Source organism: Epinephelus fuscoguttatus, linkage group LG9 (assembly GCF_011397635.1).
Source record: "Epinephelus fuscoguttatus linkage group LG9, E.fuscoguttatus.final_Chr_v1".
Classification (NCBI taxonomy): Eukaryota; Metazoa; Chordata; class Actinopteri; order Perciformes; family Serranidae; genus Epinephelus; species Epinephelus fuscoguttatus.
This window is the reverse complement of record NC_064760.1, coordinates 17,633,770-17,922,127: the sequence shown is the minus strand read 5'-3', so window position 1 is coordinate 17,922,127 and position 288,358 is coordinate 17,633,770. Positions and strand designations below refer to the sequence as shown.

Here is a 288,358-nt window from a genome sequence, read left to right as displayed (position 1 = left end):
CTGTAAATAATATAATGGCTCTGTTTTCAAGTCCTTGACATGCTTGACAAGATGAATGGCTGTAGCTAGATCTCAGTCTGCTTAAAGCTGTGCATACATATTTCTCACTTACAGGCTCTGTCCATGCATCAATCTACAGAACTGATTATTTAATATCTTAATGTTAATATAGGAAAATGTAAAGACAGCGGACTGAGGAGCAAAGCTTCTGCAGATGTAATGAAATTATACGTAAGGCAAAAGAAATGTTCAGTGAAAGCTTTCAGAGACCTGCAGTTATTGTTTGTGTGCAGGCCTTATCTCATTATGTCATTAAACCAATGTCCAATCAGACTCTGCCCTTCTCTGCTGAGTAGACTCATCCCAGACTCTGACCACAGCCGTGCATCAGCTGACACTGACACACACACACATACACACACACACACACACACGCTCAAACACCCCCACACATGTACGCACACACAGCAAAAACAGCAGCAGCTGAGGACCACACCCTCATCTGCTGCTGTTCTCCACATTGCAAACATGCTTCAAAGACCCCCACTGCTGATTTTGCAATCTGGATTTCAGCTGGACGTCTTCACTGCTTCTGCTGTAATAAATTAACATTAAAGGACCAGTTAGATATTTTAGGAAATATGCCTATTCACTTCCTAGCCCAAAGTGAGTTAAGAAAATTAATACTTGAAACAGTTTTTGAAGAGAAATCAGTCATGAATGAAGAATCTGCTGCTTCTCGTTTTTGGCGTTTTATTGTATTATAGTCTGTGTCTTTTGTTGTTTTGCTGTATTGTCCTGTTGAGCTCTGAGTTTTGTGTTCTTAATTTACATACAGTATTGTTGCATTTTTGTATTCTACCGCATCTTGTGTGTTTTGTCTTGAGTTTTATGCTTTTTAAATGGCCCATCTAGGCATTGGCATCGCAAATTAACTTAGATTTTCCCTACACAAATAAAGATTAAACAAAATCTGTGTGCTAAATATGGAGCTGGTGATGGTGGTGCAGTGGTTAGCACTGTTGCCTCACAGCAAGAGGGTTCAAGGTTGAAACTAGCCGGCCAGCTGGAGCCCTCCAGTGTGGAATTTGCATGTTCTCCCAGTTTCTCTGGGTACTCTGGCTTCCTCCCACAGTCCAAAAACATGCAGGTTAATTGGTAACTTTAAATTGCCATCGGTGAGAATGTGAGAGTGAGTGCTTGTCTGTCTATGTGTCAGCCCTGTGACAGTCTGGAGACCTTTATAGGGTGTATGCCGCCCATTGTCAGCGGGGACAGGCCCCAGCAAACCTGTGACCCTTAAGAGGATAAGTGGTTACAAAAAACTAATTAATGAATACATTTATGAAGCTATGAGCCAGTTAGCTCAACATAAAGGCCGGAGGCAGGGGGAAACAGCTACCCCGGCTGTTTGCACATGTAATAGTAATGTGCTTACCAGCTCCGTGATGCACTTGGGCCCAACAAGACTTCTTTGTATAGACTTACATTGGGAAAGAGACAACTGTAAATTATTGGAAGTTGAGAAGAGCTGCAAAATTGAATAATTTTATCCCCATTCAGGTTAGCATAGCGCTAATCTGGAAGTAGCTGGCTCAGTGAGCAGAAATCTCTACTGCACTTATTCTGTGGGCTCAGTGATGCGGAAGCAGCGCCGATGATCCGGGTAATTTCATACCGTGAAAACAGAGCTTTTTTGGCTTCCAAGGAGCAACTTTCATAGGAATAAACAGGGTCCCACCTCCAATGCTGTATCCAGTTTTCTCAATACATCCATGGTTCTAGCCAGGTTAGCTGTTAGCAATACCAGTTGATTACAATGCATTGCACTGTGTTTTTGGCATACACTCACAATAGCAACATGCTCACAGATAAAAGTTGGACAGTATTGTGTGTATGACTGTTTTAATGAAACGGCAATGAGACTAACGTGCTTGAAAACAGTATATTACTACAGCTTTCACTACTGTTGATATGTGAAGCAGCCACATTGGATTTTGAGGTCATCCACCATCTTTCTGAGTTGGAAATCTGACTTTGTGTTTGGATGTTCTAGTTGAAATTTCCGATTGGGAACTTGGAAATTCCAACTTTCAGTGCAAATGGGATGCACCAAGAGAATGTGAAGGTACTTTATGTGGGATGTTTCCATTAACACTAAGCTAAGCTAAACTAAGCTAAGCTAACTATCGCCTGACTGTAGCTTCTGGTATCTTCTCATCTAACTTAGCTACAGCAAGAAAGCAAAGGCATATTTCCTGAAATGTTGAACTATCCCTTTAAAAATCAGACAATGACTCTTGTAAAAAAAAATTTAACAATGACAAGCAGCGTGCCCTTTCACTGACCTGCTTGGCTGGTAACACTGTGCACATGTCTGGTGCCCAGTAATGAGGTTTCTGTCTTCCTCTTCCCCCTGTCCCCGCACAGCCTCTGCAGTCTGAAGTCACTGACCCACACCACTGCTTCAACAAACACATGCATTAGTAATGACAAGCCTTGGAAGGTTTGCCGACCACTGATGAGATCTGATTAGACAGGAAGAGGTCTGCATGTTTGGAGTGAGCTGTGGTGAAACTGTACCACAGTTCATGGGGAGACACACAGTTGTTTTGTAGTTATAATGGAAGTGGCTACATAGTTACATCTACCATACTGGAAGTTGAAATTGTTTTTCTGTAAAGGTTCATTTAAGGTGACGGGTCATGTTGACATAAACCTAAGCAGCAAAAAGTTTTGCAATGGAAATGTTACTCCACCACAGATTGTGCCTTTCTCATGTCCCTTCCAAACCGACTGTCCTTGTTTGCGTAAGTAGTTGAGCAAACATCAAACTGGTTGTGTTCTGGGTCACAAAACGTAATTGTTCTAATGAGCCTGTGGCCTTAACAAATAGTGATATAATGAGGAACTGTCAGAGTGAAAAGTGAATGAGAAGATGGAGTGCAGTTTGAGTAGTTCATTCAGTGTGTGTGTGTTTAAGTGTGCTGCACCTGTTTGTGTGGCTGCTTCAGTCGCAGGCCTGCAGGTCACCATAGCAAGGCCAAGTCCTCCCTGCTGGTGGAAACTAAAAATGGAAGTGCAGAGAAACTGATCCCTCTTCACTGTGCTCCCACTTGGATGGGACAAATACTGGATGTAATAAAACTACAGTGCATGTTGTCACTGTATCAGTAGCAGATAGTTTGGCACAAGACGCCCAGGGAGAGTGACATGTACAAATAAAATGTCAAGTTCCTCTCAATTCACAGTGGATCCTTATTTTTTAACTGATTATTGTTGTTATTTTAAATGTACTGAGAAGCCTTTTGAGTAGAGGTAGTAGTATTAGACATACAGCAGTAGTAGTAGTAGACGTAGTTACAGTGCAGTAGTAATACTCAAAGCCAAAGTGACCTGGCAAGACACCACATGTGGGGCTGCTCAAAATAGCCGAACCATGCACCAGATAAATGTGAGCATATTTCCAGTTTCTTTTTTTATTCCCTCCTCTACATGCAGTGAGATCATTCAGTGTTTTCTTTCCCTAGTTTCCATGAACATAGTATGTAGGCTAATATTTGTATTGCAGATTCACATCCCTGTTCTGCTCTGTTTACATAAAAATGTAGTGTTTTACCTTTCAGTTTAATCCATACTGTATGTTTGTAAGCTTTTATTTTGTGTAACAGTAAGTGTATCTTTCTTTAGAGTTTTAAGTTCAATTGCTTGTAATGTGGAATATTTTAACCAATGCTCTACACTTTGTTTATGGCCAAAACAGAAAACTATCACCTGAAGTGACCCCTCTTGGTTACGGGTGGGATGGGTCGGGGGTTGTTTTGTTGTTGTGGTGGATTGTATTACATAGACCATGTGTTGCAACTGATTTGAATATCATAAATCATAAAAAAATATGGAATAATATTTGGAATAAAATCAAGTTTTAAAAAGGATACAATAAAACAATATAGCAGTACAATTTAGAGAAATGAAACAGTGGATTTGTGCATATCCGTTTATTACAGTTCAATTCAATTCAATTTTATTTATAAAGCCCAATATCACAAATCACAATTTGCCTCACAGGGCTTTACAGCATACGACATCCCTCCGTCCTTATGACCCTCGCAGCAGATAGGGAAAAACTCCCCAAAAAAAACCCTTTAACGGGGGGAAAAAAAACGGTAGAAACCCCAGGAAGAGCAACTGAGGACGGACAGACGTGCAATAGATGTCATACAGAACAGATCAGCATAATAAATTAACAGTAATCCATATGACACAATGAGACAGAGAGAGAGAGATGTGTGACAATAGTCATATGTGTATAATAACAGTAGAAGTATGACTAATGACTAATGAAGGCAGCAGCAGCAGGAGGCATCTGGCAGGACCACGGCAGCAGCACAACCACACACGTCTACAGGAACTACTTATTAGGTTATTATAGTTAACTAAAACTAAACCTAAAAGTAAAGGTAGGTGTCAAAGAACATTTTAGTTAACTGTTTTAAAAATAACTAGACTTCAGAAAAAAAGAGAAACAAAGGGGGACGATATTGTGTACTTAGACAACTAACTAAAATATATTTAGTTTAGTTTCACATACATTTGCAGAAAATGCAGAAAAGATACTTCCCCTATTAAATAACAATAATCATACATAAAAAAGAAAAAGATAAAAGCAACTGAATAGGAGATCGAGACTAAGACGTATTGCAAAATTGTTAAAGATGTACAGTCTACAACAATAACAACAAAAACACAAACAAATTACAAGTGAATCACCAAGGTGTTAAGATACTTTGCAAATTAGAGTCTTTTAAAGATGGTTTTTTAAATAACAATAATTTGGATGATGATTGTTGAGATGGAAGACGGTTGTTCAATGAATATTAATTAAGAGAAGTCAATATGGAAGATAAAGGACTTTAAAAAAAAGTTCTAAAATATATATAAATATACAGGAAATGGTTTTAGTTTTACTCTTTGTCAGCTAACTGGTCAAATGTATCAACACAACAAACACCAGGAAACATTGGTGCTTATGAGACTGGGATGTCCACATGACTGAGTCAACTGCCTTCACAGAAGGTTGTGTTTGAATTGTAATGCCTGCCCATAATATAATAAAAAAAAACTAATACTGAAACCAAAACTAAAAACACTGTAAACAATAAAAACAAAACTGAAACGAGTTTCCACTCTGGAAACTGACCGAAACTAAACTGACCTGAAAACAAAAAATAACAATACAAAACAAGGCAAAGCTGCTTTATCACAGAAATCTTTCTTTGACTAGTTTTTCTCTTATCTGTTTTACTTTGAAGGCAGGCGCCCATCATTTCCGGTTCCGCCCCCCGTGTTTGTGTGTGACTTGACGCAGCTGTTTCACTGACAGCGCATCAAAAGACTGAACGCGAGCTGCCGGCAGCCGCACCAGTACGCCAACACGGAGACACCCAGTCCACCCACAGCCTGCAGCCAGACTCCACAGCTGGAGGAGCCCGATGTGTTTATAACCAGGAACAACAAAGTTAAAGCTTCACATGACTTCTGAGTTTGAACGATGATCTCCGGCTGAGTTATTGTGAGGTGGGTCCTGCATGACGCGGCTGAACCGCCGCACTGACGGTGCGACGACAGCGCTGCTATCACTGCGGGCTGTGAGGTGCTTCCCTCGGGATCAAACAGGGTGGTGACGCCACGTACGACGATACGCGACACAAGCAAACAAAAGCTTCGTGTGGGGTTGCAGCCGAGTGGTGAAGTTAAACACAATGTGAAACCAGCGATGATCAACTTGGTGGAAAGTTGGGAGCGACGGCGCATCAAAGGAAGCACTCAGAAAAAGTGATGTTTGTGGAGCACGCGACGGCAACTTCAGTTTAACGCCAGCGTTAGTGACGTGTAAATCATCTCTGGCATACTAACTTAGTAATATTATGTGCGAAGTGGCCATGGAGGAGCAGGAGAGGGAGATTTCGGACATGGACCCGCAGGAGTCCTCCACCGTGGTGGCGGAGAACGGAGTCATGCTGGTGGTCAATCAAAGCCGGATCCGGGCTCCCTTCAGCGTCGTGCTGGCCACCGTGCTCTACCTTGCAGAGTTCATCGCCGCCGCTGTGCTCTGCAGCATGTACCACAAGACCGACGATACCATCTGGATGAGCTTCACCATCGCCTTCATGCTGCTGCCCGCCGTGCTCATCCAGCTGGCCCTGACGTTCATCCACAGAGACCTGGGCCGGGACCGGCCTCTGGTCCTGTTCCTGCACCTGCTGCTGCTGGGTCCTGTCATTAGGTAGGTCAGGGTCAGCTGATTCACTACAGACCAAGATACTTTGCGTCACGAAAATACTTTTAAGTGTTTATCTAACCTTTCAGCCTGTTGTACGTGTGATTTGTAGTAAATCGCCTAAAACATTTACACAAACAAAACACCAATATGTTTGTTTAAAAGCCCTGAAAAGTCATTTTATTACAGAAAAGTGTGGATTTTTTTTCTCAAGAAATACTCATTAGTCATACCCTTACAGTAAGAGCTGCAAAGATAGGTATATTAATGTAATAGTCAGTAATTATTTTGATAATCGATTAATCATTGTAGTCATTTTAAAAGCAGAAATGCCAAATGTTTATTGGTTCCAGCCTCTTAAGTTGTCTTTGACATAAATGACAGTAAACTGGATATATTTGGCTTTTGACCTGGTTGGTCTGACACAACAAGACATTTGAGGAAGAATTCCCACTATTTTCTGACATGTTAGACACACAACAATTAACTGGCAGATTAACAGTTAGTAAAAACACTCTTCACTGGCAGGCCCATATCTTATTGTTGTATTTCTAGCTGGCCGTGCATCTTAATGGACATCCATTTTCCATTTTCCATTTGCAGTGCAGTTAAATTGAAGGGATACAAATTGACAATCTCTGTTAAGTGCATAGATGCAGTGCAAGCATCTTTGAGAGCCAACGTGATGCTGCAGCAGCACATAACTCATGTTGGATGCTGACCAGAGCTGAAATGATCAGATGATTAGTAGAATAACACAAAATGAATCTGCAACTATTTTTAATAATAAAATAGTTGTTTGTGTAGTTTTTCAAACAATAATGGGGAACAAAATGTTAAATATTCTCTGATTCCAGCCTCTTTAAATAACAGGATTTGCTGCTTGTCTTCATCATATGTAATTGTCAGCAGAATATTTTGGGTTTTGACATTTGGTCGAATCGAACAAGACATTTGAAAACATCAACTCAAGGTCTGCAAAGTTGTGATGGCCATTTTTGGGGCCCAAGCAAGAAGGTATCAGGGCTTAACTGTCCCTGGCACTGAAACTGTGAGGAACGTGTTGTTTTTGTAGAGATCATTATAGAGATATTATATATTATAGAGATTTTTTTTTTCCAGGCATGTAAACACATTTTTAAGGGGCAAGGGATGCTTCAAGGGATTGGGCCTGGGCGTGGCCAGTGGGCTCTACAGTGCCCCCCAAACACAGGCCAAGGTTGACACAAGAGTTCCTCTGATGGTCACAAAATTTGAGTGGATCATTTCTCTCATCTTGAAAAGCATATGAAAATTTTTGGAAATTTTATCACCCTGACAGGAAGTCTGCCATCTTGGATTTTGGGCATTTATTCTCATCATGAAGAGAGTAATCTGCCAGTTCTCTTAATACATTGTTTTATGTTCAACATGTCAGAAAATAGTGAAAATTCTTCATGACGTCCCCCGGTTATGTCAGTTGTCAGTTGTTTTGAAAGTAAAAACTTTCATATGCTATATGTTATGACAATTTTTAGAAATTCTTCTCCCCCTTGACAGGAAGTCAGCCATCTTGGATTTCATTTGTTAATTTTCATTTAATAAACATGTTTGAGGACTTTGAGATGATGCAACAAACAACATCTAAATTGTGTGTGTAGTGTTTGACAGTGGCAAAAAAAAGCACAGCTGTGTCAACTGCTGTCCTGCCAGCAACATTCAATGTGCACAGATTTGCGAGTGCCCATTCATTGCTGCTTGCAGCTTTAATTTAACTTTGTTTTTATGTTTCTTTATTAAATGATCCGTCAGTAACGAAAATAATTGTTAGCTGCAGCACTAATGCCAGCTTTCCATCAGTATCAATTTGTTGCAGTTAATCAACTCAGTCTTTTCAACCACATAATTTGGTTTGACGGACTGTGGCAGCATCCTGATTTTTACACTGAATGAGAAACATAGATTTGGCACCCGTGTCCTGAATCACACTCCAGATGGAAAGCCCGTCCAGTCTGTAGAACATGAGGACTGAGCAGATCGACCTCCCACACCGTCATAAGTGTTGAGCAGAGACAGAAATGGATCTGAAGTCTTCCTCAGTGTGCGTGGTGACAGTTCAACCTCCCGCAGTCTAGACTCTAAAAACCAGTCCGTCAAATGACTCTGCAGAGCTGGCACCCGCCCTGGCAACACATCCGTACGCCCCTCAGTTGTATGACCTCATCTCAGGATAATGGCACCCTTAAGCCTTCCTTGCTGCAGACCAGTCAGATCGCTGATCAGGCCTCCTGATTCAGGAGGAGAGAGTTATCGGACCTGCAGTGATTATTGGATTAGTCAAGCGACAGAAAATGAGCTGGGAACCATTTTGATCATCAAAAAATAATTTAAGTTACGTTTTTTATACTTGTCTTTGTCATACATGTTAAGAAAGTGAATAGCTTTGGATTTTTGTTCAGATACATTTATAATAAAATAATCCGTAGTAGCAGCGCTGTTGTAGATATTGACAGGAAGTCCTCTTGAAATAATGCAGCTTGATCTATTCTTTGATATCAAAGCAGTGGAAATGTTTTTTTAAAAAAATGTGTGCTATTTGTAACATGGTTGCAGAGGGAGTCGACGTGTTTAAATACAGTCATATTGCACTTCATTGTCAGTTGATCTCAGCTGAGGGACCTGTTTGGCGAACCGTGACTCATGCAGTAAGATGTAGGCGGGGACTTTAGCTCTCTGAAATTCAAATCTACACTTGATACTGCTTCTCTTTCTTCTTGAACTTTGATATGTCAACAGTGAGCCCTGAGGTGCTGCTGAATTTACAGTACTATATGAGTTAATTGAAGGGTGTGCTGTTTTTATAGGGCAAGAAATACAACCTCATCTGCAGCTCTGTGCAGGTTTGCGTGCCACAGGAAGAGAGCTTTGCAGGAGAAAGTGTTGTTAAAAGGCATGTAAATGATTTGATTTGTGGCTCAGCCTTCAGAGAACTCTAAAATGTAACAAGATATTCAGAACACTTTGCAGATATAAGAGAAAAATGTAGATAAAGAGATGTTTAAATAAAGATCTAGGAGAGCTGCAGAAGAATCAGCCGCAGTGTCATTCAGAAGACAGGAAATAGTCTTATCTTCAATGCCTAGCTCACAGTTTTGATTTGAGTGCAGCCATTGTTTAATGTAGCGCATCAAAACAGATAGAGCACATACTTTCTGTTTTACCAGTTGTGATAACTTTGAGACATGCTTCACAAAGGAGGACAATGTAGCACTTATACTAATAAATGTGGAGTATAGCAGACCGGACTTTATTTAAATGCAGTAGTGCTCCATGCAGATTTGCAGTTACCACAATTAACTGGCCCAATGTCAGGCAGAGGTCTGTAATTATTAACACACTGGAGATAAAGCCACTCATGACATTGAAGAAGACAGGCAGACCACCTGCAGCTACACGGTCTATTTCTGTCTGCAGGCAGAGTGTTAGCGAGGCAACACTTTTAGTCAGTCAACTTGCCGAGGCCTGTAGCTCAGAAGTGTTGTTTGGAGAATGCGTTGGTTACGTCACATTTTGGCAGTGAGGAACTTGCAGAGCAACAGCAGAGCTTCTGGGTTTGTTGATGATAGTCTGAATTTAATGTATGATGTGTGAGTTCACTTTCAAGAAGTTCAGCTCTGGAGGTGTGGCGTCAGAAAGAAGTGAACTTACAGAACCTCTGTAGTTCCTCATCTCTGCTTTCAGCTGACGCTTCAAGGCTACGCTAGATACTTGCAGCATAACACACCCAAATCTCCTGAATAACTGTCGGCATTCAGGCTCTGGGTAGTTTAGGCTCTAGGTTTCAACAAAGAAGAAGAATGTGTTGAATAAAACGGACGATATCTCTCAGGAGATATCTCAGGAGTCGACAGTCACACTAAAAGCTACTTATGCACAGTGAAGTTCAGAGATAATAAAGCTTGCTAGAATGCTCAGTGACAGTTTTAACATGTTGATGTTTGGTAGATCATTTTAGTTAAGCATGTTAGCATGCTAACATTTGCACCAGAGACAAAGCACAACTCAATCTAAAGGGAATGTCATTAACACTTATTTGGTCATAAGCCAAAGTACTGGCCAAATGTACATTTGATCTATTGACGGTGCTAGAGATAGTAGGTGATTTGAGGGGGGGGACAAGAGGGGGGGCACCATCTGCCTTGTTAGCAAAATGATCAAAATGCATCCCCCATTTGTTAACCTGCCATCGTTCTCCATTTGCCATGTCCAGACTCAGACCTATGATCAATAAGTTGTTGAGAAATATTAAATTTCAACAGAGCACTTCTGTTCTGTTTAGTGGACACACAGACCTCTCTCACATGATGTTACTAGCCAATTAGCCAATTATTAGCCAATCAAATCAAGGGCATCCAGATGTCAGGTCCCCCTTTTGAAAATGAATAAACACCTACTAGCGAGAGGAAAAGTGCAGAATCACCATAGTGAGTAGGATTCATCTTCTAGAGGCCATTAAGGTCCGGCAGAATTTCATGACAGTCCATCCAATAGATGTTTTTATACTTCAGCCCGGACTGAGACAGAGCCAAGCTGCTATCATGGCTAAGAACTATTCAAGATTGTCCATCTGAAAAAAGTCAGCTGCTAAAATCAAAGCAGCTGTTACCTGTCAGCCACACACACTTCTTTATGATCCTGTTCACGTCTTTCCTCCACCCAAGAATGCTTCGCTTATACCGAGGATTTAAAACAGCCGCATCCATGAAGCAGCTTTTAAAGAGACAGTTCACCCCAAATCAAAAACATATATTTTTACTCTTACCTGTTGTGCTGTTTATCAGTCTAGATTGTTGGAGATATAGATATCTGCCTTCTCTGGAATATAATGAAATCTTGAAACATCTACTGCACGTTTATCCATCCTGTGTCCTCCGTCCTTAGTTGCTCTTCCTGAGTATTTTGGGGAGAGTTTTTCCTTATCTGCTGTGAGGGCCCAAGAACAGAAGTTGCCGTGTGTTGTAAAGTCCTCTGAGGCAAGTTTGTTATTTGTGATATTGGGCTATATAAACAAAATTGAATTGAACTGGGTGGCACTCAGCTTCCTGTGGTACACGACTGGTAGGTCTAGTTTGGTAAAAAGAAAATAGGTCCTACATGAAACTGCTCACAAGTGCTGGATTATCTTGATTAACCGGGCTATGATTTCTGGAAAGAGACATTGCTGTTGAATTTTTCAAATGTACTTTTACGAGTGCCATTTAGTTTCATTACACTGGAGAGAAGACAGACATTGTTACGACACTCAGCAGCTCACACCAGAGCAATCTAGATTGATAAATAGCACTACAGGTAAGAGGAAAAATATGTGTTTTTAATTTTGAGGTTAAATGTCCCTTTAATATCAAAATGAGCCTGCATCTCTAATGTGAGTTTTGTGAATGTTTTTGGCTGTTATCAAATGTCACACTGAGCTGTGACGTCTCTGATGCTTTTAATGCTGCCAGAAAACAAATTGTAGTGTTGCAATTACAGATCATTTCTTTCTGTTCTGTTCTGCGCTCTATTCTTCAGTTTTATTTCGAGCTCGTCTCATTCCATACTGTGCTACTGTAAACAATCACCTCTTGCTGCTCCCTCTTGGCTCAGATGGGAGGTTTCCTGTGTGACTCAGGGATGGTGGTGTAATTTGCTGATCTTGTGGTTGTACAGTCAAACATGCCATGTCTGTCTGAGGCAGCATTTCAGGTCACAATTTTCACACATGACTGCATGTCAACTTTTTTTTAAGAGCCTTAGTTGTTTGGAGTTAGAGTTGCAACAATTAATCGATTCAGTGATCAGTTGTCAACCTTTAAATTAATCTCCAACTAATTTGATGATGGATTAATCAGTTTAAATGAGAAAAAAAGTCCAAATTCTCTGATTCCAGCTTCTTAAATGTGAATATTTTCTGTGTTTCTTTACTTCTACATGACAATAAACTGAATATATTTGGGTTGTGGACAAAACACATTTTACAGACTAAGCAACTAATCAATGAATCAAAAAGATAATTGACAGATTAATCAACAATGAATATAATCATTAGTTGCATCTGTATTTGGAGTCTACTTGAAGATAATAAGACACAGGATCCTCACTGTCAGTCAAAATGGCCACTTTCAGGAGGGGGTCGGGTTATTTGCAGCTTGTCCTGACTCGTCTCCTTATATGATCCCGCTCCTAAAGCAAGGACAGAAACTACATAATTACTGTCAACTTGGACCAGTCTCGGCATGTACAGCTCGTTGTTTGGTGTCTGTCTGTGTTTCAAAAGCTCCCCACCGCCTGACAAGGCCGTGTTAGTGTGAGCGCGATGAGCCTGATGAGGTAATCCCAAGTGACCAAAACAAGAGGATCTTGCTAAAGAGCTCTTGAAAGAATGTCCTGAATGCTGTGACGCCCTTTAGTCAGAGAGTATCAGTATTTCAGTGTCTTGACTTCTTTCTGAAGCCAATTCCTTCATGTTCTTGTGGTAATTGTTACACGGCATTGCTGTATTCACACACTGAGGAAAGAGATTGCATGTTTAGACTGCAAATACAGAGCAGTGGTCTGTGTGTTTCCTTTTTATAAATCTATAAGTGGCTGCCTCGGAAGCAGCATATTGATTCACTTGGCTAATGCATTCATCAGGCCTGCTGTTTTTTTTTTGGTTTTTTTTCCCTCTCCCCTAAGTGAAATTCAGTCTGAATCCTAAGTGCATGCTGGCTCGAGCTCACTAACCTCACACTGCGTCCTGGGCCTTGTTGTGCTGCCAGGTTTCCAGGGAAAGGATGTCAGTAAATCAGGTTTTTGTGCCTTTGCTGTTTCTCTATCATAGACCTTGTACGCTAAAGCGGAACAACCCTCATCTGCCTGTAGCTATCAGTCTGAGAGTGAATACACTCGAAGTGTGTGTGTGTGCTGGTATAGAGATAAGAGCAGCCTTCCAAATAACGACATGATTTCCCCTGCCAGCCTGTTGACGTTTGGGTCAAACACAGTTCAGGGACGAGTGTGGGAGCTTGGCACCGTACTGCCTTTACGCTGTGAGTAAAGAGTACAGTTTCCCTACACGCAGCAGCTGAAGCAACATGTCCGACCGCTGACTCCGGAGGGTCTGGACAGCAGCGCATAGTTGAACCATGGAGGAGTAGATTCAAGTCTTATGTCCAAAGTTGGATATTTTGGAGCAAAAGATAACATTCCAGCACAGTGATGTGAGATTTAGTGCAGCAGTGGGAGTCCTCACAGGGCGAGGTCTGTGTGTTAAACACAGATGTGCAGCACTCTGAGGTTCAGGTCATTTTATAGGTAATAAGAATATATGATAATATGAAAATAAGATATCGCAAGGAAAGGAAGTATCCAGAGAACAATGTTCAATATACAAATTCACAGTATTAATGCAAATATCATTACAAATATATCCACAGTGTCACATGAATGATGTCTGGAAGCATTTTAAGGGGTTTTTTTTCCATGCAGAAACAATGTATGCCAATATACCAGAAAAGCAAATATTTGTCAAAGACTTAAATACTTTCTTCAAGTCGGCAGTCTGCGCAGACAGCAAGGCGAGTTTATCTTTATAGCACATTTCAGCAGCAAGGCAATTCAGAGTGCTCCACATAAAATTATCGAGACAAAGTACAAAAGAAACACATTATAAAAGGACGCCATGTAAGAGCTAGAGAATAGAAAATATGACAAGTTGAAATATACTGAGACAGGTGTGTAATTTAGGAATTAATGCTTCAGTGCAGTGTAAGTAAATGTAAATAAATAAATATTTACTGAGTTGCAGCATACCTGCAGTTTTCTGGGAGTTTGTTCCAGACACGTGTACATATAAACTAAACTCTGCATCTCCATGTTTGGTCCTGACTCTGAGGACACAAAGCAGACCTTTCCCCGGTTTATAATGTTGCAGAAGGTCAGGGGCCGTATTTATCAAGCGTCTTAGAGTGCCATTTTAGTCTTAAGTGCTGAGAATTAGTGAAATTTAGTCCTACTCTCAAACTTAAGAATAAAAGCTATTTATCAACCTTCTCAAGGCTAAGAATCACTCCTACTCCCCCAGATATTTAAGAGACCTCCAGAGGTGTCCTAAGTGGTTAGGAGTTGCCAGTAGAGGATGGCAGTGAGGCGAGAGAGACGTGCGCGAACGTTCCGGGAGTGGAAGGATGTCCTGGCTTTGTTTGATGACGAGCAGCTGATCAAACGGTATTGTTTGGACAAAGCGGGTATTATTATTGTCACAGTTTTAATAAGGGACATCATCTCATCAGTAACATCACGCAGCAGAGCTTTCACGGCAGAATTAAAGGTCATCACAATGCTTCGATATCTTGCCACTGGAAAACGCAACAGTGTATTGCTGATTATTTGAGGCCATCACAACCGTCAATTGGCAGAATTGTTATGGAAACAATAATGGCCCTTACTGCTCCTCACCTCGTCATGCGTTTCATTGACTTCCCAACTACACCGATGAGGGAGGAGATGGAGATGCAAGCGTCCCTAGGAACATCCATCCTTCTGATAGTATCGCTTCTTCTCTCCAGTTTGGTTTTCTTTTTGATTCCATGTTGGTTTCAGCTTGGTGGACTGTGGCTGCAGTATATAGAGCCACTCAATTAACCGCACACAAGTTAGTTGCCTAATTAATGAATTGGAAGGATAAGGAAACATTTATTTTTGATTCATTGCCAATGCATATTTTATGTTTTGTATTATTTGTAGATTATTGTCAAAATATACACTCCCATTGTCCTTTTAACTATTCACTGAGATATTTCTAAGATATTTATATATTCTTAGATAAGACTTTGATTTTGTCTAGAAGACGTTTAGCCTCTTATCCAAGCGGCTTCATCAGTTCTCAACGCATCGGTCTGACTAGTCCTCGCTAGTCTGACAAACAGTGGAGTAAGACTCAGGTTTTTAACCTCTGTGGAGGTGTACACCCACCACCCTCATAAGACAATACTTCGTTAGTGGAGTTTCACTGGACCATTGTTTGGGTCAGGTGAGTCACACTAGTGAACGACAGTCGTTAGGAGTGAGTGGGGCCACTGGTGAGCAACAGTCGTTAGGCATGATGTGTGGTTACCAGTGAACGACTGTCGTTGTGTTTCTTTGAGCCACTTGAGGTTAGTTTCGGGCAGTCTTTGATGTTCAATCTCTTAGGTACAGCAGCAAGGGCCGCATTGTAAATGGGGGATAGGTGGTGTCTCAGGCCACCTCCCCTATTTAGAGACGGCTTCTCTATTTTAACGTAGATGGATCCTTTCACCCCTCTTTCAAACCATCTGTCCTCTCTGTCCAAGATTTTCACATTGCTGTCCTCAAAAGAGTGAGCCTTCTCCTTTTAGATGTAAATAAACAGCAGAAACTGGACCTGAGGAGTTTGCCCTTCTGTGTTGAGCCATGCGCTTGTTTAATGGTTGTTTGGTTTCACCAATGTATGAGTCCTTGCATTCCTCACTGCATTGGACAGCATATACCAAGTTGCTTTTTTGAGTGTGTGGTACCCTGTCTTTGGGGTGTACCAGTTTTTGCCTGAGTGTGTTACTTGGTTTGAAACACACAGGAATTTGATGTTGGTTGAAAATTCTCCTGAGTTTCTCAGACACCCCGGACACATAGGGTATGATAATGTTCCTGCGCTTGTTTCCTTCCTCAGCCCTCTCTGAGTTATTGTTCTTGTTGGATCGTTTTGTTCTGTTAAACATCCAACTAGGGTAGCCACAAGTTTCCAACGCTCTCCTCAAATGTTTGTGCTCCCGTACCTTTGCCTGAGTGGTGGTTGGTACATTATCAGCCCTGTGCTGTAAGGTTCTGATAACTCCCAGTTTGTGCTCCAGAGGGTGGTATGAGTCAAAAAGAAGATATTGGTCTGTGTGTGTGGGTTTCCTATATACCCCAATGTGGAGGCTCCTGTTCTCATCCAAGTGTACATCACAGTCTAAGAAAGGTAGGTGGTTATCATTAACATCTTCTCTAGTGAACTTGATGTTCTTGTCCACTGAGTTGATGTGCTCAGTAAAAGCCTCTAGTTGTTGGGATTTGATCTTCACCCATGTGTCATCCACATATCTGAACCAGTGGCTTGGTGATGTACCCTTGTAAGAGTTCAGTGCCTTTTGCTCTACCCTTTCCATATACTGGAAGTATGTGGTGTTAAGGCACAATTCCAGTAACTGGCAAATTTGTTCTGTATTGAGATTTGTTCTGTCCGGTAACGTTCTGTCCTGTGTAAGATGATGCCTCACCGTTTCCACTGCTTCCCCAGTTGGGATGCAAGTGAATAGGGATGTTACATCATATGATACCATGGTTTCATCCGGTTCTAGCCTTAGACCCTGGATTTTGCCTGCAAATTCGTGCGAGTTTTGTATGTGGTGTGGTGTGTTACCCACCAGAGGAGCTAAAATGTTAGCTACATGCTTTGCAATATTGTGTGTCACTGAGTTTATGCTACTGACAATGGGTCTGAGTGGGACCCCTTCTTTATGGATCTTGGGGAGTCCATATAGACATGGGATGGTGTCTTGTGGGTAGAGTCTGAGGTACTGAGGCCGGTCAAACGTTCCATCTTTTTGTAATGCCTGTAGACATTGTATCACCCTCTTTTTATACCCGCTGGATGGGTCTCGCTTCAGGATTTCGTAGGTGTTGGCATCATTGAGTAGTGTGGAGACTTTTGCTTGGTAGCCAGTTGTATTTAGGATCACCGTGCAACGCCCTTTATCAGCTGGAAGGATAGTGATGTTATTGTCTTTGCATTCCCTTCAGTGATTGGTCATTTCTATGGACTTGGAAGTGACGTCACCTAAAATTCCGTTTATGGCACATAGTACTGCCGTGATTCAGTTCTGAGACCGACAGTTAAGATTCAGTCCTACACTTCACTAAAAGTATGAGTAGGACGATAACTAACTTTTAAGTGCAGCTTTCAGCGAAGAATTTTTTTAGTCAACTCTTAGCAGTGCTCTTAGGAGTAATTCTAAGAAGCTTGATAAATACGGGCCCAAATATGTATTTGGTTCCTAAACCATTCAGTGCTTTAGAAACCAACAGTAGTATTTTGAAATCAGCTCTCTGGCAGACAGGAAGCCAGTGTTGTAAAGAAACCTTTTGCAATGACAAACATGTTCTCCTTCTCATGAATAGTGTTGGTTTCACCCCTGTGGCTGAACAGTGGGAGCATTTACCTTGCAAACGTTACCAGTGCCACACCCAGAGATTTTCAGTTGAGCCATTCAGGCCTCTGAGAACTGTGTTTTCTTTCTTCTGCCTGCCCTCTGCTGGTCTCCCTGTGTTGTGCTTGTGTTTGTGTAGCTGTGATTTACAAAGATAGTTCTGTTTACGATGGAGCGCTTACATGAGATAACATTTCACAGATTAGTGCTGTGTTAATGACAAATACCTACAACTCTGACTCCAACATACATAAAAACAGAATGCAGTGACTTGTAAATCCTTGTCGACACACAGTGTGGAAATTAAATACTCACCACATCAAACTTTTCTCCATTACACATTTTTCCAATGCAGCTATCCACATGAACTTTGGACCAACACAATAAAGCTACACAGAAAAAGAAGTGTAACATTTCAGTCAATAAAAATAACGTGGAATAACATAGGACAAAAAGTATGAAACACTCAAGTGTGTTTAATTCTTGGTGAAGAAGCCTTTGTTTGCAATGCCAGCTTCTAGACGCTCCTGAATAAGGAAACCAATGTCTCACAGTGTTCAGATGGGATTTTGGTCCTTTCCTCCACACACACAGTCTTTAAATGTTGGTTTTTCAGGGCCTGCTGGTGAATATTGAGACAGAAATTTCACTTTAGTGTCATCAGTTCCCAAGCGCTTAAAAGAAAAGGTGATGAAACACAGTGGTAAACATGCTCCTGTCACAACTTTTTGGGGACATGTTGCAGGCATCAAACAAGAATGAGCATATATTTACAAAAAAATCTAAATTAAATGTCTCTTATTTGTCCTGTATTCAATGAATTAGGTGCAGAAAGGGATTTGCAAATCATTGAAATCTGTTTTTAATTTACATTTTACACCAGAGGTCCAACTTTTTTAAGAATCAGGGTTGTAATTTTAAGTTCCCAGACTGAAAATAAGCCACAACAACAAATTGCTGAATATAACTCCTGATACTTTGCTTTATTCTACTCATATTTGTGCTTTCAAAGTGTTTCTTGTCCTTGCATATTCACACTATGATGTTAAAACACATCATGTAACTTAAATATAACCTTGCACTGCCCTCTGTTGGTGTGAAACCATCACTCCACTCTCACTCACTCTGTCGTTACATCCTCAGGTGTTTCGAGGCTCTGGTGATCTATTTCAAGGCGGGTAAAAAGGAAGAGCCGTACGTCACCATCTCCAGGAAGATCAGTCTGAAGAAGGGGCAGGGGATGCCCATGGAGTGGGAAATCGGCCAGTCGGAGCGCAACCTGGCTACTCACAGGAACGCCTTCAAACGTGTCGCGGTCATCCAGGCTTTTCTGGGCTCTGCGCCTCAACTGACGCTCCAGCTGTACGCCACCATCCAGGAGAAATACTTCTTCCCTCCAAGATGTAAGAGTGATGGACGGGTCGGGGTTCATGCTACTGTTCCTCTGTATGAGTATCTGATAGTGTTGCATTCTGGAAATAATGAAATTATTTGAGGTTGGCAGCTCCTTCAGACTGTGACTCATCACCTTGATTTAATACTGAACACATAAAACTAAATGTCACTGCCAGTTTTAGTTTACATAAATGCCGTTAAGTGAGGAAGAAGGAATTTAGATAACGTCAAATAACCCAGTTAGTCTTATCTGTGTTTCACTCCACAGTTATTAATGAGCAGACTGGTGTTTGTTTATTGATGATATCAGATAAAAAGATGGAAATCTGTGCAAGCTGAACACCAGTATAAGTCAGTGTATAAAGCAGTCAGGCTGCAGCCATTTTTGTCGTTTTGTTGTACCGATATATCTGATTCATGTATGCTGGGCCCCTCTGAGGTTGCTTCTGGGCCGAATGGGGCCCGCAGGCCGCCAGTTGAATAGGCCTGACTTATGTCTAATGCTAACCTGCTAATGTTAAGCAGGTATAATGTTTGCCATGTTCATAATCTTAGTTTAGCGTGTTAGCATGCTAGCATTTGCTAGGTTAGCAAGGGGTTAGCAAAAGTTGTGATGTATAAAAACAGACTTGATGGGAGAAACTTTAACCCACACTTACGAACATGTTGGAGATGGGAAATTGGCGACGCAGATTGTGAGGTGGAAGCCTATAGAACTTGTTGAATATTTTTGGCACACCACTTTTGGCTTTTGTTCATAGGTAAATTTTAAGTATGCATCTTACGCACTGTTTTATAAGTGAGAACCCAGGTCTGAAAAGTGAAGTCAGTTTAACGCCTGCATTATTTCCAGTGGCCAGTGGTGGCAAAAGGAAGTCCAATAGTAAAGCAGTCTATGAGAAAATGACCCCACTTCTTGCTTGATTTATTATCTCAGTAAACATTCTCCTAATGACTTTATGGTCTCAGTCGCTAGTTTCATGTCATTTTCAATACAGCATGATGTTCATTTTGTAAATTATGGTCCCATGTAGAGTACAATAGACAATATATTAGGGAATGATTCAGAGCTACTTTCTGATCAACAAGTCCCTACCACAGTGTTGCCCTTGGGTTCTTAGTCAGATCCTTCCCCCACTCCTGCACAGCTCCACCCTCTTGTCCAATTATGGTCACTTAATGGCTCCAAAAAACCAAGATGGCAACGACCAAAATGCCAAACTCGAGGTTTCACATCAAGAGTCCACAAACCAATGGTAGTTACATCCAATACTTCTATACAGTCGATGATGGCGCTAGAGGAAGAATTAAGGGATCATCAAATTCATCCTTAGAGGGACATTAATGTCTGAATGTACTGAATTTAATAATAATACATTCAACAGTTGTGGAGATAATTTAATCTGGTGAACCAACAGTGTTTGTACCATATGAGTGCTTTAAACTACATGTTTGTGAGCATCAGTTATTTACCATGCCAGGGAGTTTACATAATGTATGATGATAACTTTGTGTCTATAATATGAGGAGTTCTCTGTGGTGCAGTGATGCTGTTGATATGAGTGTAACAGATGACTTGTGTTTGTTTTCAGTGGCTCTGATGATCATCACCCTGATGTCCATCACGTACGGGGCTCTCGTGTGCAGCGTCCTGGCCATCCAGATCAGATATGACGACTACAAGGTGCGTCTGCGCCCTATCGCCTACCTGGTCATGATCGTGTGGAGAGGCTTGGAGATCGCCGCCCGGATCACCGCTCTGGTCCTCTTCAGCACGGCGCTCACACACTGGGTGATCCTCGTCGGCATGGTTAACCTGCTCTTCTTCTTCCTCCTCCCCTGGGTCGAGTTCTGGGCCAAGAAAGGCTCGCTGACTGAGACCGTGGAGAAAAACTTCTCTAAGCTGGGCACCACAATTGTGCTGTGCATGTTCACGCTGCTCTATGCCTGCATCAACATCTTCTGCTGGTCAGCGGTGCAGCTGGACCTCTCCCACCGTGAGCTGATCGACAGGAAGCAGCACTGGGACCGCCTGGCCATGTACTATTGCGGTCGCTTTGTAGAGAACTTCCTCCTCATCACGCTCTGGTATTTCTTCAAGTCAGACTTCTATGAGTACGTGTGTGCGCCGCTGCTGGCTGTGCAGCTGCTGATCTGCTACAGCCTGGCCGTGCTCTTCATGCTGCTCTTCTACCAGTTCTGCCACCCCTGCAGACGCCTCTTCAAGTACAACGTGCACGACTGCCTGCACTGCGTCTGCTGCCGCTCTGGAAGTAGAGGAGCGAGAGGGAAGCCACCACCCTCGTACTCTACTGCTGCAACCATGGTGCTGATGCCAGATGAGCCAGTGCAGCTGCTGGACCCCCAGAACTCACAACCCGTCGACCTCACCAGTCAGCTGGAGGAGCGGGAGACGGCTATAGTTGAAGACATTATGGACGCAGCCTGAGAACAGTTTCATGGGGGATTAAATTAACAATCTCTCTAATGTAGAAATGCATCTCAATCTCAAGACCTCGAGTACTAAAACACAAAAAACAGAGTGTTTTTCAGCTAGTGAGGTGTTAGAGAACAAACTTTTCCTCTTAAGTGCACTAAACTTTATTCATTCATGGTTGTGAGGGTTCAGGTTCACTCCTGACGTCTTTATCGAGGGTGATTACGTACGCTCGGGGCACAGCGAGGCCCCAGTACACCAAAGAATGTAGCATGTCGAGATATGCAGCGATGCACAAAGGCCGCCTTGAGAGAGCAGCAGTAGGACGTGCACAGGACTGAGCCAGGTGTGCGGGAAACGTGCCAAGAGTGTCCGAAAGACTGACCGGGACACCCCCAGTTTACGTCCTCTCAGGGTTTTCACACCATGACTGCCCCTGTTTGCACACGTTTGCATCTGCACTAAAGAGACAACGCAAAAAAAAAAAAAACAGCAGGAGGGTGAGAAAAGGTCAGACAGAAGATGAAATTAGCTTCCTCATACCCAACTACTGTACATAAACCTGCTGTGATGAATGCCTCTTGTTGTTCACTGTTCAGTCTGGTTGCCTCGAGAAACAGGTTTGACTTTGACAGAAAATTCACAAAACATGTAAAAACGTGTTGAAAAAGACTAGGGAATATCAAGTGTGTGTCTTTCAAACTTAAAGGGATAGTTCAGCCTTTTTTGCCTTTTTTTTATGGGGTACTTAACTATAGACAGCGTATTACAAACAGTAGATGTCAGACGTGTAGAGAAGCAGGCTGAAGTCGGACACGGAAGCTAAGCAATGTACTGCTGTGGACAGGGCAGCAACAAAATGTATTTCAGCTAGCTAAAAAAATCAATATCAGTTGAAGTGTACACTATATTGAGAGTATTTTCACTGCTTTCCAATGTTAAAATGAAGCCATTATATTTATCTCTTCAAAGCCAGACTCCATTGAGAAAAACAGTGATTTAACATAGCTGAGCGCATGGGCTGCTGGTCTACCGCTGCCTCGAACAGTTAGTTTGCTTGTATTATTGTGTTACTTTGGTGTATATAAGGGTCAAGTTCAGATTAACCGAAGTCACACAGTAACACAAACTAACTACCTGACCGAAGCAGCAGTAGACCAGCAGCTCCCGTGTTCAGCGAGCTAAAATTACTGTTTTTGTCAGTGGAGTCTGGTGGCTTTGACTAGAACATAGATGGGGAACTGAAGCTGTTAACTGCTTCCCCATCGAAAGGGGCTGTGCGACGGGAAGTTAAAGCGGTGGAAATACTCTCAATATAGTGTACGCTTAACATGCTCTCACTCCAACTTCGTCACATATCGACATTTGGTTATGGACTTTCCGCGTCCAGATACAAGGTGAAAGGTACCTCGGGTGCGTTGGTTGTTGATGTTCTGCCAGTTACATGCATTGTCTTCTTTCAAAATACACTTCCGTTTTCACAGGAAATTTAACGTCTCTTTCAAAATAAACACAGAACGTCGGTACAACATGCAAATTGAAATTTTTTTGTCTTGAACTACTAACAGAACAGGGTTTGGCTTTAGAATCTTACAGGACGTGAACACTGCTCTCCGGGGTGAAGGTCGATGTTTGTTGGCCTGACACCAACCTGTTTCTCCAAACTGGGGGCATGCCGACTGACATCTACTATAGGTTATATGCTGACTATAAATAAGTACCTCATACAACCCCACTTCAAAAAGAACAAAAAATCCGAACTGTCCCTTTAAACTTCCGGCTGATGACGCATTAACCACACTTACATTGAATGAGCTTCTACTTTAACGAAGTGCTTTCACAGTTTGCTTATTTTTTTATGTTTTGTCTTGTTTTCTTGTTTGTTGGTTCAGTGCCTTGACTACTATTGTTTTACTTGAAAAATTAAATAAAATAATCTGATGTCCACACACTGGTTGTTCATCTCATTCATGCCCACTCACACCTTCCTGTCACACATACAATAAAACTTTACACATCCAATAAAAGGAATTTCGTCACGTCCAGCGGAGTAAAATTTCCTGAGTGCTGCAACAGATGCTTCCTCATTCCTGTCGTCCATACTTGTTTTTCTAGCAGGTAGGAATGTGGTCACTCCGCTGCAGGAGGGAAGCCTCTCCTCTAAACTTTCTCCACAATGCAATTACACTCGCTGTAAGCTTTGTTTCCTTGCGTCACATCACCTTTACACCTGTGCAGAGGTGAGGAGGGAGGAGGAGGAGTCCGGCTGGGAAGGTGACGGATAAAAGCGCAGGCAGGCTGAAGATGCGGGGAAGCTGCTGCAGCTGAGTCGAGATAACGAGTTCATCATGGGTAACTGGATTATCAACAATGGCCTTACATCGTTCATACTGGTGAGTTCCTATCTACATCTTAGGAATTTAATATTTAAAATCGCAGAGATGGTCAACGGTGACATGAGGGAGAATTTACGCACAGCATTTGTGCGTAAAATGCGCAGGTATTCCGTTAAAAAACCCTGAATGTCAAAACTCCTGCTTCGCAAACCCAAATAAGATTAACAGTAATGAACTTTGTGATGGATCCTGGCTGCAGGTGGTGTGGATGGGCATCAACATCTTCCTTTTCGTCTGGTTTTACTTCGTCTACGATTTGGGGGATCAGTTTTTCTACACGCGTCATCTTTTAGGGGTGAGTGAAAACAGATGAAGACGTCAGCCATGAGGCTTGTTCATACTCATAATAATAAATACATATATTCATATTTCAGTCTGCCTTGGCCTGGGCCAGAGCTCCAGCGGCTGTCCTCAACTTTAACTGCATGCTGATCCTGCTGCCTGTGTGCAGGAACCTGCTGTCTCTGATCCGAGGCTCCTTCGTGGTAAGATGAGGATGTTTAAATGTCACAGCAGGGCGAGGTGAACTCAGTCTTACTGTCATTATCTCATTAAAGTGGAATATCTTCGTGCTGGCACACAAACAAGTTTGACTGCTGCATGTCCGGGAAACCTATCCCTTTTCTTTTCATTTTATTATTTGGTGTTAAAATACTTTTAAAACACATTTTTACAACAGTTTAAGGTTCATTTTAATGTCGTCAGATTCAGTACTGTCCAGTTTTGTGCCTCACTTAGTTTTTTCCTTTTATTGATAATGTTTTGTAAAGAACTTATGGCTGCACCATTTTACTAAAGGTGCTATAAAAACATAAGCTGTTATTCTTATAGGGACAGATCACTCCAAAATCAGAAACACATATTTTTCCTCTTTCCAGTGCCGTTTATCAGTCTAGATTGTTGATTGATATCACTCAGCTTGTGGTGCTCAAAGTGCCAAAAATACATGTGAAAAACTCAACAGCAATGTCTCTTTCCAGAAATCATGACCTGGTTATTCAAGATAATTTTTATTTTTATTTATTTGTTTATTTGTACAGGGACAGTGCACATTAATGAACATTTCTGTAAATGTGCCAGTTTTAGCTGAGTAGCTAGTTTCCAACTGCAGTCCCCAGGCAAGGTGCTAAATGCCAGTTAAAAGAAAAAAACATTACAGTCAACATTTCGTAGTAACAGTAAAATATACAGCACAGCACGTACAAAAGCACATGGATCAGAATAGAAGGCATAACACACACAGTAAAAGACAAGAAGTGGCACATAATCACAATGGAAAGCACATCAAGCACATTAAAAGACAGGAAAGTAAGCTTCAGCCAGCAGGTAGGTTCCATCAGGCAAACAGACAAACATAGTAGCAATGCAGCATATTAGCAGGACACCAGGAACAAACAGTACAGAACAATACGAAACAAAACGCAAGCGAAACAGATACGCAGATAGGCAGTTCAGCAGGCAACATGGAGGCAGAGAGGCACGCAAGCAGGTAGACAGAATTATAGTATTAGTATCGACTACTGATTGTGATCGCAGGCCTGATTATCTTTTAAACATACTTTTAGAGTGTGTTTGAAAGCTTTGTGTGTTTCAATATTGCGAATGTGCGGTGGTAATGAGTTCCAGAACTGGGCACCTCACACTGACAAGGCTGACTGGCTGAAGGAACTTTTACTCAGTGGTACAATGAGAGTAGTTGTTGAGGCCGATCGGTCAGTTTGCTGCTCAGTGTAAAAAAGTCGGCAAGTGGTGGTGGAGCCAAACTATGGAGAATTTTAAAAACTAGATTTATGTTGTGAAATTTTACAGTGTTATCCCAGCTTAAAAGGACATGCTTGTCCAGGATACTGCAGCGATGATAACGAAAGGATTTCTTGTCCAGGACAGATCTTGTTGTGAGCAGTTGTTGTGAGCAGCCATACCACCATGCAGAAGGAAGTATGCATCTACTGCTCGCTCACCTAGCACCACTGAGCTAACTAAAGTTACAGCTCAGCCAAGGAGGACACCATTATCTCCACATCTTACGTTGTCACGAGCACATGCCTCTCATCCATGAGTAGATAAACACTTGCTTCTGCATGGTGATACGGTTGGTGGATATAGTTATGCAGAAAAAAGATTCCCACATGAAACTGCTCCCAACAATGTTTGTGGACTATGTTGAGTAACCAGGTCATGATTTCTGGAAAGAGACATTGCTGTTGAGTTTGTCAAATGTATTTTTTTGGTGGTTTGAGCACCACAAGCTGAGTGACATCTAGTTCCATTATATTGGAGAGAAGGCAGACATCTCTACGCAGATATCTCAAACACTCTGCGACTCACACCAAAACAATCTTGACTGATAAATAGCACTCGGGGTAAGAGGAAGGATATGTATTTTTCATTTTGAGGTGAACTGTCCCTTTAAAGGAATAGTTTGACATTTTGGAAATACACTTAAGTTGCTTTCTTTCTGAGAGCGAGATGAGAAAATCAATACCACTCTTACACCTGTCAGTTAAATATGAACCTGCAGCCAGAGGTTGGTGAGCTAGCTGGTTAGTTTAGCTCAAAGATTTTAAACAGAAAGCCTGGTGCTGCCTAGAGGTTAGAAAATATTCTGTGTAACAGCACCTTCAAAGTGAACTCATTTGCACGTATCTAATTTGTTTCGTCTGTACAAAAACTGAGGGGGTTATGTGCTGGACTATTTCTTGTCTGACTCCAGGAAGTTGCTGCTCCTTGCCAAGAAATAGTCTGGCATGTAAACCGCCATAAAACTAGAATTTGATGTTTTTACACTTTGTTTTTTGTTTGTTTTAAGAGCCTTGTTTTCATTTAGAATGACAGATACTCCATTTCTTGTCATTTTCAGTGGGATAGCTTTGAAAAAAGAGCCCTAACAAAACTGACTTTGTGTCATCTCAACACATCAAATTGGCAAAACAAATATGAGTATTAGTTTTACATTTTACAACATAATCTAACTCTGACATTCAACCACAAACTGGACAAGTCATGTTTTCCATTACTCCACTAACCCCTCCCTAAACTGACACAGGCACAGGTCAGGTAGGTTTCAGTAACGGCTGTGGAAAGATGTTTTTTGTCCTCTCTTTTACTTCACACTTCTTTTCTTTTCTTCTATCTTTTCAGTGTTGCGGCAGATCAATGAGGAAACAACTGGACAAAAATCTGAGTTTCCACAAACTGGTGGCGTACATGATCGGTCTGATGACAGGTGAGTATTTCTCCTTCAGTCTTTCCTTCCCTCTGACAATAGTCTTTGTTTAAAGATGAACATCAGGAATGGGTTAAGATATAGTAAAATTACTTTAAAGAGCACAGGGTATTTTTAAAAATAACTTATCAACATTTAAATTAAGATTAGAGTTATGCATCTTATTTTATCACTGCCACAGGTGCAGATATGGGTATATGTGGCACTGAATCTGCAGAAGAACAGTAAGACAAAAATGAATGAAACCTTCATCAATCAAAGATGTATACTTAAGAATGAGCTTTCTGCCTTAATTACACATGATACTTTGTGTGCAGGATTCTGGTGAATTGTTAACTATCTCCCACTCTGTGCAAACAGGTCTGACCCGTAGCTTATCAGTGTTTATCAGGTGGTTTCCTCGAGTACGACACAGAGGAGTAAAGAAAACATAAAGTTTTCAGTGTTTCCTGGTAGTGACGTTAAAGTGAGAGGAGTATAAGTGGAAAAAAAGACTTATATTGTATAGATTTTATCAGAGGTGTGGACTCAGGTCACAGATTTGATGACTTAAGTCCGACGCAACGAAATAAAAAAAGACTTGCAGTTCATTTTGGACCTAAACACAGATGAATCATGACTGTCCTTTGACTTAAAAATACTTGGTACCTTACCCCAAGCCCGAAAAGTATGATACTGTGTGCAGCAAATCCATTTATCTCTCATTCATTTCCTGAATTAACTAACATTAACGCTGTTCATTCAATCCAGCAGAATCCAGTCAAGCTGCGGGAGAGAAACATGAAGAACTATGTAACGTTAATGAGCACCAGTTGGAGAAAATTATCCCTAGATAATTTATTTTCTGTACAAAATCCTTCAGAGATGAACAATAAAATGAGAGAGAGAGAGACACACAGTGACCTCCAGCAAACTTGTTTTAACAAATAAATAAAAATGTTAAGAGCACATTATAATTTGTAAAAGACTCAAAACTCAAAGTTTAGGACTCTGGACTTAAGTGCGAGCTGCTTGCTTCCCTCTTCTCAAATGAAGCCAGGGACAACAGCAACATTTAACAAAGATAAAAATACATAATTTGGCTCCACTACAACTCACAAGGTTCACCGACAAACAACTGTCTTATTCTAAACACATTTTCCAAAGTAATATAACATGCTAACATTATTAGCACAAGCCTATGGCATTTTACATTGTATAAATTAGCCTAGCGGCGAGCGGAGATTTCCTCTGCTCATATGTAGCCAGGATAAATCACACACAAGACTTAAAATGCTATTTCTGTGGAGGCTTTATTGTCTTCACAATTTATTGTTTCTTATTTGTGAAATAAAAGTAGATAAAAGCTTTGTTTCTGCTGAAGGAAATGGTTTCAGCTTACACATGTAGACAGGAGGTCTGGGTCACCGCCACGACCTGTAGTTACATTTCTGGGGAGGTGCACGTCAGGTATATAAATTCCACCTTACTTGTGACTTGCAAAACAATGACTTGGCTCCACCTCTGCCTTTTGTAACAGATGTCTTCTTTTTTCTCAGACAGACACACAGACACAGGTCAAAATGTTAAAAAGGGTCATAGTTACATTTTTGCAAGGGGAGTGGGCAAACAGTGAACAAAGTCTAAAATAAATATTGACCGAAGGCGTATTTAAAAGAGTTTTCCCTCCGACTTCTTTTCAAAGAGAAGAGGGAATCTTGACCCTGCAAACATTTAAAATCCAACAATCTGTAAACTGACATACAAGTGTTGAAGTTCAAATCAGCAGCCTCTTATCCCCAACAGTAATCAGACTTCAGCAGGCAGACTGAACATCGTGCATCAGCACTAATGTGTCTCCTCTCTGTGTCCCGACAGCTGTGCATATGATCGCCCATCTGTTGAACGTGGAGTGGTACAACAACAGCAGGCGAGGAGTTTACGATAAACTCAGCACGGCTCTGTCCAACCTGGAGGATACAGAAAACACCACCTACCTGAACCCGATCCGCACAACAAACGTCGTAAGTTATCATAACTGATTAGAATGAAATAAGACACAGGGAGACAAAGAAAACCCCTTCTTAGCATATTTATTTTTCATGTTTCAAGTTGAAGCAGAGGACCTGAATTTTGTACAGAAATTAAACATATTTTCACCATAAATTGATGCAGAAAGCCATAAATCAGTGCATAAAAATTCACCAGACTTTCTTCGTTTTGTGTCTCAGGATGCGCAGCAGACTCCAACCTACTTTGTCTTCACCACCATCGCCGGCCTCACAGGGGTCATCATCACACTGGCCCTCATCCTCATCATCACCTCCTCCATGGAGGTCATTAGACGGAGCTACTTTGAGGTCTTCTGGTATACCCACCATCTCTTCGTCATCTTCTTTGCTGGTCTGGTGTTTCACGGAGCCGGGTAAGGGACAAGTCTCAGCTTTCTGGTCTTTTAAAAAACGTTACTGCTGTTATTGCAGAGAAGGTTTTAACTCGTCTGTCTCGTCTGCAGCTTCATCGTGAGGAGACAAGTGTCAACGGACCCACCGCACAACTTCACCTTTTGTAAAGACCGCAGTGATGACTGGGGACGGATCCCTGAGTGTCCCATCCCTCAGTTTGTAGGAGGGCCAGCGCAGGTTTGTCTTTTTAAATCTCAGTACACCCAGGAGCTGCATTTTATTCTGTAACAGCCTTAAAAACTCTTACTGCCATCTTACTTAAAGTGGAAACAGACAACTTTCCCTGCCCCCTGTAGTGTTTTCAGGTGGTATTATTTTTGGCGCTGCTGTTGCAAAGGCAACCACATTGTTTTCTCTTTTCCTCAGAGCCCAGCTATGTGGCTCTTTTCCCTCTGCCGGGTAGAGTTTCCACAGTTACTTTGGTTGCTTCACCGTCTGACTTTTCCGCTACTGGAGATACTCTTTGGCAACTGGGGATAACTGCCCATGGATGTATAGATAGAACAGGATATAGCTTTGGAGACAGAGCCCTGCTCATTTCTGATAAAGTTGCTCAGTGCAGGCTCCGAGAAAGTGCAGCAGACTCAAGCGGGATTTATACTTGTGCGTCGCGCGTCGCCTACACCGTTGTGACCATTTATACTTGTGCCGTGGTGTGTCTGTGTCACTCAGCAGTTACACCTCCACAATATTAGTCGGCAGCTGGGTTTTTGTGAAGTGCTGTGGAGTTTAGTTGATTCAAAACACACATTAAACACACATTAAACATGGCTTAATAGAGACAATTTCAAACTCAAATACACAAATCAGCTTCACTATAACTCACAGCATTCATAGACAAACACTAGTCTTTATCTGGACACATTTTCCCCACAAAAATAACATGCTAATGCTATTAGCACAAGCCTATGGCATTTTACATTGTATAAATTAGCCTAGCAACAAGTGGAGATTTCATCTGCTCATATGAAGCCAGGATATATCCCTATGATTAAAAATGCAATTTTTGTGGAGGCTTTATTGTCATCGCAATTTATTGTTTCTTCCACTGAGGGAAATGGTCTCAGCTTAGAACAATACACAGGAGGTCTGCGTCACCGCAATGTGTAGTTACATTTCTGAGGAAGTGCACATCAGGCTACAGCCAGCTGAGTGGCTAACTTCCAGTTTAGCGCTCCGCCAATTTGAATGGGGATGAAATGATTAAATCGTGCAGCTCTTCTGGATTTTCAAAATGTTATCGGAGTGAATTTATCAGTTCTAATAGTGGAACAGGTCATTTTGTTGTGGTTGTGATGCTCAAAATCAGTGATTTACAGACGTTTCTTTCACAGTCGAAGTCAATGGGGCAAAGTCATTTTGGGCCTCATGACATCACATGATGGACCTGGACGTTGTAGTTCCACTGTTTGTCCACTATGACAAAGTTGTCTTCAAAGCCTGGTGCTAGTGTTGGAGCATTCAAGATCGGTTTAGGCCTTGAGACAACTCTTTGAAGGTCTTGGTCTCATCTTGCACTTGACTCTGTGCAAAAGGAGTGTCTTCTGCAGTGTCTTTTGATTATTTTGACGACTGTGTTGGTGGTGCAATGGTTAACGCACTTCCTTTGTGCCATAAATCAAGCCCTCATTTCCCAGGAAAAGGTACCCAGTGGCAGACAGAATGCATATTGAAAGTTAGGCTTATAGGAACCAGTCTAATGCAAAAACATTCCCTGTTTCCACTTAAACACCACGACTACCAGCACAAATAGCAGCATCATTTGTGATTTGTAAAATCTTGTTTTGCTTCATTTCAGACCTGGTGGTGGGTGATCGGCCCAATGATTCTGTATATCTGTGAACGTCTACTGCGTTTGATTCGTTACATGCAGAGAGTCCAGTACAGGAAGGTACGTTTGATTCATCTTTCCTGCTGAGGTTTTTTTTTTTTTTTTGTTTTGTTTTTTGGTAGATGATGTTACGGTGACCTCACCTGTTGGCTCTTTCAGATCGTGATGCATCCATCCAAGGTGCTGGAGCTGCAGCTGGTGAAGGACGGTTTCAAAATGGAGGTGGGTCAGTACGTCTTCCTGAACTGTCCAGTCATTTCCCAGCTGGAGTGGCACCCGTTCACCATGACCTGCGCCCCCGAGGAGGACGCAATCAGCATCCACATCCGCTCGGCCGGCGACTGGACAGACAAACTCATCGACATCATGCAGCAGCTACCAGAGGGAGCACAGGGACCCAAGTGAGTACTCACAGTGTTAGTGAAGACATTTAATGCAGCCACCATGGTGGAGTTTTAAACCCCTGTGGGTTTGATTTTACTGGCACTTTGGTCCTTTTTCTCTGGGCAGTAATTATGATATATACTGGGAGGGACAATCAGTGTCAAACACTGTACTGTTTCTCTATTTTAGTAGAGAAATGGCACTACAGTGTGTGCACTTTTCCTATGCAGCCCTCAGTCATTTTCTGGCTCACTAAAATGGCACTTTAGTCATCAAAACTTTCACCAAGAAGTACCAAATATGTAATAAATTTGTTTCAAAATGGTGAATTTAGCTGTTAGGTGTCTAAAAACTTATGGAGGGAAATTCCCATGGACCTTCTGTAAATAGGTGGTTACGGCCCGGCTTTTCCTGGGTCGTTTGTGTGTGTGTAAACTCCCATGTTACTGTTTCAACTTAAAAGTACTGTTTATAACTCTGGAGAAAGATAATTGATTATTGAGTCACATTCCAAGATCATCAGATACGGTCACTTTGAGACTCAACAATCAAATATCTTTCTCCAGAGTCACATACAGCACCTTTAAATCATTGTTTCCTTGTCCTCTTGAGGTTGAGGGTGATTTTGCTCCACTGCTGGGCTGCTCAGTGCCAACTTATCCCCTGTATTCCTCATCAAAACCTGAGCCAGTTTTCTCTCAAACTGCCTGTAGCTCTAACAAATCACTTCAATCACATCTATGGACGGGCGAAGAACCTGGCGTCTGCTATAAAAGCCTTGGTATGTGGCACCGGTCCAGTGCTACATACTTGTCCCTATAAAAACAGACATTAACTAAATAGATAACTTTGAATTCTCAGCAGCTGTTTTGTCAAGGTCATGATTAACTTTGAGCATCAGATTAAAACAACTAAAGAGCAGATTGCCATGACAACAGAAAGCACAAAATACATCAGAAAGGTGATAATGAGTTACGCTTGGTTTTGTAATGTGATGCCAAGCTACATGAAAGCTGACACTTTCCGCCTTTGTATTGTTTGTAAACGTTTATCTGTCACTTTGTGGTTTGTTTTCCTGCTGACAGTTTATTTATTGTTGTTTCCCAGAATGGGCGTGGACGGACCCTTTGGCACAGCCAGTGAGGACGTGTTTGACTACGAGGTGAGCATGCTGGTCGGCGCCGGCATCGGAGTCACTCCCTTCGCCTCCATCCTCAAGTCCATCTGGTACAAGTTCAAAATCTCCAACCCCAAACTGCGCACCAGAAAGGTAACAACCCAAACAACCATATCAGTGTGCTTTTGACATTTAAACCTGTAGGTCCTGTTATTGTCTCTTAAATAAAGAACACCTTGTGTTTTCACAATCCGCCCTCGTAAGATGACGAGTCATCAGCAGCTCTTTTGTAAGAGGACCATTGTTTAACACGCCTGCTGCTGTCGCTGCTGCATCTGCTTCCTGGTTTCAGATCTACTTCTACTGGCTGTGCCGGGAAACACACGCTTTCGAGTGGTTTGCCGACCTCCTGCAGGTGCTGGAGAAAGAGATGGAGGAGAGGGGGATGGGGGATTTCCTCACCTACAAACTCTTTCTGACCGGATGGGATCAGAATCTTGTGAGTGTGTGAATGAGTCACAGATCAAAGTCCAGATAAACAGTGTGAGCTTTCAGCTTGAAAGAAGGACACCACCTGAATGAGGAGGAAAGTTCAGTCAGTATTCATGAACATGAGTTTCTCTCTTAGGGTCAAGTGTTAAACTTGTGATTTCATAGAGTATAACGTCTGGAGCTGCTCCATAGACAATGAAAAGGAGACTGATATTGTCGACCCACTGAATGTTTTTCTCTTTTATACCCACATGAGCTTTACTCTATTGAAGTGTTCTCAGTTATGAGACAGAAAATGTTCCCACATACAGAATCAGAATCAGAAATCCTCTATTGATCCCTAAGAGGAAACTGTGATTTGTTACAGTCACTCTGATGTAAAGAAGCTCCAAATGTTATGCCTGATGACATTGCACACTTTGGTTTTTGGATTTGATTTAGAGTTGTTCATGTTTATTAATATTTCTAGCCTGTCTTAGACTGTAGGAATAACCTGTAAGAATTTTGAAAATGGGCTTAGGTTCCCTTTAAATCAGTTGTTATCGGTTTTATTTATTTATTTATTTCTTGGTCACAGGCTCGTCATGCCTGGGTTCACGATGATGAGGACGCAGATGTCGTCACTGGGCTGAAACAGAAGACTCACTTTGGCAGACCCGTCTGGGACAAGGAGTTCGAACAAGTCCGCAAAGAGAACCCCACGTAAGATGAAATACTCTTAAAATACCTCAAACCCAGGATTCAGTTTATCTCTCTGTCCTAAGATGTATTACCGGTGGCAGTTATTATACTCATTATTGCATCTTGTATGAAAAGGTTGTGTGGGCAGCTCTAACAGCAGGACATGACAGGCACTGGTTTCAATTTATTTTTAAAGCCCTTAATGGCAGCTTATTTTCATATATCACTTCCTTATTGAAGGTCCAGTGTGTAATATTTTGGGGCATCTATTCTATTGTCAGAAATTGAAAATAATATAAAAGGTATGTTTCTTTATTGTAGAATTGCCTGAAACTAAGAATTGTTGCGTTTGTGTTACCTCAGAATAAGTTTATAGTGTATAGTGTTTATATCTACGTACAGAGCGGGTCCTTGTCCACAGCGTCGGCCATTTTGTTTCTACAGTAGCCCAGAACCAAACAGTGGCTCAACATACGGCCATTAACATTTACGTACTGGCCACCATAGTTCTCCTGTATGCCTATCACACAGAAGACGTTTAATTTGGTGACAGTCTGCAACCTCACAACTAGAGTCCGCTGAATCCTGCACACTAAATTGGTCCTGTAGTCGGTATCTCGTTAAAGTGATTGGATAAATCTTTAAGTCTGTGGATGTGTTTTCTCTTTAATATTTTTTTTGTGTGTGTGTGCATCTACTCTGTGTTCTTTCGGTGTCATTAAAAATGAGGTGATGCCGATCAGTAATTCCTCAAGATTTAAATAAAGGTTGCATGAATTGATCTGATACCTGTAAGTTTACTGATCATATTGACAGTGGTGAAAGAAGTATTCATATTCTTTACTGGAGAAAAAGTGGCAGTGCAACGATGTAAAAGTAAAACCCCTGTATTCATATTCATGTATTACTTCTGACCAGTGTTTCAGTAAAGAACCTTGGTTGCCAAAATTATGCCAGCATAAATCTTTGTCATCCATTTTGGGTAATCTAACAGGAGTAATATGCTCTGCACAGAATCTTATATTGTATAATCCTAAACCTCACACATTTATTAGATCTCAAAGCCGATAGAATATCTGACGCCTGAAGTCACTACGTTACTGTCCACCGCTGTTTGCTTTGCAATTCTCACATTAAATCTTTAACCTGTAAATGTAACTCATTGTGTTGTCCTTGCTCGTGTTTTCAGGTCCGTGGTGGGAACGTTCTTGTGTGGCCCTGAAGCTCTCGCAAAAGTTTTGGAGAAGAAATGTGCCAAATACTCAGATGTGGATCCTCGGAAGACCAAATTTTACTTCAACAAGGAGAACTTCTGAGCGAGCACAGCAGCATTTTGGCTTTTTGAAGGACGACAGTTGGTGGAAAGTTTCTTGCACTGTGGATGTAATGTAAAACTATTAATGACAAAGCTGCCCGACAACCTGTTGCACTAGCTGGGTGTTTTTCCCACACTGCAGACTTTACTGCTCATTAATGAAGAGGCAGGGCATGTTGTTTTATCAGGACTACTCAGGGACTTACTCGCTTTCATCACATCTCTTCATCCATAAAATCACAGCCTCATAATCCATTATGACTCATGGCTTATACGGTCAGTTACACTCAGAGGTTCGTAGACTCGTATCATTACTTTAAAGCCGTATTTCTGGAGAAACCTTCGAGTTTCTGATGGCCTGAGAGTATATTGGTTTCCAGGAAGTATTTTATTGTTACTAGACGTCAGGACCTCGGATGTTTTACCTCTGCAGTGCATTTTTTGTTAGCACGCCATTTGGAAAGACTAGCTTTCTTTGCACAAAGACTAACATACTAAAACTGTGTACAACTGAATGTGCTTTAGGATTCTGTAATTGACAATTTAACACTACAGCAGCTCATCTAGGGCTGCAACTAATCAATATTTCCATTATTGAATAATCTGCCAGTTTTTTTTTCTTGTGTGAACGTCAGAAAAAATAAATAATTTGCCCATCAATCTCCCAGATCCAAAGTTAATGTCCTTAGATTCTCATTTTATTGGACTAAGAGTTCAAAACCCAAAAGATTTGGGCTTTTTTTTTTTTTTTTTTAATAGAAAAAAAAAAACCAAAAAAAAACCAAATGAATTTCTTGTTTGTCAATATTGTTGATTAATTTTCCATGGATCAATTAATCTTTCTAGCTCTGAATCAGCAGATTTTTATATTTTTAAATCATATTTTCCACTTCAGACAATAAGCCTACGATCAAATACACTGTTAATATCATGTTGTGTTCTTAGACTGTTTTTTTAAAGGTTTACTGGTTAAGGAAACAAGTTTCTTGGAAACAGACAATGGTTTATTATAACCCGTCAAATTCTCTGGTATTTCCTTATCAGAGTGATAAGACGACAAGTAAACAAGGAGGAAGACTTCCGTCACGTAGCCTGTGGGTTAATTATCCCTGATTGACGTGGAAGGACGTGAGGTTATTGACATAATGTGTTTTAAATCCCCTTTCCTGTGTGTACACACTCATTTTGAATAAACGAATGAAACAAAGTCTTTTTTTTTTTGTTTGTTTTATTGACAAAACAATTTCCAGACAAACACTTCGCAGAGCCGATCACATGAAAACAGTTGGCTCTGGAGGAAAAGGATGAAACCTCGTGACAATCCTACTCTGGTTTTTAATCTGTTCATCATCCACTCAAATGTCTCTTACTTTTGAATCCACAAGCATCAACCTGACGATCTCACACAGAACACAGACAATGGGATTTAAAAAAAAACTATACAATACTCCAAACTAAGATGAGACGTCTTCAGACCTGTTGGAGCTGAAGGTGACAAGGTCAGAGAGGTGGAGCGAGTCCTGGAATCAGAATGATAGGCATAAAACAATAACATGTCAGATAATACAGAGTTGATCCGTGTTGACACAAGAACACTTTAAAACCAGTGAATTTCCTGGAGGGTTGTGTGACGTGAAGGAAATAAAGAAACTCAGCCGACCTGAAACCTTGACGTTTTTCTCACACCATCAAGGTGCTCCTCCTGCGGTCTTCTGAATCTGCTCTTTGAGGATGAGGATGCTCTGCCGCTGCTCCGGGGGCAACATGGCGATCTGTTCTGGGGTCAGCTGCAGGACTTGCATAATCAGGGCAGCCTAGAGAGGGACAAAAAAGGAGGAGGATACAGGAGGTGAAATGCGTACTGGGTGTCTACAATAATCTTAACTGGTAATCTCTGGTAACAGGAAAGTCAGAATTCCTCCTCTAAAAGCCTTTATTGTGTTGAAACATCACCTGCTATTGTTGAAGACAAAAACACTGCTACTGTAATGACCCCCCCCCCCCCCCCCCCCTCAGGTGAGACACGCTCAGAATGACTTGCAATCAGTGAATGAGGACACAGAAAAAGGAGCGGCATTTTGCTCAGGGGCACGTCAACAAGCTGCAAATAGACAAATGCCCCTTTTCCATTGTCACTCTTGGCTGCCCCAAATAAGGTCATGCCACGCCGATTTGTGTTTCCATTGTCAGTTTAGACACGCTGTGCCACACTAAAGCAGGATTTATAGTTGTGTAGCAGACCCTACGCCATAGCCTACGCACATCGCCTACGTTGTTGTGAGCATTTATACTTGTGCGCTGGTGTGTCTGTCTCACTTTGCAGTTGATTCAAAACACACATTAAACACACATTAAACATGGCTTAATAGAGACAATTTCAAACACAACTACACAGATTGGCTTCACTATAACTCGCGGCATTCACGGACAAACACTTGTCTTTATCTGGACACATTTTCCCCACGAATACAACATGCTAACGTTATTAGCACAAGCCTATGGTATTTTACGTTGTAGAAATTAGCCTAGTGATGAGTGGAAGGACCCCTGAAGGATAAATCACACACACAAGAGTTAAAATGCTATTTTCGTGGAGGCTTTATTGTCTTGACAATTTATTGTTTCTTATCTGTGAAATTAAAGTAAATAAAAGCTTCGTTTCCACTGAGGGAAATGGTCTCATCTTACAAAAATAGGTCTGCGTCGTCATAACGTGTGTGTACATTTCTGGGGAGGTGCATGTCAGGCTAAGGCATAGATTACAGCGTAGGCTCCGTGTTGACGCAGAGTCTGCTATTCAACGCAGAAGTATAAATTCCGCATAAGCTGCGCCAGAGATGGACCTTCTCCAACCCCTCTTCTCCCCTCCTAAACAAGCGCGTGTGTTGCGAGACTCTACTCCCCTCTGTCTGCAGGAGATGGCGCACAAAGGCGTTTTTCAAAGTCTGTGTGTGTGTTAGAGAGTTAGAGGGTGACAGACAAAGTAACACCCACCTTCTCCTGGTCCTGTGTGGAGACCTGGCTCTGCCCGGGACTGAAGCCTCCTCCTGATGGAGGAACACCGGAGATACCAGGACCCTGCAAATAGACACACGGTTAGTTCTCACTGTTTATCAGACGGGTGATCATTATCACATTTAGAGCAGGTAGCACTGAGTTGTTTTGCATCTTTCTTTCTCACACTCACACTTTCACAGTGTTTTTTTATGTATTGTTAAGTGAACTTCTATTTACAGCTGGTGTAGGTTGTTTCATTTTGGCGTTAAAAACCCCATAATAACCTTTGAGCATATTGTAATTCCCATAGACTGAGAGAGGACAAGCTTCTGCTCCTCCTCTTGGCTCTGTTTTCAGGCTTTGGAAAATCTAGCCCATGACGGGATGACTTTCTTTAGCCATCTGTTAACCACAGCTAAAGACTCATGGCTGCAGCTTCAAGTTCATGCTTATGTAGCCAACGTTAGCTAGAGCCTCAAATCACAGTGTCTCCTCTGCCTCACTCCCCGCTGCTACAGACCACCTCACTGGGAGGGGAGCAGACAGCAGCTCTAACAGACCCCCAGTCAGCAACCGGAATCCAGCCAGCACAAACCCCAGCTCCAGGGGACTGGACTGCCCTGACTCGCCGCTAGATCAGCAAAATTTCTGCTGCCTACTCTCCTCCTAGGGAAGCAGTCCACAGTGGCGGGGAGTGAGGGAATGGAGGGGCTGAGTGAATGAGCTGCTGGAGCCTCGACAGTGAAATAAGATTAAATAAATCAATGTATTGATAAAACAGGGTTACTATATAATGCGCGTCCATATGCTCGTGGTCATCTGGTGGGAGGGGCTTAGGATAAAGGGGAGAGCTGTAAGAGGAGAGTGTATCTTCATATTCTGTTGGGATTCAAATTCCTTGCAACATTTAATTAAGATGCATTTAGGTTATTTTTTGTTTTGTTTTTGTTTTTTTTACAAAACCAAGATTATTTTAGTAATAATGGCCTGTGCACATCTTTATCAAATAAAATAAATATTGACATTATTCTTATATTTTTCTGTGCACAGTAGTCTTTATAACATAAATTTAAAAAATTAACAAACAAACAAACAGCCAACAGAAACACAGATGTTAGCTGCAGCGGTTACCGGTCTTGCAGGTGGAGGAGCGTTAGGACCCATGCTGTGAGGAACGGGGCCTTGCATTCCTGTCGCCATGGGAACCCTCTGCCCTGTCACTGGACCACGAGCGTCCATCGCCCTCGGGTCACGACCTGCACAGAGAAACAAAACCACATTTACCGTTCACACCTTGTTGAGTATGTGTACATTTATGAATGAATGCCTTCATTTCGAAGCAAAAAAATAAAATAAAATAAAAAACTAACAAGACAAAGATAACAGAAGTAAAACTTTTATGTCCCTCACCCTTTCTTACATTTCTTCCTTTAACTCCTATTATTTTAACAAATTCCCAAATTTATTTACAACTAATATACAACTGTCCCCAGTCTATTTACCAGCATTTACAGTCCAAGTGCCACTCCCCTAACACAACCTTTCCTCATCTATATATCTGCCATTGTATCATTTTTTAAATTGATTTATATTTGTGCTTTGTTTCAACTAATGATGCAGCCCGTTCCACAAGTACACCCCAAACACTGAAATACACACTCTACTAAGTTACATGAACACAGTGTTTTTGTCCTCTTAAATTACAACCCCCCTCCCTGTCACAAATGAGTCTTTGAATGTTGCCTGGAAGTGAATTATTTCTCGCTTTAAACATGATTATTGCAGTTTTTAATTTGACCAGATCTGCATGTGACTGTTCCCTGCACCCAACATTATGTACCGTTCTGATTGCTCTCTTTTGAAGGATGTGTAATGGTCCGAAGTTGCTTTTGTAAGTATTGCCCCAAACTTCCGCACAGTCATTCAAATATGGTAGTCGAAGTGATGAATACAGAATGTGCAGTGATTTATGGCCCAGTATGTGTTTTGTTTCCCCAGAACTGCGATGCTCTTTGCCAGCTTTTTTGCTCTTACATAATTTATGTAAGTGACAACTCTGTTTAAAAATGACACTCTGTTACAAGTGAAAGAAAGTTCATCATTCAAGCATAAGAAGGTGTGTCTGTTGGCTTCTAGTCTGAGTGGCAAAGAAAAGAAAATGTTTGTCATATCAATCAACTCTCCTCATCATGTAAAAAAAACTCTTGCTGGAACAAAAGACTTTTGTTTTGTGGCATTTGGTTTGTCTGCCAGCTGGAACTAAAACCGAACTGAGATCTGTTGCAGAAAAAATGTTGACGACATCATACGCTCAGGTTCTCACACTATGAGGCGTAATCATAGTAGCTACCTCTGGTTTCCATTGGGGGTCCGCGGGGCTCCATCATCGGGGGCCCTCTGGGGTCACCCATCATGTTCCTTGGTTCACCCATGGGTGGGCCTCTCATGTCCATTGGAGGGCCTCTCATATCCGGAGGGGGTCCACTTGCCATTTGGGGCATGTGTACAGGTGGGGCTTGGTGAGGGGGTGGAGCTCCCATGTAGCCGCGGCTAAATACAGACACACACACAAAATAAAAGCGACAGTCATTTAATGTAGTTGAGTCACAAATGGGATGCCCGCCCCACCCACTAACCCACCAGGTGTCCCACAGTGGGGATTTTTTTTTAAAGTTTGAATGTGACAAAAAGATGTATGAGTGCAAAAAGCATCAAAATTGAGCTTGTTTATTACAAACAACAACAACAACAACAACAACAGAAAAAGCACCATGGGAGGACCATCTGCGGGTCTGGGAGTCCATTCATTCCTATGGGAATATCCATGATATCCTCTGTAATATTTCGGTCCGGAATTTGCCTCAAGTACTTGTAAAAAATTTAACTTCTGCAGTGGATTTTGGAGAGACCGTATGACAGTGTGCTAGCTTAGCTAACAAGCTGCTAACTGGCTAACAGGCTATTTTCTTCAATCCAGTTGCCTGTGTTGATTGACAAGTGAATCTGTATAATTAAAAAGAACTTGTTTATCTAGTTTTAACACATAGTGAATCTGAGTAATGTCTTTCTGCTAAAATATGGTTATACATTATATACAGTCAGATCATCATTATGACTTGTTCAGCTGGTCACACGTCTTTTTAATTAAATATTTCACAAAACATGCCACGTACATGGCAGGTCAACATATTCATGTATTTGTTGTAATGCAATATTGGTCCTGTTTTCGTCCCGGTAATGTTCCAAGCGCATATTCCAAACTACTGGATGGCGCAAAACTGGCAAAATTAGCCTCTCCCTCGTGGCTACAGGTAGTTTCTATCAGGATTCTGACACCAGTCATGTACGTAAGTGGAAACGAGGTGTCAGCACAAAATATCCTGAAATCATAGTGACGCCCTTGTGTACACCTGATCTGCACAGGGCTGCTGTGACTTGATTTTGATGAGTGAGGACAGCAAATATCAAAAGGGTAAAAACAGGAATTTCATTTATTTCATATACTGATAAATATCATGAATGTGTGTTTATTAACTGGCCCCTGATCTCCTGTCGTTTTGCAGAAGTGGGCCCTGAGCAGAGCAAGATCAGTATCTCTGAAGTTGCAGCTCAACAAGTGTCTGCTGCCTTCAGAAAGCTTTTTTTTTTTGGTGCTATGATGGCAAAGACTGGACCTGCCCTTCTTTTCCTCTGATTGGCCAGAGTTTGTTGCCTTCTGGTTGGGTTGGTTAGATTTAGGCAAGAGGAGTGAGAGTGCTTGGGGCAAGAATGTCAGGGTGAGCCAATCAGAGGCCAATCATGCCTTCACCTTCCTTGGAAAAATAACTTGGCCTCCAGGAATTTGTATTGTTAAACCACGCATGCTGGTAAGCACAGGAATTAAAACTTTAATGGCTTGAATCTAAAATCCTCACAACCAGTCCTGCTTTTAAAGTAATGTGATGTGGGTGAACATCTTACTTGGGGTCTATGACCTCTCCGGTGACGGACAGCAGAGTTCCTCCTCTGGGATCATTGGGACCATCTCCCAGCAGGCCTCTGGGGGGGATACCGCCTGGTCCTGAGACGAGAAAATCACACATTCAAACACATAAAAACACTTACAAGTTATTTTTTTTTACTTCAATGAGCAGGAAATGTTTCATGAGTAATCCATTAAGAATAATAGGGCAGGTAAGGGCAACCACACACACAGAACTATAAAGGTGAGTGTTTACTCAGGTCAGATATCTCACAAAACAACTAGAGCTGTTTGGGAGTTCATAAACACAATGACGTACAGAGTGACCACATCAAACTGCCACAGCGAGATGTGTCAACACACAGGGAGATATCAGGAGAGTGATCAGGAACACATAAGTGCAGGAAAACAATCCCATCAACGTAAAGAGGGAGATTATAGGTTCAAAACACACAAAACTCTGTCTGTAGAGTACAGATACAGAAGTCCTGACTTGAGAATATTTCCCTACTTGTGTCTTGTAACTCTGGTGTTATTTCAGAACATCGTGACAGGAAGCATGCAGAGAGAAGATCAAGTACAATGGGTATGTCAGTATTCAATTACGTTAATGCATGTCACAGTCTGAATACCTGCAGTGAACATATCTAAACAATACAGCATGTTAGTGAAACTCAATGAGGCAGGTGTAGATCTGTACATTAGTGACCGAACCACATTCATTTCAACTCTCCTGCCAAGTGAGCAGTAAAATAATTAGTCTAAATAAGAGACTGCGTGCCTCGCCCATCATTACAAATCCCTCCCTGATGTAGTTTTACCTTTATCAAGATTAACATTGTGTATAAGTGGCTCATAGTAGGAGGTAATGTTTTTTTAGGTTGGCAAATATTAATTGAAGAAGAAAAAAAATGTGTGTCATTAATTTAAGACTCACCAGATCCAAGGTAAGGGCAGGGGGGTTGGTATAAAAAAAAAAAAACTGCTTTAAATTATAATATGGATTTATTTACATTAACTTTAGGTTGTCATACAGCTGACTGAGAGAAGGGTACTCCGGCTTCCTCCCACAGTCCAAAGACATGCAGGTTAACTGGTGACTCTAAATTGTCCGTAGGTGTGAATGTGAGTGTGAATGGTTGTCTGTCTCTACTGTATGTGTCAGCCCTGTGTGGTCTGGCAACCTGTCGAGAGTGTACCCCGCCTCTCACCCAATGTCAGCTGGGATAGGCTCCAGCCCCCTGTGACCCCCAACAGGATAAGTGGTTACAGAAAACAAATGAATGAACATGCCATTACAGACTATGCTTCAAATATGGATGTTGCTGTTAAGAAGCTACAAATTCTAAAACAGGGATGCTTCACACTCATTTTCAACTCAGCAACACAGATTTATATAATCAGTACTGTTTCAAGATGGATGCCTGAGATTAGAGTCACCAAGTCAGCATTTGACCAAATGTCTCTCCTTCTGTGAAGCTGAACTTTGACCTTTTGAACGTTATCACTTCATCATTTTATCCTATTCTGTGAAATCTTGTCATAACCAACTCTCAAGATGTGGCCAAAAACATGTTGAGTGAGGTCACCACCAAAATCTAATCGGTTCATTGTTGAGTCAAAGTGGACGTTTGTGCCAAACTAGAGTTCATGAGTATGGGATAGACGGACAACCTGAAAACATGACGCCTCCAGCCACAGCTGTCAGCGAGAGATATAAAAAAGGGTCTTTGTTTGACTGTAGACTCAACATAGGGTTGGGCCATGTGACGACATATACCGTGCAACAGTAGATATTTGGCAAGAAAGTGTCTGCCTCACGAGGTACTAAGGCTATGTAGCAAATCAAGGCTTAAGTCTCGTGTGATCTTGTTATGCTTATGTGATCTCATGAATCCAGCTGCCTCACAAGGTAACGTGATTTGCAGATATGGAGGACAGTGAAGTTATAAATTCAGACGCCTGTAGATTAACACTTGTTTATCTCAGAAGTCTTAAAGCTTTGATTGCAAAAGAATTTTAGTTTTACTGTTTTGCGCATTTTGTTTTTAAATCAAATGTTGTGAGGCAGTTGTTTTTTGTTTGTATGGATGTTCTGAATCAAAGAAGAAAACAATAAAATGCAATGACGTACAGTATTGTAGCTATTTTTTCAGTAAATTTACAGGACAATTACTGCATCATGACATATCCAGCCTAACTCAACAGATTTGAGAGCAGAGGGCATCTCAAACAACTGCATTTAACTGCACTTTAATATGTATTTATTTAAACCATTTATTCTGTTACACAGCTGACTGGGAGGAGAGCCCAGCAGCTGGTTAAAAAAGGAGCAGCTAAAAGAAATTGATGGGGTAACGGTGGTGTGAGCTGCAGTTAGTCCTGTTGACAGAGGAACTACAGTGTGGAGAAATGGCAAGAAATTGGAACTGATGTTTTGACAACTGATGTTGACAAACACGAACGAGGGAACAACATGAGAGGAGCCAAGAAGACTGATTTTTTTAAAGATACCTTGGAAGCAGCACGCCGCTTAAAAGCACACTCAGCAATTTGATGTCATTATGAAGTGACTCTCAGTTTTCTCGGATTAAACAGAGCACCAGGCAGCATCTTTACTTCTATTAGCAGGAATGACAAATGTAATGTCACAGTTAATGACAAAAACTGACAAAGCAAAGCAACAACAGAACTCTCAGTATATGTCAAACCACTGTTTTCATCATTATCCTGGCAACAGCCACAGATTATCTTTAAAAACCTACTTGTTGAGATAAAAAACAGCCCACGTCTGAGGTGACTGTGTGAATGTTAATCATTAAATTGTCAGAATTCCGCATCATATATCTCATTTTAATCAGCTGCTCAACAAATGGCCTGGTTCATTTCTGACAGGTGTAATAAAGCATGATGTCTGAGAGCACACAGGTACGAAGGAGCAGCGTCACACCCGCCGCTGACTCACTGACCTGAATTAGCTCACAGTGCCATGGCAACAGCACCGTCGTTACAAACAGCATATAAAAACAGAAAATGAGAAGGAACAGGCTTTTTGGGGCAAAAATGTGCCTCCACCCAAACATCTGCAGCATGTGGCCTCAACATCTGTTACATGTTGCAGATCTGCTGTGGTCAGAATCAGTCCAGATCAATGAGAGCTCAAGTCCCTTCCCAGCTGTCCCAAACTACGAATAGCAGAGTCTGCAAAGTCACCCCCAGAGTCACAGTAATTTAATAGAGACAAGGAGACTCAATGAGCCCGTGCTATGTATCAGAACCACAGAGCCACAAATCATCCAACACACCATCAATCTGCCAGCACGGAAAATGTTTTGCTGGTGCCTGTAATTCATGCCAAACTTTGGAGACTCAGAGATTCTGGTTTTACTTTCATTACAGGACCAGAACTGATGCACCTTGTTGTTAACCTGCAACAGGTGCAGGGCCACACCTGCACATGATTCACTGCAGGGTGACACACATCCTGGCACGCTCAGCTGATGAGGCCTTAAATCTTTTTTTCCAGGAATAGTTCAGATCTTTTGAAGTGGTGTTGTATGAGGTACTTACACATAGTCTGTGTATTACCAGTAAATGACTGTAAGCACAGTTGGGAGAAGCAGACAGGAGTACCACCATCGAAGCTAAGGAATATACTGCTGTGGATGGAGGCAGCAGTAAGATGTATTGAAGCCACCTATTAATATCGGTTCAAGAGACATATATTCACCGCTTTACCTTGCTGTGGACAGTCCTTTCAAATGGGGAAGCCATTAACAGCTCTTACTCTTTAAGTGCAAGGACGAAATTGGTTCAAGTGACACTTAGGTCAGTGTTAGAGGCATTTCTAGCAAGTCCTAGTTTCCTATTATTTTTTGAGTCACTCCAATGCACCACTTGGCCTGGCATCTCAGGGACCTTTAATAAAAAGAAAGTGTGCTCAAGCAAGTGAGGTTCGTGGCGGACGCCACAGGGTCTTTAACCACTGTGTTTTTGGTTAATCTTAGTTGCTGGATGAAGTCATTTACTACCCCATTGATTTAAACTTTGTTTTTGTAAAAGTCTGTTTATTTGGGGACTGTTTTTTAACACAACAGTCAAGACAATAAGTTCACAGCGTCATCTTGTAACTCTCCATACATCCTGCAAATCAGTCAACTCCAAAACCAACTGAAGCACCTGGATCATCAAACAGTGAGTAAAACTAAACCAAAGACAGTGAGTTCATCATATAATCCTGTTATGGTGTCTGTGGGCGGCTATTTTTGAACTTATTTGGAAGCCACGATAGTCAGCAATTGATTATGGAGACATTTTAAATGTACATGCAAACTTATCTTGCTTAAAAAATATTAAATTCAGTCTCCCGTGCTGCGCTACGGTTTGTCTCTAATTCAGGTTTCCGCAAACATCTCTGCAGTTGTCTTGTCTACACAACAGTAGAATTAAACATTGGTACACTTTTCTTTATAAGGCCATACTACATGAACTGCTTCCTTATTTATGTTCTTCACCATTTACTAAAACTATCAGTAGCAGCAACCTTCAGTCACCTGTACATGTACATCATTCCCCGAATTCAAACTGTCTTGGGTGAAGGTGGTGAAAGTTTTTGCTCCCTCAAATTTGTGCCAGCTACAGAGTCACCTTAAACTAGATTCTATTTTAAGAATGGGAGATGGAAAGTGGTTTCTGGCACAACTTCACCGATTCACAAGGTGCATGGAGAATGAGGAAACACTGAAGAATGTCAAAAGAGCTCCAGCAACACTTGTGGTATGGAAAGAAACTTTATTGACCGACACGTTTCGGCTTGTGGCCTTCATCAGGGTCATCCCTGATGCAGATTGCAAGAATGGGAGATGGACAGGATCAAGGACTTTCTGACCACTGAATGCACATGGTCAGTTACTGGACGCTGCTAAATTCAAACTGTTTGTTGTAAAGTGACTGTTTTAAGTCAGTTAAGTTACTGCTGCCTCAATCAGTTTGTCTGTATTACTGTGTGACCTGTGTGACAGCAGCTCCTGTGGTCTGCGAGATAAAATTACTGTTTTCCTCAATGGAGTCTGGCTTTGAAGAGAGCAAAAGCGCAGCTCCAGTTTCCCCTCAGAAATTCTCAGAAAAACTATAGCATACACTTAAACTGATACTGATTTCTTTGGGTGGCTAAAATACATTTTGTTGCTGCTCTCTCTTCACAGCAGCGCATTGTTTAGCTTCCATGGTGGTGGTGGTGCTGCTTCGCTAAACTGTGAGGTGTACAGATCACTGTACTGTCAGTAATACAGTGACTATGTATGGATAAGTAGCTCATACAACCCGTTTTCAAAAGATCCAAACTATCCCTTTAGGTGTTGTTTTGTACTGACAGCCTTTAAGCCGTACAATGTAGTCAAACTAGAAGAGCGGAAAGTCCGTCTGCACAAACTGGTCTTAAATACATTTGGATTTTTTTTTTTATCTTAAGTTGATGTTGCACTTCTGCACGTGTGACCGGTGTACTTATGTATTTCACGAGTGTGTGTTACTTCTCTCAATACTTAGTTTAGAGTTTCCAACATAATCTGTGTAAGACACAGCAGATCCAGGAGTTATTTTATTTACAGTAGCTGCTGATCCAATCCTAACCATTTTATGTGCACATATTTAGCATATTCAAATTTCACAGTTTTCTGGTGGCTTTCTTTGGCATTTGTTCCGATTATATCCAGCATTATTTTAGACATACATCATTTTACTCCTGTTATTGTAACATTTTACACTTATACGCAGGCTAAACATTTTCAGAGAATGAGTCAGTTGCGTATTTTTATCTCTATATTTTTCTTCTTGCCACAGACGTTACTCACTGCCTCTACTTTTCTACTGCAATACTTAACTTTACATTGGACTGAAGGTCATGCAGACAATTTGCCTTGGATTTAACATCAACAACATAATCATGCAAAAACATCTGCATCCTGGCAAAAGTTTCATTCCTGGTAAACCTGTATCTGTTCACATGCAGTGGCACCACCATCCTCCCACCCTCATGACATGGCACCTTCTGCTTATTATGATAACACACAAACAGGCTTAATCACTACTGTAAGGGCTGCATACAGGGTTCATATATGATAATATAGGACATGCAGTCTATCTAACTGTAGGACACTAAATCCCAGAGGTGCTCTGTATTTGGACATATTTGGCCTCTCCGTAACAGTCTCATGACCTGACTGGAGAACTGAGGGAGTACAGTGATACCTTGAGACCGCTCGATAGCAGCTTGGCCAGACGATCCTGTGGGAGAATGCTGAAGGTTTCCTGAGCCAGCATTAAAGTGAAAAGAACAGGAGACACAAGACTCAAGAGAGCAGAGGAGCACATTAAGAGCACTTTGAAGCATGCTCATGACAGTACTGTATATACACACACACACACACACACACATCCACACACAGAGACACAATCACAGAGAGGTGAGGAGGGAACTTTTAGAAAATTAATATTAGTAAATATGTTGCATGAAGCCTCGACACGAACACTGAGACAATTAATACCAAACATTTGGGGAGAATAGAGAAGTGTTTCTGTGCAACAGAAAATGTCAAAAGTCAAGGTGATTAGACGTACTGATTAAACAAGGCTCTGGTGACACCTAGTGATCACAGTGAGCCATGACAGGTTCAAAGCTTCGTCATAAGATAAAAGGTAATGGTACTGTAGTTTTGGTTGTGTTTAAAAAAGGGGAAATTTTATACATGTAACTGCTAAAATAACTTACAGAATAGCTTAATTGCATTACATTGTATTTAGGGGTGTAACGGTTCTGAACCCATAACCAATAAGAAAACCGGGACACAAACCTCTAAAATAATGCTACGGAGTGTATCGCTGAATACATGCAACTGTACTCAGTTGTAGAGCACATGAAATAATACAGTGTGCCCTCGTGTGCATTTAGTAAGTCTGCTGTGATTGCCCTGTATAAAGGGCAACTGTAAGCTGCAGTTCAGGAGTGAACAGGTCTGATTACTGACATCTGGGTTAATCATTTGTATTACTTATTTTTTCTTATTGATGATAGTTAGTATTTGATTTAACTGTTACAGTAAGAATCATGGCCAATGAGCCACTTTTGAATGTTCATATTTTTCAGAATAAAAAAAGGAAAATACACTTACTTTCTGCCTTTTTTGTTTGTTGTCCCTGCTGTGCCAAAAACCTACTGAACCGTGACCCCAAAACTGCATTACGTAATCACGCGTGAATTTTGTGTACTGTTACGCCCTTATTTGTGCTGAGATGAATGCATGATAATAGCTTTGTTTGCTACAAGACCGATGAGAGAAGGTTGCGTGAAATGGTGTGTGACAGTTTAAAGATAATTTTGAATGGAACAGACAATAAAAAAAAAACTGTACTGGTTTGGTCGAATCTATTTTGGTGATCTGCTGAAATAAAAACACTGCACAGTGGTGGACTATTGGGAAAAAAATGTAAAGCAAATGTAAGATTAATCCTGTTCTTGGTGCAACCTGCAAACGAATCATTACAGTCATAGTTTATTAAAAACATCACTACATTGCATAATATTGTTAATTTGACATTTATAGATTATAAACCAGAGGCAGCTACAGACAACTGTGTGGAATGTGTGGAATAATGCAAATGTGATGCATTAAAAAAGTATGCCAAAAAGAACTATTAAACCAACAGCATTACGGACAGACTTTGGTTAATGATGTTGCAGCCAAAAGGAGCGTTTCCCTGTTTTTGATTTTGCTTTTTTTTTGTCTGCCTTAAGAGTGGAATAAATATTTGGCTAGCAATTAGTTTGTGGGCAAGTGGGCTCATGATGCATGAGGAATGGTTGCAGAGTAACAGTCATAACTCACACATTAACCATCAATGGCTTTAGTAACAAAACATATCCATGATGCTACAAGTACAGTACAGTACCAGTACAGTTGATGATACAAGTACACATGCAGTGTGATGATGATTACCTGGGGGTCCGACTGGTACTTGTCCTGGTCCTGGTCCAGGTCCCTGTCCAGGTCCTGGTCCTGGTACAGGCATAGGCCCAGGGACAACGCCCATGGTGGGGGGCTGCATCATCTGAGGGGCTCCATTGACATGCATTCCAGGCTGATCATGTAACAAGACAAAATAACCAAGAAGACATAAATAATTGATCCAAAGTCTTAATCTTAAGAGACACTTCTTACAGAATGTGTTATCAACTCTGACACATAAAGGTAACCTTTAAAAAAAAAAAAAAGCATTATATTTTAGGTCTTTTTAAAAAGGCACACGACAGGTTGAGAGGACAAAACTTTAAGGGAACGTGTTGCGCAAGATAAAGGATTCTATAGCAAAAAGAGATGATTTCAAGCACGTTTCCTGTCAGGTAAAATCTCCAGCTGGCTCTGGCATGTTTTTTCATCCCCACTTTTTGATCATACAGCTTTGCTACGGCAAGCACTGGAGCTAGTTTGGATCAAAAAAGGTTATAACTGGCCATTCTGTATGTAGTATATGAATTTAACCCTATTGGCCCTAGGCGTTTTGGGGGTATTTTTACTGCCTTTACTTTTAAGCTCATATCACAGTCATCCTAAAGGCTACATACACATGCTATTTAGGACAATGTGGGCTATCAATGAAAAAAAAAAACAAATCCGTGTGACTAAATTCTTACATTTTTACGTGTATCTCACCATAGCAAGTTGCAAGTTGACATATTCTGCCATATATAAAGAGGGGAGACTCTCTGGAATCTGGCAATATAAGAACCATGATGGTGGGACATTCTGTCACTGCACAGCTGTCCAAAACATGTGGTTTGTGCCAGGCGGAAAATGATTGCCAGTATTTTTTTTCGTTATTGCAAGAAATTCCATTGACTCCATTAAAAGAAACATGCAATATTTACATCTAAGATAATAGAAAAAAAGGCAACCAAGTGCAATGATGTCCTCCAAGATAATATTTGCCACTTTGTTTGCAGTAAACAAAGTTTGTTGTTGTTTTTCAGTTTCAGTTATATATTGGGGGGGGCATTTGGGGCATTGGGGGGACACGTCCTCCTCAATGTATATGGTGACTACGGCCCTGTCATGCATGCATGATTAGGCTACAGTTGTCTGGGTGCACAAAAGTGAAGTGTGCTGGTCTTGTCATACAAAGTTTGACGAGTGTCAACTGGACAATATGGAGATATTTGCATCTTGAAAGCCGGACTACAAGTGTGGATAGACAGGGAGAAACACAGGCAAGCCTAAGACGTGGTAAGATACGATATTCCTCACTATATGAAGTGACTGATAACAAGATCTGTATAATGGATTGTAAAGAAATTTCTCAGGTTTTTATTTTGTAGACAATTAATCTGGATTTATAGCGTGATGGGATGACAGCACAATGATGTGTGTGGTATCACTGGAAAGCTCTGCTCCTGCACTTTCAAGTGCATTTCTGTGCGAGCCTACATTTACGAGTAATCCATCCAAGAGTAATGTGTGTGCAAAGCTGTATGAAAGCTCTGTTATACATCATTTTAGTGTAACTTTATCATTTTTTTTCACTGTGAAAACATTGGACTACCGACAAGTGCTTGGTCTTGCCAGAACGCTACAATTCCGCTGTTTTCACGTGATATGCGTGGCTTCTCAATATGACGCACGGTCGCAGAGAAAATCAATAGAGAAGAACAGGTGTGAATTTGGACGCACTATGCGTCGTTCGGGCCCATAGGGTTAAATGACGTTTCCCATCCTAACCAAAGCCATTTACTGTTAAGAACTCCACATAATGGCTGTAGAATCGAAGAAAATTTTCAGTGTCCAACATGTTCTCACCTACTGGAAATACTGTGTTTGGTTTAGGGAGGCAGGACATGATGCAAAAGCTATGCTGCAGTTATAATTCTGTGTTTTCAAGCTTTTGACCAGAACTAAAACAACTTTTACGGGGTGTCGGTGGCTTAGTGGTAGAGCAGGCACCCCATGTACAAGGCTGATGCCGCAGCGGCCGGGGTTCGAATCCAGCTTGTGGCCCTTTGCTGCATGTCATCCCCCCTTCTCTCTTTCCCCCTTTCACACTTACCTGTCCTGTCCATTAAAGGCAAAATGCCCAAAAAATATCTTATATTCAGAAAAGTAAAATGTAACCACAGCTGTCCGTCAGTATCTAGTCAATGTATTTGGTATCCTCCACTGATTTTGACTTGTAAAAAGGGGCATCTTTGCTCTGACTGGTTGCTCTGTGTCACTGTCCCTCTGTCCCCTTCTATTATTTTGCTCTCTGTCAGACTGTTTCCAGACTAAGGTTTCACACTGAAGCGGCGGTGAGCTATACTTTATCAGAGGTGGTCCCCCCACTGTGAAAATGTTCAAACAAAACCTACAGCCTTGCCCGTCATTAATCTTGCACCTCTGTGTTTAACTATAACTAGGTGCCCATGGCTGTGCCTGCAACATCAGGTCCTATTTCAGAGCACAGAGCGCAGAGAGTGAGCGTTACTTTAAAGAGTGAAAGACTGTTGTACTCACCACAGGCTGCGGCTGAGACACTGGCACGCTGGGCGGAGCAGGAGGTGGATTAATCGGTGGCGCTCCTCCACCCTGCCCGCTGGGAATCAGAGGCTGGACTGTTGTTTGACGGTGGAGCATTTTCTGTGTGTGGAGTATATGAAAGAGCATCTCTCAAAAATGTGTACTGGTTCAAAAAGTGTAGATTAGCTTCAAGCTCACGGTCAGATGAACATTTTATTTTGACCTTTGAATACACGTAAGATCATTTGACTAATCTCCTCATTTTGAACGTGGTCTCAGCTCACCAAGGCGATCTCAGGGTCAACAATCCGCATGACCACTTGGGCCTGCAGCAGAGCATAGGCCAGCTGGGGGTTCTGCAGCAGCATGTTCCTCGCCTCCTGGGGACTGTTCTGCACACACAGCTGGAGAGAGAAATCACATTTTCACCAAACACAATCCTGAAACGCGATATTTTATACTGCATGAAAAATCACAATTGGGCAAAGCAAAAAACAAGACAAAAAACATTGGACCCTTTCACATAAAAAAGCTTTGTGTCCTTTTACTTCCTGACACATTAAACAAACCTCTGTAGTTTCTGCTTCCCATTTATGATTCATATACACGTCCATAACCAACAGAAGTGGCTGCGTCAGCACAAAACATTAAAGAAAGACACGCCACAATATCTGTGGTATCAGGATCGGAGCCCAAACACTTGCACTCTGATCAGCATATGGAGGCATCCTACTGACACAAGCTTTGGTGCAACAAACACTTTTCCAGTCGGAGGGAAAAATGTCTGCAGTGTGGCGTTTCTTTGAGCCTAATGAAGCAGACTGCCAGATGTGCAAAGATAAGGCTCTGTGGCTGAGCTGAGAGAGACGGAGACTGTGCAGCACAGCCGCTGTTAATGAAAGGGAAGGAGGAGTATCCGCATACAGTTGTCAACCTGGAGGTGATTCAAACTGAGACAAGCATTTGTCTCCATCTTTTTTAGGGGGCTTAAGAGAGTAGCAGCATTAAACACACAGTTTAAGACCATGACGTTCAGGGACATTTTAAATACTTAGATTCCTTGCTAGATCTCTTTTTGTTACTTTATTTAATTTACAAAACAAAAGAATTGACATGCTCGACTCACCGTCTGAAAAATCACAAGGTGCCAACCCAAAACTCACAAACTGAATAAATCCAAATGTCAGCACTCACAAATATCATATATATCAGTCTTTTAATAACGCACAGCAGTATCACAAACGGATGCGTTTCAGCACTTGGCGTTCCTCAGCGTAGGAAAGCCAAGTGCTGAAATGCGTCCATTTGTGATACTTTATTTAATTTAACTTTGGTGCTTTGTAAAACTTGAAACCCTCAGCATCATTCAGGATGTTCAATCACATTTTAGTCTTAAGCTTTTGACATAAAGTCTGAATTTCATTCTAGAAGAAGCCAGCTAAAATAATACTAAAATGCCATTGATGCATCAGTCCCAGAGATTAATCTATAATACTGCAGACTAGGTGTCATTAACTGTCAATTAACCCTTTCAGTCCCCTACCAAAAACTGTACTTTTGTACTACTTACATTTAACACCCTCTCAAAGTCTTTCGTTAGCTAAAGATTTGGATGTACTATACCTTTTATTTTTCAGGATAACAAGAACTATTTGAAAAAGAAGAACATTTTAACGTGAAAAGTTAAGTCCAAGATTTATAATGGCTTTTACTCACATCCGCCAAGGAAAAAAGTTACAAAAGAAGTGTTTTTAAAGTTCTAACACTGACAAATATGATAGCTTATTATGGCAAAACTCACAGGAATTATTGTGTTACAACAGCCTCATAACCAATAAGCAGATTGACTGAGTATCTTTCACTCAAATCAAATCATGTTTCTAACCATTCTGACGTCATAGAGTTGAAGCACCAACTACTAGGTAGAATGGGACACAAGCTAACTTTGATGCTCACATGTCACCTGGATTGCCATAATAACACAAGGATGACTGCTCGTTTTGCTTCTAGGACCATGACTATTGATATGTCGACTGACAGTGAGGCAGACCAATTAGTTTGTTTATAAGCCTCACTTAATTGTAAGCAGGGAGCCACTGTTCTTCTTGGACTGATGAGGTTTAGCGGTACTCAGGATGATTCAGGTGTTAATGCTAAATTAATTAACGTATCATATCAATACAGAAAGTAAAGGATAGGTAACTTAGGCCTGTAACATACCGATCCTACACAATATGGAGCTGAAAAACTTGCTATTAAAAAACTGAGGCGGTAAAACCAGCCTACCTTCATCTGTTTCATAAGTTCAAACATCTGCTCCGGTGGCAGACTGGCCACGGCTCTGCTGATGGACTCTGGGGCTTCCTGTGGCTGGATACTTTCTCCATAAGGAGACTCAATAATGGGGGCTCCTGTTCCCAAACCTGTGCCAGAAGAGGGAGAAGAAGAAGACGAAGATGATATACTTTATAAATCCCTGAGGGGAAATACACTTTTTTCACTCTGTTGTCACATACACATAGGCCCGAAATACACACACATGCACAAACAGGACCTTTACATGCATTAAATGGAGAGATGTCAGAGTGAGGGGGCTGCATTGGGCAGGCACCCAAGCAGTTGGGGGTTCAGTGCCTTGCTCACCCAAGAGATGAACTGGCAGACAGAAGTAGCTGAGAGCTGTAGCTTACACATCTCTCAATCAAGTAAAACACAACACCTCAGACTAAAATATTGACAGGAGGAAATAAACACTTACTTTTAAGCTCTTCCTTGTTTTTCTCACTGGCTGCGTTGTCAACACGGAGAGCTCGACCACTGAACTCTCTGCCGTTCAGGTTCCGCATGGCACTGAGGGCCGTCTCCTGGTCTTGGTATTCACAGAAGCCATATCCCTTTGGCTTTCCTGTCTCCCTGTCATATACCAACCTGAGAGCAAAAAGACACATATCAGCATGTCTGATGGTCCACAGGGTTAAAGTTGAGTAAAAAAAAATGGGGAAATCCTTTTAGAAGTTCTGTGTGAACAATATCATACATAACCATACAGATTTGCAAGCTCAGATTGTTCAGGTGACCTACGAAACTCTGACTTAACACACTACAGTGTTTAATAAGACAAAAACTGACTCTGTAACTGGAGCTTGGGGCACACATGATGGCTAACGTTAGCTAACTTACAGTATCACCTCATTGGTTTCAAAACATTTCACCAACTAGCTAACACTGACATAATTACAGAAATAATGATGATTAATGTGCGTCATTCCTGTAATTAAATACATGGAAATTAAAACAATTATTGAATGGCATCCTCTTTCAACGTGCACTCACCTGAAGCTGACAACAAGTCCCACTTCAGAAAAGATGTCTTTCAGCTGCTCCTCTGTGGCTTCATACGGAATGTTCCCCACTTTAATAATTACAACATATGGCAAACGTTATTTTGACAACAGAAATAAACTCACATTTACATTATAAGACAATTTCCTCCTTCTTCAGGTAGCTAACGTTAAGTTTGTTCCCTCGTTGCCAAGCTAACAACAACACTAGCCGGCTACATATGTTAGCTTCCATTCATTAGCCGTTGGTGTATCGACTTATTCTTACCTAACGGTTAAAACTGCCAATAACTGAACCAGTCACAGCGACAAACTTACCAAACACTGATCGTAATGATCGATCAACAGCTGGGTCTCTGTTCGCGGCAACAGCGGCGGCAGCAGCAGCCGCAGCAGCAGCGGCTATGTTCGCCATTTTGGGGACACAAATGAGTGTGACGCCAGGAAATGAGATTGACACAATATCCGTTTGTGGAGGGGGAAAAAAAAGGCTACATTCAAATACTAGCAGTGCGACCTCTCCTAACCTCTTGACAGTTGAAATGCTACTTCTATACGTACTTAATTGGTTTGTGGTTGTTTTTTTTTTTTGCTATAATAATTAAGTCGTAATGAACAGTAATTATTTAAAACGGACTTTTGTTAAGGGCAGAAAGAGTCAAAGAGGTCAGCACCGAGCCGAGCAGCACATACCAGGAGTGAAAATAGATGGCGCTGTTGTCCATGGTTAGCTAGTTAACGCTACTCGTTTGGACCATCTTCCAGAACTTTAACCGAAATATAAAATGCTAAAAATGGTAATTCCTCAATTGAGAGCAAAACAAGTGACTCAGATACAATCATGAAGATCCAGTTTTCCTACAACAGAAGATCTGGTGAGTAATTCCTTTGGGAATTAGCAAGCTAACTCAAACTGTTAATTAGCTAATCGTTTTGTCAGTTATAGTCAGTTAACAGTTAGCACCTGATGAACTACACAAGTGGGGATCAGCAGCAGTGAGACCAGAAAGCTGTAAATTACATGTTTAATATGAACCGGAAATTATTGAATTAACCGGTTATCCACACATTGTCCTCAGAAAAAGTTTGGCTATATTGATATACGCACCCACCGGCCACTTTATCAGGCACACCTGTGCAACTGCTCATTAAAGCATATAGCTAACCAGCCAATCATGTGGCAGCAACTCAATGCATTTAGGCATGTATGCACGGTCAATACGACCTGCTGAAAGTTAAACTGAGTATCAGAATGGAGAAGATAGGTGATTTAAGTGATGGTGCCAGACAGGCTTGTCTGAGTTATTACTGGGATTTTCACACACAACCGTCTCTAGGGTTTACAGAGGATGGTCTGAAAGAGAGAAAATATCCAGTGGGCGGCAGTTCTCTGGGTGAAAATGTCTTGTTGATGCCAGAGGTCAGAGGAGAACGGCCAGACTGGTTCAAGATGATAGAAAGGCAACAGTAACTCAAATAACCACTTGATACAACCAAAGTCTGCAGAAGACCATCTCTGAACCAACAACACGTCCAACCTTGAAGCAGATGGGCTACAGCAGCAGAAGACCACACCTGGTGCCACTCCTGTCAGCTAACAACAGAAAACTGAGGCTACAGTTCACACAGGCTCACCAAAACTGGACAATAGAAGATTGGAAAACGTTGCCTGGTCTGATGAGTCTGGATTTCTGCTGCCACATTCAGATGGTAGGGTCAGAGTTTGGTGTCAACAGCATGAAAGCATGGATCCATCCTGCCTTGTATCAAAGGCTCAGGCTGCTGGTGGTGGTGTAATGGTGTGGAGGAGATTTTCTTGGCACACTTTGGGCCCCTTAGTACCAACTGAGCATGGTTTAAACACCACAGCCTACCTGACTATTGTTGCTGACCGTGTCCATCCCTTTATGGCCACAGTGTATCCATCCTCTGATGGCTACTTCCAGCAGGATAACGCACCATGTCACAAAGCTCAAATCATCTCAAACTGGTTTCTTGAACATGACGATGAGTTCACTGTACTCCAGTGGCCTCCACAGTCACCAGATCTCAATCCAATAGAGCACCTTTGGGATGTAGTGGAGCGGGAGATTCACATCATCCATGTTAATATGGACCAAAATCTCTGAGGAATGTTTCCAGCACCTTGTTGAATCTCTGCCACAAAGAATTAAGGCAGTTCTGAAGGCAAAAGGGGGTCTAACCTGGTACTAGCAAGGTGTACCTAATAAAGTGGCCAGTGAGTGTATGAATTTGTGAACTTGTTGTGAGGTATAGGATATAGTGGCTGGTGCAGCTGGATAATCACACACCTGTTCCCACTGTAAAGAAATCTAGATTTTTTTGATGTGGGTTGTATGAGGTACTTATCCACAGTCAGTGTGAACATAATTTTTGAAAAACATGGCGTCCTGAGGTCCTTACCAGAGCAAATCTCAAAGCTACGGTGTTCTACCAGGGACAAACAGTGTGAACTACAACATTTGCTGTGAAATAGGCAGTACGACAGCACCTCCTACTGGTTTGAACAGGTAGCTGCCTCACATATATTAAAAAGCATTTTATTTCATGTCTCTGTCTGCTGGTGGCCCATCACGTTAAGTGTATACATGAATAATATGATGTTAACTCCACTACAGAAGAGACTTCAGGGTCACTAATATTAGGTAGGGAAAAAGTGGATATATTGATATTGGTATTGGTTACTGGCCAAGTAAATAGATATATATCGGATATTGCCGAAAAATCTAATGTCATGCATCCCTAGTTTGAGAGGGTTAGTTCAGATTAACCAAAGTCACACAACAACACAAACTAACTGATTGAGGCAGCAGTAGACCAGCAGCTCCTGTTTTGAGCCAATTAAAATTGTTGTTTTTGTCAATGGAGTCTGGTGGCTTTGACAAGAGTAGAGATGTGGCTGTGAAGCTGTTAACAGCTTCCCTATTGGAACGGGCTATCTGACAGAAATGTTAAGTGGTTGAAATAACTCTCAATATAATAATAAGTATAAATAATAAAACTGTCATTAATTGTTTTAGGTGGAGCTTTTTTTAGGTGGCTAAAATACATTCTGTTGCCGACCCCTCCACAGCAGTAAATTGCTTAGCTTCTTTGTTGGTCTCCAGCCTGCTTCTCCAAACTGGGGGTGTGCCGACTAACATCTACTGTAGGTAATACGCTGACCACAGATAAGTACCTCATACACTCCCACTTCAAATCCCATATGGTTAATATTTTTTTTTTATTCAATAAGCTGTTACACCTTTAGTTTGTCTCTTGCTTGACATAAATACAGGTTTGTTTCAGCCACACTCACTTTTACAGACACGTCTACTTAATTTAAAGCCATCTGGTCAATATTTGGCACAATAAAAATAACCAGGGTGCATCCCACAGGAAAAATATCAGGAGCTGTTTTTAATGGGCAGCAGAGGGGACAGGCTCTTCATCTTGCTCACAACTCAAACCTAATGAGGGCCATTTGACCTCATTTAATTTTTAGCCGCTACTTTGGCTGCATCGTGCAATTATAGAAAATGTGATAGAAAATTTGACCATTAAAAACAGGTAACAGGTACAAATTTTACCATTAGTTTAAGGAATATTGTGTCATCATTTAAGTCTAATATCCCTGTGTCACCCTCAGCCTCCATAAAATTTAATAACAGCTGCTTAAAACGCTGTAAATGACACGCTGTCTTTTCTCCCAATGCCTTTGATTAGTTAGTTATCTGTATTGTCTGAAAACTTTTTTCTTTTTCCGTAAAGTTGGTGTGCACTGTAGGCCTTGGGCCATAAAACAGTTGATCATCAAACTGGTGGTATGAACATAACAGAGATATCAGCATAACAGAGTCTGAATGATAGTAAGGTTGCAGAATCACAAAGTCAGTACACCTTAAAATTTGATCTTGTGATATATTGTGATATAAATGATGGATTTGGACGTTCATGTGTGAGGTTTTGCATCATGCCACACAATTGTCTATACCTTAACTAGTATAACTACTGTATACATTATTTCTTGCACTCACCAGCTACATTAAATATCATATGATACTTTATATTTTATGGCTGCCATTCGTTGTTGATGTAAACTGTAGAAACACCAGTCACATAGAGAGAGCAAGAAGCAGCAGAAGTTGGCAGATTTTGCTTTAACACTTGTACATGCAATAACTTCTAATGATTCACATTTTTGTTTGAAAAATCACTGTGTTGAGTGTTTTGTTTTGTTTTTTTTATCTGAAAAACCTATTTATTGTCAAGGGCATTTTATTGGTGCTTCTCTGCCCTGATTTGTTCTTATCTGTTCAACTAGTTTTGTTTCTGTGATGTATTTGTTTATTCAAATGCTGTTATCTTCTTTTTGTAACTGTGACGCACTCTGTGACCCTGAAAGGAACTATGTCAACAAAGTTTTACATACTTACAAAATCAGTTTTTTTCAGCAATTGTTGACGATAAATTTCCTGTAAATCGTTTAGGAGCAGGCTAACTATAAGGGACAGGTCATAACACAAAAAGCAAAATGGCCACCTGTGCCTCTTTTATAAAAAAAAAAAAAAAAACAACTAGTAAGGATTAGATGTAGTGTATATTTGCAGTGTGTATCTTACACAGTAATGAACATTGCTGTATGTAACGTGTGTTGTATATAAAGGGAACTATGCCCATTGTCAAAATTCATACATGTTATTCCTGGTCTAAGACGGTGCAGAAATATTAGTAAAACATGAACTCTCTGCCAAATCCAAAAACCAGAGTGCTAAAACTCAAAGTTGTGAGTCTGGAGCTGCTTCATAGACAGTCCTCTGAGTATATGGGTACAGCATAAAGCTCATTATGGTATAGAAAAGAAAAACATTTTGTGGGTCCATAAAATCAGTCTCTCATTCATTGTCTATGGAGCAGCTCCAGACTTTATACTTGATGATATCACAAGTTTTAGACTTACCTCTCTGGTTTCTAGCTTTGAGAGAGAGTAGCTCATGTTCACAAATATTAAACTTTCCTAATAACACATTAGAATTCTTAATTTAGGTGGTGTGCCCCTTTAAAGCATCTCTTGTAGTAAGCCTAAATACTATTGGAAGGACGAGTGGTGCGTCTGACATTGTATGAAAATAGCCATAATCATGTGAGGCAAAATACAGCTTTGACGTCAACATGTAATTTCACACCAATCACAAAAAACTATACTCCCTGTCTATTTTATTATAGTAGGAACACCAGTATAACAGATCTGCCACAAATTCTACATTTAGGACGATTATAATGTTTTGGAAGACACTGTCAGATCAGTGTTACAACTTCTATATTTACTATGTGTTTATTATTAAAGTTGTAGTTGGTGGTGGTGGTGATCTGGACTGCACTGTGCTGAAATGTGAATCTAACATCCTGTTTTTTTCCCAAAATATTAGAGGAACATTACTTTTGTAAAGGTGTAGATCATGGTGTAGCTGTTGGATTATATTCTACTTCATTTGCAGGTGTATCTAATAAAGTGGGCACTGATGTTTGTGAAGTTGCATTGTCGTTTAAATGTTGATTGATTGACTTTAAGAGTAGATAATAGATTTGTTTGGGGAAACAGAAAAGGTATACTGGTTCCACTGGGGCTCGAACCCAGGACCTTCTGCGTGTAAAGCAGACGTGATAACCGCTACACTATGGAACCAGCTGATTGCAATTCCCTGCACTTCCGGTTTTGTTTTTGCGAATGACAACACTGACATCCATAATATCTCCATGTAACGTTAGGCTTAATCTCTCTGCTTCGTAGCTGCGGTTCAGCGACACCATATATCGTCAAGTCTCCTCAGTTAGTCACCTTGCCTGCCTCCTGTATCCTGCATCCTAACCCAGCGATACCTCCGCTGCTGGTGCTGTGGCTCTGCTGCGAGTGGAGCCCTCTTGGGACGTTTTGTGTTTATGGCTGATCACACGGTACGGTAGCTAAAATCCAGCAACGGAGCTGCCAGCTATGAGGTCGCCTACGTTTGTTCCGTGCGTGCACTGGGGCTGACATGTTGAGGCGCACGGATCTGCGTTTGCAGCTTATCCTCCCTGCCAGGGACCAAGTATGTGCAAACTTCCTTTCCCACGAAACAGGACACAGTCTGACACATCTGTGGTTACTTTCTGTGCATGTGACAGTTTGGTCAGAAACACAGATACGTCATGAAGCTGTCTCACAGTGAGACCCCACACATTAGAAAATAAACTTGAGACACTTAGCACGTTTAATAAGAAATCTAACTGCACTGCAATAACCAAAAATAAGAAGGTTTTGATTATGTTTTAATACTTCACAGCTGATGCACAGACCACCTTAAAGGTTTAAACATTACACACCACTGGTAGTCAAACAAAGCAACACAGCAGAAAGCAATTTAAAAGCTCCTTTGCTACATGTTTGTTAAAATAGTTTTCTGACCTACATTTAGTGTCACCTTCTACAATGCAAGGTCATTAGTCCAGCTCAGATTAAAGGCTATGAACTGGAAAATTAATGTGGTTGATGTATTCATAGAGCTGCATCTCGAGCACCATCTCCTCATACAGATTTTTGTTTTCAGACAATCACCTATGCACGACACAGAGCTCGTTCCTCAGAGCGCTCCTGCACTGTGTGATCCTATCAGTTATATGTGGAAGTGTTGCTGCTGTGGTCTCTGCATCAAATCAGTCTGTTAAGAGTTCAAAACTACATATCTGAGCCTCACAGTCAGCTAACTCCTGCTCTGATGTTCAGGCTGTATGTTCTGTAGTTTACTGGTATGGGGTCTGAAATCAGTGATGGCCTATGTGTCGTACAGTTTTTTACACCAAAGAGTCTCCCCTCCTCCCTCCCTTGTAATCATCCTCCTTCAGTATCGTCTAGGGCTGCAGCTAGCGGTTATAATCATTATGATTATTTTCACAATTAACAGTTTGGGCTATAAAAACCGTAGAAAACAGTGAGAAAAGTCTGTTATAATATCCTAGAGCAGGGGTGTCAAACACATTTTATTTCACAGGCCACATGCAGTCCAATTTGATCACAGGTGAGCTGGACCAGTAAAACCACTGCATAGTATCCTATAAATAACAAACACCTCCAAAATGTTGCCTTTTTTGTTTTAAGAAGTACATTTTTTTAAAATATTAATCCATTTACAAAACAGGTGACAAACAGCCTGTGGTGTTCTCAAAGGAATAAATGCAATTTCAACAGTATTTCTCAATTTAATTTAATTTAATTTAATTTAATTTAATTTAATTTAATTTTATATACTTTATTAATCCCCCAGAGGGGAAATTCAAATTCAATTGTTCCACATTCAGTCAGTCGACTACTTATTGTCATTGCATGTGCATTTTTCTGTACATTTCCACTCCTGTGTAGAAATCCCGACGTCACCACACCAAACTAAAGTGAAAGAAAAGAACTGTAATCTGTTCGGTATGGAAGAGCCTCTGAAACAGCAATTTATATGAAGAAAGCTACTCAGTGTTTAACTTGCTCCTGGCACCTCTTAGCCTTCACAAGTGCGTCAGTATTACGTGTGCAAGGTCATCCAGTGGGCCGGATTGGACCCTTTGGCAGGCAGGTTCTGGCCCCTGGTCCCTATGTTTGACACCCCTGTCCTAGAGCTTTAAGCGGCTTTATCAAATATCTTGTTTTGACCAACCAATGTTACCATAAACATTACATTTACTATAATTTAAAACCAAGGAATGCAGAAAATAGCCCCATCATATTTTTGGCACATTTGCTTGAAAAATGACTTCAATGACCAATCTGTCATCAAAAAAGTTGCTGATTCATATTCTGTTGATTATATAATTGACTAATCATCACACCTCTAGTATCGCCCTTCCATTTTTTTTGCCAGTGAGGGAAGGCCAGTAAGGCAGCGTTGGTGAAAATGTGGGGATGACAGCTGCATCTGTTTATCATGTAGGGTACAATAGCACACCTTGAGAGGCAGCCAGAGCGTGTGTTCACACTGATCCTGGCTCCAACAAAGCAGGCCAGAATTAATAGACAAGGCAGATTCATAAAGGGGCAGGATCAAAATTCAATGATGTGCTAGATCTACTCCACGAGCTCTGAATCTGACCCACATAGTGTATGTGCAGTGCACGTGATACTAGATAGCAGTAATGATTATTTACTGGTGTCCAATATCATACTTGGAATTCAATATAAACAAATTAAAAATGACTGTCTAAGCTGCAACAATTAATCAGTTAATTGAGTTGTCAACTTAAAATCAGCCACCAGCTAATTTGATAATTGATTAACCGGTTTAAGAATTATTGTGGTTTTTTTGTTTTGGTTTTTTTTTGTTAAGAAAAGAAATCAAAATTCTCTAAATCCTGCTTCTTAAATGTGAATATTTTCTGATTTCTTTCCTCTTCTGTCACAGTAAACCAAATATCTTTGGGTTGTGGACAAAACAAGACATTTGAGGACGTCATCTGGGGCCTTGGGAAGCACAGATAGACATTTCTCACCATTTTCTGACATTTTGTGAACAAACAACGAATCCCATAATCAAGAAAATAATTGACAGATGAGTCGCTATTGAAAGTAACCATTACTTGTAGCCCTACTCTACAGTATGCAAATGTGAAATATCCATGTAGGGTGGCATCTATTCATTTTGATTTAATTTCTTACTTAATCATCTGGTCTATGAAATGTCAGAAAAAAGCCAAGTATGCCCATCACAATTTTTCTAAAGCCCACTGTGACGTTTTTAGATAGTTTGACCTCAAGATACTCTACTAACATTAAAATAAAACAGAGAAAATTAGCAAATACTCACAATTGAGAAGCTGCAACTACACAGTGTTTGTCATTGTAGCTTGATAAATGACCTGAGGGATTCTATAAAAAATATATTTTTTGTCAGCTATCTTATCAGTTAATAGACTAATTGTTTAATCTCATCTCACAAACAGAAACAATAGCCTCTCAGCTGAAGCAGCTTCTAAACAGTTTTTAATGATTTTATTTTTGGCTGTTTGAAGGAAATCAGTGTCCACTTGGTGCAACGTGGTGAAGTGACATTGTATGTTTGCTTGCAAATCTGTTGCTGAGGTCCTGTCTCAGTTATTTCTTACAATTCTGTTATTAAATTGAATTTAAAATATGTTCTAGTGAATCTCGATAGAGATCCACTCTCCGTCAGAACACAATTGAATGGCCTTGAAGATGTTCTGTGGAGTTTTATTGTAAGCAAAGTTTAGATTCTGTGTTTCTCAACAAAGGCACATTCTGTGTATCCTCTAACAGGCATGATCAATACATTCCTTCCTCATAAAACATTTGTAATGCAGATATTTTGGAAATAATTTAAATTGTGCATGATTTACACCCGTATTCTTCTTGTTGGCTTTTTCAGCTCGTTGGTAAAGTTGTTGGTGCGTTAACTTTGACAGCTGTCAGAAGTGCGTAGAGTTTATTGAAGACATTTCACCTCTCATCCAAGAGGCTTCTTCAGTTCTGACTGGTGCGGAGTCGCAGGCCTCTTGGATGAGAGGCGAAACGTCTTCAGTAAACTCAAGCAAGTCCAATTGCCTACGATATAGTACTTACGATTAGCATGACCTGGATGACTGAGAATTTTCACTGACAGCTTTGACAGCTGTCAATCAGTGACAACTAACAAGGATGTTAAATGTGTCATGTGGAGTTTTTGACTGCCGTTAAAAGGTTTTTTTGGGGGGAGTTTTTTCCGTATCCACTGTGAGGGCCCCTGTCAGCTTTTTCTTTTTTGTCATTTCAGCATGTTTAATCATTGACGTGAAGCCCATCTGTGAATGAAATCGCTCTGATTAGCAGCTCAGCTCAGCACCTGAGAAGAGAAACGGAAGTGAGGAAAGTAAAGAACAGCTCAAGTCAAGACAGAGTGAGACCAAGACAATTTTGTTGCACAAGGTAAGATTATTTTTCTTCTTAGCCATTGAGCTCTTTAGCAGAAACATTTCGTGACAGTTTGTGTTATTGTTCACTGGTGTGCATTAAAAATGTGCAGCTCTTTCAACATTAGATTGTGTTGTTAATATGCTAACTAGTGTCAAGACTGTCTTTCGGTTCCCTTTTTGAATGACCATTACAGACTACTGCCATCTGCTGGTGTGAAGAGTTTTTTTCTCCCACGCGGGTGCAGAATGTTCAGGCTGATTGGTTGTCAGCAGTAGGCTTTGTGATGTGTTCAGGTGCAAGGTCCAACGTGGAGCAACGCAGCAGTTGGCTTTTGTTGCCCCGACTTGTTTGAAGTCATTTTGGTGTTTCTGGGCCTTTAATGGCAGTTCCCCAAAAGTGAGGCCAACACATCTTGAACACCCCCTGGTGGCAGGCTGTGGTGTAGGTCATAAACCCCGTCCCCTCCATTTTAACAGATGGGACATGGGCAAAACTAAAAAGAACACGTCAAATAAATTTCCCCAAAGATGGTTTCTGTCATTGAAGGTAGTTCTTATCGTGCTTGTGTATGTGTATGTCAGGTTTGGCGTCATGATTGATAGCTGTGTGTGCCAGTCAGTATGCTCATGATCGATGGCTTGCAAATGGTCAGATGGCAGCAACTTGATCCTGCAGAGATTGCCACTGTGCAGACTCTGGCCCCAAATAACGTCACCAGGACAAGATGGCGGAGGCTGTACCAGAGATATTTTGGCTTCATTTTTGTACAGTGGGAGGAAGTGGAGACTTCTGTTACACCAGAGAATATTTGGTTAAAACTGATCGGTAATGCCGTCTTGCCTTCATTGTTCTCTGTGAAGTTTGGTGAAAGTCACGGGGAGTGAATTTAAGTGGAGTGAGCACCGCGCTTTTTAAATGCAACATTGCTTGTCAGCGACCAGTCATATGATAATTTAGGAGGCATAATGGCCTTTGGCATGTGTGTAAAACAAAATTTTGTCTTAACGCCAACTCAGCTCTGGCATTCGGAAACATTTGGAAAACTGGGCTAAATATTTAAAGAAACTTTAAAATGATAAACTTCAGAAAGGAATCTGGTGTGGCAGTAGGTGGCAGAATGAGTCTTTAGTTATTGACAAGCACAGTGAATTTAGATTTTTGTTGTAATTCATCTGAAACCACCGGATCACATTCAGGTTTTTCCAATTTACAGTCAGAAAAGTCTTATGTGTTTGAATTAACCCTGACTGCTTGTAATAATCTGAGCTTTAATCAGGAGGTGAAAAATTTTTACTCCTAATTTCAGATAAAATGTTCCCAGCTGTGAGTGGTAGCCGGCCTTGTTTGGTGCAGACCCTCTACAATGTTGAAAATCTGTCAGTGGGACTACATTAGTGTTACAGTGAGACTTAACTGTGCAGCGTGTTCTCAGTTTAACAGGGTACACCATTTGCTGTGACACGCTCATGGCCGTCATGATGGCCCTCTTTTTACACATACTTGTGATTCCAATAAAGCTGTAGACCCTGCAGAGAGGCTGGTCTGCAGAGACTATCTCGGTCAACACACGCCATTTCTATCAGTGATATCTACTTCCTGAATAGATCACATTTCTTTCTACTTCATAACACCTGTTCAGATCACTGGAGCTACACCCAAAGTCATCAGTTAATCCTAATGATGTCTTGCCATGCAGGTAATTTCAGTTTTATGCGTCTGTGTTTTCAGATACCAGCCTCTGAAACCTCTGAACCCGCCTTTAGTATAGCAAAAGTGAATACAGTTTTATTTGTGCTGCTGAAAAAGTTTGAAAATTATGTTTGGAAAACTCAGCTGCAGTGCCCCAGTTACTCAGGATAATCCACAGACCTCACTGTCAACAGTTTCCACATGGTCCGTTTCTTCTGTAGAAAGTACAGTATTTCCAATGAAACTTGGTCACAGTGCGGTCTGTAGATCATCCAGAGTAACCAGGGTATTGTTTCTGGAAAGACACACTACTTTTGGGTTTTTCATGATGCATTTCCATAAATGAAATTGTATTAGGATGAAAGCCGGAATCTCAGAAACAGATATCTGAAAACTTAGACACAAAATCAAAACTAACAGCGTGGCTTAATGGATATATGCTGTATATGTGTTTTTGTATGTAGGGTTAAATGACCATACAAGGTTAGCCACTGTGATGGTTGCCAAATCCAGTCTTGCACTTTCCTTAATTGTCGATCACCACTTTAATGAAAGCAATGTCCATTTATGGCAGAGGAAACTGTCCTAAATAATATACTGTATCTGTGGCTGTCTGCAGAGGCCTGTCGTTTGCTCTGGTGCCTCTGACAGTGTTGCTTTCCCAGAATCTTTAGGGAACATCTCAGGTACTTCTCCAGTGATGTCCCTTGAGGCACGAGGAGCATGACTCACCCGTTAACAGCGCAGATGAGCTTGCAAAGGCTTCTGAGACCACTGTGTTATAAACTTGTTGCACTGAGACATAGCCTACCTGAGCTCAGCCTGCTTCCTTCTTGTTGATTTCTCAGATCCCACCAGTGAAGTCATGACCCCATAACTGGGCCTTTAACTCACTAACAGCAGCCCTGATTTGTTCACTGACTTAAGCCACTTTTACAAGGCTCTAATAAGTTCCCAGGATGTCCTGACCTCAAGTGTCATGTCCAGGTACAGTATATCTTTAAGAGGTCTGTATGTAATTACAGCAAAAGACTTAAACCAAGAAACACAAGAAAATTTGATTCTGCTAGCTTTGTTCACATCTATGTCGCTGATGATTATCAGTCTTGTTTGTGCACCACTGATTTGTCCAATTTCTATATTTGTACTTTTGGAACGTCAAGTTTATCTTGTTTAGTTCGTCCGTGTCATGTTGCCAAGAGAACAAGCAATAGCTGTTGCTGATTTGGTTAACATAAACAAGCTCCCTTCAAACATCTTTACAATCTGTGATACACAAAGAAAATAACAATACGACATAAAGTGATTGTGAGACAATTGTCCCTTGGGCACAAACGCCTAAAAGCCCCTGACTCCAGTCTGTAGCAACAGACCCCCCTCATAGCTTGTGCTCATTTTGTGTCTTTGCCAGTGACATTTTGCTGGTTAACGCTCAAGTGCTGCTGTTAGTGAAAAAAAATGCACCTTCACTTCAGAACAGGAAATGAAGAGAGGCTGTCTAATGCCTGTCCAGCTTCCTGCCACAGCAAATCCACACTAACACCCCTCTCCAAAGATATTATACAAAATACACAACACTGCATAAAATATCATAAAAACTACAGCCCAAATGACACAGGAGGCTGACACTGATATTGATATATGAGAGTTTAAAAATCTGATAATGATTAGTTGTCCAATGTTAACATAAATAACACTTTTACAGGTGCAAATAAACTTGTCGCTACTCTCTGATGGACATAGACACTGTTTAAAACATATTTTGGGCATTTCTGTACTTTTATTTTATCAGGTGATATGCTATATACACCTATATCAATATAGCTGCAATGAGCTAATATTAGCAGATATATTGATATCATACACATGTAAACTGCTTGACCTATTATAATGCAGGTCTAATGTCACCTGTGTCCGATAGAATCAGAGTTGTGGTATCTATACAGTGTACATTTCTAATGTAAAACTTTGGGATGTTCAACATTTCCATGTTCACATTGCTGGCAAGACAATCTGGAAGACTAGTCATCGAAAATGCTGTTTTCTCTGATTTGAGATACAGTAAAGAATTTAGGCCACAGCAAGTGTAATTTTCAGGATAGAAAGGTCATCCTGGGCTTCAAGTTAAAGCAGAGAGGGGCAGAGATATTCACCATAAACTGCTGGAAAAGAATCATTTGTGATGAGAATTTGTCAAGCAGACAGAAGCAGGAGTTTTCATAGTTTATTTTTAGGGCATTTTTGCCTTTATTGATAGGACAGCCGTAGATGGACAGGAAAGAGAGAGGGGAGATGACACACAGCGAAGGGCCTCGGCTGGAATTCAACCCAGGCCGCTGCAAAGGACTAAGACTACATGGGGTGCAGCCAGAGGTAGCCCCTGCAGTTTGTATGCCTGTGTGTGTTGAGGATGTTGTGGTTGATATTTTAAAATAGAATGGCAGCAAACCCCACGATCTTATTTAGCCATTTCCCTCTTTAATTCAGGATACTTCCAGCCAGATTTTATATCAGCATGACTGTTAATGCAATTGTTGTACCTTAATATTGATTTTACATCATTACCCCAGAAGCATAGGTTTTCGGTCCCCTGAGACCAACTGACCCCAAGTTGGAAATGCTCGTTATCAAATTGACCTTTCGCTAAGCCCCGCCCCTTTGTGATGGTCCAACAAGCTTTCGGAGTAAGCATGGAGCCCACATGGTAACTAACTGCACTCCCTGAAGAAATATTATCACATTTTTGAAAAATGAAACAGTGATTGCAGAGAGAAGCAGACAGAGGGGTCTACAGTCTGTGTTTGAAGGATATATCCAGGATGTCAAACTGACCCAGCAGCAACAACAGGTTAAAAAGACAAAGATAGTTAGAAGCTAAAGCCGAACTATAGGCTACAGATCACAGTGTAAAAGTGAACCACCACATCACTGCTGATCGCCACACAAGACAATGAATATAAAGGGAAACTTTGCTGATATTGAACCAGCTGTGTGGCATCACAGTGTGTGCAGATGAACTGTGTTTGGCTTCCCCCCATGCCCCTGCCAGCACCCAGACCTCTGCCGCTGTACGGGCAGGAAGTCAAACAACGTTCATCTACCCACAATGCGATGACACACAGCTGGTTGAATATCAGCAAAGTTTCCCTGCTTCCCTTCACTGGTTCCTGTACAGTAGGGTCACTCTTTGTTTCACTGTTATAATCATTAAAAAGCAAAAGCAGCATGTGTATACATTCAGTAGGCTATATCTTCAGTAGCTAGCTAGCTAACCCTACACTTTTCAGGGTTAGATTTTGGTTTTGTAACAGGGAAGGAATGTATATCTTTTTCCAACCTCTCCAGGTAACAAGTATCATTAATACACGACGTGCCCCAGGCACAACATTTAGCTCCAAATCCACAAAACCAGCCTGAAAATGAAGGAAATCTAAAACGACTGCATTAGAGTCAGTGGAGCACAGCTGTGTCATTGTCGGACCCTGGTCTGAGCCGGCCTGATGCTACATTATGATTAGCCAGTCTGCATCCAGGGGCGGGATTTAGCGAAGGGTCAATTGTGAGGTCGGACGCATGGGTGTATTACCAAACGGGCCTGCCCAGCTCAGACCCAGGGGCCCAAAGGCTCAGGGGGGCCCTAAGACAGAGCCTATGCATGAAGTCGCTATTATTAATTTTGCATTTCTTGTTAAAGGGCTTAGTCATCATGTCAATAACAGAGAGCTAATAGTCTTTAAAAAAGAAAAACTGCAAGAAAGAAACCATCATGATACATTTTAAAAGAGTGTCTGTATCCCTTCAGTTTGTCTTCAGGACCGTAGATGTGCTGAGCACTCTGTGCAGTGTGGGCCCTTTTTCAGTGGGGAGAAACAACAGCATGTTGTACCTGCCCTGGGGGATGGTGTGGAGGGGGGGTGAGGGGGGCTACATGTCCAAGCCCAGGGGCCCCATTGTGTCATAATCCGCCTATGGCCTATATGGGTAAATAATTCTGGAAGACACAGAGCAGCATCAGGTGAAAGAAAAAAATAATACATTATCAAGACATCCCTAATGTGCTCTTTGACTTTACTACAAGAGATGTAAGAGTCACCTCAGACAGATGCTCTGTCTTTGTTGGCCCCCTGAATCTGTGCCAGGCGTGCCTATTCAGTAATTTAGCCTCGGTAATAAAATATTGAAGGCTTGATGTAACTGTTGCCTAAGTTTGGCTTTAATGAAGCAGACAGTGTACCTGCTGATTGTTGGAGACTTTGATTTGAAACATTCATGACATCCTTTTTTAAATAAATGTGGCCCCATTTGACATTAAATCAGAGCCTGTGTGGATAAAGTGGACTTTACAGAATAGTTTGGAAGTGTGTTTTGTGTAAATAATTTTCAGTGTGACAAGAGATCATCAGTATATTTTTGAAGTAACGTGTGATCACTGTTGGACGTGAAGACATTGTTTCTCAAGTGTCCTCCAAATGTAATGTCCGCATTTTTGTTGAGTCTCCGGGGATAAAAACTCTGCCACAGACGGACTATTTATCTGACTCCAGCGAAGTCCCCTGCAATTAAAGATTGAAGCCCACCGAGCAGCACTGTGTTATTCACCTGTAGGGCTTTACCCGGCGCTAGGACCCAGGGTGCGCGATTTTCATCTCCAGCTGCTGCAGACCGAAAACTGGCAATATAGGGAAGATCGCGAGGACAAGCCAAAATTGCATACTGTATTCATTCTACTTCAAAATCACATCCCTGGCCCCGCACGGAAGCCTGTGTGTAGACAACAATAGCTTGTTGCGCTGTGTGCAGGCTTTGTGGCTGTGGACAGCTCGGAGCGCAAGGTAAGACGGTGCAATACCATGCGATTACTAATAACAAAGGCGTTACGGGCGAGCAGGGGGCATTAAAGGGGGCATTGCACAACGCTATTGAGGGCGAGTAAAACTCTGCCAAACTTTGACCTGGATATGTGTATTTTCTAGTTGTCGGTGTCTTGCAGGAGCCACAGTAGTTGCGGTGATGTCTCGCTGTTATCCCACGGCATTATGTAGGATCGTGTCACATGTAGCCTATGGACAGCCAAGTTGTGTATCGAGATGACACACTTGAGTCCGCTGTCCATGCGTATCGGCTGTGTGGATGCGGTCGGCTGTCCAAAACGCCGACACAGTAACTATATATGAAGTGATGCATTTCCATTTCAGACAGATATTTAACATCATCTGGACGGCGCATCGGGCCATCCATTAACCTGGCAAACAAGAACATCACCCTTCAGTGTTTCTGTGATCGGCTGCCATCCTCTGCCTTCGTTTATTGTGGAATAATTCATCACTTATGCCAAGATGGAAGAATAATACGCTTGATTTTTGTACTCAGCTTTCACCCCCCGCCGCCTTCCCAGCCTCGACATTCAATATTGACCAGGTGAACCACGAACTTAGACGGGACATCCTCGTTGCTGTAAACCATGGCGGCCTAAATAGGGTCGATAATCTCCAATATGACTCACAGATAGATGACCATGTATGTTCACTTTAAAGACGACATTCTTCACAAAAAAAATCAGGCCTTCGGAATAAACAACGTGCCTTCATCTGTGCTATCGCAGTTGTCATAGTGCATGTGCGGAATAGCCTACCACATCCCTGCTCGGGAGATTTATAATTGCATGCATAACAAGTTTTTTTAACCCCACAGCTTCAGACATCCGATGTGGAGCCTGCGAACCAAACTCGTCTATAATTGGTGAAGCCCCGAGCAGCCGGTCACTACCGGGATAGCTCTTGCGCGGTCGTTGAGGTCTCCGGGTTACCCCGGCTCAGACACAATGCGATGTGTCAGCTGCCGACTTTGTGATACTCCTGCTTTGCGCCGACACGGTTCACCACGGCGTCCCCCTTTCTACCGATCGGCGTTTTTTGGTTCCCCAATTTCACTTCATTTGGCCATCTGTCAACGATTTGGCTGCCTGCACGCAGCCATTACTGAGCGAATGGCGAAGGGCACGTTAGAAGCTCTCACACACACCGATCCACTCCGCGATAGGAGAGCAGCGAAATAGTTTCAGCTCGTAGGGCTGCCCGCTCTCGGCGGATGGACGGGATCGGTGTCCTGCATCGCCTTCGTGGTCAGCAACGACACAGATCGTGCATGGTAGCAGCTAAACAAACTCTCCGGCTCAGCCTCGCTGTATATGTGTGTGTGTGTGTGTGTGTGTGTGTGTGTGTGTGTGTGTGTGTGTGTGTGTACACACGGTTATTTCCTCACCACCACAAGTGTTGAGAAAAGTAGGAAATTTGTTGTTGGCCTAAAGGAGCAGATACCCTTGTAAACAGCAGGCCTACACTGCTTTCAGGATTCAGGTAAGACAAGTGGCCTAATTACAGCAGAGTAACCTGTGCTGCTTAACTACTGTGCCAAAATGTGATTATGGCTTTTGAGAATATCCTGTGGCTGTTTATCTTTGAGGGGGAATCAGAAAGGCTTGAAGTGCAGATCCTCGACAGACTGATTTCATGCTTCAAACTTGTGTCTGCTCGCCTCTGTAAAACTGGAAGTTGCAGATGTGTTGACATTCAGCTCAGAGCTGCAACGTGAGTCTTCTCAGCTCCTTTGTCTTTGTTTTCCAGCACTTAAGTTATAGTCAATTAAGGAAATGCTGACCTCAAGTGAAAATATAGAAAAAAGTTTTAAGTAAAAGCAGATTTTATTCAATTAGAAATCATGTAGTGATATAAATATGATATTAGCTCCAGGTGAGGTTCCTTTGCACATCATATTACCTTTAGAGTGGTTTCATCCTCCTGGTTGCCAGTGGCTTGTATTTATAACACCGCCTGTCTGTCTTCAGCTGCTGTGTGGAGCATGTTGGGAGTATTTCAGTCCATGTTAAAGGCTATTGTCTCGGTGAACCGGCACAGCTTGTCCTGATTTTTGTTGTAAACTCTGGTGAAGAACTAACAACTAAAAAATAATTCTGATCCAAATGTCAGTGTTGCTCTGACCCCGGCCGAAGCCCTCCTCTCTGTGCAGAAAACTGTGTGCATGAATACAGTTAAAACCTGACCTGGTGATAACAGGAAATGTGATTTTGACACACTGCACTGCAAGATGTGAATGACAGCGAACTGAACCACAGAACGAGTGGCACTGTTTTTTGTCATTAATCATGACCAGTGATTATGAGTGGTCTCGTCGACAAAATGTCTTCACACCATCGAAACCAGGCCTGGACAAAACCGAGGGAATCATGAGGAATCATGCGGTTAAGTTGGGCTCAGCACAGCTGGGATGTAGTCGGCCCATGTTATTGTCAGTCATAATGAGGGAGGGGAGAGTGTGCAACATGAAAACGGGAGTAAAGTTGTCATCACACTGCACGAGTTATATTGGATTAATTATGTTTTTTAGCATTAATCGTGAAGGACAGTGAGGATTTGGAGGCGACGCACAGATGAGCATCATAATATTGGCATTTTTGGGCTGTAAATCATCACACAGCTCGTATCACATAACCCAGTCAAAGTAAAAGGAAGACACAAGTGAGCCTGCCCTCAGCCCATGAGCAAATGTTTTGTGTGTCCAGGGCTTTTTACACAACAACTTTGACATCAACACAAGTGACCCAAACTTATTGAAAGCTCACAAGTCTCACATAGTTATGGTTTTTGAAATCCATACTCAGAAATGATCAGAAGAGGTTTTAGTGTCTCCCCCATCTTCTCCAGGCTGCATCAGTCTGCAGCTTACAGCATGCAACTGGAGAGCCTGCAGCACCCGGAGTCTTGCTTCCTCGTGTTAATTCCCCTGCAACAGACCCAAACCTCTCCCACTCTCTCTCTTCTTTTTTTTATATGTATTTTGGCAATTCCGTTTAGCAACCATCACCCGCTGCTGTGACTCTGTTAATTGACCTGACCGCGAGTGAAACGCCAAACACGCGCTCACAGTATCACTCGGAGCTTCCTGTCGGTTCCCAGAAACACAGTTTATTACTTGGTTACCCCGATAAGCCCCTTCAGTTTAGCGCACCGTTACACTCTTTGGTTGCGATCCCCCCCCATTCCCCTTGAGCGGCTGAGGCTCGCGTTGCATGCCGGTACCTGCAGTCCTCACCCCTCCCAGCCTCTCCAGCGTCTAATCCTGGGCGTGGATAGCCGAGCACTACATCTCCCATGCTGTCACCGTGCACCCTTCTGCCCCTCTCCCTCTCTCTCCTCTCTCCCACCAGACTGGAGATACGGAACGGACTGTCTTGGCGACCCCCCCTCCCCTCCCCTCCTCCCCTCCTCCTCCTCTCTCCCTCCCACCCCCCCACCCCCCCTCCGGACTTTTAGGACCGAAAACCGTCGAGATTAGTGAGCAGCCGCGGACGGTGGAGGAAGGCTGGACACGGCCGTATCCGAGTCGTGCCTGCGCGTCGTTCACATGCCATCTGGACGAGCGGGTTGGTAACTGTTTGTGTCATTAGACATCTTTTATCTCGGCTGCTGATTAGCTCGGGAATTATTCAATATTTGGGCAGAGGGAGAGACAGAGAGGAGTCTTGGAGGGGGGGACGGAGAGGAGAGGAGAGGAGAGGAGAGGCTCGGTGGGTCGGGGGGCTCGGTGAATGCCTTTCAACGCCGAAGTGGTTCAGCCTGTCCACCAAAGAGGGCCGATAGAAGAGACTGGAGCACTTCACGTTAGGTCGGCCGGGGATAAATAACAGTAGCCTGCCTCAACATGTAAAGCACCGGGAGTAGTGCGAGGGCTTCGCGGAGACTCCGCTGCGCAGGGAGCTGGAAACATACCCGCTGTGGTGGAGGTGGTGTTGGAGGTGGTGGTCAGCGGAGTTAAATATATTGTTTGACCCCTTTTTTGTTTCCCACTCCAGCAGCACAATAAGTTGTGTCACCACCCTTGTGTTAGTTGTCCAGCTGGCTACTTTGTCTTTTCCTTATTTGCGTGTGTGTGTGTGTGTGTGTGTGTGTGTGTGTGTGTGTGTGTGTGTGTGTGTTATCAGCGCGTGAAATTGATTATTTGTTTGCAAAACACGCAGACAGTGTTACTTTGTCGGGGTGCTCGCGCGGCTGATGAAACGGGATGATGAGGAGTTTTGTGTTTGTTTCTCTCTCCCCTTGTGTTTCCCGTGTGGCTTTGCATTGATGTTGACTTACCTTATCAGGCGGAGATGTGACACACTGCCACATTATGCTCCTCCGACGCAGCCACACTCGATGTCTCTCCTGTCACTTGATATAATATCCCTCAAACATCTGCCCTTCATCTCGAGACATTTCAATCTATGGGCTGTTTGTGGAGGAAGGCAGGGCGCGCGTGCAGTTTGTGCACGGATCACCTGAGAGCCAGTTGCCATTCTCTGTCATTATGGTGACTGCTCGCCATCTCCAGCGACAGAGAGCGACCCGGAGCTCTCCAGAGTTTTTCCGTGTTGATATTTACAACACAGGAGAGCAGATTGTTTTCAGAGTACCCCTAATGCCACAGCATGCATTGTGCACTTTTTTTTTAACATATGACATTGGGACGTGTGTCTGTTGTGCCCGGACAGTGAAGTGTAGTGGGGGCTACAACAGGATCATTTGGTGTTTCTGTCTCAAAGGTAATGTCAGGCTCGACTTTGTTTTGTCTGAGCGGTGTTGCCCTCGGCGTGTGTTACCGGACTGCTGCATACATTTAGTGGCCTACATCGGAGCTGATGAATGCAAATGTTGTGGCGGAGTAGACCGCGCACGATCGCAGCACAAAGACAAACTAGCTGTAAGCAACTGTTGTACGGTAATGAATGCAGACCCTCCTTGCACTGAGCGGTATCTGCATCGCTGGATCCCTTTCAGTCCGTGCTCGCAGATTCCAGCAGAGATTGGTGTGTCAGTCATTATGTGCATCAAATTCGTTATGTTTCACTGACTCCTGGGTGAAACATTTTCCCATTCCCCCAAAGCTTTGACATAGATTTGTGCCTATTCCCTTTTTGTAGTCGTCTCATTTACTTGCAGATGCGCTCGCCTGCGCTCACCTCTACCTACATACCAGGGGCTGTTATGGCGTGCGTCGCCGGTGTGTATGAGAGTATTTCAAATGTTTGTTTTCATGTGACATCGGGATAGATGAACTGTTTGCTTATTATTATTTATAATCAGGTGTATGGCTGGCGTTGTTTTTGTGCAGAAAGGTATGTATGCTGTTGTGTGAGTTTTCAATGGAGAAGCAATGGGTGGAATTTCATGTCTAATTTTAGATCACCCTGCATGACCCCCCACATTAAAACTGCATCCATCCAAGGTGGGCTGTTTTATGGCAATGATAAATAATTAACTGTCCAGCGATAGATAAGAAACAAAACTTTTGCACACTTGGAGTTGTCCACTTCTCACCCGTTGTGCATGACTCCATCAGCACACAGTTAGAGGCTGCTGCTCACTGATAAAAGCTCATTTGAGCAGTCACAGCTGATTGCCTCATGGATGGATTACTGAACGGGCCTACCAAGGGCCTGAGGGGTCATAGGGTATAAGCAAGGCTCTCTGTTTTTTTTTACTGTTATAATATCACACAGAACTGGGGAAATTCCCTTTTTTATCCTGATCCTGAGATTCTGAGTCTAATGTGGTATTTAATTTTACTGTATTTTTACTCAAAACAGCTGCATTGTATACACTTGAGCTAGAGGAAGACATATTTAAAACAGTGAGAAATTTAAATATGTTTGACAACAGAATATCCCTGACTGAAGAAAGGAAACCTGCAGAACAGATTTCCTATAACATATCTTGTGTAGGGCCAAGTTTCCTTTTGTTCTTGTCCCATGCTGGTGCTAAAACAATACTTCTAAAACAATACTGTCGCCCAAATGGTGCCTGAACTGATACCTAAAAAATAAAGCACAAAACAATGTTAAAAAATGCCTTTTTGATTGCTAGGCAAATTTGAACCCAAAATTAAACAATATAATAACTTTTATAAAAATACAAAATAAATATGAATAAAGAAAACCTTAACAATATGATAATTTAATACTCAGTAACAGTTACTGTACAAATAAAAGCCAAATCAATTTTGAGCTATGATCAATAACTGTCTCCCTAACTCAGGAGAGACTCCATTATCAGTTTAGGAGCGGCTGAGATCGTCCACCTTAACAGTCACCTTAAGTGATCGTCATCAGGTTCCAGTTTGAGGCTAACTTCACCTGTTCATTTTGGGCTAACTCCTTTCACTTCAGTCATCAGCAGGTGGAAAACAAGACAGGGAACTTGGCCCAGGTCTTGAGAAGCTGTTGCATATATTCACTGACAAATAGCCTAAACTATGCACCCATTTCACAGCTACGTTTAACTTCATACTCTCTGCTTCAGTTGCTGCAGCCTCACTGTCACACATCACTGTCACACACACACTCTCAAAATCGCACACTTGCTACGCACACAATCTGGCATCAATATGAGGCACCGAAGTCTGTGCTGTGATTTGGTCCGATAGGTAGTGGTCGTGTAACAGATTTCGGTCCCCACCCCTAATCTTTTATCGTATATAGTATTTAGCATATGTCTCGAGAGTGAGTGTCGGTGTTCATCTGTTGTTGCAGGACGGTTTGAAGATGATTTTAGACACCTTGTCTTCATCTCCATTCTGAAAAAAAATAGTTTCAACCAGCAACAGAACCTTAGAGTTCAGTTTAACCTGCAAAGCACAGCAAAATGTCTGAACAATGTGAAGGTGGCGATGTGGTATTTGGGAATGATGGTCTTTTATGTGTCTCTGCCAGGGGCCCATTGGCTCATAATCTGTCCGTGTTTCAACTGCAACTGATGCATTGGGTCTCATTTCACTCAGTGAATATCCTATTTTTAGGCAAGATAATTCACTCCCCAGATCGATCCACACTGACAAATTATTAGCATTCGCTGCGTGCAAACAAATAAAACCAAACACAACGACAACAGAATAAATACATTCTTTATTTTACCACACTCCTCTGTGCTGCCTTGAATTGTCTCTGTGCTCTGAGGAAATTGTAACATATCTGGCCTCTGAGCCCGTCTCAGAGAAAGGAACTTTTCAATTGCCCAATGCTGGTTACTCTGAATCATTCACTGTTGCATAGAGGAGGTCTTATTCCTTCATAAAGGATTGAATGAAAGTATTTTCTGTGATTGAAAAGAAAACAGCACCAACAGTGTTATTTTTCTTGTGTTCTGCAGCGCATCACTGTATTTCAAGGAAAACTCTCACCTGACTGACTCAGCTAGCCCTGAGGCATGTTGTGTTAAAGAAACACCTATGCAGGTAATTGTTTTTTTCCCCCATTATTACTAGATTAAGGCATTGTTTTCTCTTATCTAATTAACACTGGCCTCATGATTTCCTCTTATTACTCAGGTGGATCCTACACTAATGAATGTAGGGGATGGAGGCACGGTGAGCAGAGAGATCAGTGCTCCAAATAAAGCGTCTGCTAGTATGGTGGGAAATCCCCCCCAGACGCTACCCCCTGAGTTTAGAGGAGATGTTACCCTCAGTCAGCAAAACAAGACCACTCCAACAACAGACTGTAAGACGGCAAAAGCCTGCCTGGACACTAGCAATTACAACCACAGCCCTGAGCTTTCTTCACCTCAGCAGCCCAACAATGCACCGACATCTGGCTCAGCCCTCACCGGCTCAGAGAAGAGAGCAGACAAAAGGGCAGAGGCCCCCAAACTCAAAGCTGATGGCGCGGGGGTCTTCCCCGCTCCCCAGTGGTCTAGTGGTGTAAAAGTCAGCCGGGAGGACTCACTCAGCCCCTGTCACAGCAATGTGACGTCCAGTAAGAAATCACACCCGCAAACACAATCTGTGCAAAGTGTTCCACCTGGCTTTCAGTGCTCTGCCATGTATAAACCAGTCCAGCCTGTTGCCTTCCTTCCTCCCACTAATTTTCCCTCTCCACTTTGTAAAATCACTCTTCCACCAGCATTGGGTCAGATTGCGGCATTGAGAGAAGCCACAGCCAGTCAGTTTCAAAAAGAAATTCAGCCTCAAAGCTCAGGTGTCGGAGGGACACCTCTCATGCGGACCTATCCCTATCCATTCTCTGTTGGCCGCACTCCAGCTGCGGAGAAAAAAGCTGGCACGTCATCATCGAAACTTAAATCTAACCATTCATCTAATAAGAGCGCCAAATCTATGGGAGAGCATAAATCTTTAGCCTCAGTGGTAGCCTCACCAGCTATTGCCCTACCATTGCAGCACCCGTCATTAACTCCTGCAGCACCCACCCGCTACACGCTGTCTCCGACTGCTGCCATTTGCTGTGGCTCTGCACTGGCCAGCATCACCTCTCAGAGCAGACTGCTGAACCATGTGGAGAAAAGCAACAGCATAGACAAGACAACCATGGGGTCTATTAAAACGACACCTCCCTCTGCTTCAGAGGACCACACAGCCTGCTCTGTTGAACCAAGAGATGTTCCTCTTGATTTATCTGCTAAATCAAAACGTCCAAAATGCATAAATGACCCTCCGGTTACGATGATTGAGCCTTATAATAATGAGTCAAATCAGAGAGATTTTCTGAACTCAAAGAGGACTCATTCTACTACTTTTAGCTCAGCTGTGCAATACCCTATCTTACCTAACACTCACAGAAATGGATCCCATCAAAAGCAAATAAGCAGGCCTCAGAATCACCAGGTCCTTGAACCCAAGCCAGCCTGGGGCAAGGGATCGTCACAAGACTCCATAAAAAACATCCCTGGAACTTATGTCGGCGTGGCTAGCCCCATACTGGCCTCCACACTACGAGGAAAAGACGGAAAAGGGACTTTTGCAGATGAATTTCAGAGTTTTGCAAAGCAGGAGTTTATATCTATAATTGACCAAGGAGAGCATCTGGCCTCAGGAGGAAAGAAGCCATCCTGTCTGATGAAGGGCAACCAACATGCTCACGGCGTCAAGCATGTTAAAAACACCAGCACAGCCATAACTAAGAACTGTCCCTCTAAAGGAACCCTAACGACTGCCCTGTCAAGCTCTGCCAGTGCACAGACTCATCCGAAACCTGGAGCTGGCAAAACAGCGGTGCCATACTCCACCACTGTTGTCAGTCCAGCTTGGCAACAGCCGTCTCATCCTTCGCACCAAGCGTCATCTGTTCAGCGGAAAATCACGCAAGGATCTCCAAAGACGAAGGGCACGACAGCTGCAGAGGGATCTAAGTTTCAGAGTGCCCATCACAGCCCGTCCAAACCTGAGGAGGATAAGTGGGAGAGAATGAAGTCTCCCCTGTCTAACCTCGCGTCCATCGTGAAGCAACAAGCCCTCGAAACAATAGCAACCACAGGCGAGGGGAATACTCAAACTTCACCTGTTGCATCAAGAAAACCTGATGTTCTGACCCAACTCACCGGGGGCCAAGACACCCAATCCAAACATACATCTGTTTTTGAATACCCACCATACTGGCCAGTGGAAAAATGGCCCAGTGCACCACCTCAAGGGGATTCAACTCAAGCTACAAAGAGGCACGAGAAGGCGAACACCACTGAGCCTTTGGAGAATAATACCGAGTTAAACACCAGCCAGGGGGAACACATGGGACTACAAGCCAAGCAAGGCTCCTCAAAGCCTGCCGGCCAGTCTCACCTCTTTGGGAGCAATGCATCAACAAATGGGAACAGGATGGAGAGCAAACTAGCCCAGGTGTTGGAGGGGGAGACGTTAAAGAAAGAAAGTGGGGCATCAGACAGTCCTGCCAGTGAAAAACTGGAAGGCATGGTCGCGTCTATTCTTACAGGCCAGTGTGCGGCGGGAGGCGACAAGTTTGAGAAGAAGACAAACGGAACCAAAGAGGAGTCGCCAACCAAAGCAAAAGCTGCTGTCGTCAAGCAAAAGAAAACCAGTCCTAAGAAGCCAGCAAAGGAGAAGTCACCGCCGGACACATCAAAGAAGGCTGCAGGAAAGAAAAAGCAAGACACAGAAAACACTCCGACCAAAGTGTCCTGCCAAAAGAAGGTAAATTATCTGTGTCCTTTGTACTGTCTAAAATATCTTTGTTCTTTTCTTATTACCTTCCTTTGTTTGAATTTTAAGAAAGTACTTTAAGTAGCAGTCAGCTCAATCTCATCAAGTTTTTAACAACTCAGTAGCGATACAGAGCTCACTTTCATAATATGAATCTATGACTGATAATTTAACTTCCAAGGGCTCATTGTGAGTCTCTCCGTCACTATGAAAGCGTTGTGATCAATAGCATCCGATACAGCATGCTCACTCTGTCCCCTGTGTATTTCAGCAGAAGAAACAATGTGCACCTGCACTGGAGCAGAGCCTATCAGTGGGGAAACTTTCTCCACCGAGTAAAGAGCCGACTCAGAGGGACAAGATCAGTCCCAACAAAGTTGAGCAACCAACCCGCAACAAATCAGGTAACATCTTTGCTTCTTATAATTCCATGACATTTACAGCCCTGAAAAGTTCTCACAGCGTGGACACATTTCTGACATCCATCACAGATTTAATGATGCTTTTAGTCGTGTCAGACATGTAGCATTTTATTGAGCTTACAGGTAGATTACTCTCTCACAGCTTTAGTTCTGGAGATAAATAGCTTGCAGTCAGCCTCCGTAGCATGGTAGTTTGTGTGTTAGGTAGATAGAAAATGTCACACACATTGTCTGGATGGCGTTTTTTTGATGTCTCAGTCATACGTCTATGCATAGAAGCTTGTGTGAGTATAACAATCAAATGTGATTTAATTAGTTACAGATAGCAGCAGCAGTGCCCAGAGTGTAGAGACTCCCATGTCTCTCAGCCGCTCTGCTATATCCAGTAAGGAGACCGACGTTACAGGGAACTCCTTCCCAAGACTGAGAAGAGGTCGACGGCGAGCTGACGATGCTCGACTTGATCTCTGGGGCTTTGCAACGCCTTCCCCTCCACCCCCACAAATGCCTCCTCCACCAGTATCCCCATCGCCCCCTCTGACTCCCACTCAACCCGCCCGCCGTCCGAGAGGAAGGCCTCGCTCAAACCCCCTGCCAGTGCGAGGGACTCAGGGCAAGGGCAAAGCAGCCAGTGCAGACGGTGACACGCCTGCTTCTAAGAAACGCCGGCGGTGTCGTAGCAAAAAGTACCAGACAGGGGAATACATCACTGAGAAAGACAAGCTGGAAGACGGAGAGCACCTCGAGGAATCTGACTCCCTGAGACAGGACAGCGGAGTCCCAGCAGGTACACAGTTTCTCTCCTGAGATCAGTAAAGTTTTCAATTAACTGTTTCCAGCCCAGTTTTTAATCACAAGTGCAGCTGTTAGTTACAGAGATATAAAAACAGTTTACAAAGTTATAGTATGAATCTCTCAAAATTTCAGTGTAGCAGCTTCTTAGTGTTCCCAGCAAACACTGAGACGTTGAATAATCGTTGTTTGAACATCTAATGTCCAGTTGTGGCTCAAAACTTGTTCCAAAATAAAACTTGTGCCAAACAAATAATAATCCAACGTTAATTCACATGGGACACAGACCCCGATCTCTTGGGTGAAAGTCCTGTTCTTGACCCATCCATCCACCACGACTTCCTACACAGACTTTGCCGCTCTTCATTCTTCTTGGTTGCTCTTCACCTGACTTTTTGGCAGAAAGCCCAGAAGCAAAACTTCTCCCACGTGCAGTCTTGTATTTTAGGTTCCTACAAGAACATGTTTACATGCTTTAATGTTAAAAAAAAAAAAAAAACCTTAGTTATCCTCATAACGTCAGCCTGAATATACCTGTATTCACCCTCTGTCTGAAATGCTCGGTGTTAGCGCCTGTCTCTTTAAGCCCTCCTCCCAAGAAAGCCTAGTCTCCTCTAATTGGTTAGCATTTCCAGGTCTTTCATATCCATGCTCTTCGCATCTCTACACCATCATTGCCACCAGGAAACGACTATAACGGCACTTTTTGCCTTTATATAGAATAGTTGTGACATCACAACTTAACGGAAGCCCTGGCGGCTCATTTAAAGACAAAGGTTTCTGAATGCAGACTGTGTGCATTTCTCTGTGGATTGAGCTTTTGGTTCTTTCACAATATTTATATAGCACCTATATCTGCTTTATGATTCAAAGACTTCTGACTTGAAGACTTCTGGCTCTTACAAAAGGTTCAAAACAATGAGACAGGAATATAGTTTACATACAAAAAAAAAAAAATGGCATAAATATGTTGTTTTTTTATATCTAAAAAATTAACGTCAAGCAGTACTAGTCTTTGGAGGTGGTGTGGATGACTAATCACAACCATTTTACAACCAATCAAACAAACTGTATTAAAACAAAACATAAGGATAAATGCATTTGCAATATTCAGTATTTCTCAGGGTCTGAGAGGGACTATTACTGGACGTGGAAACAACGTCACCATCTGGCCGTAGGCCTCATAACCACATTGCAGTTTCTGGCGTCTGACCGGGAACACTTCTACCCAGGGATATGATGTCACCGTCCGACCAGTGTTTGCTTGGTTTTATACAATCCAGAGCTAAAATGGAAAGTTGGTTGAGTCACTGATTGACAGAAAATTTTGTTCAGAGCTGCAACGATGAATCAATTGACAGAAAATCAATCATAGATTATTCTGATGACTGATTAAATCAAGTAAAAACTGATTATCTTTGGGAGATTCGACTGTTGTTCAGACAAAATAAGACATTTGAAGACATCACCTTTTTTGCCTTTTACTGACCAGATCATCGATGGTGACGATAACCTGCAGATAAATAATAATCATGATTATTTTTTTAGTTTCTGCTTTTAATAGTTAAATATTAGTTTAGTCCTTTACATTAGTTGGTAAACAGTTTCACATATGAGCCTGTTTTGTTTTGACACCATTATACATGAATTCTTTTTTGGCTCCTGACAAGACAAATTGACAAAACATTTGGCTAGTGATGGGCATTTGTCATTATTTCTGACATTTCATAGATGACAAGTGATTATTCATTCTTAAAAAAGATATCTGTTGAACGAATCTGTATTGAAAATAGTTACAGCCCTGCTTTAGTCTGCGACAATGATTTCTGAACATTCGTGCACAGTTTCTCTGTAGAAATGTCTGTCCATAGCAGCAGCAGCATCACTTCATGATTTAATCGATTTGGTCCATCTGCCTGATTTCAGCAGGTTTTCACAAAACCAGAAATAACAAAATGACCCATTTAAAGACTATGCAGGATTTTCCAAAAAATGTACAATGTAACAATGTAGAGACTCAGACAGAAGTAAATCCTCTTTATCATTACTTATTATCAAGGTCATGTCACTTTAATGGACATGACCTTGATCATTTTCTTGACCTCTGTTTTGCCCGTTGTGTTTACATGCATGTTTATTCAATGATACCAGGACAGATAGCAGGGATTTCCTGACTATTATAAGACTTGGGCGCAGTGATTATCCCCATTTTTTTTGCCCCAACCCTGCCTACTTATGTGAGTCCAAAGAAAAATAAAACAACACTTCCGGTACCCTGCAGTTGTACTTTTTGTGGACACACAGTCCCAGTAGTCGTTAACTTGCCAACCCCTGGCAACAAGCCAAAAAGTCTGTTGTTTGAAGTTTTGTCCACCAATAACTTCATCTTCCACTCCAAAAAAAATCCATCAGCAAACATCCCGTCCATCCCCCATAGCCGACTGCAGCACACAGGCTGGATTATGGAAGTAACTGAGATGTTCCTGGTGCTTCCCTAAGCTTGTGTATTAGACGCAAGAGGCATCACTTGTTTTGTTTTTGTTGGCCGAATTTTGGATTAGGTCTCAAACTGAGTAACTTTGGGCTACTCCTATAAAGATACTATAATTTTTTATATACATTCTTGTACTTTAAAGGGACATATTCCATTAACTTCCTGAAGCAAGAAGTAAAGTGCAAGCATAGGTCATTGCCATGATGAGCTCTGTTACCATCTCAAACCGTCTGACGCTCTGTAGCCCCCACTAGTGGTGGGTGGCTGCATGACAGTTAAGTGGCCTTGTACATGAATAAAACACTAATAGGTTTAACCGACTAATAGTTCTGGTGCCGACTAGTGAGGGGGCAGCCGTTAAATCGTTTAGACGACTAATCACGCGTCCTTATCACTTATGACCCACTAGAAGTGTGTGGCAGTGTATTTATCTGCAGAAACTCTGACCTCTGTATTCTCTTATTTTTTTGTGTTGGGGTGTTTATGGGCATGTGCCACCACAGCGCTCTGGCGAGGTCGGGGCTTTATTAAAATGTAGCGACCAGCTGCCAGACCGTAAGCAACAGACATCCAAGAGACAGAGCACCGAAAAAGTGCAAATTTAGCGTGACTGTTTACAAACAGTGACCAATAATCCTGCATAGTATACCTTAAAGCAGTGGCTCTAGCTGTAGTAGAGCTGGGCAATAAGGAGAAAATCAAATATCACAATTTATTTACACATTGAGACTTTTGATAAATAATCATCTGTAATGTGAATATAATTACTAAGTGGGTAAAGACAAATAATAGAACAGGTATGCTCAGAAAATTACATCACTTAACTGTAATGCAGCCTTTAAAACCAGGAAAAGACAACACTTTACAACATTACGATATCCAAAATCTAGTCTCATATCATGATATTGATATAATGTTAATATGTTGCCCAGTCCTCACATGTAGTCTGTGATAACAGACAAATACAAAGTATGAGATACATTTAACATCTGACAAACACCAAAGATTATGAAGACAGCATGTTTTGCAGTTAATATTCTCGAGTTGCTGACAGTGTGTTATGTTCACATCAGGGAAGCTACATCAGGTACCTGTTGATGTGGATAAGACGCGCATCATAAGGTGTATATATATGTGGAGAATTCACAGCGAACCTGAATACAAGATTGCAAAAAGCAGAGCAGAGGAGCTCATAGACAGCAGTTACCCTGTTTCAGCAGATAAGATGGCTAAGCCAAGGGCCATTGGTTCAGGAAGCACCATGCTGTCTGATGTCGGCACAAAACAGCACCTAAAATATTCCATGCTCTGTGTTGGACTTGGCAGATGAGCAAGAGCATGAAGCTGCTCCTTAATGGCATCGGTACATCAAAGATGAGATGGGTGATTTGAAATATATGGAGATTGTTTGTGGATTTTTCACTGTGTTCATCTGTTTGGTGCCACTCCACATAAACCTCCAATCCAATTTGTCATTACAGATCCACAGGCAGATCAGTGTCCGAGCCCTGTCGCCTGCAGTCCAGAACCTCCCCCACGGAGACCCTCGTTCACTCGCTCAGGGTCGGTCCGCTACCAGGAGAGCGAGGTGTCTCCACAGTGCAATGACAAGCCTTCAGGGAAGAGGAAGTTCAAAAGCAAACACCTAAGTGACAACGATGAGCAGAAGGTAGGACTCCTACTGAGGCTGCTTGTTGGCATCACAGTACATTTCAAACCATACAGTGCTGGTAGGAATAAACTACAATGTGCCATGAATATATTAGCTTACAGTGCCCCCCTGTGGCTAGATCAATGCTATGTTTGTCACCTCTATGATGGCAGCTGGTTTTATGCTGCACAGGTCCTTGAAGAGTGGAGCCCATCGCCTTAACTTGGTGGTGCATTACAAGAGATTCTATTTCACACAGAGCTCTGATCAATAAATCTGTATTTTAGATTAAGACCAAACGCAGCAGCTTGGGCAAGCGTGCTGCCTCTCTCGCCCTGGATGATGACCGTGCTGATGTTAAAAGAACAGAAAGCCCTCCGCCCACTCCAAAAAGTTTGCCATCATCTCCATCCAATAAAAAAGGCTCATCAGGGAGAAACAGAGGCTCAGAGTCTCCTCCCAAAAGGCCCGTTCCTCCGGAGGTTCGACGGCTTATTGTGAATAAAAATGCCGGGGAGACTTTGCTGCAACGTGCTGCACGTTTGGGCTATCAGGTAAAATCCACCTGTTTAGTTGTGTAGTGTTGTTAACACGAACTCCAGTAAATAGTGTACCTCCTTAAATCCCAATGTGACACAGGCTGTCTGTGCTACCTCTGTCCTGCAGGATGTAGTTCAGTACTGCCTTGAAAAGGACATCAGGGAGGTTAATCGGCGCGATAATGCCGGTTACACAGCTCTCCACGAGGCATCCTCTCGAGGCTGGACTCAAATTGTCCAAATGCTGCTGAAATATGGAGCTGACGTCAACTGTAGCGCCCAGGATGGGACAAGGTGAGGCTCCATGGTTTTACTGTCATAGTTCTAGTTAGTTGAATCTATAAACATTTAATTTCTCAGTACTGTCAGGGTGTAACGTTTATAACAAACAGGAGCACGGAGCATGGAGAGTATTTCTTGACCTTCACAAAGAGTAGGTAACAAAATTTTCTCAGTTTACAGGTCCACTTACAATCTATAAACATTTAATTTCTCAGTACTGTCAGGGTGTAACGTTTATAACAAACAGGAGCACGGAGCATGGAGAGTATTTCTTGACCTTCACAAAGAGTAGGTAACAAAATTTTCTCAGTTTACAGGTCCACTTACTAACTTATTAGAGGCATCTGTCACATCTATGTTAAGCTCGCTAACATGTTGAATTGTTACATAAGAATGTCATCAACATTTAGCAAACATGATACCAGAGGAAACTGCAGGGGGTTCCTGACCATTATAAGACTTGGGCGCAGTGATTATCCCCATTTTTTTCTCTCCAACCCCACCTATTTGTGTGAGTCTAAAGGAAAATACAACACCACTTCAAAGATGACACAGTGTAGCTTACCAGTAGCCTGCAGCTGCACTTTTGTGGACACACAGTCCTGATAGGCGTCAGCTTGCGAGCTCTTGGCAACAAGCCAGAGAGTCTGTTGTTTGAAGTTTTACCGTCAAACAACTTCATCCTATACTCCGTAAATCCATCAACTAATCTCCCGCCCATCCCCGGTAGCCGACTGCAGCGCACAGGCTGGATTATGGAAGTAACTGTGGTGTTCCTGGTGCTTCACCAAGCTTGTCTATTTGACGCAAGAGGCATCACTTGTTTTGTTTTTGTTGGCCTAATTTTGTATTAAGTCTCAAACTGAATTCTTTTGGGCTACTCCTATAAAGAAACTAACATTTTATATACACTTTTCTTGTATTTTAAAGTTATATTATGGAGGATTGCTGGTGACTGTAAACACACTCACCAGTGAAACTATACATACATACATATATATATATATATATATATATATATATATCTCACCCCTCGCTTCCAAAAAGTCACATCCTCACATGAGTGCTGTTGGGGTCCTGAACAAGAAAATACAGGCAAAGGGCAGAGTCACTGCAGAATAATACACTGCCACACACCTCTGGCAGGTCATATTAATGATGATTTAGAGGGCTTATATCTGCTTAAGTCTGTTTCACTTGCCATTGTCACAATCCTAGAGAGTTTATTCTTAGATGTCCGCAGCATATCAGTGTATTGTTCTTTTTAGGACAATCAGTATAGTATATCGGTAAATTAACAGGTGTTAATTACTTTATTTAAAGAAATCGTGTCCCAATTTAAATGTCTGAATATTCTTAAGAGTTACATTTTCACTGCTTTTTGAAAGGATGTACTTGTCTTGCATAATTATACTTGTGTTGTTTATTACAATTATTTCTGGGACAATCTATCATCCAACAAAAGCAATTATTGTGACAGGCCTATTGTCTCATCACTCCCTCTACAGGTGTCGGGAGCAGTAATGAACACGATGACATCCTGAGATAATATGTTATGATTAAATAAAGATTATATTCTGGTTGCATTTCAGTGTGAGATGTTTTTTGGTATTTAGTTTTACACAAATTGTAATCAATAATAGGACAGTACTTGTTTTACTGAACTACAAACAATTTTGGTTCCCACCGACTATGAAACATGATGATCGAGATAAGGCGATTATTGTGCTGTGTTTCGTTTCGCAATAATGCTCACCTTTTTTCATGTTTTATAAATCCAGCGCACAGCTTTCCTTTACAGCAGTGCAATTTCGCCCAAACTCACTCTCAGCCAGTCTCTTTACTTCACATCCAGCCATTTTTTTTCCAGTTGAACTGTATTTGAAGTCAAAGAAAATCCACCAGTAAAAAGACAGGTTTTAAAAAGTTCAATAAATGAATGGTGTTTCCACAGTCAATGAGTAATTGTGTTAAATTGTCATAATCTCAATATTGACCAAATGATCATGATTAGGATTTTTGCCCTTCACCGCACACATCTGGTACTCAACAAGTTTACAGACAGATTCAGGTGTGGTCTAATGTTGTACAAGCCCTGACAAGCTTTTATGTTACGTCCTTTCTTTAGGCCCCTTCATGATGCAGTAGCGAGTGATAACCTTCCCATCGTCTGGCTGCTCCTGAACCACGGTGCAGACCCGACTCTGGCCACCTACTCCGGACACACTCCAGTCAAACTGGCACACAGCCCGAGCATGAAGACCTTCCTCACAGGTAGTTCACCCCTTTTTACTAACCTGTTTCTCTATCACTACAATTAGCTTTCGATAAATAAACATGTTTCCAGTTTGAGTGCTGTTTTACCTCAGGCTAAATTCATTTTTCACATCATCAACAACCACTTCAGACACAATAAACAACACAGCACAAAGGCTATAATAAAGCTAATTGAAATGAGACATGAAAATAAATAATAAAACTTGTATTTGCCAACTTTACAGTCACCCATCAAGCAATGTGTCAACACATTAATAAGCTCTGTGCCCACTCCCACCACATCACAGTTTGGCACAGTGAGCAATAAACAGCTTGCTCACAGCATACATGAGAAATATAAAATATTAGATCCTCACAGGACCTGACACTAAACTGTTTGAGCCACTTGCTTTTATAAATATGACTATTGTTTTGTTGTCTTAACGCTAAATTTAGTTTTCCAAAACTGAAAATGATAATCTAATTAAAGGAAACATTTGGAACATTAGATCAATGCATTTTGGAGTTTTTAGCTGCTGCACTAGAGGTGAATTTCCACACAGTTGAGACGCCTTTAAGTGGTTTTATATACAAGAAGAGCAGCGCAGTAAAAGGTGACGCTCACCTTGATGACGCATGTGGAGGTTTGAGTTCACACAGACTGATGCAAGCACTCGACACCTGCAGCTCTTCATCGAACCAGTTAAGTGTGACTTCTACTTCTTTTACCATTCCTCCCTCGCAGTGTTTTCACTCTTTAAAAATGAGGTACTGGATCTATATCAGTAAAAAATATTTATTTTATTTATTTCCATATGAAGCCACAGGGAACCACTGAAGAGCCGCGTATGGCTCCAGAGCCGCAGGTTGCCGACTACTGTCCTATAACATTGCAAGTTTGAGACTTACTTTTCTGGTTTCTGGTTTTTAGAGAGCACCACACGATCACAGATATTGATTGAACTTTCCCAGGCCATGGAAATAACATATTGGGACTCTTAATTTAGGTGGTGTTCCCCTTTAAGTGCAAGTACAAGATTTCACTTTGCTAGATTTAATATACTTTAAATTATTTTTAAATTGAGGGTATAGCTGAGGTTGGCGCGGGTTACCATGGTTACACATCTCCAACCAGCAAAGAGGCTCTCAGGAAGTGATGTGGTAATTACCATGGATGTGCAAGATTAGTCAACTAGAAGATGAAACTTTGCTGCCTTCACTAGTCAGTACCAGAATTACTAGTCGGGTAAACTTTTTATTAGATACCCAGGAGGAGTTTGGATCAGCGTTTCAGATTGACTAGCAGCTCTGATCTTCACTGACTCTCCCTCTCTGTCTCTCTTTCACACACACACACACACACACACACACACACACACGCACTCTCAGTATTAATCAATAGAACCACGTGCATGCAACCAGTACAAGTCTGTAGCAATTCAATTCGGATAGTATGTCCGAGCTTACACAGACTCACAGCTGGATGTCTTCTTGCTAGGCTGAACATGAGAGTTGCTTTTGAGTGCACTGGAGATCCCAGCAAGCCTGGATGTTTGTGTCAATTTGCGAGCACACCCATGCACAAGAGGGTTACTGCCTGTGTGTGTGTGTATTTTTGAATGGAGATGAGTCAGGTCGTTAAATACTCAGTAAATACATGTTGTTTGTTAAGTTTTCTGCGGTGAGCTGTTTTCATGATTTGTACATAGACTGTAAAAATAGTAGAGTTTGGAATTTGGGCCAACGCCAGCCAAACTGACCATATTTGGGCGAGAGGCTAACGCTGTGAAGGAGCAAGGGGCGGACTGACTGAGAAGCCGAGGACACTATTGGCAGACAGTTTGTCACTCAAAGCAGCTCGCCCTTAATTATGTGTACCTTTAAGTCTTTATAGAATGTAAAGAAGTTATAAAAATTAGCTATTGAGACCAATGCCCATTTTGTACCAGGCTGTAAACATGTTTATTTCTGCTGTGAAGTTGAGCATTTTAACACGGGGATTTACTCGTTTCTGGAGCTAGCCTCAAGTGGCCATTAGAGGAACTGCAGTTTATGGCACCTGCGTTGGTGTCATTTTTCAGCCCCGAGGGTTGCTGCTTGTTTTGTAGAATAGTGTGCAGTGTTCATGAGGCACAGTGCAAAGGGCCACACATTTCAGCAGCATTTAGAATACAACTTGGTTATTGAAAAACATGATTAACAATTTTAAATGGCTTTTATAATAGTCTAAGTTTAATCATTAGGAACATCCCCAATAATTAAAGCTCAGTGTGTCTGAAAAGACACGTGCTTCTGTTTATACACATGTATGCATGAGGAATGACAGAACACATATTGGAAATATAGTGCATCGTATGTGATTTCAGACACAGCATACGTCTTGTCAGGAGGATCTCTGTGGGGCAAAAACAGCCCTTGTCAGTGTAAATAAAGCTGTAAACGCAGAAAAACATGAATTTGTGTTGTAAAGGCGTCCAATCATTTCTCAATCATTGCTCATTAAGAAGGCAGAGGATTGATTAAGGAAAATGATTTAAATTTGCTTCCCTACGATCAATTTTGTTCCATAATCGAGCAAAGTGATTCATTACACATCTGGCTGCCTGGGAAACTTCTGACATGCATGGTTTCCTGTTGCTTATCATATTAGACTCAAATAAAATCCTCAAGCCTTGTTTACAGACACTCTGTCTTCAGTTTCCTTTATTTTCACATCACTGTCGATGGTGTTGACCAGTTTGGAGGATCTTTCCCAGCACTTGGCCTGGTTGTGTAGAGTGAGGAAACATCAGGTTTCTTTCGCTATCAACTTGGCTGCTGAATCAGTGTTTAGTGAAGCATGTTAGTCTCACATCGTGCGTCTCAGGTAAACAGAGAGATGAAGGCTCAGTAGTGAACACACTCGTACAGCTGTGATGCCACAGACAGACACAAAATGGACAGTGACAAACAGCATAGGTTGATTGCTGATACTTGGTGCTGATCTTTTATGTCTGACTAGTTATCCCGTCATATGTTTTGCTCAGTCCTGATAAGTGGATTACACATAATGCAGATTAAGCAGTGATGACATTCAAACGTAACTCAAAATGTAATACATGACATTGTTTTGTCTTCCAGAATATTTCACGGACCTGGAAGGCCGCAAAGAACAGGACTCCAGTTTACCCTGGGAATTCTACAGCAGCTCCTTGTTTGGTAAGTCTGTCCGTCTGTCTGTCAACCCATCAGTCCACTGATCAATCACATATTCTTATTCCTCCTCTGGCCACGAGGAAGATGAGTTAAGGGCCTGTTGCAGTGTTGTTGTAGTTTGTAGGTGTAGTCAGGCTCGGCCACTGGGACGTGGAGGGTGTTAGCGCTGTGTACCAGCATCAGAGTTGTGCTGTAAACAGCCACAGGGAGCCAGTTATCCAGTGGAGGATGAACAGGATTAGAGTTGCGTGGAAAGACTGAAGGAGACTAAAGAGAAAGTGGACTTCAGCTTCCTGGATAAACTGTGGAGAGAGACAAACAAAAGTTGGTAATGTGTAACTATAAAAACTTTTATTTGCCCCCCCCCACCCCCACCCCCCCGCTGAGTACAGATACATTTTCCTCCTCTAACTACTCTTCAGCTGAACCTAAATAATTAAAATAATTAAAATGTAATGCTTGAGAAATAATGAAGAAAAGAAAGTTTCCACCAAAGTACACTGAGTTATGTTTATTATTTTAGTTTATTCCATCGGTTTATCCCCGCGCTGCTGGTGGTGATAAAGTGTAAGTTTCCCCCATCTATCTCTTACACTTGTTTCTTATTTGTGCTGATGTTCTACAACTGGTTTAAATCATTTAAAGGTACCTTCGTTGTTTTTCAACCTGGACCCTTTATGGTTTTGTGTCTAAGTGACTAATGGGAACAACAATTTTTGAAACTGGTCCAGCATTGAGTGAGACAGCTGCAGACGGCAGAGCATGTCAGTTTACAGCCTGTAAAGTGCTTGTTTTTGCCACTGACAGGCTCAGATTAATAAAACTGTACGGCAGCATTATGGAAATGAGCCCTACAGAGATAGACATTTTTTGTTAAAGAGAAAGATCCTTCTTGTTCAACCAGAAACGGCACCGAAATCACCAAACCCACCAGACTCCATTTAAATAAACTGTAATTTAAGTGTGTATAGCTCCAGAATAATTTCACATGAATTAAGGGTTTATTTAAAGTTGTTGATTCTTGGAATAGTTAGGAGAGGAACCAAGACAATTTTTGTGAGTTTCATTGTGATTCTGATAAATTTAAATAAAGTGTTTTACAATAATAAAATTGCTGTTTATTTAAATCAGTGTGCCTACAGGCCCTTAAAAAGTCTTAAAATGTCATAAATGCTGTCACAAAAATAAGGCCTTAAAAGTCATTAAATAGTCTTAAATTTGTAAGAGTCTTAACTACTACAAACATTTAATCAAATTTCATTTATCCATTTTTAAATTTCTTTATGTGAAAATGAGTGAAGCCTTTTTTATGTAGAAGTCCACATTTCTAATGTTACAGATCTTTAAAAAACTATAATCCTGTCGTTTTACTTCATACTTGCACTTAGCTGTTGGCAAAATGTAGATTGACTTAACTCACTCTAATAACCATATTCCTACACACACTTACAACACTTACCTCTGCACAAGACCACATACATTGACAGTGCTCTGCCCGCAGTGATCTTTCTTAGTACTGGACCACTTCAGAAAACTGTTGTCCGGTTAAATAATAAAAAAATAAAAATAAAATAATATAATAAAAATACCAACGTTAGCCTTAAACTTGTAAATGATTCTCCATTTTTGTGTTGAAAATACACATTTCTCTAAGAATGATCACACCCACCACCACTGCATTCACTCCTTTCAAATCACCCATAATCCAGTATGTCCAATTCTGTCTTTATATTACATTCTCTCCTCCCTGAAGCCAGTTTTTGTTTCGTTTGCTAATGCTGCATACATTTCTGTATGATATAAATGATGTCAAGATATTCTAATCTCGCTCCTTTATGTTTTTCTGGCGATGCTTTCACACAGTGATGGGGGATATGGAGGATAATTTGTCTGGCATTAGAAGCCATTTTGCCTGGGTAAAAGCCTCCCAGACATGAACCCAACTGTCCATCACTTCAAACTTAAATGAAAAATCAACAGCCCGGCAGTAAACAGTCCTTCAAAATCTGTGCCTTGTTAACATTGCTTTAATATCCATGTGTCTCTATGTGGGGTGTAATTAACTTCAAGCTGCGACTGACATCATAAAGTTTGTGTTCCTTTAACTGATCACAGCGACACCAGCAGTCAGTCATGGCTGTATAATGGCTGTTGTGAGTAGACTGTCCACTAGAGGGCATCCAAACCCTGTGTATTGAAGCAGCCTAGTGTCAGCGCAGCAACATACAGTGAGTCCGCTCCTCTTCTTCTTCTCACCTCTGTTTTTTCTGAACAGAGACTGACCAGGAGCCGTGCTGGGACTTCCTGCTGTCCGAGCAGAATCAGGAGCTGGAGGAGGACACTACAGGGAGGACTGACACAGACTCGGACAAAGATTGTCTTCTGTTTGAGTTCTCCTCCGAGCCCCTCTTACCCTGCTATCATGTTCAGGTGTCATTAACCCAGGGGTGAGTTCACAAAGATGAATATTGTTGGCAAGGATTAAGTGAAAGTGATGCATATTCCTGCCAAGGCTGCACTGTCAACCAAAGTTTTTATTTAATGAAATGCAGAAGTTGGTCATATGGATCCAAAAAAATGCACATGGTAAAATAGAAAATACGTCATTGTCAGGCAGAAATTTGTCTTTAGTTTGCACGTGCAAAATCTGCTCTTAAAAAGGTACCTTAAAACACATCATATTTCACATCCAGACAGGACACACAACAAACACAACACACAACAGAAGCTACACTTAAAGGAGCTCCAGGTACTGGACGGCGAGGACTGAATCAAGGTTAAATAAACAGATATACTGTATTGTGTGCTGAGGTGACAAGCTGGTGTTAAAACGTTCCTGTTCTTACTGATTAAGATATATGGCAACAGGAACAAATGGTTTTCTTTGGATGTTTGTCCTGGCACAGTGGACTATGTACCTTTGCCCTGAGGGCAGCCACTGAAAGTGGTGATTTAAAATTTAAGAAAGAAATTGCTACTTAAACATCAGACTGCTTTGTCATTGTGAGAGGAACATGGGGTATTTTTATGTCTTCATACTGGCCGGAGGCGTTTTGTTTTCAGGTTGTCTGTCTGCCCCATTCTTGTGAACGCAATTTCTGAAGAAGGCTTTGAGGGAATTTCCTCAAATTTGGCAAAAGCATCTACTAAGATTTAACGATGAGCTGATTAGAATTTAGCGCACCAAGGTCAAAGTCTCTGTGACCTCACAATTTTGGCCATAACTCAAGAATATATACATTTTTATACACAATTATAATAAAATATCACATAACTGTCTCAAAGGACAAAATGATGGAGTAATGACATTTTATATCCAAAAGGTCAAAGGTCAGCCTCACTGTGACATTATAAAGCTCTGCTAAAACACTTTTCTGGTCATTACTCAGCACCGTATCTCAGGAACAGAAGTGGAGCCATTTGGTCTGTTACTGAATTGGTAGTCTCGCTCACCAGACCTTTCTCAAGAAAAGAAAGGTCTGGCTGGGCCGACTCTCACTTTAAGATTGGAGAAAAAAAAACGCCCCGGCTTTTTTTTTTATTTCTTTCAACCAATCACAATCGTTCTTGGCGGTACCACAGCAAGGTGCGCTTGCAAAAATATTGCAGGGGGGAAACAGGTTTTGGTGTAACACACCCACAAAAATATCGCCTACAGGACGCGAACCATGGCAGAAAAATGGCTACATCCCCGCAAGATCAAACACAGCAAAAGTTAGTAAAGGATGTGTTGAAAACAGCTACACAACCGGAGGTGGTAGGGCAGGACTTCAGCAGGTGGCTCGTTCCGCCCAATGAGAGGCTGATCTATGCAGTGAACTTCCGCCCACTCAGACTACTGAATTGGTAACTCCAATCTTGAAACTGTAGTGATTGTATAGATCAGGGGTGTCAAACATACGTCCTGTGGGCCAGAACTGGTCTGCCAAAGGGTCCAATGCAGCCCACTAGATGACTAGACTAAAAGGTGCCAAGTTCCAGGAGCAAGTTAAACAATGTGTTGCCGACTTCATGTAAAATTCAGCTTCAGAGGCTTCTCCACCCTGACCAGGATACAGTTCTCTGATATAACAATGAATACTTACTGTGACCATGTTTAAAGATATTAACATTGCGCAAAATATTGTCAATCAGCAGCTTCAGTTCAAAAGAATCTGTGTTAGGAAATGTGTGAATAAATGCACATGTAATGACAGTGAGAAATGGACTGACTGAATGTGGAAAAACTGAAACACACTGTTGAAATTACACTTATTTTTCTTGAGACACCTCAGGCTGTTCATCTGTTTTGTAAAAGGATGGACGTCTACAGAATGTACCTGTAATTCTTTACACAAAAAAAAGGGAAGTTATTGTCTGATGGTTTTATTGCTCCAGCCCATCTGAGATCATATAAAATGAGTTTGACATCCTTGATATAGATCTTCTAGGCTGTGGGTTAAAGAGGTTTATGAAGCATCCGTGTTGTAGAATTTGTAGCTAAATTTGCAGCAACATCCGTATTTGAATCACTGTCAACTGTCACAGCTACACATGACTCTAGAAGGACATGGATGTAAACTGTAACTGTGACTTGACTGGTTTGTGGAGACATACAACCGTGAGGCAGTAATTCTAGTTTTTACTCATTTGTCCTTTATTCATCCAGGAAGTCCCTTGAGATGGAAATCTGTTTTCCGAGGCCAGACAGCACACCAGTTAGCGTTTAAATGGAAATGAAACACAACTGACAGGAAATAAAATCATGAAACACATAAGAGGAGACTAAACCCAGCTCAGATGAAGCAGTTGCACTTCTTTTAACTTTTTAAATTTTTTAAAATGTATTATGCAGATTATTCCCAGTCCATAGAGCAATGTATGAGAGGTCTTTTGTCCCCAGCTTTTAAGCAAATACCTAAACCTGATAAAATTAAGCTGCCAAACAAGGATGAATTGTAAGTCACTCCCTTGACGACTGAGTTATGGCTGTTTGATTCTGTTCCGCCACCCATAAACAAAAAACGACTAAATTTAGCATGTGGTTTGAATACAGCTTCAGCATGCTCTCAATATTTATGGGAGTTAATGTCAATAAGCTCTGATGATAGTGGGTAGTGATCGCTGTGACTCACGCTGCAATAGTTTGAGCGTAGAGGCGTATTTTCTCTGCCTCCAGGATATTACAGAAACACAAACAGTGGGACTATACAGTCGGTATTTACACCGTGTCCTCCCATGATCTACCAACGTCTTCACTCTCACCGTTTGTTGGTACACGTGCAATTGGGTACACTGTAAAAGTTGGGGAACAAGTTTAAATTTGCTTTTTACAAATAAAAATGGAGACTGTTTTAGTGTTCAGGTTGGAACGTACAGTGTTAAAAATAGTCTGTGAATAAGTTTAGCTCTGATTAGCGTTATTTTTAAGAACACAACAATAAGTAAATTGATCAGCATTGCAGTTTTGGCAGACCAAAGATAGATGTCTTGTGTCTGAGAGTTAGGTTTTGGTGCTGTGTCTGCCGTGGCTGTGAAGTCTCATCCGTGAGAGTCAGACCTGGCTGCAGATATTGCATGTGTGTGATGTTGATGATGTGGTGGTGCCCTGTTGTTGCTGCTTCCTCTTTGTTCTCTTTGCTTCACCAGAGTGGTTTCATATGTCAGCAGCCCACTCTAGAGTGCCTGCTGCCACTGAAGACAGCCCTGAGCGGCAGCTCCCCAGGTGACAGGGTTGATGCTGAAGGACTTGAAGTCTTGGTGGCTGACATCCTTATTGCGTAGCTTTGGGCATAAGTAAATCCAGGCTTGATAATACACTGAAGATGAGGATGTTGTTGCCCCAGCAGTTGAAGCTTAATATTTTTGCCTGTTTTGAATTTTTTACAGTCTGTTTCTGCAAACGTGAGGGGCACCATACTGCCTTTTTTTTTGCCACAAGTGGGAAAAAAATTGCTGCACCTTTTTATTGTTGCCAGGCAACCACAGACTCATCTCCTTATTCAACCTTCCTGTGTAATCAATCTACCGTTAATTTATTTATTTTAGTTATCTGACAGTAATCAGTATCTAGTATCTAAACAGACAGGCAGAGGGTGCTTGCTGTAGCTCTGGTTGAGGGTGAGAGGCTGTCAGCAAATAGTTTGCTGGGCACAGGGAAACAGAGTGCAGAGGCTGAAACATCATGACAACCCATCATGTAGCCCCATAGCATCTTCAACTCTCCAAACTGGAGATACCACTGCAAGAAGTAGAATTTGCACACACAATGTGCCCAGTTTGTGTAGCAGGTTTTTTGTTTAGAAATTTTTAGTCTCCAAATCCAAGCTGAGATAACCATAGTGACAGCTGATACACCCTGCCAGCAGTTAACTCTCAGACTTGATTTTAAAGCTTGATCTCAGCACTAAGTTGAAATGTTTGACCACACTCTAACTTTGGGTGAAAACAAATTAGCAGATGTTGTGCTCACTGAGCTGGATTACTAGTCTGAAGGAAAGTTCAAGTCTAACAAAATATTATCAACTGAATCCAGCAGCTGTCTGTAGGCTGAAAGTCAGCGTAAGAACTTGGAATATGGTCAACTATAATTTAAAGTTCTTAATGAGCTAAAACCTTTAAATTACTCAGCACCAGGGAGTGTGTAGTTTTAATTGTGTGTGTGTGTCACTGAATGGTTTCAGTGTGATGTTGTGTAATTACCCTCAGATGTCACTCTGCATAAATCCTTCATCATGTGTGAGACTTCTATATAATTACTCAGGAAACAAACTAAAATTAAGTGACGTTCTTACTCGGGGGGAAGCCTGTGTTTATTTCAGGATACTTCCTGTTCAAAATATGGAAACCAATAGCCCAATGCAGACCGGTGAGTTGTGACGAGACAAAACTGTTTTAGAAAGTTACAGAGAAAAGTTGCAGTGGTGTGAACTGGCCGTCTGAGCTTGACTCAAGCCGGATGATAGTGTCACCTGCAACTCAGCTGGTTAAATCGCCGGCAGCTGGTTTTATAACGTAAGGATGTGAGGCACGTCGCCTGTCTCTACAGCCAGTTTGCTTGTAGTGAAGTCTGCTGGACAAGTCAAAATGACCGCAGACAGCATGTTCAGGTGCTGCAGCAGGTGCCCCGTCCCTGCCAAGCTGTCTGTTTCCGTCCTCACGTGTGCCGGTGTCAGACAGTGGGTCGCTGCTGCTCCCTGTATGCGCTTGTGTTGTTCCTTATTCCTTACCCTAACCGTTGCCTAATATCAGACGTTTTCTTCTCTCGCAGCTTCTGTAACTGGTTCCTCCTGACAGACGTCCTGAAGCGCCTGAAGATGTCGGCACGGATCTTCCGGGCACGTTACCCACACTTGGAGGTGGTGAGTCTGTCGCGCGCCGAGCTGTGGAGGCAGGTGTCGATCAGCCAGGTGAGCTCCGCTTTGGCTTCACCTTACAAAGGCAAAAATAAGGAAGAGGAAGAGGAGGAGGAAGAGGAGGGACTTGTAGATCTGGTGCGATGTGTACCAGAGCTCCAGAGACTACTGGGCTCCTCCATTCACATCCTTCAAGAGGATGAGGAGCAGGAGGAGGAGGAGGAGGAGGAGGAGACAGTGACGAACACAGGGAAGCCTCGCAGCCGATAGCCTCTCTTTAAGCGCACTCCTCTAACGTGCAAACTGTTGTCAACCCGAGTCCTTCCCTGCAAGCAGCAGCTCAAAGGAAACCTCTCCGTCCGACGTAACGAGGCTCGACAGTAATGACACTCCACCTATAACCTTTGACCTCAGACAGAAGGTGATTCAGTGATCACAAGGACCTGCACACGGGGGTGGTCGGTGCTGGAAAGCAGCTTTCAGGTTCCTATCTATAGGTATATTTGAATACATGAGAACTATTGAGCAAACCTTTTGTATTGATTATGTATGTACATGGTAGTGTATATGTATATCTTGCCATCAGGGTTTAAACATTTGGTTATATAAATGTATTCTTGTGGCAAAGGACGAATTATGTTTAGGACTTTTTGTTTGTTCCCGAGGGAAAGCGATATTTTTTTTGACGGGAGATAATCCGAGACTTTTATCTTGGTGAACTCTTGCGTAAAGCTAAGACGCTTAAGTCAGGGAGGCCACTGGCCCAGATGGTTTCTCTGTCAACCTGGGAGACCTGGAGACCTGCAGAGACAAGACCACGGCACATAACATTAATCATTTCCACTTTTCTTTCACTTCATCATCCACTAGAGATCGTTACCAGACGGATCAAGTAGCTCACGATGTTTATTTTCCCTCCATGTTTCCCACAGTGAGGACGTGCAGCACTGAGCTGCTGACTTCTCTGCTCACAGTATGAAATCATGTCTTTGTTTTTTGGGACTTTGAGACTGAGAGTTTGTTTACAGAGGTGGACAGATAGCAGCGTTCTCCACTCCCCAGGTTGCACTCCTCACGAACTGATACAGAATCCTGTGGATCTCTCTCAGAGGAACAGTAGTACCACGTCTGGAGTCCAGAGCTCCTGAGTCCGAGGAGCCGACACGCCCTCTTAACTGCAGCCACGTCCCGATACGGTGTCCCCCCAAGACCCCAGAGTGCTTTGTGTTGCAGTGTTTTATTCACACTGTTTGTTGTGCTTAATTTAATAGTCATTAATATATTTGACCTCTTGTGTATCTGACAAGCCTATCTATGAAAAAAAATTGCTTTGTATGGTTGGTGCTTCATTTTGAAAATGTACTTATTAGGATCCCTTTATTCTGAGATTTTCCTCCCTCATTCAAGAACAGTATTTCAAAAAAAAAAAAAAAAAAAGCTAAAGTACAGTTTTATTGTACTGGTGCTAAGACAGATTTTGTGTTGACAATCAATGATGTTTTGGTTTGAAGTCACAAACTAATAAAAAGATATTTAAGATGAAGAGACTTAAGGTGTAAAGAAAAGTATAGTTTAGTTAAAGAAAGCGGGATACAGCACGACTGAAAGACTGAGCAGTGTGTGAAGAGCCTTTTATTTGATTCTTTTATAAGAAATCAACAAGAATAAAGCATGATTGTGAATCATAGTTATTATCTCATTGTTTTGTCAATTGGATTATTATAATGGTTGCTGGATTGAATATGCAGGGCAGAGCTCTCCCTCAGGCACATTTCAAATGATCCCCTCTGCCTCTGAAGGAATAAATGTTTTTTTTAAATCGCAGATAATTTGCTCCTCGGAGGAATCGTACCAAGAACTGTGACATTAATCTGAGGAAAACTTCTTTATATTCAAACACATATAAGCTTTATTTTCTCAGAAACGTCTGATTCAGCACGACGATCAGTAAATACAATAACTGGGCGTCCCAGTGGAGCAGCAGTCCAGGGCTCATACCACATTATCTCCTGCTCTCTCCCCACTTTACCAAACTGTCTTCACTGTCAAGCTATTGATTCAAGGTGAAATCAGCTGAGGCGCCCTCTAGCTCACCTGGTAGAGCAGGCACCCCATGTACAAAGGCTGCGTCCCTCCTGCAGCAGCATGTCCTCACCCCTCTCCCTCCCCTCTTAATACTGTAGCCAACCTATCATATAAAGGTAAAATCCCCCAAAAATATCTTTTAAAAAAGAAGATAAAAATAGCACAAAAAAATGTAATTAAATTTAATCAAACAACTGAACAGTGTAACGATTTGCTTTGGGGCAAAAAGAAGAATCTGCACACTGTTTTCTGCGTTACGTTTTCAGGCTGTCCGTCCATCCGTCTGTTCCGTTCTTGTGAATGTGATGTCTCAAGAATCCCTTAAGGGAATTACTCAAATTCGGCACAAAACTCCACTTGGACTCAACACAGAACTGCTTAGATCTTGGTGCACAAAGGTCAAGGTCATTGTGACCTCGCAAAACACAGTTTTAGCCTTAATTCATGAAATCATACACTAATTATGACAAAATTTCAAACAAATGTGAAATTAGATGAAATGATGACATTTTATATCCAAAAGGTCAAAGGTCAACCTCACTGTGACATCATAATGTTCTGCAAAAACAAATCTGTGGCCATAATTGAAAGCCATAACTCTGGAACAGAAAGGAAGACACTGGGTCAGATGCTGAGTTGGGGACACTCGTGTTGAACAGAGGCGTCAACATAGACAGTGCAGGCAGCGTGATTCCACAGGGGCCCCTGGGGTGGAGGGGCCCGTAGAGAGACCGAGCCTTTGTAAGTGATTCAGTTTGCCATCTTTACAATATACCTGTGTTCAAAGATAAATTAAAAAAGAATATTGTTATATGTGTCCTCAAATAGGCAAACCTATCTGTGTCATGGTTTTTTTGTTAAATAGTCTGTAGCTATCTAAAACAAAATTATATGCTTTTTCTGTATAAGCTAATGATTAACGTCTTACTTTCTTTGATTTTTTTTTTGTCAGATATGCAGTGATGATTGCTGGGTAATATGGATGTTGATGTTGTCCAATGTCAAGTCTGTATTGACAGTGTGCACTGGGGCCCGTCGTAACTTCCTTACGCCACTAATCTTAAAACTGTGCTGATGTTTAGATCATCTGTGCTGTTGGGTTGAAGACGTGTGTGAAACATCTATGTTTTAGAATATGTAGCTTCTTTTAAGCACTGTCCACATTTGAAGCTTCGCCAACTGTCATGGCTTCTTATGAGCCTGAACAGACATGGGTGTGAGCTGTAACTTGACTGACTGGTGGAGACCTATGACTGCAAGACGTTAATTCAACAGGGTTCAACTTTGTTTTTTTTACTTGCCTGACAGAAATCTACTTGCGCAAAGTGAATTTTTACTTGCCCCCACACAAGTTTTTTTAGTTATTAGCAGTTATCAAATAGTGTAAACTTCACGTCTTTGAAAAAATGACCCTGTTTTATCCGCCTTGCTCTGAAATTTGCGGGAAACTGCGCAATAAATAGTTTTGCCCAAATGTTCGCCCCATCAGGCAAGTGAGTTGGTAGATTTACAAGCCTGATATGGCATTCTTCTTCCCCCAGGCAATTGGGCAATCCTTATCATTGAGTCCTGTTCTAGTGTTTTTACTATAACACTTTGATTTATCAGATCTTCTTCAGGCACGACACTGACAAACATCAGATTATATCTAAAATGTGTGTTTTTTATTTTGTTTTAAATTCCAATTGTTGCTGCCTTCATCATTTTCTGAAGATGCACATGAGGCTGCTTTTGGTTACAGCCTCTTGTTTCAGTTCAGTCACCTCTATATTTATGTGAAGGGATGTTTTGTTGGTGTTTGTGACTGAAAATCTGATTGTTTGAAACACTTACACTTGAGATGATCACTTTTTTTAAAGATTATTTTTCAGCTTTTGCCTTTATTGGATAGGACAGTACTTCAGCATGACAGGAGGAGAAAGAGAGGGGTTGACACGCAGCAAAGGGCTGCAGGCTGGAATCGAACCCACGATCACTGCAGCAAAGACATTGCCTTTGTATGAGACATTTGCTCTACCCAGTGAAGATAACTAAGTTTTTTGTGCACACTAATAGCAAAATTTGCACACTCAAAGTCTCTAAAAAATCTGGGCATGCTCAATAACCTTTTGACAGCCTCTTAAACATTTTACAGATCACAGTTAACTGTACACAGTCTAAAGCCACAGCGAAGAAGAGAGCTGATGGTGATATGAGTAAAAAAGAAACAAAGCATTTCATATTAGGAACAGCGTGAAAACCTGAACATCTGACACATGAAAGCAGAAATTGGTTAATTAACTTCCATCTGATGTGAGTCGACCTCCACTGCTGAAAAACTTTATACACTTTCTTGGTTTTAATAAGACAAAACAAAAGAAATCCCATTTTCACCTCTCAAAACAATAAAAATGAACAGAGACAGAGAGAAAGTGGACACAAATGAGGAAGGAAACTTGTTTTAATTCACCAAGCAGACCAGCTGGAATCAAAATAAAACCTCCAGATGACAACTGAGGACAAACAACCTCGCTGTCTGACCAGTGGACATCAACATCATCCTCACAGACTGACTTTTTGTTTTGCTCTCTGATGATTCCAGGAGCTAAAGTTGGGACATGTAGCTTTTAAAAGAACATGAACACACTCCTGCTCACGTCATTACACAAGGTATTTTTGCTGCTGCAGCCTCACGTGGTCTTCAGTGACCGGTAGCTTATAGTGGCTCAACTCTTACATAAATATTGCTGTGTAACTGTCTTTAAGTGTGTCAGCTCACCGGCTTTGTGACCTTTATCTAGTTGGATTTAGTATTTATAGTCTCACTTTAAGCCAACGTGGGGAAGACGTGCAGAGCCAATCAAGAGTTTGTACATCTACATTTACAGGACAACAGATGAAGACTGGAATCTCCAGAACAAGAGAGAGCAGTATGATTGTCTGGTCCAAGGTCGAGAATAAACTGTCTCAGGACTGGAGATGTTTAATGCTCTGTGATAACACAGTAGTACAGTCGTGTGTCACTGTTGTGCAACTTTGTTTTATCCACTAGAGGGCACCAGTGACAGTGAGTCTGCTCATTTTAAAAATGAGAAGAGCAATGTGCTGCCTGTTTCTGTTTCTGCATCTGACCTCACTGAGCTCAAATACATGAGGAACTAATGACTTCATATTATATTAGAGTTTATCTGTGAAAAACAACACGGAGGCGATGGACTACACAGATAGCTCAAGGCCGTGTGAGAGCAACTGTATCAACTGAGCTATTACAAACTGTTTCTGTGGCACAGACAGCATCCAAATCTTTATCTGCAGCTTGTTGCTGTAGCTCTTCAGGACACGCAGGAGCCTCGTGCACTTAGGCAACAGAGCCAAATACCAGGAGGTGGCATCATGTGAGACATGTTAGGACTTCTGTTTCGCCTGCAGGGCAGCTGCTGATGTAGTCTGCCCTCAGTGACTAACACATGCCACAGAATAATGTTCCCGCTAATTTACCTGAATTGACTTAATACCCATTACGATAAACTCAGTGGTGGAGTGTAGCTAAGTACATTTACTCAAGTACTGTGCGTAAGTACTCAAGTATTCAAGGTACTATTTAATGTAACTGTACTTCTACTCTATTTCATCTCAGAGGTAAATACCGACAGCTATAGTTATTTCACAGAGTACAGTTTTCATGCCCCTCCTGTCCAGCGAAAACCATGTACCTCTTTAGGTGTGTTGATGTTGAAGGTTTCTGGTAAACTGGAGGATGAAGTTTTCTTTTAATTCAAATCAATTTTATTTATAAAGCCCAATATCACAAATCACAACTTGCCTCAGAGGCTTTACAGCATACAACATCCACTGTTGTGTGTCTGTCTGTACCTTTGATTTTTGAGAGAAGCCAAATAAAGTGATCTATCTATCTATCCCCAAAAATAACCTTTAACAGGGAAAATAATCAGTAGAAACGTCAGGAAGAGCAACTGAGGAGGGATCGTTCTTCCAGGACGGACAGACTTGTAATATATGTCATGTGTTGACAAAAGGCTCCGACTTCTAAAGCTAAGTAAACTCTTCAACACGCTCTTGCATCAGCTGGAAAATACATCATCACAAGGCTGAAGACAGGGCCGTTTGTCTGACACCTGTAACATCTAGTCCCTGAGTTTAGTTATGCTTTTCTGTCTTTGTGAATTTTTGGTTACTTCCTGTTTTATTTACCTCTGCCTCTCACATTAGATATTCACTTCCTGTCCTCCTGTGTTTCCCGCCTTGTGTGATTACCTGCCCCACCCTGACTAGTGTCACCTGTGTCCCATCATCCCATCTTCCCTTGTCTATCCAGTCAGTGTGCTTCCCTTTGTTCTCTGCCAGTTTGTCTTTTCAGTTGTCTGTAAGTGTCCCAGCCTATTTCCTAGTGTCAGTTTGTGGTTTTTGATCTAGTTCTGTTTTTCGACCTGATTTCTTCCCCAACGATTTGGATACCTTTCATTTCTTCATTAAAAGGATTATTGATTTGAACTTCTGCTGTGTTGAGTCCTGCTACTGAGTCCACACTACTGTTGGTCTTGACAACACCATGAAGTTTTTAGAGATTCATGGTCCTCACAGGACAGTGACGCCACAAACATATGATGATTTTATAGAGTATGATGCATCGCTTTAGATCCAACCACCCAAAGTATATCATAAAGTTAAAAATGAGCACAACCTTAAACATCAACAGCAGTAAAAGCAACATACACATTAATGCAGCAGTAGGAATAATCCAAAAACATCATATATAATAGTGAAACACTGACAGGGAACATTTTACTGCACGAAACATACGTCTACCTTCATACTTAAGTACATTTTGCTGATAATATTAAACACTTTTACCTCAGTTAAGTTTTTAATGCAGGACTTTTACTTGTAGTGGAGTATTTTCACAGTGTGGTTTTAGTACTTTCACTGAAGTAAAAGATCTGAATACTTCTCCCACTACAGAATCATCTGTTTAAGTAATGATATCTACCAGTATGGCACAAAGAAAAGCAGCATTAATGCTTGAAAGTGCAATTAAATCACATTTTTGAAAAGTTTATCTGCAGTCAATTTTCAAGCAGTGAAAAAGAAATCATCCTCATAAAAGTCCATGCTATATTTTAAAATATAGATTCAGTTAAAGAATCAAAAATCAGCTAAAAAAGATGCACTAATATCTGACCCACTATAACACACTGTAACTGAACATTTGCCCTGCAGCATATGGGCCTCTGTTTGAAGTCTCAGTGTGAACGTGAAACTCAGAGACGTTTATTGTACAGGGACGTGACATACCAGTCATACCCCTCACAGGGCCCCATGGTACAGATGGTCCTGCTCATACTGTAACCTGTGCAGTCCCCACAAGGTTACTAGAGTTCAGCCACTGCTGCGCCTGGCTTTATCTCCCTGCACTGATAGCATGTGGCTGCTGCCAGTTTGACACGGCGTTATGTAGATGTATGTCTGATTAATGCATTTTTTAACCTATTTATAATTAGACAGGAAGAGTATTTTTCAAGATATATAAATAAATGTTTTGGTGTTTGTCTCTCAGGCTTTAAGGGTCTGTTTTTGTCGTTGTTGTTGTTGTGCGTGTTAAACTTTATCCGGACGGTTCAGGCTGTTCCATGTGAAGTGATCATGTTGCTGGGACTTTTAGGTGTCTTGGGAAATATTGCCTCCGCTGTAAATCTACCCTTATTACATCATACGTGGATCTGCGCTCTCCGGCCGCCCCCTTCACCAAGCCCCTGTCATACCTCGGCGCTCATTGGCCACTTGTTGTGGGGCAGCGGCATCTGATTGGATGAAAACGAGGGCAAGTCTGCACAAGACCTACTGACAGACTGACATGGAAAGAGGAAGGGAGGCCACCCTTACATGGAGACACAAAGGGATTATGTTTTGCACAGCAGCACTTTTTATTTAGATATATACACGTTAAGTGAAGCATGTGTGTGTTTCAATGAGGGGGGAAGCTTCCAGTGTGTTGAAATAAACCATATTCTGTCTCTTCTCACCAAATCTTTTGACAAAACTCTTAAATCAAACCCAAGCAACACATGCCAACATGCTTTTAAAGGCTTTTCAGATTCTTAATGATAATTTTGTGCCTTTCTGTACGTTGTTTGTCAAGGAAATTAGTTTCATAATGCACTTCGGGTTTAATGAGGACATCTGTTGTCTTTGTTAATGGTGCTCAGATCAGGTTATGTAACAGTCCCCTCTTAAAAAAAAAGAAAAAAAGAAAAGCACACTGACAGACAGACGGGGGAAGTCCTGTTCACTTAGCTTGCATCTAAAGTGCAGCCTAGATACTTCCCCTTTTCTCTCGGTCCCCATTGGAAACAGCTCGCTGACCAGAATCCTAAACACACAAGAATAAACGTTGTAATCTGTCTGAATTGTCCTGTGGGGAAAGAGACAGATCAAACCGAAGCTTTCATCCCATGAGACTACACAGGGCTCTTTTGTTATGATCAGCAGGGTTTGGATGAATGTGTTCTCTCTCCGCAGCGAGGAGTCTGCTGAATGTCTGACTGTGACATTTAAACATATTGATAAATCATACGGCTTTGAAATAACACTCTAAAGAGGCTGTTAAACATCTTTTGTTCGTGTTGATATCAAGAGATCTAATGGCGGTGTTTAATCCGTTGCTATCTGTGGCCCGATGGTCTCACCCCGTCAGCTCTAAATATAACCCCAGCGGGGAAAAATAACACTGTCATGCATTACCCCTCGCTATGTTGCAAGTATGATGACCTTGTCTAGACATCTGAGTTGGTTTTTGGTGTGGGGCCAGCATTTCAGGCCAATAAGTTCGCTTCACACCAACTCGTTCAGCCGGCCTGCACGTGCATGAGAAGAAACCCAGTCACCCAGACACTGTCCTGAAGTCTGATTAGAATTATTTGCACTTTGTGTTTACGGCCACGTGAAGGCTGAATGAACCAGAGAAGGCCCACACTGAAAACTACACGTGCAGACACTGTAAAAAGATTCAAATGTTAATTATTTGCCTGTGAAATTAGTCTCAGTTAAAACTGAAGCACTGAAGGAGCTGCAGTGTCAGAAAAACAAGTCAGAGCTCAAAGCAAACTGTGAGCTGAAATGTGAGAAATAAAACTAACCGAAACTTAATATAAAAGAACTGAAAGCGGTTGAGTCGGCAGTTGTATGATAAATACTGTTTGGAAGTTGTGGTTTAAGAATCATCTGTTGTACTGTCTGTTGATGTTGAATGTAAGAGCCACTTAACCACATCTGTGTGGATATGACATATTATATAGGTGCTGCTATTATTTAGGTTTACACAGCTGTTTCTGTATAGTTTGAACAGTGTATGGTAGTGGACTATGTTAAGGTTGTTTTTATATTGATTTTTTATGTGTTAGAATACAGGCACATGGTATTTACGCCAGGTATGGTGCCATGAGGCAGTTTAGTGCACATGGCAAAAGAAGATCATGGACGTCATCGTGTATAAATGACGATATATACCTTGTGTAGTTTTGGATTGTTTGCATTGCAGTGTTAAAGTGTAGTAACAGGAACACAATGAGAATATGTAGAAATAGGACCTCATTCCTCATTCAACTTCGTCCCTGCCCTGTGTGAGTACTGTCATCCTCAGAAAAGGAACAGAAACATGAGTCAAAACAGAGACACCTCGCAGACTAAGTGGCCCAGGAACTTTGGTATGTTGAAACAGCCACTATCTTGAATGTTAGGGTTTTGGCTAAAAACTTGTGAAATGTTACTTTAAGCGCCGTATTGAGCTGAGTTGCCAGTTTGTAGATAGGCACCATGGATGTATAAAGAGACCTGGATACAACATTGGTGGCAGGACCCTGTTCATTCCTATGAAAGCTGCTCAGTGGTGCATGAAGCCAAAACAGTTCTAGATGAAACTACCCAGCACAGTAGAGAGATACTAACACGAGCATGGCCAAACGTGGCTGAGCATAGCCAAGCGACCAACTTCAGCAGACCAAGTGGCTTACTTCCGGTGGAGCACTCCGCTTACTTGACTGAAGATAAAATAACTGAATCTTGCAGCTGCTTTAGACTTTCAAAATGTTATCGGAGCAAATGGATTAAACCCTGATAGCAGATCAAGTCATTTTGCAGAGGCTGTGACGCTCAAAAAAATGTGTCCACTAATTTTTCCCAGTGTAAGTCTATGGGAAAAGGTCTTTTTGGCCGCACTGGCATCACATGACGGACCCCAGAAATTGTGGTACCACTGTTTGGCACACTTCCTGGGGCCCTGGTAAGCACTGAAACACACTGAAGTGTAATGTTGTGTTTACACTACGAGGACGAGGCCCCAGAAAGTCCAAAAGGCTTTGAAGCTAATTTTGGTAGTGGCCAAATGGTGTAATTACTGTCATGTGATGCCACTGGGCCCAAAAAAATGTTCCCATCGACTTACATGGCGAAAGAGACACCTAAATAAATCTCAGGCTTCATTTTTTAAGCATCATAAACCCCACAAAATGACTCATTTTTTTTATCAGAATTTGATCTATTTGGCCTGATAACATTTCAAAAGTCTAAAAGAGTCTAAGCAAGTGAAATGCTAAACTGGAAGTAGCCAGCTCCATCAGCAGAAGTCTCTGCCTGCTCTATAGATACAGTCGGCAATGACGGGAACGCCCACAAACGTCACATCCGGTTAGAGCCGAGGGGGAAAACAAACCGGTCTCTGCCATTAGCCACAATGCCGAAGAGTTGCTGTGTGCCCTTTTGCACCGCAAATAAACAAGAAAATCACCAATTAAAGTTTTACATTTTACCAAATAATAAAACGGAACCACAAAGGAGGACAAAATGGCTTCAAGCTATCAGAAGAGAGGACGAGTTTGGCAGATTATGGGACCCAACAACAAAACGTGTATGTCTGCAGTCAGCACTTCATTTCAGGTAAGTTTAATGTAATGTTAACCATTTCCAAACAATCGTAGACTATGTCCGGAGTATTAGGAATATTAGATTAATTGTTTAAACGCTAGTGAACTTTGTACTACATTTGTAATTTGTGTACATTTCCTCGCAACACGTACAAAAGTACACATTCAGTACCTAAGTAGAAGTACAGATACTTGCGTACAAAAGTCTGGTAAAAGTAGAAGTACTGATTAAAGTTCTTTACTGAGTACGGTATATGTAAAAACAAAGTGCTGGCTCTGAAATGTACTCCAAGCATAAAATAAAATATAACATTAGCCCTCTGAAGGACATTTCTATTGCCTGCGTCGTGTTTCTGTTAAAGCTAAAAGCTCTCTTCTGATAGCTTGAAGCCATTTTGTCCTCCTTTGTGGTTCCGTTTTATTATTTGGTAAAATGTAAAACTTTAATTGGTGATTTTTTTTTTGTTTATTTGCAGTGCAAAAGGGCACACAGCAACTCTTTGGCATTGTGGCTAATGGCAGAGACTGGTTTGTTTTCCCCCTCGGCTCTAACCGGATGTGATGTTTGTGGGTGTTCCCGTCATTGCCGACTGTATCTATGGGCCACACAGTGCAGAGCAGTGCTGATCATCTGGGTAATTTTAAACACGGCCCTTGAACGTTTTCTGCTTCATGCACCTCTGAGCAACTTTCGTGGGAATTAACAAGGCCCTGCTGCTAATGCTGTATCCAGGTCTCTTTATACATCCATGCAAGCAACACAGCAACAGGCTCAGGTCATTTTCAATGGAAGCTGGAAACATGATGCTACAAACTGACACCTGACACTTGTTGTTGTAGATGGATCAAAGTTTAGCTGGCCTCAACTTTTTTAGCATTTCAATGAGGCATCAACAAATAAGCTCTAGCTTATTTAGCTGACACTATGCTAGCATTCTGTGCATTGCGGTGCACATGGGGATGAAATGGGGCATTGAAATGTGATGTTAATATGGGCACTCAGACACTGATCAAAAGAATAATTTTTTTTTTTTACCAAAAACAAACTTTAGATCACGTTTAGTCGACGTGCTTTGTGGCAAGTAGCAGACACACACAGGTCCATGAGGCTTGAGCAACATTTTAACAGCATCTCTGGGATAATGTAGCAGGCAATGCTGTTGCTTTGTCACATGTAGTGTGAGCACAGCTGAGGACTGAGTGATGAAAGCACCTGAAGTATCAGTCGATATCTCAGCCATGAATGCAAATGCAACAGAAGTTGACATGTAATACCTGAAAACAGCTGACTCATCAGTTGAAGTCTGTTTGTGTTGCTTCTGTTTGCAGCCAAAGCTGCAGCCAGCCTGTACAGGCCTGACAAAACCTGGTCACTCAAGGAAAGAAAAAACAGAAACTTTGGACTCTGTTTGTCTAGCTCCGTGAAAGTTAAACAAACCAGAGGGTTAAATTCGTGCAACTGTGTGCAAATATTGTGAAGATGTTAAAATGCCTTAAAGTTATGATTTTTTTGTATCTAAAATATTTTATGGTAGTTACAGTTTCAGGTGAAGCACTTACAGGAGTTTAAGTGTCACGTTAACATTGATGGGACTGTCAGTTAAAATGTTAGAGTGAAATTGGTTGAAGTGAAACTGCTGAAGGCATGTTCAATCTCTGTTATAAGAGCCGAGGGGAGCTGAGTTGACAGTTTGTATTTAAGCACTGAGAGTAGCTAAATTAGAAGTTGAAGAGTTGGAGATATTAACTAGCTTCAAATATTTGTGTGCATGTGGTGGCTAAGTCATTTAGAGTGCTGGTTGTGCTCATCCTCAGAAATTACAGCAACACATCATGATGCAAGACCCACATGAACGGTAGGTGTAACATTTACCTCTTTTCCACTAAAATTAGCAGGAGTTGAAGTTGGAGCACTGAAATAGTTTTGTTGAGGTGTGAGCACTGAAAGGAGCTGAGGTGTCAGTGGAAATGTTTCACCTGAAATTTTCCAGTTTGCAGGGTACTTTTAGGGTGCTTTCACAGCTGCCCTGTTTGGTTCGAATCAATCTAACACAGGTTCATTTGCCCCCTAAGTGCGTTTCATTTGGGCAGGTGTGAACACAGCAATCACACTCAGCTGTGCAGCAAAACAACCGGATCAAGACCTTCTGGAAGAGGTGGTTACAAACGAACTCTGGTGAATGTGTTCTGAGCTCAATCCCAACCAACTGCAGTCACATTTGAGTCAAACATGAGCATGTTACAGTCCCGTGGGATTATTAATGTGCTCCTCCTCCTGTACTGCCTTATCCCTCCTGTCATCTTCAGGTCAATTTGACCTGGGAGGAAAGTCATGGCATAATGAACGAGAAGATAACAGGAGGGTTGACATGCACGTTCAGCAAATCCAAAGCATCAGAACATGGTTTTCTAGTTGGAGCCGCGCCTCATTTTCAGACTGAACAATGACAGCAATATAGTCCACGATGACCAGCGCTAAAATCAACCTGCGTAGTTGTCCCTCCATTGTGACATTAGAAAGTGTCACATTTATCTTGCAAGTGTACTCTTCTTCAATGTTTTGTTTACTTTCTGGAAGTAGCTTTCTTGCGCAGGCATTTGATCTGGTCTGCTTGTAAATGCTGCCTGGAGAACATGAACCAACTCTAGACAATTATACAACTTTGTAACAAAATTAGTCCCTGATTCAGACCAAAGCAAGACAACTCTAGGTCTGAAAGCACTCTTCAGTTGTCAGCTGAGGTGTTAGATATCATTTAAGCGCTGAAGTGTCAAAGCTGGTGTTGCTGTATGAAGTCAACACTTCACCCTGCATGTGCCTTTAAAAACTCACCCAGAGATAAAAATCTGGTTGAAATTGAGGAACTATCTATTTCCACATAAGGGTGTGTGAATCAATTAACTACACACAACAACACGGGCCACTTCTCTGTTCTTTGTCTTACATCATATCTGACTTCCTGTCAGTTTCCTACCAGCAAAAACAAAAAAATAAAAGCACTTGACAACCAGGAAATCCTCTCATTAAAAGATAAAGCTTTCACTGCAAACAAACACTCTGATGCTGGAAATCTGATCATGGCGTTTTCTGTGGATTGTAGTGGTTTCCATTAGCTCCACTGGCAACAGAGGGCTTTATTGTTAGTGAACACAGACACAGCCGTGTCATTGTCGTGCCTCTTCTCTTGCAGATTATATCAAATGCAGCGACGGACACAAGCACTGACCTGCAGAGACCACATGTATTTATCTCACAGTGACCCTCGCTGACCACGAGGACTCCAGCTGAGAGGAATGACCCTGATGGTTATCACCTATCGACCTGATAATTACAGGAAAGTCAGGACCGGAGGAGCAGGGTGCTATTGTTGTATAAACATGAGGACAGTGCTGGAAAGTAGCATTTACATTTCAGGGGTTAATATTATACTTTTTATTCCTCTACATTCATCTGACAGCTGATACTTCCCAGAATAAATTTTACCAACAATATGATGCATTATTATATATTAAACTCCCCAATATAACACTCTGAAAAGGGCTATTCTGTCCAGTACATACTTTTACTTTTGATGCTTTAAGTTCATTTAGCTGATCACAATCAGAAACAGTTTAATTGTAGAGTAGTTTTGCACGCACAAAGAATTTCTCTTGGTGTGCAAACCTACTTTGCAATAAAACTGATAGCACTTACTGACTTAAGTAGAGTTTTGCATATACAACTTTTACTTGTACCAGCATGTTTAAAGCTCAGAGTGCTGCTAACACGGCTTCAAACAGTTCACAGAGGTGATCTTTGGAGGAACATACAAAGTAAAAAAAAAAAAAAAAACATATACAGAGCATCTTAAACACCACCTTGACTCTATATGCGTGTGTACATTGTGTGCTGACAGAAGGTTGCACTGACCTATAAGCACAGCATTAAGTGTGTGTGAGCAGCACACAAGGCCGGGCTGAAGGGATTGTTTGCACTCAGAGACACTCAGTGTCAGGCTGTAAGCTGCTCCAGCTGAACTCCACACCCACTCTCGCCTCTTACATAACACCATACATCCCTCCCCTATACAGCATGCTCTACACAGAGCCCCGTACATACTGATCCTGTGTGGTGTTCACCCGCGCCTCACCACAGTGACGTGGTCCCAGGGGTTTGCGCGAGTAACGCCGTGGGTAGATGGGTTCTCTTCTGTGGAAAAACAAAACAAAACAGGCTTTATTGTGATCTGAGTGAATTCTGTATTTTCTCCTCCCATGCCAGAGGAATAAGTTTCACCAGCGAGGACGCCCTCTGTGACCCAAACAACACAAAGATTGATTCTTTTCCCAAAGCTGGAGAGTGTAGAGCTATCAGCGCAGCCCAGGTCTTATCATAAAGTAGAGGGAAAAAAGCAGGGGGAGGGGTGGTGCCTCTGTGCTGTTGGGGTTCAGTGGGAAAACCTCCGTCGAAAAGAGAACATGGTGTTCCCAGCTTCACATCTGCGTCTCCATGCTGACAAGACAAAAGAGCTGAGGCTGAGAGACTGGGCAGACAGACCAGACTCTTAACACACTAGATTTGAAGTTGCAATGTCCTGTGTCATACAAATAGGTTCAGGCTGAGGCTTTGTTCAAATGCAAAAAAAAAAATAATGTAGGAATAATAACTAAAAGAATTCTGCCTGTAGAGAACATCAGCTTTTGTCTGCACAACTAATGGTGGAAGAAGTATGTAGATATGATACTTATGGTCACCCCAAAATCAAAAATTCATATATTTTCCTCCTACCTGTTGTGATATTTATCAATTGTTTTGGTGTGAGGTGCTGAGTGTTGGAGATATCGGCTGTAGAGATGTCTGCCTTCTCTCTAATATAATGGAACTAGATGGCACTCAGCTTGTGGTGCTTCAAGTGCCAAACAAATACATTTGAAAAACTCAACAGCAATGTCTCTTTACAGAAACCATGACCTGGTTACTGAAGATAATCCACAGACACTGTTGTAAACAGTTTCATGGGAGCTATTTTCTTTCTACTGAACTACACCCGCCAACCGTATCACCTGCAGAAGGAAGCGTGCATCTACTGCTCGCTCACCTAGCACCACTGAGCTAGCTAATGGTACAGCTCAGCAAGCAAGAGCCGCTTCTCCATGAGTAGATGCACGATTCCTTCCGTCTGAGCTATCTTATATTCAAAAGAAGGCAGACATCTCTGCATCCGATATCTCCAGCAGTTGACAACTCATGCCAAAACAATCTAGAGTAAAATACAGCAGTACAGGTAAGCATGAATTCCTGGTTAGGATTCTGTCAGGGTTCATTGTTCAGGAGGTTTTAACAGGAAAAACAAACCGACCAGGTGATTAACACTGGTAAAAACACTGAATAAAGCAGTTTCACATTATAATTATTTTTTTTCTTCCACACTGTTCGGTTCACATCTTTTCTTTCTTTCTTGCTTTCTTCAGAGCAAGACATTCAGGAAGTTTTAACTGGGAGCCAAATTGTCCACAGAGGTCGCCCCCCCATTTGCATCTAAAAAAATTTTGTTACGGTCCGCAAATCATGTTTATGTTTTGAATTTTTGTTTTGGCCTGTTGCACCACCCACCGCCGTCTACCAGTCACGCAATCAGTAGAGTCTCAGCATCAGTTACAGTTACGACTGAGCTACAGCAGCACGGCAAGCAGCATTAGCAGTGTCCCAGTACATAGCATTAGCCGTCTGCTCAGCTGTATCCCGGCAGCAGCATTAGCAGCAGAGAAGCCGGACTTGCTCGAACGGAAATCAGTCTCCAGCGTGCTGCTGTCCAGCAACCTCGAATCTGTAGGGGAGGGGGGGCGGACATGACTCGCGGCAATATTGTGAATTTGAGTGCAGTAACCGTTTTGGCCACATTCTTACATGCAGCGCCTTTAACTATGGCGGTTGATGCAAAAACATTAATCACCCTGTCTAGAACCGGAGTATGGTTTGTCCATTCTGGGCTACTGTAGAAACATGGTGGTGCAACATGGCGGACTCTGTAGATGAGGACCCACTCTCTAAGTAGATAATAATGGCTCATTCTAAGGTAACAAAAACACAACAATTTTTATTTTCAGGTGATTATAAACTAAAGAATACATGCTTATTATATTATATTTCTTTAATGCTAAAATATCCTTTAAATCCTACACATCGGACCTCAAATTAAAGGTATAATATGCAACATTTACTTAAAGTACCAAAGTGAAGCACTCACCATGGAGAATGGCTCCTTTATTAGTGTTCAGAAAAATGAAAAGTTACTGAAAAATGACCACAAAGACGTACAAAACATGTAATGTATCCTTCAATCTAAGTGTTGTGCTCCTCTGTAGGCAGGGTGGGGGGCATTTTACGTCATGTTATACTTCATTTTCTCATAATCCGCCCATGGCTGGAGGCTACTTAGAAGGACAAGAACCAGCTATTCATTGATGTGGCTTCATATTAGAATATTTACACTGAATGAACAACGTAACTATCAACAAAGGATAATAGTTTATTTTTCTAAGAATCAGGGGCCTCGTTACAAAAAGAAATCCTACGTGCTTGTCCTGTCCTAAGAAAACCCTATCTTCCTATCTTTAAGTCACGTCTGTGTCCTGTTCTATCTCTGACCTCCTGTCTTATCTAACCTGATTAGGAAATCATAACTACAACTGTAAATTCAGTTCTTCAGTCTGCACTCATCCTGTCATGCCTGTATCTATGTTTACAGAGTACCATGGGCCATACACGATGGACAAGCTATAATATCACCAGCTCTCACACGTTACTGGCTGGCTTGCTATCATGGACCAAAAAAAGATGTGGTGTTTAATTTTAGCTACGAGGAGTCTGGGCCACTAATCGTGTCAGTGGAGGAGAGGAAACCCCATCTTTTTGGGAAGTTTTCCTCTCAATTATTGTCATCCTAAATTAAATATAAGATTTCAGACTAAGGAAGTTTCTGTATTAAAGCTCCAGGGCCTCCCCTCTTTAAAATCAATGCCTCAGTCTGGCCCCCATTCCAAAGTTGGTCCCAAATACCTCAAAACCTGATTACATAACTAAAATCACTTCCTGTATGCGTGATCTACATTCAGACCTTAATCCAAACAGTGGTTGTTGACTGAAGCGAAAGCCAAGGAGACAATAGGTTACACATTTATATCCTCATTGATCACAGAACAAAGTTCACATGGAGCCAAACACAAACAAGGGACAGTTTTCACTTTCTGGTATCCGTTTCAGTTGTATGTTACATCATTTCTAAACTGAATTCTCTAAAAACACTTGAAAGAAGAATATTACTTTATCACCGAGGTGGGACCAAGTCATTGTTTTGCAAGTCACAAGTGAGCCTTAAGTCTTTAAACTCAAGCTCCATGTCACATTGGAAAAGCATCTATAAGGGACTGTTCGTTATTTATGAGCAGGGAGGGGGTGGTGCAAAAGGGGGATGTATGTCAAATAATTTTTTGAGCACCGGGGCAAAACTTAAGTTTTTTTTATTTTGGCTTTTTTTTTTTTTTTTTTATATTGCAGATTTTTACAGAAAACATGCCTTCCAAACCTGCCTACGGGCACGTTTGGAAGGCATGTTTTCTGTAAAAATATCATCACAATCACACCATTTATCATAGCCAGAAACTGTAAAAACAAAAATTATTGTTGGATTTTCAAATTTCCAAAGGTCCTTGGACACATCATGTGTGACAGACGCTTCAATCAGAACAAAGACATAACCAAATCTGAGTCTAAAATAGTGATATTTCATCTAAAACACTCTATTTTATGTCTGTAAGAGATTTGGTCGAAAATTAACCGTTTGCCCAAACTAACCTGCATGCACGGCAAGAGTGAAAAACCAAGACTTTTTTCAACTTCAGATTTTGGTCTTCAACATTTACTCTTAACTTTCAAATATCAAAGGGTAAGTTTTTTTTTAAAATCTAATAATTAATTTATGGTGGAGGGAAGGTAACTCAAGGAGGCTCATGGAAAAAAATTTGAAGCTTCAAGTAGGGTCAAAATATAATAAAAATAGAAAGACAACACCAGAGCCACCCCCCTTCTTCGATAAGTAAAGAACAGTCTCTAACTATCTTCCCATTGGCTTGAAGGAAGTTATAAAGTTAAGCCAAAAGACTCAAGTCCAAATGAAGTCACAAGTCATCAGTGTTAAAGTCCAAGTCAAGCTGCAAGTCTTTTTGGTTTAAAGTCATCAACTGTGACTCTAGTCTGATCTGAATCCATGTCATGTGACTTGAGTCCACGCTTCTGATTTATCATTACATAACATTTTGTATAGCTGGAGGGGAGTCTCTCTGAGTGATGAATGAAAACCTCATAGAAACAACTCTGCAGAAATCTGTTCTCCTCACGGATGTTTTCTGCTGCTCAACGTCAAATACACAGAAATGTTAATGACATCAGTGAGCGTGCTGGTTCTCATTACCCCTGCAGCAGCACAACAAGGACGCATATTGTAGGTCTGAGCCATGCACAAAGATGTGGGCTTCACCGTCTTTCACATGAGACAGTTTTACACCATGGCAACGCCTAGCAACACTGACTCTGCTGCATGCAGGCAACATACAATACATCATATTACACAACAAACCTGTTTTAACCACAAGCAACCGTTACCCTGGGACCAAGTTAATCACCGGCTGGACAGCCCTTTCAGGTTCACCTGGCTGAATGTAACTAAGGACATTTACTCAAGTGCCACACTGATTGCATATTAACACTTTCTATTACATTTATTTGACATTTACTTTCATGACTAATTGTCCTCAATTTTTCCATGATAAACATCATAAACCAGGGCATCTGTTGTCTGTTGCCACAGCGGCCCAGGTTCAAATCCAGCCTGTGGCCCTCTGCTGCATGTCATCCCCCCCACGCTTACCCGTCCTGTCCATTAAAGGCAAAATGGCCCAAAAAAATATCTTCAAAAATCAAACAAACAAAAAAATATCATAAACCACTGGCCACTTTATTAGGTACACTTGTGCAATCACATGCAATTCATACAACAGCTCCATCATAAACTGCACCTTTATAAAAGTGACACCTCAGATAAGAGCTGTTGGCCTCTCAGTGTATAATCAGCTGATAAAATATTATGATATAAATTAAACAACAGCATGTAAATTACTTAATATTATCTCCACTGCAACCAGTTGAAACAATAACATGCTGCTTTCATGTTGATGATTCTGTTGCCTAATGAGTACTTTTACTTTAAGTACATTTTGCAGCAGGAATCTTTGCACTTCTTCTTTGGTTAAATGTTGAATGCAGGACTTTTGCTTTTAATAAAGGAGTGTTTTGTACATTATAGAAATACAGAAGAAGAAGAAATGCAAAAGAATGTGAAGTTTCAGTTCTGACTTTATGTCAAAGACGTCTGTGTAGTGTTGCAGAGATACCTACTGAGAAGAGCACACTGACCTACTAGCCTGAGCCTGTCCTGTAATCCCCCTTAGACCCCATAGCTCCAATCACGATGTTTATTTACAGCAACTTCCAGGGAGCAAATCTTTGTGTGACATGCATTTAAAACAGCACTAAGTCGACGTTGCCTTAATTAGTTACTTTTTAGCCATTAAAAAAAAACAAAACAATATCAGTTTAAGTGTACGTTATATTACTAGTATTTTCACTGCCTTACCTTGCCATCAGTTTTTTCCTGCGTGTCACTGAAGCCGTTATATCAAAGCCACCTGACTCCACGGACAAAAACAGTCATTTTACATGGCAGAACACAGGAGTTGCTGGTCTACTGCAGCGTCGATTGGTTGCTGTGAAAGGTAAAGCAGAGCAAATATTCAAATATAGTGTACAATTACACACATATATATATATATATTTTTAGGTAGCTAAAGTACATTTTTGCTGTGGCCCTGTCCACAGTAGTACATTTTTTAGCTTCTGTGCCAGTAGATTTGGTTTATCAAACATGATATTTAAGCAACAGAGTACATAAAACAAGCAGAGCAGAAACATCAGATAGGTCTGACCACTGTGTTTAACTATATATCTTTAAATATTGCAGTTGCAGCTGAAAATGACAACAGAAACCAACAAGTTTGCCAATTTTACATGTCTGCAATAGGAATCAATTGCCAGTTTTCTACCTGGATGTGACTGTTGCTGTTAACGCAACGTCACAGTGATTCCTACACTTTGACACTGAATCACTGTAGCGTCCAGTCTGCCAAATATTCCAAAAGCTGTTAGTATATGGTTTTGATGTGGCTGATTTCTTGCTATTATGGTTCTGAGCTAAAACTACAACATGAACTGCAGGCCGACACCACACGTAAAGATTATAACATAGCAGTGTTATTTTGACCATCTCCCAGACTTTAGCAGTTTGGTCAAAATCTACATATCCTTTCCCTGCTGTCAGTTAGTAGTTGGCTTGGAGGTGAAATGCCATGCCATTAGTTCAGAGCGTGTAGCCAGACAATGGGCCACACATCACACCTTTAAATTGAGCAAAGGTTTTCCTTTGTTAAATCCAAATCCCCCAAGGGTTTTAAGCTGACAGTCACATATTTGTCTCTTTTGTTGGAGTTCACAGTTAAACTTAAAGGTTTACTGAAACGTGACTGGATATTAGAGCAAACAACAGTGAATGAACTCCAGTGTTTACTCAGGGAGCAGTGCTGTTACTATAGAAAGTGCAGAGACTGACCAGATGATAAGAGCCAACAGGGTGTAGGCGTGGCTGCTAGGTACATATTGGTGTTGTAAATGCACTGCTGCAAAGATATAAATCTTTATTTAGAGTCACATTATTGACCCTTAGACGTCACCTGTATCAGGTTAACTTGTCATGCTGCATAAAGTGATTATCTCAGCTGTGTGGCTGTCTGGGGCCTTATCCGTCAGGTAGGAGCTTTACAGCTGTTGAGCAAGAGACAGTGTAGCCGAGGTGGAGCAGATAACTGAAAAGGGACAGCAGACACTGCCATTGTCTTGCCAAGTCTGTGATCACGCAGGCTCATGCTGGCAGGCGACATGGGGTGAAGACCTGCCAACCACACAGCGCTTCAGGAGACCTTTCAACACCAACTGTCTCCCATGTCCCAAGATCTGTCTGTCACATTGCACTGAACCCAAAAGACCTTGCAGCACGCCAGCACCGACAAAGATATCAGACATCTAAACAGCTGTTTACGTTAGGGGTCTGATTTATACAACGCCTCACATTAAATGTCAGTCACCTCTTTAGAATATAGGGTTTTAAATAGTTTAATAATGGCTGCACAGTATGATGACACAGCACATCCTCCTCTCAACTCTGGAGCCATTTCAAAACTGCAGTGTACTGGGTGGTTGCAGCCATTTGCTCTCAGGTTTCTCAAGACATTAACGTGACTTGGGAAGACTTGTACATGCTGGCAGTTGGGGCTATATTTCAGAATATCAATGTCATGGTTCAAGCCCTTTCAGATTTGTTTAGATGGAGCGTGGGATGGAAAACACAGCTTCAAAGCATATGCTTGAGGACATATTAGTCATTTACTGCAAGAAATATCTGATAATATTTACTGCCATGTAAAAATAGCTGCCATAACATATTGTTCTTAAATCCAGACAAGTATCATCAGACAGTTCATATTTTTACAGGAATAAATTAACAGGAATATAGTCAGAGAAGGAGATTAATGCCACTCCTGTATCTGTCTGCCAAAGACAGGGCCACAGCTAGCAGCCGGTTAGCTTAGCTTAGCATACAGACTGGAGAAGCAGCTAGCCTGACGTTGTCTTAAGGATGGTACAGTTCACTAATTTCACGTTTTATCCACAGGCTCAATAAAATAATGGACTTATAGCCACCCACTGGTTTGTGGACTTCCATTTTGAAGCCTCAAGTTTGGTATTTTAGCTGTTGCTATCTTTTATTTTTGAAGCCAGAAGGGGAGCTAAGCGTATTGCTAGCTGCTAGCTTGGTTAGCACGGTGCATTGACAGCTATTGTTAACTGTAATAATGCTAATGCTAACGTTCGCTAGAGTAAACAGGCTTAAAACCATTAAAAACAACATGAACTTACCGGATATCTGACTCCTTAGAGGATCTTTTAGTAAAACCAAACGCTGCACAAAACTTTCTAGCCCACCTATGTATTACAATTAACTTTAATGGTCTAAAAACACACCGAAACAGCGACAGCTATGGCTAACTTAAGTCTATGGCTACACTATGGTTACATTACCAAACCAACATTAAGTCTCAATAATATTTAAACAGGTGAGTTATGTAAAATTAAACCCCATATAGTTGTCATAGAGAGGGAAATTAGCTATAGAGACAGCAACTGTTTTTTTTGTACCAGGCTGTAAACATGTTAATTTCAGCTGTAAAGTTGAGGGATCTAACATGGGGGTCTATTGAGCCAGCCTCAAGTGGCCATTTTAGGAAATGTTGTATTCATCACTTTCATGTTAGCTTCATTTTTCTGCCCTGGAGGTTGCCACTTGGCTTTACCTCATTTGTTTAATCCTTACACAGACTGAGTAATAAAACCCACATGGACTGTGTGCTGGACTATTTCTTGGCTGCGAGCAGAAACATCCTGGAGACTCTGCTGGTTGCCTAGCAACAGCTCTGAGCCAAAAAACTATCTGATACATAATTAACATTAATACAGCAAATTTTCTTTTTTACATTTTGGTTTTTGTACGAATTAAACAAACAAGATTTATAGTTTTCATTTGTTAGCTTTAGATGTGTCGGTAGATGAATTTTGTCACCACTGGACAGAGCCAGGCTAGCTGTTTCTCCTTGTTTCCAGTGTTTATGCTAAGCTAAGCTAACCGGCCGCTGGCTGTAGCTTCATATTTGACAAACATGAGTGGTATTATTCTTATCTGACTCTTGACAAGAAATCAAATATAGTGTTGCAGGGAGGATGTGTTTTCTGTGGGCCGACACAGAAGTTAACGTCATCCTGGGTTCTTCATTAAAATATCAATAGGATTTTTCCATTGAATTTTGGATTATTGCAAAAAAATAAGCCCTGTGGCCAACAAAAGTTTATGATAATTGTTTTGTTTAGCGAGATAATCATCACAAATGATTTTTTGTTTTTAATGATTTTTGAAGTAAAAATGCAATCGCTAGAAGTAAAACGTGAACATTAGGATATAAGCAGTACAGTGGTATGACTTAAACGTCACCACCACAATGAGGCTGTAGAGCCGTGTTTGGCCTGATAAGACCTTGTTAGCAACTGTCTTTTTAAGACACTTAAAAGCTACACAATCCTTAAGGGGGTATTTACAGATGTATTTTATGTTGTAGAAAAAAACATGATAGTCTCTTGAGCTTGTGTGAACTACAGACCTTATTTCAGTTGTCTAACCAAAAAACCATTCAAAAAAACTCATTGACCTCAATATAAGGGAACTGGAAGTGATTTAGAGTGCTGAAATGCTAACTCATTTCCAGGTTTTATGACTCGTTTCTGCACCACTCTACAGGAAAAATGTTGAGCTTTGTCTTAAGTTGGGACTCAGTTATAGATTTAATAGTAAATTTGTAGATTTGATTGTTGTATTTTGCAAATTTCAGTTCAAAAGAATAGAAAACCCAGTTTCTGTTCACATTCACAGTCTGGCCAGCTGTCACCAGCTTAGTTGACCCAGTTATCTGAGTGGGCTGAGACTCACTGACCAGCACAGCCATTTTGATTTGTAGCCATTTGTATGGCCTATTGTGAGCGGGGGGAAGAACAGAGGAGGGCTGCAGCCTCGCACCACAGGGCTCATGCAGCACTTTTTATGCAAACTCTCCAACCCAGGCATGCTCTGTGCTGCTGGTCAGAGGAGCACCAGTTTGTTTGACCATGTCTGCCCTCCACTCGCCTCCTGGATGCCCTTCATCACACCACAATCTCTTAATCACCACTGTGCCTTTGAGAGGGAAAAAAAAAAAAAAAAAACCTTTGCAACCGGATTGGCTGTTCTTGGTGGAGCTGTTGCTAAGGGGAACATTTCACCCAGTGATGGATAGATGTGGCAGCTGTGGGGCAACCAGTTTGAGCAACACATATATCAATTTAATGCTTCATTTATACTCCACTGGCATCATGTTCGGTGTGACAAGGCTGCAGATATGTGTGATCGATAGCCTCTAAATCTTCACAAACTCCTGCAGAGGTGAAAAAGACTGTGCTCTCTGTGCCACCAGGGTGCCATTTATTTATTTTTTTATCAAGCTTATTGTCTCACCTAAATAACGTCTTATCATTTCTGATGGGTCAATGCACTTTACACCTTTTATGACCCTCTTGCAGCTGTTGTTTCCACCATTTGAGCTGATTAGGACTGTAAAGGTCAACAAAATTAAGAGGGGAAGTAAAACAAAAAATAAGGTGCATGCTGAGTTTGTTGTATCCTGACACTTTGTAACATAACAATATGAGCACAGGTGTATGTAGTTAATTTCTTAAAAATAAGCAGATTGTCAAGGTAATTTATGCAAAAACTGTTCTGTAATTATCCGCCAAGGACACTTAGGAAGTCCAAATAGTCAACTTAATTGCAATACCTATATTTGTTAAAAACTTAAGTTATTTGTGCTAAATTGCATCTACATTGTAGGCAAACAGAGTGCCACATAAATATTAGCTTCACTGCACCCACACGGGTTAATAAGCTGCGAGCTATTCTTTCAGGTGATTTGCCTTTCAGCATAACTTTACATTTGCATGAAACAGCAGTGATGTGAAATGTGTTAAACAAATTAAGCTCGAGAGCCATGACCTCTTTTCGCAGCACCTCTTTACGTACGTCTTCTCCTTTAGGTAAATCCTCAGCAAAGCACTTTTAAATCCTCTAACAGCGACACTGAGTAAAGCTGCTAAACTCGTCCTACATACAGGAAACTGCGAGGCTGTTGTAGTTTTCATGTTACGGCTTGTCAAAATGCATCATAACACATTCTTGCACAGCTCTGAGGACAAGAAAAAAAACATTTGTTTTGTAAGTGAGCTACGAGAGGAGAGGGCAGCAACACCTTCAACATCCTTCCTGTTAGCAGTGACAAACAAAAGGAAGCAAAACATCATGTTTCCAATTATTTATTTCAGTTTTACTGCTTTAATAAAAATAAAAAAAAAAATATTGAAATATCCGAGGGCAAACAAAGAAATCATTTCATCATGAACACCTTGATGAACCATTCAAGCAGACAATGGGCAGTAACTGAACAGGGCATGAGGGTATACAAAAGTCAAGGCACGCCATGTTACAGTTGGATAGATTAAAATCTCAGCAGGTAAAGAGCCCTTCAGCTCAGCGTTAAAATTTTTTTTTTTTTTTAAAAAAAAAAGGAGGGACAGAATAACCAGCATTCAACTTCTCCTACAGTCAGAGACCATTTATTCACAATCTGGTGACAAACTCGTGATCATACTTGAAATGAAAAGACAAAATAAAAATGAAATAAAAATAAGAGGGAGGGACAATGTCTACATAAATCAGAGCTGCGCTTCATCTGGACTTGGAACAGATTCAGATTCAATAAACCTCCACTAAGCACAAAGTGTCGACCTCAGGCAGAGGGACACGTGCAGGTGTCACTGGTTTCAGGTACGTTTTTTGGTGGGGGACGTTGGAGTGTCGCTACTCAGGAGTGAGAGAAGTCACAAAGTGGTCGCCCTGGTCAGTTCACTGTCCATTGAGATCTAGTAGGAAGAGATGGGGGCCTTCTCAACACATCCCATTGTGCAAGTTAAGCAGTCTGGGGGGTGGAAAAGAAAAAGTAGTGACTTCTATCTCATGAAGTTTCCGCCTCCGATTTCCCTCTTGTACCTGTTGGTGAGGTTGTCGGCTTGCATTGTGAGCTTGGACAGAACTCCGAATAGTCCTCTGAGGTGATAGTGAAACTGATCCTCCAGGTCTGCGTTGTCAGCTGGGAGCAGGTCTCCAGTGACCGGCTGCTGCTCTTCCTGCTTCACCGCCATCTCCAGGAAGCTGGCACCGCTGCTCATCTCCTTCTTCAGCATGCCCCACTCCATGTCATTCTTTATGGACTTGAGGAGGAGGTAGTGCTCGTACATGTCTCTCTGCTTGTTGGGACACTGCGGCTCCTGATTGTTGTTGTTGGGCTCCATCTCGCTGGGCGCCTGCTCCTCCAGCGGCAAGTCTCGGAGCAGGCTTGGCACCATGATGGTCTCGTCCATGTTGTTGGCAGCTGCTATGAAGCGGTGCATGACGTTGATGAGAGAGTGCTTGTTGCTGGCGGAGTCGCTGCTGATCTGCATCATTTTGAAGGCTTTAGGTTGGCTTGGTTACAGAGTAAAGCTGGCAGGTGGTGATATTAAGGCAGAGCTGCTTGGGGTTTGAGATAGGTGGCTGATCTGCAGGAGGAAGGATGCAGGAAATATATTGATCAGATGCAGCAAACACAAAGCCAGATCCAGGGCCTAATGCACTCTGAAACACAGGTCTGTACAGTCAGCATGGATACAAAGGCGGCCAATTCATAACCACACACGCGCGTGCGCGCGTACACACACACACACACACACACACAAACTAGAGTGCAGCTAAGCAGGAAATACGATGAAACAGAGGCCGCCCTGTTTCTCAGCTTATCCGCTACACAGATCCTCACTTGTATCACATTATATATTGATCATTGCGATTTATCATCCTAATTCTGCCGCACTGAAACACACACACACACACACACACACACACACACACACACACACACACACACACACACACACACACACACACACACACACACACCCCAATATGACCTTGACTTCCTGATACTAAAAAGAGGAAGTATAGTCACGTCAAAGCCCTGATTAAAACGGATGCAGACTGACCTGAACGACGAGGTGACCTGAGGAAAAAGCTTCTTGGCGTGCTGATTGGATAAAAAGATTTTCTTTAAGCTCTGCACCACCCGCCGGGAAGGAAAGTACAATTTTCCCCAACCGCCTACCGCTGAACTCCGCTTTTATACCGGAAAGCCGGGTTGGGGTGGAGGGGGAAGAATAACGTCCACCCTACTTGTATTTTCCTCCCTAGCCCATTGGGCAGCAGGGAGGATGTAGGCGGCCCTTCAGAGCATCTGATCCTAAACTGACCAATCAGAGGTCTGATCACAGCCGCCAATCACATGTATTTGTCCAGGGCTTGTCTGCAATTATCTGCAGCACATTTACTCCTCATCCTCTGTAGGACGTTTGTGCCCTGAAGGCAGCACTGATGCAAGTCTGCACAGAGATGCGCGTCAGGTGTGTAATTTAAATAGGAGTGTTTGGCCTTTGTGTGGAGACATGGAATAATGCTAAGCTCACTGTTAAAGTCAAATTAAGCTTATTCGGTTTTGTCTCAACAGCTGCCTCCCTTTATTATGTGACACTGCCACCTGGTGGTTGGACTTTGGACCTAACTCTTATGCAGCACACGCCTGAACAGAAACTGACATCAGTCATTGTTTTACATTAACCTGTCAGTCACAGCACTCACAGAGGAGACCGGGTATGATTGCATTACTTTCACAATGAAGGGATGACCTATGAGTCATGTATTACATTTACTGTGTGACCATTTACTGCCTGAACCTGCATGTTACAGCCAAAACATTGATTTTCCAGGTATAAAGTGTGTCCTTGGACCAATTATTCATTTAAAATAAAAATATTTTATTGAGCAGATGGATTCCACATATAATCTACATTTAAGGGTCATTTTTCTGAACTTCACAATTGTGCACACTACCCTGAGATCAATAGGAGATCAAATAATGTAGTAGGCACAAAAGGTAGGATCAAATAAGGAAGCCATTATTCATTTTGATAGTGCTGATATTGTTAAAGTTTAAATCTGTAATTAATCAGGTCAGAGATTAGCATTATAGGTAAAATGTGCTTTGTGACAAAATGTCTGCTTTTTTCAAACCATCCTGCCAAAGCTAGCTAAACAATGGCTGACAGGAGCAAGGATAGGCGTGACACTTAGGATGTTATAACAAACCCCAATGACGACTTTTATCCATCTATTTTACTTGTCGAGGTAAAAGTGCTAGTTTAATGCATTTTATCTTTTCTGTGCTTTTAGATGTCGCTGTGTTTTATCTTGCCCGCTTACATACTCCTTTTTGTCTCAGTTAGGCCTGACCCCAGATAATACCTGATCAATATTTTTTGCACATCCTATAATAAAAACAGTACAGCACTCTTATTCTGAAACAGATATTGAACATATGTCAAAGTTCTTTTAAAGCACCCTTTTCATATTTTTAATTGTAATTTTCCCAGTTCTTGACTGCTGCAGTACTTTGCCTTTTATTTTTTATTTCCTCTTAATATGTTTAATGTATGCAACAAAGACCAAAGCATTTCCTTGTAAGTGACAACCTACTTGGTAAGAAATCTTATTTTGACTCTCTGCCATGTGACAAATACTGCCCAAAAAAAAAGGAAAAACATCAGAGACAGGATCCACGCAGCTGCCCTGTGAAGGCTTTCCCAACCGTCAAAAAGTTCTCAATACACAGCAGGATGATGTCCTGACTTGTTACTTGACTGAGGCAGCAGACTTGTATTTTGGACTCACTCAGTGTGAGGTAGGCTACTGAGCATCTGACAGCTACAGGTTGGCAAGGTGGACCCTATTAGCCTAGGTTGTTTTGGATTCTTCACTCTTGTGAAAACTTCCCCTGGTGGTTGGGCAGGTTGTAATAATGGAACTCCTTGTATTTGACATCAATAAGTGCATTCTGTGATATAGTTGAAGAAGCTGCTTTCTGTAGTACACTGACAAGAGTACTTAATGTTAAAATCTGAGAGTTCTAATACAAAAATTAATCAAGTTATAGGTGCTCAGACAAAAAGTGTAACAACCACACTTGGTGTCCCCTGTAAAGTCAGAAGAAAATGTTGGTCTTACCTGATAGTTTAAGCTTGAAAAAGCTCCAAATAACATCACTGATCAGGTATCAATCCCTGTGTGTGTGTGACAAAGTGCTGAGAGAGCAAGAGCAGCAGCAGCAGACATTTTGACATGCAGGAGCAGCACAGGTGTATGTAACAAAGTTAATTAAACAGGTAGGCGTGGCCGTGTCAACAGCATTGTTAAGATTATTAGCTACACCTGTGATTTTTCAGCTATGTGGCAGGTCAGACTGTTGGCTGAGACACGACAGCAGGGAGTGGAAACGGTGTGGCATGTTGCAGAAGTCTGTGAGCAGTCGGTCAAAGATTCTTGTTTTAGTTTGAATCATGTTTAGAACTATTATCCATCAATTTACAGAGAAAAGATCAATCAGAAAAACAAATGTCTTGCAGAGATAGATTTTCCAAATCTGTTATCATCTGGCGACCATGGAGTTTTCTTCTTCTTTCCCCACCTGTGTTGGGATTTATTTTGTCACCATGGACACACAGTCATATTACAAAAGTCCTGCATTATCATTAATGTAGGGCTGGGAAAAATATGTATTATATCTTATCATGATTTGAGACTAGATATCGTCTTAGATTTTGGACATGGTGATATCATAAGTGTTCTTTCCCTGGTTTAAAGGTTGCATTACAGTAAAGTGATGCAATTTTAAATTACCAGACTGTTCTAGCTGCTCTATTATTTGCCTTTACCCACTTATCCATCATGTCCACATTACTGATGATTATTTATCAAAAATCTCATTGGTTAAAAGCACCACTTAACAACCCTACAACACTGTCACAATATCAATAGAGATATTTGATGGTATTTAAGGAAAATACAACTTAAAAGCACACATAACATGTTAACAGGCAATAGAGGTTTCTATCAATAATAGAATTACTGATTGTAACCCCAGGACTTGAATTCAAAGACCAAAGTTGTGATATTGAACCAGAAAACTTTGGTTTGATAGCTTTAATTTGGGTTCATACTTGCAAATTCCAAAATGCCTGTTTGATCATACAGGGAACACACATATTTTTATTCTTGAAAGTTTTAGCATAATCAAAATGATGAATACTACTTTATCCTCTAGATCAGGGGTAGACAACCTGTGGCTCTGGAGTAGCCCCTCTGCAGTGGTTCCCTCTGGCTTTGACAAAAAAATTATATTTTTTAACATTTTAATTTTCATTTATCAATGTTGTAGCCCTAAGGAAAATCCTACATTCTACAATAGTAAAAATGTGAAGCCTACATACCAATTAAAAAAAAAAAAAAAAAAGACATTTCAACAACTAAAATGTGCGTAATATATCTGCTGCCTGGCACCTTTAAATTTTGCCAAACCTCAATAGCAGTGGTTTAACTTAAATTTATGAGTTTATTTAACTACATCCTATGAAATAATGTTTAAGTTATTTGCTTTTTCTCCTTCTTTTTTAAATTTATTATCATTATATTATTGTCACTTATTTCCTAATATTGTACAAGTTTTTGTTTGTTCATGTTTTATGTGTGTATATGTATTTTATTTCCCATTTTACCAAATGGAATTGGTCTCTACATATGACATATTAAACAATCTTCAGAAATGCTGTGGCTAGTCTTGAGTCTCCCTAGCTGGTTAGCTGTGAATGCCAAATCCAAAAAGTAAATGTCATGGAATAAAATAGAGAATTTTGTAGTGTATGGACAAATGTGTTTGCTTTCACAGCCTGCTCTGCAAAGTTTTAGTACCAAATAGTGCTCTGCACAGTAGCCACCCTGTGGTAAAACATATTAATGAATGCTCATTTAGACTAAAAGTACAGTCTAATTTAGACTTAATACGCTGTGTTGCCTTCATTATAAGGCTAAAATCTGTTTTGTGGCACTACACAGATTTTTTTATTAGTATTTTTGGTCAAAAATGGCTCTTTTAATTGTAAAGTTTGCCGACTCCTGCTTTAGACCCTTATCTCACTAAGCTATACATAATCCCTGCATTAACTTTGATTTTAATTTCTCCTTTTAATGCTGTGACTTTTATTTATTTGTTGAGATAATCAATAAAAGTTAAAGTAAAAATAAATTTATAAAAACGACTAAGGCATCTTAACCATCTGTTATATCTTTAATATTATGCTGGAGTGAAATTAAAAGTTGTCCTGCACACTGAAAAATGAAATGCCTTTCACATGTTGTTTTGTATGGATCCCTCACGAGGCCCCAAATAACTGAGTCATGTTCATCTGCCAAAATATCTCCGCCTGCCAGAATATTTTTGCATCTTCTCAGATGAACATAGCTGCAAACAGCTGTGGCACAGACACGTCCCGAGCTGCACAAACACTGTTAAAAGATACTTTTATCTTTTATTTATTTTTTTTTCAAGTATTTCACATGCATCCACAAAAGAATAACAATTTAACACTGAAGACTGATATGAAGGTGGCCGGGTAACTGTAATTGGCACACACGACTGCGGGATTTCAACAATACTGGCCTACGTAACCAGTAAGGCTCACGTTTAAGTCCTTACTGTGAATCACACACACTTGATTTCAGGGTGGCGACCTCCTCGTCCGTCTCTAAGGCTTATGCTGGTTTCACACGCACAGAAATTCACTTAGTGTTGCAGAGAAGTTTAACATTTATCAGCTTATCATCTAGATTTCATCTGCTCAGCTACAGACTATCTTTTAGCAAAATTACAAAGTAAGGCAGCTGCATTATACAAAAGACACAAGAAATGAAAGTGTTGACAACAGTTAGAGTTAATCAACTCAACTGAAAATAACATCTATGCTTAACAGAAATCCCTAATTAAATCCCAGGAGTAACAAATGGTCTCCAAAGTGTTTAGGTCCCTTTTGTTTTTGGTCAAACTACAGACGGCAGGTGACGTCCCTTTTTTTTGGATTTCCTCTAACATTATTTCCCTTCTGCTCATTTGTCATTGGTGAATAAAAGAAGCAGTGAGTGTTTTTCCCTGTCTAAAATAATATCAACTAACACGCACACAATATTAAAATCACAGGAGATTCTTTCGACTCTATTTGCATCAGGAGCTGCCCGTCAGTGACCTGCAGAGACAGACAGAAAACATCACAGACAGGTTGTTAGACGCTGGAATAAAACAGCTAATTTATATTTGCATTTGAACATTGGATCATTAAATCACTGCGGCAGTTTCTGGCGTGTGGGAGAGTTCACAGTTTGTTCTCAGTACAATCTGTGCATGCATTAATCTCACTAAAACAGGAACAGCAGAGTTCAGTTCCCCAACGTTTAATAACCTTAAGTCTCACCTGTGTGAGGTCGCTGTTAGACCATCTCGTACTGGTTGTTGGTTATGTATCGAGACAAGCAGCAGGACAGGAAGATGCCGATGAGCTGAGAGGAAACACATCAAACATTAAATTAATCTCAAGGAACGGCTGTAAAACCACTGAATGACGTCATCAGTGCTTATACAGGCTGTAAATAACTGTACACATGAACTATATTGCCTAAACTTTTTTTTTTTCAAAGTGAAAACAAAGGTGAAAGTTTAAGTTATTACCAGCTATAAATGTTATTTGATTGTACATGCCGACTTTGCCCTGCTGTACTTAGTTTTACAATGTGATGGTTGATTATAGCCAACGTGTTGGTGTGGTCACGTTTGTTTGTACAGTCATATCATCTCGGCCAGTGGTTCCCAACTGGTGGGTTGCAGGTCCATTCTGAATGGACCACAAGTGACTTGCAAACATGTCAAGTTTGTAAAAACACTTTATTTTTAAGTGCAGTGAATTTCCACCGCTGAGCTTTTATTTTGAAGTGCTGTTTCGTGCTGTAGAGTGAGTGACTAATGGCCAGCTACTTGACAGAGACAGCAAACTAGCTTGAGGACGTGGCCAACCGCATGTCTGATGCTAAATATTAATTAAGCTGTGTGGACATTGAACTAATGGTTGGGTTGGATTTTCAGGTGTGGTTATCAAGTGACTCAGATCATATTTACAAGACAGGTGCTTTCTTGTTTACATTTGAAACTACACCTCAACACCAAAGTCCTTGACCTGTGGTGTCCCCCAGAGGTCAGATGAATCAATAAGATTTCTTAACACAGCAGTGCTGATGACAACCAAATTTACCTGGCCCTTTTATCTAATGACTTTGATCGCCTAAGCCCAGTTCACACCAAAGATTCACGACGAGATGAAACTGTTTTAGAACTTTACAGAGGAAAGTTGCAGCGGCAACTGAGCTGGTCAAATCTCTAGTGGCTGGTTTTAGAACGTAAAGGATGTCACTTGTTTCAACTGTCAATCAGCTTGTAGTGAAGTCCGCTGGTCAAGTCAAAACGACTGAGCCCTCTGTTTCCAACCTCACGTATGCCAGTGTCGGACTGTGAGTCACTGCTGCTTGCTGTATGCACTTATATTATTGTGGTGTATCTTTTATAAATACAGTCCATCTGATGCTCATTTTATTTCACATTTCACCAATTCATCACCACTACAAGTGCAGCTGAAGCCAGTATCTCACTATCCAAATTCATATTTTCAGAAGCTACAAATTATATTCAGCCACAAAATAAGCCTGAAAAGCTGGAAATCAGAACAGAAGTACAGAGAGTTGTTGCATAGAGATGATACACAGTCTTATCTAGTTGCACTGGTATGAACCAGATGGTTTTTAGAGCACTGCAGAACGGTACATACAAAGTACTTGCATGTTTCAACTCAAATCTTACTTGGAATTTAGAATCTCTTTGTCAATTCACTGATCAAATTAACAGCTGGATGTCTCAGAATTTTTTTCACAAGTAAGGGCACAACTAAAGTAATCTTATTTGGGAAAAATGAGGAGACATTAGATTGCATGTCATCCTCTCTCTGTCCCCCTTTCATGCGCAATTACTGTCCTGTCAAATAAAGGCATAAAAGCCTTAAATACAATCTGTAAAAAACATAAGAGCAGTAACTAAATCATCATTTATCATCTCAAAAATAAAGCCAAACAAAACATGATTTAGAAAAACCCCTTCATGCTTTTATTTCCAGCAGGGTTGACTACCGTACTAGTCTCATCACAGGCCTTCCTTAAAAGATCATCAAACAGCTTCAGCTTGTGCAAAGCGCAGCTGCTAGTGTTCTTACGAAAATCAAAAACACTAATCATATTACTCCAACACTCAGGTCTTTACACTGGCTTCCAGTAAGTGACAGAACTGACTGTAAAGTGCTGTTGCTTGTTTATAAATCACAAAATAGAGCAGGACCAAAATACCTCTCAGTGATATTTAAGCAGTGCACACCTGCTGCACCTCTCAGATCACTGTAGAGAAATCTGTTGGCAAAACCTACTGTAAGAAGTAAACATGTTGAAGCAGCTTTAAGTTTCGACGCTGCTCAGCTCTGAAACCAACACCCTGATTGTATCAAAGGTGCTCCATCTGTAGCCAGAGAGAAAACTAGATTTAAAATTCAACTGTTCTTAGATGCCTTTTAACTGCATTAGATCAGCTGAGAGAACACAGAGAGGAGAGTGCATTCTGTTCTTCCTATTTAATCCTTTGTTTTCAGGTGTGCTTTTAACTGTTCAATTTTATCTGCTCACTTGTAAAGCCAATGTGTATTAATTGTGCTATACATGTGTATATATATATATATATATATATATATATATATATATATATAACCTTGCCTTGCCTAGGCTGTGAAAACTGGTCCACTGTACCTATATAACAGATGCTTAATAGTTTAAGTAAGCTGTAACCTGAGATTTTAAATACAGTAAATACAGTGCATTGGCTTAATTAAAAGGTGCCCTGTGGCGTTCCTGACCTCCAGTACTGCTGTAAAGCAATCTTTTTATAAGTGGGTCCAGGTTTTGTTTGTTCTTGTGCACTCGGACAACGATGTCAGCGACTCGAGAAATGCAGCAATGCACCGACAGAAACAGAGAAGAAGACTCACAGTGAGGAGTAAACATGGATGTAAACAACTCAGGTTTCAAAGTTATGAAACACTTAAAGGAGTCACAACACTAAAAGAGCAACAACACCCTGGATTCCTATAACCCTCTCTATCTGCCAGTGAGGGAGCAGCGTCCATAGGAGGCCTTTTAGGACATATTTTTGGTCAGTTTTGCCTCTATTAGAGAATATGCCCCCGAGAGCAGACAGCTAATGAGGGGGAACAGAGAGCTTAGGGGAGACATGCAACATTGCATTATTTACTTATTGGTTCATTTATAGACTAATTTTCATCTGTTGCTCATAGACAGATGTTTTGCGAGATTTCTATGCTGCCTGTGTCACTGCAGATCTCAACACCAAAACTTGTGAGAAAAATGTTTCCACAATAAATACAGAAGATGGCCAAAGCTACAAAAAACAAGATATAGCGTCAGAAATAAAATTGTTTGTCAAGCATGGTTCCATATATTTTGAGACAAAGCACAATATGAGATGTACCTGGAAGAACGCAATCCCAAAAGAGATCCCTGCGATGATTCCCAGGTTGGACTCCATCACATAGGTTACCTGTTTGAAGCAGCCCTACAAGAGAAAAAAAATACATTTACAGAGACGCTCTAAAACTTTCTACCGACAGTTTTTGAGCTAACTGGTCAATCTGCTTGCTCCTAATAACTTAAAGCCATTTCAAACTACACAAATATGTAGTGGGGGTGGTGTAAGGGCCCCGACAAACTAGTCAGACCTTGTTACCTGTTTTTTGCCGATTCAGCAACAAAATTAAGCCAACGAAAAAGTGCCAAAAACTGCAGTTCTCTGAACAGCCACTTGAGGCTGGCTCCAGAAGCCAGCCAATCCACATAGACCCCCATGTTAAAATGCCCAAATTTACAGCAGAAATAAACATGTTTACAGCCTGGTGCAAAAAACAGTTTTGGTCTCTATGGATTATTTCCCCCTTTGTGACAACTGTATGGAGGTTGAATTTTTATATAACTCATCCATTTACATTTTACTTAGGCTTAAAGTTACGCATAAATGAGCGCGGGCTGCTTTGAGTGACAGGCCCTGTGCCTGTACTGGCCTGGCTCCCTCTTATCTGTCTACATACATGTGTAGAAACCAAAATCATTATGCCCTTTGCTCTCATAATACTCTACAGATGCTGGTTCCAATGGTGAGAACAGAACTCGGCAAAAAAAGCTTTTAAATATGGCGCTCCTTTGTCCTGGAATAATCTACAGAAGGATCTGAAACTGGCTGAGCTGATCACTGTGGAGGCATTCAAGTAGATTTTACAGGATCGAGAAATTAGCCCTTACAGTCGATGTGTCTGTTTGCTTTGTTGTAACTTGTAATAATGTTTATTTAAATGGGAGTCCACCAACCAATGTCAGTCTACAGCCTATGGTGCTGGAGCATGAAGGCAGTGAGCTCACCATGTTGTACACCTCTGTCTTAGCCTTGTCGAGGTCTTTCAGGATCTCTGGTGTGCATTTGGCGGTGGCTTCACAGCAGCTGACAGGAATGCCATTCTCTTTAAAGTACTCTGTTTCGTTCCAGTCAGTGAAATTGTTCACTCCGCAGCAATGCAACTATATGGGGAAAAAAGACAGCAACAAAATGAATACAGTGAAGTAACAAATGTCTTAATGTGACAGAAAAGTCGGCAAAAAAACGATGAACAACATCACTGCAGATGTTTTGGATCAATCAGGAAAACACCTGCAGCGACGAGAGCAACATGACCTGAAGTTCAAACCCTCAGAGAGCAGCACTTCTCTGCTCTGTGGGTTTAGCTGCTCTTTGAAAATGTTCTTGTGTAAACGAGAGTTCTTTGGTTTGTACAGTGAGAAACAAACAAAGTCAGATAAGAGTAGCACCATAAGTGTAATGGAAAACTTCCCACTTACAGTCCTCTGGATGGCGTCCACTGCACTGCTGCTGCTGCTGTCTGAGTTATTGTAGGACAGCACAGCTTTTTTATAGGCAATGCCCAGCTTGGCCTTGATCTGGTGAATTCAAAACAAAGAAGATTAAATATTTTAGAGGGCTGATGTAGTTGGTTTACAGTAAAAAATGTTTTGGACAAGTTACTTACCTCATGTCTGAAGATAAAGCCTGAGACACCTGCCACGAGCTCAGCCAGGAACACCAAGGTCAGGAACATGGCATACTGAAGGGACCAATGAAAAGAAAACCTTATGACAAGGTCAAATCTGAAGGGAATAATTCAGGGAGCTTTACCGCACCAACACTGACCAGTTTGAGCATCCATGGGCTGCCGCGGCATGTAGCAAAGCAACCGAACAGTCCAAAAATAATGATGATGGCTCCGGTCCCGATGAGGACATATGGTGCATTGGTGCTCTCCTCAGAGGACAGAGAGAAATAGGCCTCCAGGCTCACCTTCCCCCACACGCCAACGGCCAGCAGGATCACGCCTGTGAACTGAAGACGACAGCAGGGCAAATCAGCTCTGGCATCAAAGAGCCAAGGAAAAAGATGAGCAGGTTTTTAGGCTCAAAACCATTTTTCACTTGCAAACTGGCGCAGTTAAGAGTTTAGCAGCATTTTATCAAATAAGAAATATTATCAAGACCTACAGAGTTTAGGTTTTGCAGAAACAACCAGCCGCCGACTCTCTCAGGCACTGTCAACTGTCAAACTAGGCAGCGTTGATAAATTTAAATCAAGTTTGTGTTACTGCATTTCTCACCTCACGTGTTTTCAGAAATTTTACTGTACTGTTTAGCTGTAAAATGAGAGAGCTTACTCCGGCCGGTGGGTGGTGCTCTGTTTTCGCTTGATTGTTTCCAACATGGCGGATGGGTCACAAACAATCCCACTGCCACCTGCTACTCAGTTTTTTTTCTTGAACAAACTCATACACCAATGGAACAGCCAGCGAGAGCAATTTGGGGTTCAGTATCTTGCTAAAGGATACTTTGACATACAGGCTGGAGGAGCCTGGGATTGAACCACTGATCTTCTGATTGGTGGATGACCCACTCTACCTCCTGAACCACAGTCGGCGTTAGAAGCACTGCGAGGAGGCGGAGGAACAGAATTTTTTTCACAGACTGTCTGTCTCATGTACTGCTATGCTGATTTAGTTACTGTTAACAAAAAGTTATTTTTTTAAAAAATTAAAGTTACCAAATACAGCTTTAAAGCTAAAATTTGAAGATCAACACAAATTAAACTTAACTTTTGCTCCACAGATTTAATAAATGTGCTACTTAGTAGGGGTGGGAATCACAAGAGGATCCACAATACGATATTATCACCATACTAGTATTGCAATAAAATATATTGCGATTTAATACCTTTTTCAACTGTAAATTATGCCCCCAAATGAAAACGCTTCAAAATCTGTTTTATCTAATAAGATGAAGTTTTTAGTTTGATCATCCCACTTAAGCCTTTTTTGCAGCAGCAGCAGCAAATTGTATCTAGTGGTCTAAAAAAGCAATTAATTATTCTAATAGGCTAGCTTAAGATTTCATTTGTATGTGTAACATTAATAATTTGTATAATAAAAAAATCGATACTTGGCAGTGTGTGACGATACGATGCGATACGACATTGCCACACAAAAATATTCGGTTTTAAGAAAGTCAGATATTTTTGCAAATTGAAACTGGTATAAAACCAGCTACCTGATCTAAAACTGGAACAAAAGAAAATTTATTTTGATAATTGAATAATTTATTAGTCACAAAAATGCAGAAAAATGTACTGCTTTCAGCCTCGTACATTTAAAAAAAACTTTTCTTTTTCTTTGTCACATGTGATATTTTGATCATATTTAATTAGCAATAGTCAGCAACAATTTTAATATTTTTTTTGTCATTTTTGCAAATATGCAAAATTTGCTGAATCCAGCTTTTTATGTGTGAATTTAATGCTTTTCTTTGTCATCTATGACAGCAACTTTTATATCTTTGGGTTTTGGACTGTTGGTTGGACAAAACAAGACATTTGGAGACGTCATGTCTGTTTTCTGCCATTTTAGACCAAATAATCAATTATAAATAAATTAAGAAAATATTTATCAGATTAAATTAATTGTTAGTTGCTGTCCTAACTGAAACCCATCGCTCTGCATGCCAAGTGTCAGGTCTGGTAACACAGCTCTATCAATATTATGTTTTCCTGGGTACCAAGCAGAGAGCATGAATATAAAGCTTCTCAGATAGACCGGTGGTCTGCACCGAATCTGGCCGTGTGAGGGATACTTTTAATTAAGAGCCACGATGGGCTGAATCCAAGAAAAACACAATTTCCCTCATTGATTTCTTTTATTGAATCTGTTCTCAGTGGAGGGAATGTAGATGGAGAGAGGCAGATAAGTGGAGCTCTGACACACAATGTGTATTGAGTCAAAACTTAATACTAATAGTAACAGTAATACTGTTCACAATCAACATACATTAGATAAACTCTCTTTGTGCCAGTCATCCGACAGATGACTCAGATGCTGCAGATTAATTATTTACCTGTCAACATCACAGTAAAAACACACCTGGGATACCCTGCCAGCCTCAGCCTGAGGTTTAATCATCTCAGCATCTTTTTCCTTTACGACTGCCCACACAAGTCATTAGCCTGGGGGGAGACATCAGCTCAACCAGCCACGAGCAATAAATTGCAAGATAAAAGCACTGACCTGAACTTTGTGTTAGCAGCAGCAGCCTGAGATGATTGTTTGCTCAGTACAAAGATTAACGGGGGGAGCAACGATAACTGCTCGTTTTCTTACAAGACAGGCTCACGTTTTTCTTACATGTCATAATGGCTGCAATCAGATATTATTTTTATCAACGGTTATTCTGACGATTATTGTCTATAATCATTTTGTTAATAATAATAAATGATTAGACGATTTATCCTTAGTCAATTTTTAAATTAAAACACTGCCTTTACTGGTCACATATAAGATTTGCATCTTTTCTTTGTTTTATGTATAATTAAACCTGAATAATTTGGAGTTTTGGACATCTTGGACTTTAGGAAATTGTATTGACACGTTTACAAATTTATGACATTTTAAGACCAGTCAATTAATCAATAATATCCTTCATTCATGAAATCCTCTCATCTAAGAAACTAGAACAAGCAAATATTTTGCTTTTTTTTGTAACAATAATGGTCTTATAATTTCCCTGAAGGTTGCTGAAGGTTATGCAACTTAAAGTTAGAAGAAAGAGTGTTGTTGCTAAACCTCTATTTACTTCACTCCAATTAATTGCCTTCCTACCATAGAAAGTTCTTTTTTTTAAGATATTTTTGGGGCATTTTTGCCTTTAATGTACAGGACAGGTAAGTATGAAAGGGGGAGAGAGAGGGGGGATGACATGCAGCAAAGGGCCACGAGCTGGATTCAAACCCGGGCCACTGCGGCAACAGCCTTGCACATGGGGCGCCTGCTCTACCACTAAGCCACCGACGCGCCCCATAGAAAGTTTTTAAGCGAGTGCCCAGTAAATAAGTTGTACATTTAAACATTCCAAAATTAATCCACACTAACAAGAAGCTGCTGGATGCAAAAAAAAAAAGACATAAAATTCAACATATAAGGAGAACAAAGTTATCAATAATAAAAACTTAACAATGAATCAATAAATAATTGTTTGAATTGAGCTTTTTTTTTTTTTTTTTTTTTTAAAAAAGGAAATTCCTGTCCTTCCCAAAATTAGTATGAAATTGCATAGTCTATTAAATAAACTGCAACAATTATTTGATTAACCAATTACTGGAACAACAGAAAATGAACTGGCAACAATTTTGATAACTGATTAACGGTTTGAGTCATTTTTTTTAAACTAAAGAAAAAAGAAACAGACCAAACTTTTCTGCTGCCATCTTCAAAAATAATAAAAAATAAATAAAATAATTTAGCTTTGCATAGTATTTAATGATAGTAAAGTATTGTTGGTTTTCAGACTGTTTCTGAACATTTTACAGACCAAATAATTACTCAAGAACTTTATTGATGGATTTCTTAAATATCAACAACTCTGCCCTTGGAAAAAAAATTACATATGCTATCAGGGGTAATCAATCACTTTTTCACAACATCTGGTGTCACTTCATGTGTTACCTAGAGACACAGACTTAACTCAAATTTTGGAAGTACCCGTGAGCCTCTGCAATGTCCAAATCCAACAAAGTTTTTGTTTTTATTATTAATTGTTGTCAATATTTGCACATAAATATAACGTGTGCTTAAACTCAAGTTTACTCTACTGCACTAACACAATCCTTAACCTGTAATTTACGATTTTATTTCCCCTCTTATTTTAATTTATATATATATATATATATATATATATATTTATCTTCCTCTCTCATTTATTAGTTTTATTCTGTTTATTTATATTTAAATTCAAACTTTTGGGGTATCGGGTGGGGTTGTATTACATGTGTGATAAATACTCTGCAGTTGCACAGAGATTGTTCTGGGGTCTCATTTATAAAATAGTGCGTAGGATCCATGCTAGAAATATACGTACAGACAAAAACCAAAAATGGCGTTCACCTTTGACACTTTTTACAATCAGGCTTTCACGTCACCACCTGCATCGCCAATTTCTCGTCTCCAAAAGGTTCAAAGTTTCTCCCATCAAATGGGCTTTTACTTTTGAGTGAGAAATTGCTTGTTGTTTATAAATGTTTATAAATGAGACCCCTGGAGTCCTTTTGTTTTGTGTGTTTATGGATGTATGTGTATTGTTTCCTGTTGTTAAAATCAATACAGATACTGTTGAGAAAAAAAATCACAAACATAAGAATAAGTAATTCTCTTTGCAGAATAAAATGTGGGTGGAGAAAAAAGCCTTAGCAAATTTTTGACTTGACAGAAGTCTAAAATGAATCAGTGACTGACAAAAAAGCTGCCGAAAAAAATGTATGACCAATCGATTAATCGACTATTGCTGCGGTTTTACATATAATTAAGTTGGACGATAGAACAAGAAGAACTTAAATGTTAAATTTAACCTTAACTTGATAATATATTACTTTTAATGACTATTTTTAACCGTAGTCGATGGCGTTTGTTGAAATCAGTGACAGGTAACGGCTAACGGCTGACACAAACCGTTGATCAATCTGACCGAACAACATCAACAGCTGCTCCACCGTCTCTAACGGTCCGTACGTTTTCAACAAGTGGTCCTTTATGTCAACACAAACCTGCTCCGCCTTAACCTGAGGACATTTACTCAACATATTTAACTATCTGTGTGTTTCCGTCGTGATTTGAGAGACTGATGTTAGACAGCCCTGTTGGCAGCTCCGCCACCGCTTCTAGCTCCCATTGTTGCTCCTTTAGCTTGTTGTTGTCCCCCATTACATGACATGTAGCTCACCCAGAATATGAGGCTGTAGGAGATGAGGAAAGTCTTCAGGCAGGTAATCACTGGCTTCGTCTGAAGCCGTCGAGACGGCGGCGACATGGCGGTGCTTTTGGTTTAAAGTGGTGAGAAGACAGAGAAAAGTTGAGTTCACAGCAGCGCCCTGGAGGGGAGGAAAAACTTCAGGGATAAATCCGAGCAGAGAGGGGGAAGTGTCGTCACTGACCCACATTCACTTTCCTGAAGGGAAAAACAGCTTCCAACAATCCACAGTCAAGTCAGCAGCAGCCACGTTCATGCCTTTAACACATCACCATCATCCACAGGGACAGATTTCAAAATAAAATGCCTACAGGCAGCTTTCAGAATAAAACACCAACACGCAGCTGTCAAAATAAAACTGAAAACACTGGTTTCGTCGTTTAAATTTATTGAGAAAAAAATCCTCTTTCACTTTAAAAACAGAAACAGCGTATTCCTGTATTTTATACATAATTTCCCTTAGCTATTTGGGATTAGTAGGACCTGATTAGTATAAAAAATTGAACATTGTCGACCATGATAAAGTCCCAATGTCCTCAAACGAAACGATAATAAAGTCCCAATATACTAAAACTAGTATTTTCTAATTCACAGTGTCTTGGCTTGTTACTGTTGCTAAAATTGGTAGTTTTATGGTATATCAAACTACAAACATTATTAATCATTAATAAAAAACCTCATCCACTTTTTATGTTGGGGTCAGCTGCAGACTGATGTTGCAGAGATGGCTGCCATCTTGTTTTTTAATTGTTTTGCTACCACTAGATGGCACAAAAAGTGTCCACAAATAAGGACAACTGGTCTAAGTTAAGCAGAATGAAGTGCAAGGTCCAGTATACCCAAAATGTAATGTCCTAAAATGAGGACACAGGATCTTAGGAGGATTTATATGTATGTATGTATATATATATATATATATATATATATATATATATATATATATATGTGTGTGTGTGTGTGTGTGTGTGTGTGTATACTGCTAAACCTGCTAAACTATTAGTGGCAAATCAAAATCATGGTATATGTCAAAATTATGGGGCATTTTTACAAACAACACAGAACAAAGCAGCTTGGGTATGACATGACAAATAAAATGAGTAGTTAAAAATAAGAAAAAAAAAAAAAGTAAAACTAGTGGGCATTACAGCCACTCCCAACCCTGTTTACAGGCTACAACCACACAAAGGCAGCAATAATTTAACAAACAAATAGGCTATATAGACAAATGGCAAGGTCTGTCTTACAGCTAATGTGCATACAGAGACAGGCTAAGCCAATTTAGGAAACCCCTATAACATGGAAGATGACACTGTAGGTCTAATGTACTTTAAGTTAGGTTCCAAGACTTTATAAAAAGCCTCTACTGAGGAGTGAAGCATACAAGAGATATATTCATTAGGAACACACTGCATTATAAGATTGTGCCACAACTTTTTTGTTGGAGAAACATCCTTGGTCCAGAAGAGCAGAATATTTTTCCTGGCAGCAAAAGTCAGAAGATTGAAGAGTCTCTTATATTTGATATTTGTAATATGACCTTCCGGGAAACCCAAAGGCATAAGTCTTAATATGTCATTATTCTGGATAAAGGTCAAACATTTCCCCTCAGTTTGCCCTGGTAAATCTGTTCATTTTACTAAGTCAAATCATGAGATAGGGTGAAGTCAGATAATCTTGGACACTTTTTGGCAGATTACAGAAAAAAAAACCAACAACAAAAAATAACCCTGACTTGATGTTTTAGAGTCACAATCACCAGCAAGTTATTTAAACTCAAATCTATGCTTTTATTTTGAGGGCAGTAGTGTTATTTCCTGTCTCGTGCTGTGTCTGACTTTATAATTACATGTATTACTCCTCTGCTAATGTGACACACTTAAATGAGTGAAATTACATCAGCTGGGTACGCTAAATGATCATAACATGGCATGTATTAGATAAACATCAAGATTATTTTATTTATATTACAGCATTAGATCTTTTAGGCTTTCTGAGGGACATTTTAATCACATGTGATGACATTTTCACAACAAAGTATGACATTAAACTGTATAAGTGGACACTAGATATATTGCAACAAACTGTTTAGATCTATTTTGTAATGCCATAGTGTATTTTCTGCTTTAAGTCTTCAAAGCACTTTGCATACTTGTTGCATACATGTTGCAGTAAAAAGTGCTATATATAGGCTAAATAAAGGATATTATACACTATTCATATAATAATAGAAGTCCTATAAGGAATGACTGGGGATAAAGATTATATGAGTGTCATAATCAGGGGAAATTAAAAATGTTTAATCACTTTAAGGTACAACAAGTCATCACTGAGCTCATTAGTCACATGGCCAGTTATAACAAATAATACTAGAGTGAATGATTCGTTTGAATGGGTGTCCCATAGACAGTTTAATAAAGATGTCATGTGTATTTTTAGATTTTGCAGCCATGTGTTTATGTATGCATTCTTACAGGTATATGTGTGTTTATGTTGATGTAGGCGTATGTACCCTACAGCTTGTGTTCTATTGGTATCACTTTTGTATTTTATGATTATTTTTTCATTTGTAGCCTATAATCTTCACTTTTTTGTAAGGATCTATCGCAAGCAGACAACCAATTAACAAGCAAATAAATGAATAAATAAATACAATATGTCCTTTTTGGAAAAGTGTGTACTCTATTAAGTTTTCTTAAACTATTTTACATTGTGAAAAGGGAATGTGTAACAAAGGTCTACATTTTTTATTTGGTTAGGAGACCAGACGTTTTTAAGGGATCTATTAATTTGTCAATACGGTGATCTTCACTCTCTGGGTTAATGTGCTGTTACTGCTGTGAGGGGCGGGCTTTTATAAAATGGCTCAATCATCAGTTCTAATGCAGCGGTGGGAGGAAACAGTCAGACACAGGAGGTCCCATAGCGCCACCAAGTGGTGTCTGACTTTGATGATGAACTAGAAGGATCCTTTTCGAAAAGCTGCGGAGACTCTGGTATGACGGGAGCGCCTATTGTCCTCAGCGGGGAACTCAAGTTTTTTTTAAAAGAGTGGTTTGTTATTGTTGTAAACTATCTCTGGATTATAACTTTGTTTGTCTTTGTTGGACTCTGGGATCTGAACCAACCTGCGCTAAAAAACTTTTTTTTTCCAGGAGTGTCATCTTTGTGTTGTTTCTGACATGCTCCCCAGCCGCTTTGTTGCTCTGTTCATTTTATACTTCACAGGTGAGTCCAGACAATAAAGGTAACATCAATTATTTACATATATGTCTCAGTTTGTGAACTCTGAATATTATTGAAGTTGTAAAAAAAATATATTTTATGACATGATTGCTAGCTGAAGTTAGTCAAACATCCACATCATCCCCTGCAGTAGGGAAATACCTTCATCTCAGCAGTAATAACAGCTGTATTGGATACAGATGTGCTGAACTTTTGAGGCCACTGTATGAATGCAAATACAGCCTGCTCCTTCCTTCAGGAATGAGAAGCTGAAGGGGTGCACAACATCTCCCAACATGCAACTGGCCCAGAATCAGTCCAAATGAAGTTAAAATGAGCTCGTAGCTGATCTGCCTCCCTCTCCAGGAGCCCCTCTGCTTTGCTGACCAAGCAGTTTAATTACAGCTGGGCTCCAATCACTGCCAGTTAATTACCGAGGAGTCCCCCTCTGGGCCAAGTGTGCTAAAGCCTTCATTTAATCCTGCAGAGATAATAGCCTGACCTGAGATCCACCCGGAAGCTCAGATGATAATGCAGAGTGATTGAAAGGATGCTGGTCACCTTTGTCATTAGAGATAAATGAAGCCTTTGTAACTCAAACAGGCGACATTATGCCTAACTACACACCTTCCACTGGTGTGAGTCACTCTGCCTGCAGCGTGCATGTCTGAGGTAAAGTCAGTACTGTGAGTGGTGTGTGATGCACCATGTTTGTCAGTGTCTTGGTATTCGGATCATTTACATGAGTGAAAGTACCAGTGTGTAAAAGTACTACGTCACAAGTAAAAGTGCTGCATTCAAAGTCCTGCTGACAGGAAGCATTATCAGTTAATGGTAGCTACTTTAAGTATCAAAAGTAAAAGTACTAATCCTGCAGAATAATGGCCCCTGTGAGTGATACACTGAAGCAACAATGTGTATGCAAAATTTAACTGTTGAGCTTGTTCAGACTACTTCATATACAGGTTGGTAGTTTAGTCCATTGGTTCTTCACCAAGTGGTTGAGCATTTTCAAAGAGTCACATGATAAATCTGAGGTGTGGTAACACAGTTAATAGAGTAGGAAATAACAACAAGGGTCTGCTACACAAATTTGTATCTCTAATCTTTGCTTTTTCTTTTCTTAGATATTTAATTAGGCTATTTGACCTCTTGGGGCCACGAATAAAACTAGGGCTGGGTATCAGTACCCAATACCTTTGAGGAATTGACCAAAATAACTCAGTATCAAGTAGTATTAAAACATCAAAAGGAAAAAGATACCTGCATTTGATGCTTTTTCATCCGGGGGTCTGATCCCAACCAGATCGACACTGAAGTTGCTGCTGCCCGCCTCTGTAGCCTCTCACCTCCAGGCGAACAGTCAGTTCAACTGCCCTGTTAGCATGAGCTAACACAACAGCAGCGGCAGTCATTCAACACTGAGCTTTAAAACAGTCCCAACAAACTCACACCAACACCGAAACTGCTCAACCCATTCGATATACTTGTTAATAGCTGTTACGTAACGTTAGCCATGTGATGCTAACAGTTAGCCCTCTCGCTGTGTGTCCCCAGCATGGAGCTCACACTCCCGCAGCAGCAGCAGCTACAACCCATTCAGTCTCTGGTGTTGTGAAGTTAAGCGCAGTGTTTTGACAGGTTTAATCTTTCACAATGCATTTCAGCTGTTAGCCTAATGTAGTGGAGTAAAGGGTACAGTATTTCCCTCTGAAATAGTGGAGTAGAAGTAGCATAAAAAGGTCTAGTAAAGTAAAAGTACCTCAGTTATACAGTGCTTGAATTAATGTGCTTAGTTAATGTTCAGCCCTGCGGTAGTTTTAGCTGCATGTAATTAAAAACCCCTTTTAGTTGCCGTATGCATGATGGTGCATGTCACCTGAAGTAATGTCTGTCTCTATTTGAGCCCTGCAGTGCAGACTGTCTGACTGATGGGCTTTGCTTGTTTATTTCCTCTATGAGTAATTCACTGTGAGGGGGACTTGGGAAATATTAGTCTGGGGAAGTGTTACTGAGTGGAACATTGGGCTCATTATGAGAGAAAACGCTGACGATAGGGTTTAATCCACACATCGCTGGAACAATCTGAGCCAGCTCTTGGAGAAGGAGAAGTTAAATGTGATGCATCGTTGTTATTATTATTAGAAACTGTGTTAAAGTGAACTTTTTTTGGTTCAGGGCCAGAAACTAGCGAGCAGATTGAGCTAAAGCAAAGGAAGCAGTACAGGAACTGCCTTGAAATGGGGGTGGAGGTTGACACACTGGAAAGTTTGGCACTCGGCTCTAAACATGGTGTCCTTTTCGGGGTTTTAGAAAGGGATAATGTGCCTGAACCACAACCGCTGAGAAAGGAGACAGTAAAAAGGATTTATTGTGCAGAATCAGAGACAGAATTAAGAATGAAGGTCATAGTATGGCACACACACCCTTCTTCTTATTACATGAAAATAGATTAGTAAGAGGGACAGTGGCCAGGTCAGTAATGAGAACAGGCTGTTTGTCCTAATTTGTGGTGAAAGTTGTGGTTTTAAAGGCATGAAAACACTACAATAAAGTCTTTTGTCAAGAAAACACCATCATATTCATGCTGTTTCCAAGATTTCCATGTTTTCTGACCTTCCTCACAGTTTGCAAACCCTCAGGAGTTTCCAGGAGCATCGATGATTGTAAATCCAGGTGTCTATGAGCTGGAATGTTACTGAGCTTGTGTTAAAGGACACTGAGAGGAGGTTATGGAAAAGAGATTGTGTGGGGAGAATCATGCCCACTTGAGAAATGTGAACGGGTTGTCTGATGTTTCCTCATGTCTGACGTTTGTTTTTTCAGCTGCCTCTGGGACCACAACATACGACAGTTACAATGACTTCGTAGAGCAAGACCACACTCCTCAACTGGACTATAGCAGTGCGTATGGAAACACACACACACACCTTTAACACCTCTGGTATCTAGCACACTGCTTTCCACCATCAGTGTTTGACACAGATTTGGTTTTGCTAACAGACCCAAACTGGTGCCATTCTCCGGTTTTGACCAATGGAGAGGTGACCTGCCGCTCCCCTCGAGGCAGGGCCTACATGAGCACGTTGGGCACCCGCTGTGAGATGAGCTGTGATCGAGGATACCGACTGCTGGGGAAGAGCTCGATTCAGTGCCTCGCCAACCGACGCTGGTCTGGGACTGCTTACTGCCGCAGTATGTGGAAGTTGATTACTTTTCACCTTATTTAAAACACGTTACTGCTCTGGCTGGCAGGTGACTACCATAAACATAGGCACTGCACTTTTAATGAGAAGAAGAAGAAGAAGAAGAAGAAGAAGAAGAAGAAGAAGAAGAAGAAGAAGACGAAGACGAAGAAGAGCAATAAAAACACCGACCGTATAAATTAGAGTGTGTAATAAAAAAAAATGAATAAAATTGATTAAAGAAGGATGGAAACTAGACTAGACTAAACACATTTACTGAAAAAAAGCCTTCCTGTAAAAGTATGTTGGGAGGGTTGTGTTTTAAACAAAGACACTGACTTTGCTAGCCTAAGTTCCTCAGGTAAGGAGTTCCACAGCTGTCGGGGTCTAACGGAAATTGCCCGGTTTTCTTTTGTAACGAGGCGGGCCGTAGGAACAGTTAGGAGGGTCCTACCTGAGGAGGGCAAGCAGCGGCTAGGCTCATAGGGCGTAAATCTATAATGTATGTTGGAGCAAGGCCATGTAGGACTTTAAAAGTCATTAGTAATAGTTTAAAATCATTTCTATACTTAACAGGAAACCAGTGTAGCATTGCAAGAGTGGGAGTTATGTGGTCTTGTCTCTTGGGATTTGTTGAAAGTCTGGCAGCCGAGTTTTGAATGAGCTGGAGACGGGAAATGGCCTTTTGTCAATAAGTGATGGGCTGACTCATTCTTTTACAGTATCATTTCCGTCGAGTTGATACATGTTGATCTCTATGAGTCCTGATACTTTTTGCAAAATATGGTGTCAGTTTCTCCGTGACATTCTGTGCCTGTTTACACCTGACATTAACGTGTGTTTTGGGTGATCCGATCACAAGTGGACAGCACTAAATACAAGTCTAAACGACCACCAAGACACATTGTGATCCGATCACTCGAACCATTTGCTGAGGTGGTCTGGGATGCATTTGACCACATATCTTTTGTAGTGTAAACACTAATGCGTCATGATGCCTCTCAGACAATAACTACAGGAACAGGGATGTGACTCAGCTGTTTACTTGTATTTGGATCACTGAAAAGCATGTGAATACTAGGCTCTCTGTTATAGTAGATGCACTTTCCACCCCAAAAAACCTCTCTTCAGTGCATTACCAGTAATTATTTACATAAATACAGATAAAATATTTATTTAATGCATCGATTCAGCATCTCATCTGTATGTAGGTAGGCTGTGTAAGCTTAATATGATTATTACAGAAATGTCACTGACCAATGATCTGTTGTTCTTTGAGGGGCAAATAGCAGATGTCCCAGTTATCGCCACAGCCTTGTGCTGCATCTATGTGGTGTCAGAATAATCTGAAGATGATTTCCTGATCATATTTCATGGCTTACCCGGTCTGTTCCCTTCGTTCTTTATCATCATTTAACCCTGTGAAATCTGAGCAAACTGGCTTGATTTCTTTTAAAGGCAATGAGCAAGAAAAGAAATGAGCCATAAACATAGCAAGAAATTAGTAAAAAGTGGAAATTAAAAAGAAGAAAATTTGTAAAAAAGAAAGTACCAAGCTGCTCATTGATTTTTTTCCTTTTGTTTCCAAAAGAAATTGCACCAGTTTACTCAGGGTTCAAATTTTTAAATACTTGGGAAAGGCGTCTGAAAGCAGCTCAGGAAAAGTGATGTTGCTCTAGGTTGCAAAAGGTTAATCACTCTGAGCAATAAAACACAACACATCTTCTTTGTAGTGTCCATGTTGTTTCCACATTACAACCTAAAGCTCATGAACACACCAAAGTCAGAAAAACAGCCATCTAAGGAGCACATGAAAACACCATTTGCCTTGACTCATGGAGGTCTCAACCACTGTGAGCAGTATCCTGCAATAACAGTGAGAGGGAAACTCAGGGATTTATGAGTTCTTGGACATTTGACAGGCTGACCCTGTAAATACTGGACACTAAAAAGAGTCATTCATTCATTCATTCATTTCCTCTAACCAATGCTTAATGTCTATGTGGTGATGCTCCTTCAGGGATTCGTTGCCACGTGCTGCCCCTCATTCCCCATGGCAGATACACCTGCACTCACGGCTTCATGGTGGACTCCAGATGTGATTTCACCTGTGACCGTGGCTATCGCATCGAGGGGCAACACTCACGTACCTGTCAGCGCCGTGGGTCATGGAGCGGCGTACAGCCAGAGTGTGAAGGTACATATCAAGCTCTGACCAGATGTTTAAGCTCAGAAGTCTTTGTTCAACTGTCAACTTGAGGTTCAACTTACTACCATAACATGGACCTAAATTCAGACCATCTGTTTTGCTGTCCAGTTTTTCATTATTCTTTCACAACAGCAGTCTCTGAGTCACACAAAAACAAAGGCATATTTCCTGCTCGCCTGGACTGAATCCAGAACTGTGGTCTGCTGTCTGCCATATTCTGCTCTATACGACTGCTACAGATAGATGAATTCACTTCCTGCAAAATCTCCAATAATGTTGTAATTTTCCACCTGTTTATGTCAGATACTGACCCTCCAAAGATCAAGTGTCCTCCATCCAGAATCAAGTACGCCGAGCCTGGAAAACTCACTGCTACAGTGACCTGGGACCCCCCCATTGCTAAAGATACGTCTGAAAAAACACTTGAGTATGTCACTCCTTTCCTTTGCTTCCTTTTCCTGTTGACTTTAAAATTAAATTAAACACTCTGCCTACACTGTATTTCTCTCTCTCTGAAGTATAATATTAGTAGGCCAGGAGCCGGGCACCGACTTTAAAGAGGGACAAAACATTATCCGATACAAAGTGTACGATCAATCCAGGAACAGAGCGGCCTGCAAGTTTATTGTACGTGTTGAGGGTAAGTTGATTTATGAGGTGAGTTTGAATACTAAAGATTGAAGGAGCTGAAGGTACACAGACATCCCGCGGTAGAGCTGTTAAGAAGTCTCTTAATCACTCCACCTTTTTTTTTTATACAAAACCAAACAATGGCAGCATAATGCGGCCTGGGTGTGTGATTTTAGATAGCATGCTGGCATCCTGGAGGCAAAAGAGGTGTGACGGGCATGACATGTAACACAACAACTCCGGCCTCTAGTGGTTTCCAACCGGTCCAGTCATAGGGACCAGATTTCTCCTTAGTCATTAGTTCAAGGCCCACACAGTTTAATATATTCAGTGTCATACTTGTGTTTTGCCATGTCATCCAGCTAGTTTGCTTAAGTTTTAACAAACTTGACACATTTGCAAGTCACTTGCGGTCCATTCAGAATGGACCCAGGACCCACTCTTTTAACGCAACCCACCAGTTGGGAACCACTGCTCTAGTGTGACATGTAACATACTTGTTGGCATTACATGGCCACGCCAGTCATTTACTATCCCTCTTATATGGTGGCTGTTCTCATCCTCTGCTCGAAGGTCAAATCTTATTGTTTTCCTAATATTTTCAGCTGCTCTTCTTCTTCTTTGAGTTAGCTGCTAACTGCTTCTAGCTGCTTTTTAAATCATAGCTTTTAAATCAAGTCGCATACATAACGTCAACAAAATGTCACACCTGTTCCATCCACGGTCCTGTCCTGCCAGCTGTCCCTTGGAATAACAGCATAGAGTCTAGCTAGAGTCTGAGCCTGGATTGTCTGCACATGGCTCTCAACGTGGAGTTGGCTGAGCCAGTGGCTAGCAGCTGATGGTGCTAACAATGTGAACAGCGCTAACAACAGCAACAGTGCTGACAGAGCTAACAGTGTTAACTGGGGGGAACCTGAGGGTGGGTGTTACACTTCTGTGACACTATTCTGCCACCGTGAGTTGGGACAGTGTTATCAGCAGTAACTGCTCTATGAGCGCAGTGCAGGGAGCGATTAGCTAGCCTCTGACCCCATAGTTGGACCACACAGGGAAGGAGTGTAACTTCATTTCCTGCTCAGGACGCCTTTACTCTACTATATCTTTACATAGCAAATAGTTTGATGCTATATCAATGCTCTGAATGTTGTATACAGCTCCTTCAACCTAAAAACAGCATTATAACCTTTTTGGGATTTCTTATTCTCACTGTGTTCTCCTTCCAGTGAGAAGATGTCCAGAATTACCTGCACCTATGCACGGCTACCTCACCTGCTCCTCTGATGGAAATAACTACGGTGCAACCTGTGACTACCACTGTGACGGAGGATATGAAAGGAGGGGTGTATCTAGTCGTGTCTGCCTGTTCAACCGCAGCTGGGGCGGAGATCCTGCTGAGTGTGTTTGTGAGTCTGCATAAAAATGCCTATCATGCTTATGAATTTACAGCATAAACATTACAGTATGCATGGTGTGTGAGAAGGTTTAAATACAGGATGCAATTGTGGCTGTGTGTTTGTAGCAATGGAGATCAAATCAGACGTGAAGACGGTCTCCGCTCTCCTGGATCAGTTCTATGAAAAGAGGAGGCTGCTGATCATGTCTGCGCCCAACATGACGGACTCCGACTACCAGCTGCAGAACGTCATGATACAAGTGAGGAAGTGTTGTTTTTTTTTTTACTGCTGGTGTTTTTAAGGAAGTTTGAATAAACAACTAAAATCTTATTTTCCTTTGAATCAGAAAGCAGACTGTGGATTAGACCTGCGACATGTAACTGTGATCGAGCTCCTGGGCTCTCCGCCTCGTGAAACAGGCCGCATTAAAGAAAGCCTGCTCAGCTCTGAAGTCATCGAGGGTTTGAGGTAACAGCGTGATACATCATCACTTAGTTATTCAGCCGTTTTATGGCTTTTTGTGGGAGGAAAACATTCATTTAGTTGAATAATTCCATCCTGAAATGGCTTTATGTAACTCCCATTCTCGAATTGTTTCTCCTCACTCCATTTGAATGTCAGGAGCCTCCTAATAAAAAGAGAACCTCTGTGGAAAAATATCCAGCTGACGGATTAACACTGGTAAAAATAGCAACGTCATAATTCCAGGATAGCAGTAATGGGATTTTGAGACTGACAGAACATCAATAGTAAACATGTTTTGTTTCATATGAGAATCAATGAGTAAAAGCTTATTTTAAAGTCCACCATTTTGCCCCAGACATAACCATGTAGGACTGAGTTTATCTTAGAGAAAGGCAAAGATATAGATTTTCCACCAACTGTGTAATCTGAGTAAGGGGTACTGCTCACTTTTTCCAGACTGGAAAATGTCTTCAGTCTCTTCACTGACACACACAAATCCCACAGCTGAGTGAGAGCAGCATGTTGAGGCCCATTCTTTTAATGTGGCACAAAGCACTCTGGGAAACATGGGAGACATCACCAAGGCAGAAGTGGTTGAGTGAAGTGTATTTAAACAGAGACATTCTTTAGGATACCTCCATAAATATAGACAAGAGAGCATTACAAAGTTAAGATTAAAGCTGCACTAATTAATAGTCTAATATCAATAATGGATAAAGTGACTGTGTGTGTTATAAAAGAGACTATACCGGAACTCTGTGCTGTCCCTCCGCTCAACAGTGTTTGTAGCATCTTCACTCACACCACTCTCATCAACCTCGTTTCCAGATGCAACTGCTTTTAGCAAAAACATCTCTGAACAACCCACACAACAGCAGCAGACAAAGTTAGCAACTGGTTGGTGAACACAGCTGTGCATTTAGCAGCCGGTTAGTTGGTGGAGACCAAACAGCTTGGAGAGAGTGAATGTTGTGCCAAATTTCCACAGCATGGTTCAGCTTGACTCAACTCAGCTCAGCTCTCTTTTGGAACCAGGGGTCGGTTGCACAAAACACCTTAAGTTGAGATTTTCCATAGAGTCTTACTGTGTGTTCCACTACCCATGCTTCCATATTAGATAGTAGGTTATGCCAGAAAAGGATTTAGTATGTCCCAATGCATAATATGTCAAATGTAGTATACCAAAAATACCAGAATGTTCTACTACATCTAGTCAGATTTTGCAGTATGCAAGCCAGCATACTTTTCTGGCTGTTCTGACCCACAATCCTCTGCACAGTGGACAATTCATCACATTGACTGAGTCACCAACAGATGACCGCTTGCTGACAGCTGATTGAAAGCCCTAAGACGCCACAATGATGGCTGACAGCTAATGCAAGTAACTGATGACCAGTTGAATAGTAATAATAGGAATATTGACTGTTTAGGAAGGGGTCTGATTTGGGGACCTCAGAATTGCATCTCTGCTTTTTGCAGATGATGTGGTTCTGTTGGCTCCATCACACCGTGATCTCCAGCATGCACTGGGGCAGTTTGCAGCCGTTGGGATGAGAGTCAGCACCTCCAAATCTGAGGCCATGGTTCTCTGTCGGAAAATGGTGCAGTACCCTCTCAGGGTTGGGAGAGATTACTGCCTCAAGCGAGGGAGATCAAGTATAGTATCTGGGAGTCTTGTTCACGAGTGAGGGTAGACTGGAGCGTGAGATGGATCGGCGCTTTGGTGCAACTTCTGCAGTGATGCAGGCGCTGCGCCGGTCCGTCATGGTGAAGAGGGAGCTGAGCTGGAAGGCAAAGCTTTTGATTTCTTTTGGTTCATCTACATCTCAATCCTCACCTATGGTCATGAGTTCTGAGTAGTGACCGAAAGAATGAGGTTGTGGATACAAGCAGCTGAAATGAGTTTCCTCTGTGGGGTGACTGGGCTCAGCCTTAAAGAGGAGCTTGGACATCCGGAGGGAGCTCAGAGTAGAGCTGCTGCTCCTCCCTGTCAAAAGGGGTCAGTTGAGGTGGTTAAGGCATCTAATCAGGATGCCTCCTGGGTGCCCCCGTCACTGGTAGGAGGCCCCAGGGCAGACCCAGAACACGCTGGAGGGATGACATATCTCATCTGGCCTGGGAACACCTTGGGGTCCCCCAGGAGGAGCTGGAAAGTGTTGCTGGGGAGAGGGACGTCTGGGGTGCTTTGCTTGGCCTGCTGCCCCCGAGACCCGACCCCAGATAAGCAGATGAAAATGGATGGATGGATGGATGTACTTTCTAAGGGCAGCTGCAGTACATAAAAGTACAAAGAAAAAGTATGCGATTTGGAACACACCCTTAGTTAAGGTTTCCTCATAATTGAATAAGTTGCACAACCTTAAGTCTTCTCCTTAATGTTTCCTTAAACTGTTCACATAAATATTCATGGTTTTCTCCTTGTCTTAATCTTAAACTTAAGGACTACCTAGACTGTTGCACAAAAGACTTTAGCAACCAAAGCAAGCTAAAAAAAGGAGAGTGTCCTGCCAGCAGGAGAGCCCAGTGGATATGCTTTAATAATATTGAATCATGAGATAGTCAAGTGTTCCTTCATTAATCTAATCTGTATCTCTCTGTAGACAAGCGTTCAGAATCTCCAGATATTACTTCAGCATGTTGCTGCTGGACAAGCTGGGCTCAGACCGAGAGCGCTTCATCGCCCCCATGTCGTCGGACGAGCTGTTCTCCTACATCGATAGCTTCCTGCTGGATGAAGAGGAGCGAGAGCGGCTGGAGCACCACAGGGAATTCTGTGACTAATTCAATAAACCTCTCTGGTTGCCACAGCGATAAGCTCATCAGTATTACTAAACACAAGATGAGGAAGGACAAACAAGCAGGAAGCAGGTCCAGAGGGACATTAGGAGGGGAAAGAGGACAAGAAGGCAGTTCCTCGTGTTTAAATGTGATCACTAAACAACACTGAAGTGCTAGCACTGTTTTCTCTCTTGAATAATCATCTGAAAGGAACAAAGGCCAGAGAGTGGATGTCACAGCGACAGATAATAAGAGACAAGCTTGAGTAAAACACATTAGTATGAAAAGACAGTTTGAACCATTGATACATAAAGTTAGCTTGGATACATGATGTGGGTTAGTGTTTATGTCAGGGCCCTGTTAGTAAAACTGTTATCTAAATACCGACACCTCCTACAAAAGACTACTGAGGAACAATTTCGTGGACAGATTCTTTTTAAATCCAGCTGGTATGGACGATCAAGCATGTCTTTGTGTTTAGTAAATTTTTTATTGGGTGAACAGAATATTCATGGCAACCTCGAGGTAAAACATGTCTCTGATCACACAGTTAAAAGATAAAAATCTACATTTGTATCTGCAAAATAGACAAATTTAACAATTTCAAATAAGACTTTTTATGCAACTATATAAATACAATTTTTACATGATAATTTTGTTAGATGCAACACCAGGAATTTTATATAATGACTTGTTTTACCACTCATCAGTGTAATTCTGTACAATTATAAAGAAAAAAGGTGACACATTACAATAGTCCTTCTGTGCTAAGTGCTGTGCATGAATTTGAATTGCATTAATATATATACAACCTGAATTTTAAAATCATAAAATGACTATGTCAACGCTCTTTTAATAAATCCAGAGTTTAGTGTGATGTTTTGGCACATTTACAGTTACAACAGTCTGCAGTCGGAGGGGAACTGTGCTAAAGATGAACCCCACACAGAGAGGCAGATATGAGCAGATGTTCAGCAGGCCGATGAACTGTTTGTCTGCTCACAGCCAATCAGATGTGTGTCGGTTCACCTCAGTAGACATCTCATATTTGTCTCAAACCAGCAGCTTCTTCCAAATTCAGTCTCTGGATTGTTTTCGCAGGTCCAGGCCTGTGTGCCGTCCTCATTTGCCCCTCACCATGGTGGAGCGCAGTGGAAGAGTGCCCTCTGCCCACGAGTCGGGGTACTGCATCATCTTCTCCCACAGGCAGATTTCCTCTCCAACCGAGTCCATTGCCACTTCCTCTTTTCCTATTTTTACAGTCCCTGCAGAGTGAAGATTACACAGTGAATGTAAAATGACGGCCAATTCCCTTTACTCACTGAACTTTCACATGCTGGGAGAACACATAGAAGCCTTTGCAGTTATCTAAAATTAAGTGCATCTTTCTCACAAAGGCAATTATGCTTTCACAATGCAGCTATTCACACTAGCAAAGGGTAGATATGGTTTTACTTTCTCGTTTTGTAAATATTAATTAAGTTATGTCCGAGTCTAGAGGGGCCAAGAGTGCAACATAGAATTAACGCTGTGGTCGTATGTCTCTGCCAACCAGTCGTGTAGCAATTTTCATCCATGTTTGTCCATACTCAAAACATATGTAGTCAAGACTTTGAGGCAATTTTATAAAAGGTATTAAGAGTATTTTTTGGCAAAATGGAAGTCATCATGATACTTACCAGTATGATTTTAGTGAATAATTTCAAGTGAGACACAAGCTGTCTTTGCTTAGAGTCCATGTGTGGACACCCATAATATAACCACTTTGTGATGTGATGACATTATGATGTCACAGTGAAGTTGACCTAGATAGATATAAAATGTCACCACTTCATAAGTTTATACAATTAAACATTTGTGTGAAATTTTGTCATAACTAGCCCATGAATTCTGGAGTTGTGGCAAAAAAACATGTTTTTTGAGGTGACTGTTTGGCCACCATATTCTAATCAGTTAATTCCTGAGTCCAAGTGGACGTTTGTGCCAAATTTGAAGAACTTCCCTTAAAGTGTTCCTGAGATATTGAGTTCATGAGAATGGGACGGATGGACAACCCCAAAACAGTTTATACTACAGCAAGGTGCCATTGTGACAATAAGGGCCCTTTCAGAACTCAATTGTTTGGTCTGAACTTTTGAACTTTTCAGTTTTATCTGAACCAAAACCTCCAGTGAAAAGAGGTGGTCTCGGTCCAAGTCAAACTGAACTGTGGTTTTGTTTTTGTTTTTTTTTTCTGGTGTAAAAACATTTTTTCGATGGTTCAGGCTTTTGAGCTAATTACAGGAAGTTCTGACAGGCTATCATCAAGTGATAAGAGTAGTGTAGTGCCTTAGTTCCAGAGTAATGGTAGCTGCGCTCAGTTGGCGATTGGAGCAGAGGAGAAATCAGCAGTGAAGTTGTCAAGTGGTGGTAAATGTACAATGTAGGTTAGAGTTTATCTATGAACAATGCAACATAACAAAATGAGCCGTGGTAGCACACGAAGAGAGGAAGAGATGACTCTATAAAGAGTCCATTGAAAAAAACTCAGACACTTGTAAATTATTTTCCGAGAGGATGAGAGAGAGGAGATTCGAGAGGAAGGGAGAGCCAGTTGACAAATGAATCAATGTCAAGTTTTGGGAACTTATAGAGGTGATGACGACAGAACGTAGGTATGTCATGTATATTTCTTTAGTGAGCTCCAATAATTGCAGTGTGAAACCAAAACTAGCTGGATTAAGTGTGTAAAATACAAACTTTGGTTCAGACCTTCAGGTGGGACAGGCCTTAACCTGAGGCAGTAAAACTCAGGGTGAACCAAAGGCCAAAGCAACAACCAAAAGGAATCTACCTCTTCTAAAACCTAAGTGAACCAAACAAGCAAAAAGACATTTATTAAACCAGACGTCCTAAAATAAATAGCAGCTTGCCCCGACAGCTTCAGTGCCATTTGCCAAAGGTGGATTATTCTATTTACAATGTGATACTCACAGTTAGCTCACTGAGCAATGGGCCTAACAAGATCTTGCAGTACAGCAACTGTCTGAGAAGAAATATCTGACAAAGCAACTTCTCACTGAAAGTCAGGTGAACAAACGGAAACATCAGGATTTACTGCATTCTGTCTTTTACCTTTTCCGGAGCTGAGACGAACTCCTCCCAGGAATTCGTTGCTCGACATGGCCTCTCTGTCCCACACAGTCAGCTCCAGACACATCCCCTCCAGCTGCTCCAGAGCCAGGTCCTTGTACACAAATGTGTGGTCATAGTGGGGGTTCAGGTTCTTCTTCAAGACCGGAGTCTTCCTCTTTGTGGACTTTGCCTTAGCTGGGAACAAGTACCTGCAGGACCACAAACACAGAGTTAAGTGCTGAGAAGAGTGTGTGAATGCAATGTGTGTCATTTTAAGACCGGAGAGTTTGACACTGACCCTTTCACAAAGCTATCTGAGCTGCCTCCTGGTTTTAGTGCCGTCAGATTCTTTGCCTCTTTAATCAGGACGTGCAGTTCCCCCCCTGCGTCAGTCGCCACCTTTTTGCCTGAGAGGAAGAAGACAGACACTCTGAGAAGGTTAAGGCAAAGTATATCAAACACAGCCAGAGCTTCTTATCACAGATTTACCTTTGGTTTTCTCAGTTGTTGGCTTTTTAGGTGTGACGTACTTTAAGGAGATCACCAACTCTCCTTTGTACTGGGCAAAAGCTGAAGTCGGCACAGTAGAGGGTGACTGTTAAAGGAAAGGACATTATAGTATTATATTCAGGACACACAAGAAACCCCGACAACAATACATCAAACATGTCATCCCTACTTACATGCACTGACACCTGACTGACACTGGATGGCAGAGGCTGATACAGATAGATATTTGAGTGTGAAAAAAGAAATATGACAATATACCAGCTAATAAATACTTAACATTTAATTACCAATGCTCCATTTGAATTTAGTCATTACTTATAACAAATAAGTGTGCAAACTATTGATAAATGCACTGCAATAACTTTCAGCATATGTGCCAACATATGCGTTGACACCCACCCATACATCTGTGAGAGCCAAGATCTAGTATATAGGTCAGGCTCTGCTGCTCACAGCTAATCAATACCTTCACCTTGTTGTGATTTGCTCTGACCTTTGCGCCTCTAATTTTAAACATGCTGCAGAGCACTGGTGAGAAACCAGTTTCTGCATCATCTGATAAGCACTCATCAGTTCAGTCAAATACTGCAGTCAATGTTATCTTACATCTTGCATGTCTGCAAAACCTCTGTTGGTTAGTTTCAGCCAGCGACTGTTGTTCCTCCTTGTTGATGCAGTTTGCAGTGACATTTGACAACGTTCCCCTAAAAATCATCTTTAACTTCAGTTTTTAAATCAGTCTACGTGTAGTTTTGGTTCATATGATTTTGCCTTTTGTTCTCTCTTGTTTATTTGACAACTCACGAAGTGTTGATAACCAGACCTGTGTAAACATGCTCATTGCAATATTTGTAATTCATGCTTTAAGGTCCAGTGTGTAGCATTTAGGGGGATCTATTGGCAGAAATGGAAAAAAATCATAACTATGTTTTAGTTAGTGCATAATCGCCTGAAACTAAGACTCATTGTGTTTTCATTACCTGAGAATGAACTGTTTATATCGACATAGGAAGAGGGTCCTCTGTAATTGAGTCCACCATGTTGTTTCTACAGTAGCCCAAAATAGACGAACCAAACACTGGCTGTAGTGAGGGCCTTTTGCGTTTTATAATACCTTACCACCGCAGGTTCTGAACACGTTTGGAAAGGGAGGGGTAAGCAGAGGTGTTTTCAGTTGGTTGTAATCCGCAAACTCACCACTAGATGTCAATAAATCCAACACACTGCACCTTTAAGGGCTCATTCATGCTCAGTGTTAGATACAGAAACAGATGGAGCCTTCTGTCCGTGCTATGTGTTCATTTAATCTGTATTTGTGTACATTTTCTAAAAGCTTACAGATACAGACAAATCAGAGCAGCACCATCAGTGACTGTGGAGGCAGTGTAGTATAGTTCAAGTGAGATATGATTGCAAGAGACGAAGAAATTTGAATAATGGCGGAAAGGAACGAATCACTAATACATAATAATATATAGTGAAAACAGCGAAAAGAATTCTTTGTCCACATGTCAGGATGTTTGTAATGGCCACACAGACCAACACCATCTACAATGCTGTTCTGTTTCAAGGTACAATATTATCACCTGCTGCACTGACGCCTTGTTTGTTATCTTAAACTTTTCACTCCGCCCTCTAGTGCCATCTGTTGGCTGTATATATGCCATCATAAAGGCCACAAAGTATGAGGACAGTGACATTTATATTTGAAACGGATGTCTCCATTTTCATACGTAAAGTGAGTACACATGAACCTTTACAGTCCAAAATGGGGTACCAAGCAGTTTCTGACCTCTAAAGGCGCTATGGAGCAATACTTTGCATGTGGGTTCCCATTTTGTACGATGTCATGCACAAGCAAAATGTTGCACGGGCATATGGGTGACTTGATTCACATTCCTGACAGCGGTTTCACCCTTTTCCACTGATCTACAGGTGACGATAACGCACTATAAAACAGCAATGCACCAGGAAAGACATGGAAGAAGAAGACTGCTAGCAAGTAAACGTATGTAAACGACACAGGTTTCAAACCTTTAAGAAAAATCAGCTTTACTTACATTTTACAAGGAGGGACATGTACTCAACACGTTTGTAAGACTTCAGTCGTTCACACAATGAGACACTCTGAATGTAAACACTTTTGTTGTTTACAAGAAAACTCCACAGGGCACATTTAAGTTCATCAAACTATGGTGAAGACAACTACATCCATTTTCTTTGATCTACCTTCGCCATGAGAGCCACACGCTCCTCATACGGGGAGTCCAGGTCTCGGGTGTCCAGAGGGACCTCCACCTCTCCCAGGAAGGTGTTGCGGCTGAAGCGACCATGATGCCACACTGCTATCAACACGGAGCGGGTGAACAGCTGAGAGCGGTTGATGGAATACTGGTAGTGGGAGATGAAGAAGAGGAGAAGACAGGATGGATCAAAGGCCTGTCTCTTTACTGATACAGTGATGAAGAAACCTCATGTAATTTTAATGCTCTGGTGCTGAAGGAGTCTTAAATTAATCATGCAACATAGATTAAAGCAGAACATGAATTCAGATCTTATCAGAAGTTGCATCTAAATGTTCTCAATAATCACCTTCTACTTTAAAGAGCATATCTAAAATTACAGTCCTAATTTTGTTCAAACTGACTCACCCCGCTGCTTCCTTTTCAGTAGTTGTATTTGTTACTGTGTTTAAGCTGACTCATTGGAGCAAAATCAATATTTGACAACAGCTTTTCTAATCTGCAATGTCAATATCAATCCTAAAGTCTCTGTAGGTGTGGTCATTATTTGCAGCAGGCATGGCGCAAGGTCACTAATCGGGGAGTGTCATTAAGTCAACAGGATAAGGTGGTGCCAGCTATAAACCATCACCTTCAGCGTTTCTTTGTAGACAGGGTTGACCGTGTTTCTCTTGATGCTGGTCTTCCTTTTGCTGTGGCGAGATCTCTCAGGGAGCAGATAACATTTGACATAACTGAAACACAAAAACAGAAAGAACACGTCGAACTGTGTTTCTCTCGGACACAGCTGCTGTTTCATTTGCTGTGTTTCCTGAATAAATGTGATGAAAAAAACATCTGTTGACATTCAATTTCCTGTGAGGTTCGAGTAATCACCTCTTTGATGTGATTACCGAGACTTATGTAAACACGGCAACTTCTTATCTACACTGATCAAAGCTATGTTAACATCACTGAGGGGTGTGTGTGCGATAGAAAAAAATGTGTTTGTGTCAGCTCTCTGAAACCCAAAGTTTGTGTTTCAAATGATATGTTTTGCCATGTGGAGCTTCACATTACGGCTACGCTTGGAGAAAGTGACAGTTTTAATATTTACGGGTTGGAAAGCTGCCGTGAGGCATCGCCGAAGGCCAGCCCATGGCACTCCTTGATGTAGACGTGGAGGCTCTGGGTGTGTTCGTCGTAGCTCATAGAGAAGACGAGGTCTCCGCTCACTTCCACACTGTCATAGTCTCCTGTTTCACTGTAAATACTCATCAGGCTGCCCAGCGTGCTCTGGAAGAACATATGTATAGATTTCAAATATTTTCACTGAGCCAAAGAAGATTATACATACAGTATACTGTTGTGTCAAAGCTAATTTCCTTTTAATAGTTAAAGTGCTTTACGTTAGATAAGATAGTGTACACTGTCAGGATAAAAACAGCAAAATTATAATAAAATCAAATAAACACATAAAACATAGGTGTGACCAGATACAACAGAGTGAGATAGAAATTACTAAATGTGACAAAAGAGGGATAGAAACTAGACAAACAATATATTTACTTTAAAAAATGCCTTCCTGCAAAAGTGGATTTTAAGGAGCGATTAAAAAGACGGTTCTGAGTTTGCTGTCCTAAAAGTTTATACAAAATTTATACAAAAGAGTTGTAAATTATATTCATGTACATTCACAGATAAAAAACAAATAATATAAAAGATAAAAAAATAATAATAATACGAATTTTAAAAAGGATAAAATAAGTGTATAAACTAAATAAAAGAGACATAAAATAAATCTAAATTTAAGAAAAGGAACATAACTCATATAACACAGTCTGGGAATGTTGATTTCATACTTTCAATTCCCCTGTAGACTCTTATCTTCCTAAACCTTTCCTGTTTCTCTGCCCCCCACCCTTCCCTCACTCATGACATTATTACATAAAATTAAACTGAGTATAAGTATAGCTGCAATTTAGGAACTTAAAACACATATACTCTCAACCTGAAGAAATAATCATCATCAGTTTGTTCCACATTGTATTGATGAGGGTTGATGAGGGAGCTGGAAAGCATTGCTGGGGAGAGGGACGTCTGGGGTGCTTTGCTTGGCCTGCTGCCCGCGTCACGTGTACCCGGATAAGTGGATCAAAATGGATGAATGGATGGATGTTTAATCTACAGGCTAATATTCAGTTGGAGACAACAGTCTGATGCTGCTGTACTTTATGTCTGTACTGCAGCAGCCTCCCACTGAAGCTAATGTTAGCTATCCATCAGTGGTAACCATCACTAGCACTATTAGGCAAATTACAACACGTACAGTGAATATTCATGTATTTTATGTGCCTCATATCTCAGTGTGAAAAGACTTGGTTAACCTGCTGCACAGCTTTTTGGTATTTTCCTGTTTATCTCCTGTTGCAATAGTGCATTTCTTTCTTCTAAAAGGGAACACAGCTTTGACGATGATCAGTCTGGTCTGTGTGTATGACCTGATACTAGTGCGTTTTAACAGTCACACGCGGGGTGTCGGTGGCTTAGGGGATAGAGCAGGCGCCCTATGTACAAGGCTGTTGCCGCAGGGGCCTGGGTTCGACTCCAGCCTGTGGCCATTGCCTGCATGTCACTCCCCCTCTCTCTCCCCCTTTCACACTTGTCTGTCCTGTCGATTAAAGGCTAAAATGCCCCAAAAAATATATTTAAATTAGCAGTCACACAACACAGCATTAGATTTAATACATGGACTGTATTTTACGGTAAACATGTTTCGAGATTTTTATGATTTTATTTTAAACAATGTAAATTCAAAACAAATTTTCCAAAACTTTTTGTTAATTCTAAACCCTTTCCTAAAACACTGTTTATTTCCTATTTCTTTCAGAAATCTAATGATTGTGAGAGCCCTGAATTGATACCAAATATTGACATGTAGATAATATTTGAACAGACATGCAGGAGACTTAATGCTGCAGACTATAGTCTAAACAAAAAGAAACAAAAACTAACGTGGAGACAAAGAAATCGTAGATAACACACATTCTGGAGGGTCAATGTAAAGGGATAAACAAATTAGCAAAGATCAGGATGTTGCTGTCAATATCTTAATCAAGAGTGACAGCGTGAAAGACGTGCAGGCCTCAGCTCCGCTTTCCCCCTGAGGCTTTGGTAACTATAGAAACATTTTGTAGGCTTTACACAGCAATATCACACTTCCTAAGTTGCTGGAGGATATCCTGAGGTTAGAGATGTTCATTCAGATTATCTAACATCAGCTCCGTTCTGAGAGGCATAATGAGCTGCTCTTCAAAGAGCCTTTAGAGGACTAATGTCAGCTGTGAGAGACGTCAATACTTTACCTTTGAGCTATGCAGGCTGTAGGTGCTCGATGCCATTGTCCTTTTATGAAAGCTAACCAATCTGTCAATATCTTCGTCCTCCTCTCCGTCCTCCTGCACCAACATGATAAACATTTAGAAGGCTGATCAGAGACACGCAGTGGGGTGTTTACCCTCATCAGATTTTTGTTGTCAACCATAAGGCTTGTGTTTGAATTTTAGTCAAATTATAGTCTGTTTAAACAGCAGAAAAATATCTGAGACATCAACTGTAAACATTTAGAGGAGGTGCTTCATTGGACGTGACATTCAACAAGTAACACAGGAAATAATTCACCACATAAGAGGCTAATGCAGCCTGATAAACATGTGTAGCCACTAAATATATTGCATTTTGTATAACAGGCTATCACTGTCACTTCTTCACTGCTGAAAGCCTTATGCTCTGTTGCTGCTTGGTAGCTATATCTAATGTCGTTATTGGACATGGAAAATCTCTACCCGAAGTATAGTACTGTAGGGGATACTGAAAAATTACAAAACAACAACAACAACAACAAACAAACGGTAGAAGGGGTTTTCTCATTTTGGTGCTCTCAGAATGGAAAAAACAGAGGGCAGGCCATGCTTTAGCAGCCTTTACTAAACATTATAATGAAAGAGAGTGAAATAAGTGTTAAGTGTTTTGCTTTAACTTTTAATTATGAATGTAATGACTACACAATAATGATGCCATCTCATTTAGATTGGTTCCTGTAAGTCTCACTTTCACTCACTGTCCAGGAAGAGGACAGCCATTTTGGTTTCCCCAATAGCTATCGTAGCTATCTCAAATTGCAAAAGAGTATCAATGTAAGTTATTTGCAGTTACCATCCCAGGCCTTAAGGAACACTGCTCAGCCTTGCGTCCAATTTTTCCCAGTGGCTCTGAGTGGCTCAGTCAGTAATGCAAGTGCCCCATGTACCAAGGCACTGTCCTTGCCACAGTGGCCACGGGTTTGATTCCAGCCCACGGCCCTTTGCTGAATGTCACCCCCCCCCTTCACGCCTAGTCTGTACTGCCTATTAAAGGCATAAAAAGTCAAATAAATAAAAAAAGATGTCTGTAAAACTGTTGACAGGACACCTTGAACTGCAAACAAGGTCAATGTTGACTCATTTTATTGTGAATTTCTGATCCAGGGAGGTATTATATTTGTAAAACCTTCCTCAAGCTGATAAAAGTGATGTAAAAATCTGTGACATCATCACAATGTAAAGTCTATGAGCTGAGTGGGAACTCATGGGCGGAGCAAGCAGGAGAAACACTGTTGCGCATATTCAATGGGCTGCATACCACAGAAGTAATCCCAGAAGCTAGACCACTTTTTTTGGCATATGTACCAGGCAAGCAACTCCATTGGATTGAACAGGTGCCATCTTAGGGTTCAGTATCTAGTTATTTCTAGGCATGTGCATACTGTCTCAAGTAGCAGATATGGTGGACGGTGGAACAACGAAAGTAACTGTGGAAACTGTGGTAGCTAGGCTCTTGAGAAAAGGGACAGTGATCTAGTTGTCTTTGCGACAGCTGTGCCAACAATAATACCACTTGGAAACGCTCTTGCAGCAGCAGTTCCTCTGTTTCTTCTTTAAACACAGCAGATTTATGACAAAACAGCAAAACAATATATGAGAATATCAGAAGTTAGGTTCTTACCTGTATGTCTAGGCCTGGTACAGAGCGGCTCCTGTTGCCCATTGAGGCCTCGGATGTGTCACGCAGGTCCACCGTCGAGACGTACTCTGCTATAAACACACGGACTAGCAATTAAGCTGTGTTACACACAATGTTGTTCATTTGTTTCTGACAGATGAACAACAGAATTGCACATGTTTATATCAGATGCTAACCAGGAGGCTTTGGGGCTCGCTTGACGCTCTTCTTGAAGAGTTTGTCAACATCCACCTCCAGACTCGGACTGACCGGTTTCACTTCCAGGCCCTGTAGTGATGGAAACGCAGAGTCACAGTCACAGAGAAGAAGGTAAAAAGCCTTGAGATGGAAACATGACCACGTGACATGAAGGAATCATACAGTGTTAGCCTCCAAGTTGGCGCCGTCATCAATTCCAATATCTGCTCTGACTGGAGCGGTCAGACTGGAAGCAGTGGATCCTGTTGGGCTGCACTGAAGGGAGCGCCGCCCTGACCTGTGTGATGAAACAAATCATTTATTACAGCTACAACTTTTTACATTCAAAGATTTATAATACAACCTTCGGTCAAATTTTCTGTGCAGCCTAGTGTCTACATGTCAACACCCTCATCCTTATTAAACTGAAATAGCAATGGGACATCTCATAAAGATATGTGTGCTCTTATTTAACAGTGAATAAACACTAAAAGAATCCTAACCAGGAGAGGTTAACGTTGGTTGCAATCTGCAATCCTCACTGCTAGATGCCACTAAATCCCCCTGAATCTTACACACTGGACCTTCAAAGCATTTAGTAACAAATAACAATGCAGTTTGTATTTAAAAATGACCTGACCCAGGGCAGGCTGTCCCGGCTTATGCTAACTCTAGCACAGTAACCAGCTGTGGGGGAGTAGGGCCAATGACTACACCTCGGGCCTTAAATGCTGCTTTGAAGTTAAAGTGGAGTGTTTGTACCTGTTAGTGTAACTACAGGTTAGCTTACCTTGGTTGCTCAGGGGTCACACGGCCAGACTCAGTGCCTGTTTTACTGCTACTTATACTGTTGTTCTCTGCAGACTCTGTGTCACTGCGCGTTGGCTTCGACCAAACTTCCTCCTTGGATTCAAATGACTCCCTTGAAGCGACTGATCCTGAGTTCTCATTTGAATGACTGTTGAGGAAAATACGATGAAAAGGTTTTGAAGTTCTTAATGTGAGTGCAGTAAATCTATGTATTAACATTTATAAAACTGAACAAACTGATGTGAAGAGTGATGACGCACCCTTTGTTATCTGTTATCTGATTTTTCTGTCTGACCCGCGGCACAGGAGTGGGAGGATCTGGGTTTATTTCCGTACTTCTCAACAGTATTTCTCCTGTTGTCTCACGCTTCTTCGCTATAACACAGAACAACAGTCAAATCCACAGTTAAACGAAGTGCTATCATGTTCCTGCAGTTTTTTTTCCTTCTGTTGAACTGGGACTACATTCCAGTGACTGTGGGCATTTCATTTGGCCCAGACAGAGCTGTTTACATTCCTGGTTGAACAGTCGATACCCACTTCCTCTTCCTGTACTCACTCTGAGGTCTCTTTTTCAGGGAGACTCTCACTAGGTCGTGTCCAGGCTTTGCGAAGAAACGGTTGATCCTTTGATCGTAGAACCAGTCACCTGTCCTTTTCTTTAGATCCCTACAATCAGAGAGAAATACTTTATGATGGTATAAATTTAAAAAAAAAAAAAATCAGTACTTGTTCCCACAAATTCCCCATGTGTTTGTGTCTAAATGACTAATGGAAACAACAAATTTAGAAACTGGCCCACTTATATGTGAAACCCTTGCAGCCGCAGCTGCAAAACAGGCTACAATGTAATCCCTACGGGCAATTGTGCACTGTAAATTTACACTCACTAAAACTGCTTGTTTCTGACACTGACAGGCTCAGATTGTTATTTTAAGTGTCTGATAACATAACGACACAGACTCCACAGAGAAGTAAAATGCTTTTATTTGCCTTTTGCTTCATCCGTGGACTCTTCCACCTTGTCGAAATCAGCCAAATACTCAGCCACAAGACTGAAAATCTTTTAGAAAACACACAGCTACACTGTCTGTACTCCGACACAACACACTCTCCCAAGTACTCCTCTCCCAAACTCTCACCAACGTTTCCACAGTTGTTTTCCCACTACCAGTCACCTCTCGTGAGCTTTCAGAACCAGACTTCCCCTTGAGCAAGACTTGATTACACACACTAACAAACAGAAGGTAAAGAAAAACTTTAAATCTCTTTGTGAGGGCCCTTTCTGTAAAGATCTTAAAATAACCATCCGAGACTGTTGGTAACAGAAACAAGCACTTTTAATGGATGCAAACTGAAGGTGCACAACTCCTGTAGGGCTTATGTTGCAGCCTGTTTTGCTGCTGCGGCTGCCATTGTCTCTCAATACTGGACAAATGTCAAAAATCTCCATTAGTCACTTCCACACATAGGCTAGTGACAATGCCCCCAAAAATTTGAGATACGCCTACCGGGGGTAGAACAAAACCTAACAATGTTTTTTCCTCATCTCTAAGGTCTCCCATATGTGAAATGGATTCTTAGGTTTAAATATTTTACTGCAAACATTGTTAAATTGATACATATTGTTATACACCCCAAACCCAAAAAAGAACCAAAATATAGCTTGGCCGTATAGGAGTTAAGACATATAAACTCATGTAGATTAAGAACACGAGCTCTGACAGCTTTGAAACTTCGCATAATTGTGGTCAGGAAGTTGCTTCACCTACTAGAAAAACCTGGATGTGAATATCTTGATGGGTGTAACATATAGAGACCCATGAACACTTGCCTAAAATAAGCAGAAATGCAAAAAAAGAATATCTATGCAGAATGTTCTCATTTACTTTGTAGTTGCTTGGCCAGGGATTGTCATAGAAACACATATCATGGCTTGTTGGAAAGGTGGGGCTGTGCTGAATCCAGCGGTACCAAATATGCGAATATAACATGCATAGTCAGTGTGTTATATCACTAAATGTATGAAGTGTCCCAAATGAAGGAAAGTGAAACATTGACATAATTGCTGGAAGGCATCTTCTGTTGGGGGTAGATTTGCTGCCTGTATGACTTTGTCAACTGGTGTGTTGATTCACATGCCCACAGAGATAACCAAACATGCGATGGGGACCCAGCTTCAAAGGACAATCTGTGCGTGATCGCAATCTGCCATAATCTTATTGCACAGAGCTGTCATATCCATACGCCAGTCACACTGAGACTTGCCATTTTGATTCATCATGATTTTGGTAGTAAGACACTCATCGATGAGCTCAGTGCAATGGGGCACTGTGTTTCCTATACAGAGGCTAGGCACTTCCTCGCGTCTGTGGCAGCAGACCAGATATCAAGGACAGAGTGGTGTCTACATCCCAAATGGCCTCACTGGAGTCACTGAACATGGAATTGTTGATGCAACCATCAACAACTTTGATCAAAATGAAGACACTCTGGATGGGAAGCATACAACCCACGCTATGGTTTCTGTTGTGTTCCAAAGAGGCCATGTCTCCACAGCAGATAAATGCCAAGCAAGAGTTCCAGAGAGGTCCCTCACCACCTTAAACACGTTCGACATGGATGGAGATGAACTTTACAGGTATATTTTGTGCATTCTTTTTTCTCTGAAATCTGTTGTCATGTTATGGTATTTGCTCTGTCACATGAACTGCTCAAATTAATGGGTGGGCGGAGTATTCAATATCAGTGCATGTCGTGAGGTTTTAGAGTGTTCTGATTTGATATTTAATGCTTGTGATCAATTTAACCTTGTGATCATATACAAGCTTATCCTCCCATTTCAACTGTGATTACAGATACATCAAATCTACAAAGCGACCAGAACCACCTGAACTTCCCCAGCCTGAGTTACTGCACACAAACACAACAGTCTCTAAAGCAGCTGAAGACAGAGATCTGGTATCGAAGCTGGCCTGAAATGTTAGGGAAAATCAGCAGCAGGTCGCTGCATGGTCTGCATTCAATGCCTTCAGGAAAGATTTGTCCCAGTTTGTACAATTGCTCAGAAGCTTGGAGCAGCTCTTTGTGAGTGTTTACCTGCATGCCACGACCTCACGGGTTGTGATACCACAAGTAGTTTGTACGGAATTGGGAAGACCACTGCCTTCTCAAGACTGAAGAACCATCTGACTGAGCTAAAGGAAATGGCCATGTTTGGACTGTCTGAAAGCCTAGAAGAAGCTTTGCCTGTGGCAAGACAGTATGCCCTCCTCCTGTATGGCCAAAAGAAAAAGGAGAATGGCCGTCCTTGCACCAACCTAGATGAGCTGAGGTACACACTAGCATCTACCACAGATTCATCGGCAGCAAATCTACCCCCAACAGAAGATGCCTTCCAGCAACATGTGTTAAGAGCCTTATACCAAACAGCAGTGTGGCATCACAGCCACCTGGCCAAGCCTCATCTCTGGAACCCAGTTGGTAGAGGATGGAGGCTCAGAGAAGATGGGTCAGTTGAACCTATCATGTTCCAGAAGGCACCAGCACCTAAAGAAGTTAGAGACATCACCCACCTGTATTGTAAAGATGGAAAGTGCAATGACACAAGCAAATGCCAGTGTCTTTCAGTGGGCTTGACATGCGCTGAATTTGTTCTTGCTCTTTCCCAGACAGCCAAAATATGACCCACTTTGTCACTGAAGATAATGTGGATGAGTGACAGTGAGGACTACACAGCCCATGAAAAACACCAGCCAAAGAGCTAGAGTTTAGTGTGAGGAGAGGGGTCATTCCTCCTCAGAGTGTTTTGTTTATAGTTTTATTAAAAGGATCATCAAGGCCAAACTACAATCCTGTCTCCTTGTCGCCTTCTTGTCTCCCTTCAATTTCAATCTTTGTTTCCATAGGAACTATATAGTAAAAGGTGTCATATGAACCTACCAGTTATGAAACGCATCATACATATAGGCAGCACTAACCTCAAGTGACTTACTTAGTTTGCAGTAACACTGAATTGGTCAACATTCATCTCACCATTGATAATTAAGCAAGGGAGTGATGTGCCTACAACCGAATCACAGCCGTGACGATATCACAGTACAACATCACGAGCTCGAGTGTGATATTGCTTTTATACAACAGTTCAACAGTTAAATAAGCAAGGCTGATTAAGAAACGTTGAAAAATGAGGACAAAATAGATAATTTAAGCATTTTATTTGTCTTCCGCCAACAAAAATAGTTCCCTCAGGACTCCGCTGTCACCGTTGCTGTGTAACGCAGACATGGTGCGCCAGGCACTTACTCTTGATAGACATTTATCAGCACGTTTCCATTAATTGTGCAGCCGGTGAAATAAGTCTCTGGTGACTGCATGGTGGACTGTCGCTTCACAGGCACAGCCGACTCTGCCTTCTGATCTGACAGTATGTTGCTTTTCTCCAAGTCATTGAGCTCCACTGATGAAACACTGACAAACCTAGATGTGTGCTCAGATGGATTCAGCTTCTCCTCTCCCTCATCTTCCTCTGATGACCATTCATAGTTCAATTCAAAACTTATTTTAGGAAATAAATCCATATTTTTGGCTGTTTGACAGTGGATGAATTAATTAGCCTACAACGCAACTGCTGACCTAACTGACACTAACCGTCAGTTTTGATTTGATTGTTGATTGCAATCAGCTGTGAGACGGAGTGATACATACACCGTGAAATAACCGTGATGTTGTAGTCCAATATCGTCACGGTTTTACTGTCTCTCGACCAATCAGATTGCAGGGCCGGAACTAACTGTTGTATAATGGGCTTTGGAGACTTAATTATGTCAATGTTTCACTTTCCTTCATTTGGGACACTTCATACATTTAGTGATATAACACACTGACTATGCATGTTATATTCACATATTTGGTACTGCTGGATTCAGCACAGCCCCACCTTTCCAACAAGCCATGATATGTGTTTCTATGACAATCCCTGGCCAAGCAACTACAAAGTAAATGAGAAAATTCTGCATAGATATTCTTTTTTTGCATTTCTGCTTATTTTAGGCAAGTGTTCATGGGTCTCTATATGTTACACCCATCAAGATATTCACATCCAGGTTTTTCTAGTAGGTGAAGCAACTTCCTGACCACAATTATGTGAAGTTTCAAAGCTGTCAGAGCTTGTGTTCTAAATCTACATGAGTTTATATGTCTTAACTCCTATACGGCCAAGCTATATTTTGGTTCTTTTTTGGGTTTGGGGTGTATAACAATATGTATCAATTTAACAATGTTTGCAGTAAAATATTTAAACCTAAGAATCTATTTCATATATGGGAGACCTTAGAGATGAGGAAAAACATTGTTAGGTTTTGTTCTACCCCCGGTAGGGGTATCTCAAAAACTAAAGCCCTTTTTGACAGTTTGTCACTAGCCTAACAACAACATGGAAAAATAGGGTATAGGTTGAAAAATACCTACGTTTCCCTTTATTATTTTGCAACATATGGTGCAATGTTGTTACAATTTACACAGAAATAGTTACAAAGCCCAAATTTGCAATAGCTGAGACCATGTACATGCATGCATCCACACGATCATGCATTCGCACGCAGAAAATCACACACACAGTTAACCTCTATGTGAAATTTCAGCCTTCTAATGTTAAAATTGTAGCTGCTAAAAGATGGGGACATTTTTGTGGACTGACCAACCAACAGAACAAGCTATAGAGATAAATCTGCTACAGTCAGCAACACATGCTATGGTCATTAAATGTGGGCACATTTTAAATATTTGTTGACCAATATCACAGATTTCAAGATAATAAAAATAAGCACAAAATACTACTTTTTAGTGACTTCAGAGTACACCATTTTCTGCTCTGCATCTCCTATCAAATGCACATAAACCCTTTTTAAAATGGCCATACACTTTCATTCTTTCATTGTCAACAAATCCCAACAAACAGACCAAAACCAACAATTAAATTATTCTAACAAGTATAATCTGTGTATCCAAAGACTGATACAGCCTATTTCTTTGTGCCATAGACCTCCATTGTTGTCCAAAGAAGCCATTAAAACACATCAGTGAGCCACACTGTTGTGCTGGGTGTCATGTCCCCTTACAGCCATGAGCACGAGCACTGTAGTTTATTTTTACTTAATCCACAAATCATCCTGGTGCCACAAATATTGTTTACAGTATCAGATATTTATCAATCTACCATCAAATAGTCTCCAACAAATGCACTACTCCAATTGTTTAAGTAGCTGTTTTAGGAAATTATTATTTTAAGATATGTATCTGTGACTTTTCCATCCTCACTATGCATGAACAGGCTTGGAGCTTTACAAGATTTGTTGACAATTAGATATGAAACCTAAAGACAAATTATATTCCATCCGGACACAATACTTGCTAAAACTAAATTACTCTGTCAAGTTAAAATGAGAGTATGAACAAAACAATCTCTTACGACTCTTTGACACACACGGTGCACAGCCAGTATCCCTCGGGGAGGTCTGTTCTGCAGTTGCGGCACACATAGTGATTGCACATCTTACACTGGCTTGAGAAAGTGGTCAGTCGACTCAGGGGCTCCAGGCATCTGCCGCAACTGCGCTGACTGTATTTTCCACTGCCACGTTTGGCCCCTTTCCTCTTCACCTCCAGCAGCTCTGTCTTTAAAGACCTGAGACACAACCATGAAAATATTAAAAACCGAGACATTGTCCTTTGAGGGAACTTCTTAAATTGTCTAGTGTCTATCAGAACGTTTTTATTTTTTAACCTTTATTTGGTGTACCCAAATTCCCAGACAGAAGCAGACAAACTTCTTCACAAGTGCAAAGCCAATGTTTTTAAAAACATTTTATCAGATTCTTGCAAAACGAAACCAGAATACGATCATATCATAACGACACTAATGACATTTTACTGATAAACGCTAATACTGAATGATCTCCCAGCCCTAAATCAAGGCAGTGCTCACTCCAATACAAAAATCTGTATTTTAAGATAAGATATGAGATATACTGTAGCTTTGTAGTTCACTGCATGGCCCCTAGTGTAAATTTGTCTTCAACACCCAGCAACTAGGGCTGGGTAATGTTTGAAGTTTTTGATACTGGTGCCATTATAATACCTTAGTATCGGTCGTGATAATATATTTTCAGTAGCTTAGGTTGAGCAGTATAAAACCTGTTTGACAGACATGCTTACAGTGTGTCTTTAAACTGTATATTTAATCTGCAAACTCTGTTCCCCAAAGGATTAAATGGTGAGATATTATGGGATCTTAAAGGACCAACTTATAATACACTCTATATACAAGAAAGGTGTAAGAGCATACAATGTTGAACAATTTTTAATGATTTATAAAAGCTGCAAGGCCAATGTGTTCATTCATAAGATCAGCACATTGTGTAAATAATCATGTAAATAGACTTAACTGTGAAAGGAGACTGATTTTTCTACATTTTACTCCCCCCATTTTTTTTCCTGTTTTGTCATATGGGGTATATAATGTGACAGATTGTACTCATGTTACTGTCAATTATTGAGAAACACACCCACAGCTGATGTACTGTCCCACGCCTGTGCACATGAGATGGACAGAGCACTATCTAAATAAGATCAGCGTTATAAAAAATGGTGTTAAATACTCTTGACAAACGCCCAGAGGGACTGAAACGTTAATACAACCTATAAACTGTGAAGCTGAGCATGAGCAGTGTGTTTTCTCTTCACAACTCATGTATTTAAACTGTAGAAATAAAGTAATTTAAGGTGAGTGCTTGATGTTACAGGGTTACTCCACAGGGAATGTTCCTGACACTCTTTGGACTGGTGTTAAGTGTTCATGCTAGGTACCCGTGGAAATTAAGCAGGTGTAGACGTACAGCCTTCTGCTGTGTGTGCTCTGCTCAGTATTGGCACCATTAATAATAATAATAATAATAATAAGTTAAGAAAATTAAAGTAAATACATTAACTATTCAGTATAATTAACGGGAAGTGCTCTCATCTCACCGCACACGCTGCTCCTCAGCCAGTCTCAACTCCTCATCCCGCTGCAGCACCTCCAGGATCAGCTCCCGCTCAGAATCAGACAGGAAGCCCAGGTCGATCATATCCGCAGCCTGGGGCATCGTGCCTTTAAACAATGAACCCTCAGTGCAGGTTAACCTGCTCAGCTCAGTCACATTGAGGAAATCTCCTAAAGATAAAAAACAACAACATTAGAAATATACTCTCTCTAATGTGCTTCACAAAAAAAGTTTGATTAGATGCAAATCAAACCTGTATTTTAACAGCCTCGAGGGGGGAGCAGCACTCTTGACTTTGATACTAGAGAGCCTGTTTTTTATGACAGCAGAGCTCTGCAACAAAAAGAGGAACTTAGTGACTTAATGCCCTGTGGTGATGACAGCATAGAAGGGCAGAAACACCTGTGTGTGGTCCTAATCACATAACTAATTTTATTTATTTAGCCTTTATTTAACCAGAAAAACCTCTTCATATTAAAAACCTCTTTTTCAAGAGTGTCCTGGCCACAGCAACAGAGATTATAGACAGACAACAAAGAACACAAATACAGAATAAAAATATACAGCAAGCAATATAAGACACACAATAAGATTACTACAAAGAAAAGCCAAAAAGCATGTTAAGTGAACCATAAAAAACACAAATGCATGATTACAAAGACCAGCTAATATACACCGTGACACTGGCATAAGATTGTGCACAAAAATCCTGCAACAGCGCTTTGAAAAGGCAGAGAAGAACCAATGAGGGCAGTCCTTCTGCAGAAGATTCCACATATAAGGAGCTGCATACATAAATAATCGCTTGCCAAACTCTGTACGTATCCTCGGTACAGACAATAATTTCTGCAAATGCACACACATAAATATGCAGAAAGTAGGCCAAGGATAGCTTTGTGAACAGGATTATGCCAGTGAAAGTATGAAATTGTAAAGACATTTCTGTCTACCTGCTGAGCCCCACACAGTAAAGTCCCTGTGCAACAACTTTGTGATGGATAGTTTTGGAGTTGTAGCCTCCTTCTTGTATTCAAAAGCAAAGAAAAACCATTATGTCCATCAGTTAAAAATGACTGCCCATGAAAATCTAGACAACTTCAAAGTCAACAGAGACTCACCCCTGGTCATGTTTTCCATTTCATGCGAGGGCAGGAATTCGTCTCCAACTTTTACAGCAAACTTTTGGCCTCTCAAAACATGATAAATGGTTAAAGGAACCAGTATGCTGGAGGATTTTAAAGTCCCACAGAAAGCCTCTGCCAGGGTGAAAGGTTGTTCTGAGTAGGACGGGCAAAAACAACATGAACTTGGCTCCTCTGCTGGGTTCCCACCCTCTAAGGATACAGAGAGCCGGGTGGAGCTCAGTAGCTGAAACATTTGTTTAATCCCAACATCAGGTTTGTCCTCTGTCATCTGAAACTTCACACTCCATTTGGATTGCATAAAAAGCAAATTAAAGTGAGGAGGAACATGTGTTCCTGTTAAGTAGCTGTGACAAATAAGCAGGGAAGCTGCCATTCAGAAGTACACTGAACCCTTCTTTTCCTCATTGTTTGAATGCCTGGAGCCAACAGTTGCAGAAGTTCACTAATACCTGCAAAGCAACTTGTTGAGGTCAAACTTAAGCCTCAAGGAAATGGCGCATGCGTCTGCACTAGATGACAGAGATAGTGTACTAACTAGGTGCCCTATTAACTCATTGACAAACACAAGGAAAATATGTAAGATATGTTGAATTATATTAACGTACTCCCTCTTTAAAATCATCTGTTTAGCCAAGGACAATGTAAGTTATATTGTCCCTGGCTAAACAGATGATTTAAAAAAAGAAGTTCGTTTAAAACTGACAAACAGTTTTGACAAGTGCAGTAGCTTAATGCTAGCATGATTTTTAAACTGTAAATTACAGATTTAACTTAAAATTAAACTCCACGACGGTAAATCATGTGTAGTGAAAAAGTTGTTTCTCTAAACCGCAATAAACTGTTAAAATTCACATTACCAATCTCCATGATGAGCTGCCAACTGCTAACACTGCCAACGCAACGGTCCAACGGTTACGTGAAGTTACGTTAACAACTGATATTAAATTAAGCTAATGTTACTCCGTGTCCACTTCTCAGTATCTTTAAAAAACCGTCTGCTTTAATTGGACTGTAAAGGCGCAAGATTCAGGTAAATAAGTCGAGTATTTTACGACGTGGATAAGCGTGAAATCAGCTGGCAGATAACAGAAAATAAAGCCAAGTTAATTGAATAAAAAATGCCACACACCTGCCGTTAAACGTCCACTCCACCGCCGCTACACGGCCCCCGTAGCTACGGGCGACAGCGACAGTCCTGACACAAAACACAACATAAACGGTGAAAGTCGCTCACAAGCGAACAGCACACTGGAGATAATTAAATTTCCGTGTGCCTATAAACGCACTCACTTCACTTGTCGGCTGTGACCATATCCCTGCCTTCTTCTTCTTCTACTATTTCCCTCCCGTCTCCTAAAAAGTGTTGCCTGTGTGCTGGAGGAGTCCCGACTACCGGAAGATAAGGAAAGTTTGCAGCAGACAGGCAGGAGCGCCTCTCCACATTTTCCATGGCAGGTGCATTTCCTTAGCTCTATTTACCACAGGAGGGCTGGAGGTGGAAAATGTGACCCAATGAAACAGCCCATTAATTTGCTCTGCTCCTTTGACCATCCCAGACTGTGGCCTAACAGTGAAGGGGACTTTTAAAGGAACATAAAAGTTGACTATCAGGATATAAACATGAGAATTGCGATATATTGTGAGCATGTATTGCTACAGATGGTGTCAGCAGTTCCCTGTTAGACACTGTGCCACTATTTGTTGTCAAGGCGTATGCAAAGTCATGGTAGGACACATTATTGTTAAGCAAATGATTACTGAGCCTGTAGAGACAGCCTGTACAGTCACACCAGTTTTGAGGGGAAACACCCAAGTGATCAGGGTTAAACTTGTAATATCACCATGAAACTTCCCAAATTGATTACTTAGCTACTTTACGGCAATTATTTTTTTGTCTTATAGGTTTGCTGAATTTTATGTTTAAATATGTAGATAAGGCATGATCTAATATGTGCTTTCTGTATACATCTCCAGAGCAGAAATCTGAACTAAAACTATGCAAATGTGGAATGATATAATTAAATATATCCTGTTTTGCATACATCTCCAGAACAAAAGTCAGAACACTGGGTAAAGCCTGGTTCATAATCATTGTTTCACTGTGTTGTCATATTAGGATCCAAGGCTTTTACATAGGGTATTTGGGATATCTGTTTAATCGCTGTCATCACTGTCAACAGCCAATGTGGAAAAAAAATTCTACCACATTGATATCACCATGAAACTTCCCCCGTTGATTACTTACATTAAGACCATTATTTTTCGCAATACAAGTTTTCCTGAAATATAATGTTTAAATTCCTTATTTAAATGCAAATGAGGAATGATATAATTAAATATGTGCTGAGGTGCATACATTACCAGAACAACAATCTGATCATTGGATGAAGCAAGGTCCACAATTATTGCTTCACTTCGTTGTCATATTACCGTCGAAAGGCTTTTACTCAGGGTATTTGGGATATCTCTTTTAATCACTGTCATCAGTGTCACCAGCCATAAAAAATCAATTCTTGCCTTGTTTTAAAGAATAAAATGTTGACTGATGACTGATAAATGAATAAAACCCTCTGTAAGAACCTTTAGAATATAGTTAGGAATGAAAGTGGACAGTTTGGTGTATGTAAGTGCTACTGAAGTTAAGATTTTTGGCTCAGACTATGAGAGAAAAAACTCATTTTGAGAAAACAGTCTTTAAAGATATGTATAGTTATATTCTACACTATTTTAGACACAAAAAAAATTCTAGCACATAAACATCACCATACTTCACCAGTTGGTTTACTTCATTAAGACAATTATTTTTTTGTATACAAGTTTTCCCGACATTTTACATCTCCAGAACAAAAATCTGAACATTGGATTAAACCAGGTTCAAAATTAATATGTGGCTTAGTGGAGAAGCTGCTTGGAGTACATTGCTGGTGTGGACGTATGAAGAGCATGTGTGCAACAGAGCACCATATACATGGTGCTCTGTTGCACACATTTTGAGCATCTGAGATTGTGGTACATATATTTATGTAGGAATATAGTTTTTTTTTTTTTAATTTTAAGAATTACTTATGTATTGTTATTTATGCATTTTCACATTATTAATCTTTTTAGTTACTGTTTTTCCCCCTCTTGTGTGTGTACATATATTTGATTTAATAACACTCAGTGACACTGTTTATGTTAGAGAAAAGCAAAAAGAGTTCAATAAAATATTGATGATAATAAAAAAATATTCAAAATTATTGTTACAAGTTGTTGTCATATTAGGGTCAAAGGCTTTTAAATAAATATATTAAATTTTAAAAATAATAATTATTGCTGTTTTTAGGAATAAAATGTTAAATAAATCAGGCTATGAATGATGTATGAATAACCCCCCTTTTACAAAACCTTCAGAATATACATAGGAGTGGAACTGTCAGGTTGATGTACGTAAGTGCTGCTGGAGATGAGATTTTTGGCTCAGAGTATGACAGAAAAAACTCATTTCGAGAAAATGACCTTTAAAGATATGTATTGTTATATTCCATACTTCTTTTAGGCAAAAAATAAGAAACAAAATGTACCCCATAAATATCACCATGATACGTGCCCAGTTGATTTACTTCATTAAGACAATTATTTTTTGTATTACAAATTTTCTGAAGTTTTGTGATTGTATTTGCAAATGAGGGATTTTCTAATTAAATATGTGCTTTATCCAAACTAAAATATATACCTGACTCTGTATTTTGGACATTTTCTTTCCAATGGTCCAATAGTCTAAATCCTAATCTTAATATTGACCAGTGCATGAAAACTGTCTTCACCTGGTGTGTCTCGTCTCAGTCTCATCCAGACTTGCTACAGATCTCTGGTATCTAAGAGGTCAGTATGAGATACCTTCTCTCCCCAAAATGATATATTGATAACCTTTGTCATGTGGTCTCTTGTCAACGATGTAAATATCTTATTTAAGTCTGTGTTGCTTTAAATCTATTAATGTTTATGGCTGAAACACCTGATCAGCTGATGATAATTATCAGGTTGATCATAGATAACGGCTCTTATAATGTATTAAATGTGCTCAACCAGGTGCCTCCATGAATTTATAGACTGAGGCATCAAGCTTGACTGAGAATTGACAGAGGTGACCCTGCATATTTCTGCTGACTTTGTATTTCATATGATTAATACTACACATAAGAGGAATCTCATATGGGCTATCACTCAGTGATAAAATCCAACTGTTTAATATGGCTCTACTGGCAGGCAGAGGCTTTCACCTCCTGCAGCAGCAGATACAGATAGGTGAAGAACAACATGAACTGTCTTATTAACATGTTGATTCATCACGAGCAGTGTCAGTGATTTCTACTGGAAGGATGAACACCACCCATCCAGAAGCAGAAGACATTCCCTTATTTGGGCCAAAAATCTCCTGTAGCTGTTCATCAGGGTCAGACCTGCTGACTTTAAAGGCATATCATATGATTCACATCATTTCTATGCTCGTGCCCCCCCTGTATGGACACATCTGTATTCATGGACAGATTTTGAAACAATGGGCGCCTGGACACAGACATGTAAAATGCCCCCACCTCTCCATCATTACAGCAACACCCTCAACCAAACTCAGTCCTCTTAAAGTTCACAAAATTGTGGAGTGACAGAAAAGGGACTCAGTTCTTTTTGTGTTCACATTGTCGGTTCATTTGAAAGAGGACTCAGTTCTCTTTCTGGTCAACTTCAGCTCTGATGGGGCCTCAGTCCTCTTTCTGTTCACACTATCATCTTTAATATATACTGACATAGTTTCGTTTTTACTTTGACGTGGCCCTGCAGCATGGTTATGAAACCCCTTCCTTTCAGATGAACTTAAAATTGGAGGAAGACCTTAGTGTTTCTGTGCTGTAGACTGTTGCTGTTTGATGTGTTCTGTATTCCACATCTGGAGATGTGCAGTATCTTCCATGGACCAAACTACTCCTCATCCTGCGTCCTTACAAGTGTTTCAGGCTGACGTGGTTTCATCTGTTTTTTCAAGCATCCCAGTGCAACAGCATGTGATCTAGAGGGTTAAATACTGTGGCAAAAGCAAAGTGAACCTGGAGCGCTTTGCGCTCACAAGGCACAGAGGTCTGAGTGCGGTTCACTTCAGAGGCATCTGAGTTTTCTTGGAGTGTTCACATATGTGCAAAAAATGCTGAGTCACCGCTCTGAGTCCACTTAGAGGGCTGAAAAGAACCAAGTGTGGCCATTTTGCATCTCATCGTGGCTTCATTTCTACGTGAGCGTTGTATGTCTCCTTTTGGTTGTTTTTCATTGCTTTGTTTTGCATGTCTGTGAACATTTTGCATCTTTTTGCTGTCATTTTGGATTTCTTTGACATGGTTTTGCAGTTGTTTTGCATCTTAATGGCAATTTTGCATGTCTCTGTAACCATTTGCAGTTGTTTTTCATCCTCTGTCAGGGTTCCCTTGGTCATGGAAAACCCGGAAAAGTCATGGTATTTCACAATTACATTTTCCATGCCTGGAATTAGTAAAAATCATTAAAAGTTTTGGAAACATCATTGTGCATAATGAAATTGTTAGAGTAATCTCCTGTGGATAACCTTCAACATGATGTAACATAACAGCAAATTATTTTCTGTAGCTGTCAGGTAACGTAGCTTTAGTATGTGTCGATGGGTGAGGACGTTTCTCGGTGTTCTGTCTTTACATTTTTGTATGCCCTGTAGCTAAAATTATGTTTGATTAGAGTTTGAATGTCTGATATGTTTGAAAAAAAATGATGGGTCCTTGAAAAGTCATGGAAAAGTTTTGAAATTTCATCCATGAAAAGGTGTTAAAACCCTTCTTTGTCCTCATTTTGCAGGTGCTTTGTGTCTCTTTGGGGCTGTTTGACTGACGTTCCAACATGAAATATTACCTGTCAATTCAAACGGAGGCTCTTGCCCAGGGGCTCTGACTTCTTGGACCTCTGGGCATGTGCCCAGTAGGCCTGCCCAGTAATCAATGTCTGAATTCTGTTTCTCCACCTATTTATTCAGCCTTTTCTTTATTTTCACACCTTTCTGTCGCTCAGATGTGAAATTGTCATGTAGTATTTATAAATGTTTTTGCAAAAATGAGCTGTTTCCTCCTGAAGTTCCAAACATATACTGGCATGGCAGAGCAGTAACATAAAACAATCTTGTAGAGGTTGACCTGTAATTCACTGCACATAATGAACCCTGTGGCAGTACAAGTCATAATATTGGAGTTTTATATGTTTGGGTGTTCCTGTAATTACCAGCACACTGATGTGACGTGAGTCACGTCTACGTCTACAGCTTTTCATTTCAGCCAGCCACAAGAGATCTGGTGATCAAACACAGCAGGGAAATTAAGTGAGTATAACACAACAACAAGGTGCCGTTGAGCAAGGCACCTTAACCCACTACTGTTATCCAGCAGCCAACAGGTAAGGTTGTGACTGTGGCAAAGCTTGTGTGCTTACAGATGGGATTATATTTGCATGAGTGTGAGGCAGGGTGTTTCTGTAAAATAAACACAGTATTAGTGGTTGGTGAACCTGCCCTGGATAAACAAATGTTTATAGAAACACAGCAGCTGCTGATGTCACTACCTTACAGATGAAATAATCAGTGACCAGCTGGCTGCAGTGGAAACTTCTGGACCGTACGCTCGTCTATTTCTTCTCTAGACTGTGGCACATTAAATGTTGAATGTCACAGTGTTCACTCAGTATCTGTGTTTATCTCCTCAGCTCATGACGGTCTGCACTCCAAGTCCAGCACAATATGATGAACATGAGGAGCGTAAGACTTCACATGTTCAATATGCTGGATATTTGTTATCCACTGTGCGTCAGTGATGTCCTTTAAAAGAGAGGCGATGTGGTTTGCTGTGTCATCGGCCCAGGCCTGCCACGCCTCTCTGTCAGCTGTCTTCCCAGAAGCCACGGAGGTGGCATCATTGATTACTGGAATGGCTGCCGTGCTCGGTAACGCTGAGGTAACGTTCTGGTGAATGTGCAGAATGCCTCCCGTTGTTCTCTTCAGCAGTCGACAGGCGACAGGCCAGCCGTCCTCAGAGCTTGGTATGAGACCCAGGTTCACTCTATCGGCAATGTCACACAGCTGGAGCTGAAAGAAAGAAGAATATAAAAACCCTTTAATACTGTTAACTTAATTCTCTTTCCAGAACACCTGTATGAACTTTTGTCATATTTGTGTAATAGATCTTTATAGCTACAGTCAGTGCACAAAACATTTAGCAGCGCATGCTTTTAACATACAATAAATCGACTTTGAGACTCTAGCTGAAGGCCATGATTTACAATGTCACTCGTGAAATATTTGGTATTCTGGGGAAAAGATACAGATTAAAAGGACTGCCAATGGCATTTTAAAACCAAGACACTACTGTACAAAATGAGACAATACCGAATATTGAGATGCCTCTAATGTCTTGTGCTCTGTGCAAATTTTAAAAAAAGAACAATTTGAATTTTTCACTGCTGTAATGCAAGAAGTGTCCTTGCAAATTACAGTGAAATTTAAATAGGAAAAAACAGGAAAAACCAGACTGCCCTTGGATTAAGTTTTTGCTGTCCAATTTTCTGATGTGCTCAAACATCATTGCTAACTTTTACACTCCAATCTGAATTGTTGTTTTGATTCTGCAAAAAATACCCCCATGGTTTCAAATAAAGTCTGTCTCTGGCACTTTTAATAGTTATGACAAAAAACAACAACTATCAAATAGTAGAAATCCTGGATAACTGCTAAAAATATGATCAGCTGTTTTTTTCTGTGTCGATCTAGTTCAAGTTTCACGACATAAAATCTACTTAAAGGGTTGAAATAAAGGCTTCTGGCAGAGGTTAGGAACTGAGTGATATAGTTGAAATCAATTTGAAGTATAAAACCAAGCAGAAAGAAACAAAACAGTTCAATATTCATCCCATGGAGTTGTGGGGGAAAAATGTATATATGAATATTCTTAATGTAACTTGATATTACAGTTCATACATCATTTTGATGACAGAACAGTGTAACAAAATATCATGTAATCACTGTATCATCACAATATTATTTCCACTGAAATATTAGAAATAAAAGTGACTAGAGTTATTACAGATATACAGTATGACAACAGTGATACACACACTGTAATACCTATGTTTTTCCCATAGAAATGACCTGAATTCTAACATTACTTAATTTAATTATTGTGATATTACCTCAGCATTCAATGTGTTTATTTGAGTGACGCATTATTGGTTTGTGCAGCTATGTGTAACTTTCAGTGACGATGGGAACTAAGACAACCACAAGAGGGCATACGTCAACACTTCCCTCCCTGTGGTGAGGTATTTAATTAGGACAGAGCTAATATTGTAGTTGCGTGTAAACAATGCATGTTGCGTAAGCAGTAAGGAATACATATAAAAACGCATTACTTGTCGGTTGTCTCCTTGGTGAACAGTGCAGCGGTGAGACACCCCGTTTGCCATGAGGTTTTTCTGTAGAGCTTCAACTGCAGCAGGGTTCCACTCACAGGCGTGAACGTGGCTGGCCCCCGCGTGGACCAGATACGGCAGAGTGAAGTATCCAATACCTGAGAAAAGATACAGTTGTTATAGTTAATAAATCAAGTTATGTTTAATTGCTATTTAAATGTAGAGGGTTTGGACACAATACAAATAACATGATGGGACAGGGATTACACCTAATGTGGGATTTATGACAAAACTCACCACAGATATCCACTACAAGATTCTATGTAGGGATTGTATAATACATGGTGATGTTTCAGTCAAAAAATGTGTCTTTATCAGTGTAAAACCCTGCCCCATATTGACAAAGTTATCCCACCTGCGTACAGATCCACCACAGTCTCCCCTCTGCAGTCAAATCCAGCCACCCGCAGCTTCTCTGTGATGTTTCCAGCTGAGAACATGCATTTAGTGACGTCAAACTCATACCTGAAACAAAGGTGAAGACATTATAAGTTCACACATGTTCTGAGCATAGTCCCTTTTTTATTTATGTGCCCAGTGCCCTTTTCAGTGAGCAATTCAACAGCAAATAAATCACTGATTTATCAAGACTTAGACTTACCTAATCCTATTGTCTACATGTTCGACCCAGCTGTGCTCTCCTAACAACATTGTCACCACGGGAGACCTAAATCCATCCCTGGATATTCGACTCATCTTTGCCAGCCGCTTTGCCTCCAGACCGTCAGCCACTGCACTCCATAGCTCTTCATCTAAAAAAAGTAACAAATAGCAGTCAATAAAAGTCCTCATGAATTATTTTGTACACACAATACTACAGTAAAGTAGGGTTAAGTTTGAGAAAAGTACCCATTTTCTTCCACAGTGGCAGGGAGAAGCAGTTGTCTCCCAGCAGGACTAGGTCTCCATGCCTCTGGAAGCTGCGAGGGAGGTCCCCCCTCACGTCCTCTGTCCATGTTTCACCATGAGATTCACACAGCTCCTGGAGGATTTTCTCTAGTTTATTACCACTCATCCGTCCATCCTTCTTCTTTGACTGCAGAGGACACTGTGGTGAAAACAGGACAGCAGATCCTGTAAATTAATTTTTCTGCTTAAGTATAATACTGTGTTGCTAATTCTAACTCAGCTTTACCTGACTCCAAACTATTTCACAAGCACTGTCTGACGCCACCATGGATTTGAGAGATTGCAGATCAAGTTCTGGCAGACAGGAAGGTAAAATGGGCAACAGGACAGTCCCATCTGAGTCCTTCAGTAAACATAAATTCAGGTCCAGAGCTCCTTTAGACTGTAGATACTTCCTGTAAGAAATGACGTTTATACATTATATGTTCATTGACATTATTATTACATTACATTATGCCACATTATTACATTACATTATGCCACAAAAACATATTAAACTTGTTAATCAAGCCATCTTTTTTTGTCCAGATTTCTCTTAAAGTTAATTCCCACTATTGTCTTTGGTTCCTATGCTAAATGCTAGCTAACTTAGCTGCAGCAGCCATCCACTCACTAGATGGCTTATTACCTGAACTGCTGTGCGTGACACTGCGACACACGAAGACAAGGCACACCGTCCATTTACCAGCAAACAAACAAATCCACTGTATTTATGTTTGACGGTTCAAGAGCGCTAAATTAGCCTACAATCAAAATTACAGGTAAGCGGTAGCTGCTAAACAACAACACACGGCTCTTGTTTCTAGTCGGACGCTTATGCGGGACGGACGTTTCAAAAGACAAAGCTTTATTGTGAATACAAACAGCTAGCTTACATGTTAAATTAAACCGCCACGGCTCAAGCTTCTCGGAAGTAAAAAAGGGGCAATTTATTACTAAAAATGGTGGCTACGTCTTTATCTATGTTGCATTTTTGTTTGAGGACGCTCTTGTGATTTAAGAAGAGGGAATAAATCAGTAGCAGTTTGGACAAAGTTGCTCGTCGACGTCGATAGATGGAGACAAACGGCTCCGAACACAGCGGGGTGAGTTGGCTTAATTAACTCAAATTACATGAGTGTGAGACACAGTAACGTTGAAGTACAGTAAAGGTGCTCTTAAATAAAGCATAAAAACTGAAGTCTGTTTAATATTACACTTTTGTGTAGCCCAGTAGTTCTCAACCTTTTTTTATGTCAATGAAAGTGATACACATTAGTTGTCCATCTGAAAAGACTGTGGTTGTTACATCAGATTAAAAACTGAGGAGATAACCGTGGAGGAAGTGAAACCTATGTTCAGAATAGTTACTAGTATGACTCTTACTCACATTGGGCTCACTTCTATCGTAAAGTACTAGCGTAAGAAAACATTTCCCCATTTTTCTGGAGACCTCTCTCAGGAACTCCTGGAGCTCTCTTAGGGACCCCTGGGGGTCTTCAGACCCCAGGTTGAGAAACACTAATGTAACCTTTAATAACGACCAAGAAAACGTTTTAAATTTGTGTCAAGCTGGGACAATAAAATGAACTTATAGAGGCACAGCAGCTAAATGAATATTTACATAAGGAGGGCAATTTTATTTATTTAATTAGTGCATATTCCAGGCTTTACTATGTCACCAGACCTTTACGCTTCTTTAACCAAAAATTTAATTAGGGTTTTGTGGTTTTGTATTACTCTTTAATACTTTTGGGGAAGACTAAAAGAAGAGTAGTCAAAGCTGATGCAGCAAAGGTCAAGGTGGTCTACAAAGGTGTATCCTCCTGATTTATAGTCTCTCAGAGTCCATTTTCCCAAAAATGCTGGATTAGGTAAAATGTTTAATCTATATCTAATAGATTATTGGTGGTTTTGTATTAATACAAATGTAATGAGAATAGACTTGTTGACATGTTGCCCTTAATAGATAGATAGATAGATAGCCTAGTACTTAATTGATCCCAAACTGGTAAATTCTTGTGTTACAGCAGTAAGTAATCAAAAAGTGTATGGACATGAGAATATCGAAACATAAAAATATATACAAAAACAAGTATTGCTAAAATTTGAAATATACACGAGAAATATACAGGAATAAAATAAAAATATCAAAACTATTAAGCTATGGAGGACCGACTGTAGAGAGCTCTGAGTGCTCTCTGTCAGACAGAGGCGAGGTATCATATAGCACTATGACTTGGGGGAGGAATGATTTCCTGTATTGGTCCTTGTGACAGCAAAGCGGAGATGTTTTTTTTTTTTACACCATTTAAAAGTTTTGTCTCAGCTCTTCCTGTTTTATTGGTTTTGTTCTTAGACTTTATTAATTAATTATTCATTGATTGACTCCTGAGCTACACTAATGTCCTTTTGAAATATGTGTCAGTTTGTTAGTGTCAGTGGTATTGTAGATATGGCATTGGCCTTTCATATAGCAAACCATTTTCATTTTGGGGGGTGAAGGTATCTGCGTCTTTGATTGATATTTTATTGTTATTTATACTTTATATTTGCACTCTTTCTGGCTTTGTATTGCAACTGCTTCTTATCTTATCTTATCTTTTTTTAAATTTCACCTCACCTTATCTATCTGCTGAACGTTAGATCAGTCATATCCTCAAACTTGTACTTGCAGCGAGATCAAACTTTCCATCCTCTCTGATCTCTCCTTATGTAATGAAAACTGGCACCAGATTTTAAATTCTGACTTTTAGATGTCTGCAGTCATGAGAACATTTGAGTTGGCAGCTTGGTCAAAGGAACATCTGACAGGTCATGTATTAATAATGTCCTCCCCTGCACTAGATATAAAACAGCAGGGATCCTGACTGATGGAGACGTACAGTATCTTTTCCACCTCTGGTCCATCACTTCAGGGCGGACTGAGAGTGAAAGATGTTTGGTTCACTCTCCGGGTCGTTTATGGTCCAGCCCTGCCCTGTGCACCTGATAAAGTGCCATCTTCTTGCCTTCATAGCAACAAGGAGGCTATAATAGCTCTATGACTGAGCTGAGCCAATATTGAGCCATCATCAGTTTTTATGTCTTTACCCAAAGTGATTTAGCAGGGGCTTTTATACAGCGTGTATGGTCAGTGTAAACTTTATTATTATTACGAGCCACGGATACATAACCACACAGACTTTAAATTATAAGCTCAAGCAGAATTTACAGTCACAAAAAGGCTGTGATTAATACAGATTCTCTGATGACTGCAGCATGGCTTCTGCATTAGACACACAACACAAGGGACTCACTGTTTAAAAATAGATATCAGTAATGATAACCCTCTGTTAAATTACCATTTCAACTTAGTATTTACTAAGTTTTAGGCCAGATATTTGAAGTTGTAACCCAAGACTTTAATAACCTGGGCTGGTTACAAATGCAACATAACACAATTTTATCATCAGTAGTGATATAAAAGAACCTTTGTCAAGATGAATAACAAGAAAGTGTGCTCGTATGCATTGTATGCTACACTAGTAATGAATGTCACATGACATAAGTCACATGACATGCAATATGTTGGCAAGAACTGTACTTATCTTAAGCAAAACTGAGATGTTTTTTGTAAACTTAACCATGTGCTTTTGTTGCCTAAACTTTTTGGCAATTTTGCCTTTTATTAGATAGGAAAGTCTAGCCTGAAATTGAGAGAGAGGGGATGAACTGAACCCGCAGCTACAGTGACAATGACATAGCCTCTGAGCATGGGGCGCCTGCTTTATTGGGTGAGTTAGTGGGTGCCCCTTGTTGCCTAAACTTAAGGAAATAAACGTAAAAACGATGTGTTTTACCTATGTAGTAAGCATCAATTGAGACCCGTCCTTGAATGTCCAAAATCGACGCAAGAGGGTACCTAGCGTGTCATACTTTGATTTAAGTCCTCTAACAAAGTGATTGCATTTGATGAGTTGGGATGGTTGGCAAACCAATATTTGGGCCCAGAAGAACAACCAGCAAACCGGTTTGCCTGACGAAGGTCTAGTCACCAAAACTTTGCAGCATTAATGTCATTTCTTTACAAGTCAGACAGTGTGCAGGAGTCTTTTCTACAAGTTTTGTTCTTCTCGTCCCTCTCCTACACACCTGTTTGGAAATAGATGTGCAGAGGCTCGGTCCTCGCTGCAGTGGCCCGGGTTTGATTCCAGTTTGCAGCCCTTTGCTGCGTGTCTTTCCCTCCTTGGGCCCCCCCACCAAGAAAATGTAGGAAAAGGGGACCCCTATGGCCACTGATACTGGCACATTTTACAACAACCACTATAAACCCCCTTTAACCTCCTATAAAGGCACTGTGCATGACCGCTGCCCCAAAATATCCTTCAGTGGGACCTCACCTACCTTTTGACAGTTACTTAGGGCAGTCAGATAACTACTTATAACTAAATGTAAATGAATGGACTACACTCATATAGCGCTTGTCTAGTATTCCAACCACTCAAAGTGTGTTTACACTACGTCACATTCACCCATTCACACACACATTCTCACACTGGTGGCGGAGGGTGCCACCTGCTATTCAGTGACCACTCACATGCACTCGCATACCGATGGAACGGCCGTTGGGAGCAATTTGGGGTTCAGTATGTAGACTAGAGGAGACGGGGATTGATGACCCGCTCTACCTCTGAGCCATTGAGTATAACCTTCCATGAAATGGGACCTCGATGGGTTTCTTTGCCTCGGGCCCCCCAGAGTCTAGAATCGCCCCTGAACATGTACACTTCAAACATATGAGCTACATCACTAGATATTCAAAACAAAAATACAGATTCAATCAAGTTATGTAGTGGATATGGAAAAATATGAATAATTGAACTAAAACTAACCAGAAACATGTTATACAAATTGAGAAAAGTTGTATTCCCTTGGTGGTTTCAGTGAACAGTGATTGAGTCTGAGGACCTCTGCAGTGTTTACCTCTGCTCTCTGGAGCCTTTAAACTACACATGAAGCAACACTGGAGGGATTAATGCATCTGGTGTCTATAGCCAGTTACCTCCAAGAATACACTCCTTCACACTCTCCTCCCCAGGGTAATACTACAGGGCGAGCAATCCAGCATATTAATGTGATCCAAAGAGGACCTTCATCTGTGTCCTTTGTTCCTTTTTGTTTTACCTGTCCTGCCCCTTTAAGATTAGACATTTCAATCTAGGCGTGTTTCCTGCTGCCATTGACTAAAACCGAGAGAAGGCATCCTGCGGGGAAAAAGCATCAAACAGCTTTTACGCGTTTGTGTCCATTCAGACGGTTATTTCTTATATCTGACGGGTTTCTTTTTTTATTTTTAATACATGAAGGCTCAGTGACCATGAGCAACAGCATGGTCACAGTCTAATGTCCGTGGACGCGTGTAGGATCATTTATGATTTACCGAGATGATATGAATGTCAATCGGTCAAGGTCCGCGCTCCCAATGCAACAGCCACGGCTGGATCATCTAGCGTCTGCTGGGAAACATCTGCCGCAAGCATTTGGATGAATTTCTTTTCTATATATTTGTATTGTTAATATAGGCTGGTGAGAGGCTTGAGATTGTCTGTGTGTGAGAAAGCAGCGTGGGACTGTGGGAATGACATGCTGCAGTAAAGACGGGAAACTGGAAATAATGATGGATCAGAAAACAATGATGATGTGACTGCGACACTTTAAAAAGAAAATGCTGGTGCAGAAATCTTTCTTATTACTGAGTAAGTCTTCTGTTTGTGTTTTTCTTTTTTGCCACATTGACTGAGCAATATTTGTGAGAGCCACCAGCTTATTGTCTGAATCGTTTCACAGTATAACAGCTGATATAAACCCAAAGAAGGACCGAGGACACCATGTCGGCGGTGATGATAACACGGAAGGTGCGAAAATGGGAGAAGCTCCCGGGGAAAAACACTTTCTGCTGCGACGGCCGGGTGATGATGGCCCGGCAGAAGGGAGTCTTCTACTTGACTCTGTTCCTCATCATCGGGACCTGCTCTCTCTTCTTCGCCTTCGAGTAAGTTCATTTCCTATCTCTGTCTCTGACTCCTAATCGCATGATACATTATGATCCTGAAGGTGCTTATAAATCACTTGAAGGCTCTTGTGCCTCTCCGCAGTCCTCACAGTGTTTCCATATGTACTGAGGTGTAATTTTCACTGGGAACAGGGGGATATGTCCCCCCACTTAGTGTTCCCCCACTTTAAAAAACGTATAATATTTAACCAAAAAAATCATACTTAATATGCTACTATCAGATTCTGGGCTCCTGATATATTCCACAAAAATGTCACAGAGGAATGTATATCTAACATAATTAGCAGTATTCTAGCAGAATGAAGAATGATGACCAACTTGATTATTTCCTGGATTTTGTTTTGGCTTCCATAGCCCCTTAATATACTTAAAAATAAAGGAATTCAGATTTAAATAGTACCTCAAGACCCCCATTTTAGTGTGTCCTCCCCACTTCTTAAACTGAAGTTACGCCCTTTTATATGTATGGTCGAGTGAGTAACATTATCCAACATGATGCAACTTTGCAACTAGTCTTTCCAAAGCTGTGTTTGAGAGAGAATATCAAAATCCTCAGTTCCCAGCTTTTCAAATGTGAATATTTTCTGGTTTCCTTTGTCTTCTTTGATTATAAATCAAGTATATTTCTGGTTTTGCACAAAATAAATCACCTGATTTTCTTTTTTTTATAGACCAAATTATTGATAGATTTAAATTAAAATACAGTACTCAAATATGCATACAGTACTAAAATTCATCATGATATTCCAAAAAAGTCACATGACTTACTTCCATTATTACATTAAAACATTAATGTTTTACAGTCATAAAAGACAATTTAAAAAAACACTCAAATTTGGACCTCCCCTGGAAAGGATGTTTCACCATACAAGCTTACTGGTCATCCATTTATTAGCTGCTTCTTTACTCAGAGAATGGGTAGATTTAATTACTTTTGGGGATTTTATTTACTCCCCCACCCCACCCCACCCTGCATCCCTATGTAGAGGAATTTTTAATTGATAAATCAAGGAAATGTAGATTAATCATGGTATTTATAGTCCAGGGCTGCAGCTAGAGGTTATTACCATTATTGACTGATCTTGCAATTATTTCCTTGATTAACAGATTTATCATTTAGTCAATAAAATGAAAGTAGTGAAAAACACAAGAACAAAACACAAAGTGATGCATTTTAATTCCGTGTTTTATTCATCCAGATATTCAAAACCCAAATATCTTCAGGTTACCATCATGTATGACAAAGGTAAAGTTTAAAATCCTCACATTTGATTTGCTTGATCCAGAAAATATTTGGTAGTTCTGCATAAAAACAGTTGATTATAGTTGTTCTGACTCCAGTTTTTAGTCTCATCTGATCCATTTCTGTTGTATGCATTTGACAGACAGTAGTTTTAAATGAGTATTTGATATTTTTGAGCTTCTGTGAAGTGCTTAAATGTGATTCTTTGGATCAGTGTTTCTTGTGCAGTCTCGCTGAAAGCTGATCTGTAGCCTCCTGTAACGCCTTCATTTGTAACAAGCAAGAATCTCTGTTTTGAGGAGCTCCCAGACTCGCTGTGGATCTATGTTTTGTTGCTCAAAATTCAGTTCCTGACAGAGAGAAGGTTTATGATTGACCACATACTGAGGTGTTAAATATTTAATAGCCTTAGCTGTCCAGCTTCTCCTCTGTTTTTTTCTGTTGTCTCAGCAGTTCTGTCTCAAACCACTACTCGCACAAACCCAGTGGACTCATTAGCACTGCAAGCACCGGCTTGGATGCAGCATGTGAACCCAAATCCTGTCAGCTGAGGCTGCACAGAGGATTGTTTTTAAAATGAAGAACATGAGCTTGAATGATGATCATAAAGCAGTGCTGCTTCTCGTTTGGTTGCATTTATTTTCTGTCTTTGTTTCCTCTTTCTTCTCTCTTGTCTCGCCAGTTTCTAAACTGATAAATCAGGCACGATGATTTAGCACAAAATCCTGCTCTGTAGCACAGTAACCCCTCTTGACTGTGGGCGTGTATGCAGCTACCAGGCCAAATGGATTTGGAGCATAGCAGAGAAGAGAAGTAGCTGCTCTCACATAGTGCCAGGCCCTTCCCATCTCTATCTGCTTTGCACTTTAATGGCCTACTGCTTTTTCTTTTGAGTCCGGACAGAAGGAGCTGTTGTCCGGCTTGGAGCAAATAGAGAGAGATGATACTTCTCACACTGAGCGTCCAGAGCCCAGAGGAGGCATTGTGGTGACTAATGGCTGGAGGGTTGTTAGCATGCTATGTTCATATTACAGTTGAACATAATTATCTCTCATGGGGGGGGGGGTGGATATTAACGCAGAGATTGTACCCAGACAACATGGGGGTAATTTTCCAACTCGCCATTACACGGCATGTTGATACGTATCTGATTTAAAGCTCTGACAGAGTAATAGCCTTCTGCAAAACAGCTCTGAGGTTTAATGCATTCACAAACTGCCCATTTGGATCTGCGTTTAATACAAGCATTAAAACTATGAGTCCATTCTTTCTTGGTATGAATATTGTAGAGTGGAATAACATCAGATAGTGTTAGCACTGCAATGTGCAGATTGATCTGCAGATTATCTTCTCATCCAATAGATTTATCTTTTTTAGTGATACATGCAGAAAATAGTGATAAAATGGCTGTTCTAATCAGGCGGTAACCTCGGGGGCTGAAATATGAAGCCCAACATGGAAGTGCTAAAAACCGCAATTACTCTAATGGCCACTTGAGGCTGCCTCCAAGAGCGAGTCAGTCCCTTCAGACCCCAATGGTGAAATGCCCAACTTAACAACAGAAATAAACATGCTTACAGCCTGGTACAAAAATGGTTTTGGTCTCCATAGCTAATTTCCCCGTTCATGACAACTGCAGGGGGGATGAATTGTTACATAACTCACCTGTTTAAATGTAAAGTTATGAATAATTAGGCTGTCGCTGCTTTGAGTGACAAATGGATACCATTCATTGACAATTTGCTACCATGTCGACAACACTGGTTAGATAACGTAACCATGGCATAACCCCAGATTCACAAAGTGTAGCTGCCGTAGTTGTCGCTATTTCAGTGTATTTTCAATTCATTAAAGTTAATAGCATCATTTTGGTCACCTTAAAAAGTCTAAAAGATCCTCTAACGAGTCACATGTTCAGTTTTTCTGGTAAGTACATATAGTATTAATGCTTTTAAGCATGTTTTTTGATAGCAAAAATTATCATTAGCACTATCACAGTTACCCACAGTTGTAAATGCACCTTGCTATCCAAGCTAGCAACTAGTGTTAGGATCAGGCCCCCAGGAAGTGTGCAGGGCATCAAAGCCAATATTCATAGTGGCCAAACAGTGGTACTGCAATTTCCAATGTCCGTCACGTGATGCCAGTGGGCACAAAGACTTTTCCCCATAGATTTACATTGGGAAAGTGACATCTGTAAATCAGTGGATACATTTTTATGAGCATCACAACCCCCGCTGAATGACTCCGTTTACTATTGGGATTTGATCAGCGTGGTCCGATAACATTTGGAAAGTCTAGAAGAGCCACAAGACGAAATCATTTTATCCCCCTTCAAGTTAGCGAAAGCACCAATCAGCCGAGTAATTTCATACCCCAGAAATAGAGCTTTTTTGGCTTCACGCAACACTGAGCAACTTTCATAGGAATGAACAGGGTCCCACCTTCAACACTGCATCCAGGTCTCTTAATACATCCATGGTTTAGGTTCGTGCCACCCTCTCCTCTAAATATAGTGACTTCTGGCTCCAAAAATACAAGATGGTGGTGCTCAAAATGTCAAAGGCTTCAAAACAGGCGTCCACAAACCATTGGGTGATGTCAGGGTAGCTATGTTCATTATTTTTATACAGTCAATGACTCTAATTTTCTAGGTGATGTATTCGAATTGCTTGTTTTGTCCGAACAACAGTCTAAAAAATAGATTCAGTTTACCATTATATATGACAAAGAAAAGCAGCAAATGAATGTTTGGCATTTTTAGAAACCTTTTAATATATCACCACCATCAGGTCAAAATGGTTACTCTGCAGTACTTTGGTTTATGACTGAATAGCTGCAAAACAAATGACGGTCCCCTCAGCCTTAGCTGTACTTTGTTTAGTGCTAGTCAGCAAATGTTAGCATGCTAATACACTAATAACTAAGATGTCTAATGCCTGAGTGCAGCTTTACAGAGCCGCTAGTATGACTGTAGACTTGTCAGATAGTCGTTCATTTAGTGAACAGCTGGATTGTTTCACTCATCATACGCTCAAGATGAGTGAAACAATTGATCACTTATTGAAATAATAATCAGTCAATAAATCAACTAACAGCTTCGGCTAATATGGTTTATAATATTGTCACTGTTCCAAAACACCATAGAGTGGCCATAATTTATCAAAACTCAATCTGTAAAAGGCTTGGCATTGATTAAAAACTGTACAACGGTCTACTGCACAGAAGATATCCATGACTGTGCATCATCATAATCTAATTTTTTGAAAAGCAAAGCTTTTTGTGTCGGCTAATTCTGGTGCATTTTGCTGCAGTTCATCATTCTCTTGTCAGGTTCACTGTCTTTACAGTGTAGTTTTCTTGTTTTAAAGAATTCATTCCTCACATGTTGGCTTGAGGTTGAGCTTTGAGCTGCACTGGTGGCATTGATAGGAGAACAGAGAGGGCAGTGTCCCGGCGTGGGCTGGCTCATATCCAGCACCAGCCGAGCAGACATCTCACTTTTATCACCAGCCATCGGCACCCCGTGCAGGGAGACCTCTCTGTGCTTTAATTTGTGCTAAACTGCGGAAACGAGCAGCCACATACACAAATGGAAAGACCCATTAGGAACGACTAAACAAATTATTCAGTGAAGGGGTGGGCCCAGCCTGTTTTTCCTTTTACAGGCAGAATCAATGTTAGGACTGTGTGTCCTCACCCTGTTGGGTTTGTGCCAGTTGGATATCCACTGATCTCATTTTTAAATGAGATTTTGCATATTTACATTTTACCCATGATGCCTCACATGTATCCGTGAAAGGCTTCCACACAGTTGGATGATCACTGGTTCAGTTCCCATGTGTATGTTTGTGTGAATGTGGTGTGCGTGCGTGAGTGCATATGTGCATGTAGATAGCCACCTATGGAGCCTGGATGATGGAACAAGAAACTGGAACACAAGGACAGTGTGTCATCTGTCTGTCCACCCCAGGACACTGAGCCACGAGGCCAGAGAAGCATATGTGCATGTAATAACACTGATCCTTCCTCTCTGCTTGTGCGTGTGTGTGTTTGTACTCTATCTACATCCGTCCACCTGGCTGACCACCCATCCTCCAGTCAGCCTCATGAAATGTGAAGATGTATCGAGGAGAAGTGCAGAGTGAGCAGCTGCAGTCAGAGGAGATCTTGTAACTGATCCCTGAGCCTCCCTCAGCATCTAACCCCACCCTGTCTCCCTGTTAGCCAATCAGAGAGCGGCTGCCAGCCCCAGCTAAATGAGCAATAACATGATTTATGCCCTATTCAGAGTACATGCACCATTTACAGTAACAGTGATCTACAGGCTTTGTTCTCTGGATGCTTCCCTGGCAGGAGGATGTTTTCCTGTGGAGGGCGAAGTGATATTTTTGCCCACATCCTGTGACATACAGGGAGGCATACTTTATGTTCCCTCACTTTGTCCCCATCTGTTTGACTTGAAATAGATGCTCTCCTGGTGTAAATATATAGAGATGGTTTCCTCTTTTATCATGCCGTTAAATCACTGGTATTGTTTTTCATGTGGCTGAAATTAAATCATCAGATTTATCACCATTCTTCATTTCACTTAGTGAATATTCTGTGACGCAACATCTGTAATCCTAGCTTTAATCCTGGTACGAGGACCATGACCCTGGCTCTCATGTTTCATCTCTCTCATATGGCGTTTAAGTGTTGCATAACAAGGAAGACTGTTTTAAACTGGACAACATGATTGAATTCGGTGAAGCTTTAGTGTAGCCTCTTTTTGATTCACTAATATATTGAATTAGGATGTTTCTGGTCAGATATTTGTAGCTAGCGAGAGGTCGCAGCTCGCCACAGTTTGTGTTTGTAAATGTATTTCGATTACATTTGAGTCACACAGGTTTTGAAAAACCTTGAAGGTCATTTTACATTTACTTTTCTAAAGGCATTTTCACATTCCTCAAAGACTCTTTAAACCATCAAGATGAAAAAATATTCTGTCTGTTGCTAAAATATATTTTTAACCAATTTCTCAAGTTGTGACTGTATTTCTTAGTCCAGATAGCCAGAACTGTTTGTAAAACACAAGGAAAATATGAATGTGTTCCTTTGAATTAAAACATTAAATATTGGAAAGTAACATCAATATATACTAGGACTCAGATCCTGTACTCAAAGGAATACCTCACCCCGCAAGTGACTATTTGTATATCAGTTACTCACCTAGTGTTACAGCGAATTTGCATGCCTCTGGTGAACAAAGAATCCAAAAAATCCAATAAACTGAAGTCAGAAGGGAACATGATTAACAAGACTACATCAAAACATCCGTTTACAGACTGCAGTATAATCCATGTCTCATTTATTCAGTCTTATGCTCAGTACTTCCCAAACTGACAGCCCTGTCCGATGGGAAAAGTAAACTGAAAGTGAAACTTATCTATGCTCTCTTCTGAGCCAGACTCCATTAAAAAAACAGTAATTTTACCTCACTGAACACGGGAGGTGCTGTTCTACCGCTGCCTTGATCAGTTAGTTTGTTTGTGTGACTTTGGTGTTTTAACAGGTTAGTTCACATTCACCAAAGTCGCACAATATCACAAACAAACTAACTGATCGAGGCAGCAGCAGACCAGCTCCTGTGTTCAGTGAGGTAAAATTACTGTATTTGTCAGTGGAGTTTGGCTTTGAAGAGAGCATAGATAAGTTCCCAGTAAGAGAGGGCTGTCGCTTTGGACATACAACTGGATAAATGAGACTTGGGTTATACTGCACAAGCTGTGTATGAGTTTGTAAATGTTTTGATATCGTTTTTCTGTTTCAAAATGCGGACCCTTATGTCTGAAATTCATTGGGAATGTTCTTCATTTTTGGATTCTTCGTTCGCTGGAGTTTTCCTCACGAACTCACTATAACACGTGGTGAGTAAGTGATATACAAATGATCATTTTGGGGGTAAAGTATTCCTTTACAGATACAACAGCTTAAAAATACTACATTATAAGTAAAACTCCTGCATTCAAAACCAATGAAAGTAATAAAAGTATTTTCAGATAAATGTACTCATTGATGAAAATAGGAAATTGTCCTCTGTTATGTTTTACATTACATAATTAGATTGTTAATACTGATGTGTTAATGAATAAGAAGCACTTTGTTGTTGTAGCTGGCTAAGTGGCGCAAATTTTAAGTACGTCATATTTTCCAACCGAGGGACCTGCCTCCCCAAAAGGCCAAAAGATGAATCTGTGGGATCATAAGATGATTAATGAGAGAGAGAGAAAACAACAAATACTCTCTGATCTTTTCTGTTTTTGTGAAATAATAGATAATTATAGAACAAATATTTAAAATTTAGAGAGGAAATCTCTTTTTGATTAACTGTAATAACTCTCAGACATCTGAAACATGCTGAGGCGTCCTAACTACACACTGATTTTCTTGTAAGATGCTACAAGCCAGAAAAATGGAGAACCACTGGTTTAATCTTTAACACTGAATTTTATAAGTGCGTCATGTGTTTTTATTTTTAGATCTGAAAAGTTTTAACAGCTGTCGAATAAATGTAGTGGCGTAAAATGTACAATATTTCCTGCTGCATTGTAATGTGGTAAAAGGTTAAAGTATGAAATGGGAATACTTAAGTAAAGTACATGTACCCCAGCACTGTACTTGTGTAAATGTACTCAGTTATTTTCCACCACTGCTTCAGTCAAACATAGTGGCCAGAAATGACTTGAAATGGTTTAGAAATATTGCTTCAACTTAAAAAAAACAGTTGAGAAATCTTTTTTTATGTTGCAGCAGACTGAATATTTTTTCACCCAGATGGTCTGAAAAGCGACCTTCTGGATTTTTCAAAGATCGCCCCCTTCATTTCTCTGAAAAGGATGCTTAGCTCTGTGACTCAGTTGTAATTGTAGTACTCGAGAGCCACAAACTGGAGAGACACGATTACATTTGTGTAAAAGGGCAGGAGTTGTCAGAGAATTCTGCTGCAGCAGGATTTACAGTATCCACCTCTACTCAGAATATTTACCAAGTTGGGAAATGGAGTGGTTTTCTTTCCATTTGTGGAGAAGGCGGGAGAGGAAAACTGGAGTTTTTGAGCTTTTGTTGTGTTTTTTTTTCCAGCCGTTCCCTAGAAGCAGTCACAGTCTACAGATATTTGTATGACAGAGTTACCGAGGCCTGCAGATCTGCCTGCACAGCAAGTGCATAATTCATTTGTAGTATGATTCATTCAGATCCGCAACAGCTTACAAGTGTTAAGTATTAATAAAGGAAGGGTTTGAAATGCTCAACAAAGGTAAAATGTCATGAGTCAGCAAGGCCTGACAAGGTGACGTATTAATCCCTGGTTCAGTGGTTTTATTGCTGTAAAGTTAAAGTCATTTTAATTCAGCGATAACCCGACTTTACGAGCTTCTCATCTCTGAGCTCGTGTCATCCTGTGTTAAGGGGGGAAATCCTCTGGATCAAAGTCTGCAGTAGACACACCCTAATGCATCTCATGCCCAAACACACACACACACACACACACACACACACACACACACACACACACACACACAAGAGAGTGAACTTCACACTCTCAATGTAGAATCAGCTGTACTGTAACTTATCTGTATGTTATGTAACACAGTAACTGTTTCGTGCTAATGTGACTATTTCCCTTGTTTATGACCAGCTGAGCGCAGGTTTGTCAGCTAATGGGGTCCCATTATTAAACAATAAAAATATGTCTTCTCTGTATTCAGAGAGCTCAGGGCCTAATGGTCACTCTTTTATGATTTTATGACAGTTGTGTAGGGGCCGATTAAGGAAACAACAGAGTATAGCATATGGCAGGAACATTTAATTTGCACACTAAGTCTGGTACACTGAAATGTATATATGAGACTTTAAATTCATGGTCTAAACAAGTTAAAACATATCATCCCTCAAAAATTATGTCACAGGTATCCTGGCGCTTACATTGCCCACCATTCAGCTTGACAACAGTTTGTCTGATGCTGCCTTCAAATGGGACTAATGAGCTTATCATTATGACATGGGAAGAAGTGTACATGATAAACATAAGCCTCAGTAATGCTTTCTGCATGAATGGTCGCATGGCGATGAGCTGGTGCGGGATCGTAACAAGGAAACATTTGGGTGTTTTGTAGTGTAAGTGGTTTCTCCTCATGGCAAACCAATATTCTCCCAATCTGTAGGGGGCAGTGTATCAAAAACTCTCGACTACATCATGGTTCTCCTCCCATCCTCGTATCAGAAAATACTGGATCTGCACAGACAGTAGAAAACCTGGCGCACACGACTCCCACGAATGGCCATATCTGATGGTGTGATGTCACTTTGGCCGTACGGACACTTTACTTCAGCATCAGTTATTCTCTCTGCACGGGTGGTTGCACGGCATGAGCTGATATGGGATTGTGACGAGGAAACGTTTGTGTCTTTTATACTCTTGGCTACAACATATCAGATGTGCATGGACTGGTGAAAACCCACCACATGGGACTCTTACGAAGTTTTGTGTCTGATGGTGATGGTGTGATGTTACTTTGGCCGTGCAGATACTTGCGACCCATACGAATGGGTCGAACATATTTTAAGCATTAGATAGTTAAATCATGCAAACACTGCTGCTAGGCGCCAAGACAAGATAAACATGACCCCATTTGAGGATAGCATAAGATTTGGATGTGTTATGTAACTTTGAGCAACGTATCCATACAATGGTTTACATGATATCTTATGAAAAGTTAGGCACACGGTTCGCTTCATATCTTACAAATTACTGCCATTATATCTCAGGAAATAGCACCCCTACCAGTAAGGTTAGGTTTCAGAAAAGAAATAACTCAGTGTTGACTATTAGTTTCACACCGGACACAAACCCCAGTCTCCTGGGTTGAAGTCCTGTCTTTGTTTGACCCAGCCACCACCCTGACCATCTCCCTACATTGACTTTGTCACCCTTTACACTACTTTCCCTGACTTCCTCCTTCGTTCATGTCATATGATTGAGGAAAACCTCCATGATTGCAGCCTCCTGGCTTACAATTGGGTAGGTTACGTACAATTTATAGTGCGTTACCTAAGTAGTACTATCATAGGCACTTTGGATATATCGTATATTCGTATAAGTATATGAGAACAACCCGCCTAGCCTCAGGAGATGAGGAGCAGCTACAAAAGTATAAACTCGCTTTTTTCTAACTCCAAATCCTCAGATTTTTTTCATCTTCAAACTTGTAGTCTTCAGCCCCAACTGATGCTGACTCAGGTAACATCACTTGAAGCAATTTATCAGACTTAACACAGCTCCCTCTGGAGCCACACAGCTGTAGTTCTCCCCAACAGACTCAGGTGAATTTCTGCTTGAACATAGAAGTGGCATTTTCATGTTGTAGCTCGCTGGGGTACTTGAGTGCTGTACACCACTGGACTTTATTGTTAGCCTCAAAGGAGACACAGAAAGAGAAGGAATGGGGAAGAGGCATGTGAGTGTCACTTGGCAGTCTGATTGATTGGCTCACTGATGAAAATGTTTCCCTCACATGGACACAGGATCTGATAAAGTCCAGTTTTTTTTTTTTTTCTGCTGCCTTTGTGGCGGTGACGGATGAACACGCAGCGTCACTGGGCCAGCACCACCCTGCTTCTCAACAGCAGCAGAGGAAACGGTCACATCCAGGAAGGACGTGGAGAGCCTGATGGGAAGCGATGATTGAGTGGGCCTCCAATACCTACCAGTCATCATTACGGGAATTACACTTCATCGACAGACTGCCTCTCCTCAGTCTGAATCTCACTGGCTGCCTCTCGGCTCTAACAAATGGGCCAAACATTCTTCACAGGCCTGGTCCAGTGGAAATTTCTATTGATTTGATCTCTGCTCCGAGTTTCCATTAGTGTGAAAAAAGACACTGCAGGGAAACTGCTCAGACCAGTTCAGCCGGTGCTGTGTGTGTTGTTGTTTCATCAGTGCACAGGTATGCTGACGTACCTGCATGGTGTGTCTACATGAACAGGTGTGACTAAACGGGTGGACTTTGTTCTCTGCCATGTTGTGCTGACTGGCTGTTGTTTACTCAGCTACATCTCTTTCCTTTTTAGCTGTGTGTGTGTGTGTGTGTGTGTGTCTGTGTCTGTGTCTGTGTCTGTGTGTCTGTGTGTCTGTGTCTGTGTCTGTGTGTGTGGTGAGAATGAAAGAAATGCCACCCAGAGAAGAAGGACGATATTGATTGTCAATGTCCAGAACTCAAAGACGTTCAATTTACAATGACTGAAAACAGGAGGCAGTAGCAAACCCCATTTGGATGGTGGAACCCACTTTATCAATCAGCTGTCTCAGCTCTTATTATGGGATGTCAGATATACAGTGCAGTCCTTCACTGTTTGAACAGATACACCTTTTTTGTTGTGTTGGCTCTGCACTCCAACACGCTTGTTTTTAATTAGAAAAATAGTGATCAAACAAATCCTAACAAAACCAGAAACAATCACACTGTACTAAAAACATCCTCACGCATCAGTGCTGCTTTCAAGCACCCAAAATACTTTGTAGGCCAAACTCATTTATGTAACTATATCTGCAGTGTTTTGGCTGATACGTGATACAGATAAATGGCTGCTGTCCATGTGGGATATTATATTCAGCACAAATGCAACCTGTCATTTTGTGTGGAAAAACAGGTTTTTAATCCAAATTTCTCATCTGCCCTTCATGATTATTATGTTTTTAAAATCAGTTAATCTTCTTCTTATTTTCTCAAGTCATAAATAATCATTAAATCTTTAAAATCAGGAATAAGTGAGTAATGTCTCTATAAATCTTGTTTTGTCCAGAACCAAAGGATATTCAGTTTATTATCATTTAAGACAAAGGAAAGCAGCAATAACTGGAGCTGTCATGGTGAAGAATTTTCCCATGTGGTGATTAAGGGTGGCTCAACAGTGCAATATGCAGTATTACCATTTGCTATTGTTTTTGCAAATTATGTCATTTATCCTGATTTTAGTGCTTTGCAAATAAGCTTTATTGTTTGGCTATTGTATTGGTGCTTTTTAAATGACACAGTTTTAAAACAAACTAAATATTTGTTCATTGTTAAATGCAGAAGACAGACAGACAACGAGGCCCAATAAAGGATGCAGCGTTTTTTCAGCAGAGATGTTTTGGTTGTGTCTGGTTGCTATGAAACAGAATATTTGCGGAAGTGAAAGTGTTGGCACAAGGTATCAAACTCAAATTTGTTTATAAAGGACATTTAAAAACAACTCACGTTGACCAAAGTGCTATACAAAAGGAATAAGATGCTAAAAACACATATACAAGAGACAACATAACTGTCAGGTACACAGCTCATACATTCAGAGACACACACACAAGCACGCATCACAGAAAGCCACATCAGGGGGACTCAAACGCTAATGAATAAAAGTAGGTTTTGAGCCTGGACTAATAAGAGCCAATGGAGGGGACGGATCTGATTAGGAGGGGGATGCTGAGCAGATTATCTGTTCTGGATGAAGGGATGGCTGAAGCACACAGGGAGAAAGCACGGACCTGCTGGTGTGTGTGGGTTCAGTATTCATTTCTTCTCAGTTGTGACGGTTGGTCTTTGTGGTTTTTGTCCTGCCCCTCTTCCAATATGATTGGACGGCTGGGTAGAAAGTGACAGTGACGAGTGGCTGCAGCGTTGTTTTTCAATTCGACCAGGCGACTAGAAAAAAATGGCATAGGTGCAGCGCATAGCGTAGAATAGACTCTCAGGACCTAATTCACAAAGAATGAACTGCGGCCGCTGATAGCACCTTGAATTGCACTTCACTTGCACCCGCAGTTTGCTCCGTCTTAACGTCCTATAGGAAGAAGGATATTGCGCTAATGATATACCAGCGCAAACACGCCAACAAAGTTTGGCAGCTGAGTGCAGTTTGCCCCTGATTTGCCCCTGATTGCAATTAGCCACATGGCATGGCATGGTAAGTGTTTGGCAAAGTACTGAATACTGTATACCCTCATGTAGTGATGTCTGCTGGTGAGTCAGTCTAACAGTGTCGGATGGGTTGAGGCTGTGGATTTGACCAAGTTTGACCACTTTATCTCTATTCCCTCTCACTTGTAGCTGTTTTTTCATTATCTTTTGAATGTAATATGAATTATGGAAGCATTTTGTTCACGTTTGTTTCCCCCATTTCGTAAAATAAATTATTGAAAGTTGCTTTTGAAGTGTGTGACAAAAGCGCGTTTTGACAACGACGGCAGACTGTCACCTGTTCAATGCATCAGTATCTTCGGATGCCATTTAAGTAATACTGATTATAATAATAATGTCAGCATATTATTTACAGACTGATTTAACAGATGATCACTGCTGCCACGATCACTGGAAAGTCTGGGCGAGAGGCTTCCACAGAGGAGCGCCCAGTTTGCACCAGCTTTCTAAAGACGTTATTTACTTGACTCAAACTGCGTGTGGCTATTAGCGCTGGTGTTAGTGAATTAGACGTTGTTTATCAATGAGGCTCATTTGCATAGAAAGGGGCAATTTTTGCGCCAAATATTTGCATATTACCTCATTTAAATACGTGCAAATAACACCAGAGCACCAAGACACAATCTGCTTGGCAGCGCAGTTAGTGGAGCATTTCATCCTCTGCGCATGCTTTGTGAATTAGACGGTATCTGTTTGCTCCATTTTTACCGGTTTAGAGGCTGCAAAAGCCACGCAATCCTTTTGTGAATTCAGTCCTCAGTGGCTATTGGTATTTGTAGCAGCAAATAGAAAAAACCATGAACATAGTCACTCTTTGTTCCCCTTGCTGTCAACATATTGGACCCGTGTGTAATTGACAACAAGAGTGAAAAAAAATTGAATTTCCCCTCGGGGATTGATAAAGTATATAAAAAACAAACAAACAGCACGGTGTTGCAATATTGCAGTTATCACAACAGCCCTAGCTGGAACCAAAGAAGTTATGGGGTTTGTTCTTTGAAAATGACTCAAACAATCAATCGATTCTTAAAGTGGCTGCAGATTTATTTGTTGTCCATCCACCAATGGATTAATCAATGAATTGTTTCAGCTCTACTTTATACTGAATAGTGCAATTAACTTCAACTAAAATAGAACAATATATAAATGTAATGTCGCCTGATAAAATAACTGATGTGTGTCTCTTCAGACGACAGTGTTTTATATAGGTTGTTGGGTTTCAGTAGTCCAAAATTCCATCCTCCATTTAATGAAGCAGAGGGTGTGACATCTGTGTGTGCAGGCCTTATGTATGACATGCAGTACAAATGCTGGTTTTGTTCAGGATATGGCACAATACCTTGCTCTCCTGTAGAGCAACATTAGTGTTGCATTATGAATATATGATCCCGGCCACTTGGGAGGGAGATGAGGCCGCACAGTTTAACTATTAATAACTTCATGCAGAAGCCTCTGCTGCTGCTGCTACTCTGTTCTGTCGCAGCACCGTGCACTGCAGCTCACATCTGTTATCGCTCTGAGCAGCAGGCCTTCACCATGCAGCCCTGCTGGCTCTAATCTCAATGGCCTGGCAAACGGAGTTATGCTAATGTTTCTCCACTCTTCCTCCAGAAGGTGAGGGGGAGCGTGGCATCGTGCTGTTTATTCATGGCCGTGACTTCGGCACAGTCTAGAGAAAGGGCAGCTCTCGCGGTTCATGACCTCCTGCTCAGAACACCAGTTCAGAATATGTACGTTGTCGTGTCGTGCCCTCTCTGCACATGCTGTTTTTGAGAGGGCTCTCACACTTCTGTTTGGTTGTTGTCTGCAGTCGTCATGTGTAGCTGTGGTCCAAAAATATAATAATTGGTAAATATTGGTGTCAAAATCAGGGCTGCAACTAACAAGTCAATTTATCTGGACATTATTCATTTTGTCTATAAAATGTCAGAAATGAAATGAAATCAAATCAAGGTGACAGATGTTCAACAAACAGTCCAAAACTTATTTTTTTCTACAATGATATAAAACAAAAAATTACTATTTAATAAAAATAGTTTGGAGAAGCAGCAACCAGAGAAAAAAAATCCATAAAATGTTTAATTGAACAGTAAATCAATTAAATGAAAATAAGAACTTTTCCTCTCGTAACCTTTCTGAGAAACTTTACCTGTTTTTAAAGTGAATCTTTATTTTCTTTGTTTACCCACAGATGTCCATACCTGGCTGTCCATCTATCTCCTGCCATCCCAGTTTTTGCCGCCCTGCTCTTCCTCTTCGTCATCGCCATGTTGTTGAGGACCAGCTTCAGTGACCCTGGAGTGCTGCCACGGGCGCTTCCAGAAGAAGCCACGTTCATCGAGATGGAAATCGGTGAGTTTCAGCCTTACAATTTTAGAAATATTTTTTGTTTTTATTTTTCTGCATACTTTTAAGAACTTGTCAATGTCATTCAGAAGTATTATGCTGAAAAGATGGTCTTTTCACAAAACTGAAATGTCTATGCAGTAGAAAAACACAAATACTTTTGAAATTGGTTCCACATGACCTGAGCAAAGAGAGAAAAATTACTGTGGCATTCGCTTTTGCTCAAGAGGCAGGAAACCTACAACTACTAAAACTAAAACTTTTCAACAGGAAACAATATGGCAGCCGGGTCGTGACAAAAAAATCTCGAATTACAGTTAAATACTATACTATATGTTACTGAAAACATTTGAGGTGAGAAATAGACAATGCAGGAACATAATATTGGTTCATATTCTATCAGCGCTGTTTAGTTTTACCATTTCATTTTAGTTTTTTCAGCCTCCATTATTACAAAACAGGAAACAGAGTAGCACCCACTCTTCACAAATTCTCATACAACAGCCAAACAGTGCACTAAAATATGTTTGTGAAGACATTTTAGGCAGGAAATAGGCAATACAGTAACTGAATCTTGTTTTTTGTTTGATCAGCACTGCTTAGTTTTACAGTTTGATCTGAGCATGACAGAAAGAGTGAGGGGTGGGTCTCTCTTTTGATTCGATTCTATATGATGTGTCAGTGGTGGCAGGCGTACGGAAATGCGGAAGTGCACTCTGTAGTTCAAGCAGCTGTCTGGGCGCTGGTAAGATAGAGGGAAATTTATTGTAGTTCTTTTACGATACAAAGCTGGTTGAAAATCAGCGAAGTATCCCTTTAAAGGAATTGTTAGGCTCTTCTGAAGTGGGGTGAAAGAGTATAGTCAGTGTATTACCTACAGTGGATGGCAGTTGACACGCCCCCAGTTTTGAGAAGCAGGCAGGAGTAGTGCCACGAAATCAAAACAATGTACCGCTGTGGACAGGGGTAGCAGCCAAACCTACTTTAGCACCCTAAATAAAACATACCAGTTTAAGTGAATGCTTTCTTAAGAGTATTTTCACAGCTTTACCGCTGACTGTCAAACAGCCCTTTCTGATAGGAACTGATGCCATTATATCACTCTCTTCTAAGCCACCAGACTCCTGGAGCTGCTGGTCTACCGCTGCCTTGATTGGTTAGTTATTTTGTGTGACTTTGGTGAACCAACCCTTTGAAACACCAATCATTTTATCCTTTGTCTACAGTTTCACAGTTATAAAGACATCCAAATATTTAGTATCTTTACAAACCTTGGGATTTTTCATTTGAATTGGAAAAAAATGGTTGTTTGAAACTGGAGAATGAATGGTAGCACAACCTTTGTATATGATAATATAAATGTATTGCTGTTAATAGAAGAAAAGCCCAGCAGCATCCTTATTCCTACACCTTCAGTAATAATACTACAGATTGTTGTCAGGTGTGAAGTAACGTGTGGTCTCACCTCCTCTCGTGTAATCGTAGTCCAGCTCCTCACCTTGAAGTGTGCATGGCTATTCTGCACAGTCATTACTGATAATACCTCCAGGCACAAATCCCTTATCTGCAGCCATTCAAATGTTAAGTCAACAACAGGACAAATGGTTATTACAGCACGTGTGCTGCTACATGATCATCATCGAGGCTGTTTTTTTTGTATAAAATAACAGCCACAGATCTGGACTACATGTCTGATGGAAGCAGCTCAAGTTAAAGTATTTTGGAGGCATAAATACTTCAGTATATATGCTAGTTAAGCAGTGAGCAGACAGCCCCAGTCCTGTTGGTTTATTCATGTTTGTTATGCTTTATGTTGCTCAAGGTTGGGTGTGCTCGTCTGTGAACGTAGAGCTCTAACACACATTCATTACAAGGGATCCTGTTGTCTCATTACCCAAAACAAACTATGCGCTGTATCATAATGACAACAAAGCCTCTGTAAACAATTTCTGTTGCCTTTAGAAGCAGTACATTTGTGTTTGGTTTTTTGTTCATGCTCACTGGCTGGGCTGTCCAGACTGTCGTTATATCTGGAGGAATCGGCTTTTATTCTGCAATATTTCTGCAGCAGCCCTCCCTGCATCCTTACCCCGCTCCCTCCCTCCCTCACTGCCTCTGTGGCTGCTCAATGTTCACTCTTTGTCTCTGTTAAAGATTCACGGTGTCCTTCAGCCATCACTCGTGCTCTCTCACTCCGGTCAAGAGGCATGGGTGGAGACTGGTCTCGGCTCATGACGGAGGAGGGCTGTAAAAGCAAGGCTGAGGCAGTCGGTCCTCTGAGAATGGGTTATCTGGCAGCCAGCACTTCTCTCATCATGAATGTGACTCATACCACACGCTGGATGACAATGGCTCGCTGGTCTAACTGTGGCCATGATGACCCCGCTGGAGATTAGACACCTCCCGTGTGTAGTTTATATGAGGAAATCTCATTTGGAATTATTTTTGTGAACAGAGCTGCAACTAATGATTATTTTCATTATTGATAAGTGTGTTGATTATTTTTTCCACCAATCATTTAGTCCTTTAATTGCCTGAAAATGATGAAAAATTTGTCAGATCCACAGTCTAAATCTCAAAGATGTTTAATTTAGTGGGGCTGCTGAATGCTGAAGAGTGAGACAAATTATTATGACAAATTCATGTGCAAGTGCAGGAATTTAAAGTCCCAGTAAAACAGACGTTAGTGTCTTTACTATCATATATACCAGTGAACTGAAATATTTGCACAGTGTATAGTTAGAAGAGGGATTTAAATCAAATCCTTTGCATTTGATTAGACCACTAAAAAGTAGGCGGGGTTAGAGTTTACAGAGCTACAGTAGGTGGACTGTTGGCTCTGCACACCCCCACTTCCACTGTTAGTTTAAGGGGAGGACAAAGATAAATGCATAGGACCGTTGACTCATTGATTTAGAAATGAGAACAAAGGTTCAAGTGATGCCATCTGATATCCAAACATACGTGTCTTCCTGTCTCTCTCCACATTGCTCTGTTAGTTAGTTGTGGCAACCATGGATGTATGAAGAGAACTGGGTACAGCGTTGGAGGTACACAAAGCCAAAAAAGCTTGATTTCAGTAATATGACATTACCTGGACTCTGTGCACTGTGGGAGCTATAGATCAAGTGCACTACAGACTTACAGGGACCAAGCAGCTAACTATGGTTTAGAGCTCCACTAACTAGAATAGGGATAAAAATTATTTAATTGTGCAGTTTCTCTACACGTTTGAAATGTTGTCAGACTGAATTCATCAAATCCTGATAGTGAAACTGGTCTTTTAGCAGGGGTTGTGACATGAAAAAATTGTATCCACTGATTTACAGACGTCTCTTTCATAGTGTAAGTCAGTGAAAAAGCCTGATCACCTGATGGACCCGGAAGTTGTAAGTCCACAACTGGCTTCAAAGCCCAGCGCTGTTCCTGGGGGCTTGACTACAACTCACAAGTGTTGAAGTATGGTTTTATATGACCGGTGTGGCAAACTAGTCGACAGTCACATTTGATTGGATGAACTTTTCTACTTATTCCTATTGTTACTCTATTAGGCAATGGTTTTTGCTTTTGCTCCTAGAAAACACTTTGATGTTGTGTGTTTTTTGCCAGATATTTATTACTTCTAAAACTGGGCCCAGTGAATTGTTGTGAATTGTTGCAATTGTGGTTACTGTACTTAGTGTTACTGTAATTTGAAGCATTCTCTGGCACAAGAATTTCCTTAGGGATAAATACAGTTCTATTGAATTGAACTGAATTGAATTAAACACCCCTGAGTGAGTCATCAACGTTTCAAACTCTTTTATTTGGTTTTATAGAAAATGGAAACACGGGGATTTTGATGTAAGAATCCCCTGATACTGCTTTTTTTACATATATATTTGGCATAAAACATGAGATAAATGATCACTTAACACAGAGACACAGGACTAAAACTGGGTGAATGCATTTTTCATCTCACTGGGTCTTTACTGACAGTGGTTAACTTCCCTTTTTTGGCAAAATGTTTTACATTCCACTTAAAACATCTCAGCAAATCTCCCAAAATAGCAAGACATTCATCACTTAAATGCTTAAAAGGGGCATGACCATGTGAGGATAATGCACTGAAGCAGCCTAAATGAATCACTTAGTTTAACAATGTCAATCCCACACTTGTAGCTCTTATACGGTATGTTTTTCAGTGTGTTCGGGTAGCTGTTTGCTGTTATGAGTGTGGGTGTGCCAACAGATATCAGCCAGTGGAGAAGGCAGGTATGGATCTCATTGTGAGGCTAAGGTAGGCATGTTGATGAAGCCGCCGCTGCCTTGATGCTCTGTCCCTTCAGCCTGTTAGCTGCAAGTCCCGAGGGGGAATGCTAATAGGAGGAGAGGCATCCTCTTGGAATATATAATGCCACTAGCAGACAGAGCTGTGCTGCTCGAGGGAGTGGCATCATTCCCCGTGAGTGATGACTCATTAATTTATTCTCCGCTGGTTTATCCTGAAAGCCACTAATCCTGCATTCAGTAGATTCATAATTCAGAGCAGTTTGTTCCGTTAGATAAAGTACATTTCACGATCTTTATGTCTGTTGGTGTATAATGGATGGTTTGTAAAGGTGCTCGTTTCACTGATTTATTTACGCAGAAACTATTTTGTTTTACATAAGAAGAGAATTTATACAAATGATAGAAATGCAGCATAGTTTATGTTCATCTCTGAACGCTTCCCAGATAATTTCCACAAATACCACATTTCTTATCTTGATTTATTCCCAGCAAGTCAAATGAGCACGTTTGTTATTTCCCATTAACTCCACATTCACATCTCCCCCATGCAGCATGTTAATGGTAGATTTCTTCATAACAGTTATTCTCCTGAGAGACTCCAGCCAGCAGCCCTCTGGTCATTAGCCAGTCTCTCCACCCTCTGGGCTCCTGCAGTGCTACATAATCAGAAAGATCTGAATTGCCAAGAAAAAGTGAATGTGTGAGAATTTCATTTGGATGGTGACTGCAAAAACAAACCATCTCACCTAAAAGATGTTTCAGCGTTAGGAACACTGTGTTATGGTGTCGCTGATAAATAATAACATCTCAGCTGTGATTACACAGAGATCCACCATCATCAATACTGTATCGAGCCAACGATGGTTCTCACTGACATCATCAAGGTTCATCTGTCAAGAGTCGCGTCCCTTTTTTGTTGTATTTGTCGCTGAATCTCACTTTCCTCACTGCCTGTTTAAGACCTGTACAGTCTAATGCAACCCAGTGCAAGAAAGAAAGGCTGTACGCGACTCAGACTTATATTGGTTGATCGGATTTGACTGATAAATACGATTATTCGATTAGTTCTTCCTTTTTTAGTTCATATAGAGTTTGAGCATGGTTTGGGAGGGCGATCAGGGTGACAGCGACGTTCACATAATATAATAAGTAAGCCAAGTTAGTCCTTTGAGCTAATACGTGCGAATTACACTCACAACAGTTTGGAAATGTGCCACAGCATCTTTTGCCGACATTAGATATCAAACAAAAGCCACTGTATGTACGAGACTGTATTGTACTAAGTTGCTCCAAGCTGTAAACTCTCCACATCTAAGCAGAAGGCAGAAGATAACATTATCTCAGAGCCTGACTGGGCAAAACCCCTCTTCCTCTGGGCAGCTGCCTCCGTCTCACTCAAGTTGTTTTCTCATTAAACTCCGGAAGAATATCCAGAGAATTAGGTGCGGACATTGTCTGGAGTTTCCCTTTACACAACAGGAGATTGTCCGTGTCAGAGGCATTCTCACCTACTGGAAATACTCTGTTTGGTTTAGACAAGGGGGGAGGGAGGATGACATGATATGAATTACACCGCAGTCCCGTAGTCAGTTTGTAATTTGGTATAAACATCAGTGTCTCTTGCTGTTCTTTGAATTTCTCGGACGATTTCAGCTTTGGCCTTTATCAGCAGAAGGTCCTGAATCATGTCATCTCTCCAGTTTGAAATTTTTGTTGCCGTGTTCCTTTAAATGACCCTTCCTCTTCAGCCTTGATGTTTTTTTTCTTCCGGTTTTGCGGAAGCCGCATGATAGAAACATCAACAACATGCCCACTCACTCACTTTGAATCCTCTGGATAATTACCCGCTCTAGTCACACATGGGGTCAATCGGACATTACACAGACTGCGTACAAGGGAGTTAGCAGGGAGAAGTCCATTTAACGTCCGATCCAAATGATTCAGACATTTGCGTTCTCACATACAGCTTCTCTGGGTACTGTCTACAGAAAGGGGCTTCAGACTCACCCTGGGTCTGGGTCTGCAGCTGCCTTTAAATTCACACTTACTGACCAAAAAAAACAAAAAAACGACTGCTCGACTTGATGAATCTCAGTCGACTGTGGGGTCTCAGACTGATGATTCCAATCTTTGTCTTTCAGGGGGCAGCTCCACAAGAAACTGTGCCTTTGTGGAGCTTTTTATGTTCCTTATTTGTGAAAACACTGTCACAGGTTTTAATTGTGATTTTGAGGACACAGTTTTGGAGTTGTATTCTGATTAGATAACACCTTTAAACATAATTCATTGTGTGATCAAGATTGCTAACACCTGCTAATAAATGTGGCTTTCCCTTTCCACAGAGGCTGCCAATGGGAACGTCCCCGCAGGCCAGCGCCCTCCACCTCGCATCCGCAACGTTCAGATCAACAACCAGATCGTCAAGCTCAAGTACTGCTACACCTGCAAGATCTTCCGACCACCTCGAGCATCTCACTGCAGCATCTGTGACAACTGCGTCGGTAAGAAAAGTCCTCTGATCTGCTGTCAGAGGCTTCACAGAGTGAGAAGACAGCTCATTGAAATCAGTTTATTTCAGTTTTTCAGAAATAGAAAGGTGAGTAATGTTTTGTGAGGAAAAATAGCTCCCTGACGTGATGATTATTACTGAAGCCTCGATCTTAATTACTTCTCTGCAATCATTTTTCACATAATGAAAAGAAATAGAAACGATAGCTTTATAAATAAATGTTGGGCTGAGCAGACAGAGTGCAAAAGATTTGGAAAACTGAATCAGACGAGCCGACAACGGGACTGTTTTTTATGGAATGTGCTTTGAATTATGAAGGCTGTTTGAACTCTGTGTGTGTGTGTGTGTGTGTGTGTGTGTGTGTGTGTGCGTGCGTGCGTGTGCGCGTGCGTGCGTGTAGCCGTGGCATCTCTCAACCCTGCAGAATAACAGTGATTTGGCTTCTGATGATTGAGGAATGTGTCTGAAGGGAGTGTAGCGATATGAGAGGAGACAGTGGAGGCTCAGTGAGGGAATAAGCGCTCAGTCATTCTGAACACTGGTTCATCTGTGTCCACCTGCTATATACACACACACACAGAAACACACACACATAGTCTAAGCATGACACAGCAGCGTGCCTCAGTCCCCTTTTTTACTGCAGTCACATCTTTTCTTCCTCAACCCAACATCATTTATAGCGGTTAAAGTCTCTCAGAAAATATGCAGCATAATAAAAAACTGCTTCACAAATTATATTTGTTTGTACCTGGAGTCTACTCTGGTTAATGTATTATGAGATGTCTGATACACAGTATAGTCTGGGAGTAGTTGTGCAGTTGTTTTAGCTCTGTATAAGGAACATTAGAGTTAAATTTAAACAGTAACTTTGGGGGTAAAGTGCTGGTCTGGCTCCAGACCTCTGAATTATCAGGGACTCAAATGGACAAAATGGCAATTTTGTTTGATTATCAAGCTTGTAAAGTGTTTTCACAGCTTTAATTTGAAAGTTTTGATGTCCATATTGAGTGAAAAACATAGAGGTTTACTGTCTTGCTGTGCTCTATATACAGTCTAAAAACACAATAGACACAAGGAGTTCTCTGTGAGGCTTCATCCTCTGGAGACTAAATGTTTCATGGCAATAAATTAATTAATTGTTGAGATATTTCAGTCTGAATGAAAGGAGGACTGAATGAAAAGGTTCCTTAAATGGACAGTGTAACTTCACATCAATTTTTTTAATCATCAGCAAATTCCTCTCATCTGTAGTGCTTTTTATCAGTGTAGATTGTTATGATGTTAGTTGTAGAGTGTTGAAGATAACAGCTGTAAACATGTCTGCCTTCTCTTGAAATGTGATAGACTTAGATGGCACTCGGGTTGTGGTGCTCAAAGGGCCAAAAAATCTATTTGAAAAACTCAACAGCAATGTCTCTTTCCAGAAATCATGACCTGGTTACTCAAGACAATCTACAGACCTTGTTGTGGGCAGTTTCATGTATTCAACTATTTTCTTTCTAACTATGCTAGCAAACCGTATCACCACACAGAAGGAAGACTGCCTCTACTCATAGACAGACAGAGGAAGATGTGAGCATTAATGCTGTCCTCATCAGCTGAGCTGTAATGTTCGCTAGCTAAGTGGTGCTCGATGAGAGTAAGTAACAGTAGATGCATGCGTCCTTCTGCGCAGTGATATGATTGACAGGTGTAGTTCAGTAGAATGAAAATAGTTCCCACATAAAACTGCACAAAACAAGGTTTGTGGATTATCTTGAGTAAGCGGGTCATGATTCCTGGAAAGACACATTGATATTGAGTTTTTGAAATGTATTTTGTGGCACCACAAGCTGAGTGTCATCTAGTTTCACAATATTGGAGAGAAGGCAGACATCTCTAAGGCCGATATTCCCAATACTTGGCAAGTCACACTAAAACAATCTAGACTGATAAATAGCAAGGGTACAGGTGATTTGGGTGTGAGCTGTCCCTTTAAAACTAAAATTGGAACATCTCTACTCTGTAAATAATAAAAGTGATCCACTTATTTTATCCTTATATCTGCGAGCTGCTTCACATCTCGTGTTTCTTTCTCGATGTTTTCTGTATAATGTTGTGAAACTGCATCCAGGGAGTGCAGCAGACACACCGCTGCACTCCCTGCTGTCTGTTTGACCCTGCCCTGCTTTCATCTGGTTCTCCTCCAAATTATAGGAGAGCAAAGGCAGCGAGGAAGTGATCACTATATTTAGACTGCAGGTTTACAGAAGCTGATGCACAAAGCCGTCTTTGACTAAAAGACTGCAGCTGGTGTATTTTTAACATTTGTTTGTCTCCCAGAAGTATCTGCTTTCTATGAAAAGTTGTGAGTGTAGCCTCTGGTGTAATTTACATATTTTTATAAGGTGACCTTTTTCTCTTCTTCTCAGACCGTTTTGATCACCACTGTCCATGGGTAGGCAACTGTGTGGGCAAGAGGAACTACCGATACTTCTACATGTTCACCCTGTCGCTCTCCCTGCTCACCATTTATATCTTCACCTTCAACATCGTCCACGTGGTCATGCGTGAGTATCTTGTCAGTCATTTGTCAGATCAGAGGGAACAGACAGGTACAACATGTCAGAGAGTAGTACATGCATTGCTTAAGGAATGTGACAAAACAGGAAGAGCGACCTGCGACACAAGCTCAGTCAGCTTTACATGTAAATGCAAGTGCTGAAACTATGACCTGATTCAGACCAGGCTTTTCCTACACTGTGACATGACATGCAACAGCAACTGACAGCTTGACATGATCCCTCTTTCATCCTCATCCCCCTGCTTCCTTGTTCTACCCAGCGCAGACAGCAGGAAGACAGAGAGACGAGGAAACAATGTGTTTCTAGTCAGGATAATTAGCTCTGGGCTTGTTATCTTAATACTGGAGTAATTGTGTCTTTTCAGTACAGGAAAAATGAATAAGGAAGCAGCAGGATTTTTTTTAGAAAGTCTTTTCTTTTTAACTTCTCGCCCCGTGTTGCTCTGTTCACAGGTTCAGTGGATAATGGCTTTTTGAACACTTTGAAGGAAACACCTGGAACATATCCTTTTAAGCTCTGACCACAGTATATATCACAAAAACAGCTGCTGTGGGGGCCATGGTTGCCAGATTTCCTAGAATAGAAAATGAAAAACGTCAAAGAGACTTTTCAAGTATTCCAAAACCTCTCCCCGAACAGTGATCTCCCAGTAATAGCTTAGAAACCAGGCACAGCAGGCCCGTCAAGCTTGGATTTCCTAACATGTCCTTTTGTAGCCTTTCCAGGCCAGCCATTAGAATTTATGGACAAGGGGACAGCATTTTCCAAATTGGGCCCCTCATCTACACCCACTCCATCACCATCACCACCCACCTCTAGGTCTAACACTGTCACAGGCAATTTCAAATAAGCTCTTGGCCATTAGCCTTGTAGTGACAGAGATGGAGTCTCTAACAACCATTTCCAAATCCGGTGTTAGAGACCCATCCAGGCCATGCTCCGTTTCGCATACATTTACTCAATGTGATTATAAAGCACAAAAAGTAAAGTCAGTTATATCAAAACACGGAGAATTTCTGTCTTTCTAATAAAACTGTGACATTTATATTCAGTCTATTACCTTAAAACAAAACATGGAGAGAACAAACCCCTCCAGCGACTTATTAGAGAAAAGTAAAATTAAAAATTGATGGAAATAAATTACTGCAAGGCATCAAATTATAACATCAAACCACGAGTGAACACATTCATTTACTCTTAATCTATCACCATTTCCAAATCCAGTGTTTATAATTAGTTATTTACAGAGACTGTTTAGGGAGACAGGTACGCAGAAATATTTAATTAGATTTCCTAAGAAGGCAATACCACTTTTTCTCTTGCCAAATTTTAGCCTAACTTGGTAGCATGTTTAGCCCCTTCTGGACAAGATAGCATCACGTGTGTATCAATGAATGCTCTAGGTTGTCTAGTTTTAAATGATACCAGTATCATTAAAACTGAGCCTCACTTTTGCCACATTGTATCATATTTTCACAATAACTGTGGGGGGTGAGGAATCAGATGACAGGTTGAAATCTGTCTCTAATGATAACAATGTATTTATTTGTCATGTAAAAACATAACTTGTATTGCCAGGGTCCTCTGTACAGTCTGATTAGCGTCCTGCTCCTGTTGGGTTTGGAATTTATTAACCCCATCCAACGTTACCAAAGCTATCATTTTAAATGCCTGAAACACTGATTAGTGTTCATTCTTAAAGCTTTTTCTCTTGTAGCAAGGAAAGAAACACACTCTAAAAATCTGACAGGGTTATGTTAGAACAAAATAAATGTCTGATCTTAAAATTCTCCTTATTATACTCACAGTACTTGGACTGACTACACTGCAATTATAAAGAACAGTGCTGTTTCTTTATAGTCTTGTACTCAGATTGTTAAATAGTGACCTTTGTGCTTCAGTTACTGAGCACGACTACATGTATATAGCAATCAAGTGCACATTTAAAGGCCCAGTGTGCAGGATGAGGGGGATATACTTGAAGAAATGGAATATAATATGATAAGTATGGTTGCTTTAGTGTGTAATTACATTAAAATTAGTGGTCACGTTTTCATTACCTTAGAAGGAGCCATTTATATCTGCAGGTCCTCGTAGATGGAGATTGACATGTTGCACTGCCATGTTTCTACAGTAGCCCAAAATGTACATACTCAACACTGGCTATAGATAGGGTCCTATGAGTTTTTGTGTCAGCCACCATAGATAGAAGCCCCTCTACAGAGGATTGTTGACCATTTGTTTGGGAGAGGAAGAGACCTCTGCAGGTAATTCGGCTACTAGTAAAAGCCTACTGAATGATGAACACTTAAGGAATCCTAAACAGGAGAAGTTTCAGCTGGTTGCAATTTGTGATCTTCACCACCAGATGCCACTAAATCCCTCTAAATCTTAAACACTGTTCCTTTAAGATCCCTTTAACAATTTTTTTGTGTAACAAATCAGCTGGAAACATTTAAAAGTCAATGAGACTAACTAGCTAGTTTTCTGCAGCTGATAAATATGCTAGTGACAGTCATTTCAGCCGGAAAAATCACTGGTCACCAGATGGAAAGAGAAGCTGCTTCCAATAGTAATGCTACAAATATCATTGTAGATCAACTGTAGAGTAACAGAGAGGATGAACACATGATCATGTGAAAGTAGTTTGAGATTTTATTAATGGAACTGAACTTAATTCCAGCTGGATATTTCTCCTTTTTTTGCACAGTTAAATGAGTGATAACCACCTGCCTTTGACCCCTTTTTATTAAATACGTTTTACAGAATTTGTTTCCGTTCACCGACCGTCACTGTCTTTAATCATGTTGCATAACTGTCTGCCATTCTGCCGTCACCTGCTGTCCACTGTTTAATCAGTGACCACGTGTCAGGCAGAAAGCATCTGTTGCTGTTTTCTTAACTCGAGTCCACTGTGCTGGAGGTGTTGGTGTGTTTCTTCACCCTGTGGTCGGTGGTGGGACTGACGGGCTTCCACACCTACCTGATCTCTCTCAACCAGACCACCAATGAGGACGTAAGTGCATCTTGCTGTCATGACTAATGCTGTCACATCTGCAGTTTGTTTCCTGAATCATCCTGTGAGGCACAGTGATGTACTTTGCATCTAGTTTGTTTAGGTTTCACATTGTCTCTGTGCAAATGAACCATGACTAATAAACACACGGACTAACAGTATTCACTCAGTCTTTGGTTAGTTTAGTTTTCTTTAGTAATATTATTATTGGTAGGACTTCATTCCAGATGCTGAACTTTCTTAACCATGCGCTCAAACAGGCAGCATTTGTCTTGGTCTTAGACTTCAAGTGGACTCAGTATGATGAGTTTGGTCCATGCTGAGTTCTCACTCTCATTTACATTCGTCATTTCAAGTGTCGGGTAAAGTCCAGATGCATGTGTCACACTCTTTTTTTGGGGTTCATTTACACTGAGACACATACATGTGCCTCTGTTGGCCAGACCACATATCTGATTCCAACATCTTGGTTTTACTGGGTCATGTGTAGATCAGGGAACATCCTACTAAAGCCCAGAGGGTGGTGATAATGCACCTCAAACATTTTTTTTCCAGCCAAAAAAACACCAGAAGAAAAATAACATTCACTTTATCACTTCATTTACAACACTAATGGTTTTGCTTTGTAGCTAAAGAGAGGCAGATCTACACCTTTTCAACATCTGTCTCAAAGCACTTAAATGCGTCATGGTTACATTTGCACCATTTTTTAATATTTGACAGCTCTGCGATTTTCTTGAAATACAGAAATTTGAATAGTGGAGAACTGAGACCCGAATCTTCAAGCACTTTTGGCACTGGTGATTGGTGATCATCTGAGTTGCCACCATTAATTTCACCTACCTAAACAATCTAAGTTGCACCAGTTGTGAATGTACCACAATCTCAGAACTCATCGGTTACCATCTGACGACAGTAAGGTCTCTGGGGGAGAGGGCCAATATTTCGGGTTGATCCAGTTTAGCCAGCAGATACTGGAGCCAAGACTTCCTCTTCCATGTGCTGTTCATTTTGGCCAATCTCTATAAACGTATAGATGCAGATACATTAAAAAGAAAACAAATACAAAATTAACTTGTTGTCAGACAATATCAGGTGGGCTCTAAGATTGCATTTTAGGAAAAGAATTCCGCCTCTTCAAACGTATTGTTACCATCGTTCAAACATGATTTGTCAATACTGCTTGGACTACAGACGAAAACCAGAACACTTCCTTTACCAAAATCCTGTCCCGTCGTCTGCAGGTTCATGTGTAGATATGCCACATCTGTTTATAGAGATTAAATGTACCAAACGCCATGTTAGAGCAAAGTCATATTCCACCATCCCTGATCCTTACTGAGATTTTAGAGAAAGAGTTAGACGTATATCTAAAGGTGCTGTGTGTAATTTTCAGACAGTCCCTGTTACTAATGATACCAGTGAACATTAAGTGAACAGCGGTCAGCATCTTTTTACTTTAGCTGACTCGCATGCTCTGCCCCATAGGTGTGAGCGAGCATCCTCAGCTTCAGCCAAAACATTGATGTGACATACATGAGACTGAACATGATTGTACAGTTTTGTGTTGATGCACGGGCTGATTTTAATTCCCCAAAACAAAAGAAGGTCCCTCCATGAACTGAATGCCCTGCTGATGTTGATGCTGATGACTGTTGACCCTAGCTTTCCCCTGACGTTGGTCACATTTTAGTTTCGCCAGACAGGCTTCACTAGATAAAACTTTTTTGTGTTTACCTAGGATTGTTTTGTACTCTCTGTTGTGTTGGGTGCCAGTAAAGGTACCAGATATACTTGGCTTGGTAGATCTGCACAGGGCCCTGCACTGATAGATGCCGTAACAAATTCTGAATGCCTGTATGACGCAAAGTGTATGGATGTTGTGTGCTTGCTCTGCAGACCACCAAATCATAAATCTGACAGACCGTACATATCTGGTACCTACACCAGTGGTTTGTTTATGTTAGCTGACTCCATTTCTCAGCTAACGTTAGCTGGTGTTCACACTATTAACGCTGTAGCGGAGCTGAAGAGAAGCAGGGCTCTTGGGAAACACATATAAATGTCACATGCTTTGGTTTTTCCCAGCAATGCCATCGCAAGTCCTTTACATAGGAGTCAATCCACAGGCTGTTTTAGGCAACTGAGAAAATCAGGGAAGGTCTTAGTTTTTAACTTAGGTTACAATCAGTTCAACCCTTGGCTCCTAAACAGCTATCAACACGTAAGTAGTTAAAAATAGCACCTTCAAGGTAGAGATTTGTTTTAAAATTAGATTTAGCTGAATACACATAATAAAGATGAAGTACAGTTATAAGATTGTGTGTGTAAATGTTGTCATCAGGCAGCTTGGCTTCACGTGGCTGGAAAGACAAACATACATCGCAGAGGTGTAAACACTACAATTTCTAAGACTCCAGAACTGTTTCCTTGACAACAGCTCGGCCTCGTACAGCACTGAAGGACGAAGGGCTGGTAAAGCGTAGCTTGTTAAACAAAGCACTGTGAACTACAGTAAAGCAAATACAGAAGGTGTTGAAAGAGAACAGAGCGTGAGAAAAAAAACAAGAAAGTCCATTTATAACTCAAGTTAAAACAGAGACATACAGTGTGTCACATTGGTTTGTTCCTTTTTCTCACATGAGGCAGACTGGACCACATGAAGCGGCTGACCAGTCTCTCTGCCTGTATTGCAAAATTTACCATCCAGTTCAGCCACACTGAGACCAAATGTCAGATACAGGAACACTTTAATGCTTCACAGAGTCTGAACCATTTGACAAATTGGCTGGTGAGCGCTCCTCTCTGCTTATGGAGCCGACGTCTAATGATCTAAAAATATGCACATGAAGAGCTGCTATTCTTCATAAAAGCCAATGATAGAAGTGAGCTGAAATAAGAACAAAACCGAGCAGCTGGTTTACGACTCTCAACTTGTCAGCCGCATTTAGAAAAAGCTTGTGAGGCTAAATGAGGAAAAAAGTATTGATTGCTTGATCACATTACCATGGAGTCGTTGTTGAGTCACCACACACACACACACACACACACACACACACACACACACACACACACACACACAGATTCAGGCTGTTGTGAAGCAGAAGATGAGTGGTGGTGGTGGTGCAGGTGGATGAATCCACAGAGGGAGTAATTTATGTTGTGTCTCTGTATGCTAACATTAACAGTGTGTATACTTCATTGGGGGCTTTGTTAGCCCAGATCTGACTGCAGAGGCTCTGACAGGAAGCTGAGAGCAGCAGCAGTGATGGTGGGAGGTTCTAGATGGCTGAAAGCAAGAGAGTGCACTCATACTTTGTTGTAATGATTAATTTATAATTCCCTTTTTTCCTTCTTGTGGGAAAGCTGGCCTCATTTTTTTTCATTTAATCAGTAATGAAGCTCTGCAATGTGCACCTACAGTACAGTGTGATGTTGCTCCAGGAGTTGAAACAGTGGCCGTCGGCCCGGTCGCTTCGATATCTGTGATTTGGCCTAATAATAGAAGCATCGATACCTGCAGGGGCTGGGCACGCTGCCAGAAATACTGCTGTGGCAGAGAGGTGGGGGGAGGTGGAGAGGGAGAAGAGGAGAGGAGGAGAGGAGGAGAGGAAGATAGAAATGGTGGAATAAGGGCGAACAAGAGAAGGCACCTTGAGTGTCGTAGCTGCTCTGGTCTCTCCCATCGGATGACACATGCTCTGTCAACTGTGTCTCCTGCACACGCACTCACACTCACACACATTCATACACACACAGATAGTACACAAAGGCACACAGTACTGAAGTACCTCGTGGGCAGACTGTTGACCTACATCTACTGCAGCTAAAAAAAAAGCTGTTTTCTTTGACCTGCGGCAGGGTCAGTCGGTACAAACTTGTGCTGTGTAGCCAAGCTTAGTTTAGTTTAGAGGTCAGTTATATATGTCAATTAATAATCTGCTTTTTCTTCCATTGCATGTTTTTTTGGCAAATAAAAAGCATAATGTAACCTGAATTTTTAGTAAGCTACACTTAAATCTACGGATGCACGATGTTGGATTTTTGCAGATATCTATTATGGCAGTAATTTCCAACTCAATTTTGCAGATTGCTGATAAATGCACGTTTTTCTCCACCTTATTTCAGAACACATTAAGACTCTCCTGCTTTTCAAGGTGTTCACTGGGATGACATAAGAAAACTACTTCGTCTGTGGTGACACATAAAATATGCCATATTTATTTTTACGTAACATTTTCAATGAGACAGTCCTGACAGTTGCCAGAACCAGGACAAATTTTACTTATTTTGACTAATTAGTGTTGCATAATTAGAGTGTCATCTTATTGGCCTGTCATATTGGCAGAAACATTCGTGTGAGGACAATGCAGATATTTAGTTTTAAAGACCATCATACTGATGACTTGCCGATATTATCATGCATCCCCATTTGAATTAAGAAATTATGGGTCGGTTCAATCCCCGGACCGGCAGGATAAATCTGGAATAAGTGTAAAAGCAGCGCTTGTCCCTCCCTGATGCCTACCCATGAGCAAGACCCTTAACCCCATCTGCTCCAGTGGGTCAGACTCTGATTGTACTGGGCAGTTTCCAGATGTGAATGTATGTTACAGTGCAGATGTGATCAGGCTTCCTCCTAGTAAAATCACTGTGAATAAGAAGTAACAAAAAATGAAATAATAATTTGTTATTGCATTTTCAATGGCAGTATAACAAAAAACTAAAATGAAAAACACAGTTATGTTACTCAAATAGTTTCATTGATAGAGATTATGAAAAAAAAGTTGGGGGCGACCTGGTAGCTCTCCTGGTGAAGTGTGTGCCCTGGCAGAATCCTTAGCAGTAACCTTAGCAAGTTTGCTTTACTTTGCTGCATGTCATCCCCCCTTTCTCCACCTTTTCTTACCTGTCTTCAGTTGCTCTATTGACGGCGGCAAAAAATACCCCAATATTGATATATTCCAAAAAATTAATAAAGTTGTATTTGCAGCTTTACTGCGTGAGCGTTTGTGCTTTACTGTAGTATCTTTAGCCCTTCTTACATAAACAACAACAAACCAAATGACAGCAGCATCATCTTGCTCCAGTGTGTGATTATAGACTGCACAGCGGCATCGTGAAATCACAAGAGGTGTGACGAGTGTGACATGTAACGCATCAGCATTTGCCTCTAGTGTGACATAAAACATACATGTTCGCAGCGCTTCTAAACAATAACAGTGGCATTAGCACGTCAATAATAAACATATATCATCCCTGTTATATGGCGACTGATCTAACCTTTTGCTTGGAGGGCAAGAAGCTCCTGGACCTCACTGTTTTCACAGTTTGCAGACATTAATGGCCACTTTTTTTTTTTTTTCTTTGAGTTAGCCGCTAACTGCTAACAGCTACTTTTAAATGTCCCATGATGGGTTGCCTGCATAACACGTAGGCAAAACAATCACGCCCATGCTATCCATGATCCCGTCCCGCAGACTTTCCTGTTTATACAGACACTGTTACGACGCTGTTACTACCTCCCGTGGTGTATTAACAGCAAGACCACTCTGTTCCCCTGTTCCCTGATCGTACCTTCGAAATAGCATGACAAGGCAGCACAACAGCATTGTATTCCCACCTTGAACGGGTAGTATAAAAAGGTCTTTTGATTGATGTTCTATTATAGTGTCTTTTAAGAGAATATTAACTATAAATAAAAACACAGATTACATTATTTTTTCTTTAATCTGAAGAACATGCAGAAGAAGTGAGAGTCACCCCTGAGTCGTGACTGCAGGTATTCCTTTCAGGCTGTATACATCCCCAACCACCTCCAACCAACAAGGTGGAGCAACCTGTGTTTCCAACATTTCCAAAGATACTAAATATGTCAGGCAGAATTTTTTGGACATAGGTATAAAATGATGTACAATACATCTAATACATTTCCATTTGATGTAACTGTGCAGACGTAAAAACCTGTTTTGGGTTTGACTCTATCACAGAACATGTATATGATGCAGTCAGTGTAGAAAAATGTGATTTTTTTTTTTCACCCTTATAGCTACTTAAATAAAAGATGAAAACCGAATCTTTAGGTAATAAAATGTGCCTCCTGTTAGCTGCCGAATAATGCATATGCATACAGTACAGTGTGGGAGGACTCCTTATTACTGGGAGAATCCTTTGCATGAATTCTCAGATTTTTCAATGAATTATTAAAGTGGTTGTAATCTTGCGGTGCTCGTTCGCACCCGTTGGCACACAGAGTTCCCATTAAACCAGGAATCATTAAATCCAGACAAGATCCTTTTTAGTAGGTCAAAGCCGAGCCCGTGGGAATAACATCTAAAAACAGGAGCCATGCTTTTGAATAAGGTATAAGCACAGGGAAAATCAGGGAAATGGTCTGGGAAGGCTTGCTGCTCCAGTGATGTGTACATTTTGTTTTTGCCACAGATTAAAGGATCCTGGTCGGGGAAGAACAGAGTGCAGAACCCATACAGCCACAAGAACATCATCAAAAACTGCTGCGAGGTGCTCTGCGGGCCGACGTACCCGAGGTAATCCCACATCTTTATCGTTTCATTTATTGTCATGTTGTCTGTATTAAGATTTTGCTGTCTTCCTGCTGTAATCAATGAGCTCTGTATCAGTGCCTGTGATAGATTAGACTGTTAGATCTGCTCCTCTCCTACATCTCGTCCCGGCGAATAACGAGCGGGACGCAGTTTGTGACTGATTGTTTTTTCTCGCTCTCCAGCGTCTTGGACAGAAGAGGAGTGATGCAGGAAGACTCTACTGTTTCTGCTACGTCTGCTGCACCCTCCTCCTCCAGCAGTAGCAACCCAGTGTCACAAACCACAGTGAGCGCACGCACACACATATACACACACACACACACACACACACACACACACACACACACACACACACACAGTACCCTCCCCCCTCACACACTCCTCTGGCTCTAAAGTGGATCGAGGCTGCAAAGCACAGAGTAGTGAATACAGAGCAGACATAAAACAGTCTAAACCAATTACAGAGAGTGTTGGAGAGAAGAAAGGAAGTGTGTGTGTGGGAGAGGAGAGCACTTTTTTATCAAAGTGACATTGATGATCCATCTTGAGATACATGGATGTGGAGCCATTTTGTGGCTATGGATTCATTTGTTATATATTCTCCTAATATTGACAGGGTTCCTACAGCTCAAGCGCTCAGGTGTGGTCGAGGCTTTAGATAAAGGTAATGACCAGTGGTCAGACCATAAGCAGCAGGCATCAGAGAGGAAACTACGGAAATGTCAGACAAAGCACAGAAAAAGATGCAAATATAGCAACAAGAGTGGATGTTGTATGCTGTAAAGCCCTGTGAGGCAAGTTGTGATTTGTGATATTGGGCTTTATAAATAAGATTGATTGATTGATTGATCTGTGGTTGGCTGTCACCCTCATTTTCCCTGGTGATATTGTTTACAAACAATAACCGACAAATCCTGCATAGTATACAGCATAGAATTAAATCTAAGACCAGTTTTAAAATCACCAAATTGAAGAAAAAAATTCATGACCCAGCATTAACAAAACTAGGAAACAGCTGCCGTTAATATCCTAAAATCCTATAAAATCCTACTTACCATTTTTTTTTAAAACATTAGAAAGATTGATTTAAGACATTTTATTACCATTCAAGGCCTTATTTTAGTTTAATGAATTTTAGGATCAGTGGGAACCCTGCAGCTAGGTCATTGGGGTGGAGTTTCTCTCACCAATGTTGCTGTAGATCATGTTCACATTATTATGTTTCACTGCCACACAGGTACCGCAAGACCTGATCTCATTGAGTATTGCGCAGTAAAAACTATATTTTTAACTACTTCATATCACAATGATTGTGGAAGATTATGTTGATTTACCCAAGAGTGGTAACAAGATAGTTTATGCCCCTTACTGTAATTAAAAGTCTTGAATAACTGTCATTATTTGTTTAAGAAAGTTAGTTTATGCCTACCATACACTAAAAGACTTTTAAAAGACTAAAGTCTGGTACCCCCTCACATCTTGAGACAGTGTGAGGTTTTAGTTATACGCTATAGAATTTGCAAAGATTGGGAATCTTGCAGGGTCACTGTTTGCAAGACTACAACTAGATTCCTTTTGAGATTATTTCCCATCCTGCTCTACGCCAAACTAGACCAAAATACTATGTGAAGTTCCTTCTAAGGAATATGAAATATTAACAATTCCGTAAGTGTCTGCAAAAATGCATCACTCTACAAACACAAGATCAAAGGCACGATATGTCGACAGTATTCTTGTCAGTCGACATCAGTACAATCGATAAAGATAAACTGTATTTGCTTACAAACAAAAAGTCTCCCAGCCTCTGTTGGTTAGCTGTTCTATTTTAGTGGGAGCAGACTGTGGGAATGAGAGGTGAACTGTTTAAAAAATTAAGATTTCTCACTAAAATAAATGCTGGTTGGTGGATCAGATACATGCTGAATTGAACACCAACTCTTGTTCACTCCACAACTCCACCAGTTTCTCCTCCTTTATCACAGTACAAGAGAGCCAAGACTTGTTCACATTGTTGCGCCTCCCTGCAGTCCCCTCCATGTTTACTGTCAACCCAGTTTGCTGCTTTGCTGCTTCCTGTTTTGAGCTGGAGAGAGTGCAGCTATTGTTTGTTGACAATGTTCACATCATTGAACTTACCTTAACTAAGACTAAAAACTTAAGATAATATTGGTTAGCTGTTCTATTTTAGTGGGAACGTCAAGATGAAAGAAAAAAAAAAAACAGCTCAGACTGAGTTTTATGACCACCTTACACCAAATGATTGAGATCAGGAGAGTGTGCCACAACTGTGGTAAAACTCTCATGAATTTATTCTGACATTGTAAATTTGTCTGCGACATAGAAGTTACTTGAAAAGTCGGTTGGTGTTCGGCCAGCATTGGTCGTATTTCACTGCATCCACAATGCTGTTGCTCTTCCAGGAGCATCAGAACCTGGGCAGTGAAACTGATATTTTGTGGAGCTATTTATAGTCAGAACTCAACAAGGAGAAGAGTAATCTATTTTTTCTTTTTGTAATTTTTACTCCTCAAATAAAATGTTCCAGTTTGATCTCTGTGCTTTTGCTGTTGGGATACAGAGACTCTACCTGGGTACGACTCTCCAACATTGATTGATTGATTGATTGAAGTTTATTTTGAACATATTAAAAAGAAAAAGAAAAAAGAAAAAAGGTAAAGAATACAGCAACAAATGATAACAAGTTATCCATGTTCAAAAAGGAGTGGGAAGAAGTCGAAACTTATCCCGTCCCACCCCTTCTCCTACACTAATGATTTACATATATATCATATCTATTCTACTTCCCCAATATTGCTACCACTGATAATAATATTAATCATCATAATAATAATAATAGCAATAAAAATAATCACCATAATGAAAACATCAAAACAACAACAAAATAATAATGATAATAATAATAACCATGATTGTACAATGTTCACCCTCTGTATACATACACCTGCATCAATGTGAAAGGACAATGCGAAGAGAAAGAAGAAGGAAAGGACTAACACACTCAGCTGCTGTTTGGTGTCGTATCACAGATACTGCTCTAGATAATTATCATATTTTTTTAGCAACATCCAGCAGCCGTTTTATGTCATTCTGTTGTTTTGTTGATTTCTTATATGGTGGGGAAAGAAGAGTTCTGCTCTGCTAGACACGTGTGTTTAAAATCCTGAAACAGTGAGTCAGTTCAGACACGAATGACCCTCTTGTTTGCATGTTATCGCTCCTATACCTCCTATCGCTGCAGCTCAGTTTATCACCAGTGTCTCTCCCTTTCCTCGCTCCACAGAAAACCACGGCTCCACTCATCCCTAATGAGCACACACCTGATGATGCCAAGCCGAGCATTGCGGTCTCAGCAGAAAAGAGCGCCTCCCCCAAAGAGGAGCTCCCTCCTGCTTCAAAGGTCCCGCCCCTGGCTTCTCCCGAGACTGATGCAGAAGCATCCATCGCCAAGGACAAGGGCCATTAGCTGCATGAGGGGGCGGCTCTCGTCGTAGCCACTCCCCCGACATCCTGCCCAGTCAGGAACTGAAACATTAATAATCAACTTGTGATTACTGTGCGGGTGACTCAGTTATTCTCCGACTGCCGCCCTACATTCCACCAGAAGAGAAGAGTTTCTGCGGCAGCTCCTCCTCTTCCCTCCTCTCCTCACCAGTAGCTGCAGAGCTGTTTGATTGACACTTGCTCCTGCAGGAGGCGGATGGGGTGATTTAATGGAAAGTCAGCAGCTTTTCTGTCTCCTGAACACTGCATGGAAAAGACACGCAGGGGGAGAAGCTGCTGGAAGAACCGCAGAGGAAAACAAAACTCTCCAAGCATATGACATCCCCACAGGTCACCTGTGGGTCGCTCTAATTGTCAATTCTACTTTTATTCTTTATTTAAAATTGCATAATGACATTTATTGTGAGAGGCCAGTTCAAATATACTCCTTGCAAGTGTGTGGCAAAGATGATATTACTTCTGGACGTGTATAAAACTTCATACATACGGTCAGTTCTCTGTTGTGTGCACATTACATGCCCTATGCAAACCATGAGACGGCTGGACAAGCAGCTTTGTGATGATGAGAGTTAACACCTGTCAGTCAGTGAGTACACATGATGTCCAGGCAGGAGGAGGACATGCAAATCTTTAGCTGAGATATCCTAAAGGCTCCTTCCAGGCAAGTGAAAATCTACCTTGTATTCTGATATTGCTGCATTCAGTACTGTTGTTACTTACGTGCATCTTTTGTTTTTCTAAAGTGATCCAGACCAACGCCTGTCCTTCCATTTTTACATAATCAAGGATGTAGTGTGACGTCGGTGCTCTGAAATAGATGAAATTGCTTGGTGAGTCTTGTCTCCAGGAGACGCTCAGCCAGAGTCCCAGTATGTGTGTGAGAGAGACGACCTGACTTCTGATGATAGTAGACACTAGTAGTAACAGTGCCTTATCATGTAATAGTTGCACTTTGAGATGCAACTGAGGTCGACCAACAGAGGAGCCCTTGATCCGTTCTAACCACTGACACAGTGTTCAATGAGAAATGACGACTTTTATCAGTCCGGTGGTTCCCAGCCTGCAGGTTTGGACCCCCACAAATAGTTTCAAGATCATCTAAGGCAGTGGTTCACAACTGATCCAGCCACAGTGTCCAGATTTCTTTTCTCTCCTTCGTCATTAGTTCGATGTCCACACAGTCTAAAATATTCAGCTTGCGTGTGGCCATGTCAATAGGTTATTCACTTTCCTGCAGAGAGTTAGACGAGATGATCGCCACCACTCTCATGTATGTGTAATGAATATGATGCTACAGCCAGTAGCTTGTTAGCTTAGCTTAGCATAAAGACTGGAAACAAGGGGGAACAGTGAGCCTGCCTCTATCCAAAACTCAAAAATACACCTACCAGCACCTCTAAAGCTATCTATTGATTTGTTTAAACTGTACAAAAAACTTTGTGTGAAAACAACAGGAAGTCAAGAAAGAGTTTCACCTGTACACAACAATCAAATGCAATACAGCATATTTAATTCATGAGTTTAAAGCTGCTTTCACACGGCCCTGACAACCACTTACCAAAGAAAGAGAAGTCAAGAAAGTCCCAAAAAGCAAATTGTTTATTTTATAAACTATTTATTTGGGTTATTATATGTGACAGTCTGGGTGTGAAAGGGGCAGAGAGAGGGGATGACATGCAGCGAAGGCCTGCAGGCTGGAATTGAACACATTGCCACTGCGGCAAGGACACTGCCTTTGTAAGTGGGACGCCTGCTCTACTCACTAAGCTACTGGGCGCCCTGCAAAGTGTTTTTAAAAGCGGCTGCTGTGGCTTCAGTCCAAGGCTGCGATGAAAGGGAGATACATTGGTGACCATCACTGGTAGAAGTGCAAGCTAGCTTGTAGTTGCATACTGTAACAAGACTAAAGAAATCACTGAAATGACCAAAGATTTATAAATGTTGGACAGCTTACCAGTCATCTATCTTTGGTGGAAATGTTTCTCTTCTGGTTGTCCTTATAGGTTGCTAGGCTTGTCTGCGTATAGAGACCTCAACATAATCAGCTCCTCCATCTTGTCTTCTTTCTGCTTCCAATAGATCGGCCAAAGTCAAGCAGCAATTGCCAGAAGTTCAACAAGGTGCTGGCAGGCTGAGTTTTTATTATTATTTGTTTAATCTTTGGGACCAAGCCAGGCTACCTGTTTCCCCCTGTCTCCAGTCTTCTTTAGGCTAAGCTGAGCTAACCAGCTGCTGACTGTGGCGTCATCCTTAGTGTACAGACAAGAAAGGGGTATATATCTTCTCATCTTACTCTCTGCCTGAAGGCAAATAAAAAGTGAACCATTCCAGTGGTCCTTGTTTTGCTTTTAACAAGAGAGAAAAGAAACATGCTACGAATCTGTGCTTTTTTTCCTTGTGAAATCCTGTGAATTTTTCTTTGGAAATTCTTGAAAATCCAATCTGAGAAGGAAATTGTACTCGTTGTTTGAACTGGTGACAGCTGGTTTTAATGAGTCACCACTCTGACAGGTTGGGAACCACTGAGTTAGACCCTGTGAGGCAAAAACTAAGCAAAGCCATGGTTGAACTGTACATAGTTTTAGCAGGTAAAGATGTACTGAAACCCTCTCAGCTGTTTGGTGAGGAGGAAAGACTGCAGCAAAAATTTATTTTGTTTTGTTTTATAAGTACGGCCGGTGTTAATTACGCTGCCTGTGAGCTTGAGCACCTCCTCCTGCTAATCACACCAGAGCTGATCTTCCTCTGAGTTCCTTTCGCTGTCTGTCCTCCCTCTATACAAACATATTAAACTCCTCTCCTTCTCCCTGCATCTTTGCTGTGACAGTTATCCTTACAGTACGCCCAGGGCCGAGGCCGCCTCCGCTGCAGCCGTCTGCGGCAGGCTCATTATCGCAGAGAATGAAGCCGAGGCAGAGAGATCCTTTGTTTTCACACATCTGTGTATGTCAGCCTTTAATGTGGCTCGAGAGTTTATTTTGTTTTGGTCACAGATTGCTCAAGGGGACAGCATCCACACTGAGGAAAGACCGAGAGAGAAAGCGAAGCTTCTTTTAGTATTTAAATGATGTTAGCTGATAGCGAGGGTTTGTAATAGTGATTGTGTTGTATGCAAGACAGAGTTAGTATTTGTGAAATATACTTGTGTAGAAGTTCTAGTGTATCAGCAGCATTGTATCAGAAATCTGCCCGAGATTATTTATTATCAAGACTCCAGACAGTCACAATATCTCCTAAAGATTTTTTCCAAACAGAATGGAAAATGAATTTTAGGATGCTGAGATTGTTGGCAGCTGTTTGATTGTTTGCATTGTACCATAACAATAACGGAGTAGTTGAAGGCATAAGATATCAGACACCCTGTATGATGAAAGCTTAATGTAAGCCTGTTCTTTTCCATTGTAGGTTCATCTGTGGATGATTTTCTTGGTTAACTGATTGATAGTTTGGTTTATATCATGTCAAAAAAGTTGACATATTGAAGTTGACATATTATTTTGTCAAACCAACAGGTCCATAACTTCAAAATATTCAGTTGACTATTAAAAAAATCAGAAAAAATGTACATTTGAAAAGCTGGAACTAGCACATTTTGGGCATATGTGCTTTAAATATTAGTTGCCAATCAATTTTCTGTTGATCGACTAATCAATAGATCAGCAATAGATTAGTCTCTACACACTCTGAGAAAAGGAAAGATAAGTGACACATCTCTATTTGAAGAAGCTGTAAAGTGTGTGGCAGTATTTGTTTCTGTGAAGTATAAAAAAAGTGAAACTGCTGAGTATTTGTTTGGATAACTTTACAATAAGAAGTACTAACTCAAGACCTGGTTTTAAAGCTGAAGTTAGTGGCTGAACTTTCTTTGTGGAAAGTATTTGAAGACAGTTTTGTGTATTTGATTGTTTGCGTTGCTGTCACCGAGAAGCAAGAATGTATGTGATTAATACTCTATAAAAGAAGGGACGAGAGATTTTGAAAGGGACATTTGAAGTTTAATTTTTAGCTCTTAAGGCTATAGAGACTGTAGATTCAAGCTGAGCTCTTGTACGTATGATTCCTGTGTTAAAATGCCATGACGTGGTCAGATCTGAATGCTCTGATCAATCTATTACATCGCATTATGTATACAGATACAGTACTATACCATTGATGGAACTCTTTATTTATGTTCACTTTGTTTAGTATCAGCACTGTGATTATATGTATTTCATTGAATTTACTTCACTTCTTTTTACATGATCAGTGTGTCTGGTAAATAAACAATACTGTCTTATTATTATTATTTGTCTTTTAAGATATGTTTTCTTTTGATGGGAGTTGCTTATGGATGCATTGCACTGCACTTTAGCCTCTTCAGCAAATTGCAAACACATAAGTGTGAGTAGCTGGTAAAATGTAGCATTAAAATGTAAGAACAAAAAAGTCATAGTATAGTATGTCATCCAAAATCATGAAACAAAGTCATAGTATAGTATGTCGTCCAAAACCATGAAAAAAGTCATAGTATAGTATGTCGTCCAAAACCATGAAAAAAGTCATAGTATAGTGTGTTCCAAAAACTGTTGAAAAATGTCCGTTTGCAGCTCTTCAGAAACATGAAAACTTGTAGAAAGCTACTCGTTTCATGGATGGAAAAGATATTCTGTTTAATGTGTGCACTTTTCTTCTGCTGTCCTCAATCACATGCTGGCCCGCTGAACTGACTCAGCCATCAAAACTTTGAACTCTTGGTTCAGCATTATTGTTTAAAATGATTTAAAATGGTCAGGTCGTTTGTCACGTTTCTAAACACTTCTCTTTGGGAGGCCTAACCTCAGAACCCCCTGGAGGGTTGGGTCACTGAAAACATTATCAACGACATCTCAGTGAATTATGTTTTATTCAAATAACATTTACAGCAACAAAACTTCCTCATGATGACACGTGACATAAATCATAAAAGAGAAACTCATAACACAAATAAAAGGCACTGAAAGTAACAAATTCAAGTTACATGACAAGTATGAGAAAATATTTTACATTCATATTTGTATCAGACGGAACAACGCGAAAACATTTGGGACAGGGTCATAAAGAAGAAGACGAGTTTTAAATGCTTCATTGGTACCATCATATACAGACACCTCACATGATATCCTCAGTTTGAAACAATGATACATGGCGTTTATTCAAACAGCACACTCAGCCACGGCAGACGGAGAGAAACTGAGCTGCTCACTCAACAGTTCAAACAAACTGTGGAAAACGGAGACCATCGTGTTCGTACAGCATGTGAACGTTACACTGTGTTCCTATCAGTCCGCTCTTTTATAATGAAGAGACATTTGTAATGGCTAACACCTCCATCCACAGAGTCCCTGAGAAACCAGGAATAAAAGGAGTGTTCCTCCATCACTTCTCAAGATCCTTCATCCACCGTCAGCTCCTGCAGCTCCTCCTGCAGAGCATCCAGCTGCTCTGTTTGGTTCTCCTCTTGCTGCTCGTGGTTGTCTGCCTCCTGGTTCGTCTGCTCCTCCGATGCTCCATCCTGTAGCTCCTCCTCCGTCTTTGGCTCCTCACGCCCGCTCTCCAGGTTCTCTGAGCTCTCGAAACAACCAGAGTCCCTGGGCTCCTTGGCGTCCTCCCCAGATCTGTCCTCCTCTTCTGGCTCCGACTCATCGTCAGCTACATGGAGCAGAAAGAATCACGTTAATACAGAAATACAATCCACCCTCTGAGAGGTCCGTTCATCTTCATCAGCCTCAGAGACAAACTACAGTCAGGCTCTGTGAGTTGTACACAAATACACCAACATCAGTCCTGAAAATATGCTCCAAGTACTGTAGGGTTTTTTTGTGTGTGTGTGTGTGCGTTCAATTCTCAAGTAATTTGTGTTTTTTTTACATTACATGAAGTAAATTTCCATCTTTGTGAGATTTACTAATTAGCCCTTTTCTCTGTTGAAAAACGCGCCCTAAGGCATCCGCCGGTAAGGATTGCATCATCAGCGCATGAAGTTGTGGTTGTTTTGGTAACAGCCCACCAACGTTCTATTACGTGCCCCTTTTACAAGTTGAGGACAAAGCTGACCAAGTGTTGTGTGACTGTCCATCGTTTTACCCTGTAGAAGCAGACACTAATTTGCCTAACGAGCAGCTGGTGAGAGTGTGGCCATAATAACTGTGTGCAGTGCTCTTTGACTTAGTAGTATAAGTGATGTACGAAGTAACAAAATCAGGTGTTCAGCTGGAGACACACAGACATGACAGACACAGGTGTGAACGCTGATGTGTCTCAGCTGTCCACTTGTGTTCGGATCAATTGAAAAAGCACACTTTATGTAGTAGTAGTAGTAGAAGTAAACAAAACGTTGAAGAAGAGTACACTTGCAAGATAAATGTGACACTTTCTAATGTCACAATGGAGGGACAACTACGCAGGTTGATTTTAGCGCTGCTCATCGTGGACTATATTGCTGTCATTGTTCATTTTAGTCAAACCATACAGTTTGAAAACGAGGCGCGGCTCCAACTAGAAAACAATGTTTTGATGCATTGGATGTGTTGAATGTGCACATTAATAATCCTCCAGGACTGTAACATGCTCATGTTTAACCCAAACAATGTGTCATGTGACTGAAGTTGGTTCGGATCGAGGTCGGAACACATTCTCATCACAAACAAACTGCACCAGAGTTTGTTTGTAACCAGACTGAGACCACCTCTTCAAGAAGGTCTCGGTTCGTTGCAGTTTCTCATTAAAAATCAGCTCAGACTCTAAAAATAATTAGTAAGAGAGACAACAGTTCATCGAAACAAGCAAAGGATGCAAAACTGTAAAATATACTTCTAGTTGAAAGTTAAGAATAAAAGGATGAGCTTCATCCCTGATGAGAATAATAACATAATTTCTTATAGATAATAGTGGTAATTTGATAATAAATATTTCCTACTGCCACTAATTATAATATTAGAGGGTTTTTTTTGATGTAGCTGAGATTAAAAATCTGTTTTTAATGAGAAAAATGAATTTAAAATCCATTAAAACAAGAGGGTCATACAGCCTCCTCCCTTGTGTCTACAGTCCCTGCAGTGTGTCATCAAATTTAACTTTCTCTTGATCATACATTCATTTCAATTCAATTAAGACTTGATGAGTACATACAAGACTCTATCGCTGCAGCTAATTCATAAACTCTATTAACCGATAGCTGCTGTCCAGGTCCAGTGTTCAAATCACATCTGGAGCACAGACGAGCCAAAATATCAGATATCAGATATCAGAGTAGGATTTCTTACAAGCCACTGAGCCGAACTTCAAACTGTGAGTTTAATGCTGTGCAACTGAGCTGTAAAATGTAGCTAATTATGCAGCTGAGGCAGAAGAGATATGACAGCAGCAGCATATAATATTCCCCAAAGACACATTTCTTACACTGCCTTGACCTGACGACTGAGATAAAACCTGAAATTAGCATTACTGGGACACTTTTCTCAGATTTGATTGAAACTCTGGATTAGAGGAGTGTGTTTTATTGCAGCATCATTATGAGAGGTTATTGCGGTGTGTGCACCTACAGTCTCTCAGCAGCTCGGTGGCGCTCAGGATCTTGGAGCGCTCGTCTGGGTCTGTGATGTTCAGCTCGTTAAGGTGAGACTCCTTCAGCCCTGTGAAGTCCTCCAGGCTCTGGAAACCGTGCATGGACAGCAAAGAACTCAGCTCCTGAAACACAAGAACGCAAACACAAACATTTAGACTCCATGATGATGATGATGATGATGATGTAGAGGTGCAGCAGCGTCACAAACAGTGTCATCAGACTGAATCTTACAGTCAGGCCGATGATGTCCAGGACCTCCTCCAGGGTTTTGGGTTTGGATTTGGAGCGGTTGTTCTTGCTGTTGCAGCGTCTCCTCCTGCTCGGGGGGCTCTCGTCGGGCAGCAGGTTGACGTAGATGAACTTGAAGGAGCCCACTTTGTTGTTGAGCTTCCCTGTCCAGGTCCCCACGGGGGGCTTCTCGATGATGTGGATGATGTCTCCTTTCTGTAAGAGAGAGATGACGCATGGACGCCAGGCTTAGTCATGATGATGTGATCAGAGAGGAGATAAAGGATGAACAAAAGAAAAGAGCTGGGAGCAAGAATAGTTTGATTATTTATTAACAGGGTTGGGCAAGTTGTTTTCAAAATTTAACACATCAAATATTACTTGTTGCTTTCATTTAAAATAAATACATTACTTTACAATATTACTGTCTCTTTACCTCAGAGGTACAACTAGGCATTACAAATGGATGAGGGCCATGTTGTTTCACTGCAGATGATTAAAGCACAGAAGCTTGACTTTATTACAGGTCATTAACGAACAAGTCTAGTGGTGGACGATACTGTACAGCCTAATGAAGGCTCTCCTCCGGAGCGCAGGTCCTGCCCCTAAAGGCATTCACTTTTTGTTAGTATTAAAATCCCCTGTTTATATTAACAATAGCACAATGATACAGAACTAACAGATAGCCTTGGACACAGGGACGAGCAGGCAGAAAAAGGATCAGTCTGTTAAATTATGACAAATGGAAAAACATTTGTGCGTCTATCATATGAAACACCATCAAAAAAAGAGCTTGAATACCCATCCAGAGGTTCCCAGTGTGCCGGTCAGCAACAGCACCAGAGAAACAGTTGTGTATAAGAAGAGAACGGTTGGTTATATGGGATGTGAATGGAAAAACATCCAACATGCTAAAGGACATTTGACGGCATCACCCAGATGTGCCGATCACCGGGATGAGGAAAAAACAACCCAGAGCCCAACCCTTAAATCCACGCTGCTTTCAATCAGCCTTTACACATACAAGCAGAACAGGAGATGTTCTAGATATTTTAGGTGTATGAATGGAAACACACTGAACATGCTAACGCACAGTGCAGCATCATCAGGAAGTGCTGATCGCCGAAACACCTCTATAACGCAGCCTATAATGATACAAACATACACACAAACCTTGGGGCGATATTTTTGTAGTGGGGCACTGGTAGAAGTGTGGATAAATGAAAACAATAAATACTTTATTTCAGATGGTAGCACAGTACGTGACACTTTAAATGTTATTATATTGTCCGAAATCCTGTTAGTACTGTGTTATATTCCTTTGTTACAGCTAGAAGTAATATATTACTGTGAAGTGTTAAATCTGTTACTCCTAAAACTGTTTATTAATATAGATATAACTCTTTATACTCCTCTGAGCTGACTGTTTAATGAACCTACATCTCTACAATGACTCAGAGAAAATGATCACTTGTGCCGAAGCAGAGAAAATGAAAAGCTGAATGAATAAACAACACCCTGTAACAGACTCTGTGTGTTTAATTTACGGCGACACAATCAAGACTGAAATTATCTCAGTTTGTCAAACAGGCAGTCAGTAACAGGTCGTGTAGTTCAAACTCTGCCTTAAAGAATAATAATCAAGTCGACCCGTCTTGTTTCACTCGGTTAACAAGCTCCCTGGAGGACGAGAAGACGAGACGGCAGAAGAGGCCGAGGGCCAAATGAGACACAGCGAGGCAGACTCACTTGGAGTTTGAGCGACTCCACGTCGTAGGGGCTGGGAGTGAAGTCGGTGTGGACCAGAGCTCGACCACAGAAGGGTCCGTTGTAAGAGACGCCGTTCTCCTCCAGTCTCATGCTGTCCCTCTGGCAGTATCCGCTGTCCAGGCTCTGTCTGTCGCTACCTGAGGTGTACAGAGAGGAAGCAGCGTCAGAGTCATCCTCAGCCTTCACATTCTGGATGGATTGAGGGTTTTTTTTATATATATGTCCACAGATTTCGACACACTGTAAATATCTGCTTATGAATAAACAGAGTGTCAGTGTTCAAGAAATATACAGCTGTGTTGATGGAACTGGTGCTTATTATATGTACTTTGTTATCATGTTTGATAAACCAAATCTATCGGAGCTGAACAATATACTGCTGTGGACAGCGCTGCAGCAAAAACTGATTTTGCCCGCCTCCAAAAAAAAGAAAAAAAAAAAGAATTCAATCTGTGTAAGTCAACGCTATATTTAAATGTTTAGCTTTACCTCTCACACAAACCAATTGAGGCTGCAGTAAACCAGCAACTCTGTGTTCTGCTAGGTAAAATGACTGTTTTTGCCAGTGGGGTCTGGTGGCTTTGATATGACGGCTTCAGTTACCCGTTGTAAAAGACTGTCTGTGGAAAGGATCTAAACCTCGCTCCCACTTAAACTGCTATTACCTGATAAACTGACTTATTTTCTTTTTCTTTTTAGGTGGCTAAAAACTAACTAACTCAGGCAATGCCTGTTCAGCACCGTTTGATTTTAATGTACGTGACACAAGGATTTTCTACGTGTTATTGTATATAAGCATTGTAATTCGGTTTATACTAACATGCTATTCAGAACCCTAAAACAATATACAAGAGAAGAAACCTTAGTATGAAACCAACAGTATGTAAATTGCAAACTATTGCCAGTGAAATATTACAGTATGCAAACACAGGACACTATACAGGCATATGTAAAGCATTAGATGACGATTTACCTAACAAACGGCAACCAATACATCTCTGTAACATCAGTAACGCTTAAATGTTAAGTGTGTGAAAGATTTCACTTCCCTAATATATTTTTCAATTGCCTGCCTAAGTGAGGTTGGCACCATCCGTCTCCAACCGTCAAGGAGGCTCTCAGGAAGTCAAAGGCTAATGCTTATGTACACAAAAGTTTGTTGAATGATAGTACACATATTAGGTACGGTTGCAACTTACAATTATTTTCAGGGTCAATTAATCTGTCAATTATTTTCTTGAAATGTCAGAAATTAGTGAAAAAATTCAATCAGTGTTGCCAAAAGCCTTCAAATATCTTGTTTTGTCCACAACCCAAAAATAATCAGCTTATTGTCACAGAGGTGCACAGACGCTAGAAAACAGTCACATTTAAGAAGCTGGAATCAGAATCAAAATTTGACTTTTTTCTTTAAAAATGACTTAGACCTATTGATGGATTATTAAATTATTTAGTGACTAATTTAATAGTTGAAAATCAATTAATCCTTGCAACTCTAATATTGAATATGTAGTGCATAGTATTAAATTTCAGATTTCTTTGAGCCTATATCTGTTTACATTTCACAAACCAGCACCATTCAAAATATGCTGAATTAGCTCTCAGCAGTTTTTGGTTCGGACTGTATCCATGAATGTACAGACAACTATCGCTGGATTACTTTAATACTGAAGAAAACATAAAATCGTGATGATTCAAATTCTGCAGTTGTAAGGAACTTACTCTTAGCTCATGTATTTAGTTACGGACATTGTAGATGATGATATTTATAGGAAGAGTTACTAACACTGAATCTAAAAACATGTGTATCATATCTGTGTCACTGCCTGCAGTATCTTTGCCTCACTTCTCTTGCTCCACCTCCTCCTTTAACTCTCACTCACAGTCTGTAAACCTCACACTGATGCAGGTGTAGACTTACTGCCTGAAAGCTGACGGGTGATGGGGCTGAGCATGGTGTCCTCTGACCCTGAGGAGCACACGGATGTCCGCTGTCCTGCACTCAGATCTGGAACAAAATCAGCAGAGACCGGAGACAGCTCCTCACCGCTCTCACCCTGGAGACACAGAGGACAGCAGGGCAGGTCAGAGGTCGAGTCACCTTCAGTTCTCTCAATTAATTATTAATAAGTCACAGTCAATGACGGAGCTTTCCTTAGAAATCAGTTTAAGCTCTGAAGCTGACAAAATGCAGTAAACGGTTATCAGACAAAAAAAAGGTGAAAAATGAATTAGTTAAGTTAGGCTCAATAATTTAACTCCTCTCTATGGGAAAGCTTTAATTTTACAGGACTCAGAGCTTCAAGGACACATTACACCACATTTTAATAACACAAGGCTTCAAACATCAACTCTGGTTTGACATTTAGGTTATTATAACACACAACAACCTCATAATGACAAATAATTTCCAGTTTTGTAAGTTTAGAGACTGAACTGAATGTGACATACACCAAACTTGAGCAGGTATGCAGGCTATTTACTTAAAAGATTGTCCTTTTAAGTAAATAGCCTGCATACCTGCTCAAGTTTCACCTCAAAATCAGATACACATATTCTCACCTGTAGTGCTATTTATAAATCTAGATTGTTTTGGTGTGAGTTGCCGAGTGTTTGAGATACCGGCTGTAGAGATGTCTGTCTTCTCTCAAACATAATGGAACTAGATGGCACTCAGCTTGTGGTGCTCAAAGTGCCAAAAAACACATTTGAAAAACTCAACAGCAATGTCTCTTTGTGGAAATCATGACCTGGCTACTCACAGACCTTGTTGTGAGCAGTTTCGTTTTTCGTTTTTGTAGGAACTATTTGCTTTCTACTGAACTACACCCACCAACCGTATCAAAACCGAAACCTCTGCCCTTGTATACTAGTATATATTTTTAAATATTACTGATCTGTTGATGTGTGCATTAATACTCTACTGTTTATGATTTTAACTTCTTAATTTACTGTTGGTCAGTTTAATCTATAGCAGTGTGTCATTTCCTAAACATATATGTTGTGTGTGTGTGGCTGTCACATAAATGTAGGGGAGCAAAAGTACCATGATTCCTTATGGATTTTGGCGGACTAGAAGCGTGTAATAGAAATACTCAAGTACAAATTGTAGGCGCTTGTATTTACTTAAGTACAGTACTTGAGTAAATGTACTTGGTTTCATTCCACCTCCATCATTCTGCTTTTGTTTTAAGAAACACAGTTCATACGTTTGTCCACTAGATGGAGACAAGTTAAATGTTTTTGTAAAAACAACAGCTTCATGTTAAGATGTCAAACTGTGTTTTTGTATCTGCAATCCTTTGGAGTTTAATCACGTATTATAGGTATTATCTTAAAATTATTCAAGTATATTACTGTTCAAATACTGTGATGATGTGTCTGTAAGTGTAAACAGGATCTTACCCCCTCTTCAGCCAGAGCCTTCTGCACCATCTTGGATGTTTTTCGGGTCATGGTACGTGAGATGACGTTGCGCCATTTCTTTCCCAGTTTGCTGCCACTTTTCACCGCCTCCTCTGGTGTCACACCCTCTGGCACCTGAGGAGAGTAAAAAAACCATCAACTATCTGTCAACAGCTGTTATGAGATGACAGGATACGTGCTACGACATTATTTAAATAAACCAGAGTGAAGTGCAGTTTGAGGGATTTTTTTTTAAATCGGCAAACTAAGCCATCAACGTAATGTGGCTCTCACAGTGGTTCACAGTGGCATCGCTGTCAAGTATTCACTTCTCACAAACTAGAATACCAGCAGATTTTGTGGTAATGAGGTTTGCATACCCCCACACATTGCTGATACCCACACACACACACACACACACACACACCTGCGCTCCATTGCGGCCAGGTGCTTCAAAACAGTTTCTGAGAGCATTACCAAACATAACTGCGTCTGCAGCGGAGCACCGTGGGCTCAGTGATGAAAGCTAATGATGTTTTCAGTATTTTTATGAAGGCACTTAGTTACAGCATAATATGCTGTGACACGCTGTGCTGTTTGAGGACACAGAGGTCGAGTCCTCTCTAATTTGCAAAGACAAACAAGGCAGAAGTGCTACTACATTAGAAAGAAGAGAGCATTTATTCAGAGAGATAGTTTGTGATAGCTGCATTAGACTCTTTGATGATGAGCATCATTCAGTGGTTTCTAAAACTGGCTGCTATTAGTTTATTTTATTATAGTTAAAGTCCATTATAGTTAACTGTAGCCGAGTTTGTAAAAGCTGTTTTCTTGTGTGATTTTTACACAGCACTCAGCACTCAAATTCTCACGTAAAACTTAAAATTTTCAAGATTTTAATGCACTTTAATCCGCAATTTAATCTGCAGTACTCTGCACACAGCTGCCACAGAGAGGAAATGAAAGGGACATAAATGTTGAATATAGAAATATAAATGCATAATATTGAATAACAAATGGCTAACTTCTCTGAGCGGTGACCTGCAGGTTAAGTGCTCGCTGCTCCTGCAACTTTCTGACTGACACAGAGGCTCTCTGCTTGAGAGACTAGCGGACATCCTGTCTGCATGCTGCTGTCATCTGGGCTCTGTGCAATGCTTCTCGTTCTTACTTCCTCTCGTCTTCTTCACTTCTACACTGTTTTGTCCTCCAACTTCCACTGAGGGTGCTCAGAATGTTACTGGGAAGTTATTCAAGCTCTGTGAATTATAAAGTGTTAACATTCGCCCACACGTGGTGCTGCAGCAGCATCAGCAGTGTGTTGAATAAGGAAGCACAAACTGTGCACTTCTGTTAACAGCTGAAACTGATAACAATTTCTACTTGTCCTTTGTGCACTTTAGTCTCCTCTGGACATCATTTAGGATTTGGGGGAAATGGTCACAGCAGGACGAATGAGGAACAACGTGATGGAAGATCTGTCACTTAGGAACTCGAAACACAAAGAGTTTGTTTACTTCTACTTTTTGAAACAGTGATGTTTTGTATGTTTGATGATGTGTTTTTGTGTGTCGGTTTGAGAAGAGTCCGACTCACAGTCTCCTCCAGGCTGAACTCCTTCTCTGACACCACAGGAGAGGTGGGCTTGTGCTTCATGAAATCCTTGAAGCTGCTGGACCTCTGCAGAGTGAGCTGGATTAACACAAAAACACAAAGACAGAAACGTCAGTTGTAGTGCAACACTGATAATGGTCACGTCATGGTTGTGCACACGGTACGTTCTTATCTCTTCAAATGTGTGAACAGAAACACTCTGCATGGGGAACAACTGCTCATGTCTGCACTCACAGATATCAAAGATAAAGTCATGAATCAGTCATTAAATGTCTGCGTGTCGCAGTCGACTCTGTGGCTAAAAAAGGTATAAATGTAGTTTAGCAGGAAACACAAAGGGAATGATGTGTGGTGATTCATGAGTCTGCAATAAACAGTCTGTTTTCATAAGACTTTAGCACATTAGATGTTTGTCTCTTCTGTTTTAAACAAGTCACAGTAATCACTGAACTTGATGCCAGCATGAGGATACATGTGTCTAGATGGGAATAAAGTCTCTCTTGCATTCTCTGCAAATTATTTTACCTGTTAACTGTTTGGTTAATAAAGTGTCAGAGAACTGTGAGTACTGCTTCTCAAACTCTCCTGACATCTCTTGTTTTCTCCAAGCAACTCAATTTACAAATTTATAAAGTTTCATCTTCATGATTGAGGAGGTAGAACTGAGGGTAGTGTTGTCAAAAATATTGATTCATTGATACATTCATTGATATTTAGTATTTTAAAGTTACATGTCATGGGTTTTCTAGCTCTCACTTATTGTTATTGTTTACCACAGACATTCTGCTGATCTCTGCTACTAACCAAGAACATAAAAGTCGTTGTTGTCATGTTCTAGCCTTGTCATATTTAACTTTTGGTATCATATACTGACATTTTTTAAAGGTATTCTATCAAACATAGAAATTCAAGTATTGTGACAAACATGACCTGCAGATCATTTTCTCAATTAATCATTTGGTCAATAAAAAGTGTCAAAAAATTATGAATACTGCTTCTCACACTTTCCTGACACCCAAAACAACACCCATATTTCTCGTTTTCTCAAACCAATTCAATTGACAACTTCACAAAACTTTATTTTTATAACTGAGGAGGTGGAACTGAGAGATTTTTGGCATTTATACTTGGAAAGTGACTTAAAAGATTAATCAAATATAAAAGTAGCTGCTGATTAATCATGTCAATCCTTTGACTTCAAATCTGCATGTCTGTTTTTACGTGCTTAAAATTCAGACTTGTTTTAAAACAAAAAAGCTGTACGTTTTTACTCTTTTGCATAATTTTCACATCTTGCAGTTCCTTCTATCTTTAGTGGAAACTCTTCGTCTAATTTTCCATGTAACCGCACGTCGCTGTGCATGATCTTATCGCAGCTCATCCTTCTCGATTCTTTGTAGAAACCACAGGAAACAGGCACAGCTTGAGCAACTGCTGGCAACCAATCGTTGCAGACACCCAGCCAGTGCTGGCGGCTGGTGGTCTCCGTCTGCGTCTAACCTGGGGTATTTAACCACCAGTGCAGTCAAGGGAGCAAATGACCCTCATTATGATGAGGCCATTACGAGTTTTGCTGGTAAATGTCTGTTTTTCCCGCCACACTTCTCCTCCCTAAAAAAGCCACAAAGCTTTCAGATAAATCAATCTTCTATTACGGCTGATAATCGCAGAGCGGTGACTTGTGTCGTGGAGCAATGATGTTCCCCAGCCTCGATCATCACTGCTGACAACTGTGTGTTAGGAAACGATTGCCGAGAACAATGACAATGAGGTGTGTAATGACAAGGCGAGAATTAGACCACAGGAGGGGAGATGTTGATGAAAAATAAGGGCACTGGTGTTGAGTGTGGGAGGCTCGCTCTCATGGTGGCTGCTGGAGACGAAGGCACCAGAAGCCACAAAGCCTGCGATGACTCAAACTACATCTGCAGCAATGATTCACCCTGCCAGAATAGAGGAACTTTACTTTTCTAAAAGAGCACCAGGGGTACATTAACGCCAGAAAGACACTTAAAAAATAATCTGTTTTAAATTAAACGATCGCACTGAGCTTTGAGCTGTGTGTGTTTTTGTGTGTGGTTCATTGAGCTTCACCACAAAGGTTTGCACAAACGTGAGCAGACATCCTGTGTTGAGATGATGTGCACACAAAGACAGCTGTGTGAGATGTTGAAATGTAAGGATTAAGTGTTTCAAGTGTTTTCGAGTGTGTGATAAAGACATGGTCACAATCACAACCTATAATATTAACTCTTATAAAAGCTCAATTTCAGCACACTCACTTTAAACTTTCTAAAACAATCAAATAACCAAAAACTCACCTTCTTCTTCTGCCCCTGCACCTGCTCTTTTTCCGAGGCATTCGAAGGCCTTCGCCTCAACATCTTCTTCAGCGGACAGAGATCTCCCTGGACAAAAAGCCGTGAGAGCGATACACCGGTCTTTATCAGAGAGGGTTACTGTCACTGTGCTGTCACCGCCAGAGTTGTCAGAGCAAAAAAAAAGGTAGAGCTGCACTCCACTGCAGCAGAGCAGAGTGCAGAAGCAGAGAGGAAGTCACGTGGCCACACAGAAACTGAAGAGGCAAACCCTGTTTTTGGCCCTCTGGTTTACACAGAGGCCAGTGGGTTTGGTACATGTACTTCTCAGCCTTGCATGCTACAAACTCTCTGTGGCAAACTCAATTCACACAAGAAACAGTTCATGAAAATGTCATCACAGCTCAGTTTTGACTGTTTATACAGATCAGCTGATAAAAATTAGAAGAACGTATTTTAATCTTGCTTAATAATCAACCTCTTCCTACTCATATTTACACATGTATGTTCAGTCAGATAAAAGCTCTGTAAAAAAATCAGCAATGAGGAGCAGTCGTTTAAAAGCGTGTCATCTCTCGCTGCAGTGTCACTGTGTTACAACATTTCTACTCCCACAGACATCAGTTTCCAACTTCAGCAAAATGTTGAAGTAGGGAAAGATCACTATCATGCAACACAGCAACATCTGAGTTGTCATCAGCTCTGTGTCAATGTTTTTTGTCTATCGTTTAGCCATCACTCTCAAATGAGCACATATTTGTCATTGCACCTGAAGTGTGGAAGTGAAAGAAATCTAAAGATGACATATTTAGAAACTCAGTTAACGGCTTTGCAGCTGCAGCAGAGGAGGCCGCCGCAGCTACAGGAGGTCACAACAACACCACAAAGTGGCGATCAGACAGTCAACCAGATCAAATGTCCACCAGAGGACATTTATACAAAAAGTGTTTTCTGAGACAAGTGAGTTGCAAAAGTCCAGACACATGCTGACTCTGTGAAAACAATCCAAAACAGACAATTAAGACAAAAACAACTTGAGTGAGTCACAGCGATGTGCGTGTGTTTGGATGTACACTCAGCCTGCAGGACAAGGTAGCACAGGCAGAGGGGGAAGTAAAATATAAGTCAACTTTAGCTTGTTATTTTGGTGGGGTAGCAAACCACATGATATGAGCATGCCCTATTTCAGTTTCCTGTCGCTCAGACTGAAGGCTGGCAACAAACCGATCTGTCTGCAGATCTTTAAGGGACGAAAACAATAAGCAGCAGATTCTGATTTTACCTGAGGTTACCTGACACCTCACAGGTAGTGGCTGAGGAAGGATTCAGATCCTTTACTTGAGTAAAAGTAGCAATACTAAATTATAGAAACATAAAAATTCTTCATTTCAAGTAAATATAATGCAATCGACATATAACGTTAGTAACAGAACATAAGTATTATCAGAAAAATGTATAAAAAGTGTCAAAAGGTAAAGTATTTTGTAAAGTGATCGTATGCTTTGAATGTACAATTTTTATATGTAAAATAACTAGTGACTATAGCAGCCATGTCTAAACTGTAGTGGATTAGAGGTGTTAAAGTACCAGAAAATGTCCATAAATTTGCACTTAAAGCTGGGGTAGGCAGTTTAAATTCAGCTTCATTGGGCAAAAATCATAACTCTAATTAACTCTGAGCATGTTGTAATTTAAGTGGTCGCAGAGAAAACTAAAATTCCACACCTTCTCTTCGCTCTGTTTTCAGGCTTTAGAATATGTAGTCCATGACGGGAGACTCTGGTCAATCACGGGTCATTACAGAGAGAGGGTGTTCTTAGACTCAATCCAAGTGTCCACCCTCTGCTGGACTTGTGGACTGAGCCCTTGCAGACTTCACTTTTGATTCCTCTCTGTAGCCTGTATTTCTATATATTTCTGTATTGTGATGTGGCTGAATGTTATTTCTGGCCTTCACGATTCAAGTGTTGTTTTAATAGGCTACAGTAACTGTTTTATATAAGTTTTGGTTTTTTAGTAAGCTATGGAGAAAAAAAAAGGAAATGAAAAATACGACCTTGTCACATCTATATTTGAATGAAACGTGGGCAATTAAGTCAGTGAAATCTGCTGAAGTCGGCACCCCAAGTGGACTCTCTGGAAGTCTGCAGAAAGTCAACTTTAGGCCCCTTGTGGACTGGAGAAATTGTGAATATGGACAGCCCTCAGCACTCTCGTACTTCCCAGGAACGTAGCCATAAAGTCCGCAAATCTGCAAGTGCAGTGAAGTCCGGACATTTGGATTCAGCCCTACTGGCTGTTCTACAAATGCAGATATACGTGCATGTCCGTTTGGGGAAAGCCTGATACAATCGTGGACAATCCTGCAGAGAAAGTTGCTATTCCAATGTAGGCAACAACTGCCTACACTGCAAAGCAACCCAAAAAAGGACGGACTTATAAAAAAAAGTCTAAAAGAGAGTCTGACAATAAACAAAATAAAAAAATATCAATATCAGCAAAGCGTTTCAGAGATGAAGAGAAACTGTTGCTAATACTTTAACCTTCTGCTAACTGGAGCTAAAGGCTCACAGCTGCAACTTCAAATTCATGTTTCTGTAGGTTTAGCCAACATAAGCTAGAGCCTCCAATCATAGTGTGTCCTCCGCCTCACTTTGCACCACTACAGACCACCTCACCAGGAGAAGAGTAGGCAGCAGCTCTGTGGTATGTGTGGGAGAGGGTTATTTGTTATTTGTTATCTGGGGAATATGTGGGAAGAGGGTCTGTTATCTGTTATATGTTGTGTATGCTGCCCTGAAACCAACAATGATGTGTGAAAACAATTATCCCCCCGGGGACATTAAAGAACCTAACCTAAAAACCTGTCCTGGCTGAATTCAAGCCCCTACAGCTACCAACCAAAGTTCTTCCAAACACCTCCCTGCTTTCCTCACTGGGAAACAGTACACAGAGGCAGGGAGTGAGGCGGAGAGACCCCGGGGTGGCTAGTTCACTAATTCTTGTCTCATTTGTGGTCTGACAAACAAAGAGAGGGTAAGGCAATAAGAGGCTGAGTGACCGTGCTACAGGCACAAAACATAAAACGAGATTAAATAAATCAGTGTATAGGAAACACTGGGTTACTGTATGAAGCGTGTGCATATGCTTGTGGTCGACTGGTGGGATGACTAACGCAGTGAAGACGACGACTGCCAGCTAGCAAACATGGATGTAAACAATACAGGATTTCCAAATACATTTTTTAAAAACCTGCTTGCTATGTTTAATAAGTAAGCCAATGATTTTATCATGGGTTTTTTGAACGAATAACTGAATATAAACATGACTTTAGTTGTTTGCAAAAAACTCCACAGAGCAACTTTGAGTAAATGTACTTAAGCTACTTTCCACCACTGATCACTGGTGATGACTACATATAAAGATGTTGAAATGTAACAGTAGCTACACAACAAGAAACACAGCAGAAGAGACGTTTGTTTAGAGAACAATGATCTCATACTTGTCGTTCCTCTTTTTCAGGCCTCTTTACCAGAAACCCCAAACGGATATGGATGATTGTGCCTTTTCTGAGTGCTGTCCAACTTTCTGTTTCTTCATGTGCTTTTAGTGATGTTTGACAAGAGCATGCAGGCACATGCAGGGTGTGGTGTGATGCCACTGCATTCGCACCTTCAAGACGTGCTGATAGAGGAGTTGCCATACGACCGACCGATTGCCGGCATGAGCTCTTCACATGTGGGAGAAGTAAAACCGCAAGATGTGCTCACAGCTGTTTTAATATGAAGGGTTGTTAAATGCAGTCTTTGTAGAAATATAGACTAGTGAGGATTATAAAACATGTCCTCGGGTCAATAGAGTCAGGGGATTTTCCTGACTTTAGGCTGTGATATGAAGCTACCACAGCTGGCTAACTTTGCTCAGACTTGCAACAGGTGGTGTTACGCTGTGTTCTGACACCTTATTAAAATGTTTTAATCATACTTACTTTACTTTGATAGCGGTTACAAAACAGTGATAATCTTACCATATCATCAAAACAGGTCTACAATTTTTAATAGCTGTAATTTGTACAGAAATTTCCAAATATCATGTATGTTTCCAATATGCTTTGTTTGTTGATTATATTAACACACTACAAAAAGAACACTGATTAATAAAACAGTTTAAGGATTGTATCTGTGTGGGCAGATTTCCATTAGTACAGTAGGTGAGGGCTAACAAAGTTACAGCAGATAATGGTGTCTCTCATTTGAGAAAAAATGACTTGTAAACACAAACATGTGTTGTACTACGAAATAAGAGATGTACCTGATGCATGCTTACTCACTATCTCTCAGTGTCATTGTCCAGATCTGTCAGGTTCTCATCGTACTGCTCCCTTATTTTAAATATGGTTCTTTCTCTGCCATAGGTCTGTCTTACTGCTGTCGTGTGCGCCCTCCACCTCTCCATCACCACCTAGTCTTTACGTATTCATCAGCCTCAACCGCCTCAGCAGTCGTCAGCCTCAGAGTCATCATCCACCATTACCACCAGCGTATGGACTCCATGGGGGGATTTATCTTGCTGCTGGTCAGATGTCCCTTGATCACCAAATATCTCCCTCTGGTGTCCAAGCTCCAAAGACTTCTGTTAAATCTTAATTGGCACACATTATCTGTTAATCTGTACACTCATATTCTGTATTAAACATTATCTTAATTTAAATCTTCTGTCTCTCCTGATTGAAATATACTACATTAAGCTCCACAGCAGTAGATTACGTATTTAAAATAGTAAACATACTCCAAAAATAGTATTTTGTTCTCCTTGACTTGAAGACTTGAGATGTGCTCCCTTTTCATTTCTTTGAATGAGTTTGCTGGATTTCGGTTTAGCGCTCCACTGAGAATCCCATTGCTGAAGTGTGATCTCTTTTCCTAAATTCAGTGTTTAAAAATCAGCCTCAGCTTTACCAGATGCAACATTAAAGTGCCAAATATCAATGTACCGATACTTATAATCAGTAGTGGAAAGTAACAAGGTACATTTACTCATGTACTGTACTTACAGGCCCAGTGTGTAGGTTTAGTTGCATTTAGCAGTGAGGCTGCAGAAATGAAACTTCTCCCAAGTGTGCAGGAGGACTATGATGGCCGATGCAAAAAACGTGACATGTGAATGGCCCTATTTATAGCCAGTGTTTCACTTGTCTGTTCTGGGCTACTGTAGAACAACACTGTAGACTGAGTGGAGAGGACCCACTCCATATGTAGATATTAACAGCTCATTCTAAGGCAACAAATACAAAGTTTTTACTTTCAGATGATTATGGACCTTTAAGTAAAATTTTGAGGTACTTGTCCTTGAGTATTTCCTTTTTCTGCTACTTTCTACTTCTACTCCACTACATATCAGAGGGAAGTATTGTACTTTTTACTCCACTACATTACCACATCTGACAGCTTTAGTTACTCTGCAGATTGAAATCCATAATACAAAATATAATCAACAAATAAATGATGATGTATTATCAACAGCTAGCTACACAAAGTAATTAAATGAACACAACCTTTACCAAAGTTAACGTTAAAGAGATACATACATTATTAGATATTTAAATAGATAGATAATCCAATTATATAACCTAACATATAATAATGAAATGGGCTATTCTGCATAATGTGTACTTTTACTTTTGGTACTTTAAATTTTGATGCTAATACTTTTGAACTTTAAGTACAGTCTTGAACACTGTAGTATTGCTTCTTTTACTTCAGTGAAAGATCTGAGTACTTCTTCCACCAACACCATGTTGTCAAATGAGGTGTAAGTGCTTTATAGACAGAGCTCTACATTACACTACAGTTACAGCTATCAAAACTTTGGCATTTAATAAAGGGTCACAATATTTGTCCCGATTTTTGCCCATATTGTGAAGGAAACCAGAGATGGTTGAGTAACGTGTTAACCTTGAGGAAACTTCAATATCCCCTAGTCAGCTGGCAACTGAAGAACAACTCAGTAGCTAACGTTAGCTCTTAGCTAGTTATCTTAACGTTAGCTCTTAGCTAGCTATCTTTACGTTCGCTCTAAGCCAGCCGTCTTAACGTAGCTCTTAGCTAGCTATCTGAGCTGTAGCTCTTCGTTAGTCATCTTAACGTTAGCTTCAACTTACCGCGCTCTGTGTGGCCTCAGGTGTCGGATCTTTTAGCCACAGGTTTTGCTCGTCGCCGTCCATTTTCGATTTTCAATTAGCCACGCAGATGATGCTAGGTCTTATTGTCTGTGTCTGCTTGTGGCATTACTTTTCTCTCCTGTCCAGGAGTGGCTGCTGTCAGATCTGTTTGTCATATTGATTCAAAGTAGTGTTTTGGTTTTGTAGTTTATCAGTGTGGAGCTAATTTTAAATACTTATTTTAAATAGGCAAGTTAACCCATGAAAATATGCACCATATTTTATAACTTGATCCTGTTTTAAATCTCCAATTTTTCATCTGCAAAGTATCTAGTGATTAGATACATGAAAAAAGTGAAATATTTCACTCTTAAATGTGGTGGTGTAGAGGCATAATGTAGAAAATATACCCAAAGAAGTACTTCAAGTTGCACTGAGATACAGTAACGTTATTTTAAGGTACCCCAAGGAGTCTTCTACCACTTGGTAGTCAGCATGTTTGTTAGGCCTCTATAATACAATGTTTTGATGAGAAACACTGAATTTAAAATTACTTTCTTTACTAGAAAGGATCCACAGCTGGCACCGGACGACAATATGATATCAGGAAGACATTGGCCTTTCACGTTAGACAGAAGTTAAATTTTGGTTGGAATGAAAATCGGGTTGACGATATTTTAAATGTCTAATGACATGAAAATTTCATGTTGTGTGAACGTTAACAATATGATGTTTTGCATACATTGGGTTTTGTTCTTCATTCCTTACGACTGAATGTTGTCATTCTATGTCAAGATGACATTGGTATCAGACGTCTGAAATGACACTGGATTTTTGTATTTAAAAACACAACCTAAAACCAAAAAGTTATTTGTGATCATTTTTTTTTTTTTTTTTTTACATCAAATTAAAGTTGGCATTGGGCGTCCTGACACAGAATTTTGCTAACCTAATATCACAACCTACATTCCAACCAAATGTCAACATCTAAAAATGTTTGTGGCCACCGAGCTGACACTGGGCAATGATATTTTGATTTATCTACTATGTACTATTTGACTTTTATCTTATTTTGTATTTTATTTTACAGTGTGATGTGATTTATGCTGTATCATAGTTCATGGACACTTTAATTCCCCTTGGTATTAATAAAGTGCCTTCCTGCATGTGTGAAATCAAAACAGTTGCAAGTCTTTCATGTTTTTTTTTTTTTTTAAGTTAAAATGAAATCAAATTCATGACTTGTGGCCAAACCCTTGTTTCAAAGAGTCTTACTTTAATAAAATAAAAATCATATCAGCTGGTCATACAAATGTCCAGATTAAAAACCAAAAAGCTAAAACATCAATCACACATAGGATCATTTTAAACTTTTAAACACCACAATATAAATCATTTACCCACCCAATTAAATTATCAAACAAATATATCCTTCAATTAAAAAATGCTAAATTGCAGTACACCTCTCAACCTGGTATAGCTGCTCAGTAGAGACTGCATAGGGGTAACATTAGTGCGCAAGTCTGCTGTGAATGTGCAAGAGAGATGAAGATGCTCAAATGACGTTGTGGAGGACAGCGACAGCCATAGCGATGAGGGTCAGCGAGGAGGAACAGACAGACGCTGAAGAGCCAGACTCTGTGAAGGGCTCTGTGTGTTTGAGCATCCAGTCCTTCTCCTTCTGAAGTCCCTGTTTGTCCAGCTCAGGACTGACCAGCTTCCGGATTGTCTCATAGTATTTATTCAGCCACTGAAGCTGGAGTGAGAAAACAACACTCTTAATCAAAGTCATGAACGAGCCTAAAGATGCATACTGCTTCCTTGTGTGTGTGCATATCAAATAAACAAGTAAACAGTGGCAAACACAAAAAATAAAACAGAAATATAGTATAATAATGCCATATCTTCCAGGTCTAGAATCAATATGGTATTCCACAGGGATCAATTCTTGGACCACTTAACATTTTGTTCTGCCACTTGGTCACATTGTAAAATAAAATCCACAATTAATTATCATTGCTATGCTGACAGTTGTGGAAGAAATCCTCAAGTAGAAGTTGCAGTCTTTATTTGGGATCATTTAACCACATGGTTTGCATGCTGCCGTCCATGTTTCATTAACCACAGCGTTTTAAAACTAAAGTACCACGTGATATAACATAATATCACTGTCTCCGTCTGCTGGTGTCATTACCAAATGCACCTTTCTCTCCTGACCACACTGGATAATTGGCTGCTGTCAGATTGATTCGAAGTACTGTCAGGAAAAGACTTGAACTGCTGCACACTTTATATTAGATCATTTTCAAATTTTCAGTATTTTGGTGTTTGGTGGTGTTGTGGTCCTTCTATGAACGTCATGAACGAGCCTAAAGGTGTACAGTGGCATGCAAAAGTGTTCTCTTACTGTGAATAGTTAAGTAAGTTGAAGATGAACTGATCTCCAAAGGCATGCAGTTAAAGATGAAACATGCTTTTAAACAAGCAAGAGTACTGTATTATTTTTGTTTTGTACACTTTTAGATTGTAAAAAAGGAAAGGAGCTCCATATAAAAGTTTGGGTACCCCAAGATATTTAAGCTCTTAGACAACTTTTACAAGGGTCTCAGACCTTAATTAGCTTGGCTCTGACTTGTTCACAATCATCATTAGGATAGCCCAGGTGATGCAACTTTCACAGCTTTATAAATACTCTGAATGCTGAAACCTTGTCCCATCAATCAGCAGCCATGGGCTCCTCCAAACAGCTGCCTTGCACTCTGAAAACTAAAATAACTGATGCCCACAAAGCAGGAGAAGGCTATAAGAAGATAGCAAAGTGTTTTCTGATAGCTGTTTCATCAGTTTGTAATGTAATTAAGAAATGGCAGTAAATAGGAACTGTGGAGGTCAAGTTGAGGTCTGCTCAACCAAGAAAACTTTCTGAGAGGGCTGCCCGTAGGATTGCTAGAGAGGCAAATCAAAAACCCAGTTTGACTGCAAAAGACCTGCAGCAAGATTTAGCAGACTCTGGAGTGGTGGTGCACTATTCTACTGTGCAGTCACACCTGTACAAATATGACTGTCATGGAGAACTCATCAGAAGAAAACCTTTGCTGTGTCTTCACCACAAAATTAAGCATTAGAGGTTTGCAAAGGAACATCTAAACAAGCCTGACACACATAATTCCTTTGGACTGATGAAGTTAAAATAGAACTTTTTGGACTCAACACGAAGGTATGCTTAGAGAAAAAAGGGACACCTGTCCAACTGTTAAACATAGGGGTGGATTGATCATGCTTTGTTGCAGCCAGTGGCAAGGGTAACATTTCACAGGTAGAGGGAAGAACAGATTCAGTTAAATTCCAGCAAATTCTGGAGGCAAACATTATACCATCTGTAAAAAAGCTGAAGATGAAGAGAGGATGGCTTCTACAACAGGACAATGATCCTAAACACACCCTGAAATCCACAACGGACTACCTCAAGAGGCACAAGCTGAGGGTTTTGCCATGGACCTCACAATCCTCCAACCTAAACATCATTAAAAATCTGTGGATAGACCTCAAAAGAGCAGTGCAAAACTAGAGGCCTTTTGCAGGAAGAATACGTAGGTGAAAATCCCCCAAACAAGAATTGAAAGCTGTGATACTTGCCAAAGGGGGTACTATTAGGCACTTACCATAAAGAGTGGGTCCCAAACTTTTGCTTTAGGTTCTTTTCCTTTTAAGTTATTTTGATACTAATAAAGATTGAAATAAAAGAATAATCTTGCATAAAATAAGAAATAATGTGTCGTCTTTAACTTACTGCCTTTTGGAAATCAGGTCATCTATTACTTGCTTGGCTATTCTTAGTAAACTGAATTTTGTGCACTGCTTCCACGTGCATGTGTATCAAGTAAACAAGTAAACAGCGGATAACAGACAAAATTAAGTAGAAATATATCATAATACTGTGTCTTCCTGGTTTAATGTCAAATGTGGCGTTCATCAGGGATCAATTCTTGGACCACTTTTGTTCTGTTCTTTCATCTGGTCAGGTCACATCATCAAAAAATACAAAATAAATGATCATTGCTGTGCTGACAGTGGCAGAAAAATTGCTTAAATTGTTTACTTAAATTAAAATACCAGAACAAAAATATAATTATACATTACAAGTGAAAGTCCTGCACCCAATGTCATACTTCAGAAAAAGAAACAAAGCATTATCAGCCAAATGTACTTATTTTAGGAAAAGTAAAGGTACTTGCTCTGCAGAAAAATGTCTTGAAATTGTTAATACTGTTGCATCAATGGAAAGGAGCATTTTTTTGTGGTTGCAGGAAGTCAAAGTGTAGCTGAAGAAATCAACACCTACAACTGCTGAGTAAATGCAGTGAACTGAAAAACAATATTTTCATGTAGAGTGTAGGTGGGTAGAGTTATAAATAGCATAAAATGGAAAAACTCAAGTAAAGTTCAAGTACTTGAAAACTGTAGTTAAGTATAGTACTTGAGTAAATGTACTTAGTTGCTTTCCACCACTGATCTTAAGACTCTGGATGATGTGCACTATGAATAAACAGAAGTTGAGGAAAAAGATGAACTAAAATTGTGCAGCCAAAAACATCACAGTTTTTCACTCTATCTAAAAAGTTAATATTAGTTATTGTTATAAGTAACCGCAACATTCTTTTCTGTACAATGATGCTCCAAAAAATGTCTTAGATTTACTTTGAAGATGAAAAAAAAACAACAACAACACAGAAGTTGATTTCACACGTGGTTTTGTTTTCTCAAATAATGTTTTCATCTCTAGGCAGCAGGGGAACTTCGACCTCAAGTGTAAAGGGGGGATTTTAGGAGGAAACCAGCAGACTTACAGCAGGAAAACGAAAATACTCGGTTGATGTCACATTTTCTTAAACTGAAAGATATTTACAAGTATAACAGGAAACTGGTCAAATCCTTGGGGAGGTAAATTTACATTATACAGTAGCTTGTTACTAGGGAATTGGTTTAATGTGTTGGGTTAACACTTTTGCTTTTTAAAAGAAGTGACATTGACATTCCTGTAACTTCTCAATGTATAGTTTATCATGCAGTCAGATACAGTGTCTTACCTGCTCTGAGCTGAGGAGCGAGGTGTCAATCAGCTTTCTGTCATATGGAACCAGCGACACAGTGTCAAAGGTCAGGTAGTTATGACCATACTGAGGGAAAGAAAAGCACATTCACAAAGATGTTACAGGAAATCCCTGATATGATTCTGAATCATCAGAGATGCTCTGTTTCATATCTACCTTTGTGTGTACGGGCACAATCACAGCAACGTCTTCAATTCGAATCCCAAAGTCATTCTCCTTGTAATACCCAGGTTCTTTAAGAAAATCCTCATTAGTTTTTCAACATTAGAACATTTGAGCCAGTTAATTTCTTTTAAAATTATCATAATGTAAGTTTATCTGCAGTGCATGTTGACTGATTTAGGGAAAGAATAAAATCTCACCGATAGACGTGAACATGCCGGTTCTGAAGGGAATGTTGTTGCTCTGAAAGCCAACGGGCCCTGGAAAAATATTACAATATTACATCAGTGAAATAAGATTATACCACAGAAACCAAGTGAAAATAAACCTTAAATTCATTTCAGTTGTGTGCAATAATTTATGCACTCTGTATCGTTTCTCATATCCCATCCTATGTGTCCTCCTTCAAATCAGTGGGGTCTATTAAACTTTGTCTATAAAAATGTATGTTAACGCCATACTTCTCTTTTTTTTAGAATATTTTTTACAACAAATAATAGCGCTACTATCCTAGTTCATTCTTTGGTTACATCTTGTATTGATTGTTGCAATTCTGTCCTCTTTGGTTTCCCTCTCAAGTGCCTTCATAAACTCCAGTTGGTTCAGAATTCAGCTGCCCGTATCATTACTACAACCCCTCCATAGATCATATCACTCCAGTGACACTCTGTTCTCCAGTGACTTCACTGGCTTCCTGTTAAATACACAAGATTCTGCTTCTCACCTTTAAGGCCCTTCATAATCAAGCCCCTTCCTACCTGTTTGAACTCCTTCATACCTACACACCCTCCTGTACTCTTAAATCCTCTTCTCTAATCCAACTCCCATCGCCACCTGCCTGCTTGACTACCACTACCCACCGCCTCTGGAACTCTGTCCCCCACGACATTTGCAATTTTAACTCCCTTTCCACTTTCAAATCCTGTCTGAAAACACACCTTTTCAAGCTGGCATACTCGGTCTAATTTAACGGAGACGCACATATGGTGACCTACACTGACGATGACTTTATGATGATGATTTTATGCCTAATATTTATTATTATGATTTTTGTCTAGTCGTTTTATTAACTTTTATTGTATATAACCAGACGGTTTGATTTTATGATCTATGGATATAATGGTGCTTGTTCTTTTTATAACTGTTTCTTGTAAGGCGTCCTTACATGCTCTGAAAGGCGCCTATAAATAAAATGCATTATTATTATTATTATTGTTATTGTTATTATAATTATCATTATTGTTATCACACTTATTTTTATTATTACTACTCATTTAATCAATTAGTCAGGTATAAACTACCAGCATGCACTGGGGCAGTTTTCAGCCAAGTATGAAGCGGTTGGGATGTGAGTCAGCACCTCCAAATCTGAGGCCATGGTTCTCTGCCGGAAACTGGTGGATTGCCCCCCTCTGGGTGGGGAGAGAGTTACTGCCTCAAGGAGTTCAAGTATCTTGGGTCTTGTTCTCAAGTGAGGGTAGATTGGAGCGTGAGATGGATCAGCGGTTTGGTGCCTCCGTTGGGTGGAGGGCTCAGCCTTAGAGACAGGGTAAGGAGCTCGGAGTAGAGCCGCTGCTCCTTTGCATTGAAAGTGGTCAGTTGAGGTGGTTCGGGCATCTGACCAGGATGCCTCCTCAGCACCTCCCACTGGAGGTGTTCTGGGCACATCCCACTGGTAGGAGGCCCCGGGGCAGACCCAGAACATGCTGGAGGGATTACATATCTCATCTGGCCTGGGAACACCTTGGGGTCCCCCAGGAGGAGCTGGAAAGTGTTGCTGGGGAGAGGGACGTCTGGGGTGCTTTGCTCAGCCTGCTGCCCCCACGACTTAGATGATCAGTTGATCATTTGAGACATTTTTAAAGAGAAGACTTCAAGCATTCTCTGGTCACAGCTTCTCCAGTGTAAATATTGGCTGCTTCTCTCTGTTTTATATCATTGTGAGCTGAATCTCTGTAATTTGAACTGTCAATCAGTAAAATTAGTACTTTTAAAGATATCATTCTGGGAAATCGTCATGGACGGTTTCCACAATTTTCTGACATTTTTCTGACATTTTTCAGGCTAAATGATTAATCAGTTCATGGAGAATTACACAAATAATTACATGAGTAATCAGAGAATCATCCGTCTCCCTGTGGCGCCTTCTCCAAACCTGTGCAGAGTTTTGAGCTCCTTATGTTCAGGTGTATTTGGTCATGTTAGAAGTGGTTGCATTGCAGAATGAAATGTGTGCTCAAACATGCAAACTGCTCGCCAGTTTATTAATTTTATCACTCCCACTTACTGCATTAGCACTGCAGTGTAATGAAGTTCAATTTGATGCAAAACAGCCTCTTGTGCATACTAATCATGATGCTTTTAGACATCAGGCATCATTGAAATCTGCCCCTGAACTCTGTTTCAGTCGAATGGATTTATGCTTTAAAAGGTGTTTTTAGTGAAGACCTCACAATACTAAATACATACTGGGGGTATAAACTTCAAAAAATGTATGTAAAACAAAAAGAGAACATACACTCGTGAACTCCAAAGTAGTTTCCAACACCATGGCCTGTGCCGTGTCCATAGTTCAGGCCCACCTCCCACAATGCTCGGCGACCCAGCATCTCCATGTTTACGCCTGTTGATACACAGAAGCCACACAGAGAGCTGGAGTCAAACATCCTGCTGGAGATACATGTCTACGTTTCATCCACTCAAACAGTATCACGAAGTGTTGATCACAAAGTGGAGAAACAGGGCTCTCTAGTGGTGAAACTAGGAAATGTTTCAGGGTTGGATTATTAAACTGTAAATCTCTTTTTATAAACATGCATGAATGTTTTTCATTCCCACCTCTTGTCCCTGAGGGAAAGATGGTTCGGGATATCTCAATGTTGCCCATGAGCACTCGAGTGAAGGCCTCCTGTGAAGCGAGACGTTTGGTTAATGATGGGGAAAGGGTGTTTTAAATGACTACTTTGTATAATGTGGCCTTTAACGTTTGCTGAGAGGACATTACCGCAGAGGTTTACGGCCAAAAGTCAAAAAGTAAACTTTTATAATGATGTCAATAAATAAAAATATACAGAAAGAGAAAAAAAACTTCACCGCAATCTCTTGTGTTTGGACAGTAAAAATGTAAATATCTCTTCACACTTTCACTGTAATATCCACAGCATTACCTTCTGCATTGCTGTAGGGGTTCCCCAGTGAACTGTCCGAGTGATGTCAGTGGTCCCATCTCTGAGAGAAGTGAGAGACATGATGACTCATTTCACATGCAAGTAATGAAAGGTGAAACTTGGAGTGTGTGTGTTTTTACTCACAGATACTGGCCGCCAGAGTCCACCAGGTACATCTCATCAACTGTCAACCTCCTGTTTGTTTCCTCTGTAGGGCTGCAACAACACAGGAAATAGCAATATCAGCAGCAGTGGAGATGGTAGTTGTAGCACACTTAAAGGACCATGTCGGTGTTTTAAAAGTTTTACATCACTGCTCAACATTTTCTAAAGCTTGTGGATTGAGAGTGGAGAGCTCACAGGACATGAGCAATGAGAGAAAGGGGGGATGGTAACTAACAAAGGTCCCTGTCCAGATTCAAACAGGGGAAATTTCAGTGGTGGAAAATAACCAAGTAAATTTACTTATAAGTGCTGTATATAAGTGACTTGACTTGACTTGAATATATTTTCCATTTATTTCCATTCTATGTAACTTTGAACTTCTACTCTAGTACATTTAGAGGGAAATATTGTACTTTTTACTCTGCTACACTTGTAGATACGAAATACTTTTATTTAATTTTTGGTTACACATTATTTGGATAGTCCACCTAGAGATAGTTTCTAAGGTTTTTGTAACATTTCACCAGCTTATTAGAGGAGATTCAACAATTTAACTGTTCTGCTTTATTCATCTACAGAGAACATGTGACAATTTACCACATATTCTCAGAGGAATAAATATTAGGACTAAAAACAAATATTAGGACTATCCAGAAAGAGTTGTTTTTAATAACTATATCAATATACAAACATACATAAGACAAATAAATAAAAAAAATAAATTATAGCTGCTGCGCAGCGATGGGTCGGGTCCGGGCATTTTTAGTCAATTCTGAGCAACAAGCAGAAGAATTGGAAGACACTTAAGAATTTAGCAACACAATCTGCCTTTTGCATCAGCTGAGGCTTGAACTCAGAACCTCTGAGACCAAGGATCAATTTCTATCTCACTGAGCTAATTAGTCAGTGACAATTCATGTGTAACTTCACAAATTGACTAAGCCAGACGTGCAGGTTTAGCAGCCGTCCATGCATGGAAAAGCAGATTTCAAACCACTGTAAAAAATTCAGTTATTGAAACAAAAATCTGAAAATACACATATTGCATCTAGACAGCATGGAGATGTTGGTAATTTGTTTGTAACAATGATTGATTTGCTCCATAAGTGAAAAACTGATGTTTAAAATTGCCATTTTTATATTGACTCCAATTGTTCACATTAGAGCAAAATTCAAAATGCTGTCAAAAATTCAGTTTTTGAGATAAAATTCTGAAATTTGCCTCACATCATCTACCATGACTCTAGAATTTTGTAATTTTTTTTCCATGAACACTGAAGATTTATTTAGCAAGAATTTGCATGTATATGTTTACAGTACTGTTTACAGTCAAACATTTTGATGCACTGTAGTCTCAATTTTTGATAAATCAAAAATCTGAGAAACGCAGTTTTTGTAGGACAGTCTGAAGATGCTCTGTAGCAAGTTTCAAGTCAATTGAACAAAAATTGTGGGAGGAGATAGGTTTAAGAAGTTTTACAGTTTTTGAAAAACAGTGATGAACTTCATAATTTTTAATAGGTTTAAATGTACAAAAGTTTCTTCAGTATTGGGGCCACAGTTTGATGAAAGTTGTGAAGTTGTAGCACATATGCTTGATTTGTTATGAATTTTCAAAGTTTTGAACTTCAGACGCTTGCTGTAGCGCCACCATCAGGACTATTGGATTGAGTTTACAGCTGAGGATATCTGGCATGAGACTGGACCCTTGTGCAAAGTTTGGTGAGTTTTCACCCATGGGAAGTATGATTTCCTCGGAAGAAGAAAGAAGAAAGAAGAAGAATATCTAGGATTACAATAGCTGCCAGGACCCTAATAAATAAATAAACTACTCCATACCCACTGAGTGCACAGTTGCCCACCTACAGTGTCACATGGTGTGTGTTTGGGATACAGGTCATAGGAATTGCAGATTAAATAGTCAACTCAACCCATTAAGAAGAGCAATGTATTCAGACAGAGTTTTTGTGAATTTGATAGTTCGACTGCTTTATTGAAAGTACAGTAGTACCATTGCCAATAGTGGGATAGTTAGTGGGCTGAAACTGTACATTAGTAGTTGAGGTAGCACGTTGAAAGGCAGATAGATAAAGTGTTCATATGTTGTTTTGACTTAAAAGTGGGGCGCACTGGTAGAATGACTGACTGACTGACAGAATGACACACTGACAGTTTCCATGATTATGTACAGCATACCATACCATGACTTAGTCATACCAAAAATGAGAAGGAAAAAAACAACAACAAACTTTCGGCCATAAGCGATCGGTTGCATTTTAGCTATTTTTAAGCATTTTTCTGTTGTTATAGCACCACCCATTTGCCAGTTAGAGTTAAATTTCTCCAGTTACCTTGAGGCGTCCTGTTCTACATATCTACCAAGTTTAGTCCAAATCGATATGGTGGTTAGGCCTAGATAAGAAATCAGCTCTCTAGCGCCCCCATTTTGTTTGATCAGGTCAATAATGGAGGGGTCCCCTCAGATTATGTGTGGTCATATGCCTACAAAGTTGCGAGGTGATCGGTGAAACCCTTGAGATGTTATACACCTTTATGTGATGAGCCACGCCCTCCGCAATATTCATTGCCTTATAGAAGCTCAGTTTTAGTAAGTTTTCCAACTTTTGCCAAGAGGGAACTTTAGATATTGGTCCCTAGATTATGTTCACTGAGTTTCATGCAGATCGGTCAAACTTCCTGGGAAGAGATCGATTTTAAGTGTTTTCAAAAAATTCAATGTGGCGGAAAAGCTATATAACCGGAAGTTATGGGTTCTTGAGGCAAATTTGTTCCTCATGAGGAGAGGCATCTCTGTGCAAAGTAATATACAAAGCTACTAAAAGCTGATTCTTTCCAGTTTGACAAAATTAAGGACTTCCCTTATCCATAGAGTGTGTGAAGGAGGTGTCGGGGACTTCCACATGAGTATCACCCAACATCTGGCTAATAAGGTAACAAAGGCTGTAAAAGTTTCCTCATGGGAGAGAAACATCTTTACATTTCAATCCAGGACTTTTACTTTTAATGGAATATTTTTTAGATCATGGTATTTCTACTCTACTCTGCTTTCTTAAATAAAAGATCTGAGTGTTACTTCCACCACTGTTGATTACATAGTCAGCATCCTAATCTCCCAGGCCACCAACAATGCTTTTTGGCATCTGGAGTCTGTGGGACTTAGCTCTAAGCCCATTAATTCTGACTGAAATGTAAATATTAAAACAATCCCAAATATGAGGTTTAGAGTTAAAAAGGTTCAGTAGTTTCCAAAACCAGCTCGGCACTGTAGTATGTCGTAAACATTACTCAAACAGGTATTCATGTTACAGAGTGCAACACTGTGTCACAGTTATTAGTTTTTATTTTGAAGCTATATCAGACTTTGGACACAAAGACAATGCTTGTCAATGAGAATAAGTCATTGTTTGAATTTTGAATTGTTTTGCTTATTTTCTTCTGGACAAAAGTGGACGTGAATGCAATGATGGCTGGCAGTCGGCTCTTAAGTCTTGGATGCCTGAGCATCCTTGAACACAATTTGAAAAAAGGCTTTAGAGTAATGTGAGGAAATACGTCCAAAGCCACCTCTGTGGTCTCTTAATAATATTAAAAGACGAAGAACACATACATATGTATGATGTATAAGAAAATGAATAAGTCAGTAAGAAGAGGAAGAGTATGAATAAATCTTACCTGTAATGGGCAAGTGCAGCATTGGGTCCACTTGCAGAGATTGTCTCAAAGCTTGGGCCTCTGCTGTCCTTCTGTTTACTGTAATGTAATGTTTATATTAACTGTGACTTGAGTGTCTTTTTAAATTAATGTACATGTATAAGTTTCAGCCTCACTGTCTTTCTCTCTGCCTTTATGTCACTTCATAATATGTTTTCTACGCTCTACAGCACTGATATTCTGACATGAGGTAGCAAAGCCCTTCCTGTTCAGCAAATACAATCTCCAAGCTCTCCTCCATCTCGTGTACACTCACCTGCGACAATCATTGACGTATTTTGCAGCAGTCAGCTCGGTCTCTTTGCCCTCTGGCACAGCCTTCTCCAGCCACATCAGCAGCTGGATGACCGCGACTGCGTCCCTCACCTACACGGAGCCACAATGATACACTGACTAGGAGAGTCTTGGCATCAATCACAAACAACACAAAACACACTGACCAACGATTTACATGTCATGTTCCAAGGCTGTTCAGACATCTTTGGACAGGGTAATAAATGCATCAGGGTGTGTGATCACTGAAGTGTTCAAGCACTCAATGAGAACGATTCATAAATGTCTCGCAGATCTGACAGTGAAGGCTGATTAATGAGTTCCTGGGATGATAACAGCCTCACGTAAATGTATTAGAGGCTCATATCTGGGAGTACAGATGTAAATAAAAACCACAAGTGTTTATCTTTAGAGGTGTTCATAACCACTGGTGCTCATGTGTGCATGTACATGATGGTGTGGCTGTGTTTACCGTGAGCAGAACATGTATGTAGAGCTGCAACTGTGTCTGTGTACAGATGACATACGTGAGCATCTCTCAGGATTCGCTGCTCCGTCTCGTCTTTCACTGCTTTTGTCGTCAACACAGGAGAGTAGGAGCTGGTCAGGAGTTTTTCCTACATGATGAAAAAATAATAATCTATAACGATATATACCTTTAATGCTTTTTACTCCAGAAGAGGCCTTGTCCTCTCATTTTAAAAAGTAGATTGGACTGTTTTCCTTTTCCTTTATTATCCTGTTGGGTACATCCTGGACAGGTCACCAGACTATCACAGGGCTGACACACAGAGACAGACAACCATTCACACTCACATTCACACCTACTGACAATTTAGAGTCACCAATTAACCTGCATGTCTTTGGACTGTGGGAGGAAGCTGGAGTACACGGAGAAAACCCACGCTGACACGGGCAGAACATGTAAACTCCGCACAGAAGAATATGCTGATTCTACAAAATAACTATGCAGCTTGGTGATATGCAAATAAATGACCTTGCGTGATTTGAATTCACTGAAAGGGACAGTTCAACCATACATAAAATATATATTTTTCCTTGTATTTAGGTCTGTTTAATAGTCTAGATTGTTTTGGTGTGAGTTGCAGAGTGTTGGAGATATCGGCTGTAGAGATGTCTGCCTTCTTTCAAATATAATAACACTAGATGGCACTTGGCTTGTGGGCTGAGCTGTAACGTTAGCTAGCTCAGTGCTGCTAGGTGAGCTAACAGTAGATGAACACTTTCTTCTGCATGGTGATACTGCAGGTGTAGTTCAGTAGAAAGAAAACAGTTCCCACATGAAACTGCACACAACAAGGTCTGTGGATTATCTTGATTACCCGGGTCATGATTTCTGGAAAGAGACATTGCTGTTGAGTTTTTCAAATGTTTATCTTTGGCACGTTAAGCACTACAAACCGAGTGCCATCTAGTTCATTATACTGGAGAGAAGGCAGACATCTCTCTGCAACATTCTGCAACTGACACCAAAACAATCTAGACTGATAAATATTACTACAAGTAAGAGACAAAATAAATGCATTTTTGAGGTTGAACTCTCCTTTTACACCTGAATTGATTTTTTGTTCACTTGGTGGCAGGAACACATCACTGACATATTATCACCCTTAATGATCGATCGCCTGTTGTAACAATGAAGTTGTTACAGTGAATGTGGTAGCTGATAGTTTACACATGCAGCATGAAAAGGTAAACGGAATGTTAATATCAAACACTTAAAATGAGCTTTCTGACATATATTTAGCATGTAACATTTTTCATTTAACTATGTCTTTGAAGATGCTCTGTAGAGTTGAGGGCAGCTGCAGAGTCACGTAATACATTTTTGTGTGTTCTTCAGCATGAGCAACTGCTTCACATTAAACAGTCATTTAATCAATTGTTTATATAAAAATATTGATTAGTGCAGTTTTAAAAACTTGGATTTTGTCCACAACACGCATCAAAACTATCGACAGTATCCCAGCAGCAGCCAACAAGGTGACTCACTACAGATGCAACAGCACAGCAATACAAAAAGTCTATTATACTGTATGTGCACAGTACATTTCATTAAATCATAATGTTACACTAACAAAGAAGGACATTAGACAGTACACTAAGTATAATGGAATAATTCATCTGCATACCTCTGGTGTAATGAGCTCGTAAAGAGCATAGTTTGTGTACTCTGTGCCGATCCACACTTTAACCCCAGGCTGGGCCACATACTCCTTCAGGTAATCTCTGACACTGTCGTAGCTTTTCAGCTGCACACAGAGGGACTCGTTACAGGAGGAGTTCAGGTACGCTCTCAACTCTTCTGTCAATCTGTCCATGTGGAGGAAGAGCCTGGGTGATGTGGCAGAAGGTATAGTGGTTCATAAAAGAAGAGGTTTATGAAAGAAAAATTCTGTATGTCCTTGTATCCTGGTATATGTGCTGGGACACAATAAAGACACAAGACAATTTCAAAGGAATCCCACATGTTCACACACGTAATCCCTGAAAAATGGACTTACCAGATCTCATCCATTGTGAGCAGCGTGTAGGAGTAGAAGAAGGGATTGTATGGGATGTCGTTGCCGCGCAGATTGAACAGCCCTAGAAATCAAAAATACACACCACCCCTGACAGTCAGCATCGGCTCACGCATTCATTTACATCATCTGCTACATCAACCTGAGCCAAGGCATGCTGTTTATATTTAACGATTGAGTCTGACGGACGTGACTTCTTCTGCATTCCTGTCATTGAATACAGACTCCCTAAATTTGAAATCAGAAGTCAGGAAAGTCTGACGCTCAGCAGAGCTACAAGAAAGAAGGCTCTGAATAACTCAGTGTTTTTGTGCAAAGTAATGAACTGAACGTCCAGTGTGCACACTGAATAAAATCAGTTTAATGATATGATTATTGTTGATAATACGGCTTATAAATAAAAAAACACTGTTTGTCTCGTTTGAATCTGTTAGTGTGATAAGAGTAATGCCCATTTTTATAAAAGCATTTGTGGTCTGTTTCCTACATGTTTGTTATGTTGTATTGCAGTTACACCTCCTGTCAGTCTGATTACTGTATTCCTATAAACCTTCACATCAGACTCCGCAGGCTACAGTTTATCCTAAAAGCTGTGGTTGTATTTGTGCTTTGTTTGTCTCCCCTCATTTTATTTTGATGCTAACTGTATTTTCAGAGCTAGCCTGAGGCATAAGCAAGACTAAGCAGCTATTTCAGGCCCTGCAGCCACTAGGTGGCCTAAAAAAGAAAATAAATCATTTGGGATTACCTTCCAGACATTTTTAAACATGTTGTATATTGTACTGAATCCTGTTTGAATATTATCCATAGTATTTTAACCATTATTAAAGCCTGTGTCCATCAAAGCATTTTTTTTCCCCGAAGCCAGCGTATATTTTTAATTCTTTAAAATGGGAGCAATGAGAATTTATTCTGCACTGAACGCTGCACAGGTTTTATGAACAGGCTTCAGTGACATTGAACCCTATTTCAATATTCCTTCACAAGCCCTTTTCAGCTAGACCACAATTCCTCTGCCATATATATTCAAATATAAAATTAAAAATAACAAGGATATTTCTCTGGCATTTCAGAAACCAAATGGTTCCTTTTGTTTATAACTACAATACTACATTTAATACTTTTTAAGGAGATGTTTTAAGTTTTCTATGCTGCTAAAAAGACATCCCAGAGGAGAGGTCACTCGGGTATGGCTCCATCATTATTCAAAGTCAAAAAACACCAGACTTTATGATGTTCTTTTTAAATAAATTAAACATTTATAAATCACAACAATTTAGACTTTTTTGCTGTATTGAAAACATGTTGAACCATGACTTGCAGGTCCGTCCTCCCTCCCTTCATGCTTCAGCCCTCACAGCATACATGTTCTGTATCATAGCAACCAGCTGCCACCAAAGCGTCTTAGCTGAAAAAACGCTGCACCTCCAAAGCGCTCTCATACTCCCAGGTGGACATCTCCTGAAGGACACGAGGCCTTAATCTGCTGTTGTTTTTTTTTTTTTTCTCATATCATTAAATAGTTTTTGCACTCCTTTTGCACTTGGCGATCTATCTATCTATCTATCTATCTATCTATCTATCTATCTATCTATCTAAAAACATGTTCCAAATGTTGGAAATAATTACATCCATCTTTTTTTTGGACTACCTGAGAGCTCTGGTGAATTCCATGCCCAAAAGGGTTAAGGCAGCACTAGATAATAATGGTTGGCACACAAAATATTGACACTTTAGGCACTTTAGTAATTTTCAGAGGAAGGTAAATCTATACTACTATATAAGTTGTACAATGACTACTTTAAGTTATATCAAAGTGTCATTTCTATAGTGTTGTCCCATGAAAAGATATAATGAAATACTCTGGACTTAAATGTTATTGAAAATGTTTGGAAACAAACGTATTTGGAATTAAAATCAATAAGAGAGCAATAAAGTAGACAGACAGCTCAGATATGTTTTTTAAGGAGAAACTCAAACGACAACAGTGATAAATATATTGTGAACTTTTTTATCGTGAGTTTTTGGTCTTGCGACATTCCTGTTTACTACAGAACCAGCTCCTGTTGTTAACCAGCACCTTAAAAACCATTCGGAACATCTTTTATTACATTGATCAGTTTCATTGATCAGTTTCAGAGGTGTTTAAACCATAACTTCAACAGATACCAGTACCTACACTTTTTTACCTTCCATAATGTCATAACATTGTATTGATGCAGTTTATCTTGATACAGAGACACAGAAACATTGAACTCCAATTTGATTATTTTATTATTATTATTATTGATGGTTAAATCTAATGTGATTGACATTGACAGGCGAACCTGAGCACCTGGAGAAAACCCTCAAGTAAATATAATAATTATAATTTGTCAAAGTCTGCATAAATCACATTTCACCTATAAAAGTTTTATTTTGACCATAAATTACAGGTTTAGAGATCTATGTAGCATCAAAAGTAGGTGTGACATTTAACTAGTGAAAGTGTTTCTGCCTTAGTCATCGTCTTGTTTTCCTCATGGGAAAAAAACGTTGATGAAAAATGATCAGTTGTGATATAGTGCTTGTTGAGGTTGCTTAGCAGCCTCAGATGCAACCTCTACACAACCTTGTGTTGAGTAGCACCCAGTGCCCGACCTTGTGTTTTACAGGTGGTTAAAGATACAGTATGTGTGCAGCCCCTTAAAGTTAGATAAAGGTCATTTTGTCAAGTCATAATATGTCTTATAATGATAATAATAATAATAATAATAATAATAATAATAAACTCTATTGGTATTGCACCTTTCCAAACATAGTTACAAAGTGCTGTACAATAAAACACATTTAAAACACAAGGAGAATGAAACATTCTCTGAAACACTGATCAGTTTCATTGATCAGTTTCAGAGGTGTTTAAACCATAACTTCAACCGATACCAGTACCTACACTTTTTTTTACCTTCCATAATGTCATAACATTGTATTTATGTTGTTTGATTTTATTCAGTGAGGCAGAATCACTGAATTCTTATCTGACTTATTAAATTATTATGTTTATTATTTTATGATTATCATTTATGGGATTTTTTTAATGCGATTGGACAAGCTGGTTTAAAAAGCTGGCTCAGTGCTCAGCTGGACTGGACGCGATTGGACCCACTAAGAGCTGTGGCAATACTGTGCATATTTAGTTCAAAATAATCTGATATTTTGTTCTTTCTCTGCAATAGTTTTGCACATTGAAGTACATTTTAAAATGTTTAATACACTGTCTCGAGGGGGAAATCAAATTCTGTTTCTGTGGTGAAACGCTACAACTAAATGTTCAACTAGATGCAATGAATACATTTACATTTATATGCTTATATCTACTGTGTTTTTCCAGAAAATTCAGCTGTGGTTCACAATATTTTTTTCTAAATTGGAAACAGGATTCATTGAAACAATTTTCATGGACAAATTCTGAGTTACTTACAGGCTGTTTCATCCAGCGCTGACAGCAGAAGAGCTGTTGGTTCGTATGGATTGTCTCTTATCTGATTCCGTATGTGCTCCACTTTCATCTGCCAGGACCTTTCTGCAAACACACACATTTTATTTTTATTTGCACCCACATGACAATTGACACGATTCTTATTGAATTTGTGTTTAATGATTTTTTTGGACCTTAAGGAGCAAAAAGACAACACTGACACATTACTGTAAAAAGCTAATGTGGTGAACTTCAAAACAATTCATTACAGGATTTATTTTAAACATCCAGCGGACACAGACCAACATTATTATTTATTCAGAGTCCTGTTTGTCCACAATATTGCCTCTCTGTTCAGCTCTGTTTTGGTCTTCACCAACTTTTAAAAGAAATATTTGGCCATTAAGCTACTAAATGCTCCACTATGTTCATCAGTTAGTTTCTAACTGTGCCTGTCTGGCATTTAGTGCTGAGCTGTGAGTGTACAGCAGGTTTATTGGAGTGCTTTTGTTGAAAACTCCTGCCAGCTGCAACTGACAATTAGTTTGATGAGAGCAGTGACGGTGAAGCAAAACAAAAAGTTGTGGGCTGTAAAAAAAACAATGAGCTGAAAGACACTAAGAAGGCTTTCACATCAGGAACCCCGGCCTGGTTCGAGTACACTTTCCTTTGTCCAGTTTTTCTGAAAAGTGTGAGCACTGTGTACTGTACCCTGGGACTTTTCAGTGATCCGTGCCTAGGTCCACTTGAAAGGCTGATCTCGAGTATGGTTCAAGTGTGCCCCGGGAACATACATAGGACACTGGGAACATACATAGCACCCTGGGAACATACAGTATCTCACATAAGTGAGTACACCCCTCCCATTTTTGCAAATATTTCATTATATCTTTTCATGGGACAACACTATAGAAATGACACTTTGATATAACTTAAAGTAGTCAGTGTACAGCTTGTATAGTAGTATAGATTTACCTTCCTCTGAAAATTACTCAAAACACAGCCATCAACATCTAAACAGCTGGCAACCATTATTATCTAGCGCTGCCTTAACCCTTTTGGGCATGGAATTCACCAGAGCTCACAAGTTGCTTCAGGAATCCTCTCCCACTCCTCCATGATGACATCATGGAGCAGATGGATGTGAAGACACCTTGCGCTACCCCACCTTCAGCTTGAGGATGGCTCACAGGTGCACAGGTGAGTTTAGGGCTGGATACATACTTGGCCAGTCCATCACCTTCACCTTCAGCTTCCTCAGCAAGGCAGTTAGTTGTCAGTTGTCAGTTGGCTGAAAGAGCACCAAGACAACTGTCCCTTGCCTACAGTCAAATATAGTGGTGGCAACAGCACTCATGCAGCCCCAAACCATGATGCTGCTACCACTATGCTTGACTCTTTCAGCATGTGTGGCACCTTGGTGAAGAGCACCAAGACAACTGTCCCTTGCTTATAGTCAAGTATAGTCGTGGCAGCATCATGGTTTGGGGCTGCATGAGTGCTGCCGGCTCTGGGGAGCTCGGCTCATTTAGGGAAACATGAATTCCAAGCAGAGCATGATCGCCCCTCTTCAGAAACTGGGCTGAAATGCAGTTTTCCAACATGATAATGACCCAAAACACACCTAGAAGATGACAACTGCCTTGCTGAGGAAGCTGAAGGTGAAGGTGATGGACTGGCTAAGTATGTATCCAGCCCTAAACTCACCTGTGCACCTGTGGGCCATCCTCAAGCTGAAGGTGGAGGAGCGCAAGGTGTCTTCACATCCATCTGCTCCATGATGTCATCATGGAGGAGTGGGAGAGGATTCCTGAAGCAACCTGTGAGCTCTGGTGAATTCCATGCCCAAAAGGGTAAAGGCAGCGCTAGATAATAATGGTTGGCACACAAAATATTGACACTTTAGGCACTTTAGTAATTTTCAGAGGAAGGTAAATCTATACTACTATACAAGCTGTACAATGACTACTTTAAGTTATATCAAAGTGTCATTTCTATAGTGTTGTCCCATGAAAAGATATAATGAAATATTTGCAAAAATGGGAGGGGTGTACTCACTTATGTGAAATACTGTACATAGGACTCTGGGAATATACATAGGACCCTGGGAACATAGGACCCCAGGAACATACATAGGACGCTGAGAACGTACATAAGACCCTGGGGATATACATAGGACCCTGGGAACAAAGTAGAGCCCCGCGTGGGTCTGTTTTCTTCATCCTGCTCCTGCCCGCTCCCGCTGAATTTCTGACCATTACCGCCCACAACTGCAACGTGTCTATTACACTCCCGCCCGCTCCCGCAATGTGTATGTCCACTCCCGCCCGCACCCGCAAAACTCTGAGAATTTATGCCCGCACAACAATAGAGATCGATGATTTTGTGTCTTCTCCCGTCCCGCAGGAGAAAACACGTTATTTTATAGGCTATTAATAAAGAGATTCATGGGGTTGTTTGTTTCGTTTCCCTGGCCTGCATGTCTTTTGACGCACTGTCAGGAATAGCGCTCCTATTTCGTTGTTTTCATTTAGTTTTTAATAAAATAAAGGCTGTTTCATATTCTGTTCTCCTCCTCTGTATTTTATTTATTTTTCTACCTTTATATAATCACGCAGTGATTGAGGTTAAGGCAGGCCTGGCGCCAGGATGAAGTTACTGAGTGGGCGGTTAAAAATTACGAGGGGGCAAATCTTTATTATGCAACATAGGTCCACAGTGAGTTATAAAGAGCGCGCAGCCGTGCATAATTGTTGCACGTAATGACAGCTTGTCGCCGGTGAAACACAATAAACTGCACGTCTTCTTTCATGTTTGTCTCATGACAGATGGAGCTTAAAGACAGACAGACAGGTGGAGCAAGCGGCAAACTGGTATGAAAGCTGGTTCAGGCCAGGGCATATTTGTCCATTTATGAATAAATATAGAGTGGAAACGCTTATGCATGCACCAAGATCCCACAGTGGGTTTTTTTAGCCGCCCGTTCCCGCCCGCAGCAAAGTCCAAACCGCTGACGCCCGCAATATTTGCATTGGGTCCCGCAGGACCCGGCGGGATCCAGTCCCAGTGCAGCCCTCTAGAACAAACCCTGGGATGATAGAACCCTGGAGACATACATAGCGACCTGGGAACATACATAGGACCCTGGGAACGTACATTAGACCCTGGGAACATAGGACCCTGGGAACATACATAGGACCCTGAGAACGTACATAGGACTCTGGGAACATACATAGGACCCTGGGAACGTACATAAGACCCTGGGCAAGGTTTCTGCAGGTATCAGCAAATCTAATTTAATGCTTTTTAATGCCGTTTTTAATGCCACTTTAAACAAATTTAATGCCCATGTCCAACTGCAGATACAGTTTTTTATTTATCTATTATATATATATATATATATATATATATAGACAAAATTGTAAGCGCTAGCTAGATTAGCATTTGACAATGCTAATCTTGAATATTTGAGAAAATCTAAATTTACATTAACTGTCACTCTATAGTGAATTAGAAATGGCTCACAAGACAGTTCACAGTCTCAGAATTTTTTTTTTTTTTTAAGATATTTTTTTGGGGGGCATTTTTTGCCTTTAATGGACAAGACAGTCAAGTGTGAAGGGGGAGAGAGTGAGGGAGTGACATGCAGCAAAGGGCCACAGGCTGGACTCGAACCCGTGCCACTACGGCAACAGCCTTATACATGGGGTGCCTGCTCTACCACTAAGCCTCCGATGCCCCACAGTCTCAGAATTTATTTACACACAGCCTGAAGAATGATGCTCTAACCTCTAACCTGAAAAGGCTGGAGGCGGTCACTGTAGCGGCAGGTGTGGTGGTGGTAGCAGCAGCAGCTGCAGTTGTGGTGGCGACAGCAGAAATTGCGTTGCTGGTCACGGCAAAGAAATTCGGCACAGTTAACTGCTGCCTGCCTTTAATCGCCAACTTGTGACTATCTGACAGCATGTGTGATTTCACCGCATTGACGCCCATTGTGCAAAGTTTGAAAATCTTTTTGCACTCGCTACAAAATGCCTCTCCGGGTTTACCGTTGATGGGCTTTAACCAGGTTCTGAATAGTTCCTCATCCAACCACTTCTGCTGAAACTTGCATTTTCCCATTTTTCCGACATTTGCTAATATTCCCTCCACTCTTTCGCCACAGCATGAGCACACTCACAGAACGTTCCATTCCAAGCATCCAGTGTTATGACTTGCACCGGCCGTAAACAATAGCCAATTAAAAGGTTCCGCCTGTCAATCATCACATTATACTTCCGATCAAAATTATTAAATTTGATATAATCAAAATAAATCGTGAATAACAATGTTTTTTTCCATCAAGTGTATTTCATTTTTAATGCCTCTGGACATTGAATTTAATGCTTTTTAATGCAATTTAAGGCCTTAATTTTCGCAAAATCTATTTAATGACTTTTAATGCTTTTTAATCACCCGCGGAAACCCTGCTGGGGATATACATAAGACCCTGGGGAAGGACATAAGACCCTGGGGATATACATAGGGCCCTGGGAAGATAGAACCCTGGGGATATACACAGGACCCTGGGGACATACATAGGACCCTGGGAACATAGGACCCTAGACATACATTGGATCCTGGGAACATAGGACCCTAGACATACATTGGACCCTGGGAACATACATAGGACCCTGGAAACATACAAAGGACCCTGGGAACATACATTGGACCCTGGGAACATAGGACCCGGGAACGTATGTAAGACCCTGGGGATATACATAGGACCCTGGGAACATTGGACCCTGGGGACATACATAGGACCCTGGGGACATATATAGGACCCTGGGAACATACATAGGAGCCTGGGTACATAGATTGGACCCTGGGAACATAGGACCCCGGGAACGTATGTAAGACCCTGGGGATATATATAGGACCCTGGGAAGATAGAACTCTGGGGATATACATAGGATCCTGGGAAAATGGGACCCTGGGAACATACATAGGACCCTGGGAAGACAGAACACTGGGGACATACAAAGAACCCAAGGAACATACATAGGACCCTGGGAGCATAGGACCCTGGGGACATACATAGGACCCTGGGGATATAAATAGGACCCTGGGAACATAGGATCCTGGGAACATAGGATCCTGGGAGCATAGGACCCTGGGAACATCGGACCCTGGGAACATACATAGGACCCTAAGAGAACTTGTAGAATCGGGAAACAGAGGAATAACCCCAACTGCATGGCCACAGGTGATAAAGTAGGGAGGCAGGCAAGAGTGTTCTTGACATTGTTTTCAAAATACAACTATAAACAACATAAGGCATAATTCGAAGCTCGACTCCATTGCACAGTTTGGGCACAGGATCTTGTAATTGGCACACTTATCTTTTACACTATGGCGTCAACATAAACAAATGTCATGTAGATGATGCTGCAAGTGTACTCAAGCCTGGAACACTACTAATGTGACTAATGTGAAAGCTGAGCTGCGGGGAGTGGAGAAGGGGGGCAATCGTTCTTTGCCACGGTACAAATCAATTGTACCAAACATGAAACACTCTTAATTGCTTCTTGGAGCAACACCGTTCATATTACGTGTCACTGACCTATTGTTCATATAAAAATATTGATTAGTGCAGCTCTGAGGACGTGAATAGCAGTGCCTTCTGTAAAAGTGATGCTTCCACTAAGTGCAGATACACATCAGTGGTTTTTTCATAACTTTGTCCTTTTCTTTGACATTCCTGACATTCGCAAACTGCTCATCACTTTATGAGCTCTACCTGGACTGCCAAATATACAAACAAGCTTTCATATCCAAACTATGAATCAGCATTTACAAAAGACTCACTAAAACACACACACACACACACACACACACACACACACACACCACAAACACACACACACACACACACACAGACACCATTAGGTTTATGATGCTCTCCACTTGTGCCATTTATCTATTCCCCGACCATAAAGACTAATAGGACCTACAGGCGTCCAGACAACTTCCTTCTCCCGAGGCTTTTCCATTCTCTCAAAGTTAGTATTTGATCTGTCAGGCAGCCATAAAGACACTAACGTGCTGTTTATGGCTGTGTTTGTGGAGCTGCATATTGCTTTCTGTCCAGTTTGCAGGTATTTATCAGCACACAGATAAAGGGCACCACAGAGGCAGAGCAGCAGACTGCAGAGTGAGTGTGTATTGAGACACGTAAGGAAACCCACGTATGACTCTGTCAGGCAGGCGGGTGAGGTTGTCAGGCGGGATGGGCGGTCTGTCCTTCCACACTTGGTCGACCAGGTTATCAGGGATGGACTTGAGGCTGCGATTGCTGGACTCCAGATTGATGCTGTAGTCCTCCTGCGTTTCTAATGGAGGAAATTGCAGATGATTACACACACCGAGCCGAATCAATCTCAAGTAAACAGTCTGCGTGGCGCCTGCAGGCTCCATCGATAATTTTCCGTCTACTTGGGCGAGCACTTTATTGATGTTAACCCGGACTGACAGGAGAGATGGAGAATAGAGACTCACTGAGGGAGAAGAGGAAGGGATCAAAGCCGATCTCGCCGCCTGGTGGGACCTCAGAGATCAGCCACTCCGCTACACTGCTGATGGACACTGGGGAACATCACACATGACAGACTCAAGTTATTATTGACTTTACAGGATGTGACAGAGTAAATCAATATGACCTACCTGTGGTGAACATCGTGATACATCACAGAAATATTCAAAATGTTTTATACATGTGTATTAAATCAAATAAAAAATTGTTTTGTAACAAAGAGTGGATTTGAAAATTAAACAATACATCAGTATATAAAAATTGATAGCAGATCAGTCAGTTAACATAAATATAGTAATAATTATAATATTAATAAAAATATATTTTGACTATACTGATCAAAATGTGAAAGTTTAAATGTGCAATAAGCCACTTGTTATTCTGTCTTAAGGCAGTCAGTAACATGGAAATATATAAATGATCACATTTACAAGCAGTTAAAGGTAATTTCCTGTCCCATATTCTGTTACAAGACGCTATGAAAGAATGACCCATGTTCTAAGGGGCTATAGAATAAAATACAGTTCAATACACTGCAACTTAAAGACTAAAATATTTTATTAATATTTGTTATTGTCAAACCATCCAGTAAAAAGACCAAAACAAAGGATGTGTTAGTCCACCTCTGACTTCACTACTTGGTCTGTGATTTTTAGCTTCAAGCACATTTGTTCCCACTAAAGACCTTAAAGCTAAATTATCCAGGATTTTCCTAAAAAACAATACATAGGCTTGTTTTCTTCTTATTTTCTGTGTTTGTGATGTTTATAAGTGTGCACCCAAACAGCCCACCAAAAGGTGGTGACCAGGTGTCAGACTGTAAGCAGCAGGTATCCAAGGGACACGGCACATTAAAAAAAAAACAAACAAACAAAAAAAAAAAAACAACAGGTGACAAACATATACTTTCAGCACTGTAACACAAACACGTGAAGCCCCCCCGCGGCTAACCCCAAGTGGGGCCCTTTCCTGCAGCACAGAGCAGGTGAATTTGAAAATCGTTCAGTGTGAGGATTTATACTTCCAAATGCACAACAATGTTTAATAGACCACTCAAGAACACTGGATAGAGATTATTGTAATGAGTAACTGTTGAAGTTTTTAACATTACAAACTATGAAGTATCACAATCGCTGTTAAGCTCTCGGAGGCACACCAGGCTCTCCATCACCTGATGGTGAAGCTGCAGGGCACATGGTGGTCTCTCTCATCTGATGCTAACACTACTGCAGTGTCTCCCTCATCTGCAATGTATTCTTCCTGTCCATCACTGTCTTTATGATAAGGTAGGTCTGTTTAATCCTCATTGACCTTGCTGTTGCCTTTTAAATCTGCTGGCAGGCTCTGATGTTGAAAACTTTAGACCAGCAAACGTTTTGTTTTATTGTACACCAATACTGGTACTGAAAATGCATCATATCATGATGTGCATTGTATATAATTGTACTTTTTAAAAATAAAGAAAACATTTTATATTTTGGTTTATGACCTGTGAACAAGTGACATTTGTTGCTGGTATGTGGCTTTCTTGCATCATATTTTGCTCTAATTTCGTATAACATGTACTTTTTCAGTTTGATCATTTTTTACAAAGTAGTTTGAGATAAGTTTTTTAAGTCGCTTTAGTTACCAAACTATATTTGTTGTAGTTCAACGTCTACCAGTGTGAAATAGCTGGTAGCTTGCAAAGCTATGCTTTCAAAGGAGCTTCCCCAACACTGATCAGCTTTTAGATTGGTTCTCTATAAGCCTTGCTTTCTCTATGCAATTAATGAAGGCTCAATTTTTGGCACAAAAGAAGTGCGTCCACCATTGCGCAACCTTGTTGGTATCAGTAGCTATCGCTAGTTACCAAAGAGTATCAATGTAGGTGTAGAATGTAGTTAGAAAGCTGATATTGTTGAGCAATGAGTTTACCTGCCTACTGCATTACAGGTTTGTTCGCTTCCTTCTGAGATTAATTTACTTTGTCTCACCTGAGTGACGTCATTGGAACTGCAGTGTTATCGAGCTGGCAATGGGAGGTTCAGTTTCAGTTTTGTTTGTTGTGGTTGATATTAAGATGATGGTTTCCTCGTTTTTCCACCATTCATTGATACTACCTTTGTTCATTGCTTTGTTTAAAGGTGAGTGTGTTAATATTTATAACTGACACCTGGATATTTATGTCATTATTTGCTGAGCTCTGAGGAAAATGGAGAGCAACAGCAACACTAACAATAAAGCCACTCTGATATGCTGAGGGGGGGGAAGTTGAAAAGTTTCCTGTACACACAGAACAATTTAACGACAAACACATGTAAAATAATCCAAACAAACGTGTTAACTGATGAACATGCTAGTCATCTGGAAAACACTGAGGGTGTTTTCCAGTAATGTCAGAATTGTTTGTTTGAGCACTCTGGTATCTATCATCTGTTGTGTTGCGACATGCAGTGTTTCAGGCTCTATTTGTTTTGTATTTGCAACATGTTTCTTTATGAAGCATACGTGCTGTGTCGTTGGTTCAGCTTTCTTTCCCACTGCATACATCCGATGTGTTAAATCGCACACTGTGCATTAACATCATATGTACAACTCCAAGTTAAAGTGTTTTTGCGAGACACAACATGCAGTGACTTTTAGTTTGTTCATCAGCTATTCTCATCATGTAAAGCCTCTGATAATGGGTGCAGCATTTGTCAGGATATTTTTAGACTAACAATCACCAAACCCACAAATATTTGATTGGAATCCACGTGCCCTGCGTTGTCATAACAAGTAATCATAATACAATCGCCCCCTACCATCTTTTTCCAGCTCCCAGTTGCAGTCCATCTGTCTCTCAGCTTGAACCCAGTAGCGGCTGTCTGTCCACAGAGCAGCCTTGGTCTGTGTAACTACGGCAGTGCCTGAGGAGAGGCAGGACAGCAGCTGTGTTATGGAGAGGGCAGCGTTGACAGTGAATTACAAACGACTATAAATGTCAGAGTTGACTTAGAACAATGCGTGATGGGCCAGCTAATCTTGAAAAATGCGGGCATGAGAGGAGAAACAGGAAGGTTAAGAAGAAACACAGGGGAGATGGCAACCTGGTGATGTGTGGTGGATATATAATCAGGGCTTACATTATCATTCCACCGTTACAGCCTCACATAACATAGATACACTTAAATAGCAACAGCTGAGAAGAAGCTTTTTCTCGCATGCCTCCACGATGAAAGAAGAATCCAAACGATTGGATTTTTTCTAAAACATTACTAATAAAAACACTCCTACATAAACAGTCTCATGCACGGAAGAGAAGCGTGCCTGAACAAACACGTCTGTTTGAACCCTGATCAACAGAAAACAGAAAACAGTGAAAATGACTGTGTTTGGGAATACTTAGCACAGGGTTTACGTTAGCAGGCATATGCTGGCTTTTTGCCCGTATCATGTGAAGATGTCTGGCAGATGACAATATCAACAACCAAAATATCCAGTGGGAAATATGACTAATAAATAAATAAATAAATTCCCACTAGCATATCAAATATCCCAGTGTTGTGAGACCTACAAGATATGTTGCCAAGACAACTTCAATATAAACTTGTATTGTGAAGACCAGATTTTAGGGACTCCAATAACTGACGGATCTATTTATCCACCAAGGCAGCAAAGAGTGCATCGCTGCCGCTTCAGAATGTACAACACATCCACGGCAGTCTTCCTCTTGGCACGCTTGGTGTAGCTGACAGCATCACGGATCATATTCGCCAGGAAAATCCTATACACATGGAGAGCTTCCTCATAGATCAGACAGAAGACACTTTTTGCTCCACAATGGTGAGCCAGACGGTGGATTCTGGGCTTAGTGATTCTTTGGATGTTATCATGGAAGACTTTACGGTGACGCTTGGCGCTCTTTTACTGAGTGCTTTTCCTCCTCTGCATTTGTCGCTCACCTTCTCTGATTGTTTACTCTGTTCAATAGACCACTTCTTATATTCAAGCATTTTAATTTGATGGACTTGGAATGCAAAAAGACATGCATCTAATGTAGGCTAACATCTATACATGTGTTGGATCATAGCATTTATGGTTTTTCTTTGGAATAAATGTAGGCTATCATATGGCTATTTAAAACATGTTTGTTAGTTAGGCCAGGATTCTGGAATACTAACAGCCATATTGCCTGTCAAAAAAGAAGTCAGTCGTAAACTCTGACTGAGCATATGACTGGATAAATGAAGCCTGGATTATAATGCACAAGAAGTTTTGCTGCAGTTAAACGCAGACCCCTTTTCACTTCAATTCAAGAATTTTCTCTGATTTTGGATCCTCGTTTTTCATGGAGGCCTGCGAGAAAAACATGCCTTCTTCACAAATTTAATGTAGTAATTGATATACAGATGATCATTTTGTGGGTGAGGTATTCCTTTAATGGGGGCCTCGGAAAATGTGACTTTTCTTAATGGAGTTTTGCGTAGGGTTGGCCTGGTGTAAACAGCACTTCACCAAAATGTCATCTGTCTCTTCATCCTTTCATGCATGCAGCAGCTGAGTACAGAAATATGTATGATCATTAATTCTGTTCTCCATTACTGCGTAAAAGTAGATTTAATGGTGAAGTTACTCTGCGATGAATGAGGGGATGCAATGACGCAGTGAGTAAAAGCTGTGTAACTAAATCAGCGAGGAGATGGCAGTATGGTGAGGTTGTGGGATGAAAGAAAAGGAGCTGCATGACCGCGGCACTCAGACGAGGGGAGTTGAGTCATGGGGAGGAGGAGGACGACGGAGAAAAGGAGAAGGAGGAGGAGGCAGAGAAAACAAGAGGCAGAAAGGGATTGTACCTGCGGAGCCTGTAAAGCCGGACATGAAGGCCATCCTGGCATCACGTGGTGCAATATATTCACTCTGACAGAGAAACAGAGGTTAGTGTCTAACACACACACACACACACACACACACACACACACACACACACGCACACGCACACACACGGTTTAAGCCCAGATGACTTGATTATGACGGACAGCACATGTACCAGGTGAGCGTCAGTGCCAGGGATAATGTAGGCAGAGATATTCAGAGGAAACATTCGCTCTCGTAACTCCTGCAGCCGAAGAGTGGTATTTACTGCTGTGCCGGGGATGTACTGTAACACACACAGACACACACAGACGCATACACACACAGGCAGAGGGAGAGAGTGTGAAGTCTTTAGATTGAATTAAAACCTGAAGAACTGCTGATTCATCCCTTTCTGTATCTCCCCCTGTAATCATTAACAGTAGTGCATGTGCAGTAATCATTAACTCTAACTTTATAAAACAAGTGCAACATGTTTCATGATTTGGAAAATGCTGTGTGACTTTTTCGAGGTCAATTCCACGACGTCATTTCTGTAATTTTTTTGTATTTGAATTGCAGAGCCTCATTTCACCAGTTGATCTTACCGGTGGGGACAGAGAGCAGTTCCTCTCAGTTGGCTGGTATGCAACAGCACCAACAGTGTTTCCTGAAATGAGAAGTGCATGGTAACAAAAGGAGACCTTGGAAAGTGACGCAAAGTAGTGATTGAGCTTGAGCTGTGTAAGCACATTTTCAGATTGGTGTGAAGTGCCACTCTTTTTCTTGGATGACTTATCGTGTTGAATCTTTTTAGACACGGTGACTGTCAGAGCAATCTCTGAAATCAATGCAACTTAACTCTCCCATCAGTCAAAGTAAAGGACGTTCGACAAGATCAAACAAGGCGGCTGTGCAAAAAAATAAAGATGATATCAATTACATTAACCACAACATGTCCAATAAGAGTAATGCAATCAGTTGAGAGAGTAGTCCATGTGCACAGATGTGTTAAATATGAAAAAAGGGAAGAGCATGAGACGGAGCTGTTTTCTCCTTCTAAGATGGAATTTTATGCAAAGAAATTCTGATGAGTAACAGGCACGGAAAGAGCAGATGGCAATTTCTTATGCCCCTCTTTGCAAGCTATTTTAAATGCATGCAATCAAAACTGATTGCATATGATCCATTTTTTACATTTTACACCACTTCACAGCTTCTGTCATCGTCACAAACAAACAGAAATACTGAGTGCCACAGTGAAGCGGCTCAGTTAAAGTCATCACACGGAGATCATTGAGGATAAAGAAGGAACTTTTTTACCTGTTAATGCTGCCAGAGAGAGAGCCAACAACAACCAGCCACAGGAAGGCATCTTGGCACTACAAGCCCGTCACGAACAGATCCACAGACAGAGCGGCTATAAAGCAGGTGCTCTGATGTGTATGCAGCGTATGTGAGAAAGAGTGTGTGGGTGTCTGGTGAGAAATTGTGTGTGGGTGTCTGCTAGTAAGTGCATGACTGTCCTCTCTCTCTCTTTCTATCTCTCTCTCCTCCTCCTCTCCCTGCGGCCCTCAGATAGGAATCATGTGCAGTGGCTTTGGGGGTGGATCTTTGGTGCTCAGAGACATTTCTTTGCTTTCTGACCTAAAATACAACATGTCAAACCACAGTGACCACTCGTCTGTTATTTTTTTTTTCCACTGTATTGCTCAATGTTTTACAGTGTGTCATGAAACAACTCAGCAGCTGCGGGCTGGGAATTTTCACAAAGAAGCAGGGTCATCTCACGCATATGTTTTTGATCAAATAAAGGAGCACAGGAACACGTGCTGTTTATATCTTAATTATTTACACAAACAAGACATGCGAAATGCCAGCGATGGATTCAAAAACATGGCTGAGGCTGTTTACA

At 40.8% G+C, this 288,358-nt stretch overlaps 13 protein-coding genes, 1 long non-coding RNA gene and 1 other non-coding gene across 28 annotated transcripts in view; 5 read left to right on the top strand and 10 right to left on the bottom strand.

Moving 5' to 3' along the window:
- The window catches only part of arl13a (ADP-ribosylation factor-like 13A), a 12,580-nt gene extending 10,161 nt beyond the window's left edge, over nt 1-2,419 (bottom strand). Inside the window, exon 1 of the mRNA XM_049585737.1 lies at nt 2,349-2,419. The gene's annotated coding sequence lies outside the window, so the exon portion shown is untranslated. The remainder of the gene's footprint in view (nt 1-2,348) is intronic.
- The window catches only part of xkrx (XK related X-linked), a 31,062-nt gene extending 7,792 nt beyond the window's left edge, over nt 1-23,270 (top strand). For both annotated transcript variants that reach the window (XM_049585736.1, XM_049585735.1), the window contains 3 exons: nt 5,313-6,286; nt 18,631-18,890; nt 20,475-23,270. In XM_049585736.1, the coding sequence (XP_049441693.1) occupies nt 5,928-6,286; nt 18,631-18,890; nt 20,475-21,331 (1,476 nt within the window). In that variant the 5' untranslated portion in view covers nt 5,313-5,927 and the 3' untranslated portion in view covers nt 21,332-23,270. The remainder of the gene's footprint in view (nt 1-5,312; nt 6,287-18,630; nt 18,891-20,474) is intronic.
- A 191-nt stretch (nt 23,271-23,461) lies between these two features.
- nox1 (NADPH oxidase 1) lies at nt 23,462-36,412 on the top strand. The gene is made up of 13 exons (XM_049586742.1): nt 23,462-23,712; nt 23,915-24,010; nt 24,090-24,200; nt 26,857-26,941; nt 28,799-28,944; nt 29,152-29,345; nt 29,436-29,562; nt 31,184-31,276; nt 31,376-31,617; nt 32,708-32,870; nt 33,070-33,216; nt 33,787-33,911; nt 35,080-36,412. Exons 1-13 carry the CDS (start codon nt 23,668-23,670, stop codon nt 35,204-35,206), a joined length of 1,701 nt encoding a protein of 566 aa, XP_049442699.1. The 5' UTR covers nt 23,462-23,667; the 3' UTR covers nt 35,207-36,412.
- Nucleotides 36,413-36,438: 26 nt separating this feature from the next.
- Nucleotides 36,439-56,601, bottom strand: cstf2 (cleavage stimulation factor, 3' pre-RNA, subunit 2). 2 transcript variants are annotated; one of them, XM_049586739.1, is made up of 14 exons: nt 56,367-56,601; nt 56,041-56,119; nt 55,466-55,635; nt 54,994-55,130; nt 52,992-53,111; nt 52,705-52,827; nt 50,158-50,299; nt 48,413-48,472; nt 42,163-42,262; nt 40,553-40,752; nt 39,334-39,458; nt 38,200-38,283; nt 36,866-37,019; nt 36,439-36,725 (listed from the first exon to the last, which is right to left on the bottom strand). In XM_049586739.1, the coding sequence occupies exons 1-13, from the start codon at nt 56,461-56,463 to the stop codon at nt 36,894-36,896; spliced, it is 1,563 nt and encodes a 520-aa protein (XP_049442696.1). In that variant the 5' UTR covers nt 56,464-56,601; the 3' UTR covers nt 36,439-36,725; nt 36,866-36,893. The 2 variants fall into 2 exon arrangements, with proteins under 2 accessions (XP_049442696.1, XP_049442697.1); XM_049586740.1 differs by lacking the exon at nt 48,413-48,472 and having other exon boundaries at nt 36,441-36,725.
- Nucleotides 56,602-56,659: 58 nt separating this feature from the next.
- bcorl1 (BCL6 corepressor-like 1) lies at nt 56,660-103,317 on the top strand. Of its 6 annotated transcripts, XM_049586735.1 has the most exons (13): nt 56,660-56,923; nt 65,837-65,988; nt 79,866-79,950; nt 80,044-82,656; nt 82,937-83,069; nt 83,404-83,874; nt 87,855-88,042; nt 88,312-88,578; nt 88,691-88,857; nt 90,974-91,119; nt 94,222-94,299; nt 96,572-96,743; nt 101,546-103,317. In XM_049586735.1, the coding sequence occupies exons 3-13, from the start codon at nt 79,945-79,947 to the stop codon at nt 101,898-101,900; spliced, it is 4,596 nt and encodes a 1,531-aa protein (XP_049442692.1). In that variant the 5' UTR covers nt 56,660-56,923; nt 65,837-65,988; nt 79,866-79,944; the 3' UTR covers nt 101,901-103,317. The 6 variants fall into 6 exon arrangements, with proteins under 6 accessions (XP_049442692.1, XP_049442691.1, XP_049442694.1 ...); XM_049586734.1 differs by lacking the exons at nt 56,660-56,923; nt 65,837-65,988 and adding an exon at nt 72,335-72,497; XM_049586737.1 differs by lacking the exons at nt 56,660-56,923; nt 65,837-65,988 and adding an exon at nt 74,142-74,252.
- trnav-uac (transfer RNA valine (anticodon UAC)) lies at nt 61,662-61,734 on the bottom strand. Its single transcript has one exon. It is a non-coding gene; the product is annotated as a tRNA-Val (tRNA).
- Nucleotides 103,318-116,437: 13,120 nt separating the features above from the next.
- Nucleotides 116,438-124,901, bottom strand: LOC125894973 (uncharacterized). The gene is made up of 3 exons (XR_007450128.1): nt 124,695-124,901; nt 122,302-122,431; nt 116,438-116,819 (listed from the first exon to the last, which is right to left on the bottom strand). It is a non-coding gene; the product is annotated as an uncharacterized LOC125894973 (long non-coding RNA).
- A 2,807-nt stretch (nt 124,902-127,708) lies between these two features.
- On the bottom strand, nt 127,709-129,644 carry mid1ip1l (MID1 interacting protein 1, like). The gene is made up of 2 exons (XM_049586741.1): nt 129,486-129,644; nt 127,709-129,005 (listed from the first exon to the last, which is right to left on the bottom strand). The coding sequence occupies exon 2, from the start codon at nt 128,910-128,912 to the stop codon at nt 128,418-128,420; it is 495 nt and encodes a 164-aa protein (XP_049442698.1). The 5' UTR covers nt 128,913-129,005; nt 129,486-129,644; the 3' UTR covers nt 127,709-128,417.
- Nucleotides 129,645-133,653: 4,009 nt separating this feature from the next.
- tspan7 (tetraspanin 7) lies at nt 133,654-145,177 on the bottom strand. The gene is made up of 8 exons (XM_049586309.1): nt 144,886-145,177; nt 139,772-139,960; nt 139,611-139,685; nt 139,423-139,521; nt 138,949-139,104; nt 138,008-138,091; nt 134,850-134,934; nt 133,654-134,624 (listed from the first exon to the last, which is right to left on the bottom strand). Exons 1-7 carry the CDS (start codon nt 144,970-144,972, stop codon nt 134,866-134,868), a joined length of 759 nt encoding a protein of 252 aa, XP_049442266.1. The 5' UTR covers nt 144,973-145,177; the 3' UTR covers nt 133,654-134,624; nt 134,850-134,865.
- Nucleotides 145,178-147,849: 2,672 nt separating this feature from the next.
- srpx2 (sushi-repeat containing protein X-linked 2) lies at nt 147,850-159,170 on the top strand. Of its 3 annotated transcripts, none has more exons than XM_049585504.1 (11): nt 147,850-147,905; nt 148,065-148,137; nt 150,961-151,038; nt 151,138-151,329; nt 153,340-153,516; nt 153,832-153,955; nt 154,047-154,168; nt 155,385-155,564; nt 155,681-155,814; nt 155,902-156,023; nt 158,621-159,170. In XM_049585504.1, exons 2-11 carry the CDS (start codon nt 148,092-148,094, stop codon nt 158,799-158,801), a joined length of 1,356 nt encoding a protein of 451 aa, XP_049441461.1. In that variant the 5' UTR covers nt 147,850-147,905; nt 148,065-148,091; the 3' UTR covers nt 158,802-159,170. The 3 variants fall into 3 exon arrangements, with proteins under 3 accessions (XP_049441461.1, XP_049441459.1, XP_049441460.1); XM_049585503.1 differs by having other exon boundaries at nt 147,882-147,963; XM_049585502.1 differs by having other exon boundaries at nt 147,859-148,137.
- A 424-nt stretch (nt 159,171-159,594) lies between these two features.
- sytl4 (synaptotagmin-like 4) lies at nt 159,595-181,389 on the bottom strand. 4 transcript variants are annotated; one of them, XM_049585498.1, is made up of 20 exons: nt 181,170-181,386; nt 181,009-181,074; nt 179,853-180,068; nt 178,988-179,067; nt 178,718-178,904; nt 177,162-177,377; nt 171,252-171,361; nt 170,953-171,067; nt 170,673-170,840; nt 170,066-170,180; nt 169,882-169,972; nt 169,688-169,776; nt 168,010-168,102; nt 165,762-165,940; nt 165,297-165,399; nt 164,652-164,813; nt 162,402-162,507; nt 162,211-162,319; nt 161,913-162,121; nt 159,595-160,063 (listed from the first exon to the last, which is right to left on the bottom strand). In XM_049585498.1, exons 5-20 carry the CDS (start codon nt 178,834-178,836, stop codon nt 159,921-159,923), a joined length of 2,127 nt encoding a protein of 708 aa, XP_049441455.1. In that variant the 5' UTR covers nt 178,837-178,904; nt 178,988-179,067; nt 179,853-180,068; nt 181,009-181,074; nt 181,170-181,386; the 3' UTR covers nt 159,595-159,920. The 4 variants fall into 4 exon arrangements, with proteins under 4 accessions (XP_049441455.1, XP_049441456.1, XP_049441457.1 ...); XM_049585499.1 differs by having other exon boundaries at nt 179,853-180,011; XM_049585500.1 differs by lacking the exon at nt 179,853-180,068 and having other exon boundaries at nt 169,688-169,773; nt 181,170-181,389.
- A 1,486-nt stretch (nt 181,390-182,875) lies between these two features.
- On the bottom strand, nt 182,876-190,095 carry trmt12 (tRNA methyltransferase 12 homolog). The gene is made up of 7 exons (XM_049585002.1): nt 189,925-190,095; nt 189,523-189,691; nt 189,237-189,435; nt 188,989-189,139; nt 188,743-188,852; nt 188,328-188,485; nt 182,876-187,008 (listed from the first exon to the last, which is right to left on the bottom strand). The coding sequence occupies exons 1-7, from the start codon at nt 189,975-189,977 to the stop codon at nt 186,631-186,633; spliced, it is 1,218 nt and encodes a 405-aa protein (XP_049440959.1). The 5' UTR covers nt 189,978-190,095; the 3' UTR covers nt 182,876-186,630.
- A 93-nt stretch (nt 190,096-190,188) lies between these two features.
- zdhhc9 (zinc finger DHHC-type palmitoyltransferase 9) lies at nt 190,189-237,652 on the top strand. 2 transcript variants are annotated; one of them, XM_049585004.1, is made up of 11 exons: nt 190,189-190,381; nt 194,840-195,013; nt 195,105-195,309; nt 210,767-210,927; nt 217,536-217,694; nt 220,114-220,251; nt 220,719-220,767; nt 223,180-223,282; nt 229,727-229,830; nt 230,031-230,133; nt 233,150-237,652. In XM_049585004.1, the coding sequence occupies exons 3-11, from the start codon at nt 195,146-195,148 to the stop codon at nt 233,330-233,332; spliced, it is 1,164 nt and encodes a 387-aa protein (XP_049440961.1). In that variant the 5' UTR covers nt 190,189-190,381; nt 194,840-195,013; nt 195,105-195,145; the 3' UTR covers nt 233,333-237,652. The 2 variants fall into 2 exon arrangements, with proteins under 2 accessions (XP_049440961.1, XP_049440960.1); XM_049585003.1 differs by lacking the exon at nt 190,189-190,381 and having other exon boundaries at nt 194,489-195,013.
- Nucleotides 237,653-238,235: 583 nt separating this feature from the next.
- sash3 (SAM and SH3 domain containing 3) lies at nt 238,236-256,532 on the bottom strand. The gene is made up of 9 exons (XM_049585001.1): nt 256,448-256,532; nt 250,291-250,377; nt 247,952-248,047; nt 246,356-246,490; nt 244,872-245,007; nt 242,930-243,087; nt 241,184-241,396; nt 240,930-241,074; nt 238,236-239,037 (listed from the first exon to the last, which is right to left on the bottom strand). The coding sequence occupies exons 1-9, from the start codon at nt 256,508-256,510 to the stop codon at nt 238,772-238,774; spliced, it is 1,299 nt and encodes a 432-aa protein (XP_049440958.1). The 5' UTR covers nt 256,511-256,532; the 3' UTR covers nt 238,236-238,771.
- Nucleotides 256,533-257,702: 1,170 nt separating this feature from the next.
- Nucleotides 257,703-287,963, bottom strand: xpnpep2 (X-prolyl aminopeptidase (aminopeptidase P) 2, membrane-bound). Its single transcript, XM_049585000.1, has 21 exons — nt 287,767-287,963; nt 287,052-287,113; nt 286,640-286,750; nt 286,446-286,509; nt 284,415-284,519; nt 281,595-281,681; nt 281,285-281,428; nt 275,061-275,162; nt 271,583-271,664; nt 271,211-271,412; nt 269,585-269,674; nt 269,041-269,150; nt 268,746-268,823; nt 265,032-265,103; nt 264,888-264,948; nt 264,559-264,628; nt 264,239-264,343; nt 261,921-261,980; nt 261,715-261,791; nt 261,535-261,624; nt 257,703-258,203 (listed from the first exon to the last, which is right to left on the bottom strand). Exons 1-21 carry the CDS (start codon nt 287,816-287,818, stop codon nt 258,003-258,005), a joined length of 2,025 nt encoding a protein of 674 aa, XP_049440957.1. The 5' UTR covers nt 287,819-287,963; the 3' UTR covers nt 257,703-258,002.
- Nucleotides 287,964-288,358: the final 395 nt, after the last annotated feature.

What these genes read in the sequence shown, in the direction of transcription:
- cstf2 (XM_049586739.1), bottom strand. Translation starts at nt 56,463, where the DNA reads ATGGCGAACATAGCCGCTGCTGCTGCGGCTGCTGCTGCCGCCGCTGTT. An exon ending in AGTACCAGTCGGACCCCCAG is followed by an intron (nt 48,473 to 50,157) that starts GTAATCATCATC and finishes ATGCTGGCTCAG; the next exon opens with GAAACCTTCAGCATTCTCCC. An exon ending in CCACACAGGACCAGGAGAAG is followed by an intron (nt 37,020 to 38,199) that starts GTGGGTGTTACT and finishes GTCCCTCTCTAG; the next exon opens with GCTGCCCTGATTATGCAAGT.
- srpx2 (XM_049585504.1), top strand. Translation starts at nt 148,092, where the DNA reads ATGCTCCCCAGCCGCTTTGTTGCTCTGTTCATTTTATACTTCACAG. An exon ending in GTTCATTTTATACTTCACAG is followed by an intron (nt 148,138 to 150,960) that starts GTGAGTCCAGAC and finishes TTGTTTTTTCAG; the next exon opens with CTGCCTCTGGGACCACAACA. An exon ending in AGATCCTGCTGAGTGTGTTT is followed by an intron (nt 155,565 to 155,680) that starts GTGAGTCTGCAT and finishes GTGTGTTTGTAG; the next exon opens with CAATGGAGATCAAATCAGAC.
- trmt12 (XM_049585002.1), bottom strand. Translation starts at nt 189,977, where the DNA reads ATGGACGGTGTGCCTTGTCTTCGTGTGTCGCAGTGTCACGCACAGCAG. An exon ending in GTGAAATAGTTTGGAGTCAG is followed by an intron (nt 189,436 to 189,522) that starts GTAAAGCTGAGT and finishes TTTTCACCACAG; the next exon opens with TGTCCTCTGCAGTCAAAGAA. An exon ending in TGTGGTGGATCTGTACGCAG is followed by an intron (nt 188,486 to 188,742) that starts GTGGGATAACTT and finishes ATCTTTTCTCAG; the next exon opens with GTATTGGATACTTCACTCTG.
- mid1ip1l (XM_049586741.1), bottom strand. Translation starts at nt 128,912, where the DNA reads ATGATGCAGATCAGCAGCGACTCCGCCAGCAACAAGCACTCTCTCATC.
- zdhhc9 (XM_049585004.1), top strand. Translation starts at nt 195,146, where the DNA reads ATGTCGGCGGTGATGATAACACGGAAGGTGCGAAAATGGGAGAAGCTC. An exon ending in GTTCATCGAGATGGAAATCG is followed by an intron (nt 210,928 to 217,535) that starts GTGAGTTTCAGC and finishes CCCTTTCCACAG; the next exon opens with AGGCTGCCAATGGGAACGTC. An exon ending in ACCCAGTGTCACAAACCACA is followed by an intron (nt 230,134 to 233,149) that starts GTGAGCGCACGC and finishes CTCGCTCCACAG; the next exon opens with AAAACCACGGCTCCACTCAT.
- bcorl1 (XM_049586735.1), top strand. An exon ending in ACCAACCCGCAACAAATCAG is followed by an intron (nt 83,070 to 83,403) that starts GTAACATCTTTG and finishes TGATTTAATTAG; the next exon opens with TTACAGATAGCAGCAGCAGT. An exon ending in CTGCACGTTTGGGCTATCAG is followed by an intron (nt 88,579 to 88,690) that starts GTAAAATCCACC and finishes TCTGTCCTGCAG; the next exon opens with GATGTAGTTCAGTACTGCCT.
- tspan7 (XM_049586309.1), bottom strand. Translation starts at nt 144,972, where the DNA reads ATGTCGCCGCCGTCTCGACGGCTTCAGACGAAGCCAGTGATTACCTGC. An exon ending in TGGACGCCATCCAGAGGACT is followed by an intron (nt 139,105 to 139,422) that starts GTAAGTGGGAAG and finishes TTCCCCATATAG; the next exon opens with TTGCATTGCTGCGGAGTGAA. An exon ending in TTGGGATTGCGTTCTTCCAG is followed by an intron (nt 134,935 to 138,007) that starts GTACATCTCATA and finishes GTTTCCTCTCAG; the next exon opens with CTCATCGGCATCTTCCTGTC.
- nox1 (XM_049586742.1), top strand. Translation starts at nt 23,668, where the DNA reads ATGGGTAACTGGATTATCAACAATGGCCTTACATCGTTCATACTG. An exon ending in CTGGTGTTTCACGGAGCCGG is followed by an intron (nt 29,346 to 29,435) that starts GTAAGGGACAAG and finishes TCTCGTCTGCAG; the next exon opens with CTTCATCGTGAGGAGACAAG. An exon ending in GAGGGAGCACAGGGACCCAA is followed by an intron (nt 31,618 to 32,707) that starts GTGAGTACTCAC and finishes GTTGTTTCCCAG; the next exon opens with AATGGGCGTGGACGGACCCT.
- sash3 (XM_049585001.1), bottom strand. Translation starts at nt 256,510, where the DNA reads ATGGACGGCGACGAGCAAAACCTGTGGCTAAAAGATCCGACACCTGAG. An exon ending in AGTTCAGCCTGGAGGAGACT is followed by an intron (nt 246,491 to 247,951) that starts GTGAGTCGGACT and finishes TACTCTCCTCAG; the next exon opens with GTGCCAGAGGGTGTGACACC. An exon ending in CACCCGTCAGCTTTCAGGCA is followed by an intron (nt 243,088 to 244,871) that starts GTAAGTCTACAC and finishes TGTACACCTCAG; the next exon opens with GTAGCGACAGACAGAGCCTG.
- sytl4 (XM_049585498.1), bottom strand. Translation starts at nt 178,836, where the DNA reads ATGCCCCAGGCTGCGGATATGATCGACCTGGGCTTCCTGTCTGATTCT. An exon ending in TCACGGCAGCTTTCCAACCC is followed by an intron (nt 165,400 to 165,761) that starts GTAAATATTAAA and finishes TTTGTGTTTCAG; the next exon opens with TTATGTCAAATGTTATCTGC. An exon ending in TCTACAAAGAAACGCTGAAG is followed by an intron (nt 164,814 to 165,296) that starts GTGATGGTTTAT and finishes TCCCACTACCAG; the next exon opens with TATTCCATCAACCGCTCTCA.
- xpnpep2 (XM_049585000.1), bottom strand. Translation starts at nt 287,818, where the DNA reads ATGCCTTCCTGTGGCTGGTTGTTGTTGGCTCTCTCTCTGGCAGCATTA. An exon ending in TACGTCAATGATTGTCGCAG is followed by an intron (nt 268,824 to 269,040) that starts GTGAGTGTACAC and finishes ATTACATTACAG; the next exon opens with TAAACAGAAGGACAGCAGAG. An exon ending in CGCTCCTCAGCTCAGAGCAG is followed by an intron (nt 258,204 to 261,534) that starts GTAAGACACTGT and finishes TTCTCACTCCAG; the next exon opens with CTTCAGTGGCTGAATAAATA.